The sequence below is a fragment of the Brachypodium distachyon genome, chromosome 3, assembly GCF_000005505.3.
Source record: "Brachypodium distachyon strain Bd21 chromosome 3, Brachypodium_distachyon_v3.0, whole genome shotgun sequence".
Lineage (NCBI taxonomy): Eukaryota > Viridiplantae > Streptophyta > Magnoliopsida > Poales > Poaceae > Brachypodium > Brachypodium distachyon.
The window spans coordinates 5,300,237-5,538,346 of NC_016133.3; the positions used below are offsets into that span (position 1 = coordinate 5,300,237).

Here is a 238,110-nt window from a genome sequence, read left to right on the forward strand (position 1 = left end):
GCGCGGCGGGTCCTCCGGCTGGCTTTTCCGGCGGAAGACCCCGAAGGGCAGGTTCTGGATGGGGAAGTGCGAGTCCCGCGGCACCTCCACGAACGACCTCAGCTTCGCCTCCGCCATTGCCGACTCCTCTCTCTCTCCCTGTCCCTCTGCGCTCGTCGTGTGTGCTTCCTTGTTTGGTACCAGCAGGAGACAGCAACGGGTGGGCGGAGCGAGCGAGAGAGAGAGACAAAGAGAGGGGCAGCCTTATAAATAGACGTCAGAGTAGGGGCACACGTATAGGCGTGGGTCACAGGCCTGACGTGTCCTTCCCGTGTTTTATGTACGCTCCGCATTCAAATACTTGTAAATTTTGATTTATTTTTTGTGTGTGTGTAATTTGTCTGTATTGGCATCGGGATTAATCAGTGTCCATGGTTTTACATTTTATCCAAGAGCGTCAGTATGTTTTACGTAAACAGGTGTGTAATTGATCGCGATAGGAGTACTGATCTTCAACTGGTACGCCTAGCACGGTTTTAATGGATTAGGACACATCACCTTTTTTTGGAGTTGTAGTCCATTGATAAACAGATATATAGTTACGGATATATGTATAGATAAGATCAATTTGATTTTTCTTTTCAAAAACAGATCAATATGATTTACTTGGGTTGATATGTACTTATACGTGTAGTCGACTCATGGAGAGACCACTGTGGCCACGGCGTGATACCGATGCTTACGCCCTACTGTACGGTTATTCTCGTTCTCGTGTGTGCGTAGTTGTTGTGACTGCGGGGTGTCTCTCTGACTATCTGGTGGAGAGATGTTTGTTCTGCTTCGGCTTGTCTTCGGTTCAATCCAGCAGCTCACATGTTCAAATAGAAGTAGACATTTCTTTTTTTTTTTGAAACACAGCAAGCACTCACATACACGCATGGACACTCACCCTTGTGAATGTATGCACGCACACTCTACTCCTGTGAGCACCTCCGAGAAACTGATGAGCCACCTTTATGAATGTACGCACGCACATCCTGCTCCTGTGAGCACCCCCGAGAGACTGATGAGCCACCGGCCGATCATCTTGAGATTGACGAAATCACTGCATGCGCCTCGTAGTTGACGGGTACATCACTCCCATTGAAAACACAACGCCGATTAAAGCCTGGAATAAATCCAAAAAATGCGAGCACACATGCCAAGTGTGAGACTTGAACCTGGGTGTGCTGATTCCACCACAAGGTACCAACCACCTGAGTTAGTCTCAGTTCGCAGAAGTAGACATTTATTCCGCGCAATATAGCCCCTATGTATCATCCGATATATTTTGAGCCTTGCTTTTATCCACAACAGCTTAAAAGAAAACTAATAATCATGACATAATAACAATCTTTGCGCAAAAAAAAGAAAGATATAATAGCAATCTGTTGTTGTACTTGAACAATCAGAAACCAAGATTTACTTAGCGCCCGTGGTTCCATTTGAGGAAGCGGAATAATGAACTTAAAATGTACCATACTCCATCCATTCCATGATAGTACAAAGACAACAAAAATTTATCTTAGTTCAAAAATTTAAAGCTTGAATAAAGTTGTGATTTTTTTTTGTCAACGTCTACAATACCTAATATACTATATCCAACGATATCCAATATATAGACATTGACATTTCTTTATTTCTTGAAAGTACCTTGATGTTCTAGTAACCTTGATGCAGTAATACTGTAGTTAGAGCTCATGGTTCTAGAAAGCCACAGGTAAGGGCGCTGCAATAACGACACTTTCGGACTCGATCTTCCTCTTTTTTGCCTCTGTTTTCGTGGCGGTGCGGCGAGGAATACGTTGCGTGTGGAGCAGTGCTGGGCTGCTGCCGCTCCCCAAATCTGTGGACGCAGCGATGGCAGCTGGTAAATCTAAAAAGACCAAAACGAAAATAACAGAAAAAAAAACCCAAAGCGACAGCGGCTGGTGTTTGGTTTCAAGTCCCGTGGTAGCAGAAACTCGGTAGCACGTGAGAGCGACGAGGCCCGTCTCTCGCATCGCACAGCCAACCAACCGGCACCACCCGTAACCCGGCTTAGCAAAGAGACAAGATAAGTTGTCTGATTCCATTGCATACTTTTATGTTGCATATGTTTAAGCACAATATTTTCATTTCATGGACAAATCGAACCGTCAGAATCGAACGACTTGCCCGTATTCATCGCCAAAATTCTCTCCGAGAAAGAAGAACCGCACCGATAATTTTGCATATTTTACAGTTCTCAGCAGTTAACGCCCACAACACAAGTTGGGCAACGCTGCGGACTCAGGGGGAATCCAACAAGGGCCAGTGACTGAAAGCCCCCAACTTCGGCTCAATGCGGATGGTGCCTTCCAACATTTACTTTGCGGGAAAAAACTTAGGATATTCTGGTACACAGCCTCTTCAGTCTTCAGGGAGGGGAAAAGGAAACAGGGTGATGTTGGACTGCTAGGGCGGGCTGGAGAACAGCAGAGAAGCGTTGGTCCCGCCAAACCCGAAAGAATTCGAGATGGCAGCTCGTATGGGCATCTTCTTCGCGGCGGTTAGAGGCATGAACGCGCCTTCAAACAGCGGGTCAGGCTTCTCCAGGTTGAGCGTGGGAGGCGCCAGCCCCTGTAAATTGTTAGGTAATGCTGAGTACAGACCACAGAACAGTTTTCCAGTACTGGAACTACTGATCACTCAGGGAGGGTAACATACATGATGGATTGCTAACACGGTGAAGATTGCTTCCACTGATCCAGCTGCACCTAGCAGATGACCAATTGCTCCCTAGAGAGATAGTTGTGTCAGTGCCAGTAAAAATGGGGTAGTGAAGGAAGTGTGATACTACTAATTTAGTGTGCCGAATTGACTGAACGAGGTACCTTTGTTGAGGATAGCGCAAGACCACCGGATGTCACGTGTTGGCCGAAGACAGATTTGATTGCACTAGCCTCCACAGCATCCCCTAATTGTGTACACATCCAAAGCATTAAGTTACTTATCATGATTGCAGATGGTACAGAATCAGAAACACAAGTGAACCCCAAAATAGAACAAACAGAGCCATGACAGTTCAGATGGCTTTTGCCAGGTGAATGTGAGCACCTACCAAGAGGAGTTGATGTTGCATGCGCATTCAAATAATCAATCTGATCTGCCTGGAGTCCTGACTGGAAAACAGCAAAGAATTTTATCAAGGTTATTAAAATCACAGTGTCAAGAGAGCAAATTTGTGATGTAGTTTATAATTCCTGAAAGCTGGTCAAGTGTCAAAAATGTGCCACACAAGAATTAGAGGATGGAAATGTCGCACCTGCTCCAATGCCCGCTCCATGGCTAAGATAGCACCTCTACCATCATTTTGTGGCTGAGTAATGTGGTGTGCATCACCTGACAAAAGCTGAGGTTCATAGTGCAATACATGCTAATGCAAAATAAACCATCTATTTTGTGGAATAGGAGGATACCAGACATGCCATAGCCTCGAACTTCTGCATAAATCTTTGCACCCCGTTCTGTTGCATGATCGAGTGCCTACAGAAGAGTAAATGGATAACCTGGTAAGCAAATAAAATGCACTAACTAAGACAGTTTCCAGACTAAAAGTCACATATACCATAAAGAGGAGAGAGCAAATATCAAAACCATAAAGGAGTAAGATGGTAATTAAATACTCAAGTCGGGTCAGGCCAAACTCTTTAACCAAGTGCTGTGGATTTTACCAACAAGACTGATTTTAGGAAACAGCAAGGTAAATGACCAGTGTTTCATTCTCACCTCCAACACCATGACTCCACAACCTTCACCGATCCTATTGGTTATTTTAAAACAAAAGATAAGAACAGGCACAAGGGAAGGAACAGAAAAGGAAGAATAGAAGATGATCCAATAGAAGTATGACATACACAAATCCATCTCTACCACAATCAAAGGGCCTCGAAGCCGCTTGCGGAAGAGAGTTGTATTTTGTAGACAATGCCCTTAACCTGCAAAAGATTACAACAAATTAAGATAATGTTGGCAAATTAACACTGGGTGGTTTCTCTAATAGAAGCCGGAAGGGGCGAGCCCTTCTTTTTCAAAAGAATTAAAAAAAAGTAGTGGTGAGAGGGAAAGCAGATTTAAAAAGTGAAATAGTTAATGTAACTAAGTTGGAACTAATGTGTGACTAAGTTTTCATATGATATTTATTAGCCACAGGTGGTCTGTGGACAAAATATGGGTTCTCTACTGCATCCTACAACCCTCACTCAATAGGTCTACCTTCTATCCGCACTAAAGCATCCAAGGCAATTCATAATTCTCCTAGAGAGCATCCAGAAAGAGTACTTCCAAAAAAGGACAAACAAAACAATTGTGAAGACACAAACATACTTGCCTAGAAAATCCAGCTATAGACAAAGCATCAATACTAGATTCTGTTCCTCCAGCCACCATCACATCTGCATCTCCAAATTGAATCATCCGTGTAGCATCACCAATAGAGTGAGCGCCTGTGGCACAAGCTGTCACAGCAGCATGGTTTGGACCCTAAGTTTGAAGCATTGACTATCAATGTTAGCACTCATGTGATAAGTCAACATGGAAAAAAGCCTTAACTATGGATACAGCAATAACAATGTTCACCTGGAAACCATATTTCATGCTGACATGACCTGATGCCATGTTGATCAAAATCTTGGGGATGAAGTATGGGCTGAGGCGACGTAGACGCTGCACTTGGAAGAAAAATTAATCCAGTGCTGGAAGTAACCAGCAGATATTCATTTATATTACAAGTCATGCATGGCACTGCAGGTCAAAAGCTTAGCAACAACATAGAAATTGGTTGCTTTCCATGTAATTGAAGGATTCAAAAACCAGATATGGAAAGAAAAAAACACCAGTCCTGTCTGGTAGCAATTACCAGCAGTAGTTTTGGTCTTGTCATTTTTCTCAATTATCAATCTGTGCACTAAAATTGAATTTATCCAGTCCCTGCCCGGTTAGCAACCAGTTCTTCTGACCGTTGATTCAAATCCACATGTACTACCACAATTTTCTTCAAACTTAGTTGAATGTTAATCAAAACACCAAAATATCTTTAAGTGAGACAGGTGCCCACTGGTAAGGCTAGTGACCAGCCAGATACTGCTGTTAGTTTCTTCCTTTTCTAACCCAAACATCTGATATCTCTCGGACCAAGGTAGAAGTAGAACACACAGAGCTCTCGGCAACACACCTCTGCCTTTTCTCTTGTTCAATTTCACAACCTGAATACATGGCTTTATATAGCCAGACCAACATGACCGAGCAGCACACACGCGCACAGGTTGCATACTTGCATGTAACAAAGCCAGTAACTAACTGATCCACTAAACTCTCCACTTGCACATGCCTCAACGTTCACATGACCAAGCCAAACATGCGTACATGCAGCCTAACAGAACTGATCCCTAAGCTCTTGACTAATTCTAGTATATCTGCATGCATAGACTCAACTAATGGCTGCCAATCCGCACGCTTGCACTGCGCGCACTCTCTCTATCTCGCTTAGTGCTGTGCTCTCTTGCCAATCATGCCTCTCTGCCATGTTTATGCGTACAGCTAGCTAAAGCTTAGCCAGCAACTAAAACAACATCATGCAATTAGAAATAAAAATGAGACTAAACCTATACAACAAGGTTAACTCCAACAACATCTAACTCTGTATTTCTCACTCAGCACATAGGAAACAAATAATAGTGGAAAAATACTATAGTTGCACAATGACAAACGATACAAAAGGAGAAGAGCAAGAACAAAACAAATTGCAGTCTGTGCATACGTACGAACATTTTCAGTGATCGTCTGTGACGCATCTAAAATGTCTGAGATACTTCCGATTCCCCCGCCAATTGAAACACCCTGATAAAGCTCTAATCAGTTCCAGTAACTCAGAAAAACACACAAAAAGGTAAACAGCTTCCACCAAAGAAAATTGGTACCGTTCTTTCCTTCTTCGCATCTTCCGAAGGCAGCCAATTTGCATCTCTCAAAGCCTCATCAGCTGCACATAGAGCATATGCTATAAATCCCGATATAGATCTACTGTCCTGGAAACAAAAATGTTTAATCAACAGTACATAATATGAAACAAGGTTTGCCGGACAGACACACATCACCATTAGATATTTACAGTCATGCAATAACATCTCATCAGAACATAACGGTTCCCACTTTCAGATGATTGAGCAGTGGTGAAACACAATGAACAGGATATTAATAACTTTTTATCTACTTCAATCATACAAATATCTAATAAAAATGAGGCAAGATTAAACAAAGTAAGCACTGCGAACTTGAAGACTGGCAGTCGTAATGGCACGGAAGATAAGTGTCCTTATATCATTACCAGTTATCAAATTACACAAAAAAGTTGCCACATTACAACACTAAACCGATTTTTGCAACAACGACTACTGGAAACCTTGTTTACTAGTATCATTAAACATACTCATTTAAATTTCTCTTGAGCAGCTTATATATGAAATCCAAGTTTGAATGAATGATATTAAGAATGCCAACTAGCAATGCATATATGGGCAGGGCAATCACTGGTAGTCGTGTCTCGCAGCGACAGTGAGAAACCAATAGATGCTGGATAATTCGGGGGTAGTAAAGTATCAGTCAGCAACCTTAGTCCAGGCTTCCTCGTCGAACTCGTTCTCGCCCTTCCCGCGCGGCACGGCGGCGGCGACCCTGGACGGCAGCTGCTCCAGCGTTCTCCCGGCCGCGTCCCCGGTGAGGCGGAGGTCCCCCGCGGCGAGCGCGCGCACCGCGCAGTCGCCGGCGACGAGGCGGTCCCAGGTGGTCCCGACGCCGCGTCCGAGCGGCGTGACGGCGCCGAGCCCCGTCACGACCACGCGGCGGCCGGCAGACGGGCGCGGCGGAGGTAGCTCCGCCGCCGCCGAGGAGAGGCCCCGGCGGAGGAGGAGGAGGGCGCGGCGCAGGCGGGTCATCTCATCAGGAGCTGCCGCAAAGTTGCCAAGCTTTGTGGGCGGCCCATCAGTTGTCGCTGGCACGGAGGGACGGGCGCACGAGCGGTGGTGGGTGGGCTGGGCTGCTGGGTTTCGGCGGCGGACTTGTAATTCGGGCCACGCTGGAATGGGGGGAAGATTTAGGGCCCACGTGACAGCCACCTAAAGTCCACATGACATAGCTGAATCCTGCATAATGGAGCAGTGCTCCCTCCGTCTCATACGGAGTATTAAGGTCCGGTTCTTTTTAGCCAGAGCTTCTCCAGAAACGGTTTCATCTCTTCAACCTCCAGAAACTGTGGCGGGAAGAAGCTCCTGTCCAGTTTTTTTCGGCTTCTGGCATCTCAACTTATTATCTGAGCTGTTTGTTGAAAAGTTTGTACTCCCCTTCTCTGAATTTATGCTTTAGCTTTTTGAGAGTTATTTCGTGCTGAATGTAATACACGTATGCCGGATAAGACGATAAAAAAATTGCTAAATATTAAAATCCATAAAAGTGCTAAATATGAAAAATCATAAAGGTCTAAATATTAAAATTAATAATACGCATTGTCTTTAATACTTGATAGTACCCAAAATATTACATAAATGATGGGTGTCAACAAAAGGACGTCAAATATAAAAACCGATAACAACTACTCCGAAGGCACGAGGCTCGCGGCAATTAGCATCACGTATTGTGGCCATTGTGCCATCATAGGTCGGTGCTTGGGCATCTGCACCTGCAGTAGGTCCATCTTCATGAACATATCCTCCTCTCTCAACCTCATTAAAATGCTGATCACGCACCTTGCTATCACGAATGTAGTTATGTAGACACGCGCATCCAGTAACTATCATTTTCTGAGTCAACAGGATGTACCTTGGTATGCGAAGGAGTATTCGCCATTTCATCTTAAGAACACCAAACGATCTTTCGATGACATTCCTTAAGACGAATGGCGATTATTGAAGATCTCTTTTCTTCCAATCGACAGGTTATGCTCGAACTCAGGCACATGGTATCGCTGCCCTTTGAATGGTGCGAGATATCCAACTCTATTTGGGTACCCGGAGTCGACAAGGTAGTTTTTCCTAGTGAGAAGTAAACACACATTACAAAATGAGAATTTGGCAAACATAACAGACATACGAAATAAAAATGAATACCTGCCGGCGGTTGTGGATAAGTGCTATATTCGACCATAGCATCTGACCATACACGCGTGTCATGAACAGATCCAAGCCATCCAGAGACAACAAAAGTGAATCTCATGTCAAAATCACACATTGCCATCACATTATGACTTGTAAACCCTTTCCTGTTCATGTGTTTGATCTCCTCTTCCTTAGGCACAATCACAGGAATGTGTGTTCCATCTATGGCCCCAATGGCATTTTTGAAATGAGGCCATATTTTTTTCTTTTTAAGTGTGGGATGCACATGGCTGAAAGTTGGATCTTTCGGACTAAGATAATCACCAGCCATGCGATCCACACATTCCCTTCCCATATTAAGTGACTCAAATTTGTCCAAATATGAATGTATCTATGGTTAAAATGCGTCTAGATACATGTAATAGAAAGTCACTTAATATGGGACAAAGGAAGTACTTTTTACAAATGTTTTCAGTGAAATTTCAAAATTGAACAAGCAAAACGCGTCGTGCCTTTGCAAGGAGAGAGTATTTAGCAAATACGACACGACTTGAAACATAATTATACCAATACCTCGGCCAAAGTTCAAAATTGAAAGGGCAAATACCGTGGTTTCAGATCCGAGGATAGCTAAGCGTGAACACTTGGCAAAGGAATTTGAATGACAACTTTTGAAGAACAACATTGTCCTCAAATTGCTTCAATGTGGTTTCAAATTAAGCTTAGAAGTTGGTTCGGTCTCAATTCTTTTTGAGAGAGATTTACTTCAAACTTAGGACCTTGAAACCTTGCTCCTGACAACAGTTTGCATGTGGAAGAAGATGACACGAGATGTCAATCGAGTGGAAGTATGCTAGACAAGTCTGAGAGGGATATGGAGTAGAAATGTTTGAGCAGGGAGTTCTGTCAGGTGGCCGTGGTAGCATGGCCTGAGTTTGGCATGTCCGTGGACAAACGGATGAATAGCAACGGTTTGGCATGCCCCATTGAATGAGTTTTTCTTGTCCGTGGACAAAATTGGACAAATGGCTAGGATTTGGCATGTTCCCTCGGAGATGCCTTTAGGTGCAGTCTTTGTGTCCAGCCCGCCTGTGGTCAATGGTGCTCATACGATTGTAATCAAACATTTCTTCCGTAATTCAATCAATGGTCCGTACCGCTTGTGGTGAAGGGTGCTCATATGTTCGTCATACGTTCGTAAATCAAAACTTTCCTCCTCTTAATTCAATCGATGGCCCGGACCGTCTGTGGTCAACGGTTCTTATACGTTTGTAATCGAACATTTCTTCGTCCTAATTCAATTAGTACCAAAGCTTTTGTGTTGTTCGCAAGATAAAAACACAAAAGAAAAATGAGGTTCGTTAGGAGCCTTCTCTTAGCCGATTGGCCCTTGCACAAAGAAAAACTGTTCATCTCGTAGCTAGTGTTATTTCTAACAATGATGTTTGTACCCTTTAAATTATATGTGTATTGGAGTTTAATTAGAAAACAGGTGACTACGAGATGACATATGAAAAGCATGTTTGACTTTGAGTGCTGAGAGCTCATATAATGATGTTGACAAGATGACTCTATAAGTGAAGGAGGGAGAATGAAACAAAAAAAAATTCAGCAAAGAGTATCCTTGTCTTTGTACATCATCACACTATAACAATTCATGTAGAGTCAGATTAAGACACTACTCAACGTGACTCTTAAACATGATTTAGTTAAGAATTAGTTAAAAGTCAACGTCTTTATCCCTATATATCATTGCATTTCATGCTAACAATTGCGCATTAGCAACTAGCCATTATTTCAACGGTGATACCTAACGTAAAAGAAAGAAAAGAGAATAAATCTTGGAGTGAGACTCTCAGGCCATCCCCAATGACAGCGTCACGTTAACGATGTCGATTCTTAGCTCATAGTGACTCCTCACCAACATCAGTCTCTCGCCGATTCACCGATGGATGAATAATTATGTTTATCAAGGAACTATACCATCGCGGACGCTTGTGTGCGCGCGCGAAGAAGGGGCAGCGCCAGCAACAGTGGTTAGGCTGTCTGACTTCATCAGGACCCTGACGTTCACAAAGATTACGTGACAGATACGTTTGATTTTTCCACAAAACACGTGCGACATTGATTACCTTCTAGCCATTAGGTTTTCTCCTTTGGGGCACATTGATTAATCACTCGCTACGATCTATGATCGTAAATTCTTAACTCAAATTTATGATGAAAAACGTATAGATACATGTAATATTTTAACGAGATCGGAGATTTATGATGAAAAACGTATAAATACATGTAATATTTTAACGAGATCGGAGAGAGATTTTTTTTTTTATGGGGACGGGGACATAATTAGCTTTCCCGTCCACAATAAACCCACGCCAGTAGGCCCAAACACTTCTCACTTCTCCTCCCCAATCCCCATGGCCTTCCCCCCATCACGAGTTCCACAAGCGGGATGCCGGATGAGGACAGCGACGGCGGTTTGGCGCCAGGCGTGATGCGAGACAGCGACCTGTGCCGGGAGCCCTCGAGCCTTCACGTGCAGCCTTCAGCGCCAGCAGTCGACGAGGGCGCTCGCTGTCGTAGCAGGTACTGGCTGGGGCCGGGATTGGGTTTGGGCCGCTGTCCTCGCCGCAGGACGGGCTCGTGGCGGGGACGGCCACACCGGTCGCTGCTACAGAGATGCCCTGCAGAGAGTAGAGCCCTCCTCCCCCCTTTTAAGAGCCACATGCTGCGGGTAGAGGCCTCGAGCTCGCTGGGAGCCTGGGAGGGAGGAGCACGAAGAGATGGGGAGTGAAGAGGAGGCGCAGTCGCTGGCGCTCACGCCGACGTGGGTCGTCGCTTCCGTGTGCTTCATCATCGTCGCCATCTCACTCGCCGCCGAGCGCCTGCTCCACCGCCTCGGCAAGGTATATATGCACGGCCCCGTTGTCCATTATTGCTTCGCTTCCTCTTCGTTTGTGTCGCTACTGTTTCTGTCCCCTCTCTGTTAATCTGTTTAGTAAACAGATTCTGCCTTCCTCTTTTGGGCATGCCCATTTTCGATACTGAACTATACTACTGCAGTTATTTGCTATAAAAAGTATCACATGGTCTATTAGATATTCATGTAACCAGTCTGAATACTTTTGAGTGCAAACGACGTTTACATTTTGTAACGTAGTAGTGTTACCTGTCAAGGAAGTGTAGTTATTTGGTTCAGTTAACAAATTACTGGTGGATGTATTGGTGTACTGATGGATGCACTTAATTGGGTCACACCACACGCTTGGAGGCTTGTAAAACTACTGTAGAAGATTAGTGACCTAAGATAAGAGAGACAACTGGACAAGGACCTTTCGGGCAAATTACTCTTTAGGAAATAGCTATCGAGCCATAAATTTCCATTTAACAGTAATATCCGTATGTTTTGCATTTAATCATCTTTTACTTTGTGCAGCTTCTCAAATTCAATGGACAAGAAGCACTATTTTCAGCCCTGCAGAGAGTCAAAGAAGGTAGCATTATCCTAGTTCTTAGTTCGATTGCTGCACGTAGTGATTTCTCACCACTTATCTTCCCCATCATGGCTAGCACAGCCTGAAGATACAGATCTTACCGTGACCTGTATATATTTTTTCCCTGATGGAAATTGCAACACCTGAGCTAAATGTAATCAAGATGAAAAGTAGCTTCAGATGCCAACCGACAATAATTTCCATGATGCAGGCGGCAGAATATTTCAAACCAGCTTATTCTGGCTGCAGAGTACTATTTGTTCACTGCCTAATCTTATTTACTGGTTATTTGTGCAGAGTTGATGATTCTGGGTTTCATTTCCTTCCTACTAAGCGTCTTTCAAAATTTCATCAATCACATTTGCATCCCGGAGGCTGCTGCACGCATCATGCTTCCATGCACTGCTGAGTCGTCCAAAGCCGCAGAAGAGGCTGCCAAACTTTGCAAGAGAAAGGTAGACCGTGAACTATGAAGATGGTACTTTAGTTAAGTTTAATGTTGTTCATTATTTCCTAAAGATTTGGTTGTACTGGATATTCGGAAGAGCCTGGATTTCTCAAGGCAATTCCATGACCTGGCGGTGCTTGCGGTCCGGCGATCACACGTTTGGACGGTGTGACAGGGTAGGAGAGACAGCAAGGCGTTAGGGACTCGAGGACTATATTGATTATTGCTTGAATTGACTTCACGTAGCTGCCTCAGTATAAAGAGGTCTGCCTTACAGATTCCTAATAGAACACAAGTATTACTTCCCTAAACTGATTATGTTTCCTAATCAACTAGGACTTTTGACCAGTTAGGAATCACCCTGTTCTGGTCTACTCTGGACTCCGGCAGGTACCAATCCTGCTTGAGGTCAAACTCTTAACTTGGCCTCGTCTGGTCCAGAGCTGCGCCTGTAGGATATACCCCACGTGCTGAACGATATTTCATTGTTTACTGTTGTTCTTTCATAGTAACCATTGCTGTATTCTGAGTAGCAAAACCTTATCATTCTAGTCATTGGTCATTGATAGACATTGCCAGTACCAAGCATCACGGAGAATATTTGCTATATTGGTCATTCTGAAACATCATTCTTGCATTTATGTAGGGTGAAGTTCCCATGCTATCTGAAGAGGCTTTGCATCAGCTGCACATCTTTATCTTTGTACTTGGTGTGGTCCATGTTGTGTTCTGTGTTACAACACTGTTACTTGGTGGAGCCAAGGTATAGCTACTTTTACCACAGATGAATATGTTTTTCACATGACATAGTAGTGAAAGTAACACATTTAGGGTAAGCTCTTGTAGATGAGAAAATGGAATAAATGGGAGAAAGACATTCACCAAGGAAAACTCAAGGAGCGCAGTACAAATAGGGGTTGGATGAAACCCCCTGCTGTAAGATGGATCGTAAGTAAGCTAGCCCTCTTATTATGCTTCACAATTGTTGTAGAGTCGGCGGTAGACCCTGACTTCCTAATACATATGAAGTTGACATGCATGAGAATAAAATGGATTTCAGTTTGTTCTGTTCTACCATACCTGTTCTGAAGTGAACCAAATGACTCATTTGGGTTCACTCAAACCAATCTGCTTTTTGGAGTGGTATTGATTTCTTTTTGGAAGAGAAAAGTGCTATGGAGTATTAAATATTAAGTATCAAACCCCATGCCTTCACATGAATTAAATAAGGGAAGCATTGTGAGTAAGTTGCCGAATATTCGTTATGTGTGGTCAAATTAGCGAAAAATGAGAAGAACACTTGAATATGATCCATTGTCAAAAGGTTAGTATGGTCTGCAAATTTATTATGACATCAAGATATCAATGTCATGAGCACAAAGTGCAGTGCTGCACTTTTTGTATTTCAGGTGCCCCTTTGCAACAAGGCAATATTATGACTAAACATTCATGTAGCTTCAATGCAATGACTGATCACAGTAAAACGATGCTTTGTTAAGCAACTTAGCTTCTTCTGACTGTCAGAGTTGTTGCAGTATTTCTGTGATATCTGGAGCATTCTTGATGTTCTATTTTCTTCTCAAATTCAAATTATGAAATCGTTATTATCATCTAGATACTAATGCCAAAGGTTTTATTCTTATATGATTTCAGATTGCATTCTTCAAGCAGTTTTATGATTCTGTGGGTAAACCAGATTATCAAGTACTTAGGGCAACTTTTGTTCAGGTAAGATGTACTGTTCAGTAACTTCTGCTCATAACTGTCCATGTTTCCTTAGTGAAGCTAAAATAGGACACTTTGCATTTCCAGCGACACTACCCAAACCGTCCGGACTTTGATTTCCACAAATACATGGTTCGTGCTCTCGAGCATGACTTCAAAGAAGTTGTTGGAATCAGGTTGGTGTTTGGATAAAGTTCCGGCTTTGATTGCTCTATAATACATACTGTTCGTTTGATTTATCTAATGGAGTAATGGTACTCAATTACATGCAGCTGGTACCTATGGGTTTTTGTTATCTTCTTCCTGCTGCTGAATATAAATGGTAACTCCCAATCCTATGTTTGTTTGGACCACTGAATTCAATCACACTGATTTTCCCGTATGTTAAGATATGCTGATCCTAGAAGAACAACACAATTTAGATTGTAACCATGAGTTTTTTTAATTTACTGTCAATGCAGGGTGGCACACATATTTCTGGTTGTCTTTCTTGCCCTTAATTGTAAGTATCAGTAACCTGGACAATTCCTATGTCACTCCAGTAACCAAACACACTCTTCAGTTTCCATAATGGAAGAAATTCTTATCTGCTTGGGGAAATAAACTTGCAGTTGCTGCTTATTGTCGGCACAAAGCTGGAGTACATAAGCACTCGGTTGGCACAAGAAGCCGCAGAGTGTCAAGATGGAGCATCAGGAAACCCCTGGACGAAGCCATGCAAGGAGTACTTCTGGTTTAGCCACCCTAGAACTGTACTCCATCTGATCCATTTCATCTTGTTTCAGAATTCCTTCGAGATGGCATTCTTCTTCTGGGTCTTGGTATGTTTTATGTTTATGTTAAGAGAAAGTAGATCACAAACTATAAAAATGAGTAAATCAGAAGCACAGAACCATGGGGCTAACTAGCTAACTGGTAAACTTCACAGGCGACATATGGGTTCGATTCATGCATCATGGAGAACAAATCCTATGCCCTCCCCAGACTTGCCATTGGGTTAGTATAGAGTCTCCAATTTCTTTACCTTGATCCCTTTTTAATTAGATACGACAGCAGATAACTGATTGTTCTATTTCTGTGTTGGACTTGCAGCATCATCGTCCAGGTGCTCTGCAGCTACAGCACGCTGCCACTGTACGCCATTGTCACCCACGTAAGATCTCACCACATCGACCTTCAAACTAGAATCTGAGACGATTCATGGTAATTTGACTTTGTTTTGGATTGGATGGATATCACACAGATGGGCGGGGACATCAAGCTGCAGGCGTTTGGGGAGCACGTGCACGTGTCGGTGCACAGCTGGGCGACGGACGTGAAGAAGAAGGCGACGTCGCTGCCGGCGCACCCACACCCGCACTCGCACCTCAGGATCCCGTTCCTCTCCAAGAAGAGACACAGCTCTCGCGGCGCCCACGCCGAGGAGGCCGCGGCCCAGGCCAGGGACGCGGAGCAGCACTACGCTGGGAGCTCCGGCACGCCCACCGCGCCACCGGAGGCTCCGCCGGGTGACGACCTGGAGGAGATCGTCGTGACGAGGACCGAGGACGGCCGCCATCATCCTAACGGTGGTTTCTCGTAGCTAGCTACCACACACACGTACGCGTTTGCGTTTCCTCGCCGGCGTCCTGCGGGCCGAGATCAGTCCCAAGTGACCTGTTGCCGGCTTTGGCGCTCTGGTGCACGCATGTATGCCTGAATGCACCTGAGAACAGGCTAGATAAGCTATAGGAGACGCTACTAGCTAGGACATGTTGCTATACTAGACACTCCGTGAGATCAATGCTTTGAAACTTTTTGATCATCAATAAATATCACCTGATTGTCTAGCTTGGAAATTATGAAAGCAGTATGCAGCGACCTACATTTGTTGTATGCAGATTCGATCCCTGTGACTTCAGGATTCAGGTTGATGTTGCATTGAAAATAATTAGGACATTTAATTTAGTTTCAAAGACATATAGGATCTCTTCCAGCAATTAGGGCATTAGATTCATCCTGATGGGGAAAAGCAAATCCCATGATGTCAGCTAGAACCAAATTAAGACGAGCTCTCTCTTAACTAACATCAGCTCGCGACTAGCTTGACCAGCGCGTATGCATGCACGCGAAGGATAGGAGCTCGATCGACCTCTTCATTCTGGTTTGCAAATTAACCAGCTGACATGGATCGATCATGTAATGCAAAACTTGTGTGATTGTTCTATTTTCAGTAAGAATGGCACGCGAAAGATAAGAGCTCGATCGACCTCTTCTTCTATTTTCAGTAAGAATGTCACGGGCCGGACCTCAACAACTTGTTTACTTGTTCCTGCAAAACTAAATTTGTAAAAAATCATCCTGGAGATCTATTATGTGAAAAGATTAGTTGTTAGGTCAAACGTATATGAAAGTGTGGTCTAAATTTTCCATGGCCAGTACCGAATAACGGGGGTAGAATATTAATTTTTCCGATTAACAAAAAATGTGATGTTTGCTGATGCATGAAGCTCAACATAGATACTCATAGATGCATGGGGCCGACAGGAATGCCTTCAGTAATGCATTAAAGACTGGCGCGCTAGCATGCATGCATCAGACTGGCGAATTGGACAGAATCACCAAACTAAAGGACATTCAGGTTGTAGTCAGTTATGGTTAGGTTAAAAAGCTAGCCTTCTGGTTTGCTAGAAAGATTTAAGTGATCCCGACGAAAGGAAGACTGCAATCACCTCTGATTCTTTCCCCTTGTTTCTTCTCGAGAGCATGCCCTACATATTTTTCGGTTCAATATAAAATTTTACTCACGATCGATTGAGATACATATATAAGATATAATACACAAAGGACAGGATGAAACTATAACTAGTCAAACAAAAGAACTTTTGGAATAGAAAGGGACAGTGAGCAATGCCTTTTGGCCCTTCCTTCTCATCCAACCAATTGAATGAAGTTTTTATCTCCATATGAGCCCTACACAATGAAGTCGCCGTAATGGAGTCGTCCTAGCTAGTTCTAGCTGCATGAGTGCATGCATATGGCATGGCAAGGCATGGATCTCTTGGAGGAACCAATTAAGAAGGCATGCATGGCGTGACATGGCTCTCTTTTTAGGAATCAAATAAGAAGGGGCATGCATGCTAAGATCCCAATGCGAGAGACACATGGGTCCATATATCCAAAAGGAAAATGATCCATGTTGAGAGAGAGGGGGCAGCTCAACAGGAGAGGTTTAAGGATCTCAGGTTTTGCCACCAAAAAGGGGGTGCTTGGTGTTGAGAAATCCCATGATTTTGTTTTCGAGGGGACAGGGGTCCATGAACTAGGGTTGTCACTGATCGATGCATGGGGATCATGCATGCCATTGTCTATATATGTTCTGCCAAGGACAGCTTACCAGCATATATACCGGCCTGGGGGCACGAATTATGAACTAGGAACCACGGCCCTTCTTAGAAAAGAGTAGGACACGAGACCCCCTTTTTTTTCTTTCTTCTTTTCTTGCGGGTAGAGACCGTTTTCTTTTGGGTCTACCTACACCGGTCGACGAGATTAGGCGACCTAAGAAGGTGTTTGGACTGGGGGTATCAAGGAGCTTAAGTATTTAGTTCAAGATATAAACAAGTGCTAATTTGCTGGCTATATGGAAATAAAAATTGTAACGCAACCTTAGCCTTAGAAAAATGGAAAAATGTACACGAAAATTCGGTGCTACCCTAGGCTTTGCAATGTGTAACTACGTGGTCAGCTATCTAACAAAAGGCATCACCACTGGCTAAAAAAAATGGTTAAGTTTGTTTGCGAGCTTTTTTCTGTATTATAGTTAGTTAGATTGTTAATTTTTGTTAAAGATCTTTTTAGGGGGAAAAAGGATGAGGGGTATGGATGACCAGTTGACCACCAACTTCTGGTTAAGAATATATAAATAGTACTCCCTTCGTTCCTAAATTTTTGTCATGATTTTAGTACAAATTTGAACTAAAACCACGACAAAATTTTGGGAACGGAGGAATAGTATAATATAACAATGGATTTTACACGTACATATCAACATATCTTTTCCACTCTCCTATGGATGTAAGCTTGTCGGAATTCTGGGTCGATACAAGATAGCAAGACCGTTTTGTTTTAATAAATTTCACAAAAAAACGCATATAACGATGAACCATCACTAGTCTAGACAACTGAGTTTATTTTCATTCCGTGAGACTACAGCTTCCAGAAAAGCACAACATCTGCAAGAGCGCGCACACATCTGAGAAAAGGTAGGGAGGTAAGTAGTTTCATGCATAATACTGTAGTTAAATAATTAACCGAGTACTAGTAATGCACTGGCCTTTCGTAGCTCACAAGAGTGATCATTACCACTAATAAGTACAACTAGAAAAGGAAGGCTACCCAATTGGGGATTAGTTTATGGCCAGTGGCGGCCAAAGCATGATTAGTTATAATACAAACAATCGCATCAAACACCAAGGGGAGCAAGTGAAATCCGTGGATAAATTTTAAAAAACGAAACCAATGTCTTAATCCACAAGATCCTCCTCATTACTTGAGGTTGAACAGAAGAATTCTGCGTACCTAGACCTAATTTTGCAAGAACAAGGCCATGGGTGTACATCGCTTTAATCAATTACAATTAGCACTGCAGCTAGCTAGCTAGCATAAGAGCAGTGAGAAATGAAGATATGTGCACTAAAATTAAGCAAACGGTTTTGTATAACCACTCCACCAGTATTAGAGGGAAAGTTGAAGATAAGAGCAAATTAAGAGAGATCTAGGTGTAAAGCAAAGATGAAATAATTAGCAGCGGTAGCTAGCTAGTGGCGCGTGGTAGAAGGTTTACCAAAAGTTGAATGCCAAAGATCCTCCCCAAGATCTCCCAATGGCGCCTAGCACGCAACGTACGTGTATCCCAAGGGCGGCCACATCTTCTTCATCTCTACCTTCGTCTTGCTCCGTTGAGAATGAGAATGGCAAGCAGTGGCAGGAGCTATCCGGCCATGTCCTTGCATAGTTGCATGCATGCACCCCTGATTCGTAAGCAGAAACCTCAGAAAACCATCCCCAGCAACGTACGGCAATGTCGAGCGAGCGAGCATCGATCGAGCTTGTTGCTCCATGAGGTTCCATTGCTTAATTAATGTTCCGGCATGCAATGCGATCATTGGAGTAGCTAGCTTGGGAGCAAAAAGGCAGTGATGGAGCAGTCCCGCTGTAGGTCGAACAGTTAGCGTGCATGGATCAATCACGCTTGCTACTGCCAGGACGAGACCGACATGAGCGGCCGCCGCTGCCACCCGAGGAAGCACGCGCCATGGGCCTCCTCCGCGGCGTAGCCTTCCGACGGGTAGTGCAGCCGCAGCAGCAGCCTCGCCTGCGCCGCCGCGAACGCGCTGGCCGGCCGCGGCGAGAGCCCCGCGCCCCGCGCCGCCGCCGCCCACGCCTCGAACCCGCGTGTCCTGCTGCCGCTCCCGCCGGCGACTACGGCGTCGATCTCCCGGCCGAGGATCTCCTCCTCCACCGCCATCCGCTCCGCGCTCCCCGGCGGCACCGTGGCCTCCAGCGCGTCGAACACCGCCGCGTAGTAGAGATCCATGGCCGCCGCCACCCGCCTCGGCAGCTCGTCCGCGGGTTCGCTTGATCCTTCCCTCTCGGCGATGGTGAGCACGGCCGGGTTCATCGAGTTAACCCACCGAAGGAACGTGGCGAGCTCCCCGTCGTTGGAGAGCCGGTGGAGGAAGAAGACGCAGTTGACGGCCAGCGTCTCCTCGTCCGGGTGCAGCTCCAGCTCCAGGCCGGCACTGGCCGCGCCGGGGCAGGGGAGGAGGAGCGGGTGGAAGCGGAAGGGGAGGTCGATGGAGGCGGCGAAGGCGCGGAGGCGGTTCCCCGTGCGGAGGAGCGCGTCGCGGTCGGGCCCGGCGCCGGTGACCCGGACCTCGACGGGCGGGTCGTCGGCGGCCCGGTCGCGGAGCGCCTGCAGGAGCGGCGGCCACTGCACGCCGTGCGCCGCGTCGAGGTCGACGATGTGGAGCACGCGCGAGTGATGCTGCGGGCGGTCGGCGTGGGAGGAGAAGAAGGCCTCGAGGATGGCCTGGTTGGCCGTGAGGTGCGCAAACCGCAGGAAGGGCGCGATCTTGTTGTACGCCAGGTAGGCCGCCGCCGCTGCGGCGGATGACACCGACGACGAGGACGAGGAGGACGTGGACGCGACAGGCGCCGGAGAGGGAGAGTCGCCGCCATTGTCGGGGGCGCGGAGGGCGAGGGCGCGCGCGAAGTGGTGCGCGAGGCGGTCGGAGGCTTCGCCGCGGGGGTCGGCGGCGGAGAGCGCCTGGTCCGCGAGGCGGCGCGCGGCGGCGAGGTCCCCGCGGTGCAGCAGGCCGGCGCAGGCGAGGACGAGCTCCCTCGGCGTGGGGTCGGGGCCGTGGTGCGGCGGCGAGGCGGAGGCGGTGGCGTCGTCGTCGTCGGGCTCGGGCGGGCCGAGCATGGCGGCGTCAGCGGTTTGGAGTGGGCGCAGCAGCGCATGGCTCGAGGGGCGGCTTAATACTAGTACTAGCGCGGAGGCGGAGGAGGAAGAGGCCGCGGCAGCATCTAATCCTGGGCTGCTGCTTGCTGCCGCGGCAGGGGCTTCCGTGACAGCTCGACATGATCGATCATCTGCCACCGCCACGAGCCCACGAGCTAGCTAGCACGCTGGCTGCTGCACAGGTGTTTGTTGGATTGGATCCCTTCCCGGCAGACTCCAGAGAGAGGAGAGAAAAGAAGGTGGTGCAAATGCTACTTTGCAATTTGTTGTCTTTTATCCCGTGGACTTTGGTGGTGGGATGGTCAAGATGTTCTCTCTTTTCGGGTTTATTATCTTACGTGCGGACGTGCGGTACAGATGTATACTCTTGGGCTGAGGGGATCTCTGATTTCTATAATCTCTAGTACATTTTCGCCGCAAATAGTAGGTGCAAGAAAAGAGAATCGGTAAAGCAAGATCACCGGAAATTCTATCATCAGTCCACCATATCTCGTCCTTTTTCTCATTTTTTGACACAGGCAACCCTTCCCAACCCACCGAGCTACTCCCCGGGTCAGAATCGATCTCCCGACTTGCACACCGGCGATGAATATGCCGTTGTGGTTTTGTTATGCAAAAATAATAAAGAAAAAGAGTGGTAGGGTCCAAATGGAGTTTTAGTTAATCGTTACAAAAAAAACTAAAAATTAACTACCCCTCAGACACATATTACTTGTCTCAGATTTTAACAAGTACCGACTGAAGGGAGTACTATTACTTGTCTCAGATGCCAATACAAGAACTATTTGCTTTAGAAGGAGGTGAAATGTTTATTTTATAGTAGAAGAAGATGAGAAGGTGACGGACCGCCGCCACCAATCGGCTCTTTTATAAGAGTAAATGATAAATGATTAGGAGGATTCCCAAAACACATGTATAAGAAAAACGCAGGATTAGGCGCTCTCTGGATCATATGAATTTTGGAAGAAAAAATAGAGGATTTCTATACATGTGTCCTTTAGATCACATGACTGTCACCAAAGGAATGTTATAAGATATCTTCGCAAAAAATAAGGAATGTTATAAGATAGGATTTTTTTCCTTCAAATTTTGGAGAAATCCAAACATGAGGTCTAGTTTGATGAAAAAATTTCTTTCAAAGTTTTGATGCATCTTTCCTCCATATCTCTCCTCTCTCTTAGTCCAATTAAGTATAATTTATACTCAAAATTCCAGTATTTTCCATGTGTAGCATTCAAACAATTTATGTGTTTTTTATTCCTATAGTATTCAACAAGCCATGGTATTTCAATTCTAAGTTTTTCCTATTCCTATGTTTTTGCATTCCTGTTGAATCCTAGAGGATCGAAAAACTACATGAATTCGCATCAAAGAGCGTTTGACACACCATAGGAAAACAAAGAAATTCTAGCAAAATGTTTGAGTGGATAAAAAAAATTCTCCCCAAAATAGAGTGCAAAGAAATCCATAGAAAAAATTCATAAGGATTATATAGTTGTTTCAGAGATTTTCTTAGCTTTCTAGATGTTGTCTTCTCCCTTTCCCTTCTTATTTTCCGACACCGGCCATTTGTGTCTACTCTACCTTAATTAATGAATCACAACACTCTTGTTGTTTGTAAAAAAATTCCTCCAAAAGTCATGATGTTTACTCTCCATTAAAAAAACATAAGGAACAATTATAATATGAGAAGCCAAAAATACAAGAACAAATTGATTCTTAATTAAGCTCCCATCACAGGTCTCGATGTCCTCATTGCCAAATTGACTCGTTGGAGTGGTTAAAGCTCTAGTGTGTTGTATAGTTTGGTTAAAGCTCTCGTGTGTATAGTTGCCAGAATCTAATATGTTCTGATAAAAGAAAATCAAGCGATCGATGATTCTGATGAATATACTGCACCGCATAAATACCAAGATCGAAAGATAAGGTTCACTTACTCTAGTTTGTTTGATAGTCTACTGGCCCATCTCTCTACGTGCACACGCACACGCAAAGTTAAGCTAGTCTCTTTCCCTTTGCACGACGCAGACCAGACACACCCGTACCGTTCTTTGCATGGGGATCTCTCGTCTTCTCCTGGCCTCTGTCAACTTGCATTGAAGCTTCCCGTCAACTCCTCTGCAGCCTACCTACATACATATAGCTAGTTTCCCATGGAGAGATCAAGAGAGAGGCGCTGAGCACTCACATCAGGTTCGCAGAGGGCATCTTGGTACTAGCACACCACACATTCATAGCAAGCAAATGGAATATTGCACGCACCCCTACCCCTGCAACTGGAAGGCCGGGCCGGGTGTAGCAGTAAGGTTTGGATGGAATGTTTCAGGTAGCCCAGAATCCCAGATGCTTCTTGCCAAAGCCAGGAGTCCCTACCATCATCATTTCTCTCTACCTGTTATCTCTGCTCAGATGATTAGACACTGCACGCTCTCTAATCACACTTGACACAAAGCTGTGGCTAGCCTAGGTAAGTAGTATATGGTGTGACATGTAGACTACTGATGATGACATGCAGAGAGGTAGGCTATACTCTAGATGCAGATGTATAGGAGTAATTGTAGATAGCTCAAGGGGAGAAACAATATGATGAAGCAAAGGAAATGTCTTTGAAAATCTGCAAGGGATGCATGGGAATCATCAAGAAAAGAAAAGAGGGATGGAAGTCAAACAGAAACATTGATTCTGATATTTTACCTCCTGCTGGACACATCAAATGCTGTAATATCTGATGTGTGCTCCAGGGTTCACCCATTAATTCCCTCCCTGGGACATGGATCACAGCCTTTCTTCCATTGATGGGGGCCAAGGGGTGTGGTGCTCTTGAGTGGAGTTCAAGGAAGAGAAAGGAGGGGAGGAGCACACTCAAAGAAACATGGGTCCAACAGGGTGTGCATGCATGCTACCATGATGCCAATTGGCAAAGCGTAGATGCATGGATAAAACAAATCAAGGATTAATTAGAATGATAAAAGGCTTTGAGGCAGACAAGGGCATGCATAGAGCTCCACTCATAGCTCCTAGCTCGATCTCTATCTAGCCTGCGGGACTTTTTGGCACGGCAAGTTCTAATATTAATATTAATTTGTTTTGAAACATTCTCTTACCTCCAGGCCAATGGATGAACTCACGCGCATTGGTCAAACGATTCCATGTGGTTTTGTCAGATTTGACTTCTGATGTAATGCATCAGAAGGACAGATAGAGTATGTATCTCCTTACTAATGCTTGCAAGAAGCCTTTGGTTTGGTGTGTATATGCCATAACTTTCCATAGATAATTACTGGTAGTTGAGATGTTGATTCTTGAATGATGGCCGGTTTGGTTCAAAGTCTAAAACTGTCTAAAGACATCTCCAGTGTGCAGTGCAGAGCCAAAGAGGTCCTACTGTGGGGCTCACACATTATACTTGTTTGTTGTATTGTCCCCGTTAATAAAGATCAGGGCATCTTTTGAAAACCCAGAAAAAGGAAAAACAGGGAAATATGATAGGGTGCGTGTGTAAAATATATTGGTTGACACCGAAATTTTGTAGACTTGGATGTTTGATTCATAGAAATAGGAAAAATAACAATCCTAATAAACAGTCAATCAAAGTCAACCACATGGAAAAAGATATAACTATATATGTGCCACTAAAGAGTGAAGATCTTCTCGTCTTGTCCTTCGTAGCTTTTTTTTAAAATCTTTTCAATGTATTTTTTTTTCAATATCAAGAGCTCACTGGAGCTTGAAAGCCAAAGCAATTACCATGGCAAGCCATGCATATACATGACAGTGGAGGTATGGGAACTCATAGCCTCCAACCAAATGCAAGTATCCAGGTTGAAGGCACATGCAAAAATCTACCAGATTACTGAGCTCCCTTCAGTTCAATCCCATCAGATTACCCTCCCAAGTCCCAACAACTCGCCTCTCCATTGTGCTCTCCTGACGACAATGCAACAGATCATGCAGAAGTCAAACATGCACGTACCTTTAAAGGTCCAAGAATATGCCAATGAGGTCACGGAGACTGTGATATGATCCATGGTCTTTGTTATCTAAAGGAAAACGGGTGGCATCAAAGGAGAAACTGAGGGTGCACAAAGGACATGGAGAGATATGCTATGGTATGAGGTTTATTCTACTTCAGATTTCAGAGTTGAGCTCGTCTACAACTACAACCAGAAGGGCAGACCTCAAGTGCTCCAAAAGTGAGCTTTTGCTTTGTTCCTTTCATTGACTAACAACCTCAGCTCTTGGTAGCATGGAAATTCTCAAGTCTCAACTCTCAGTGTAGGGACCTGTGGACTGTGGTCCTGTAATAGCCTAATGGATTATCTATGTTTGCTAAGATAATTAAACCCGATTCATGTTTAGCACAAACTACAAGAACACAGGATGCTAAGCAAGAAACTTCCGTTGTATGCTAATGACAGCTAGCTAGCACCTGAAGTCTCATTCCCATGAAACACAAGTGACCCAGAAATGAAAAGAAAGAAAAAAACAGATCACAAAATGCTAAGCAAGAAACTTCTGTTGTATCCTGGAGCATGTTTGGGATCAGTAAATTAAGTGATATGATCAGTACAAGGAAAAGCTCATGGTCAGCTGCTCTGTAAAGTGGTGCCTCTTAATTCAATATATTATCTAGATTTGGGGTTGATCCTATTAGAACTTAATAACTACTACGTACATAGAAACTTTTCATGTGTGAGCTTAGAGTATAGATGGCAAGCATGTAGAAATTTTTGCTTGTAAGGATACTGCTCAATCATTGATATGATGTGAACAGTAACACATTTGCCCTTCCGTTTTATTTCAGCATGTCAGAACATTCTCACTTTTGTTACTCTTTAAACAGAATGGATCTGGACTTCAAATTTATACATCACAAAGTGTAGCCATACTATTTCTTTTTGATAGATCCCCTTCGTTTCAGTTGCCACCGCATCTGAACAGGTTGCATGATTATCACCCCCAGGCCTTGTTTGGCAACTAGTGTTTAGTGTTTGTAGAGAGTATCTCTCCAAATCCAAAAACACTAGAAACCCCAAATGAGCCGTTCGATAGGCATGGATTAGAAGGGATAATCTCTAGATTTTTCTCCAAAAACACATCATTTTTGTATCAATTAAAAACATTTTGCATACTGATGTTTTGGACTAGAGTGGGTCAGTGGGATTGAGAGCATTGGGTTAACACCCAATCTCCTCAGATACACAACCCACTTTAGTGCCAAATAAGACCTTAAGAATAAGTTGATTGCCTTTAACCAAAGTTCCATAAAACCCAGTATATTAAATACTCTTTATCACATAGGGGCAAATCAAGGAAGGTAACAAGTAGGATCATGCATAAAAAGGTACCCTCTCTCTTTAACAAAAAAAGTTTGCCATTTTCAACAACAATATTGAATTCAAAGCATAATATTGACCTCTGATTTCTATTATACTCCCTCTGATACATAAAAAATGTCACCCATTTTGTTGTACTAAGTGAGCAACACTTTTTATGGATCGGAAGGGTACTTTACTTATGAAACTCGACAAACTAATAAAATATTTTTCAGACATAATCCAAGATTACAAGCTTCCAACCGAGCATTTCAAAGATGCCGACTAATAAAGTTCTGAAATAACTATAGTGGCAAATCAGCCAGCACGTTCGGCCAGAAGCTGTCTAACGGGAGGTGAAGGGACAAGTCCACACAATTAACACCCCACAACGATTTAGTAGGTGTTAAGATGTACTACCTCCGTTCCGGTATAAGTGGCCCCAACGTATCTTTAGGTTGAAAATCTAACTAATGTAACATGATTATTATATCACAAAAATTATACCATTAGAAAATAGAACATTTAAAGTTTCTAACTGTATAATTTTTGTGATATAAACTCATGTTACATTAGTTATATTTTCAATCTAAGTATGCGTTGGCCCCAATATAAGGGAGTACAATTCTGTCATGTCAAATCTGTAACAACATATTACAGACAGTGGCCAGGTATAGATGACAATCGATTTGATTGTTTGTCTCTCTGTGTTGCAATCATTACCTTTTTCCATGTCTATCTATGCATATTGTCTTTCTCCTTCCACCTTCCTTTTCGCTCTTTCTTTAATTATGTGTAGATCAGTTTAGCCTTTACTAGGCCTAAAAAAAAAGTTTAGCCTTTACTATGACGGAATGAAAAATGAAGCTGTGAACAAACGCCACATATATAAATATATTAATTAGAAGGAAGATATATTAAGTTAAAAGGCAGCCAATAACCAAGCACAATCATGTAAAGAGATTTTATTACGGCACTGAATCAACAACTAAAAAGAAATTTATGTGTGTAATCTATATGGTAGTATTAAGAGCACTTTAAGATTTGAGTTTAGACTTAACGTTCTAAACAAGAAGATAAAATTGAAGGAAATTTATCTGGCAAACATATATACGCATCACCTGACCTTGACATCCAGTCTTTCGCCCTGAACTTCTGGCTTAATATAAGCATAGGAGATGCAACCGCCGGCTGAATTTATCTAAATGATTTTCTAAGGACACAATAGTCAACAAGATTTTGCATTTTTCACAGGACTTCAGCAAGTACCGAACGAAACAAAAGATCTGAATAGCTACACCATCAATAGATTGTTTTTCTCTGGACTTGACAGTTTGGCTAGTCGGTTTAAGATTTGAACAACTGGCTGCTCATGCATTTTCAAGTCTCCTCCAAATCAAAGCAAAGCGTGCCATTACAGTTTTCTCACAAGAAGAGCCCCCAATTTAGAGGGACATTATAACTATATTTCTCTTTGATCACAAGATCTGCCCTTTTAAACGAAGCAGCAGTAGCACTGCAAGCATTGTAAATACCAAACAGGCGCCTGCAGAGATCAACGCTGCAAATCTGGAAGAGATTCAAGATGCAGATAGAAGGAATGAAGAATACAAATAACAGTACACGACATAAACATTTCATCATTTCATGGCCAACAATACACGGTTTAATTCAGTGGGAAAAGGGGCAAATATAATTTATGCCTTGAACAAAATTCATTTGGGATTTGGACCAACAGTCCACCATGCTGAGTCGGCAGATATTGTACTTTAAGGCTTAGGTGGAGCTCTCAAGAACAATACGGTTGTGTTAAGATTAGATTGCAATCATGGCCACTAACAGGAGCACCTACAGTAGTCAACATAATATGCTGTATGGCGAAGGCCTGGCCATCCATAAACCTTAAGGCAAGACAAGTTGCGATTTAAATAAGAAGTGAACGAACTAGTAGATTGTTAAAGTATCTCCCTACCAGTAGGCTTCATCTATCTAAATGGATACAGAAAAGATTAATAATTTTCATAAATTACACTACTTCGAATGGTCCCAGGAGAACAGAAGACCTATGGCTACGAACACATTCAAGCTACAGAATCTATCCTTTCCTGAAGCCCCACAGGCAAAGGGCTGCATACACTGAACTCCCAGGGAAAGCACTAAGCTTTATACCTTCAACTTGTCCTTTTCAAACCACTAAGCACATAAATTATCACCCCTTACATGCTATTAGTGACCAAAGCAAAAACCCTCAGATGCTAAATAAGAAACCAGTTAGAACTTTGATAACTTCCACAGATTCCCTTATCCCCCCTCCCTCTTAACTTCTTTTAATCTTTTCAGTCATCGTCGTAAACGTACCAATCATTTTTGTACCTTTCAGATTTTTTGCCTGATCATGATGTGTAAACCTTAGGTATAATTTACAGAAAAAAAGGTTAAAAGTTTCGATGAAGATTATTTGGTGGACCAAGGCAAGGAAGATCATACTCAAGATGCTCTGTGATCAAGCTGATTGTGACATTAAAATTTGTGGGGTTCACTAGTGAGGGGAGGGTAAAATAATCAGAAAAGAACAGCACTAACTGCATCTGGAAGGCTGGAGTGCTCATAACCACCATATCATCAAGGATTTTATTACAAGGCATCTTGTGATTATGTGACTAACGAGAGTGCACGCTAGAAGTGGAATCAACTATACGGTGAATTCCGGTCTATTAGCACTTTAGCAGAAGTTGAACCCCAATGGAATGTTTTGTCTGGTACAAGACTAAATTATGACAAAAAATAAATATAGGGCATAAAAATGGTATAATCAAACTAATACTTTTGATAAGACATGTACATGTCAGGTTACTGATAGTCAATGGAACTCTGGACACTGACAATTGGTAGAATAAACCAGCATCTTGTGATAAAAATACTTTTCAAGATTATGGATGACAAGAAGAATGATGCGTCATTGCACCACAATCCTGTAAGCCCCATCCATTAGTGGCCTGTGCGCATGGAAGATTCCTCACATTTTCGAGCTTTCATACGTAGCAGAAGTGGGCACCTAAGTTGATCATTAGGTCTATAATATAGCATATATTTAAGCTAACACTTGCCATTAAGAAAATGGACACACTGAGGCATCACAAAAAGGGCCTATAAAGTAAAAGACAATAAGGGTTCAAAGTCTTGGCACAGTAGTTAATAAAGTAAAAAGACAACAAGGGCACAGATAAATTAAAGAAGGGCATAATATTAGTAGCAAAACTGCTTTCTAATCATGCCACGTCGTAATTACCAAAATTCATCGCTTTCCTTTGTATTACTTTGTCTTGACTCTTGGTATCATAAAGAGATAGCTACAAATCTAACTTTATTAGATCACACAAATAATATTTTGCCCTGTCCCCACTCCCCAGCAATCTACAGACCTTCTCTCTGGTCAATGATGCACAGCTATAAAATCCTTCATGATATTGTTTGGTTTCAGCACAATCCGAACGCAATTGCTCAATATGTTGTCCGGTTTCAGGGTTAAGGTGCTATCAGATTTTTTGAATAAAACAACTAACCCACTAACCAGTAGTTATTTGAGCATAAGACCAGATGTATCTGTCCAACTGATGGTACACAGCACAGCAACTTCATGTTATGGTCTTTCATGTGAAAAAAATGCTGTCTGTGTATAAATAAAATGTAGGAATGGTTAAACAACAGATGTTGTTTATTATTATTATTATTGCTCATATTTGTATATCGGAATAGAAGAAAATATGCTCAGAACAATCGTCTATATTCTCAATATACTGGAAATTGTGAAATAACAGCATCCAGTAATAGAAAAAGCACCTTGGCAATAAGAGAATGATCTCCTGCCTTTATATTGACAGCAAAACCAACAGTCCTATCATTTGACTTAGTTCCATTAATATGGATGGAAACAGACAACCACTGTTCAGATGTATCGCACATACCATGATAGTTTCAGTCCTTGTAGCTCACACAGTTATACATTACGCCTTTCTATATGGACATGAACATGTCGACAAATTCCAGTCAAGGTGATCAAGTATTTATTTATTTTTTGCCTTATGCACCATTGAGCCTTTCACCACGCAGATGTTCAAGAAACATAACAATCATATACTAATAGTCTAAAATTATCATTTTCAGGCTCATGTACAAATATACTGTTTTTGTCAAGTACAGATCCAGTTGAGCAAGTGATGCACGAAAAGTTGTAAATGCCATTGTTCTCTAAATTTACTGACCATGAAGCTGTAAAGAATTTAACGAATTAACATACCATGCACATCCATAAATCAATAGATACCATGATGCATAACCAAATTAATGACTGCCAATAACTTCTTAAAGCGGTTGTTGGACTATTTTGACTGCAACAGACAGGAACTAAGATCAATTTGTGCTTAACCAAAGCATTGAAGTGGTTATCTACTTATCTTCATCATTTGCTGCTCCCAATGTCTTCCTCAAGAAAGCATATGGCATGCAGAGTAGTCGTCAGTGCCAAAAAAATGAGTTAGAAATCATGTGCAAGCATCCCTACTCATTTAGAACTCTAGATATAGGAGAAATCAACAAACACTAGGTCCATTTAGGTCAAACACTGTCAGAACTCTTACATATAACTATGAGGTTAACAAGTTACCAAATATAAATATTTTGAACTCAATGAAAAAATGTTGATTATCCGCTTTGGACGAATAAAAGAGAGAATCAATCTAATATACTGGCACTGGATTTATTCTATTTTATCCCTGTTTGAAGTCTAGAATGCACAGATCTTACCATTAAGTTCAAAATTAACTCACACACTGATTAGAAAATTTTGATGGAGTGAAATGCAGCAAGTATTGGGTATCGAGGCAGAAAAGAATGAAGTGATCACTGAGTACTCGTTATGTTCTTTTTAAGTTGATCGTCCTGATTTACCTTCCAATTTCCCAACCTACTTTTCTGGAGAGCACAATTTTCCTACAGGGCAGTAACTCATTTAGCTCAAGTAAAATAGATTACCCCTTCCTCTAAAAAACAAGAGAGTATCCCAGGATATAAATATAAGAACTGAAGGATACACCTAAGAACTGCGTCAACAGACACGTCTCATTTGCTCTTATATATATTCCATTATTCGAGTGCCCCTAGGAATGTAGTGTTAGAACAAAGGTTCAGGAAAGAACGGCACACTCCTAAATTCTAACCATTAAGCTGCAGCCTAACAAGCTCAAGAAATCGAGGAACTAAACTTACAAAACAGAACATCATCTCAATTTTCCAACAGGAAAACATCCAAGTCTTAAGCTACCATTTCTTATTGCACAAACATTCAGATATCGCAAAAGCAGGGAGCAATTAGTAATACATTATTACTGTGACAATTCTGTGGACAAGAAGCAGATAGGCAACTCTAACTCGTCTCAAGCTTCGAACAGAGAGGTACTTCTCTGAACGTCCGTTCACCTCAGCGCGACGGAAGTCACACGTCCTGTCCACCGCGGCCGCCGCCTCCCGCTGCGCTGTCGAGGGTCTTGAAGCCCTCGGACACGGCCCGCGCGCGGTTCTGCGCCTGTCTCTCCACCGCCACGAAGTACAGACCTGCACGGCGATAACCATCAAATGAGATCACAGACACGGAGCACAACCAGGCGGAGACGAAGACTGGGTGTGGAATGGAGAGCTGGGGTCTAGGGTTTTGGTTGGGGTGCTTACTCACTGCGCTGCCGAGGGCGCAAATCCAGAGGACGCGCTGCGACCACCTATCGCCCACCACGCCTCGGCCGCCCATCCCCATGCCGCCGCCGCCGCCGCTTCCGGTGAATCTCTGATGTGCCGAGCGCTCTCGCCTTGTCTGACCGACATGCAGGTCCCAACTGTCAGGAACCGAAGTATTCGTGGGCCAGGGTTGCCCCGGCTGTGGAGCGGATTTTTTTAATTTATTTTTTTTGGCTAAAGGAGATTTTATTACTTCGTAAACATGACACTAACAATAATGGCAAACCTGCACATTTAGAGAGCTGATAACAGCTTTTACAGGGCAAGATGATGAATTATGTGCTAACCCTGCACAACTATAAAAGCAAGCTTGAACATTATGGAACTTGTAAGCATCCTAAGCTTGCCTGTGAGCTATCTTGTTGTTTTCTCTTCTAATTTTGATAACTCTTGCATCCAAGTTTTGAATATAGGAGAGAATCTGATGTAGATTTGGCCTTATAGACCAATGTCTTGGATGCTTGATTGGGTCTCTCTTTACCACAGCTTCAGCAAGAACATTGCTGTCAGTTAAGAAATTAGGTTGATGTACTCCCATGACTGTTCCAATCTGTGCTGCAAGCTCCAGAGCTTGAGCCTCCACTTCAAGTGCTGAACCTGCAAATGAGAAAGCCTCCACAAAAACAGAATACTTTTGTTCTCCAATCCGATGCATAAAGATGCCAATGCCTGCTTTACTCTTTGTACCTGCAAGAAAAGACACATTTGGAGACACATTTGAAGCTGGGGCTTCCAAGCAGCATCAGTAAAAATGTTAGGTCCTTCAGCCATGCGACGCTTGTGAAGCTGAAAGGAAATTGGAAACACATTTGTAGAAGTATTCTTCCAGGAATCATTCGTGAAGAAGGTAGGCCCTGAAGATATTCCGCTACTGTCAATGGGAGATGAATGGTGAAGTTGCTATGACTTGGTTCCGTGCAAGAAAAGACACATTTGTGGAGCGGATCTCCTGAAGTTCACGAATCACGATGCTCCAGAAATGGTTTCCGCACGATTGGGAAATAGTCAAACAACAATATAGTGTGCCAACTCTTCTTTGGCTTATTAAGATTTACTCCATGTATACAATGATGTGACATGAAATTGATATCCCTGTACTTGCATTCAAAAGCACTGGCTTCGTCTCGTATGAAGTGTTGTCTAAATGAACATGTAACTACACATCACAACGCGTCTACATGTATATATGTATGTATCTAGACAAAGTTGCGACTGTTACATATTAACAGATTAATTTTTGGTCAAAACATCGGTCAAAAGAATCCTAATATGTCGGCTAGTATGGTTGTCATGTTTTCTCTTTGGAGAAACTCGTCTTTGAGCGCAAAATAAAACGGATTTGCTAGTTCTTAGTCGCATGAGAACAACAATTTCTCAGTTGACGGTTTAAGCCGTTGGATCACATGCCGAGGTTCGCGCTGCAGTGAGTCCGGTGATTTCAATGTCTTCATGTTAGCAGGGTGGTCTTCTGCACATTTGCCCATTTGGTACGTCGCATGTTCGATTCTCCATGTTTTGCTTTTCTAAGACTAAGACAATAATACTTCACATATAATACATGTGCAATTTTTTAGATTAATTTTCACATAAATTTCTGTTAAAATAGAAACCCTTGCATGTGAAATATTAACTCTTGCAGGTGCAATTTTAATACTTGAATGTGCAACTTTACTGATTTAAACTAGAATGATATTTGGGCAGCTGAATGCCCTGGAGAAGTGCCGCATTTTCTGTGGAGATTTGCACACAATAGCTTGCCGCTGAGAATGAGTATTAAGAGAAGAGGCATCCCGTGCGACACAATCGACCCGATGTGCCATCGGCTGGATGAAGATGGAGCACACCAGTTCCTGTAGTGTAAAGCAGTTGGGAAAATCTGGAACGAGCTGTATTTGGAAGAGCTGCGATGTGAGCTGCTCTCGCATGCAGGCCCGCGCGAGGTGATTGCCGCTGTGCTTCGACAGAAGGAAGAAACGAGATTCCTGTGCCTGTCGTTTCTTTGGACCGTGCGTAGATTAAATTAGGAGCTGCTGTGGTTGGCCGACTAAGAAATAAACATTTCTCAGTCGACTGAGACCGAGCCACTCCCAAAATAAAATGGTTAGCAACCAGAAAGAAACATCATTGCCGGAGGAGTTCAGAAGGAGATCTGAAAACACCAATGTTGTCAACAGTCAAATCGGATAAAAAGAGAGCATATAAGGAGGGGCACTGCAAAGGGGCGGAGCAAGTGGGGTGGGGGAATGGCCCAAGAAGGAACCGCGGAGGCAAGCATGCAGGGGAGTAAGTTTTGTGTCACATAATTCACATTTCATTCTTTAATCATTGGTCAAAGCTTGAACTTACAGTGACAATAAACTCCATATTTCTGAACGGATAGAGTAAACTGATTAGCAACAAACTACTACGTATTAATGTGCCATGACCTTTGGATTAAGCTAATTGAAACGATTTCAAAATGTGATGGGACACCACTAGTTAATGTCAAATATTAAGAAATAACTGCACGTCTGCACAAACAACACCAGTGAAAAGACACCAAAGTACAAAATCTCTTTCAGTAAAGTGCAGCACCACAATTTAAAGAAAATGTTGTTATGGCATGGCAATGCTCATTACAGGATTCAAATCACAATTTCTGGACATCTAAGAGTTTGCTTGTATAAAGCTTTTAAATCTACAACAATGACAAGGTTAGATATCTTGCACAACCCGATGGTACTACTCTTACTACTCCAATGGAGATGCCAAGATGGTAGCGAAGTAAAACATTCGCAACCATACGGTAAGGCATGTACAAAGGAAAAAAAAGTTACAGAATTACACAAGAGAAAATCTCAGAATGCACATTGGGCTTGTACTTGACGAAGAACTGTGCAACCTTTTCACACCATGCTTTTCTGTTAACTATCTCAACATTTCCCCTTCAAGAAGAAAAAACTCTGTCAAACTGACTTCAAACGCAATTGTTGACAGTGGTGGGAAAGCATACAAACAGGAAATATTACCTGAAAGTGCAAGGTGACAGACCGTCAGACCCAATTTCACAAGCTCTGTGTAGCAAGCATTATAAGTTCATAACTATGTTTAAAGATCCCAACCTGTTGATGGCAAAGCATTCCAGTGGCTGATGCAAGAATCAATATCTTTCCACAAAGAAGCAGCCCAGCCTACTCATTAACCAAGATAAGATTATGGTCCATCCCCGTGGCAACTTGTAAGACCTCTACTCCTTCCAGGGTATCGATGAGACAAGGCTCTGCCTCATCCATTGAGCTTCCCAAACCTAGCCTACCATTTCGGCCAGATCCCCATGCCCAAGCTTCTCCGTTAGACATGAGAACCACAGAATGAACTCGACCAGCAGCAGCTGATACTGGCTTCTCACCAACCAGATAGTCAATTAGTGCTGGGATGTCCTCTTGGCCAGGTCGGCCAAGCTGGGAGCTGCAGTTCCATCCCCATGAGAGCACACGAGTTTCAACATTGTCAGTGCTTGTATGGCATAGTGCAAGAGAGTGGCCAGCACTTGCTGACACGGAGAATGGGCTGCAGCTTATGTCGACAGGAAGTAATTTGGGCAAGCCTGCCTTCCTACCAAGTTGTCCATAAGTGTTGTCTCCACCACTCAGTACAGTGCAATTAGCTGGGTAAATGCATAAACCACATGAGAGAAATAAATACAATGGAAATTGAAAAACGTGAACACCCAAAGACAAGTACTCCCTCCGATCCATAAAAAGTGTCCACCATTTTGTAATAAGTTAGTACAAAATTAAAATTTGTACTAACTTAGTACAAATTTTATACTAAGTGGACGACACTTTTTATGGATCGGAGGGAGTACATTTTTAGTGGTCATTATTGTTCATCTATTCAAACTTGTGCAATTGCTAACATAAATACATTCGCAGTTTTGGTGCTCACGCATACAAAACCTTGAGCATCATACTGTATGCATGACGCTTCATGCTTTCATAACAGCCCAGCTCCTAGCTTTATATGTTGATAAAAGAACAAACAAGAATTGTGAGAAAGAATGTAAGTGCTTGAATAACCAATGGTCACAACTTATATTTACTATTCATAATTCCACCATGGATTATCAACACTTACTAGTTTTGAGGAAATGAAAAATAGAAGTATGAGAAAACATTATCCATAGCAAGTTTGCACAAGGGCTTCAATTTTTAGTGAAAATACTTACAGCAGAGAACCAGGGAATGATCAAGCCCACAGGACACATCAGATACCTCAAGATGACACACTTCATGAACAAGAGAAGGTTCCCAGATGATGGGCATATTATCTTCACTTCGAATTTTTTCTGCAACCATCTTCTCAACAGCATCCATCATTGAACTAGAATACTTATCCCCCATTTTGCCAATGTATTCTTGGGGAGAAGGAGCCTGGGTACTTCGGCCCATTACTCCCAGCCTTCCATTTTCTGAATAACCCCAACCAAATAGCCCTCCATCCTTTGTCAATGCCATGGCATGGCCCCATCCAAACGATACCTACCATTTTTCCTTCAATCAGAACTGTTGCCTTGCTAGTGAGCAACATACATATACTTTAATTTCAGGGAGAAATTTGAAACCTTAACAACATCATAGCTAGCAAGTGCCTGCACTCTACAAGGCACTGTAGCCTCCACAATGTCCTTGCCAAGGCCAAGTTGGCCACGCTTTGATCTCCCCCAAACCCATAAAGAGCCATCGCACCCAATTGCTGCCGAAACAACACCTGAAGCAGATACAGATCGAACTTGAACATTCTCCAATCCTCTCACCTGCTCTGGTTTGCTCCAAGTATTCCTGCCATTAAGCAAAATGGTAAAACAGTTGCACTTACATATGTTACTGAACAAGCACATTACTGTTGCTGATTTATTTGGGCAAGGAAGCCATCGTGCTAGTAACCATATGGTTTCCTTTAATGAAATCGGAGAGGTAGCTCTCATTAATAATCATAAAAAAAATCGTGCTAGCAACCGGAATAGATAATTGCAATTTGCAACTGCACTTTATATAACCTATCAGGAAGCAGTGCCATTGTTGCAGATTAGCACTACACTGGGATCATAACATTGGGGCATCGGTATGCACGTGAGTCGTCACCTAGTAGCGCCGAAGAGAAAGAGCATCCAACAAGGGCAAAGGGAAAGGGGAAAGAGGGTTAGAATAAATCACCTCGGGGCGTTGAGACCGCGGCCGAGCTGGCCTTCTTCGTTGCGCCCCCATGCCCAGACCTCCCCGACTGCGGATACGGCGAGGGAGTGGTAGTGACCGGCTGCGACCGCGGCGACGGACGGCGGGAGGGAGGGCACGGGCGTGGGGACGTACACGTCGGCAGCCGGCGCAGGCTGGCCCACCGCTCCATGGCTGTTGTCGCCAAACCCGTACACCGCGCCGGATCGCGGAGGCGCCTTCGCGCACGCGGCGAGCGCGGAGAAGAGGCGGGAAGCGGAGGAGCGCGCGCGGAGGAGGTGACGCATTTGGGGCAGCCGTCGAAGAGTGGGGAAGAAGACGACGGCTGCGTTGGGGACGATTTACTGTGGACCCGAGAAAAGATAGCCCAACTACGCGTCATGTTTCTTGGGCCGGGCCGATTTAGGCATCTTACGCATGCTGACTGTCATTCGGCCTACAAAAATATGGACCCCACAGTTCGGTAGATTGGCTGCTGATGAAGATTATGGTAAGGTTAAACCACCACATGGCAGCCTCCTCTCCCTCACCTCCACGAACATTCTAGATCATGAATACATGAAACTTTCAACTCAAAACTCGAAAGATCAAAGACGCAGGTATTGGTGAAGAGTGATCAGAGATGCAATGCACACTAAGAGCACAATATAATAAATATTACAAGCGTGCACGCAGCACGCGTACAAATTTACATGTTACACCCACCCTCAGCATTTTAAACCTCTCTCACGCACTACATTCCATGGACGATGGGTACCATCATGGCGATGCACGGATCGATCGATCGATTTGATGATGCCTTTAGTGGAACTTGAGGCTGGTGAGGATGTTGTTGTTGACGGGGTCGGAGAGGTGGTCGAGGAGGTTCTGGAAGGGGCCGACGCCGGTGAAGATGGCCTGGATGGACATGCCGAGGAAGGCGAGCATGGCAAGGCGGCCGTTCTTGATCTCCTTGAGCTTGAGCTCTGCCAACTCCTTGTCGCTCTTGGTGCCGAAGCCGAGCGGGTTGAAGATGGGCCCGCCGGGGTAGGCGGGGTCGCCGGAGCCGCCGAGGAACTTCTCCAGGCCCAGGAAGTACTGCTTCCCCATGGAGCCTGGGTTGTACCAGTCCTGCAGCCGCCGGTGCTCCGCGAACCCGATCAGCGCCATCTCGAACACGAACAGCGTGTAGGGGTCGGCCCAGTACTGGTACGTGCCCGCAGGCGGGATGGCGCCCGCCTGGAACCACGGGATCGCCGTCTCCGGCGGGACAAGCCCGACCTTGCCCAAGGCCTCCGGTGCGATCATGCCCACCACGCCCATCATCGCCGTCCGCCCGTTGAAGACCTCGCCGTAGGCCAGCCACTTGGGCTCGATGAACCCGCCGGTGCCCTCCGGGTCCGACAGGCCCAGCGGGTCGAAGCCGAAGTCACCCGGCAGTCTGCACACCATTAATACTTTCTTGATCAGATTCTCAATCAATTCTCTTTGCCACCCTGCCAATATTCCAATGAATACATATTGTGCTCCGGTGCAAGACTTACGTTCCATCAAGGTAGCTCAGGGACTGCTTGGACGCGAACCACAGCTGCCTGTTATCATTTTGCTGAAAGAGAAAACAGCTTGCTAATTAATTAATCTCATATTATCACATCAGGAAACAAAAAGTGTACATAGCTGGAGATGAACACATATATACCTTGGCAGGGGGGCTGGACTCTGCCCTGACGATGAAGGGGGACTTCCTGGAGGAAGACGACCTGGAGAAGGAGGACTGCAGGGGCCTCCCCAGCAGCTGCCTCCCAGATAGAAGACCCTGAGCCGCCATTGTTCCTGCAAGCTCCTCCTCTAGCTCCTGCTTTCGGGGAGATGAGGAAAGTGCAGTGTGTGGTGAGATGAAAGTGTGTGCTCTGAAACCGTTCACTGCTAGAAAAGGAGAGAGGTACAAGGCTTGTGGCTGGGCGGGAGTGGGGCCGGGGAAATCTAATTCAGGTGTGAGATGGCAGCTGAGTGGATGAGGGCATCTGTGGACCCAGTAGAAGCACGCCACGTGGCAGGTTTGGTGAGATAAGGGGGGTTGCCACCTGGCCTCCCAGCATTCCCTTGGCTGAGATTTTCTTTTTTGCCTTCTGTCCAGGCTTGTGGACAGGACAACAGCACATCTCACAGGAGAAAAAAAAGGCTTGTGGACATCACAGGTTGGTGTTGTTTTTTGTGTCTAAAATCTCCATTTCTTGTGATGGAACTAGATATTGGATATCATGGTTGCCCACATGAGCCTATCATATTGCATGCCATCTTGCAGGTTAACAATACAGATGGGCTTTGGATAGGGGAGGATTTCTGGGACTATCTCCTCATAATATCCATCACCACCCCAACCCACCACCCTCTGAATTAAATACCCACTTAAAAGAACTTAAAGGATCCAGTTAACAGACATACTTTGGCAGTTAACAGTCGGCACGATAATAAGAGGCCAAAGTGAGTGAATTTCAATAAGGTAAAAGCAATACAATTTTTAACATAACGTATATGTCAAGATATGCTTGAGGGCTCTGCCACTGAACTGCAAGTCCACAGTTTTACATTCTGACGAAAACAAATAAACATGCAAACAATTTGTACCTTATGTTCTACAGGTAACACATTTGATCTGCCAAAAAGGGAGCAGAGTGTGTCTGCCAACACTATATTGAAACTGAAGTCAGTAAGCTCTATCCAGTTCAGAGGCAGATGTGCTTGTTTTACATAACAGTTGGGCATTCTTAAGATAAGCACCCGCTCTCATTTACCTGATAAACAAAAGGTCAGTCAGTTATTTAAGAAAACACTGTTTACTAATCAGAACCAAATTTGCTATGCTTAGATATGTTCTTTAATCAGACTCCATTTCAAGACCGTAAATACATGTTTCTGAATACAGTGAGAACTGGGTGTCCACCAGTTGGCTAGAGGCGCACACTCATGGTGTCTGACAAGCCTCGTCACCCGCTTTGAAGACATGAGCCTCCTAATTTCCTCTTAGAAACTCTTACGGATGATGTAACTGTGTTTGAAAATGAATAAAAAGGGCTGCCTAATGGTTGTCTCTCCTTACAGGAAAAGGCCACAGGGGCTAGTCCCTGCTTAAAAAAAATTATGTTTCTGAATACAACAGATTAACACAAAAACATTATGGAAGTGTGTGCCGACGTGTGGTTAGCGCTATAAAACTTTCACCAGTAATATATGAGGAAGTATATCGAGTGGACATGTAAAAATAATGTAATATAATATCATTTGTATGTATTACAATATATTTTTATGTCATATATGTCATTTTACTAGTAACTTTGTAGGCATATTAAGTCAACTCATAGTCAAAGTCATGTCTTGGAGACTTTAAAAAGTCAAGCATGCCTTATATTTAGGAATGGAGGGAGTAAATTTTTTGGTCTATCTGCAGTTTGTTTGAGGGTTATGAAGGACGAGGTATCACATGGTTTCTAAGAGAGCAAGATTCTGTTTGGTCATGAAGCTCTAATATATAGGATTTTGATGTTCATGCAGCATTAGAAGGTCTTACTGAAAATTGAGTGGTGGCAATGGTTCACAGAAAGCTGCTAAAGGAAGTAGGACCTGAAAGTCCTATCAGCCTCCTTATTGCCGCGTTTGAATTGCAGATCAATATGCTGTGTCAGTTTGTTGCTTGTGATCTGGTTTTGGTAGGGGGTTTCCTTTATCATAATAGTTTAGCTTGCTTTAGTAACCTGACCTCAGTGCAGCCTCTCGGCAGCTTTCTGACTGTATTTCAAGATTGATGGCTAAGCTGGAGTCCACAGTTTGTAATTGTACTTTGGTACATTTCCAAAACCTGGGTCATATTATGTCATAGTTACCAGATTCGCGGTTCTCTCGATTCATGATTCAGGTTCGCAATTTGACAACCTGGATGAATCAAGTTCGAGGAGGGATATGCATGTCTGGTTCGCGAATCCGGTTACCAATTCGTGTATCCAACTACCTAATATGACATTATGGCCTAGTACGTTTCCTTTTATCTTTCGGTGAGTGTGCAGGGGATAACTCTCAGCTTGGCGGAATGGTGACTCTCACGAAGCGGCTACCAGCTGAACTGACAGGCTAAACAATCGCTGAACTAACACCCCTCGACGTTATCAGCTTGGCAAGAACCAATCTGACCTGACAACGAAGGTCTTTTCCTACAAGCAGTTGAGAATAACTTGCAAGAACAAGGTACGAGCAATTCTGAAGACTTCAGATTTATATTAAACACAATATGTGCGGTTACATATAGGAGATCTACCTGTTGGTTTAGTCAACACAAGTGCAGATCACAAGCATTAGTTTCACTAAAAACTCTAAACTGAACTAAACATAACCCAAGTTCTAATATGGAGGTACCCTTCCTTTTATAGCCAAAATGGCTGCTAGGTCGGTTTGCTACAGTGTCGTGGTGCTAGAATGTAGCTGGCACTAAGTACATATAATTACTATTGAAAAGTAGGTTGTTTCATGTATATGGACAGTCAACAAAGGTAGACATTTAGTCAAAATAGTGGCTAGCAGTTTTTCCACTTGCAGCACCTTGATTTCTTATCACATTCACATTGTGTTTTCTTCTTGTGTAAGATTTGTGAATGACTGGTCTATTTTCAGATTGAAGTTGAGTTGAAGCAGTAGGAGCTGTGGCTGCATCGGAAGTGGTCATGTCCTCATCATTCTCCATTCTTGAATTGAAGTCGTCCTCGACTCAAGCTCCTCTTCGGCTCCCACGCATGGGTTTAAATCTGAAGGTGGAGCTAAAGAGGAGCTTGAGTCGACGACTACTTCAATTCAAGAAGGGGAGGATGACGAGGACATGACCACTTCCGATGCCGTCACACCTCCTACTACTTCAACTCAACTCCGAAGATAGACTAGTCATTCACAAATTTTACACAAGAGAACACAATGTGAATGTGATAAGAAATCAAGGTGCTGCAAATAAAAAAGCTGCCGGCCACTATTTTTTGACTAAATGTCCACTTTTGTTGATTGTCCATATACGTGGAACAACCTTCTTTTCAATAGTAATTCTATCAGCTGGTGCCAGCTGCACTGTAGCAGCACAACACTGTAGCAAACCGACCTAGCAACAGCCATTTTAGCTTAAAAGGAGGGGTACCTCCATATTTAGGACTTGGGTTATGTTTAGTTCAGTTTAGAGTTCGTACTGAAACTGCTGCTTGTGATCTGCTCTTGTGTTGACAACACCAACAGCTAGATCTCCTATATGTAACTCCACATATTGTGCTTAATATAAATCTACAGTCTTCAGAATTACTCATACCATGTTCTTGCCAATTATTCTCAACTGCTTGCAGTAATAGACCTTCGTGGTCAGGTGAGATTGGTTCTTGCAAGTTGATAACATCGAGGGGTGTTGGTTCGGCGATTGTTTGGCCTGTCAGTTCAGCCGGTAGCTGCTTCATGAGAGTCGCCATTCCGCCAAGTTGAGAGTTATCACGTGCAGACTCACCGAAAGATCAAGGAACACGTAATAGGACTCCTAAACCAACGTGGATGGTCCGGTGCTAGAAACGAGAGCTTGTCTTGGTACAAAAGAAAAAAAAATGTGAGCTACGTATAGGAATGGAGGGAGTACTTTACTCACGAAGTAATGGCAAAAAAAGGAGGAATAAATAGTGCTATCGTGAATCGGAGGGAATTAGAATTGTTGGATTCACGAACCAGAGTTGTATAACTCCCGAAGAACTCGATTCGTGGACGACATTGAATCATGAACCGCTAACCCAAATTGTCAAACGAGCGAAACATGAATCTAGTAACTATGCCATGTATTATATATTTATTTAACAACGTCAATCGTAATATCAAGAAAGTACGGACAATAGAGAACTAATCACTTCACGCCATTATATAGCCATTTTATGACGCAAGTAAAAAATGTTACCAATTGAAAAGGTTGCCTTACATGCCTGCACACAGGAAATATTTTGTGTAATTTACTCCGAAGATGAGAGTTTTGCTGCAGTACTGTATACCAAGCTGAAAATAAACGCTTACCATAATTTTGATATTTCTCCGAGAATCGATAGAAAGCTTTCACAATAGAACCATATTTCATCGATTTCAATGAACCCATATGCCTACACAACAAAAATTTGAGATACTTAGTAGTACATTAGAATGTACAATAAGAATAAAGTAAAGAACACAAATAGTAACCCCTTAGGTGCAATAATTTTTGCATTTGACTTCAGCAAGTTCATTAAACTTGCTTACCATGGAAACTATAGTGGGGATTATAAGATGGTATGGGGGCACGGGGGGACTTACACAATCTCTGTATACCGTAATCTCCACGCAGGAAATCCTAAATGACATCTAACAGGACCGTACACAAGAAGAAGATCAGGTTCTGCTCCACCACTACCTAATGGGAAGACGGGAAGAGTAAGTGCCCATCCAGAATTGCAATGTAGAAATGTCTAATAAATGTTAAATGAATATTACCGAGAGGAAATAATTTTTCAAACATACCAGCTGCTCTCAGTGCACAAGCCATGTCAGCCTCTGTAAATATGATGTCACTTTTGGCAGATCCATGAGTAGCGCAATTGCAGAAATCTGAGTACATTAAGTTTGCAGCTTTTGCAATGCCTTCCTTGCCATCAGAACCAGAAAGACACTCTACAGCCATCCCTCCGTGACTAAAGTGCGAAGCTTCCATGTTTGCACTGACATTCTGCAAGCACACGAGAATGAATACGATTATAAGAGTGATGGATATACCAATTAGGCAGTTAAAGAATTGACAATCACCTTAGTCCATATTTTAGACAGCAAATTGACACAATAGAATTCCTGATATGCAACTTACTATAGAATTCCTTGAATTCCTGTCTCTTGAGGCTTTTATACCAGGCTCAAGCAATTTCTTCAGTACTCCTGTAGAGTACTGTCACAGGTCAGGCGTATCACTCTGAACCATAGATTGTGCATAAAACAATATTGCAAAGGAATAGAAACATGGTAACTTGGAATCAATTTGCATTGTTATGTTGTTTAAAAAAAGACCTGGTATATTTGAAGTCATGTTCTATTTTATTTGTTATTGGAGGTTGGAAGGTTCCAACTTCATTACTTTATTCCCTTTCAGTATTTAGTGCACAATTCAAATTAATTTAATGAAAATACATAAAGCTATTCCTTTATGGTACATATTTATTGAGATGGCTTGAAAAGCAATCCAGAAGACAAGCTGTTATAGGTAGAGCCGTGGAGGATAGGCCAACAAGACAAAATTCAGACTTGAAAACAACGAGATCCTATATACTGAAATGCGGAAGCATGTAACTATATTTTTCATTATCAGACCTTCAACGTCATAGAGAATTACGTTCTTAACACCGATAGTTGATAACCACCACAAAAGCTGCTTGACCTTCAAAATATTATTTGCTTCTCTGCTATCTACTACGACGCCCAAGTACTTGAGTTTCTCAAGACGAAGATTTCGGAACTTGGGCAGCAACTCAGATGAAATGAGGTAGCATTCTAGATTATTACACAGATGAGACCATAAATTGAAGAGGCTGATCACCAAGTGGATGAGGTACCATAGAAACCCTAAGATGAGCTTTACCATCATGGATGATCAAGATATCTGCATTGGCCAAAGTACGTAACCTTTTTATACACCTGTCTTATATTTTGACATAACATCAAATGAGAAATGAGTAACATGATTAGTTGCCTCCTGCAATTCTACCAGATGGAGGTCATGAAATAGGAATTGTGGGATCATCAAGTAGCAGATAGCATGTGTTATAGTTTCCCAAAGACTATGAAAGGAAAAGGAATATACTGATTCCCATGAATCACCTAGATTTGTAGCGAATAATGCACATAAACCACACCAGTGACCTTTCTCACTGGTTCATTGCTTAAAACATGCTTCGTTGTACAACCTAGCCGGGCGGAGGACCCAGTAGCGTAAGGTAGGTCGGCCGCCATACCTTGATTTTTTGCCTCAGATACGAATTGGGGGGGATTAAGGAGATGAAACAGGGAGCTAAAGGGCAGAATTGGTTCGTGGGGTGATGGGAGGATAAACGGTCGGGAGCGAGCGAGAAAATAGATGGGGAGATCAACCAGCGGCGGCGGCGGCGGCGCTTGAGCTACGCGAGGAGGAAGACGCTCGAGGGGCTAGGGGGCTCGGCAGCGAGATGGGCCAGAAGGAGGAAGGAGGGAAACAGGAAAAGGAAAAAAGGGGTGAGATAGAGTCCAGAGATAGATGGGCTCCGGGCCTCCGGCTTTGGAAGTTAAGTGCGGAGTATCAGAAAATCACAATATTTGGACCTTTTCAGTTAATCACAAGCTTTTTCCTTGGAAACAGCCATCATCACAATTTTATTGATTGTTTAAAATAATTACGTCATTTTTTTTACGTCATTTATTATTAGAGAAGATCACAATTATCCCTCCAAATAGCTAGCATATGAGTCGCTCCCGCTCAAATTTGGACTAAAACAACAACAAAAATTAGGAACGAGACGAGTACAATGTTACTTTCTCTAGGATTACATGATTGAATCTACGGAATAGTTCATAACATTCCGAGTAGATAGCGGCAGCCACGCCTACCGAGATGCCGCCATCCCACGTAAGTTGTGAAACCAATAGCGTCAGCAGGCCTTGCGAAATTATGGTTTATTATGACAGATTAGTACAAAAATTATGGTTAAGTGAGAAAAAAATCCATAAGTCTGGTTTTCTGATACTAAACCTCCAAATGTAAGGGTTCCTAGACATTTACTCTTACATTTTTTTTAATGAAATTTCCCATATTGACATGTTATTACATGAATAGCATCCAAATCTGGAGGAACGCAAGCAATAGTTCGATGATTGAATGAAATTTCACAGATTGACATTTTATGACATGATTAGCACCCACAATATTTTTTCCTTCTAATTTGTGAAGCTAAATGCCTCTAGCGATAATGTTTGCGCCTGCACATGTTCACACAACATACGGCAATAACTGTGCAACGGATAAGTCAGGGCAAACAGTGACACCCAGAGTGATGTACTTTGAAAAATCCTCCGGTCACAGAAGTGCATTTTTGCACATGTTAACACAAGTACACTTTTGCATACGGAAAATACTTCGACATTCTAAAAAATCCTCCTGTCGTTAACAGGCAATGTGAACCTGTGGTGAGCGACACGTTCATAACACATGAAAAGAAACAATTAATCCACGATAATCCGGACTTCCAAAGGAACTGAGTTGCGTCCTCTCTTGTTTTCAACCCCACAATCTGCTGAGGAGACCCTTCTTTTCCTTTTTCATTCTGTTCTCAAGGTTCGGGAAGTCAATTGCGTTGTATGCCATATCAAGAACAATTGGGTTGCAGGGAACTGATTGGAAAGGGGGCGGAAATTGCGCAATGCGACTTGTTGCTTTGGTGTTTGGCTCACCAAGTGCGGATTCGTAGCTCTCTAGCATTTCAAGAAGGTATTTATTCTCCTGCAAAATATCAACTTGTCATCATCATTTATCTAAAGATGACCAAAACCTAGCTAGCCGCCTTAAAGCACATCACTTGCTGATAATACATTATCAATCTCTAGGTTACCAAAGGTCCCGGACAGCCCAAACAGCATTTTAATCAAAAGTAATAATGGCATAAATATCTGGGCTTATCCAATTACTTCTCTAAAAACAAATTCAGCTGAATAATCCAACATGGTGAGACTACCAATCTAAATACCAAACAGAAGAGACTGCAATCTTGTTAGACGTTTATGTGGACAAAATCCTTGTATAAAACACACCTTTCTTTTGTCGTCCCCAAGTGACATAGTTGAGACTCCTTTAGAAAGTTTTTCCGGCGCACTCTCATTCTCCATAATACCTGTTGCATGTTCTATGCAGCTATTGGATCTACAATTGTCAGATAGAGCCTTGAGATCTTGGATTAAGGCCTGTAAAATCAGCACATTTAACTTAGACCCAAGCACGTGCTTGACAGCCAAAAAAAAGACAAACACATTAACTAGTAACGAAATAGAATAAACTTAGGAGCCCCTTAGTAAAGCCCCAAAACTATGTTGGTTGAAGATCAAAAGCTTGATGCTATAGCAGACTCGCGAGGGTACCAACATAATACATGAACCAAATCATATTGACAACGATGGAGACACTGAAAACAATAATGAAAAAGACTGATTGGAGTTTAAAGCTACCAAATCCTTACGGAGAAAGTCTACATCACCCCCTGAAATATGAAACCAGGCATTCTGCCCCTGAAGTATCGATACCACTCAAATAACCCCCTGGAGTGGTTTAGGAGGCGGATGGCGTGGCTCAAGACAGATAGACTTATTCCAAATATTAATGATCATATAAGCGTTCCAAACACCCATGATTTTTTTCTCTAACAAGTCATTTATTCCGACATAGTATATAAGTACTGGCAGAATGGCAAACCTTGTCAGAACTGTTAGCCAGTTGTTGCAGTGCAGAATCAGTGAGAGAACGAGCATAACAGAATAATGCATATGCTTCAGCCCTTTTACCAGCTGAACTATATGACTTTGCCAAATAGAAACATCTGCACAATAATCCAAAACAGAACATGTGAGAATAACCACTAGCCATTATTACATGTAAACTTTCTTTGATATCAAATGAAACCTTGTTAACTAGCTGGGACATTTAACTAGCAACATTGGACATGCAAAGCACATTCGACTGACATAACTAAACAAAAAATTAGTGATCTCAACATTTACAAGTACAGTTTCTCTTTTTGTATATTTATTATTTTTACCTTGACTATTGTCGAGGTGGAACAAGACTAAAATCATATAATCATGCACAGTTTTAATTAAATATAAATATTAAAAGCACAAGAAGTTTTTAACATCAGAAAGTTTCATCTAAAATTAGAAAATATTTGAAAATTTCTTGCACTTGTACAACTCGAGAATAAGGACATAGAAGATTCTTCTAAATAAAAGAATAGCATGTACCCACTTTCAAAAAAAAAAGAATAGCATGTAAAAACTTAATCCTTAAACCGTGAAACAAACTGAGCTTAGGGTGTAATTAGGATGCAGCAACTGCAAGAGTGATTAGGGTAGGTCTTCTTTTTCCACAACCAGTGGATCAAGGATTATGAAACTGGATTTAAAATAATAAAAAATCAGATGGCCTAGATGAAAAGTATCCCATCCTAACTCTACTTTTTGAATTGGTACAGATATAGATGAATATCTTTGAAAATAAGTAAAATGGCATGGATGTCATGTGGCAAGCTATTAGTAGTATTTAGTAGATATGCATAAATGCAGCTGCCGTTCTGATAGCAAACAAGGGCTATAAACCAACAAAAACAAGTGAAAATCACAAGTAGTTCGTGAAAAGAGAAGCTGATTCTAAAAACAAATAAAAAAAAAAGTGGAACTGACCTCTCAGCTCGGAAAGCCAAACCTTTCAGCTCGTATTCCTGGAGAAAAGTGTTCTCTTCTTTGTTTTTATCCCTTCCTGAGCTAACTAAATCAGTTAGATCTGTTGTATTCTGCAAAGTAAAGAAGTTTTCACATCAGCTGAAGAGACTGAAGTACACAACTCTAGTAAGGCATGATATAAAGGGAACTTACTTGAATTAGCAGATCATATAGCCGAACAAGTTCTTCTGGCTTTGTAATTTTCTCATTCTTCTCATCTTGGTGCTTTGTAAATTTACTTTTCGCAATACTAACAAGTAACTGGTTACGTTCTATGGTCCTCAATCCTAAAACAGCACTAACAGCCTTGTCAAGACCATTCAAATCATCTCTTATATTCTCAGCATTGCCAGCAGAAGCCTGCATTTTGGCAAAGAAGTTAGAAGATGCATATTGGCAATTTTAGAACATGCATATATAAGAAGAAGCTTAAGAGAACAGTTAAAAACGCATGACTGAGATCTCTACTAGAAACTTTTGGTTGACGGACAAACTTTTTCATACCAAGTCATTGCGGATGCAGCCCCGGGCATCATGGTATGCAGAAAATAGTTTGTCAAAAATAGCCAGCTTTTTGTCTGCTGGAATCGATTCTTTGGCTGCACCATTTAAATCTCTCTCCAGCTGCTGAGCTGAATCATGTCACTAGATTAAAAAGAGATCCACAAGTAGAAAAGTGCAGATGAAGCAAGAATAATGTTTCAAAAATAATTATTTGGTCAATCTAATAAGACCAGAACAACCGACTATCTCTAGATGAAAGGCTTGCATCATGACACCTTGCAAATCACGTCTATAATATTCAGAAAACACAGACACAAACTATATAAATATCTATACCTTTCAAAATGGAGACACGTGTCTTTGCACTGCTGATTGGAAATCTTCGACCAAGCCAGTTAAACTCAGTCATAGAAGCTGCTTGCTGTGATCTTGTCTCAGATAATACAGCCTGCAAATATCAAAAGACGTCTGTAAGCAATAATTAAAGCCATATCCCAAAACTTGTCTAACAGTATCTTGATTAAAATAGCAGTTCCATTTTTGGATTATTTTTTTGTACTCCCTAGTAATATATTAAATATATTAAGGGGAGACAAAGGATCTTCCATGATTTGGCCTAGAAATACAGGAAAACAAAGCCCCGCCCACCTCCACCACCAAAAAAAATGCATGTCAAGTGTGTGAAGCTTAGAACACAAAAGCCAAACAATAATCGTTTGCCATGTATTTTGATATCCTGGTGATCTGCTTCATCATTGTACTAGTTCAAGGATACAACATTCACTAACACCCATTGTATCATACTTTGGGTGGACTGCAAGAGATGCCCACCATTTTTTAGCTGCAAACAAAATTATGTGGATTGCAGTGACCAAGAGCTTCAAAGTTCAAACATGAATGTGTCAACGGCATTCATGTTGCACACTGTGCAAAGATAAACAATGCACACATGATGCCTCTCTGACAAGGCAGGTGCACATGTCCCCTCCACTTGTACCTCCCACAAACAAACCAATAAAAACAAGAAAGTAAACCAATAGAAACCATGCATCTGTCAAAAGGTGTGTGGTCGAAAAATAAATCGCGTGTGCAGTGGAATGTGCAGTATTTGATAGTTTTGCAGTGACATACATAAAATTTAACATATCTTATATTTCTGAAGACTGGGTTTTATGGTGGATTCCAACAAAATATGTGGGCCCTTGACTGGTCCCTCAAAAGCTGTAGAGATATATGATATAGTAGTAAAAAAAGAAAATACCTCGATCTTAGCTTTAAAAAGGTCATAAGCAGGCCCCTCCTTTTCCATATCTAGGAGTTCATGTTCTTGTAAAGCGGATCCACCAAGTTTGCGTGAACAAAATCCAATCATAGGCTCCACTTCCTCGATGCGCTGACGGCATAAAAGTTGATTTTCTATACTTCCATACTTCCCAAGCTCCTCATATACAGTCCTGTGAGAAAAATACATAACACAATCACCATATATTGCTGCAAATTACTTATACAAAACACTTAATCAGTAGAACCAAGTGTCATGATATATCCAAACAGCAAGACAAAGGTATACATCCGAGATAATGGCCACAATCCACAGAGCCAAAACTTTGAGGAAACAGGCATCATCCACAAACCTGGTATTCTTAAAATTCATCATTGCTGCCTCTATATTCTTCTCTTGCTCAAAAAGCAAAGTTCCTTTCATATATGAAGCATATGCCTGTATAAAAAAAAGGAAAAATATATCAGGTCAATATAGCAAGGCTTCTGCTTGTACACTTGACATAACATTGTAAACTGAGCACTAAATCAAACAAAAGGTAGTAAAGAAATACACCTCAGCCTCCAATGATGTCCTGGAATCTCCTTTTATAGAACATAACTGTGAAAAGAGTGTCGCCCATTTGACTGCTTTCCGAAATCGACCCAACATGTAGATGCGCTGCCGTGCACTTGGACCGGCAGTTTTCTTTTCCATAGCATGACTCCATGCTCTCTCAGACATATAAAATACCACATGTAGAAACCTGCTCACGTGTTGAAATTGTTTCAATAAACAATTATTGAACAAACATTTGGCTAACCACATGCATTTTATGACATAACCAAGTCTAATAAACAAACATTTGGCTAGGGTAAGGGATTAACATTACTAATCAATATCACAGACATGTATTGTACACAACTACCAAACGCTAGCTGGAACCATCGCCGCCAGTACTAATTGTATAACTAACGGTAAACAAAGCAATGAAAAATTCTCACTACTCTGCAAGACACTGAATACATGTTGGCAATAACAGCAGAAGAAACATTCCAGTTCAAAAAAGGTCCATCTAAATTGCCAAAATTACTGAAATACTTGTTATGGTGGTGTGAGTATCCTACTATGTATTGTAAAGACATGTTATACCGCTCAACACATACTGCATCATAAAGTGTTTCATCTGCCATTTCAATGGTCCCTTTTTTCAACACTAGGGAAAGAGATATCGAAATGAAGTATGAACGAATGCAGCAGACCATATAGCAGATTATCTGGAGAAACACCACACCTCACATCTGTCACTGTGGACTCTGTTATGCTCCTCCTGGTATATTTACCACGGCCATGCAAAAACTTCAGAGACTTGTATAGCCTTCTCAGACGGGCAGTACAGTATCTCCTGCAAGTAATACTAAATCCTTCAGACAAAGAAGTGCGCACACCAAACACGAGGAGCTACATACTAATAAGTTATAAGCCAAAGGAGAATACTTTGGGCAAACAAATCATGCAACATCTGACAGGACAAAACTTCCCCCGTGTATCAGTACCAGAGAAACAGAGCAAGCATTGTAATTTGTAAAGCACAAATTTAAAAGGATGAGTTTCTAAACTAGATTAGATGTATGGATTCAGATAGACTACAGACCAAGTACGCAGCAGGGTTTATAATGATAGGACAATTTGAATCGTGGGGGAAGACAATTTGATGAAAACATTCCACCACAATTCACACATCTGAGCACATGACGGGATACCCAATCGATCTACACGCGTGGATCCCGCGAGGCGAGAATCATGGCAGCACGGGCACAATTGAGGAGAGAAAACAGGCGGCAGATCTGGGCGGGCGTCGAGTGGGGGTGGGGATCGGGAACCAGGACGCGCACCTGTACCGCGTGTAGTCTCCGTGGCGGAGGCCGTGCTGCATCTGCGCCTCCCTCATGAGTTCCAGCACTGCGAGGAGGAACAGAGACGGATCAGGGGACGCGAGGTGGGGGAGATCGAGTCGGGGGAGAGGGTGGATGAGGGAGGGGCGATGGAGAAGCGTACCGTTGATGGAGAACCTGACGGTACTCTTCTCCTCGGCCGCCGCTACGGAGTCGACTTCCATGTCCGACGGCTGCTGCGGCGGCGGCGGCGACTGGTTGGCGAGCTTCGACATGGCGGCGGGTATGGCTCCGTCGGGCGAGCTAGCGAGAGCCTTGTCGAAGCGATGTTTGTGCGGCGTCGGAGTTAGAATTGGGTCCACCAAAAGCCCCTCAGCAGAGAAGTGCGCGTCTGCGGGTTTTTCTTTTTCTTTTTTCTTTTTGAGAAACGCTATCGGTTTTGCTTAACAAGGTCTTTGCGAGTCAAAACCCTATATAAATCACAACAAAATTATTTAGCACCCCATGGATCACCTAAGAGGTACTCCTTCCGTCCCATAATTCTTGTCGCTGTTTTAGTACAAAGTATGGGACGGAGGGAGTCCGTGGTAGTCCATTGTATACATATAAATAGCATCGAGGTAGCGTAAAAATGTTCCTCTTTGGAATTGAGATTTATACATGGAGGTGACATCGGCGGTCGTCATTACCCGCATAAAGAGAATGGTCTTCTACTCACAATACAACCTCTTTAAAGTTGAACATCATATCATACTTAGCACAACATAGAGCGCGGTCATAAATTGGGGGAAGATATGATGCGAGTCTCCAAGCTTCAAGCCATTAAACGATGGAACATAGGTGACATCGTGTCGCTGTTAGCAACTTGACATCGTTGTGTGTTAATTACATGGCGCATCTAGTTTTTCTTTTGGTTAGAGAGTTCCTAATGTACGAAACTCACATATTTCTCAAAGGCTATATAGATGACTAGTTTGTGCTAAATGATCAGACTGCATGTTCTCGTAGATGGTGGCTAGCTCTAGACCTTTCCCTCTAAGGGTCAATTTGGTTCATATGATTGGTAAACGCGATAACTGGAAAAAGACGTGTGACTGCAATATCCACTTAAATCAAATGTTTTAGAAGAAAAATCTGCATTAGTCCTATAGGATTGTGATTAATTGCACCAAAGTTCTTTTGGTTGAACACAGAAAAAACAAGGAAGAGGTCTGAGACAAACGAAGAGGTTTGAGTCGATGGAAAAAAAATCTTTTTTCATGTGGGTTCTAAACCTACAAATCAGATGACCCATGTAGGAAAATATCGTAAGGATTCTGATTCTCCAAAACCCCTATGAATATCAAATAAAAAGAGTTTGAATGATGGTTTGCTATTCGACGAGGGTATATGTCAGTAAGTTATGGCTGACAGGCATTTGAGATGTGAGGTGCATATCCCAAATGGCTATGACGACAAACTGTTTGGTATGCAGAGCACATACCAAGTGACTCTTATTCTGAGGAATCTGATTGAAAATAGACGTTGTGTCCCAATCCACGAAGTAAAATGATAGCATTTTGTATCCATAAGTCTTTGTGGTCAAACTTCTCCAGCCGAGAGGTTGGAAGATGCCAAAGATACCAACTCCAGGATAAAAAAAAAATCATGTCTCTTTACTTACTAAATTAGTAAATTTCTACATTTTACTCTGGCAAGTAGTTTTCCTCGTCTCGCGTGTTAGATCTGTATGTTCTAGGTTTTACTCTTTTACATCACATAGCATAACTTATTTAGGGTTAAAATTAGAATGCCTCGTATTCACCGTCTATACTCTAATAGACATAGTTGATCTTTCAATAGTGCCGAGCCGTCATCCCTCTCAACATGAAGATTTGTCCAGTTCAAATTGGATGGACACGAGCATCACCCACAAGCTCTCAAGGTTCATTCCCCACGTGCATTTAGAGTCACAAATTCTCTCAATTTGTAAGATTGGTCATGAGTGACGCATATACTTGTTTAGTTAGGTAACCTAATACAACATAAACTTGATTTTATTGGTATTCCTTCCTCGACTGGCACAAGTGATGATAGAAAAACTTTAGTTTCTTTGATGGTGATGACATTGATTTATGTAGAAAGTATTTGCGAACAAATTTAAGCTCCATCAAATGCTGCAAGAATGTGAGCTCCGTTTGTGGATTTGCCTCTAAAGCGTGTGAATGTATTTACTTCTAAAAAATGTGAATGCTGCCCATTAGACCTGACATTCGGGCGGAGCCTTTTTCAAACCATGCCTTATTTTACTTAAATTTAAATTTAAAGAGTTCAAGTAGGAGTACTTGGGACAAATCTTCGTGTACGTGCAGCTTTTAGCATCTGCGCCGTGGGACCGCAATAAAGACAGCAAAATAGGCACGACAGAACATAAACAAAAAGAAAAGAAAAAACCCGATTACCTCGGCTTCATTACCGTCCTCCATTTCCCACGGCTTTTGCTCCCTGCCTCTCGCTCCTCCCCTCTTCTCTTCCCAACCAGAGTCCACCGCCTCCCTCCCTCCCGCTCGCCGCCCTCCCCGCCGGATTCCGCGGCTCGCGACGAGAGTCCCGAGCCCCGGTTCGCCGGCAACCGCGCCGGATCCGGCGGGCCCTCAGCGCGGCAGCGAGCCTCCCGCGCAGATCCGACGCGCGCGCGCGCCTTCGCTCGCAGGGAGTCCCGAGGATTCCTGCAGCTGTGGTGGGCCTGGGTTGCGTTCACACCGGTGGGCGGGGCGGAATTCGAAGAGGAGGAGCTGGGGCCGTGGGAGTCGGGCGGGCCGCGGGCGCGCTCAGCGTGAGCGCTTCGAGCCCCCCTCCCGCCCCCACCCCCACACGACCGGCGCGGCGCCGCGTAAGGACCCTACGCCGCCGACGCCATGATCGAGCAGTTCGTTAATTTCGTCATCCGGCCGCCTAGGTACCCCTACCTCCCGCATGTTGCTTTTCCTGTTTGGTAGTACAAATTGCCATGACGTTGCATTCGCATGCGACCTTGTTATTGTACTAAGTTGGAACAATGTGGGTGGAATCAAAGCGAATGTTCGGTACACATGCAACATCAGGTCCGAACGGTTGTTATTTTCAAAATGCTCGTGCGTGTAATTCCCTGCCATGTTAATTGTACCGATGGTCAACTTTGGAAGTTTCACTTAGGCAGTTGGTTCAGTTAGTCGTACATAATGGTACATTGTCACCTGATTATTTTGTTGGCTCGTTGTGAATTCGTACTATTATGTACTGTACCATTTAAGCTAGAGTTAGGTTCAATGCAGTGCTCACGACAGTTGTCATTTATGTATAATTGTATCTGTACAGGCATCTTGTGTACCCATATAACATTAAGAAGTAATTTTAACCTCCTGAGAAACTTACGGAGGAGGGACATCGAGATAAATGGTAGGCTGTTGCACCATCTTTGGTGTTGGTTGTGAAGTTTATTAATTTCATGTGCATCCTTTTGGAAGCTACCTTTAAGGTTTAGCTTTGTTGGGAGAAGGATTGTTGGTGAATAATTATTCCCTTATATGGGATGGGCTGCGCATCCTGCATGGCGATGACCAAGTCAACATATAGTCAAGAAAATTCAACAACAGTCAACAAAGTCAATACCAGCCAAAGGAAGAATCAAGCAAACAAACAAATAAAAAAAGAATGGCCTAGGTGAACGAAGTCCACCATGCACCAGTGGCGTAGCCAGGATGGTCCAGTAGGCACAAAAATATTGGGTGGTCCAATTGACATAAACAAATTGAGCTTCACAACATCAGGCGTCCTTCCCTGCCTTTGCCTAGTGCATAATGCATGCCGTTGGTCGCCTGTGTGCCGCGCCACTGAGCTCTCTGCTCGCTAGGGTTCGGAATTTGAGAGCGGAAGAACGTCCGCGTTTGAGTACTCGAGTCGGAAAGGGTGCGATCAGGATTAGCGATCATACGGCTTGTACAAGAAAACGTACACCAGGATGTGGAGGAGGCCGATGACACAATGAGATATTGATATGGACAAGACATCTAGCCTTGGGTGGACCATAAACCACCTCCTCATCCTTAAGCCCCGATGGAATCACACACCAAGCTTTACCCCCCCCCCCCCCCCCCCACCAAATAACACACACACATGGCATGCGAGTATCTGACCATTTACCCTCACCTGGAATACAAACTAATGGGAGAGGCCTAGAGCTCCAAGTGAGCCATAGTCTTGCGATACGGAAAGACCATGGCATGTGGGTATGTGACCATTCACTTGAGTCGAGAAGTCGACGTGGTTCGGGAGGCTTGGAACGCAACACCCTCAACAATTCTCCTAACATAGGACTAGCTAGCAACGTGACCGGATCTATTAAAAAACATCGTGGTGTCTATGTTGCAATGTTGTTAAGGGTATGATGACCTTTGCTACAAGGCCACTGTACGAACAATTAACACCTTACGTTCTTAACCCTTGAGCATCAACACCCCCCTAATCCTAGTGCTGTCTCACGACTACATCAAGGACGCATATAGTTTGTTCTACAGTATCAATTCAAACCAAGGCATGTCTCTTCATTCTTCTCATTTAAATCTGAGAATCTTATAATAGATGTTGAGTTAGACCATCAGTGTCATGTGTATCTTAGGTTGCAAAGGTAAGTTTTACAGTCATTGACTTGTGAGTTGTGGTTTTGCATTGCACAAGCACGTCTTGACGTGTTCATTGCTAGGTTTGTAACATCAAATATGTTAGGCATGAATACCCGTACCTGATCTGATGGGATTGAGTGGTTGCTAATATGCAGGTCAGAGTATAATCCAGATCAGTATTTATGGGAGACCGAGTTTATCCTCGCAGGACGAAGGTACAAACGACTAGATTTGGAGGCAAGTAGGGTGACCAATTACCGAGGTTTCTTCTGTCTTTCATTTGATAATGAGAAGTGACACAACTGTGAATGTCTTTTCTAACCTTATTGCTATACTTTAACCTGGCAGCTTACAAATGCAAGGGGCCATACCTTAAAATGCAGCCACTATGTTCCTGCTTTTATTCCGGAAAATACTGCCCTTCCGTGTGTGATCTACTGCCATGGAAATAGGTACCTACCTTGCGTGCTCACTGCTAGCATATGTTGGCACATTATAGGGCACTTCTTTGTTCTAGCATTCTGATTATATGTAACTTGCTTTAATATGCATTTGTAAGACTTTGGAAACTGCCACATTGGATTAATATTACAATTTATAAATATTGGCATGTCCTCTTTTTACGTGCTAATATAACAAGCTTTTTCTCTTAACTCAATGCAGTGGATGCAGAGCAGATGCAAACGAAGCAGCTGTAATACTTCTTCCTTCAAACATTACAGTTTTCACACTTGACTTTTCCGGGTCAGGTCTATCAGATGGGGATTATGTTAGCCTTGGTTGGCACGAGGTATACATCTAGTATCAGTTTTGGTCTTGTGCATTCATATTTTGGTGGCCACGTTGTTCTGAAATTCACAATAATTTACTTCTAGAAAGAGGATCTCAAATCCGTGGTCTCATTTCTCCGTACCAATAAGCAAGTTTCCCGTATAGGCCTTTGGGGGCGATCGATGGGTGCTGTTACAAGGTACTTTCTGGATTGGATACACTGTGCTCCTTCGCGATGTATTTCATTTCAGCAATTCAATATTTTTAGAATCGCAAGTCATTAGATTGTTATTGAACAAAATTATGTGCGTTCGATTGATTCCTGGTTCTTCCATTTAACTCTTTGATTGAGATGTTTAAGAACGTCTTCAGGCTTTAAGTTCATGCTATATATAATTGTAATACAGCCTACTGTATGGAGCAGAAGATCCCTCAATTGCTGCCATGGTATTGGATAGTGCTTTCACCAACTTGCATGGATTGATGTTGGAACTCGTGGATGTTTACAAAATCAGAGTTCCTAAATTCACGGTATGTGCATCTTCTGCAGAATCTGTTGCTTTCTCACCATTTTTAAAAGTATATCCTGGAAATGCTGGAAGGTACATTGCTTTAATATGTAGGAAATCATGACTTATCATTGTGGTTATTTCTTGTTTCCCTTGGAAAATAACTTTGTACCATTTGAGTTTAGTTTGGACACACGAATCTATTCACCATCTGATTGCAACTTGCAAAAGGTTGTGACAACCGACAAGTTATCTTGTTGCACTCCTACTGAAATATAATTTCCAGACACTCAACTTTAACACACAAGTGACGAGTCAATAGGACTGTGTCTTTCCTATATTTTGAGCTTTCACTTATACTATTGAGTTAGTAGATGAATCTATGTGCACAGTTGCTCAATGTTATGTATGGAAGGATGGCATGGGCTTACCCACAAACAAAGTCCATTTACTTGATTGCCAATGCAGTTTCAAGCGTGTCCATCTGCACTGTCCAGCAGGGCGTAGCAATAGGGTGGCCAGGACCACCCTGGGATTTTGCCATCAGCCCATATATCCTGGGATTTTGACCTCAGCCCATATGGCCATATACCCTCAGGGTGGTCGTGGAGATTTCTGTCGACCAGCACAAGTGCTCAACACAGCGACGCCCATCACCTCCATCGCTGGTGTCCTCTGCGGCCATCTCCCGCCCATCCTCCTGTGTCACATCCATGGCCACTGTTGTTCCACTCTGCTGCCCGGTTTCCTCTGCAGCCACCGCATCCAGGTCATATACATTGCTCCTGTTCTTGGAGCCACCGACATCTTTTCCTGCTATTTGGACAAGATCACGAGCAGCCACATCCATCCATCTGTGTGTGTGCGCGCGTGCACATGCTTTCTCAATCTCTTCTTCACGCTCTTGCACAGTAGAGATGCGTGCTTTGATGAGAGCACACATATGTGTGTTTGTCTACTTCATAGATCCATTGGTCTGGCGGGCTTGTGCGGAGAGCCACCGCAATCACAATGCGCCATACAAAAGCTGGTGGCCTATGGCCTTTACTGGCAGCCGCAATGCCCACATAAATTGCTCTCGAGCACCGTAAGCATATGGTGGGCTGCCGCAACCCAACCTGCTTGCATCCCTAAGAAGGATACTGTGTGTATTGGACACTGAGATGTGGTGAAGTTCCTTAATGCATTCTTGCTAACATAAACATTTCCCAAATCTTTGTGTGTTGCTGTAATTGCATAGCGTTAATGATTTGGTCTATCTTTTCAGGTTAAGATGGCTGTACAGTACATGCGACGAGTCATTCAGAAAAGAGCCAAGTTTGACATAATGGACCTTAATGTTATAAAGGTGCACGATATAAACTATACCTTGTCACAATATAGTTTGACATATCAAAACCTTACTTTAAGAACAATGTTTTAGAACTTAACTCGGGGAAGATAAAAGGCATTTTGCCACTGTGTATCATGAAACATGATCATTTTGCAATATCGTACCCATGCATGGCTCACTGCATGTGTTAGTGACCCATAAGGTGGCAATGTCATAAGGTGTTAGTTGTAGTTTGTTGCTTTATGCAATTTGGATGAACCACATCATCAGATTGTGCAACTGGCATTTTCCAGTTCAGCAAGGATAATGTGTAACTACTGATTAACAAATTTCAATCAAAACTCAGGAAATCACTTCTTTTTTTTTTCCTTTGCTTGGTATTGGCACAAATGTCTTGTACATCATTTGAATTTGGTCTGGACAGCACTATAGGGGATACGGTGTAATTTAGCAAATTGAGCAAACTCAGAAAAATCAATCATTAGAATTTTTCATCTTGCCTAGATTCTGTCCAAATTTTCATATGCATTATTTTTAATTTGTCTGAACAGCACTGGATTAGATCTTGCACTGTCTGTTTTCCTAAAGCTGTCAGCCCAACAGACCAAACGTGATTGACTTGTTATTGCTGGGATTTGAATGGCAAGACCTTCTGCAGTACTCTAGTAGTGTAGATTATTCACCCTTGACATCTCAAGTGTTATGGGTTTTGTTTAATTCCAGTAACCTCTAAATTGCATGCTTATTTCAGACTGCAACTAACTTTAGTGTTGTTCTTTTTAACCAGCTAGCTCCCAAGACATTTATTCCTGCATTATTTGGACATGGTTTGAATGACATGTTTATTCAGCCTCACCACTGTGATCGTATTCACCAAGCATACGGGGTAAATGCATACATAGCTTGCTTTATAAAGTTTCACTGGCAAATAGATGTCACGTTGCATCTAACAAATAATATAGGGACTGCGGGTCAACTTCTCTTGCTGAAGCGCAAGGTAGTCATTTTCTAACACATGTGTTTCTGTGCAGGGGGATAAAAGTATAGTAAAATTTGAGGGTGACCATAATTCCCCAAGGCCTCAATCATATTATGATTCAGTTTCGATATTTTTTTATAACACTCTTCGCCCTCCTCAGTTGCCTCATGCATGCTCAAATAAGCTAAATATGGGTGCTTTTAAAGTTGGTGCCATGACCAATGAGGTAAAATTCATGAAACATTCACTTCATAACTTAATATATTCTTTTGTCTGGTATGAAGTACTTCCAAGAAAATCACCTTTGTTTTTGGTTGCTTTTTTTACCTCAGTGTTTGTTCTTTGATATCATCAATGGTCTGCGGGCAGCTAAAGCAGATGCAGGCAGTTCAACAACCGATACACATGGAATTCGAAATGGTCTGACACAGTCCCCTTCACATCTTGCAAGTTATAACTAGGTCTTGTTCACTAACTTTTTTTTTCAGCTACAACTTCAGTAGTTGAATTGCTGTCGGAGAGCGCAAATCAGTTGTCCATTAAGAATGAGGATGACTTGGTAGGTTTGTTAATGATATGTTCGTGTCTGATTTGAAAGACCCTTTCCTGATACATTTCCATGAAATGCAGGATTTCCTTTTAGATGCGAATCATAACCTCTCGGGTATGGATGGTGATAGTGCAGGATCGCATTTGCCGGTAAATTATATAAATTGTTTAGCTACCATTAATTTTGCAGCTAAGTCCATTGTTATTTCCATCTAATTCATCTTTTAAGTTCTAACCATCCATTGAGGTCATTTTCTGTTATTGGCCTTGTCCTGCATCTGAGTTACTTCATTGTATGAAATGCTGATCAGTGGAGTACTGATATGGGTGGTCGGTACTCATACAGATCTTCAAACCATTTGCCTACATTCCATGCACCATTTGATGAATTTCCTGAATCATGACAGATTCCCTGCTGTAAAATAGTTCATCCTGTAAGCTCTCTGGTGGTAATAACTAATAAGTGTCACTTCTTGAATAGGATAAAACGAGTAGGCACAACGAGGAGTCCTTCTCATACACAAGCTCCAACAGAGAAAGTTGGGGCAGATGTTCATCTTTAGGGGCGGCCAGCGATGGGTCACCCCCGGGAGGCACCAATGACAAGCACCAGGTAGTACATTGCTCGAGCTGCTTCCCTTCCAACCTCATCTAATTGACTCAAAAAGAAGAAGATTCCCTCCTGACCTGTAATCCTCTTGGCAGAACATGACGGTGCAGGCTCTGGCCACACCGCTGAGGCTGGAAAAGAGGAAATCTGTCAAGTCGTCGCCGCCCCCTAAGAGCAAGGAGAAGAAGATCCACGCGCTGTGGAAGAAGCTGAAGCGTGAGAAGGAGGAGATGGGGGACAGTCTCTCCCAGCGCCTGAGGATGTGCCTGGGGCAGTCCCGGCACAAGCGAACCCACTCGTCTGGACAGTGAACTATACTCACCCAGCTTTGGTCTAACCCCCCGACCCGACAACACGCCCTGCTGCTGATCAACTGACGCCAACATCCTGACCACCGACACGACGCCGAGTTGAAGCTGACGCTAGGTGAATACGTACTTATACATGCGTGTTTGTATGTAATTTTAGTGCCACGTCTCTCGTGTGATCCGGCTGCGCGGATCAAAGGTTGTGTGTGAGCTTTGGCCGGGCACTGTATCTGTTGTATGCCCATGGATCATCGCTCTTCCGTCTCTCCTGGCTCGCTGTTGTATTTTCTCGTTGCCGCTCCGGATGTTGTAAAGTTGCCGATGCCTGTTTGGCGAAATGAAAGAAGGGATGCGGTGTTGCATTGCTTTTAGTTTGCTAGTCATCTGCCGTTCTGTGTTTCATTCATTCGGTGTCTCATGGACGTAGGCGCATTTTCTGCTCTGCTCAGATAATGATCGTGATCAGACCGCTGGGTACTGGCTTTAAAGTGGTAGTACTAGTAAAAACATCAATCAAACTCTGCCGTGCTACGGTCAGAAGCAACAAACATTGATCTCGAAAAGGGACTGCAAAATTTTCTTAAAACTCACCTCAAGTAACCTCTCTTCTATTGGATCAACAGCCAGCCATTTTTACTATTTTAAGTGCTTGAGATTGAGAAACAAAAACATACAAACGACTGAAGAGAACTAGCGAAGTGTTGAAAATACAACCTAGAAAATCCAAAAGTTCCATACCGTTGTTTGAACGGCACATTATCAACTTAAGAAAATGTACGTTTGCAAATTGCAATCTACAACATTGTTAACAACAAACTGTCACATGTAGATGCAATGCACGCTTGGCATGTGCTATCATGGGAACTTTACTTGCACCAAATTTGCTTACTCCGTATTTTTCTTCCAAAACATGCCACAGGCACAGAAATATACACGTGGTGGTACTCAAGTTCCAGAAATTTTGGAACGCGAAAACCAGTTCCTTTTTCTTCGGTTTCATTAGTCGCACAAGCACATACATACTTGATACACGTGCTGGTCTAAAACTGCGCACTCGCCATCGCCAGTCGGCCGGCCTGACACGGCCACGTGTCGGCCCGAGCACGAGTCGCGGGCCGCGCGGCCCAAACGGCCCGCCTAACCCGCACACCGCCCGGCCACCATGCATCCCCCTTCCGCCTCCCTCCTCCCTCCATTCCAGTTCCATTCCATCCAGGCATCCGCGCCCGAGCTCCCATTCCCCTCATCGGTTCGGAATCCCCCCGCGCGCGGCCCATCTCGGCGATCGATCTCTCCTCCCCCTCCTCCCGCCCGCCCGCACGATCGATCCCCGGAAGCGCTTCCTTCTCGCGCTGCTGTTCCGATCGATGCATTGAGCTCCTCCTGCCCAGGCAAGCCCGTTTGATTTGCGTCATCTTTCCACCCTCATTTGATTAACTTGTGTCGAAGTTTGGTGCAATGTCAACGTTATGGGTCGCGGTGGGGGTAACGGTGTGGACGTGCGGATTTGTCGATTTGTCTGGGGTGGATTTGGTGGCCTAGCGGGGTCTTTGTTAAATTGTCTTGTCATTGGTTCTTTGCCTAATAATAATTGCCTTCCGCATTATAATTTATTTTATGCAGTTTTTTAATCGGCTCAAAAGTACTCCCATTATTCATTGTTCATACTCTGTTTCCTTTAATTTGAAAATTTTAATAGTACTAGTATAATTGTTTATGCAAGCGCTTTGTTGATATGGCCTAATTTGGTTCCTGTAATTCGTGTTGGCTGAGGCATTCAACTTTTGATATGTGCATGATACCGACAAGCGAAAATGATGGCATGATTGATGTAAAGGTGTGAATCATGATGCGCGTGACAAGGCAATCGAACCAAAATGTAATCATCACTCATAAATACTGCTGGAATATTGATAATTAGGTAGAGATATCCTACTTTAGGAGACTAAGTAGAGCTAGAGATTATATATGCTTTCTTGGCCTCCACTGACCTTATGCTGCAATCCAAGCAAGTTGGCAACGTTATTGTTTTCCTAGCCACCTTCAATTTCGCTGATGGCCGTCAAGTAACATCTCAAGCACCGTTGTTGTTTGTTCTCATTGTATCTGCTTTCGCTCTTAGTCTCTTCATCACTTTTGTTTCTAAATCATGATATTCCCAATGAACTTTCGATGTTCCAAAGGCATAACTTTGACCATAAACGTTAAAATATTACTGTCTAAACAATGTATTCCATTTCCAGCAGCTGGCAGCATTGCGTTAAAGTATTGTATTTCCAACTATAGGAGACTATGCCTAGTTCTTAGTGTCACTTCTAGAAGAGCTTTGTTCATCGCAGTTCGTTAATCGATTAACTTATACTAATATTTAGTATATTAGCTTTCTTTGTTTAATGATGAAATTCAATGTAGCTTTCTAGTGTCTGCTTCTATCATTATAGTATTGGTGGCTCATGGAGTTGCCAGCTTAGTGGATGTGTGGAACATCCTCCAAGTAAGGGTAGCTGCTTATGCACAAGCTCTCATCTCAAGCATATTATGTACGTTTCCAGGTAAAAGGTTTCTACCACTTTTACAAAATTGAGCAATTTGCTGAAATGGGGGGTGTCATTGGAAGGGGAGACTCCCCTAGGCACGGTTCACCAGCATCAAAGTTAGAGCAGAAGATGGTCGAAGCCATGCAGCAGAGGGCGCAACAAGGGACTACCATGAAATCCTTCAATAGTGTCATCATGAAGTTCCCTAAAATTGATGAGAGTCTGAGAAAATGCAGGATTATCTTTCAACAATTTGGTGAGTACTCTACCCCTCCCGCCTTCCCTGCCTGTGCAGGTTCCAAACCTCAAGGGAAATGCTGTATGTTGAGTCTCTAGTTGTACTTGGAGTAATTTTTCTTTCCTCTATTACATAGTGATTTCGTTTGCAAATTTTGTCATTGATTGTTGAGTTTATGAATTATCCCTTTCCTTTTGATGCTTTAACAAATATTGTAATGTATTTCTGCAGATGAAGATTCAAATGGTGAAATAGATCAAGAAGAACTGAAGCATTGTTTCCAAAAGCTGGATATCTCATTCACAGATGAGGAGATAAAAGATCTATTTGAGGCATGTGACATTTATGAGCACATGGGCATGAAGTTCAATGAGTTCATTGTCTTCCTGTGCCTTGTTTATCTTCTCAACGATCCAGCTGTGTCAGAAGCAGTATCCTTTGTGCTTTGATATAGAAAATACTCCTACCTTTTGAGTTTTTGCTGTCATTTGTGCAAATTAGACTTCTTTTAATACCGGAAGCACATGCGAGCTATAATTAGGAAGCTATAAAGGTGCAACCAATTCATATAAGCAACATCAATTTTCTCCATTATAAACAAAATCTGAATGTGAATATTTTTTATTGGCAAGATACAGTATGATTGCGCTTGAAGCTAATGGTTGGTAGTTGGTGCACTAACATATACTAGTACTCTTGCAGAAATGAATTCCTATGTTTTTCGTGCAATACATTGATATATCAGTATAGGGACTAGGGGCTGGAGCTATTTCAGAAGTGCCTCAGATCGGGTTATTCTGTGAAGATGTAAATTATCTACGGAGTAGTTTGCAACAAAACCTGTTTAAAAATTGTCCAGGGGATACAGTTTCTTTCTTGAACATCTTTTGGTCATTATAGATAGAGATATAAGGGCAATTATGTAGATATGTCTATTCATGTGTTCTATTTTATGAGGAGACTTGTTATGTCCTTGATGTGTTTGCTTTAGAGAAAAAGAATGGGACTGGGTAACCTTGAGCCAACTTTTGAGACGCTGGTTGATTCATTTGTATTCTTGGATAAGAACAAAGATGGATATGTCAGTAAGAATGAGGTAATAGAAGCGATAAATGAGACCACTGCAGGAGAACGGTCTTCTGGGCGCATAGGTGTGAAAAGATTTGGTGAGTTATCTGATCTCCCCTGTGGCATCGTCTTGAATTTTGTAAAAAAATTGAAGCATTATACAAAGTCTCGTACTTTTCTGTTTGGTTTATTTTAGGTATCTCAACTAAAATTATAAAACTAGATAAATGATAATTAGCTTTAGGCATCCTATGTTGCTACAACATCATTTTTAGAGGCCTCTCTGCGGAAAAAAATTCTCGAACAGGCCTCTCTGCAATTGAAGAAAGTATTTATAGAAAGTATATCTGCTGGTGAAAACAACTGTGGCACACCCTTATGTAGTTGCTTTGAATGTCAGTGTGAAATAATAGACGGGCAACCTTTGAACGTTGGTTGAAAAGTATAATCACATACATGTATAGGTCTCAAGCTATTGCCACTTCTAAATTGTTTTGGCATGTTGGTGCCAACCCTGAGCAGTAGGGATGCTTGCAAGTTTTTTCCCTTCATGCTTTGCATTTGGAGGATCTTTGTTTCATTGCAACTACTGCCTGGAGGTTGGTGATTAGGAATTTAGGGTGTAGCAAATTAGTGGTATTACTTATTCCTGTCCATATTACAGGAGTTTATTTGTTTATGTTGACCATTAAGTTTACTCTTTGGTGGTTTCAGAGGAAATGGACTGGGACAAGAATGGAACGGTGACCTTCAAGGAGTTTCTCTTTGCTTTTACTCGCTGGGTGGGGCTCGACGAGAATGAAGACGACGAAGATGATGAATGAGCGCAACTGAAGATTAGCCATTCTGAATAGGCCTCCAGCAGCTTTTCTACTAAGATAATCAAAGAGTAGTTTCCTTATGTTCATTGGTGCCTTGCAAATTATGCCTGTTTATGTTCGATTGAACCAGTTGTCTGACAGAATTTAGCGATAAAAGATTGCTTTGCTGGTGTCTGATTATAGATACCATGCCATTCAAAAATCTGTACGCTCTCCGATACTGGAACACGCAAAAATGTAAATCTGAAAAGAGGTGTTGGTTCTTTCCATCGAAGTTGAATATTTGTTTCTTTTCTGAAGACGGTCGCTGAGCTCTGTTACTGCTCCGGCCTCACAAAGTACAATTGCAACTGCAAGGATATTACCACGGATTCTCTAACTTGCTCCATGGTGACTTTGGGCATTGACACGTGAGCCCTTCAGCCATGGGTCCCACGTGACAGTGACCCAAAGTCACTCTAAAGTATGGCAGAGGATCTGTGCAAATTTATTATACTACATGCAATTCAGAAAGAGCAATACTGTTCCCTCAAAGTATTAGCACGGATCGCGCCGCTTTTTCCATTGCCCGTTTCGTACAAAATGTGAGTACTGAATGTTTTATTTTTTTGCGAAGTACTGAATGGCTTCTCGAAAAGAAAAAAAAGTACTGAATGGCTTCTCGATTGATAGGCTCCCAGTTGACAAGGATACAGAACCCAAGCCAAAGGATTCATAATCCTAGGTGAAGGATTGGGACGAGAGATTAGGTTTATCGTAAATTGTCCAAAACCATCACCATTAAACCCAAGTTACAAGCCTATAACATAACCACCCATCCTCATGTCCATTCCCAAATCTACCGTCAGGTACATAAAAATGCGCACCGTTGCAGAATGCATTCTCTACCGCACCTCGAAAAGAAGGTGACGGTTCAGATATGCCAAATCGGCCCTAACGAGGTGTGTCTCACCGTGAAAATCGTTGTTAGAAAGAACTTCGAGCCGCAATGGGTGTCTTTTGCAACAATTTGCCACAAGAGAGGAGGTTTTTGAGAAAAAGAAAACATAAAGAGTGGTAGTTATGCCGTAGGTCGTGTTCAGTTGTGGTGATTTTGAGAAAAGTGTGGGTAGATATACTTGGTCGTTGTTCTTGGACTGGGCTACATGTAGGCATAAGATAAACTGTGATTTTTGTAAGTCTGTGTCTCTGAAAATATTGTTTTATTTTTATTTTCCGCAAGAAAATTTCCATTTTCTTACTTTGTTTTCAAAAAATAATTGAGGCAAACAAGTGGAAAGATTCAAATCTATTTTTGCACTTGACAGGCAATAGAAAAAGGCAATGTATCTTGCACAAATCTTGGTTCAATGCAAACTCGCAAACTTTCATCATATGTCATTAAATCTGCAACATGCGTTCCCGATGAGAGTGAAAATCAAAGGTAAGATAATATAAAATACTCCATCCGTCTTATATTAAGTGACGAAATATTACATGTGTCTAGATGTCTTTTAAGTATAAATATATTCATATTTGAGCAAATTTGAGTATAAATAAATAAAACGATTTATATGGAAAACAGGGTGTTATGATCCCAACCTTTGATCATCCCCACGCGTTTTAATATCATTTCCGTACGGATGGGCTTACCGACCGTGCCACGTGGAGCAGCTGGCAGGAGAGGGAGAGATAAAGAGAGATCTGATCGTCTGAGGGAGGAGTCAGGCAGGTAGCCCTGAAGAATCCTGTTGCAGGCAGCCAGAAGAGGCAAGATCCGAGGTAGGTAAACCCTGCAAATTCTTTCTTGATTTCTCCATCTATGGTTTCATTTGATTTGATCCCACTAGAAAAGCGATTCCGTTTCTACCCCTTTGATGGATCTCGTAGTCGGATTAAGTCGAGGAATAGTCCATTTCTTGTTTGATTGACTGCTTCCTTCCTTGGGTCGGTGGATTCCGCAAATCAATCTGTTTGACTGACTCCGGAAGGAAAATTTTCTGTCTTCACGATCCTCAATTGAGTTGAGATGGGGCGTCTTGTGAGGTGTCCATTACTGATGCACCACTGTTGTTGGGATGCATCTATGCAGGGTTAGCAGCTAAGATGAGCGGAGGACATAGTGATGCTGGGACGCCTTCTTCCTCAGGTATCCACCAGGAGCTTTTGTTTTAGATCAAAGAGCATTCTCATTCATTACGAGACAGGCTTACATTCATGCCTGATGCATGACGATGAAAAAGTTTGGGACTGTATTTATCCAGTTACATAAAGGATTTGCAGGGTTTACCGACCTCGATGGAGTAGAGGTAGTTTGATGTGCAAGTCAGCAAGTGGTCTTTATAAGATTCCAGAAAGATCTAGCATAAGGAAATGCATCATTTCCGAACAAAGTTAGAGAGAATTAGAAAAATAGTTATCAAACATGCACAATCTTGTGATCTGATTAAAAAAAAGTCTAACTTAGAATTTTGTGAATGGAACTAGTCATTTTGCATCAATATATACCGATGCTAGTTGATAATTTTGAGTGTTAGCCATTAAGATAAAATCAGCTCACTGATCTTGGACTGCGAACTCAAATTCCACTTTTGCGTTGCAGGTAAGATGGCAAAGTTGAAGGAGTTGTTGCACAGAAGCGAAAATCGTATTTGCGCTGACTGCAGTGCACCAGATCCCAAATGGGCGTGAGTGTTTGCACTATTCACTGTCCAACACGATGTTTTAACCAGCTGATGATAACTGTAACTAGCTAGCCTAATTCTCATAATTTTTTGTTCTTTATACCTATCCTTTTTGGTTCGGGCAATGCTTTTGCAGAAGGAAAATATACTAGCAGCATATTTAGCGCAATAATCAAGTTCACAGATTCTTAAAAAATAAAACCAGACCACAATTTGCTGTGCAGATTTATTGTTTTTACTTTTCTCAGCTGATGTTTCCTTGCAAATAACTGATTATTTCCTTATAGGTCGGCTAATATTGGAGTATTTATATGTCTAAAATGTTCTGGCGTTCACAGAAGCCTTGGTACGCATATCTCAAAGGTTTAACTGCCTGCAACCCAATAACAGTTTTATGCAATTTTTATTTTCACTTAAAGAAATCAGTTGTGTGAGTAAGTGTTTCTGTAGCTTTAACTAGTAACATTGCAAAGTATTGCTTGCAAGCAGCAGTGCATCATGTAACATATAACTACTGGATGGAAGACACTTGTCTTCATTTCCATATATCACCTTTTGAGCACATCCACCGCTATGATCACGATGGGAATGCTCGATTATTTTTTCTATTCTTGATGGAAATGAACCAATCTACGTGAAATGTATGTGTTCGAAACACATCCCAAGTGAACCGTTTACTTGACCCAGGTCCTGTCAGTGACACTAGATAAGTGGACTGATGATCAAGTTGACTCCATGGTTGAAGCTGGCGGAAATTCTCACGCCAATGCAATCTATGAGGCCTTCCTCCCACAGGGCCACTGCAAGCCGCATCCAGATTCTAACCAGGAAGAGCGGCAAAATTTCATCAGGTATTTCCTCTCCTTTCTAAGCTACAACCAAATTATTATTCAGTTTATCCGTTGCAGTTCCAGTTTGTTCGCCTAGCAATTTTTATACGATTGATCAAATGGTGCATTGTGAACGAGCCCTTGGCATAATGGTTTAAGGGAACAACTCTAGTAGCACTCATCGGGTCCTGAGTTCCACTACCAATGGGAACGAATTTCAGGCTGGGGTTAAAAAATCCCCTCGTCTGCCCCATGCTTTAAGCACAGACCTAAGGCCCGCCCGTTCTCACACAGGCTTCGGTGCTACTGTGTATGGTGTGGGGCATTCATGAACTCCGTATATTACTACCACTAGTATCCACTAGGCATTGCTGAGACAGGCAAATTCTCAATGTCCCAGGTCAAAATATGAGCTCCAAGAATTTCTGGAGCCAAGCTTACGGATTGTTGCTGATCATCCTAGTGATGCCGGAAAACACACAGCCTCTGATAGCTCCAAGAGTGAGGCAAGGCTGCGCCAAGATTTCAAATTAGCATAATCTCTTCTTAGTTTCTTAGGATGTTACACAAGTGACATGGTTCCTCTATACAGATTGGCATGGTTGAGTTCATCGGAATACTGAATGTCAAAGTCATTGGAGGCACCAAATTAGCTATCAGGGATATGTCGAGCAGCGACCCTTATGTCATCTTGACACTTGGGCACCAGGTGATTGTACTTGTCCAGTGAACAATAACTCCAAATCGCTAATTGCAAAGTTATTCTGTTTCATCAAATTTGATCATAGGAGCCATTATTGTATGCAGAGAGCACAGACTTCAGTGATCAAAGGGAACCTGAACCCAGTATGGAATGAAGAACTCAAGTTCTCCGTTCCTCAGCAATATGGGTCTCTGAAGTTGGTAAGGATCACCTCAAGATAATTTACCATTAAGAAACCAACAAAAAATATGGCATGTTCATCTGACAATGACACGTCCATTCTCTGATCAACTGTTGATAAGAAAAGTTTGGTGTCTGATTCCCTCTTGACAATAACCAGCAAGTGTTGGACCATGACATGGTGTCCAAGGACGACGTGATGGGGGAGGCTGAGATCGACCTGCAACCAATGATCAACGCGGCAGCGGTGTTCGGTGACCCTGAGCTGCTGGGAGACATGCAGATCGGCCGGTGGCTCAAGTCGGCGGACAATGCGCTTACAGAGGACAGCGCCGTGATGGTCACCGGCGGCATGGTGAAGCAGGAGGTCTCCCTGAAGCTGCAGCGCACCGAGTCCGGGGAGGTGGCACTGGAGATGCAGTGGATACCTCTAAACATGTAGAGAACTCGGATGTGTATTCCAAACCTCTGCAAAGATGATTTTAGCAGATTTTGCATCGTATTTTTTTGGAGACATTTTGCTATGGTTCACAGCAAAAGGTTGCCGTGATTTGATTTGAACTATCCTGGCAGCATCTATTTTGAGATATTTCAGTAAAGACTCTGAAGATGTTGTGGCATGCAAGTTAAACTGTTTAAAAACAAGATGATTTTTGTGGATTATGAATCATTTCTCGCAAGTTGCAACTTGCAAGAGTCTGATTTAATAAAAATCTGTCCATTTGTCATGGCTGGAATTCTGATCAATTAATTCCGGATCCTACCTTCCTTGTACCTGCACCAGAAACATTCAGATAGAACAATGAAATATTTAGTTTTTGGGAGGACAATTTAAGCCTTTCCAACTTGTAGCCGTCGTAGCAATTGGATCCACGAAAGTCCCGGTATTGCTTAGAGCAACAAAATATTTAGAGCTCTCTACTTAAAGATTCAAAATTGAATCCTTGCGACGAGCGTGTGCAGCATATGCAAAAATCAGGTGGTTCTTAGCACCTGGTTCCTACCTTAGCATGGTGGTGCTAAGATTTTTTTTGAAGAACTGGTTTTTGTGCAGGCACTCTGGATGAATTGGTTCAACCACAAGAAACCAACTACCTGAATTATGCTTCTGACAGGACAATTCATTATGGCCTTGTCCTGTACTTGTGATGGGTGAACGCGGTTTGTGGTACTTTTTCAACAAGTGCCAGTTCCGTCCGTGACAGATGTGTATATTCATGGTTGCTCTGACTTGTACAAGGATCGATGATCGATCACTTTTTGTCAGTCTCGACTAACTGTTTGTAGGAGGTTTGTGATGATGCAGTGTTACGGAAATACATGCTCGAACACATGGTCACTAATTCTGTTACCCAAGCAGCTTGGAAAGTGAGAGAAGTGCGTATTTGGTGAGATTTTGTCGACTTCATAGTACAAGTAAAATGGACTGCCCCACATGCATACCTATAAAATAAGTGAAGTAAATTCCACAAAACCACCGTTTTTGCGATAGTCGTCTCATCGAGTCCTAATTTTCGCTAATTTATTCACAGAACTACATATTTTCGAACAATCTGTCTCAAGTAGTCTAAAACAACGGTATAAGCATGTTTGGCAGGATTTTTTATAGGTGGCCCGCACTGACACATCAGCGTAAACCCGACCCGACACGCGGAACAAGAAGCGGGCAGACGAGGGTAACGGGTCAGGTTTACAAGGCTAACATGCAGTTAGATGTGAATCCTCAGCCACAACTGGTCATCCATGCATCTACTACTACTCGACTCGTAGCGATACATCAGCTGCCATCCTCCTCGTGCGAAGCGGTAGAGCGGGCAGAGGCGGCTGAGCTGGAGCCACCGGAAGAAATCCAGGTTTTGATAAAGCAATTCCACATAAACCCATCGCAGCGCGAAGAAGCCAGCCCATGTTTTGAGATAAAGGAATATAATCAACGTGACGCTGCCTGCACGTAATCAAGCTATCTTGGGCTTTGCGTGTGCACTTGCTTGCCTGCCAGGCTGCCGCATGCCAAGATCGATCAAGAAGGGAATAAGAATAGAGCTCTTTTACGGTACCCCTTGGTTTAATACGTACCGTTTATTTGTTCGGATTTAATGGTCTGCATGATCTGATACTCCATCATTAATCTCACGGAGTATCGAGTCAAAAATCACCAGAGTACCTTGACTTGGAGGGCAGTTTGGTCTTTTCCCATGCTGAATACTTGTTTGCAATTATTAAAAAAAATCACAAAAGCTTCCTGCAACCTAACGTAGCCGCCGTCGTCTTAAAAAGGGGCCTCCCTTAAAAAGAGAGGAGAATCCAGTGGCCGCACCGAGCGAGCGAACGAGGTTGCGGCCGCGATTGGGCCGCCGCGCCCAGAAAGAGGGATGAGGCCGCCGCGCTGCCTGGAGGAAAAGGGAGCAGCAGCAAACTGCGGCAAGGAAGAAATTGGTCGATGGCACATTACAAAGAACTAGCACCTCACCGAATCAAAACTTAATTCACACAAAAGAGATCATAAGCTTCATGCAAAATTGAGACAACTGATTTTAATTAGATCTGGCTGGAAGCGAACTGGGCCATCGGCATGCCTGGTCGCTTCGTTGGCAGGACCATATATATAGAATGGAAACATGGACGATGTGCTCAGGCTTTTGTATTCCCTTGCAATGTCGAGAAAGCTGATGACCTGCAGGAAGAGGTAACCGGAGGGTGGAACATGATCTCATCAGAGAAAGTGTAGAACGTGCACAAGCCAACCGACAACTAGAGGATGGAAAGAAACAGGAGGATTTGGACCGAGTTCTCCGCTCGTCCGCGGCTTGCGACGTGCCAGGAGGAGCCGGCGATCGGTCAGGAGGTTGTGCATCTCGCCGGCAGTCGACGGGGAGGAGAGGCCAGCGGCATTCAATCCAAACAGCGAGTACCCCTCCACCGATGATGAACAAAGTCTAGATTGCCCTCTTAGATGGACGGCTAGATTTTAGTGGTACTCTCATCCTCCATTATGGAGCACTGGGTACCGTAAAAGTTCTCTAAGAATATAACTTGTTCTGGCCCGCGGAATCTCTACGTATATTACATGCATGTGATGGTTGAGGTACTTGTGTCCGGTACTCCGAATCCATAAGAATATAAGAACGCCATATTCATAAGATACAATGCCTATAAGAATCTCTACATATATACATCTCTGGTACATGAAGAGTGTGGGATATTTCCAACCTTTCCTGTCTCACTGGTTCCTAAACTCCACCAAAGACAACAGAAGTTAGAACCGGACCAAGTTCAGGAATGGATTCCTCAAAAAAATTCTTAGCTAGCACCTGTGCAATAGCTAGCAGCGGTGCTAGTACTACTTTTTCATCCCTTGTTGTTGACCAACACTTCACTTGCTCGGTATGATCGATCAGCCATATAAAGAGTCGCACGCCTTGCACCTACACTAGATGCTGGGGCATGCCTTGCACGCCACCTGTGCGTTATTGGGGCTACATGGTTTGGACCATTTAATAGAGGTTAGCGGAGACGGTGCTGCTGAAAACCAAAATGACATAATGATCACAGACTGAAGAGATATAAGTCATAATTTACATAAATTTCTGGGTGGTCTAGAATGAAAAGACATGTACACGTCAAAAAGCAAGGTTTTAGTACGTGTTTCGCTACACAGGTAGAGGGAACACAAGCTATTTCTACATCCGGGTTACAGGCTCTATAACATGCTCTTGTAGCGAGTCAATGGCAAGAAACTCAGATTAATGCAAGAACATCAAAGTTTCCTTCGTTTCAAAAATGAAATGAACAGCGGAAATGTTTTTACTTCATAATGCTGAGACTAGCTAGTTGGTACTTTTAGGAACATATTTGCACGCATTTATACCAAATTATGTTTCATTCAATTTTTAAAATCATAATACATTCAAATTACCATCCCATTTTTGTTCTGTTGTTCCAAAACACTAAAAGAAAGGGACTGGTTGCAGCTCAGTCGGATGAAAAACTAAATTTCTTAGTCGACTGGATTTGCATGCCCCGATCGGTAGATAGGCTAGCCTTTTTGCACGCGTGTTTCTTCATTGTGTCTATCTAGGCTTTGGCATGTGGATTTTGAGATCAGGATAAAAAAGATTGAGTTACACCTATAAGAACATCAAGTTGCAAAATTTAGCACACGACTTGGAAAACTTCATACGCAAATGCCGAAAACTCTTCAACAAATTGCGCCTGTAACAATAAAAGCATCAGGTTGCAAAAATTAAGCTAAACTATTAAACTAAGTCGCAGTTGCATAAAGTCAGCACACCAATTTCGCTTGTAGTTTATAAAAACACACTAAGTTGCAACTGCAAAAAAAAGCACTAAAAATACACTTAAAAAATTACTAAACCAAGTTGCGGTTGCAAAATATCAACACACAAAATTCTCTTGTAATTTATGAAAAGACACTAATGTTGCAACTGCAAAAAAAACTCGAAATGTGCAGTTCTTAAAAGAAATAGAGACCTGAAAAAACACATCAACTACTTGCAATTAACATAGCTAGCTAAACGAAATATATGAAATATAAATAATAAAACGAAGCAAGCTATAAATAAGAAACAAAAAATAGAAAGAAAAAGCAGGAGAAAAAACACGGGAAAAATGCACTGCACTGAACCTGCAACCTCTGTTCTATGGCCGACCATACTAATCACCAGGCCAACAAGCTGATATTGCGCTTTTTTACAGTTGTTCCTCTTTTCTATCTGTGTTTGAACAACTTCAGCACAGATCTTGGCACAAGATCGGACGGTTGACACCGTTGACTGAGAAATAGCAATTCTCAGGCGACCGAGAATTAGCAAATCCTAAAAGAAATGTACAGATCAAACACCAAGATCAATTTATTCATATGCCAAAGTGATTCTTTATTGGATAATGTAGAGTCCAACTATACAAATTAAAACCTTTCGAAGCGGACCAATAATTTCCACAAACCAAAGTACCGAAACTTCCTTCCTGGTAATGACATTCAAGAACCCAAGCAGACCAGGGGACGATGCTAACACATTAATTAATACACGATCAACCCCACAACCTATCCAAGAAAGAGCCTAATGAAAAGCAACGCTGAACACTATGAGCTACGAATCAGGCACGGAGAACCGCCGTACATATCTATCAGGCAGGAACGATTCAGGAAAGGATGATGTCCCAATCGATCTCGACCGACGGGTATAGAGCTCTCGGACTCGTCCCACGGAGCCTCCAAGAAATCCAGGAGCTGCATCTCCGGGACGACGACGGAGGAGTCCGTCGAGGAGGACACCTCGCCGTCCCCTGAAGACGAGCTCTCGGAGCCGGAGCAGCAGCCGGCCGGAAACTCGCTCTTCACCACGTCCGGCATTAAAGAGCTCGGCGTCAGCGTCTGGCTCTGGCTCTGGCTCTGCTATCTCCGTGAGTTTGGTTCCGAATTTATTCACAATAAATAATGAATGGCACTGTTTAAGCGACCGTCTATTTCTCAGTCGCCTAAGAAATAGTTATTTCTCAATCAACAATCGTAGCCATCCAATCAATATTTTCTTATCCATCGGACCTACATTAATCTTACACGAATCTCAATGATTGAATTAAAAGATTGTTATCATCAACTAAGAAATAGTTATTTCTCAGTCGCTTAAGAAATAGCAAAACCGTTAATGCATTTCCAATTACTCCGTCGCAGTTTACAGGGTGCATCTCCAAATCCAGTCACAATCAGTGGATTTCTAGGCATAAGTCATCAATTGGAGTAGTATGGGAGCATTTTTCAGCCACGATCTCTCATCTCCTTCCCTTTTTCTATTCGGCTGTGTGAACGTAATATGGGAACACATGCGGTGTGAACAGGGGTTCATAAAACGCATGCATCTATGAATACAATCTGCATACATCTATAGTGCCGATGGAGAAGGAGTGCAGTGGTCCGCGACATAGCAGTGGGGGTACTCCAGTGGCCGCCGATCTGGGTTGGAAGGGCCACCCGCTCGCTTCCAGCCATGCCGATGGAGAAGGAGGGCAGGGCGCCGCGTCCGGCAAGACCAAGGGGAGGAAGTCCTCTGGTGGCCAGCGATCTTGGTTGGAAGGCTACCTGTGAAAGCCCTCGCAGGCCAAGAGGAGGAGGCCGTCGATCTTCTTCCTCATTCGGCGGCGCCATGGAATCGAGAGGGAGGAGGTAGGATGTGCGAGGTGTGTTCCTCTGCCGATCTCCATGCCTATAAAAGGAGGAGAATTGCCGCGAGAATTTCAGCGAAAATTTTGGATTTTGGAACGGGGAGAATCGCGGGAGCTTTTAAGGCCAATTTTTTGGGTTTTGGAGCGAAAGATTGCGGCAGGGAAAATTTTGACGTAAACCTCGCGGGCAGGGGCGTAGCTACTCAGAGCTTCCCTGGTGCACAGGCACCAGGGTCCAAAATAGTTTTTACCAGTAATTATGCCTCATATTAGCTGGTGCACCAGGTACCACTACGAAGAGTGCACCAGGGTCTTGTTTTTTCTAGCTCTGCCCCTGCTCACGGGATTTTCTCGGAAGAGGAAGTTTTGATCGATCCAGTTGTTTCGGTCTCCACCTATGCATGCACGGAAACTGCTCGTTTCATGGACCAAATTACGTTTAATTAGACGCAAGGTTTTAATGGGCCTAACAAACGCTGCTTATTTTGCGTCGTGCGCAAACGGAACTTCAGCCAATCACTGGCTACCTAGATCGTAGAAATTTTGGAGATGCGCCGTGTAAACTGTGACGGAGGGAGTATTCACTCTCCAGGTTGAGCATACTGCTGGCCAATTCAGGCGGGAGCAAACACCAGAGGTATAAAAACTATTCGCATTCCCCGATTAACTGATAAACGACTTTCACGAGCGTTTACATATGTGAAGTTCTGTTGAACGAACGTGTCAGTTATGCAGGCTCTTGGTTTCCTGCTCGAATAAAAACGGAGCACTTACACCTCTAACGCTGTTTGAGGTTGCAAACGTCAAAGGTATGTCGATCAGTGGCGGAGGCAGGGACCATGCTGGCCCTGGCCCTGGCCCCCCTATGATTTCGTATTTCTACTTCAGTTCCTGCATAATCTTTACAATTTCATCATGAGCTTCATATTCTTATGCTTTGGCCCTTCCTAATAAATCATCCTTCCATTTTGGCCCTCCTTATATTTTTCTCCTGCCTCCGCCCTTGATGTCGATAGATTGGTTTCGTGTGCAATGTTCGCGCACGTTCCCACTAACTGATGCTTCCTCTTCCTGGCTGCTTCCTCTTCCCACTACTATCTCCGTACGTGGCTATATATTTTTCCGGCCCGTACTTGCAGACGAACATTACTGATCACATCTCTCCTATAGCTCTCTCCTCTTACCCCCACTCTCTCTAGCTCGCCTCTAAGCCCGATCTTTCGGTGCCAATGGCCAAGGACAAGGGCAAGAACCGCGTCGACCCGGCCGAGAGCTCGACGGGTTGCCGTGCACGCGCCATCCTCAACTCCACCGTCCGCCACCGGCCGTGGGCACGCGTCGCTGTCCTCCTCGCCTCTGCCGCCGGTCAACGCTGCAATGAGCTCGTCCGGACTTCGCCACCGCTCACCGCCACCAAAGCGGCCCCGGCACAAGGATGACATCCCGTCCTCATCCCTAAGTCGCAGGCACGCGCGGCTGTCTTCCTCGCCTCGCCAGTGCCGCCACAGCGACGACGACGACGAGAACAACGCCAAGCTCCAGCACGTCCTCCGAGTGTCAAAGCTCCTAGACACATGCGAGCAACGTGCTCGTGCAGGCGACCGACAACAAATGGTCGCCACGAGGCACGATTCCTAGGCGGAAGGTTACGCCATCGAGTGTGGTCCAGAGGCGGCGGAGGCGCGGAAGGAATGGGAGTACCAGACCGTGCTCCTCAACTCAAAGCGTACTAACGTTGTGAAGGAGCAGGGAAGGGCGGCCGTGAGGGAGTACTGGGCCACTGTCGACGCCATGCACGCGAACGACGACTCCGACTCCACCACCGCCGTTGAGGACACCGGCGACGACGACGACGGCGATGCTGCATAATGCTGCCACGCGCTGGGTTGTTTTATTAAAAGGCCCTGCAAAGGCATAGATTGTTTATGTGCATTATCTGGATGGGCTCAAATATTTATTTTCGGTACAAAACTTAAAGGGTCCTCCACTTCAACCCGGTATGGTTGGCTCGGAAGTATTTTGACGTCGGATTGAAATCAACTGTAGCCAATGGCAAGGACTACGTACTCCTAGGAGTATCACACCATTTTCCTATAGATTGAGAGAGAGAGAGAGAGTAGTTATAATTCTGCAACCACTCTCCTATAGGCCGCGAGCACAACCATTAGGCGACCGAGCGGAGGCGGATCCCGACGCACCGGCGGCGCGGGAGGGATGGCGGCGCACCGGCGGCGACGTGGCGGCGTGATTCGTCGTTGAATTCGGAGTGCACTGCCTGCGACGCGCCGGTGCACAGACAAATGCACTACAGACGCGGTGCAAAATGCAGTGCCGACATGGTGCAAAATGCACTGTCGCGCGCGCGGAGGGAAATAGTGGGTTGTTTGGGCGGGAAGGGCAGGTTGCAGAATAGAGTAAAATACAGAAAACCACCACGTTAGTGGCTAAGGTTGCAGATTGGTACCGGTTTACGTTTTTTTCACTAAAAATCACCATATTACACTAAATGCATGATTGCTAAGGAATAACCTCGTAACTGACAGGAAGCGCCCACTGTCGGACTAGTGCGGCTTGCCATCATGGCGCCCTACAGATTCCTCCACTCTGCGACTGCGTGGACACTGTGAGCCGCAACCTTCTTCTCCAATTCCGGCAGCCTCCATCCACCAGCTATAGCTAGCTATCGACGCGCGCAGGAACTCCCCCCCATCAGCTCAAAGTCCGCAGCCCCCACCAATCAGCTATAGCAGTACCATCGCTGTAGTGCAAAGGGGCCGGACGGATTGATAGCTAGCTAAGCTAAGCACGCCTCCCTCCTCTCTTTCCCCGTCTTCCTCCCTCCAAGCAAGCTTGCTATAGCTTTACCCTTCCTCCCAACCAGACCGGATCTCTCTCTCTCCATCTCTCGAAATTCGTCTTTGCGGGGAATAGGGGGCGCACACGCACTGCTGCGTCCTCGCTGCACGCAGCCTCTGCGAGCCCTCACCCAACGCCGCCCTCTAATGGATCTCCCGCGCGCCGGAACCACGTCCGCCTTGCGGCCGTCTTCTCGAGCTCCGTCCAGGCGTCATCAAGCTTGGAGCTGCCACCCCCGCGCTTCCACGGCCTCATCGACCAGGCTGCTAGGACCGCCACGCCGGCCCCGTCTTCGAGCTCCTCGCCGACTCCCAACCGTCTGCACTCATCTTCTTTCTCCTCTTTCTCCTCGCGCGCCGCCTCCGCAACCGCGTTGCAGCGCATCCCCGTCGCTGCCACGTTGTTTCCTGGCTCCGCACGCTCGCGGGGACCCCCCCCCCACCCGCCCCCGCGCGGACGTTGAACTGCACATTCTCCCCTGCCCCGGTCCGCGCTCGCACTTCGTCTTCCACGACGCCGGCGGAGGGAGCCCCGCCGTGCAGGCCGCACTGGAGTCGTGGATGCGCGGCGGACACGCGCCACCGCGTGGGCAGATCAAAACTCGGGGGCGTCATGGCTAGAGGCTCGGGGCAGGACCGCTCCAAGGCAGAGGGCCGGCACGGGCTGAGGCGGCACATCACGTCGGAGGCGAGGAAGAAGGATGGGCGTGGGGCTGTGCAGTGGGAGCTCGCCGGACTGGATGTGAAGAGCAGCAACTGCAGTACTGGAGATGGGATAAAGATCATTGTGGGGAAGACGCCACGCCAGGTCGGACCTCTCGAGCAAAGTCAGTTGCCACGTTGGCCCAATCACTGGACCCCTTTGTCAGTTTCGTGATTATTCGCTAACAACTGAGACACAAGTTTTGGGGCTAGGATTTCACGGAGACACAAGTTTTAGGGTTTGCAACAAAAAATCACAGGTTTTGAGCCTAATTGTTTCAGAAACCCAAATCACCCGTATTAGACACTTTGACAGCGAAACCGACGGACATGGTCCACTAGTAAGTCGCCATGCTGGTAGTTTTTGTCTATCCTATATTCCTATAGCCCCCTCGTCTTCTCTGTATTCACAAACTTATCCCTACTCCTTCCTCTCTGCCACTTGACGTACTCCCCATCCTCGTGGCCGCATCCAAGCCCAGCCTCATCCTGGTCGCCATGATCCAAGGATCCCGTTGCTTCGGGCACGTCGTACGCGGCCTAGCCTCCCCCTGCCCCAGCCCCGCGCCCTTGCCCTCGTGCCGCTTTCCCCCGCCGGAGCCCGGCCGCGCCTCTGCCCCCGCCACGCGCCGTTGCCCTCGCGCCGCCTCCGCCTGCCCCTGCCAGAGACCGGTCGCGCCCCTGCCCCCGCCCCGCGCACCTGCCCTGCGCCCTTGCCCTCGTGCTGCCTCCGCCTGTCCCCGCCGGAGACCGGCCACGCGCCGGCGCCCCACCCTTGCCCGGCGCGCCTCCGCCTGCCCCCGCCCGCCGACGGCGACTCGCCCCAGTCCCGGCCCGCCTTCGCCTGCCCCAGCCCGCTGCTGGAGACCGTCTGACGTGGATTTTTTTGTTTTTTTAGATGTGATTTGGAGTTGGATGTAAATACAAACTAAGATGAGGGGTTGGGGAAAAGAGAGATCGTCTGACGTGGCGACTTACTAGTGGGCCATATCTGTCGGTTTCGCTGTCAAAGTGTCTAATCCGGGTGATTTGGGTTTTCTGAAACAATTAGGCCCAAAAACTGTGGTTTTCTGTTGCAAATCCCAAAACTTGTGTCTCCGTGAAACCCTAGCCCCAAAACCTGTAATTTTATGAAATTTACTCTAACTATATATATTTATTTATTTTATAAGTTTGACAATACATTTTAGAGTGTTTTACATATGCTCATCGTCCAGTGCATTTGACCTCTGACGCACGCAAGTCACATAATAAAATGTAGTCAGTGCAGCAGCATAATGACCCTGACGCTTTGCTTCCAACAAGTGTCAGAGGTCTTCCAAACTAAACCACTGACACTTCTATGGTACCAAGTGTCAGAGCTGTGAAACACTCTACTGACGTGTCGCAAGTAAACAAGCGTCAACAGTGCGCACGCGTTAGAGGTGTACAAAACTTATCTGACGCTTTCTTGCGACGGAATGTCAGATTTGTTTATTGCCACGTCCTCCCAGTTGCTACCTTTGACACGCTTTATAAGACGTGTCACAGGTGTGCATCTGGCCCGGTGCTTTTTATTACAGCGTCAGGGGTGAGTTTGCAGCAGTAAAAGTTTTCGTAGCAGTGAACAATGCATGTTTTAGGCAGCAATTCCCGCATGATGCTTCGATGATTATTTTCAGCTTGTGCAGCAATCTGAACTTTTTGGCCATGTTGCAGATCGAAATAAGCAGAAGAAGCCTTGAGGCATGGAGCGCGAAGATTAAACAAGTCATGATGGAAGTATTCTCAAGGCGGCAAGAATGGGCGCCAGTGAATAGAGGAATTGCATGTGTTTGATTGCGTCGAAAGAAAGGATTGTGTCGGTTATTTTGCGTCGTTAGCTGTTAAAGCTCTTGGGTGATATCCAGAGTTCTGTAATAGCTTGACCTGAACTGATGTTGTTGGTCTGGATTTCTTTTGTTACCTTTTGTTATAACTCTGTATTGGACCACGATTCCAGACGGCAATTCGATTGACTTCCAAACAACGGAATTGAGGCAGGCCAATACCAATTCCCGATTCTACGCCTCAATTCCAACATCCAAACAGAGTGTAATAGAAATCGACTGAAGGAGCCTATTGTTTCGAGAGAAAAAATTACTCACTCTCCCCTGTAAATTAGTGGAGTATTAATTTCTTTCCTTTTTTTTTCGGGGAAGTATTAATTTCACTCCTTTTCTTTGCGGGTAAGTATTAATTTCTTTCCAGTAGTTGCTGATCCGGCCGTTTCTTCTCATCAGGCATAAATACACGCAGCCGGCCGGTCGATGACACGGTGACCATGAGGATGGCGACGCAACAGTTGGCCTTAGTATTCCTCTTCTTTCTCCTCCACCTCGCGGCGGGTGAAGGCGCCACGAGCGCTCCATCGGCCATCATCTCCAAGACGTGCGCCAGAGCGTCCAACTTCACCACGTCCATTGGCTACGACTACTGCGTGGACGTGCTGATGGCGGCCGCCAACAGCACCCGCGCGCTGCCGTCGTCGCCACGAAGCTTGCGCTAGACAACGTCAAGTCGACGCCTCGACGGTGCTGGTGCTGGAGAACCTTGTCTACAACATCGCGAGGTGCCGGGGCAACTATGGCAGGATGAACTACACGGTGACGACGGCGCTAGAGGACATCCGCGCTGGACACGCTAAGGCGGCGGCTGGCAAATTCTCCCGTGCCGCTGCCGAGCCCGGCATGTGTGACTCGGCCTTGTCCAAGGGGAGCGCCAAGAAGAACCCGATGAGAAAGGAGAACCGCGACGCCGGGTCCCTGTCCTACACGGCGTACGGCATCACCATGGAGGCGTTGCACGCTACGCCCCTCGCCGCGCCATCGGCGGCCATCACGAAGGCATGCGCTGGGCTGTCAAACTTCACGAGGCACGCGGACTACGGCTTCTGCGTGGGCGCGCTCGCGGCGGACCCGGCGGCCGGCACCGCCAAGGATGCCCGTGCGCTGGCCATCGTCGCGGCGAACCTCACCGCGACCAACGTCTCGTCGACGCTGCTCGTGCTCAACGGCCTCCTCGACAACCTCTCTCATTGCCGGAGCACCTACAAGGACATGAGCAAGACGTTGGCGGCCGCGGCGTCCGAAATGCTCCTATATGCTTCCCCCAAGCCCCAGTTGGATTGTGATCTGCTATTGTTCGAGGCGAGCCCCAAGGGGGACCCGATAATGAAGGAAAACGACGATGCCAAGAACCTGTCTGACTTGGCATCCGTCATCGCCATGCTAGCTGGGTCCAAAAATCAAGTTTGATTCTCCGGTTCTTTCGTTCGTAGATGAGAACTTTTACAGTCCATCGACATTGAATGGTTGCTAAATTTGTGGCATCAAATTGCTCTCGAGCTGGTAAATGGAAATTTCGGCTGCGCGCGCTGGCATCAAATTGCTCTCGAGCTAGTAAATGAGAATTTTTATTAGCTAAAATACACTTCGTCCAACGGTTGACCTTTTTAATCCAGGGGGCACCAAATTAGAAGAACCGATTGACATCGGGGCTGCCGTTCCACTCGAGCCACTGCTTGGGAGTTACAGTTATGGACATGTTGCATTCCATGAACACAACTCGCACCAATGGCCTCCAAGGGTGGCTGGGATGTGTTGACGTCGGCGAGGTCCTCCAGCAACGGCCGAGGTATGTGTTGACGTCGGCGAGGTCGTTAGACAAGACGGCGTTGCAGAATAGGAACACAAAGCCGGATGCATCCTCAACCTTTTCACGGCTTCGAGCCGTGATGTTGTTACTTTGCCCGTGGAGGGGCAGCCGGGTGACGATGTCACACCTTTGGAGGATGGTCGTCGCATCGCCGAAGATGAAATCTACAGTGCGAGCGATGGAGACGGTGTCGCCCGAATGGCAGCAGGGACATGTCGGTCATTAACATTTGAAAGCTAAGTAGAGCCTGGTTCTTGGCAGCACCGACAGCGTTTTCGATTGTCACGTTCTCGGGCGAGATGAATTCCTGACCATACAATGATATACAGCTGCAGGTATCGAAAGGTAATTAATACCATAGGCTATTAATAAGAAGAGCTGCATGCAAAACGAAAGAAGGAAGTCGGCTTACTCAGTGTCAGCGTCTCAAACGGTTCCCGGACCGTCAGGGTTGCTCCGGCTGCCTGAGATGACCGTGGCGTCGATCCCGTCACCGGGCATGGTGAGGTTCCTGATTTCCTTGGTCACCACGATGATCTTGCTCTCGTCACGTACATGGTGTACTCGTGTTGCCGCGCTAAGGAACGTACGTGACATGAGAGCATCGCTGATCAATGACTGGTTGTCGTGGCCGTCCAGCAGCACAACTGTTTCCGCATGATACAGCCGTGTCATCTCTTGAACTGAGTAAACGTGAGTTTGCAATCAGTTGGATCAGTGTATATATGTTGCCGTGGTTTTAGTAAAACTTTGCAATAAGTTGAAGCGAGGGAGTACGTGTTCTGCCCACCCGTATTTATACACGACGAACAACAATCAAAGTTGAAGCGAGGGGGCGCATTCCAGTGGTTATTGGCTGCGTGCTACTTAAGAGTAACATGTACTTCCTAATTTCTACTACTTCCATCACATATTAAATAATTTTTTATTACATGTCAAATAATTTTTTATTACATGCATCTCTGACGCGCAAAATGCCCGGCCTGACAGCTTCTGGACGGGCCACTTGAGCGTTCCAGCCCATTAAGGCCTCGCTCAGGAAAAAACAAAAGGGACTTTTTAATTAACTCGCCCTGAGAGGGTTTCGGGTAAAAAAAACTTCACCGTGACAAAGCTGTAAAAAAAAACGTTCACCCTAAGAACAGCGCCTCAAAACACTAGCTGGCGAGAGACGTTTCAGCCAATGGCGGACCCAGCTAGATGATTGGGCTTTGAAATTTTATTTCAGTTGTAAAAACTATAAAAAAAATACAGTAATTTTGCTTACTCCAATACTGATCGAAAATCTGAGTCCACCACCGATGCCCGGTTTGGTTCATGAGCCATAGCTGCTGGAGAGTTGCGGGCCTATTCTCATGGCATTACCGAAACAAGCCCAACTATTTACTCATTCTCTGACCTTTTTCTGTTTAGCCTGTACACGGCTTTGAACTAGCTCTAATTCAAATCAGTGACAATGTACACGGTTTTGAACTAGCTGCTTTGAACTAGCTCTAATTCAAATCAGTGACAATCTTTAGGAGAGGCTTTTTCTGTTTAGCCATGTACACGCTTTGAACTAGCTCTAATTTTGACGCAGCAATTAAAAAAAAGGCATCGTATGGTGGCGAATCCGGCCAGGCTTATTATCCTCACGAGTCACGAACGTGCTATCCCGTATCATGTATACCAAATGCTGCCTATAGGAAAATACCCTGCGGTTCAGATTCCTCTAAAAATCCTTCAAAATGCCCACAAAACGGATAGGCCCTTAGACAAATTTGAGCCATTTCACAGGGATAGAAGGCCAAATTTGAGTCGTTTCATATGAGATGGTGGGATGGTGGGGACTCGCTGCGTAAATTAATTTTCTCGATTCTTTTCCTACAAAACCCAGAACTATTTCCATTGGTCGGCACCATGCGTAAATTAAAGTCTTCCACAGAAGGCCGTTATGTTTATGCCAGAAACTTCTGCGCAGGAATATTTCTGCTGTTTCCTCTCTTTCTCAGAGGAACCTCCCGACCGCAGGGCTTCGCAAATTTTCAAGTTTTCCTGATCCTGATCGATACAATGGTTCTTTCAGGATATCAGAACTGTACACCGCATCGGTTTAAGTTGAATTCTTGACACGGCAGCCTATGCCACCAATTATGTACTCACTCCGATACTAAATTATTGTAAAAATATTATATGTATCTACGTCACTTGTATTCTAGACACATTTTAAGAATAGATACATCCATATTTAGGCAAATTTAAGTAATAATACAGGATAGAGGGAGTAGATCTTTTCTTCTGAATCCAGAATCATATAACACACAAAAAAAAGACTGGCGAAATGCCAAAACATGGCTCAGACACAAGGAAGGAATTAGCAGCATTAGCTCTCAAGCCCAGTAACAAATTTGATAAAATCAAGAATCATATAACCACACAAAAAAAGACTGACGAGGCGTAATGTCAAAACATGGCTCAGACATCCAAGGAAGGAATTAGCAGCATTAGCTCTCAAGCCTGGCAGGGCGAAAGCTCTTAGGCGGCAACTGCGAATGTTTTGAGAAACAAGCCTTAGATTTATCATCATCGCCCACATCAACAAACACATACGACATCTAAAAGCTAAACACATGCGACATCTAAAAGCTATGTCGAAGAGCAAATATAATCACAACAACCGGCTCTGTGTACCGACTGAATAACAGCCACAGGTTCCTATCAAAATGTGAAACGTCTTGCAACTCTTTCTCGGCCCAATGTAGCATCTCCGGTCAATGCTAGAAGCTATCGGAGACGTGGCATCGGGCCCAAAAATCACAAAAATCTGATTCGAATAAACTGCAAAAGCGAGAAAGACATTGCAGAAATCCCTCAGAGACCCGTTTAAAATCACGCACACAGCTGAATCAAGCCGGTGCAAATGTGAATTTCCAGCCCAGACCAAACCACAGAGGTTATGATCGAAGGACGGACACTTGAAGCGGCATAGAAGCAGCTGCTGTTTACAGTGTCATACGGCACTTCCTATGGTCAAGAGCTCTTCACCGAGACAAATCGAAGGACTAATTAAGCAAATAAAATGAAGAAATTGGAGTAGCGCAATGCTCAGTGGAAAGAGAAGTCGATTTTGGTTTGAAAGCTCACGGTGACAGATGCCACCACTGCAAAAAAACCTATATGAATCATCATCGCATCGCAGAATACAGATTTCACGAGAAAAGAAAAATATAGATAGCTAAGAGAAAAGAAAAGGCTTCAGTGTGTGTAACAACATGAATCGATCAACGGCGAACGAATCCGCCTCACCGAAATCCGCTAAGACCCTCTCGGATCTGAATCATCACCAGCCAATCTACTTCGATCTCAGCACACCAAAGAAATTTCACAGATGCAAAAGGAACACGAGAATAGAGGAATCGGGAATCGAAACGGAGAAGAGCTTCAGCGTGTGTAACAACATGAATCGATCAACGGCGAAAGAATCCGCCTCACCGAAATCCGCTAAGATCCTCTCGGACCTGAATCATCACGAGCAATCCCAATCCAATCAAAGGTTCCCAACGAAACACGCAGCAAACAATTAAAGAAGATATCCTAAGAGAGATGCAGTAATTGATACCAGGCTGAGCGAAGGAACCCTTCGCAGATTGCGGCTAGGGTTTGTGAGTGATGTATCCTTCGGGCAGTATATATAGGAGCTACATGGAGCTAGGGTTTCTTCTTGGGCCGTGGCAAATAAACGGATCTCTTCGTGGCGCGGGGCCGCAGGCCCATTTGGGTCATGGCCAAAACTGTTTGGGCCGTAACAAGCAAAATGAACGGCCTCCTCTCTAAAAAAACAAATTTGAACTGCCAATTCTAAAAAAAAGGGCAAAATGAACTGCCAATAAAAGTTCAGGAACACATATGAAGTGAACGTTCGCTCCCTAGTTTTACGGGACGAAGGAATAATGTTGCCATTCACACACTCACATAATTATAGTTGCCACCAGTGCAGACTAGAGTTGTCACGCCCATCAGTGACGGAGTCCGCTAGGGGAGGAAGAAACATTAATTAAGAATATATTTGGGAGCAATAAACTCTATTTTCTTATATATATATATATATATATATATATATAGAAACTCTATTAGATACCCAGGGTGTAGAATAACTATTCTTCACCCTGGTCATTCTGACTAGCCGGACGACCGGACCAACCTGGCCACCCGACCGAGCGAGCGCCCCAGCGACGTAATTTTTTTAACCACTCAAAAAATAGCAATCCGATGATTTATGAATCAACGTGACCAAGCAACAGAGCCTTCTGAACCACTCGATCGCTTGCCGTAATTTAAGGTCGTACTAGCTGACTAGCATCCTACGTTGTTATAAGCTGCAACGTAACTTTCTTATGTCTCATCCAAACACAGTGGACACTCCTCACAAATTATGCCCCCTGCTGCCTCAACGTAAACTTATTACGGTGCATGCAGATACCGAACGAGACGTGAGCTCGCTGCTGCTGCCTCAAACGTGCGCTCGCTGCTACTACTCCGGCGTAAATTTGTTACGTCGCATGCAGATACCGAGACGAGACGTGCGCTCGGTGCTACTACTCCTCGACGTAAATTTGTTACGTCGCATGCAGATTAATATTCATGGTCCGTGTGGCGGGGTCGTGTGGCGCGGTGCGGGGCGGTCGCTCCAGCAAACCTGGCGCGGGTGCAGAATACCAGGGAGTCAAATAGCGCCACTCTATATATATATATATATATATATGTCCCTAAGTTTTTCACTGCCCTCCTGAGCTACACATAGCTCCGTCGGTGACGTCCACATAACTAAAGTTGCCACTTACTTGGGGCAAATTGTCACTGCCACTTCACTAAAGTTGCTCGCAGAACATGGCGCGATTCTTGCCACTTCTTTCCGATTGGACGATTAGCAAGGCTTTCACTGTAGAAGGATAGAAAGCGAACGTTCGCTCCTTAGAAATGTTTTGAGCTATTCTAAAAAATGTTTTGAGCAAAAAATAATTTGCTACACTTCCTTGATTTTTTCGGTACACCGTCATTTTCCCCATTTGATCAACACACACAGAAAATGTCCGTGTTTTCATAAAATCACCACATATTCTAGTTTTTTAATGTCATAACCCTTTGCATTTTTAAGTGATTTTCTGCCAAGCAACCAATAGAATGTACATGAGAGGTAGTTTTTGCCTTAAGTTTCCCATGCTGCATTTTGTTCACAAGCTCTTTGTGTTTCTTTTTGCAGGAGGACAAGCTCTTTTACATACATTTGCTATCTACTCCCTCCGTTTCTAAATATTTGTCGTGGTTACTTAGGAAAGTAGTATATGTCCAATAAAAACGTTGATCTTGATGGTAGTAGACACTTTTCAATCAGATGTCCTAGCAAGTGTGTTTCGATCCATAATTTAATGGATCAATTTCTCCACTCTAATTCACCCTTAACCATTGCCATCATGTGCTCAGAAACCTCCACCCCTGCCCAAGTGCCGCCTCTTCTCGCCTCCGTCATGGTCGTCTGCCATCTTGTTCGTTCTCCGCTTCGATCAATAATTTAATTGTATCGTTTTGTTTTCCTACTCATGTGTTCATGTAATCCAAAGCGACCCTTAGTGTGTTCTTCTATAATTTAATGGGTCAATTTATCCACTTCGATTCACCCTTAGTCGTTACGGTTGGAGTTTGCCAGTTTGGTGAACTCGAATGCCAACGGTTCGTTCGTGTCCACTTCCTCGGTAAGCATGGGAACTTGGGAAGGCATGGTGTTGCGCAACATGGAGGGAGCAGTCATCCTTAAGGCAATCTGTGTCCATGCCCTGGAGAAGGAGATCTTGGCATGTCCTTAGATCTGCGTTTATAGTTTGAGAAATCAGACCGATGGATTGCAAATCGACAGAGAGAGATGTTGTGAAATTATTTTGTTATAAACTGAATGCATATTGGTACTTAAAAACAACCACCATGAAGATAGATTCCATGTCAGCAAAATTCATAGTATTTCACTGGCTGACACATGAAATTTCTTAAGTCCAGCCATACAACGAACTGTGAAACAAGCACATACTAAGTACACGCTTCGGAAAGCAAATCTTGCTTAGCAACAGTCAGTTATGCAACTTCTCTCTACTTCTTTGGAACAATTAACAAGACGCTATGAACAAAAAGAATCGGGGCCATTCTCGACCTGTATACATATATATTCTGCACACCAAACTATAAAAGAAATCAAAATCAATCTCTGCGACCAAACTCAGGCCTCAGACATATTTCAGATCTTCTCAGCAGAATTACCAGCAGAGGTCCATCTAACTGTTTCACAGTTCTTCATCCAGACTGCCTCAACAGAGGATCGATCGGGCGTCGATCACCGATTGCGGTGGGTCCAAGTCCTTGTCCTGGAGAGCATTGCCCAGCAGTCTTTGCATCTCTGACGCGAAGACGTCATCCAGGATCTGCACAACATAGCTCCTCAGGGTAAGTATACACTACTCTGACACTCACTCTAAGGCTGTGCTGTTTTTGTCAGAGTGATTGCATTCTGTTCTAGAATTTCATAGGGAAATAACTTCTCGTCACTTGGACGAAATGTGTCAGAATCATTCTTACATCACTGAAACTTAATATGCATGGTAGCAGGGATCCAAGCGGAATCCCGTTTATACCCCCTTCTAAATAAATCTCCAAATCCACAAGTATAATCTAATGCTAAGATTTGTGGATTTGGAGATTGACCTGGAAGCAGGGTATAAATCCGCTTGCATCCCTACAGTAGTCATATCCAAACTGTTACGAAGTAATTTATCTCATGTACTAAAAATAGTAATTGATTCTTATAAAGTTGCTTTCCTAATAACTTTAGATCTTGGTGCTGAGTGTGGGCTTACCCCTAAAGCATAATCTGATCCGCGGTACCAAATCCTGTTCTCCTTTCTGCTCTCGAGGAATCTCAACACAATCTGCCAAAATAATGTCGATATCTAAGTACAAATCGGCATGGCAGTGCTAGGAAATCACCAGAGCTGTATCTTTCTTGCTCATATTTACCTGGCCCAACCTATCCCAGAAACCTCGGCAAATGGCCACGAATATTCTGCTGGAAAAGACCTTGTGGAGATTGTGAATGGAATCCGAAAGCTGGGCAGAGAGAGCCTGCATTCTTTCGCGCATTTCACTTTCACCTTCAGTCTCTTTTGTTTCTTCAAGAATTCGTTTTAGCCTCGTCGTCCGGTTAGCCTGATTCTGAAACCATTGGTTAATAAAATTTATGACCTCATATAAACATTGAATCAGGTCTGACAATAATGTTAAGAATGTGTCAGAATCATTCTTACATCACTGGCAATCTTCTCCACTATTGCTTGCAGGTATTTCTTGTACTTCTTCCTCAACATGACTGTGATAGAATTCATTTGTTCTCCGAAAACTGTGTTCCCGTTTGATATAGTTAGATATGCTGCCCATGATTTAAGGATATCTTCAATTCGGCAGTGTAACACATCTAGCATTCTTTTAACCGTGTTCATGAATGTTCCTAACTGTGAGGAAGAATAATGAACTGGTCATTAATGAACAAACAACTGCAACAAACTGTGTGATATGATGCAAGCATATATATACCTGATTTGGGACAATATATGGAGCTATTGATTGTCTTCTCGTCAGTCTTTGCACCTGCTTCTCAAGAATTTTTGGTATGCCATCTCTTAGAGGCATTAGAGTCTCCATGTATTGCTTTTCTAGTGCCTTCATAGTTTCTCTTTCCACGTCAGCAATAGCCTGAATGAGAAAGGGAATATCAATTGAGTCCATTGCATGAGTAGCATGGGATCTGAATATCTGATACAGAAGAGCAAACGTGTACGTACATTCTCCAAACTCATCAGATACTGAGGCCATCTGTTGATAACCACTCCATACTCACTTATGCTCTCTTTTATCTGCTCATAAATTTGCTCAACAAATGGTGATGTTGTCGATGTTGCAGCAGGGCATGATAACTGCAGGGGCAGGCGAGGGATTATGCAAGGAAGTTAAACTTCCAATCTTTTTTTTGTCTAGTATTTGTGTACGATTACCTTCTCAGCTTTGCAATAATCAAGTAAGTGCAACCGAGTATCTTCAATCCACACCATAATGTAGTCATGAAACAATTCCCTCGAAACCACACCCCCGGGAATAGGTCTGCAATTGTATGAACGAAACAAAATGAATCCGCTAAAACTAACGTTGCAGTTTGGGCCCCTTGCGACACCTGTATCAACTGGAGAAAACAGTAACAGTAGAAGAAGCATTCAATTGTATCTTACCTCACTTCCCAGGAGTCAAGATCTCTCTCAAAATCAGCAGTCGCAATCAGCAGTTCAGCGACATGTTGTAGCGGTCTTGACGGGGGACTTGCAGATAGAAAACCCTTCAATCGTTTGCAGAGTTCTGTACTATAGAGGGATGCTGCTATGTTTGGCAGATCTATGGAACTAAAAGACACAAAAATGAATGTGAGGGAAGTTTTGAGTAGTATCTAAACAGAACAAAAATTATTTTACTAGAGGAAGTAGCATATGCTACCTTGGAAGTATATTCTGATTGTGAATCTTGATGTCAGCTTGAATTTCATGACTTATACTAATGCATAGTGTTTTCATTTTGAGATATGCGGCAGAGATAGTCATTGGGTCTGTAAGAAGGCTGTCATTATTGCTCGACATGAACTCATCTGTCTCAATCATATGCCTCCTGCACCTCTTTGCTGCAGCAGTCTGTAAAAGGGAGATTTATGTTGTTCAGCTCTGGGTATTCAAATAATCAACAAAAAGCATTTCCTTCATTTATACTAATCTGAAACCTGAATGCAATACAGTATGTTGTACTCCCTCTGATCCTAAATTCTTGACTCAAATTTGCTCAAATATGGATGTATCTATTCTTAAAAAGCGTCTAGATACATGTAATATTTCGACAACAATTTAGGATCGGAGGGAGTAGATTTTTTGTAATATAAGTTTGCACCATGAGTGAATTTGTATGTTTTCCTAGATTTGCATGCATCACTAACAAAATCAGCAATGATATATGCACAATGTCTCCCAACTGGGCTAATAAACATTCGTTAACATGGAAATGTTTCATAACAGGAAAAATGTTGCCTTGCACAGTGTTTGAACAATGAGCATAAAGGTAATTTTAATTTCAAAGTAGAAAAGTCCACCATCCTAACATTCACAAATCATAGTTGCATGAAGAGAAAGGTACAAGATTCATTGCTCTGGGCAAACACAAATCACATCGGAATGAAAAGATGTCTAACCTGCAGGTAGTTCCTAAGTAAGTTTTGCGCTTCATTGGATAGTATGTCATGCAGTACGCTGAATATCTGAACTGCAGGTGCCAAAGCTGGTGCGGCACAATCAGCTATGGGGCCAAATAGGTCCGACAGGCCAGTAGGAGAGTGTTCGTCCAATGATTTGTAATTTTCGAACACTACACCAAGGAGACTGTTGATCCTATCTTCACAGTCAAGCAGTATACTTCTCTGTACATAAATAAGAAATAATCAAGGCTCCATAAAATGCTACCCACTTTCTACCATAAACTGTTCACTTGCTGGCATAATTTCTACCATTACAAGCAAATTGCGTTACCATGAATTATTGAATTTACATACACATTTTTTTTAAATAGTGTATATCGTATCTGCTAGGACATTTAATGTTTTCAACCGTTATCTATGAATTATTGACCAGTATATGCATGAGCCTTTTTTAGTGAAAAGATTACCTCTTGTCTTGTCAAAGTTCTATCATTCCGTGCTTTCATGACAGGGAGAAGCAGATTGTACGTAAGTTCCAAGCAATCCTTTGTTGGCGTTGCCACGTTCATAATGAAAGACAAGTACCTGTAAATTTCATGCATAATAATATCATGTTCTGCTATATTTACTAGACATCATTGAACGCATGCAGGTAAGTAATTTATCACCTCAATTTTCTATATGAGTCTGATACCCCATAGTAATCAGAAAATTCATCCAACAACCACTTCCATGAACCACTGATGTGCAGCATTTTGCTGTTGAACTTTTGAGCTCTCATTGCTGCTTCCAGAACCATGTCGTATATAATTGTATCCACAGCTAGACCACCCTGCAGCATCTAGTTTTCCGATGCCATATATGGTTAATACATATGCTAAAAATTTGCACATTCATCATTGTCTGAGCAGGAAAAGAAAAGAAGAAAAATACCTTTGCAGATCCATAATTGTCGGTAGACATGGACAAATTCATACAAAGCTGAATTTTGCCCACACATTCATCATCCTCAAGGTATAGAGGCCACCACCTAGTGATTTCCTCTTGCTGTTTCAGATGTGCACATATGAGAAATGAAGTTTAGTCATCTTTTAGTACAAGTCATGAATCAATTGCGCCAATGAGGGTGAGCAGTACATACATGGGTATCAGTGAATGATGAAACTTGAATTTTTGCACGGCCTATGACAACCCTATTGTTGTCTTGTACTTCAACAAGAATAGCATCCCCCTGGCTCTCTAGGTAACTGAATCATATGTATTAAAATATTAATTGATGGTTCGATAACATTATCCAAACAAGTCTTCTTAATTCCATTGGTAGAACAAACATGCAGGTGTATAACAGAATCATAGCTAGGTTAGAACTTACAAGAGTTGAGATTCACCAGTCCCTGGTTTCAAATATTGTGGAGAAATGGAATCTCTTTGCTGACCTTTGCAGGAGCTTTGCAGTTCTATCGTGCATGTGAACATTTCTGCAAGTATGATATTGTGTTACTATGGAAATAAAATCAGGCACGTACAAGCCGTAGAAAATTAAATGCGCCCTCTTAACCTTCTGGCAAAGATGTTGATGATGTGGATGTCAACATCGTAACCTGGCTCTTCAGAATTTTAGAGATCTGTCTGACATACTCACTACCAGCTTGCACGTATAGGTTTCTAAAGGATGATGTTGCCCGAAGCTTTGGTCTTTGCGGAACAACACGTATCTTTTGTACTGTTAGCAAACATTGAAATGTGAGTGCAAAGATTAAAATTTCAAAAACATGCCTAACTAGCCTATGTATTGCAGTCATGACATGCTTTGGTTGTTAACTTACCGTCTTCAAAACCAATTTAGCCAAGGATATTTTATGATCTACAAACATGAGGCATAATGTAGATAAAAGATGTTCCATGCTTGCTGATGCATACCTTCAATCTCAATCTGTCTAACAAGTTTCCTTGCCTTCATGGTACAACTTTCATCCTTATCATAGGCATGTGTTGCATCATCTTGATTCTTATACCTTGGATGAAGCAAAAATTTCTGTATTCTATTCATCAGAAAGAGGTCATAATTAAGCTGTGCGGTCAAAGGCAAATTGTGGTCAAGTAACAGAACACCAGATTACTCAGAACATAAATTCATGGATAAGATACTAAGATATTGCATACCCGAAGGCGCTTCGCAGCACCATGCACTCGTCACGAAGGAATTCTGGAGCCTCCATGCAATTTCTTGCCCACGCATTCAGACAAAGCCTGAAGCACGCATCATATGCAACAAACGATTGCCATGCATTTTGGACGCTGTCAAGTAAAAGAGCGACGCATAAGAACAGGAAGCAGTAAAGAAAAGCAGATGTGTAACAAGTAAATCAAAACGCACTTGGTCGTGAAGCTTGGTATCTGAGCTAATAAATTATTCTCGAGGTATGGCACATGAACACCATCTTCATGCACATTTGTACTGAATAGCATTACAATCGTTAGCTTGAACTAATCCAAAGTGTAAATGCTAAAAGCACTCAGAATTATGATCCCAGGCTGTACCTAGTAGGAAGCTCATGAACATCTTGAGCCAGTATATCTGCCACTGATGAGATCCCAGTCCTCTCAAGGACTCCATTCGTTTCAGCTGTTTGCACATCAAGTAATGGTCAAGGAAATACAATCAAGTAATGGCCAGTAATTATGCATTCCAGGCCAGGCCAAGGAAATACAATCAAACTGTGTTTGCCATAAAACGTGATCCGGTGCTCTCACCAACTGTGTCAAAAATGCCGTCCTCCTCCTCATCTCGTGCAATTGGGGGAGCACTTGGTGGCCCGAAATTCTGAAATTTCTGTACGTCAACGTGACGTTCCTGTAGAAAAATAGTAACAATTAAAGTTGCTACTTACTTTTGCGAGCACAATTGCCTCACCTGGGAAAAATTCTACTGTAGTTATCAAGCATGTAAGAACATGGAACTATTAATTAATAGAGTTCAGTAATCGCCAATTTACATTGCAAAGTAGATCCAATCAAGCTAGAGAGAAGCATCCTTACATGCAAGCTGGTGTCGACCGGATCCTGACCACGGGAGTATTTCCCGTCAAACGCGGCCGCGGCTCGCACCTCGACCCGGAGGTTCTCCTTGGACTGCCCCCGGGCCAGCCCGACGCCCCTCCGGCTGAACTGTGACGTGACCTCGTCGTCACCCCCGGCGGCGTACAGGTCCCTCGCCCTCCGGAACAAGCTGGAGTCGCTGGAGCACACCGCGTCCTCCTCGGCCGTGTGATCGGAGAAGTTGCCGTAGCCGCACTCCTCGGTGAGCCCCCACGACGCGACGCTCTCCTCCCCCTCCGCCTCCTCGTACTCGTCCTCGGAGTCCGCGGCGAGGAGCACGGAGGAATGGCGGCCGAGGAGCCCCGAGTGGCGCGCGGTGGTCCGAACGGGCGGCAGCAGGCTCTTGGGGGAGAAGAGGCCGGCGGCGGCGCACGCCCGGTTGTACAGCGCGGGGCTCCTCGGCGCCGCCGGGATCTGCGCCAGCGGGGGCCGCTCCGCCAGCGGAGACCGAGAGGCCGGGGGCGTGTCCGTGCCCTGCTTGATCCAGCTGATCGCCGACTCGTCGAGGCCCTCCGTGAACATCATCGTCGCCGTCCGTCGCGCGCCAGGGAGGCGGAGATATGGATCGATCTCGCTGTGGGTTCGGGGGATTTACGCTTGGGGATTAATGGCTGAGGTTTGGGGGTTGCGAAGAGGAGAGAGGAGGGCGTGTGGTCGTGCCGTGGCAGCAGAAGAAGAGGAATACTAGGAGGTAGAGTAGTGGGGAAAGTGGGGGTTGTAACGGCTAGTTTCTCGGGCGCGGGCTTGAATGGATCTTCGCTGAGCTGGAGCACGGCAGTCTGTCCTACAGCCTACGCAGTTTTTTTTTGTGTGAGAATTACAGCCTATGCAGCTATCTCTATTCACAGAGCCCCCATTCGTGTCTGGACTTTGGGTCGGCTTTGTCCACTGGATTCTGGAACCCGAGTGTCAGCAAGATACCAATGGACAAAACTATCCATCCATTTTGGCTTAGTTGACCGTTCAACACTTAGGCTGAACTTAGTAGATTAGCAGAGTACTATCCGTCCAAATAAATATTAAGCGACTCAAATTTATCTAAATATCAATGTATCTATGTCTAAAACGTCTAGAAGTCAGTTAATATGGGAAGTATGAAAAGACATAAAAAAATTTGATTGTCTAAATTTGAAGTTTAATCAAGATTGTACCAACAAATGTTAACATCTTACTACATGCTAAATCAAGTTAATTAGATCCACTATGAAAAATATTTTCATGGTGTTTTTTTTGCGGTAATATTTTCATGGTGTTAATACTATAAATACTTGGAAGATTTGACGGTCAACAAAATGTATACATCTACATTTTCAAATTGAGGGAGTATTTTATAATTCGTCTTGAAAAGGTCGGTTAGCCAGACATAAATAGAAAAAACAGGCGAGACAGACCGGATTACGAAAACTGCAGTAATGCTCATTTTGGTGTGTTAGCTGCGACTAAAAAATCCTTAATATCCCTTTTGTTAGGCTCGTGTTTAGTTTCATCATTAATTGCACGCCAACCCACAATGAATTCGATCGTTTAATCTCACAACCTGCCCACTTGGATAATTTGTTTGCCGTGGATCTGGTTGTCAGTTATCTTTTTTTTTTGAAAGTTCCAGCAACTGCTGGCTTTCCATATATTAGCAGGTAGAAAGATTTACAAGAGACTGCACTAGACAGAAAGGAGAAAAAAGAGAAGAAATAAGAGAAAGAAAGGGGGTTTGGAAACTAAGAGAAATCAAGAGGGTTCCCACAGACTGGTTGTCAGTTATCATAATTACGTCTACGCTCCGTTTGAATATCCCATCCATGGTTGGTGTTTCGAACCTCCAGTTCTTGAGGCCAAGGATGAACCCTTGTACGAAGGGCATGCAACGGTTGGCAAAGGAACTGATGCATAAACTAGCTAAGAGATGGCTGCCATAATAAGTTGGTAAACACAAAATTGAAACCACGAGAACTCCAGGAACACGATGGTGACATCAGTTTGTCCGGCGGCACACCGGACAGTTGGCAGTAGAGGTGGAGGTACATGGGAGTGGTGATAGGGTTCCTAAACTCAAAATTGATTGACTGATTCTAAACTCAAAATAGGAGAAGAACGTAACATTCTGGTTTATTGGTTGACATGACTGCAAATCAGTCGTGTCCTTTCGTTTCCAGGGGTGTGGAGATGCTCTGATGCGAGGCAGTCATGCAGGTTCGCTTCTGTCGGCAGATTTCAATGGCGACGGTGAATTGGGCGGGCGTAGAAGTTGCAACGACGGGCAGAAGAAGCGAACACTCCTGCCCGAACGCACAACACAAACAAAACTTCAAAAGCAAAGCTCCCTGTTTATCTGCATGGCACCGTGCCTCCTTCCCAGTCCCAATAAACCTCGGATCAAACCAAACGCTAGCTCACCGAAACTTTGCAAAACGCTTTTTTGTTTTATGGCTACAAAGTACAAATCAAATGAAGACCTAACTATTTTACCAAAAATAAAGCTGGTCATCACAATGGCTGCAAACAACAACCAGACCTCGGCAAAATTTTGGCGGCCTTGTCTTGGTAGTGCTAATTGAGGATCAAACCAAAAATGCTTGTATATCGGGCTCACAGTACATCCAATGACCCACGAAAGAAGAGAGCCTTATACATGCTACTCATATCGCTCTACTTCTATCCACTCGGTTGTCTTATGTCTTTTAAGACTCCCAAACAAGCGGACCAACAATAATAACAAACCATCATGATGACGGCTTAAACATCTGGGTTTTGACAAATTACAGACCAACTAGCTAGAAAATAGCAAAAACTGTAGCTATCCTACTAATAAAAAGTTCGCAGCAGGTACATGATGATCAACAAGGACATGATTATACACTTCTGTAGCTCCATCTACCTACTATGATGTGCAAGAACTAAACAGGTTGATGGTCTATCAATAACAGCACTTCATTCCCAGATGCCTAGCTATGATGGTACTATATGTTCTTTTTCCATTTACAAGGATCTATATCTATCTCTAATATGATTCAAACCTTTTTCTAAGTAAAACTCACTTTCAACCAATGCCTTCATAGAATTTGTCTCCAGATTCACATCCTCTTCTGCGAGAATCCAGGGACAGACAGGTGCCAATGCTTCTCCAGGTGCAGCAGCATGTCCTTGGCTTCCACAACCGACGATTTCCTATGCTTTGCAAGCTTGCAGGCGAATGCCGTTGCCGAGGTAATGAAGTCGTCGGCGATCTCCAGCATTAGATCCTCCACTTCTGGATCAACCTTGCCGAGGGGATCCAGCTGCGCAACCAAATCTTGTATCTTCCTCTTCCCAAGAAGCTGGCTAGTTCCTGGAGCTACTGGACGACTTGTGCTTACACCGGCCACGGCTCCGCCTGACAAAGGTGCAACCCCAGGCTGCAATCCTGCCACGGGCTGCAATCCTGCCAAGCCCGCAGGATTCTGGGAGGCAGATGGCGGCATCCTAGGAGATTGTTGCTGCTGTCGAAGTTGCTGCTGGTTCAGCTGTTGAGCATTCACACGCGGAATCTGTTTTATCGTGTGCGCAATCTGTTGGTCATTCAATCCTCTCTGCCGAAGTTGGTGTATCAGTAACATCATCTGTTCCTGCTGAAATTTATGCGAAGGAGCAGGTGAGGCGGTGGTCGATTGCATCTGTTTCGGCCATTGCTGCTGCTGCTGCTGTTGCATTGGCGACATTTGCATAGTATGCCCAATTTGGGGTGATCCAGATAGTTGCTGTGGCCTCATTTGTCCAGGGGCAAAACGTTGCTGAGCACCATATGGGGATGATATTCCATTTGGTCTCATCTGGTTCAACCCAGAAGTACCCATAGCCATGACTCCTCCTCCCATGGATTGGCCGCCTTGAGCTGCATTCGCAGTACTGAATTGTGCGCCTTGTACTGTGCCCCTCTGGCTTGGCTGCGCCATCATCGGTGACTGGAACTGGAGCCCCTGGAGCCCGTAGTGTGCCGCGCTGCCCTGCCCTTGCAGCATCCTCGGCTGCCCCTGCCCAAGCATGGCCGCGATCGGAGATAGCTGCTGACTCACCTGAGCTCCGGCGGCCGGGAAGCTCATCCCGGCCGCTGCCGCGTACCGTGGAAGCTGGCCGACGACGGCGGGGCCGCGGGAGGCCGGGCCAGAGCGGTGGATCCCGCCGAAGCGCCCCACGCCATCAGCCGCCTGCGCGGGCGAAGGCGCCTGCAGCTGCGGCCCGGGGTCCATGGATCTGCCTCCTGCAGCAGCCGCGGCCGGGTCGACCTGCGCGGAAGGGGACGGAGGGATTTGGGGGTTGGGGTTCTGCGGGCTGGAGACAGAGGCTGCAAACTGGCCGGACGCCTTCGATGCGGCGGCGGCGGCGGCGGATGACGGGTCCGCCATGGCGGGCGGGTGTAGGGTTTGGGGGGCGGCAGCGGCGTCGGAGACGACGCGGGGTGGACGGTTGCGTGATGATGGGTGATTCCGACGCGTTGTGTTGGGGTGCTTCTTAAAGACCGGGTCAAGATAAAAATCACACGGCAGCTGCCTAGTGTACTGTGGCAAATTCTAAACAAATTTGTGAGAAAAAGATAAAAACCTCTAACAAATTAACTGAACAACTTTTTTTTCCCCAGAAACAAATCAACTATCGGCTAAAAACACACAACAAAAATCAACTAGTATCTCAACCCGCCACGCTAAAATGTTGGCTCACCCACGGTTTTGCCACCGCGTTTCACCCGTGCGTGGGACCAAAAGAGAACTAACACGATGCTTTTGCAGCGACGTCACGCGGGCTCGCCAACTTGCGGGCGCCGAAGCAAACGCTAGTTCTGGGAGCGTGAGCCCACCTACTTTTGGCAGGGTGCGTATGGGTGATAAAGCAAAAACTTCTACGCCAGCTGCACAAAAAATATTCTGACCCATCACGATTCGGGTGCCTCTTAAAGACCGGGTCAACATATAAATCACGAGGCAGCTGCTTTGGACTATGGCAAAATCTAAACAAATTTGTGGAAGAAAAGTTAAAAAACTCTAACAAATTAACTGAGTAACTTTTTTTTCTTACTTTTTTCGCAAATCAACTATCGGCTAAAAACACACAACAAAAATCAACCAGTAACTCGATCCACCACGCTAAAATGTTGGCTCGCCCACGGTTTGGCGAACGGCTTTGCCACCCACGTTTCACCTGTGCGTGGGGCCAAAAGAGAACTAACGCGGATGCTTTTGCAGGGACGTCATGCGGGCTCGCCAACTTGCGGGCGCCGAAGCAAACGCTGGTCCCGGAAGCGTGAGCACACCTACTTTTGGCAAGGCACGTATGGGTGATAAAGTAAAAACTTCTACGCCACCTGCACACAAAAAGCATTCCGACGCATCGCCTCCGGGTGCCTCTTAAAGACCGGGTCAACATAAAAATCACGCGGCAGCTACTTTGGACTATGGCAAACTCTAAACAAATTTGTGGGAAAAAAGTTAACAAAACTCTAACAAATTAACTGAGTAACTTTTTTTTTTGCAGAAACAAATCAATTGGCAAAAAAAAACACACGACAAAAATCAACTAGTATCTCGATCCACCATCGTAAAGTGTTGGCTCGTCCACGGTTTGGCGAATGGTTTTGCCACCCGCGTTTCACCCGTGCATGGGGCCAAAAGAGAACTAACGCGGATGCTTTTGCATGGACGTCACGTGGGCTCGCCAACTTGCAGGCGCTGAAGCAAACGCTAGTCCTGGGAGCGTGAGCACACCTACTTTTGGCAGGGCGCGTATTGGTGATAAAGCAAAAACTTCTACGCCACCTGCACACAAAAAACATTGTGTTGTGTCTCTAGTCATAAGAATTACATCTTTTTGTTACAGCAAAGGTTGGATTATCGTAGCGTCTAGTTACCTAGTACTCCCTCCGATCCATAATAAGTATCGCTCATTTAGTAAGATGTTTATGTTTTTTCTTACAATTGAAAATTGTCTTTGCTGCATAATGTTTTTTTACTAAGGGGTCGTCTGATGCCTAAGATAGGTGAACTTGTCGTCCAAATTGATTAGTGCGGGCAATTCGGTCATCACTTTAACAAAATCTTAAAATGCAGTGCGGAAACATGTTTCTCGTATTCATATAGGGTCATTGAACCATCGGAGATACGTATTTTACCGACGTGACATACAGTTGGTTTCTTTAAACCATTGTATGACACAAGAGACCTGTTAGATGAAAGTGTGAAGCAAATTGGAACGTACTTTTATCGACTAGATTGCATGCACCAGTCAACTTCAATGAAACTTACTAGTGCGCAAAAAACAAAAAATTACGACGATACGTGTACCATCTCTAACTTTCATCCAGGAGGATATGCGGCAATGGATGAGCAACCGGTTATTTTGATATATTTACTTTCGTGAACCAAACAACACAAGTGAAATACTCTCTCTGTTCCTGAAAACTAGAATCGGGTCAACATCCGTACTTGAGCCAACTGACCATAAGCCGATCAGGTCGAACTGGCGAGCCTTAAAAAAAACCTGGTAAACTTGACTTGTGGTTTGATGTGCTCCGATACAACTTATGTTCTTTATACACCCAATCCATCCATCAGCGGTGAGGAACAGAGTCGAAGAAATTTCATGAAGAGAACTCCATGGAGTATGCAAACGGTCACAATAAGGGACAAAAAGGTTGCACCTCGGGCTTACCACATATATCTGCTCCAATGGTGTTATGTTTTCCTTTTCTCAAAAAAGAAAGTAAATGCTTATGCTCATTCATCGGTTGATGCATGTAGTCCGAAAAAAAAATATCATTAAGTGCTTCTATATGCTTCCTGGAAAAAAGAAACTACACGGATTTCGATGCACATCAAATTGCCCAGATTGAAAGAGCAAACACGACAGATTTTTGTGTAGGGTATCTTTGGTCAGGCTTACGACGGCCAGTGCTCGCAGCCAGATAGTGATGGTTATCCGTCAATGTTTCTAACTGCTAGGTATTTCATGTGCTTTGAGATTTGTCCAGAAAGCAACAGCCAGCGTCAGATCCAGCGAGGACTAAGCTTAGCAGTTAAATTATCTCCTAAAATTCTGCCGAGGTTGCTCATCTAATCTGGGCCTTTAATTGTGCATTAAAAAGTGTGCATATTTTTTTTCAGAAAGCAAAGAAGCACTTCCCTTACTAAAGTTCTCAGAGTTTCAAGCAAGCCTGCAGTTACACGCGGAACAAAAATTCCTAAGCGTATCCACAATATGCTATAAAAGCTGTTCATAAGCAAAAAAAATTGAACCTTAAGGTCAACATTACACATTGCGGTGCCTGTTAACGAGTTCAAAAGCTTATGGGCGACCCATAAGCTTGTGGGCAGCCCATCAGACATAAAAGATTATTTATATCTATAGATGAAGTACACATTGGTGCTTGTCTCTTGCCAAAATCCAGGCACGTTTTCTTACACATGGGGTCTAGCTTAAGGTTAAGTTTCGCCACATAAGCTGATGTGAGATTTTTTGCATGTCATAAGCCTAGGACATGGGTCCCATCTTATTACAATTGTGACCTTATACATTGCTGTTGCTCTAAGAAGGCTACAAGGCGATTGCAGGCATGTGAGTGACACGTCACCCATACAGATTAAATAAGTCACATAAGATCAGCTTCAAACTCTTGCACCTAGAGTCTCGTGATTTCGCTGGAAGAGTGGATTTTGCTTGTCCTTTTCTTGTGTGTTTTGTGTTCCAAGCATGTGTCGTCCGATGATTTCATTTCAACTTCCTATCGGCTTCGTCAGCGGAACAAGGTTTCCTGGGCATTTTGATTTCTAGCGCACGAATGGGGAGAATACAAGGACATTTTGTTTCGAACCAGGGAAAATACAAGGAATTGATGTAACCATCGAAGAAGAATGTAGGTGAGAAGATCATTAATTGATGCATCTTCTACAAACAAAGAACAATCATAACTAAAACAAAAACTACCTCCGTTTCTAAATGTAAGAAGTCCTAATTTTGTTTTAAATCAAACTTGTTAAAGTTTGACCAAATGTACAACAATACATATACATATAGAAAATCATATGCATACTTTGAAACTATGTCGTGCTGGATTAAATAAAACTAATTTAGAGACATACATGCTAGTAGTATATTTTTCTATAAACTTGACCAAAGTTTAAGAAATTTAACTCAGAACAAATTTAAGCTTAGTACATTTCGTAACAAGGGAGTATAATTTACTACTAGGATAGGATAAGATCGAGTCACTTCTTCTTGCCAACACCGTGTAGACAAGAGCATCGTCCATGTACATGACTGAAATACGGAGCACTCCTTTAGTCCTTTTTTTGACATGCAACAACCGGGAATACTACCACTTATTTTCTGACATGCATCAACCGATCGAATACTTCCTTTTTCATGTGCAACAACCGAATGCTTGGTGGTTTAGGTGTCGAAATCCCGAAATGGACTTTCTCGTGGATTGATTGGGGGTAGTTGGCCGACGAGGTGGGCGTCCCTATCCGGCTGTCCGGTACGGTGCTGCCCTGAATTCTTCTTCTGGTCCAATTACACTGTACTCGGGAGGATGAGTCTCGTTTGGTGTCTGCCCCCAACGAAACAGTGTTCATTTTTCCTCTGCTCTAGGCGGTTAGCAGAGCATATGCGTATGCATGGTCTTATATGGGCGTCCGCTACTGTTCCATCAAATCCAGAAACTAGATAGCAGAAGAAGAACAACAAACAAGTGATCGAGCATGGGTATTGCCGCTCGACGATTTTATTCACGGAACGGATGGAACACACCATGTTATTGCAGTTAATTCACACGAGGTGCTGTTGTACTTGTACAAGCAGAGCCAGCGATCGAGAGAGAGAGAGAGAGAGGGTAAAGAGAGCACCGTATAGCTGCCGGCTCCATTCTATACGTGCCGGCCAGGCATCAGTATGCTTTGTTGTTATATCTATGTACATGAGCAGAGATACCGGACAAGGTTTACCGGATGAGCGGAGTAGCGGCGATCAGGAGAGGTAGGTGCCGCAGACGCCGGCGCCGGCGCGGCAGCCGCCGCAGCCGCAGCCCCTGCCGCCGACGAACACCGGCCCGTTCCCCTCGGAGCGCCGCTTCCGTTTGCCGTCGCCGGCGGCGGCGGCGGAGGAGGCCGCGAAGAAGACCATGGACAGCGCCGACAGGCAGAGGATCACGACGCAGAACACCACGTCCGCCCCGCCGCCGTCGTGGAGCTCCAAGACCACGCCCGACATGACAGCTCTTCCTTCTCCTGCTTGTCGATCGATCTCCTGGCTCTGCGGCACGATCGAGAGCGGCTGAGTGGGGTGAAATGAAACGAAGAGGAGCTGGAGTATTTGCTTGGGTGGAGGGAACGAGGGAGATGCTTAGCTTTATCCAAGGGAAGGGAGAGGAATCGGTCGCTGCCTGCCGGTTAATAATTAAATGCGCCCGTGCTTCAGACTTCGGTGGTCTGCCCATCCATCCGCCGCCCGGTGAGGTCAGGGAGCTCTCACCCTCACCGCTGTGGCTTTTGACTTGTCCCCGACAAGCGCAGAGCGCAGAGCACCCGCGCGGCTGCGTTTGCCGTGGACTATCACTCCGTTTTCCTCACCCGTTTTTTACTTACATGTTTGGCAAACTTTTTCTTATTTTTATATGTATTTTTCTAGCACAGATTATAAAATAAGTTCAGCGCGGCACAGTAAGAAAAAAACAATCATCATTTTTTTTGGATTTGTGGTAACTGCGGAAACCGAAAAATCTTAGCAATTTAGTGAACATGAGTTTTAAATAAATTTTGAATCTAAATTTCTTACTCGGAAGATGATTATGTATTGCACAAATGTAACACTTTGAAGAATGAAATACACAAACGGTCAATAAACTCACATTAAATGAACAATTTAGTCCAAGAACTCACAAATGCATATTTAACTCGCTGAACTAGTCTTAATGCTACATCTTAATTCAAAAAGAGTCTTGGGAGGGTAATAACGGCAAAGTGTCTGCCACGTCAGACAAAGGATAGAACGCTGGTTGAATACGGAAAACTAGTTTTTTTTTGTGGCTAATTTCGTGCCAGCCATCTCGTTGTTCCTCCTCCTCGATGCCATCCTCGCCCATCTCTAATTGTGGCCATTGCCGCCACCTCGTCGTTGCCATTTTCGGATGTTGCCAGTGCGCTCCGTGACAGGTTTTGGCGTCCTGTGTACGCGAGGGCAAGAAGGAGCCCGTCATATTGGTGCTCACGGCACGCCGCTTGCCCGTGGCTGCCTAGTATTGGAGAAGCTCCCTCAATGTCCTATTCGTGGACGCATGCACTCGATGCGATACATATGCCAAACTCTAACATAAGCTGATCAAGAAACCCTACTACTCCCTCCGTCCGGAATTTCTTGTCGAAATATTACATGTATCTAGATGCTTTTTAAACACAGGTACATCCATATTTGGGCTAATTTGAGACAAGTAATATGGGTTGGTGAAAGATCGGTACGGTCGACTAGAGAGGGAGAGGGGTTGAATAGGCGACTAACAATTTTTTTTTTCTTTTCACTTTTATGGGATACAAGCATCAATACATGGGTTCACTAAAACATCTAAATGATGAACACCCCTAGTATGATGCAACAGCCGAAGCACGGGCACAAGCAATAGATAATCAATTGAAACTTGCTTGATAGCCGAAGCACAAGATAAATAATTAAGCTTTGCGAGTAAGTAAAGGGACAAGAATGATACCACACGGGGAGACGAAGATTTAACCGGAGTTCCACCTATTGGGGTCGGTGTACGTCTCCGTTTGGAGAAATGCTCTAACACAAAGGTAGAGGCGCCACAAAGGCTCACTCTGTTCTCCAACTCACCACACCACAAAGGTGGGATGAGCTCTCACAACACCATAAAAGTGAGGTGAGTTCCACTAGTGGCTCCTTGAGGGCGAACGTCGAACCCTTAAAAACAAGGAGAAGGGCACAACTTCACAACTTAATTGGAGGCTCCTTCCCGAATTCTCAAGCACCTCCTCACAAGATTAGAGGCCTTGATGAGACACCTTCCGGTTAGGGATCCCAAAATCCCAAGAGTAACAAAATCCACAAAGCAAACAAAGGGAATCAACTTTTTGACTTGGTGAAACCCTAGATCTTGATCTTCTCCTCCAATCCTCAAAAGATGAATCAAAGGGGGGAACTAGGGAGGGAGATCAAGGGAAATGAAGCTCTTGTGTTCTTCGGGTGAGAGAGGGGCTGTTCTTGGCTGTGCTTTTGTCAAGAAACCCATTGGGGACGAAGCCCCTTTAAGTGGCCTCGAAATCTGACGGTTATGTGTATTTCGTGCAGTGACGGGTGGAAGTTCCGGTTGCACCCCTGAAAGTTCAGGTCAGCCGGAAGTTCCGGCGATCAGGAGGAAGTTCCGCATATTCCAGTCAGGGGTAACAGAGAGCACCCGGAGGTTCACCCAGAGGTTGGGCCGGAAGTTCCGGTGCCTGGAGAGCTGGGAGGACCGGAAATGATTTTCTGAAATGTCTTTACTCTCTCTCACTTTGGGTAGGCTTTATGTGGGTGCAAATATCGTAGATTTGTGTACGTGAAGTTGATTCACCCATTACCTTCCCATGTGGACTCCCTCTTTATAGTACGGAGTTCCTACGACTCAATATAAATAAAAAGCCGCTAAACACCGCTACGCTTTTTTCCTTTTTGAGGACAACGAACCGTCTTGTGCCATTTGATCTCAAATCTGAAACACTCGAGCACACGGTTAGTCCACATGTCATGTTGTCATTAACACCAAAACACTTAGGGAGGGAAATGCCCTTTCAATCTCCCCCTTTTTGGTGTTTGATGACAACACAACGATTTGCAGTAAGATACAACAATAAAGCTTAATAATGATATGCAATAAGCTTAACACAAGCTAATAAAATATAGACGGGCTCCCCCTAACTATATGCACTAAATTGAATTTGCTTTTCGATTGCAAAGTGCACATAAGCCACGCTCTCCCTAGATTTTATAAGCGAATACTCAATTGCAAAGGATCAAAGATATTTCAATGAGAGCTTCACAAAGATATGTAAGATTCATTCATATAAGATATAGAGCATACCTTCAAGAGGCATAACAAAAGTAAATGAACCCTACATGGACTTATCCAACAATATATATAGAGCAATACTTCGATGAAGCATAATGGGTTAGATAAATTCAACAATTGAAATCATACCTATTGCAACGAGATCATGCCATGGAGCAATTCTAGAAGGGAAAAATTAAAAATATCTCCACAACACAATTAGTAAGACATGATATAGACAAAGAGCAAATATGCATTAAAGGATAGACCAGAAAAACATAGCACGTCATAGGTATAGAGTAAAGCACAATACCACCAAATGACTTAAGCTATTAGGAGTCATGCATATAGAAGTTAACCATGACTCACAAACCATCCCATGAAGGGCATACCTTTTTCCAAAAGATCATGTGATGGAGCAAATTCTACAAAGACAAAATTATAAGCATCTCCACGCATGATTAGTAAGACATGAGATAGATATAAAGCACATCTGAGATATAGCAAGTCACAATAGGCATAAAGCATAACACAAAGTGAACATTAAGCACATGACTAGCTATTGCATCTTAAGCATATAAAGAACATGTCTTACGCACATTGTATCAAAGCATAAGGATCTAAAAAGGTCACCATTAGTTCAAAGCAATGACACAAAGGCATAAATAAATGTATCGATTAAACCATAACGACAAATATAGCTCACAAGCATAATCAAATGAAATGCAAGAAGAAATGAGCTTGTGACTTAAAAACCCTTGCAAATCCCCGCAAGTCTAGCAATCTAAACCTCACAAAACTCCCTAATCTCTCCTAGACTACTCTTAATCTCTCCCCCTTTGGCATCAAGACACCAAAAAGGAGATCAACCAGAGGCAATGGAGGCTTCATCTTCTTCTTTGTCTTGGGGGTCATCTTCTTCATAATGGGTTGGAGGTTGAGGTGCAGAACTTCATCTTCATCCCAAGCTCCACTAATTGAATTCCGTTCTTCAAGAGTCTCAAATTTGATTTGCTTCCTCTAGAATCATCCACATTAAGTACTCTCAACATCTTCTATTGATTAATTGGATGATCTTTGCATTCTTGTGGGCTCCATACATATTGACTTCATTGGCTTGTTCAAACAAAACACTTCCTTTATCTTCTTTTCCATCTTGCCAAACACACTCTCATCCTTGCTTGGGGCTCTATGTGGCATCAAAACAACACTATCACCCAAGTTACCATGATTACCAAACCTCGACTCGGCATGCTTCTTCATTTGTAAAGATCTCTCTTTTGGTCTCTTTCTTTGCATGGGCCTTGCCCTTGGTTTTGCTTGAGCTAGCACTTGTGAAAGATCTATAGATATGAGGGAATAGATAAGCACACAAACTCCCGGGAACAAAGCTACTCCAAGACTAGATTCTACCAATAGACATTGCAACTTCTCTCCAACCACGTCCAACGTTCCAAAATTAGAACTCTAGAGAATGGGGAATTGAAAAATTATTGGTCTTCATGGTAGAGGAGATGAAGAGGAACGATTCCCTTGGAATAGAAGTTTGGGAGGACCGGAGAACCGGTGGATCCAAGCATTAGCTTGTGGAGTGCTCCAAAGAAGGGAGTGGAGGAACTATAGGGTTGGGGGACGGATGGAGAAGGAAGAAAACTCCCACTCGACTAGCCCCGGCCCATTCACTCTTTAGAAATCCACTGTCGGTGGTTGTACCGCCCTGTGAAGGATGGTTGTACCACCGTCCAGTAGTACCGCCCTGGGAGGAGCGGTAGTACCGCCCTGAAATGGCGGAACCTTCATGTTTCAAAACAAGGAACTTGTGCTTTGAGAATAGATGGTACCAAGGTAAGATTAAAGGCTTAGGATAAGATGCTCACAAAGGATATAATATGGCAATACACACTCAAATTGCAAGATGCGAATTTAAAACCAATTATGAGTGTTTTTCCATAGATAATCATATAGTGTCATACTTGACTAGATATGCAATGAATTCCAAATAAGAACCAATTCCTCACATGAGGAGATGGTGGCCTTAGCCACCATGTTTGAGCATATATGATCTTGACACTGCGAAGATAAATCTTGGGCTCAAGAATCAAAACTCACATTTAAGCTCAATGTATAGAAAACAATTTATGCATAGTAGAAGTAGCATTTGCCCATGAATAGAGCTATGCTCCCCCTACATTCATGCCTACACCAAAACAAGATAAATGTCAACCGTGGGTAGGTGTGCAAGTTCATCTTACCACATTACTTGAATCTTATGATATTTAGCTCACACCTCAATTCACATAATCTTGCTTCGTCAAGTAACTTTATGAAAATATCTGCCTTGCCGCTGGCTACAAATGAGAGCTCAATATATATCACCACGTTCCACGTGCACTCAAATGAATATGATGATGAATCTCAATATGCTTCATCTTGCTACGTTGCACGGGGTTGTGGATAATCTTGATAGTACTCCCATTGTCACACAAAAGAGGCACACTTTCACAAGTGATTCCAAAGTCCAATAAGGTTTGCCTCATCCATAACAATTGTGCACAACAACTTGCGGCTGCGACATACTCGGCTTCAGAGGTAGATAGAGACACACAATTTTGCTTCTTAGAAGACCAACACACCAAAGACCTACCAATAAATTGGCAAGCCCCGGATGTGGGCATCATATCCATTTTGTCACCCAATCCAAATCCGAATATCCAAAAAGCTTGAAACTCGATCCTTTAGGATGCCATAATCCAAAGTTTGAGGTATGAACCAAGTATCAAAAGATTGTTTTGACCGCCACTAAGTGACAATCTTTTGGTGCGGATTGACATCTTGCACAAACATCCACATTCAACATAAAATCCGGTCTAGATGCACAAAGATATAATAGAAGTCCAAACATAGAACAAAATACATTTTGATCCACATATTACCATTGGGATCGAGATCAAGAGAACTTGATGTTGGCATTGGAGTCCTTGCACACTAGGCATCATCCATCTTGAATCTCTTGAGCATTTCTTGGGTATATTTAGCTTGATTAATGAAAATCCGTCCTCTCAATTGTTTGATTTTGAATCCAAGGAAGAACTCCAATTCACCCATCATAGACATCTCAAACTTATCGGTCATTAGCTTAGAAAATCATCACTCAAAGCATTGTTAGAATAACCAAATATATATAATGTCATCCACATATAGTTGGCATATAAACAAATCACCACCAAATCTCTTAGTAAAAAGAGTATGATCAATTAGCCCAATTTCAAACCCACAACCCACTAACAACTCTCTAAGGTGCTCATACCACGCACGTGGAGCTTTCGTAAGTCAACAGAGCGGCTTATCAAGTTTATAGATGTGGTTAGGAAATTTAGGATTCTCAAATGCCAGCGGTTCTTTGACATACACCAAAACATTTAGTGGACCAATTAGAAATGCACTTTTCACATTCATTTGTTGCAAACTAATGTTATGATGCAATGCATATGCAAGCAAGATACAAAAAGTTTCAAGGCGAATAAGGAAGTGAAAGTTTCACCGTAGTCAATAATTTCGACTTGAGAGAAACCTTGAGCCACCAATATTTCCTTGTTATGAACTACTTTCCCTTGGCATCTTGCTTGTTTTTGAAAATCCATTTAGTCCCAATGACATTCTTGCAATTAATCCGTTGGCTTCTCAACCAATGACCACACATCGTTGCGCTCGAAGTTGTTCAATTCTTCATGCATAGCATTAAGCCAATCCGGATCTTCGAGTGCTTCATGTACCTTTTGAGACATAACACAATAGACAAAAACATGATGTTCACAAAAACATGATGTCCCCTTTCCTCACACTTCCTAGGATCTTGTCCAAGGTGTGTTCTTGTTGTTGAAGATGTGAGACGATCCCCATAGCACGACGATCAAGAGCTTCTTGAGATGTATCTTGAGGCTCAATGGAAGCTTGATCATCTTGAGAATCTTGATCTTGGGCATCATTTGGTCATGAATCACCAACATCTTGAGTTTGATCTTGCCCTTGATCAACTTGGTCATCAACATGAGGGACTTGTTCTTGTTCTTGTTCTTGGTTTGCATGTGGATCTTGTGTAGGTGAGGGCTCCACTTGAGTAGAGCATTGTTCTTCTCCTTCTTTCACACGAGGTTTCTCAATGAGCATGATTTGACATATGCCCATTTTTCGTATGGTTTGTGGAGGAATTTCAACATCTACATCAACAAGATCAACTTGCCCCACATGAGAGCCATTATTCTCATCAAACTCCACGCTACAAGATTGTTCAACAATTCCAATGAATTTGTTGTTGACTCTATAAGCATGGGGGTTAGAAGCAAAACCAAACAAATATGCCCTTGTAAGTTTTATGTTCAAATTTAGCTAAACGAACACCTTTCTTGAGAACGAAACACTTACAACCGAATACCCGAAAGTACTTGGGGTTGGCCTTGTGTCCCGCTAGAATTTCATAAGGAGTCTTGTTTAAGATATTGTGGAGATAGAGATGGTTGGTTGCATGGCATGAGTTGTATGGAGAGTTAAACTCCTCCAACAGTCCTTGCCGCATCCATACGAGTCAAATTCTTTCTCTCCACTACACCATTTTGTTGAGGGATAAATGCAGCGGAATATTGACGTTTGTTACCCCATCACTCAAAAATTCATCGAAGGTGTAGTTCTTGAAGTCGGTGCCGTTGTCGCTTCTAATAACCAAAATATTATACCATATTGGCGTTGGGCTTCATTGGCAAAGTCGATGATGGTTTGTTGGGTCTCACTCTCGAACTTCAAGAATATACCCATGTTTACCTAGAATAGTCATCAACAAAAACCAAACAATACTTCTTACCACCAAGACTACCATTAGTTCAAGGACCGAAGAGATCCAAGCGAAGGAGTTCCAAGAGCCTCTTGGAAGTGATAATACATTCTTGTGGGGAAACCTCTCTTCTCATGTAATTTACCTTCAATGCAAGCACTACAAGCACAATCTTTTGCAAAAATCACATTGGTTAGACCAAACACATGTTTCCCTTTTAGAAGACTTTGCAAAGAATTCATATTGACATGGGGGTTAAATGGTAATGCTAAAATCATCCCATATCAAATTTAGCCTTTAGACATGTTTCGGTTTTAGTGAGTTTCTTGAAGAAATCTACCACATAAGAACAATTTTCCACATATCCAACAAAGGCTATTTTAAGAGTCTTACTCCATACAAGGGTCACATGGTGTAAACCAAATAAAGATGAAAAGCTCATAAGTGCTTATTGACAAATGAACAGTGAAAGATCGAGTATGTCTTCAAGAGGGGGGGTGAATGGAATATTATCAAATTTTACTTCAAATTAAAATAGATTCTTCAAACATGATGAAACAAGTGAAGACAGAAAGCAATTCTGAGTCTTAGCAGAGTTACATCAGCGGAATACGGTGAAGAAAAATAGTAACTGAAGACAGTTCAGAACAGTTCAAACTGAAGGAAACAGTTAATGAAGACTGAAGATAAATAGGTGAGGAAATGTATCACCCGGACACAGAGACACGATGATTTGTTTCCCGAAGTTCAGATTGTTGGCACAATCCTACGTCTCCGTTGAGGGGGTTGAATCACACAAGATTCGCGGACACACAAGTCCACCCACTCCTCCTGAGCAAAGACCAAAGTCTCGCCTGGTTACTCGTGATAGATCTTTCTTCGCAGAGGCGATCTTCAGGCTTTCACAGACTGTTTGAGGCAAATCACACTTTGATTGCTCTTCAACAACGCCTAACCGTCTAGGTGCTGCCAAACACCAAGAGTAACAAGTTCTTCAACGTTCGACTAGGAGGGAGAAATCATTTTCTTCAGCTCAGCTTAGCTCTAAGATTTTTCTTCACAAAATCGTTTTCGAGATCTCCACCGAATGGTAGAGGGGGTCGGCCGCTTATATAGCCGGGCCGGAAAAACTAGCCGTTACCGATAGTTGGACCCCACTGAAGAATTGAGACACCATCGGTCTCGAGACACCTACGGTCTCTGTCTTCCACCGAAGACATTTTTCTTCAAGTGCCAACGGCCATCGTAACAAATAGTTTGACTGGTCAGACCAAAAAGCAAACACCACGTTTTTCAAACATTTTTTGAATTCAAACTCCTTTTGAATACAAAGCAAGTTTTCAGTCTGAAGAAACTGATCCAGGAACATTCGAGCTCTTCTTCACACATGAAGACAGCGAATCTCGAAGCATTCTAGACTCAACTTTTTTAGAACAAAGACACACAACTTTTATCCTAAGTTGAGCATGAGGAAAATGAATTATTCACAACCAGCTTACCGCTTGAAACCCCTCTTAATAGTACGGCTTGTCCTATACTCGAAGTGAACACAATTCTTCACAGAAATTCTAAGAAACATCCTTAGCCTACCCGTAAGCCTTGATGCTTCAAGCCTTCTTCCTATCTTCAATTTTGAGGGATCACCAACGCCGGTTGGAACTCTTCATCCATGGAACTAAGCATCTGGAACACTCGATTTGCACATTAGTCCCTTAACCAATTTGTCATGAATCATCAAAACCCATACGGGGGCACATGATTCGCTTTCAATGTAAATTGAATGAAGGAGTCTCAACAAGCATGACATTCTCAATGGAGAAATCCAAAGATTTTATTATCTTGCCTAGACTCAATACCTTTTAATTCGAAGAGTCCCCAAATATACTTGGTTGTAACTAGATGTATAAGATTTAAGTTCAACAACCAAATCCTTGCATGCTCACGGTCATATGAATTGTCGCACCGCTAACAATTATCCATGACGCACCATCGGAAGCAAACACCTACAAGATCAAGTCTTGGTCTTGGGAACCCATTTTTCAACGGATCCCCTTTTGTTAGCAACAAGGGCATTAGGAACCCATATAGACCATTCAACATATTCATAAGGAGAACCAACAAATTTGGCATAAACATGCCCATCATTAGCATGACAAAGAACATATGAGGGATTAAAATCCCCGGCACTATTATCATAAGTGGCCTTGCCACTCTTCTTGTTCTTAGCCTTCTCCTTAGCCAACTCCCCTTCCTTCACAAAAGAAACGTTAGTTTGGGGAGTAGGCTTAGTCTTCCTCTTGTTGTTGTTACTTTTGGACTTAGGCACATACCCAAGCCCTTCCTTTCCAATAGATTTCTTTTGATTGCTCAAAAGGTCATTTAGGTTCTTCTTCCCTTGGATGCAAGTGGCTAGACCCTTTTCAATTTGGGCATTCAATCTAATGTTCTCCTCCACAAGAGATACATGCTCACAACAACGGTTAGTTGAAGCAACATTAACACTAGGAGGACTATTAGAACCCATTTCTTTCACAAGATAATATTGAAGATGATCACGAGACTCTTTGAGTGTCTTAAGCTCACTCTTCAAGGATTTGTGGTCCTTTTCAAGTTGCTCAAAGTCCCCTAGGAGTCTAGCATGGCCATCCTCAATATTTGCAATATTAGCCAAATATTCATCCGCAAGCGACATAGCATGTTTATAAGAACCTTTAACCATAGAAAGTTCTAAAGTAAGAGATTCCTCAATAGCTTCCATATTTGCTTGCTCTTCTTCCAAAGCTTGAGAGAGCTCCGTGATCTCATTCGCGGCTTCACGTTCAAAACCTTCCTTCTCAATGATGATCTCTTCTTTCTCTCAAGAAGGGCATTGGCTTCACCTAATTATCCCAAGAGGACTTCAAAATACCTCTTGGTCTCTCCCTTTATGCTAGCCATGAACTTATCAAAACCATTTACCTCAACCTTGCCCACATCTTGTTCTTTCACACAATTCATCAAAGATACACTAGGTTGCATGATTGTTTTATTGGAAGGAGTTATGATGTTACCTTTGGCCATGAGGCACTTGTTGGTGAAGCTCTTATTTTCGTTGGGGGAGTCGAATAGGGACATTGAAGGTGAGGAGGAGGTGGAAATGGCAACAAGGGCCACTCCCACTACCTCATCATCTTGTCCTTCTTCATCATCTCCCGACAAGTATTCTTCTTGAATCACCAACTCACTTTGTGGTTTTGAGCTTGTAATATACTTTGAATTACTTGACTTGAAGTTCTCCTTGTTGTCCCAAATCATTTTTGAAGTAAGAGCCATATGCTCATTATAAGCATATAATATTGCTTCGAGACAACACTTATCTTCCTCTCTCTCTTCTTCCTCTTCTTCTTCTTGATGTGACACCTTGGCCATCAAAGCCATGTTTGTGACAAGATAATTCCAAGCTTCTTTGGTGGTGGTGCACAAATGGATATGAGAAAGATTCTTCACTTGAAGAGACTTTTCAATAATATGCAATGCACTTGCATTGAGTAGAAAATCAATATACTCTCTCGGAGTTAAGTTTCCTTGATCATGTGGCTTGTACCCATCCTCAATGATCCTACATAACTCTATTGATGTTCAACAAATATAGGATCTCATACAAATAACCAATTAGAAAAGTTAGATGCATTTAGCTTTGGTGGAGGGCCTTGAGGGAAAAAATGAGGCATGGAAATGGAAGAGGATGCATAATGTTGAGATGAGGACACCTCACAATATGACCCCAAGCCACCTATTCCTTGGGATTGGTTTGCTCTCACATCACTAGCATTAACCTTAGCTTTTATTGTTTTGGCATCCACACCCGGTTTGTCCATTTCCTCAACGGGTAAGGATTTGGGCAACTCGGTATTGGTATAAGATGTAGTGTGAGCATTGGTTTTAATGCACTTGGCCACTACGAATTTAACCTCAATGAGTATGGATGACTTAAGATATCTCAAAACCTTAATCAACACGTCCATACTCACTTTGGTGCCCATAGTAGCTTTGTTTCCAACCACCTCACTCACGTCGGCCATACTCGTAAGACGGTTAAGTCCTATTTAAGAAACGAGACTCTGATAACAATTGAAAAATCGGTATGGTCGAATAGAGGGGGGGGGGGGTGAATAGGTGACTAACAAATTTTACTTTTTCTTTTCACTTTTATGGGATAACGAGCATCAATACATGGGTTCACTAAAACGTCTAAATGATGAACACCCCTAGTATGATGCAAAAGCCGAAGCACGAGCACAAGCAATAGATAATCAATTGAAACTTGCTTGATAGCCGAAGCACAAGATAAATAATTAAGCTTTGCGAGTAAGTAAAGGGGCAAGAATGATACCACACGGGGAGACAAAGATTTCACCGGAATTTCACCTATTGGGGTCGGTGTACGTCTCCGTTTGGAGGAGTGCTCTAACACAAAGGTGGATGCACCACAAAGACTAACTCTGTTCTCCAACTCACCACACCACAAAGATGGAATGAACTCTCACAACACCACAAAAGTGAGATGAGTTCCACTAGTGGCTAAACACCGCTACGCTTCTTTCTTTTTTGACGGCAACGAACCGTCTTGTGCCATTTGATCTCAAATCTGAAACACTCGAGCACACGGTTAGTCCACGTGTCATGTTGTCATTAACACCAAAACACTTAGGAAGGGAAATGCCCTTTCAGTCGGAGCGAGTATAACATTATACGATGGTTATTTACCTAGTGGGATAAATCAAACTCGTGGTCACCTAAGAATAGACGTCCAATTTCCGAGCAATTTTTTGTTTTGTGAGTAGAACATTTTTTTGGCCTTATGGTTGATCGGTGGTTGTATGAAGATGACGAGGCATGCACCATTTGTTTTGTCGATGAAGAACGTCCATTGTCTTCGTATGTTTTACTAGCGTCTTGGATTTGAGTGTGTGTTTTAAGAGTGTGTTTGATGCAGAGAAACCACAATCTATCTTTTTACATTTTGTCTTGTTCTGTGTTTGGAATCTTTGGATTAACGAGAATCATTTTTCCAAAAAAAATAAAATTAAAAATTCTCAACAGCCTAAGGCTACATTTGGCATGATGGTGGATTCTCGTACCGTTTGGCATGATGCTACATTTTTGTGTATTTATAGTTTGGCTAAACGATTTTTGTCTGCTTTCCTTTATATTTTCTCACGGTAGATTACAAAATAAATTCAGTACTTTTTCCATACTATGCGGCAGACAAAATACTAATTGGATTTTTGTCTGAGCGAACAAATAATCATAAATAAATGATTTTGTTTTAGAAGAAAAACCTTGCAATACATATCTTCTCCTCGATCGTGAGATGAGATCCAAGCGATCTAAACAGTCTGGGCGCCATTCACGCCGCCGAAAGAGTCCTCTCGTGGACTGAAGCCAGGCCTTGCACTTGCAACCGCCTCGCGTTACGTCGCAATATATACAGAGCATCCGCGTCCCTGCCCTCTCACTCCGGCCTCCCCTGCACTAACAGAACGCCCCCCCGGATCCATATATCCATGGCGGGCGCGAGGTCGAGTGGCGTGAGATCCATGGCTGCTAATTCCCTGCCGCTCGCCGCCCTCCTGATCTGCACGCTGCTGTTCCTCGACCCCGCCGCCGCCGCCGGCGAGGCGCGGTCGTCCTACGTGGTGTACCTCGGCGACCACGCGCACGGGTCCCGGCTGGGCGGCCTCGACGCCGCCGACCTGGCCGCGCTCGAGGAGAAGGCCGCCGGCTCGCACCACGACCTCCTCGCCACCATCCTCGGAGAGTAAGCTCGATCGCTAGCTCTTGAGATCGATCGAGATGGATCGTTTCGAGGAAATCTATCGTGGTTTGTGCTGTGATCGATCGGAATTACATGTATGTTTTTTTTTTGTCGAAATGCAATGGAATGCAGCAAGGATAAGGCGCGGGAGGCCATCTTCTACTCCTACACCAAGCACATCAACGGCTTCGCCGCCAATCTCAACGCCGCCGAAGCCGCCCAGCTCGCGAGTGAGCTTTGATCCCGTTCCTTCTTCCTTGTATCCTGCCTATTTCTTACTTCCTTTCCTCTAGTTCAAAACCGTGCCAACCTTTATGTAATGGAAGGTTGTACGGGATGTTTTTGATGATTCTGATTCGCATGCAGGGCTGCCGGAGGTGGTGTCGGTGTTCCCGAACAGGGCGCAGCAGCAGCTGCACACGACGCGGTCGTGGCAGTTCCTGGGGCTCTCCGGCCCCGACGGCGTCTCCCGCGGCGCGTCCTGGCGGAAGGCCAAGTTCGGCGAGGGCATCATCATCGGCAACATTGACACCGGTATACACACATGCATGCACATATAGCTGACCTCCACAGCAGATGTCCTCTAGATTCGTCTTTTGATTAAAACTACTACTGTGCAACTTAATTCCGACTGACCAGGACTAGGAGGAGTAGTAAATTAATCATGCATAGTGCCGTGTTGACATTCGGCCATTGACTGATCAATCCATTTCGTTTGGAATGCACGTAGTTGATGTTTGACAGAATGAGAATATAGGACCATCTGATGATTCCATATAGTGGGGCTTGTCGCTTCATATTTGCTTGCTACTCCAGTTTGTGGACGCGATATATGCTACTCCGTACCTTACATTCCTCGGTCCATGCCTTTTCTGTCCCATGCGCCATATATCCTGCCAGAGGATTGACAATGGCCCCGGCCCATAAAAGAAAATTCAAACCCATTTCGAACGCAGGAATTTATTTGTATTCTCCTGGAAAATACAATTAATCAACCAAATTTTCTTCTTAATTTTCAAATACTTCCTCCGTCCAACAAAAGATGTCTCAAGTTTGTCAAAATTTGGATGTATCTAGACATAACTCAGTGTATAGATGCATTTAAATTTAGTCAAAATTGAAACATCCTTTGTTGGACGGAGGAAGTAGACAGTTCTATCCAAGGAGATATTTTTTCCGGTCGTTCTAGTTGAGTGTTGAATTGTAAGCATGCATGACGTTGATCCGTGCTCTGTTGGATATGATGTGAAGGTGTGTGGCCGGAATCGGAGAGCTTCCGGGATCATGGGCTGGGATCGGTCCCGAAGAACTGGAAAGGAACATGCGAGAAAGGCCAAGACGATAAGTTCCACTGCAACGGGTAACCATGCAAACTCAAGTTATACATGCATTTCTCTCCGAATTAGTCGAATAATCATGTTACCATTGGCGTAACCACTGTCATCTCTTTCATATCGATGCTAGGAGTATATAGGTGTACAATATGTTTGATGCCAAAAGTTGACTGTGTGCTCGTGCTTTTGTGCTAGTATAGCACTAGCGATTTGGTTGGGGGAGTTAGTGTGTGTGAGACCACCACCAGCTGATGCCTTTGCCTGCCTGATGATCCTGAACTCGTAGAGCCCCACTCGATAGTGAAATGACACCGAGACAGGATTTATCTCGTAGGCTTGAAGAGGGACAAAAATTAGCCACGTACGCTGAATAGTCTGATGTGCAAGTTAAAAGGAATAATGTCAAGTTAAAAGGGATATATCTTTTTATGTGCATATCCTGATCATGAGAGGGATATTTCTCATGGAACCGTCCGAAAAAAGACATGCACTTTGTGAATGAGTAGTGCCCGGCCGGCCGTATCTGAAAATGAAAAGGAATAAAATGATTCATTCAACTCCATCTTCTTGAATATGCTCAATTAATGCTGCGTGAAAAGGATTGTTGGACTTGGACATTCTCCATAAAGTTTTCCCTGTTGAACAGATCGATTCTTATTTTCGTATAAACATGAACATACTCTCTCGGTCTTTAAATAAATGTACTTTCTTGTCCAAAGTCAAATATTTTAAAATTGGATCAACTTTATGGAAGAGTACTCTTATGGAAAAAATCAACGACATTTATGTCACCAATTTAGTATCACTGTATCCGTCTTGAAATATAATTTCATATTATAGCGATTTGATGTTATATACTCCCTCCGTCCACAAAAAATGTACTTCTAGATTTTGTCCTAAATCAAAGGTATTAATGTTTGATCGATTTTATTTGAAAACATAGCAACATGTATGATACTAAAATAGTATCATTATTTTGAAATGTGGTTTCATAATATATCGATTTGATGTCATATGTGTTGGGTTTTTTTCAACAAAATCGGTCAAATCTAAAAAAAATATTGACTTCGGACAAAACCTAGAAGTACACTGTTAATTGTTTCAATAAAGTTGGTCAAAGTCCAATTTTTTGACTTAGGACAAGAGCAAAAAATACACTTATTTGAGGACTATACAGTACTTGCATAGTAATTACCCTGCGGAAGTGTCAACTTCTTAGTAGACTTAGGAAAGTTTATTATCGATTGACGATCATAACCATTCGATTAATTATTATTTTCCATATTTGTACTTACATTATTGTGATTGAATCATATATACAGTTGTTAGCATTGACTCCGTCGTAGAAATAGCAAAACCGTTACTGTACAGGTAATATAATCCATGCATGAATCGCTGCAGGAAGCTGATCGGCGCGCGCTTCTTCAACAAGGGGTACGCGTCGGGCGTGGGCGCCCCGTCAGACGACCCGACCTTCAACTCACCGCGGGACAACGGCGGCCACGGCACGCACACGCTCTCCACGGCGGCCGGCGCGCCCTCCCCCGGCGCGAGCGTGTTCGGGCTGGGCAACGGCACGGCCACGGGGGGTTCCCCGCGGGCGCGCGTGGCGGGGTACCGCGTGTGCTTCAAGCCCGTGAACGGCAGCTCCTGCTTCGAGGCCGACATCCTGGCCGCCTTCGACGCCGCCATCCACGACGGCGTGCACGTGCTCTCCGTCTCCCTCGGCGGCGTCGGCGACCGCTACGACTACTTCGAGGACTCCATCGCCATCGGCTCGTTCCACGCCGTCCGGCACGGGATCACCGTCGTGTGCTCCGCGGGCAACTCGGGGCCCAAGCCGAGCAAGATCTCCAACGTCGCGCCATGGATGTTCACCGTCGGAGCTAGCACCATGGACCGCAAGTTCTCGTCCGACGTCGTCTTCAACGGCACCAAAATCAAGGCTAGCCCGCGTCTTCTTGACTAGCTAGCTTAATTAGATCCTTTAATTAAAGCATGATCAATGAGATCATGTTATATACTGATTGAATTAGTCTGGATCGACGATCCATGGATGCAGGGGGAGAGCCTTTCGTCCAACACGTTGAACCAGAAGACACCTTACCCCATGATCGACTCCACGCAAGCTGCCGCTCCCGGAAGATCAGAAGACGAGGCGTACGTATCTCGAGATCTCTTAATTTCTCTGGATCGAGAATGTGAGATGATTAAATCTGTGAATACTGTGTGTGCAAGCGCAGGCAGCTATGCTTGAAGGGGTCGCTGGACCCGAAGAAGGTTCACGGGAAGATCGTGGTGTGCCTGCGAGGGGACAACGCGCGTGTGGCCAAGGGCGAGGTGGTGCACGAGGCCGGCGGCGCCGGGATGGTGCTCGCCAACGACGCCAGCTCCGGCAACGAGATCATCTCCGACCCGCACGTGCTCCCGGCCACCCACGTCGGCTTCCACGACGGCCTCCTCCTCTTCTCCTACCTCAAGATCGACAAGTAAGCAGCACCAATCCTGAATCAAAGCATAGCAACTCGATCTACATAATGGTGATAATGTTTTTGACGAATTAATTAATGAAGGGCTCCGGTGGGCATGATTGAGAAGCCGACGACGAGCGTGTACACGAAGCCGGCGCCATACATGGCAGCCTTCTCGTCGCAGGGCCCGAGCCCGGTGAACCCAGAAATCCTGAAGCCGGACATCACGGCGCCGGGGGTCGGGGTGATCGCGGCCTGGACGCGCGCGACGTCCCCCACGGAGCTGGACAATGACAAGCGCCGGGTGGCCTACAACGCCATCTCCGGCACGTCCATGTCGTGCCCGCACGTGGCGGGCATCGCGGGGCTCATCAAGGCGCTCCACCCGGACTGGAGCCCGGCGGCCGTCCGGTCGGCGCTCATGACCACGGCCATCGAGGTGGACAACAAGGGGCAGCAGATCCTCAACTCGTCCTTCGCCGCGGCCGGGCCATTCGAGCGCGGCGCCGGCCACGTCTGGCCCAGCCGGTCATTCAACCCGGCACTCGTCTACGACCTCAGCCCTGACCACTACCTCGAGTTCCTCTGCGCGCTCAAGTACAATGCCAGCTCCATGGCGTTGTTCAGCGGTGGCGGCAAGGCGGCGTACAAGTGCCCGGAGAGCCCGCCCAAGCTCCAGGACCTGAATTACCCGTCCATCACCGTGCTGAACCTGACCTCGTCTGGGACGACGGTGAAGCGCACGGTGAAGAACGTCGGGTGGCCAGGGAAGTTCAAGGCGGCCGTCCGTGACCCGCCCGGCGTGCGCGTGTCGGTGAGGCCCGACGTGCTGCTGTTTGCCAAGAAGGGGGAGGAGAAGACGTTCGAGGTCAAGTTTGAGGTAAAGAACGCCAAGCTGGCCAAGGACTACTCGTTCGGGCAGCTTGTGTGGAGCAACGGGAAGCAGTTCGTCAAGAGCCCCATCGTTGTCCAGACCAAGGCGGCATGAACGAAGAACAAGTTGATAGGTAGATTATTCGAGCCCATCTTATTAGGGTTTTGGTAATTAGTTTAGGAATCTATCACTAGCATATTGTAGGGAGAAACAGACACGATTGGATGGATGGATCGATCGGTCGTCTTAGAACCTTGGAAGAATAATTAAGTGAGGATGGAGGGCTAATAAAATTGGTCAGTTTTCTTTTGCAATGTGTTTGTCAAGAACGACCTCTGCCTTGCTCTGCGCTTCCCCTGCTTTTCTCCAATTCGACTAGGCCAAACCTGTCTATCTCCTCTGCACCTTCCGCATCGGTTGTCCGGGTCAGTGTTGTCTTTCAATTTGCAGGTTGCTGCCGTTCTGCTTCTTGCAGAGCTATTCTCTTCAGAATATTGGGGTTACAACGTTGACCCATCTGGCTGACCGCTTGTAAATATTCTTGTTTCTCTGTACTCCGTATCCTGCTTCAGTTTAGACTAAATAAAAATCTGGTCAGGGGTGCATCCGTGCATGCATGAATGTGAAAATTCAGTTAATGGCGGAGGGCAGAAGCAAAAATATGTTGCCGGTGACTGTATATGAGGCATTTCATCAAATTCACAGACCATGACTTTCGTTTTTCAAAATACAAACTAAATTGAGAATCCAAACCAAGTTTAATAACAGTGAGTGTATTTTACTCCTTGATATCTATATCGATCTTCTTTTATCTGTTACAGTAGTAGTACGTAGAACACCTCCGGTGGATCATGTCGTATGAAACCTGACCTGTCAGCTGCTGTATACTCCGTGCCTTTATTTCCATGTAAGTATAATTCAGACCCGACTGTCGTGGCCCGCTGTCACTGTTGTGGCCAGAGCTGCAAAAAATATGACTCCGATGATACCTTCTGACCTCTTATGACCTGTTTAGTTTAACCAAATGAACTAAAATTTAAAAGTCATATCATTTTTTTAAAAGCTGGTTCATTTGAAAGATTAGAATGTTACAAGTTTTACATTGGTCGGCGATTTTAGGAACCGTTCAGTCTAGTTGATCCAATGGTGAAAAAATAGGAAGTACTGGAAAGTACTAAAACAAAATTACTGGTTAAAAAATAAGTCGATAATTCTGATAAACATAAGGGTAAAATAGTAATCTGTAAATCTTATAATTCCCGCGGCCGCCGACGTGCTCTTACCCGAAGCAACTAGTTGATGACCTGGCCCTTGCGGCCGCCGACGCGGAGGCCGGGAGAGCGAGGCGTCCTCCCTTCGACAGAGAATCAGATTAATCAGGAACAACGCTTAGGCCGGATTTAGAAGCATCGGTTACAACGGCCGCCGCCTCGTCCTGCGAAGCGGCAATTAGCAGACGATTCTGCAGATAGCATTCTGAATTGGTTGACGTATCACATATTCTCTTGACATGTGCATTAGTTCCAACCGAAGCTCACAAATGAATTACTCCAAGATACACGATTACAATTGAGATCTCATGGACTGGTTCAAAGTACAAATCAAATGCATAACAGAAATGTCAATTTACGTCTCCATTTGCTGGCTTCGACCAGTAACTCAATCAAACAATTAGAATGATCCTGCAATATGAGCGATACGAGGAGTCGCACGTGTGCAGATCGATTAACGGGGAGGAAGACGCGGTCTTGATCAGGAGGACTACTGCGATGGAGCAGAAACGACAGGGACGCGCATGGATGAAGCATCGACAGTTCGAGCGTGACGAGGAAGAGGCCGCCGAGGCACGCTCTCGAGTCTCGACGTGGACGGCATGCGCGCCGGCGGCGATCAGGACGAACGGCGACAATCGCAGATTGGGATAGGGAGTTTTTTATGTAAATTTCACAAAACCACGTGTTTCGAGGCAGGCTTCTAATTTATCTGCAAAACCATACGTTTTGTGTCCAACTGTCTCACTCCACCCAAAACACTGGTTTAAGCGCTGTTGACGGTATTTCTTACAGGTGGGTCCCACATGTCAGGTGCTACGTCTTTTTCATTAGACCCCTTGCTAATATCTACTGTTGCGTTTAGTAACAGTACTGTGGTGGCCCCAGTTTCCTTCTCGAGAGCAGGTTGCTTCAGACGACACTTCTTCTTAACAGTTGGATCAAATTTGTCTTTTTGATCTGTCTTTATGCCAGCTGGAAGAGCAAGGATATGACCTACGGCAGAAGCTGTCATCTTCCAAGGCCCAAACCGTGTGGTCAAGACAATGCAATCGTCTTCAATGCTGCAAATGTCCATGAGAAACCATATCACGTTTGGCCAGTCTTTCCAGCTTCAAATCTGCAAAGACACCACTACTGAGCTCATCAGGACTGAGGCATCTAACTTGTCTCTTCAATTTCTTTAGAGCAATCCTCAAACTGAGTAAATACGGTATGCCTGGATCATCCTGTACAATAATTCTCGTTCTTGTGCGAGTATTATGCATTAGCGAAGGACCAAATTGTTTTACGTTAGACAAACTCTAAATAAGATAAACGATACACATGACGTTCAACATTTCTTCTATGGTTGCAAAATATATATATTTGGTCCAGTGCAATCGGAAGAATGTAAAATGTAGTATGTAGTATATGGGTAGTATGTAGTATGTAGTACATAGAATATATTCTACTTTTTAGGTAGAATATGCAGTTTTTTAACATACTCTATTGTATATACAAATATGAAGACTTTTCTAAAACATAGTAAAAACCACGTGCCAACTTGCAATTTTTTCATGTAGTTCGCTTTGAAGTATCTTATAAATAGTATCTAAATTTACTAAAAGTGATAAAGTAGAATATATTCTACCATATGGTAGAATATTCAACATAACTATTATAGGTATGTTTTTTTAATAGATCTTGTATACAATGGACCACAAGAAACACAATTTAATAATTTTTTGGTGTCATATAGGAGTATAGCTCATGCAACATCGATGATATGATATTCAAAGTCATCGTCTAGCTCATGCTTTTTGCTTTTTGCTATGTAGTTCTATGCAGTACATCTCATGATATATTGCTTATGTAGTTAATTTTACTTTCCAGAGACATCTCTATGCTTACCGACCTAAAAATATCAAATAAATATCTATTGTATAATTAAAACAAAAGGACAAGAAGACACCACATTGGTCCACATGAGCTAAATATATATACTCCGTTGAAAGGACATCTAATCCCCTAACTGGTTTTCGGTGTATATGACATCATGGTCAGAGATTTAATCATGTGTGGTAAGTGCGTGGACAGGTTTTAAGCGAAAAGATCATCTAAGCATGCATGAAGTACTGGCTATGAGGATTAAGGAATAAGAAGGTGATACATTTAAATTTACGTATCTTTTACCTTCATTAAGTCATAGGAAAGCCGTAATATTAAGAGGGATTTTGTGATGAACTTTAAGTGGATTTATGCTTTCCAATATACACCTTTCTAATCCAACAGCGTAGAGGGTCTCTCCATTCTCTCTTCTCCCGTCACTCGGGAGGAAATTGACGAGGTAGTAAAGCACCTACCTGTTGACAAGGCCCCAGGCCCTGATAGCTTTAACGGGATGTTTTTTAAAGTTTGCTGGCATATCATCAAGGAGGATATGTACACTCTTTGCATGGACTTCTTTGCCGGAAAAATTGGACTGAAGGCTCTCAATGATTCTTTCATCACACTGGTGCCCAAGAAGCTTGATCCGCAGACCGCAAATGATTTCTGGCCCATTTCTCTCCTCAATAGCTGCATCAAACTGATTACGAAGATCCTTGCAAATCGTTTGCAAGCTTGGATTCTCAAGCTTGTTCGCAAAAATCAGTATGGTTTTTTGAAGGGTAGATCCATTCAAGATTGCTTGGCGTGGGCTTTCGAGTACATCCATCAGTGTCAAGCGTCGGGACGTGAGATAGTGGTTCTGAAACTTGACTTTGAGAAAGCTTTCGACACCATCGAGCACTCTGTCATTCTTGACATGCTTAAGCGCAAAGGTTTCGATCCGACTTGGTGTTCTTGGATCAAGGAACTTTTTGCTTCAGGTTCTTCTGATGTGCTTTTGAATGGTGTGCTCGGCAGACAGTTTATGTGCAAGCGAGGGGTTCAGCAGGGTGACCCCTTGTCCCCTCTTCTTTTTGTGCTTGCGACAGATCTTTTACAGGACATTGTAAACAACGCTTTTGCTCTTGGGCATCTCTCTCTTCCAATCCCTGCAGCTGGGTCTAATGATTATCCTATAATCCAATATGCTGACGACACCATCTTGGTCTTACCAGCTTGTGCTGTCCAGCTTGCCCATCTCAAGGAGATTCTTAACATGTTTGCAATGTCCACTAGCCTTAAGGTTAATTTTCATAAGTCTCAGCTCATTCCGCTCTTGGGCATCTCTCTCTTCCAATCCCTGCAGCTGGGTCTAATGATTATCCCATAATCCAATATGCTGACGACACCATCTTGGTCTTACCAGCTTGTGCTGTCCAGCTTGCCCATCTCAAGAAGATTCTTAACATGTTTGCAATGTCCACTGGCCTTAAGGTTAATTTTCATAAGTCTCAGCTCATTTCGATGAACATCAGTAACGCCCATGCCACTAGTTTGGCCTCGGTTTTGGGCTGTGTGATTGGCTCCATGCCTTTCACATACCTTGGGCTGCCATTAGGCATAACAAGGCCGACTATCTCTGAGTTCATGCCACTAGTGGACAGAAGTAAACGTCGGATGTCTAATACTACTGCGTTACTTTCGTATGGGGGTCGGGTTACAATCCTGAATTCGGTGATCTCCTCCCTGGCCACATATACAATGTGCTCGTTAGAATTGCCTCACAAAATCCTGGAGCACATCGATAAAGCTCGACATCACCTCCTTTGGAGTAAGCAAACTGATATTGGTGAGAAGTGTCATTCTTTAGCTGCCTGGGACCTAGTTTGCCGACCCAAGGACAGAGGGGGGCTGGATGTTGTCAACTTGAAGATTCAGAATAAGGCTCTGTTACTGAAGCATCTGGATAAGTTTTTCAATAAGAAAGATCTTCCTTGGGTTCATCTTCTCTGGAACTCATATTATCAAGACATTGTTCCACATGCACTTGCTCCTTTCGGCTCTTTTTGGTGGCGAGACATCTTCAAGCTGAACCCCATCTTTCGTGGTCTGGCAAAGTGCATGGTTAGCACTGGAGATAGCTGCTTATTTTGGAAGGATCTTTGGAATGGCTGCATCCTTGCTGACAGCTTTCCTCGAGTGTTTTCTTTTACTTTTCAGGAAGATATTGCTGTCAATGAGTTCTTGTCCGAGTTGCCGCAGGCCACCTCCCTCCAGGTGCCACTTTCAGCTGCTGCTTTTGCTGAATACGAGATCATGAGGCAAGACCTGAGTGAAGTCCAGATCGACACTTCCGTTCCTGATTCCTGGCATTATAACTCGGGCAGGGAGTTTTCGGCAAGAAATTTCTACAAGCACTACTTCTCTGCTCTACCGTCTCACCCGGCTTTGCTGAAAATTTGGAAGTCTAAATGTGTTATGAAACACAAAGTTTTGTTTTGGCTGCTCCTGATGGACAGACTCAATACAAGGAATATGTTGAAGAGAAGACACTTCACTTTGACTTCGGGCTGGGATTGCGTGCTATGTTTGACCCCTCCTGAGGAGACTCTAGACCACCTCTTCTTTGACTGCAGTTTCAGCAAAGAATGTTGGGATATTCTGGCCATTGATTGGAACTTAAACCTGCCGATTGCTGACCGTCTTTTGGCAGCTCAAACTGCTTGGTGCAGGGGGGCTGTTCTGGGAGACGTTCACCCTTGCTGCATGGGCGGTCTGGAAAGTACGCAACGCCAAAAAAATTTATAACACTGCACCATCGTTTGCGGCGTGGCGAGCCCAGTTTAGGGCAGATTTGGATCTGCTTGCTTTTAGGTCCTCGAAGGAAGAATTCAAAATCAAACTAGCCCAAGTCTTGCAGCTCCTTGTTTAGTTGTTTTACAGCAAGGGCTTTTGCCCCCGTTTCTCTGTCTTTGTACATACATGTAAATTGTTTTTGCTCTCTTGATATTAATACAAGTGCAGTAGAAGCCTCTCTTGCTGTTTTTCCGGTCAAAAAAAATCCACATTTAATCCCCAAGAAAATATCCAAGACAAATTCTATTTACACTCGACAAAAAAATCCTTTTGAAAAAACTATTTTGGAGTGTTTCTAGGCAGGCCGGAATCCAAGCCAGAGGCTCCGGATTTGGTTCCGGTTGCATCCAGTGCCTACTGGACCATCACGGAGCTCAGTCCGGAATCCTGGTCTGTCTAGGGTTTCTGAGTCCCCGAGCTCACACCGGAGCTTACGGGTTTGCCTCCGGGTGCGTCTAGTGGCCACTGGATCATCCCGGAGCCCAGCCCAGGCGCCAGGCAGGAAATCGGTCCAAGCTAATGGTCCAAGTTGATCACTGAAGACAGCAAAAAATCTAAAAAAGTCCTCCGTGTTGGTTAACACCAATGCAAGTTAAAACGGTACAACGAGATAGTGAACATAAAGAGCAATGTTGAATCAAATTAGATAATGTATTTATATGGACAATAAAAGAAATCTCCTGCTGCAACCTGAGTACGCAGAAGTTATACTCCCTCCGTCCCTTATTAAATAACGAAATATTACATGTATCTAAACGGTTTTTGGATATAAATACATCTATAGTTAGACGAATTTGAATCTCTTAGCATGAAAGGAGGGAGTACATTTTTACATGTACCACGCTACAGTCGTTGGAGGGAAGACTTCAACTTTAACCTCTCGAAACCACGTCGCATGGCTATGTTTCTGGTCCTGCTAAAAGGGAAACAGAGCACCCTCCATTGCCATGTGTAAGACGTGTTGGAGTTGGCCCAGAAGGAGGGGAGGGGCAATAAACGGCTCGTTACTAATTTTTCGTCATGTTTGTGTTATCGAAGATCGATGAAGCGTGCAGGCTCCGTGTTGGCCCGATTGGATTTGCTCCGTTCGCAGCAAACTACATGGACGTAGGAGGTAAATTAGTACTCGTAGCAGTGCAATGCATCTAGTACTCCGTAACACGCACGCCATGTAGATGTACGTACATATGCGTACGTACATATATGCTCACTCCGATATTAAATTGTTGTCGAAATATTACATGTATCTAAACATTTTTTTAAGAGTAGATACATTTATATTTTGACAATTTAAGACAAGAATTTAGGATCGGAGGGAGTATTTTAGACACATTTCATACATATCTGTATCCATCGTCTTTTATGATCCGTTATACTAGTACGTAGGACGCGTCCGATCCATCATATCTCATACGGTCTGAAACCCTGTACGAGTAAGTAATTAAGCAGCTGTATGCACGCACTCATATCTATATGATTCAGGCCCGGCCCATCGGGGACTCGGGCACCGGCGGCAGCTTCACCGGCGCCCCGGCCGGGCGTGGGCGTTTCGCCGACGGCGGGATGACGCACGAGCTGGCGGCCAGTCCGCCCCCGTCCCCGCCGTCCCGGGGGTTGTTGCCATAGCACGAGCCGGTCCCGGAGCCCGCGAGTCGAGCTGCGGCGGCGGCCGGAGCTCCTCCTCCCAGCAGCACGGACAGGAAAGCTGCAGCAGTGATGCCGGCGCGTGCCATACTTACTATCGTCGATCTCAAGTCCCAGTGTGGAATTGCGGGTACTAATAAAGAGAGTAGTGAGTGATCGATCGGCAGGGAATTAAGCTGCGTATATGTAGTCAGAGATCGGAGCAGCTGGTCGCCGCCGTGGAAGCAACAGTAATATACATGCGTTGTGGATGCTCCGGTGCCGTTTCCGGTCACTCTCGCTCCGATGACATGCTGCAGGTGGCCTGGCTTTGGCTGCCACGAAACTTGATCATCCAGGTCTGGTGGTGACAGGCTGACAGCAGCAGCACCAATTGATTTTTGAGATCACCTCGTTAGAAGGGACTAAAATATGTCCGCAGAACAAATGTCCTGTAAACAAAACAAATGTGAAATACATTATTATATAGTTTGCTGACCTGCGCGTGGGTCGACATGCGTGACGAGCCAGAAATTTGACGCGGGGGAGCGAGTTGGGCTTAGGAGGGGTGAAATTACGAAACGGTATGTACCGGCACCGCTTCCACCGATCAACACAGAGCAAAAGGTTCCCCAGCGCTTGGCCGTACAGTGCAGCAGGGAGAGAAGGAAGGGAGAGCTTGGATTCTGATATTCTTATGCTAACACATTTGTTGCTTGTAAAAATTATTTAATGGTCCAAACAAAATCAGGATTTTATGAAATTTTGAGGATAGTCTTAAGATGGAAAAATCCATCTTCAGTAAAAGTTTCAAAATTTTCAGAACAAGTTTGAAACTCTGGCATTTATATTTTATTGGTATTGGTATATGCCATATGAAAGGTGTGTGTTTTGATATATGATATATGAATGGTATATATGTCATCGGTATACTCCCTCTGTCCTTGTTTTGTAGGTGTACTACCTCAGTCCATCTATATGAGACGTACTTGATCGTTGGGTAAGTACAGCAGCTGGATGCATTAAAATAACTGCAGCCCAACTGAGCAAGGCTGCATGCTATAGGCCAAACAGGTAAAAGCTAGCTATTGTGCCCACGAAGTGATCGACGCATAAAAAATGAAGCTAATCATCAGCCGGTTGTGTCATTGGTATATGGAATATTTTTCAAACTTGTTCTGAAATTTTTGAAACTTTTACTAAAGGTGGATTTTCCCATCTTAAGACTACCCTCAAAGTTTCATAAAACTCTGATTTTGTTTGGACCAATAAATAATTTGTACAAACACAAAATATGTTACTCCCCTTCATTTCTTCCTGTTGCACTGTACGGCCAAGCATATGGGGACCCTTGAATTTTGCTCAGTGGGAATCACATGGGTGCGGTGCCAGTACATACCTACACCGGTCGAAGCGACTTTACCGTGAAATTAGAGACATTCTTAATTAATGATCTTACTAATAGCTACTCAGGATTAAGTAAAAAAATGTTAGACCAGATGGGGGAGAGGGGCAATAATAGTTTTTCCGTCGTACGTGCTTGTGCTTTTCGAAGATCGTTGAAGCCGGGGCACGTTCATGTCAGCGTTGTTGCTCCGTGTTGGCCCGATTGGATTTGCTCAGTTCACAGTATATGATTAATCGTACTGCAATGCATCTACTCCGTGTATAAAAATTCAAGCTTCTTCCAAGTTCCAACACGCACGCATGCACGTACAGACACATTCCATACTTGGATCGATACATGCATACATATCTATTCGTAATTTGCTCCTTTATTCATAGTACGTACTCCGAATCCTCATGCGGTCTGAAACCCCTGTATGAGTATGATTCAGGCCCCACCCCGGCGGCCCATCGGGGACTCGGGCACCGGCGGTATCTTCACCGCCGCCCCGGCCGGGCGTGGGCGTGGGAGTACGCCCCCGTCCCCGAGCTGAGCCTGAGCTGCAGCTGCAGGCTTGTAGGCGGCGGCGGCCATGGCGGCCGGAGCTCCTCCGCCCAACAGCTGGAGCAGCAGCAGCACGGACAGGATCGTCAGGAAAGCTGCAGCGGCGCCGGCGCGTGCCATGATATCGATCTCAAGTTTCAGTGTGGAATTGCGGGTGCTAAAGAGAGTAGTGAGTGTCTGAGTGATCGGCAGGGAAGCTGCGTATATATAGTCTCAGAGAGCGGCTCGTCGTCGCCGTGGAGGCAACAGTAGATACATGCGTTGTGGATGCTCCGGTGCCGTTTCCGGTCACTCCTCGCTCAGATGACATGCTGCAGCTGCAGGTACAGAGTGGCCTGGCTTTGGCTGCTACGGAACTTGATCATCCAGGTCTGGTGGTGGTGCCATCAGCTAGCTAGCTTGTGCCCGTCATTTGCGGTATCGACAGGCCAATGCAAACAACATGATGATCAAATTACACTTTGGCACAGAGAATCAAACAAAGCTGTTTGCACAAGCACAAGCTTGTCTCACAAACGAGAACCAAATGAGTAACGCAATGGCGATTTGGACATTTGGTACGTTTCTTAATTGGAGACCTCGATCGGCAGTGGACACCCTGAACACCCTGAGCATAATCTTATTCGGAGTTTCGCACATCTTTTTCTTGATCATGTTCAATTCTTTCAATCTTAATGAACACCCTGAACTTCAAGATAGGTTCCAAAAAAAAATACTTCACTTCAATACTTTCCTTTATTGTCAACCACTGTATACTCTTAAGGATTCTGAATTTGTGAACTGATTTCCTAATGACTAAAAATTGTCGTGATTTCATGAAACAACTTTTGTGCTCTTAAATGACAATGAAACTTTTGACATAAGTTGCTTAGCCTGCTTTGCAAATGAAAGAGTTCTGTTTCGTTTTTACATCTACAGAGCATTGAAGTAAATTTATATTGATCACAAGACACGATAATAGTAACCATGTTAGGACATTGCACAATCCAAGTGGTATAAATACATCGGTGGGGTCATTCTTGCTTCGCAAAAGATTGATTTTGTTGTTCGCGATACTTCACATAATTGGAAAATAAATGATAATGAAATGCAAGAACGGTCTTCTCAATGTGTTTGCACGCAGGTATCTACAATCTATGTTTCCTTTTCCTCACACAAGATAGAAATGCGAATCATACCTAAACCAAAAGCCTAAGCCTGTATTTGGCCACACCAAAGTTATAGTTCCTCCTCAAAAGGGAGGATATGATATATCCTTGATCACTTTGTGTAAATGTTCAAACCAATAAAAGGTTTGAGCAAAAGGTCTGCTCTCAAGACTAACCACCAAACAGAAACCCAGCCGCTTGGTCCTCGTTACCGTTACACAACTTGAGTGCTTGTATAACAGATGCCCGGTCGAATCCAAGTTCCACGAGCTTTGTGACTTTTGCTTCAAAATCTCCTCCCTGGCAAGAGCTCTCAAACGGTTAACATCAATCTATAATTCATCAACTCAAATGAATAGAAGTCCACAATATTGAAACAAAAAAATAAGACTTGCCTGTGGAGGAACCACAGCTGGACCTGCAAAGGAAACCAAAGTCGGTTAGAATTTATCAATGCTTTGATCGGCTAAAAGTTGTCAGAAGATCAAGTCCAAGTCAAGGGACTATACAAGAGCAAAAGCAAACTAACCTGCGGGAGAGGATCGCAGTGGGACATCCGGAGTCTTCTCCCGTGCTTTTGATGATTCCTGGATGACATAGGTAAATAAGGATACATGGATGGCAAATTATTACTTAAAAAACAACACTGCATTATGCAAAACAGTAATTTTGCTTACTCCAGCTGTCCCTTTGCTAAGAGGTTCTAGTTTCGACAATTTCTCTTCGTCGCGTATATGTGAAGGGATGTCTTTCTCTGAAAATACCATATTAGAGTGAGTGAAGAACTGATAATTATAAAATTGTAGAAGTACGTAACCAGACAGGGGAAAGTTCAATACTGGGAAGCAACTAATAAGTAATAACATCTGAACTTATTTCACACCATCATCGAGAACAGAGATAAGAAAAACATGAAATAGGTGCTTCATAGTATAAGCTACTAACCATGTAAGAAGGGCACTGACACCTCACCACCTCCTACTCTAAGAACATTGTCCTTTAGGTCAATTATGCACTGTATTGAGGAGCAGAAAGCATTATTATGGGATGTAATCACTAATCAGCCCATGGGACTTGGACACTTATTCCCATATACTTAGTCATGCAATTACCTGATGTTTTCGCAGCATATCAAGCCCGAAAAGGAATTCCATATTGGCAGCATCCAATACTGTAAATGAACACGGATAGAATGCGTGGCCAATCTGTCCAACGATAGAGCAATGCTTTGTGAAGTACTGTTACTGCTTAACTAATCATTATGATGAAATTTATCCAGAATTCCATATTGGAAGCATTCATACTGTGGGCGAACATGGATAGCAAGTGTCTAAGCTGCTCCGATATGGATACATGTATCAGTATCGGGTTTATATGGATAGGAATAAGCATTTTTCAAAGATGTCGATACAGCCATACAGGGTATGTTTGACTACTTAAATAATAGTCCATCCGATCCATAATAAGTGTCGCTAATTTAGTACGAAGTTGTACTAAATCAGCGACACTTATTATGGATCGGAGGGAGTAACAATAAGTTACATGTCGTAGGAGGAACAACAGATTTTTAGGCTTTGATTTCCTAATGCATCTTTAATCCTCACATCCTAACTTCTAAGCTGAGCAAGAATATCAATTGCTACCTTCTTACATGGCTGAATTCTAATCCCAGCTACTGTTTTCAGAAAATGGCTTTGCACTCTAGAGTAGCAACTAAAAGCCAATATGACCACAGTAATTACATTTACATCTAGTATTTATCCCACCAGTTGTTTTCTTCTAGAATGATATTACTCCCTCCGACCCATATTACTTGTCGAAATATTACATGTATCTAGACGCTTTTTAAACATATATACATCCATATTTGGGCAAATTTGAGACAAGTAATATGGGTCAGAGGGAGTACTATATTTTCTGATATTAGCTAAATACTCGTACGCTGCTACATTCAAAACAAATTAGACTACCCAGCTTTGGTGACAAACTTCATCACCCATCACCATCTCAATCTTTTGCAATAGATTTATTATTTGCATTAGAAATAGGTAAGGTTTTTTACAATAGAATGATGCGTCCCTCACCGATTGACTCTTTTATAGGAGTAAAGATGTATCAGGCACGTATCCGTATCATATATCTGATAAGGATATGGTAGTCCATGCATGCATCAGTGTTGCGTAGGAAACCATGGCCAATCTATCCAAACACATTACATCGTTTTGATTCCAGTTAGGACTCTCCGATGCAGCACAAAGTTGTGGAGGAGCAACTCCACCTTACTGCTATAATATAAACAGCACAAATGTTGAAGGAACCACTTCAACGTGCTGCGCTAGATATCGCTGTAGGGGCGGGGAACTGCCAAGAGTTTAATCCAAACTCTTAACACACAAGATCTAATCCAAGATCTAAGACAAAGAACATAAAGTGCTCTTTATTGATAGGTAGTGGTACATAGACTGCCCCAAGATAGAGGTGTGGACCTCTATTTATAGGCCTCATGAGCCTGCACTACTTAGCTCTACTTAGAACTAGAAGCTTCTAGGGAACACTACTCAAAGCTAGGAAAATATCCTAGTTACAACTTATAGTAGAACACTCTAGAAACTACCACAACACCTATGACTAAAAGACAAGTTACTTAGAATATAGTAGAAGTGTGTAGAAGCCTTGAGAGATCTGACTTCTACATTTATTTTATTTTGGTTTTCTCTACTGTCCCTCATCACTCTCTGCATGGTTTTCATGAAACATAGACAACATGCTGTACAACAATCAAGTTCAAGTTTTTGTACCCAATTAATGAGTTTGATATCATATGATCACTTAGTCTTTCTGAACTAAATAATACTCGTTCAGACTGTAAATGTGTCGATGACTCAAATAGCATTGCAACATGTCCAAAGTCCTCGTCCAGAAAATGACCCATTGATAAAAAGGTGGACTGTTGACATCTGTAAAGCATCAGCAATCAAGCAAACCTTTATTGGCGCTACGTGTATTCTTCCAAGTATCTCCGATTGACCAACTCCAATAGCAACCCCTCTGTAACGCTGATCAAGGAGCCTGAGTAACCTGCATATGGTTGTCCATTACAAGATCAAATGCAGCATGCTATGCATTTCAGTGAGTGTCTCGAGAGAATGATTTATGTTCATCATAAGATAAGCTATTAAACATTTAGGCGGCGTATCCGGTGAAAACCTTCATTCGGTGCAAACCGTGCAAACTTCATAAAAACCATGTTTAAAAGTTTCAAAAAAATTCTACAAAAATACCATATGTTGGGAGTGTGATGTTCTACAAACCTGCAAAATTTCAAGTTCAAGGTCAAAATCATTTGGAATGAATTAAAAAGAGAAATTTACGATGAACAGTGTCAGACATTGAAAGATCACTATTCATGCAGAATTTGTTTTTTTCGCTGCTACCAAATGCCATTGAGTTTGGACTTGAAATTTTGCACATATATAAAACATCACTTTTCTAACATATGTAATTTTTTCGAGAATTTTTTGAACCTTTTTAGATGGAGTTTTCACAGTTTGCACCGTAGAGATGGTTTTCACCGGATATTTTGCCAAACATTTATGCCTTTTTCATGCTTATCATATGAGATATGAAACGCTAAGCAATTTCAATCTACTACATCTTATTTCATAACCGTACCCACAGCGCTCAGCACAATCTTTTGATATGATAGTTGACTGAGCTCCACTATCAACGAAGGCCTGAAAATGAAACAAAAGCAAAGATCACATATCTAAAACAGTTAGCAGGAAGCTGTCAAGTCAAGCATCTGCATAAAGCCCACATCATGTTATTGCATATCCTTGTACTTAGTAGGCGGGTAGTACTCAAAGATAACACATAGCAATGAAAATTTTACTTCAATAAGAAGCATGGGTTGAAATAAGATTCTGCTGATATTGTATTTATAAAATTAATGCAATCAACAACTACTCGTTAGGAGTTTATAGCAAAGTCCATCCAAGCTCTCTGGTATTTAGAGTACCATAACAAAAATGTTGTTTGGACTTGTTAGTGCAGGCATTGCTCAGCTGCTCATCATGCTCGTTATATACGAGAACAAATATATGAAATAACATAATACCTTCAAAGGTACCCCGTTGACTTCCATATCCACATATAGCATAACCTGAAACCAGAATGCTGGTTGATTAATCAGTACAAAGAATAGCACGTAAAATAGAAGCATACTAAGATTCAACATACCACTCGACCAAATGCTTCAGGATTGTGCTCTATAGCAGCCTCCCAGTTTTCATCGATGCCTTTCTGAATAAGGCAATTTACAGGTAGTCAGAATGTCAGGTATCTAACTGAATATTTTCTGAGGTGAACAGGAAAGGAAGTATATAACACAGTTAAGACAGACATGCGCATAATACTACATAAAAGCTATCATGGTAATGTTAACAGTTTAATATTATTTGATAACTAAACCAAACAGAAGTTAATACTACTACATAATATATGCATGAGAAGAGAATTATCATTTCCTCTCCATTGTATTCCCTCACATGTTTATTTCTAATTTTATGACGAAAATTCTTTAAGGCTTGTTCGGCTTTGCTGTGAATTGTGATAGCCCTGTTGATTTGAGCTGCAATTAGATAATTAGGCATCAGGCTGCCTGATTGCCTTAATCAAGTCGCAAACAGATAAATTTCGGTTATGGTTGTGGGTTCAGAAGGCGGCAGAAGACAAGCATAACCCTGAAGGCATTGAATAGGTTATATGTTACAGATAGGAAGGTTAAGAAAGGTGTAAATCAAGTGTTAGTCTCCTTGTTGGATACGGTTGGGTCTATTAGAAGGAGTCCAGTTAAGTTAGGAAGAGTCCAATTGAATGAAGAATTTAGAGTCATGGTTCAGTCTTGAGTTTGAATTGAGATCCGACTTCTGGATCAAGTGAGTTGTCCTATATAGACTAGCGTGTAACCCTTTGATCAAGCAATGAAATAAATGGAAATTCTATAAGTCTCAGAGCCTCTTTTCCAGATCAGGGACAAGCCCTATCGCCAGATCGTTGTGTGCAAGCACCCTAAAGCCGATCTTCAGACCTTTATCATACCCAAATTACTCCCTCCTTTTCACAAAGAATGGCACGCACGCATTTCAAGATTTTACTTTGACCAACAATTATACTAACGATTTGAGGGTTTTGTGCTACAAAAACTATGTCATTGGATTCGTATTTCAAAAACCTTTCCAACAATATAAAATTTGTAACATATAACCTACATATATTGGTGTAATCATTGGTCAAAGTTCGATCTCGAAAAGCGTGGACGCCATTCTTTGTGAAATGGAGGGAGTATCTCGTTATGGATCTAGGTCCATCATATTTCTGTATTCCAGACATATGAGATGAAAGGTAAGGGCAACAATTGGATAACCAAGTCAACTATATTTAGTTTGATTAAGCCATCAAAGTGATAAACTTTTATGACATCTTTTCCACAGCAGCTTAAAAATATTAGCACTGCGTAACAACCTATACAAGCACATTCCTGGGGTTGTAATGTAGTGATATTGCTATTTCACGTCTGCCTTGTGAATATATAAAAAGGCATAAACGTTCAACAGGTGTTATCATGACAAAAAAAAAGAGGTTTCTACCTGTCGAATGGCAGCTTCAATTTTCTTCTGAGCCTCAACGTCAAATGGATCAGCATACATTAAAGCCTGCATATAAAATGATAATTACTAATGACTTGACCTATAATTACTCAACAAGAAAAAGAACATCGAACTGCTCGAACTGCCAAGTCTTAAAGTGGTGGAATATATCTATCCAAAAGAACTTCCAAAATGTGAAATTTTACACAGCATGAAACAACAGCACATATTCCCAGCTTTCATTTAAGTAAGACATGACACAACTTGCAGAAAAATAAGACTTAGCAACGAGCCAATGAGATCCTCACAAGCTCTTCTTCCTGTTTGCGCTTTAGTTGTAGTCTTTGTTGGTGGTGTGACCGCAAGATATTTTGCAACGCATTGATGTCATCTCCAAGGATGGCTTGTGCTAATGAAGGGTCATTCTGCAAATTAAAAAGATATTGGTTTTTAACAAAAGAAATGAGCATATTTTCTGTAACTGACATCTGGGAACTGTAATCTGGTCGATTTTGATAAATCAATGAAGATACCAGCAAAGTTTACCTGGAGGAGTTGTGCCATAAGCTGTGAATCACCTCGAAAATGTTGTTGGAGGGCTTGAGGATTTACAGCTGACCCGTCAGGATTTAACCTCATTTGATCCTGAGATGTCCTGAAATTTTCACCCCAGGAATCAACAACTAGAAAGCATCGTCACTTCAGTGGAATTACAATTCATGAGATTAGTTGAGCTAACAAATGATATTGCATCTCTTTCAACATTATGCCAGTTCTAATTTGTGATCATGATACACCAAAATTTGAACTGACAACTGCAAGAAGAAAACCATCAATGCGTACCAAAAAGAGAAAATTAGACCAGAAGCATCATATCACTGCAGGAATCTAAACCCCTCAAGGAATTACCTTGGAGAACCAACAAAGGTTCTGCCTCTGTTCTAAGTACACATGTCGTCCTAGAATGGTGCGGTCAAACTTCACCAACTTTGACTCACAATTGTATATCAAAATTTTAAGATTGGATAGTGAAAATAATATCATTAGATTAGTTATAAAAAATATTTTCATAACACTGTAATTTTATAATTTTTGACCAATATTCATATAATCATATGAAAAACAATGGTCAAAGTTGCATGTTTGAGACTGTCAATTTCTAAAATGATGTATTTCCGACCGAGGGATTACATGACATATCTACTTGTACACGAGGAAGGACAACAAGCGAACCTGTTATTGGAGGAAGGGACCATCATTACAAGATCACCATCATGGACTCCGATTGCGCTGAGCTTCTCAGCATTGTTCATCTCCTTGCCATTGAAGTGAAGCAGCTGCTGCTGCAACGGCACTTGAGTCTAGCACCACACAGTCACACACAAAACCAACAATGTGAGGTCAATCCAGTCCAGGCAAAGCCTGGGACAGAGCTCTGAAGGAAACTGCAGGCCTGTCTTACCTCCACCTCAAGAAGCGCCTTCAAATTCTCCACCTGCAAAGCACGCAGAGGGCACCAATCAGCCAAAAGTCGCAAATTTTGCATGTGTGGATTGCAATCGCAGTTCAGTCACAAGCAGAAGGGTCGGGACGACCCTAACCAAACCAAGCCGCCACACCTAGACCAGAAAAAGTCAAAAGATCCGATCGAACTTCGCTGCTAGACACGAGGCGCCAACAAACGCTACGGGGGAGTGCATTACGGGTCTCTACAGGTCGAGTGCGCCCTCCTCTCGACGAAATTCCTCTCCCTTCTCACGAGCTCGCCGCCAGAGTTCCGGCCAAAAGAAGCAGCCTTTGTTGCCCGTCAAGATCGAGATGGGGGGAGGTAGAGGAGGATTGGGTGCGGGAGAGAGAGAGGCTTACGGATTCGTCGGGGTCGACGTCGAGGGTGAGAATCTGCTCGTCGGCAGTCATCACGGTGAGCTTCATCTCGCCGCCGCCGGTTGGAATCGAAGACCTCGGCCTAGGCTGTGAAAAGAGAGAGGGGGGCAGAGAGAGGGCTTTCCTGTTGGCTGCGGACGAGGCGAGTCTACGGGCGTCAAATTGGGCAGAGAGGGCTTTCCTTGCTTGCAGAAGTGGCAAAGAATCCCGACGGTATACCGTAACTTTCCTCGCGGTATAGGCCCGCGCCGTTTGGCCTCCGCGCCGTATTTAAAAAATTATTTTCCGGAGTCAAAATCGGATGCACGCATTACCGAAATTTAGACGAGTACACAGGACACTGAACACGACGTAAAAATCCAAAGACACTTTTGGGTACTCCCACTCCGATCTAAAAAATTGTCGCAGTTTTGAACTAAAACGATAAGAAAAATTTGCACCGGAGGTCCAAATCTTTTAAGATTAGAGGTTTCAGAGCGGCATATGGGTTTTCCACTTCAAGAATTCTCATAGGCATGAAAATATTACATCTTCCGGTTCAAAAAGACTATCGTCGCTTTAGTTTAAAACTGCGCCAATCTTTTAGGATCAGAGGGAGTAAGTACGAATATTTTCTCGAGGCATTATGCGTAAGAAAATCAAAATTTACAGAAATTATGTGTATCAATTACAACCTCTTAATTTATGTGTGTATACATAAAAACGAAAATGCCCCGCCCACCCTCATGGTAAAAAACCCAAGCATATTCCTTGTCAAACACGAACCCAACCCGCCATCTACAGCAAATATTCTTCGGAGTTCAATGGGCGGCGATGTTCTGCAACCACGTGAGGTGCGTGGGCATGCCGACAATCCACGTCCTAATGATGGTGGATGACACCTACCCATGGGGCTCCTTCACCAAGCCCTATGGCCGATGTGCTCGACAACGATACTCGGCGTCCTCTTTGTCTAACTTTTGAAGAAAGTGTGGAGACACCTCCTCACTGGTTACCCTTTTGCTTAGATCATTTGGAACAAGATTGTAGTCCGGTCCAATGTTGCCATCTTCAAGCCTGATGTTTGGCCACCGGTGTCACGCATCAACGAGTGGTGCTCCTAAAGACCTGATGCCGCTAAGAGCCTAAGATCTTACTACTTGACAAACATTGCGCCAAAAGAGCTGCCTCCTTGTGCTCCTATCCTTCTAGAAACGCCAAGATTTTTCAAGTTAAATCGCGGTTGCCCTAAGGTCGTGTTCGCATAGATTACTCAAGAAGCAGCTAATTGGGGAAGGTCAATTCCATTGGTTTAGGTCAACTGGCAGTCTGGTCTCTAGTTCAGATGATGCACCGTCGTTCCATATTATTATTTTTGGTTTTCTACGTCTCTCCCCTTGCTAGTCCTTTTTTGTACCGCCTCTGTTTCATAATTCTTGTCGAAATATTACATGTATCTAGAAGTTTCTTAGAATAGATACATCCATATTTGGACAAATTTGAGACAAGAATTATGAAACTGAAAGAGTATTTCCTGTGTACTCTTTTGGATCAATCCCGTATCGACCCTCTCGGCAATAAATAACACGTTGTGGCTGCGTTGTTTCGTAAAGAAAAAACAAAGTTTGAAAAACCTTGATGAAACTTTTGGTTTTATCGGGCATTTTGTTATTGTCTGTGCTCAATTACCTACAATCGTTTCAGTCTAATGTGTTTCATTCAGTATATCATTGAACACAGATAATTGTTCTCAAAACAAGATTTTCCGTACTATATATACTCCCTAATTCGCATGACAACATGTGGACATCTTCCTCCTTTTTTCCAGAAAAGGCTTTTCTTAGCTCGTGTTCTCTCCCTGTTCTATTTTCATGGCGGACCTAGAACTAGAACTGCATGCGACCACCTTTATTCTCGTGGACATAAATAGCACTCAGCTGACAACAGCGCGCGATCGTCGGGCGTCTAATCTTCTTGGGCAAAAACCGTCCAATTCATTCATCTTTGGTGCCGTCGTCAACCTCCTTTCCCGATCGATAGCGCGCATCGATCCGCCCAAACTGAAGTTGTTTCTTATTTTCTCACAAGATCGATCGATCTACTGCACATCCTCGACAATTAACGGATTGGCCGGCGCATCCAACTGCTAAAGCCAAAGGCACGCCATTTCCTTGTTCCTCTTGCTTTGTTGGATTTGGTAGAGAATTTGGTACGATGCCTTAATTTATTGTTCTTGTATGCAGCCCATGACGACGGAGCATGGAGGATTCTACTTCTGGATGGATCGCCATTGTCGTTGACGGCGAGGTGTTGTCGTGGTATAGCTAGGGGAAGAGGGATCTGATCTGATTCTTTGGGCGCCATGCAGAGCGCCATGCATAAGCGTTCCAGATCCTGCGAGCCTTCCAGGGCGGACGATCGGGGCGGCTGCCATGGCGGGCCGACGGCCTCCGACGACTCCATCACGGCCAAAGCGGCCTCCTCGTCCTGCTCGGCGCAGTGCTCGGCGATGTCGGCGTACCTCGCCAAGATCAGCGGCGCCGAGCGCCTGGTCTCCGCCGTCTGGCACAAGAGCATCATCAACCAGTCCTTCACCATCACCATCGATCGCCCCCCTTGCGGTGGTGGTGGCGATGATGCCGGCAGCGAAGACGACGACGGGTCGACCTTGATCAGCTACAAGGTGGAGATGAAGCCCTGGCCCTTCTGGAGCAAGAAGGGCCTCAAGAGCTTCTACCTCGACGGCGACCGCGTCGACCTCGTCTGGGACCTCCGGACGGCCAGGTTCACGACGAGCAGCCCGGAGCCGGCGCACGGGTACTACGTGGCGCTGGTGAACAATGAGGAGGTGGTGCTCGTCTTCGGCGACCAGAAGAAGGAGGCCTACAAGCGGGCCAAGACGCGGCCCTCGCTCATCGACCCGGTCCCGGTGTGCCGCCGGGAGAGCGTCGTCGGGCGGCGGAGCTTCGTGGGCCGGGCAAAGCTGACGGGGAAGAAAGAATACCACGACATCGCCGTCGAGAGCCTGCTCGCGGGGCCCCGGGAACCGGAGATGTCTATCGCCGTGGAAGGCCACGTTGTCGTGCGGGTCAAGAACCTGCAGTGGAAGTTCAGGGGCAACGAGACGGTGATCGTCGACGAGGTGCCTGTGCAAGTGCTCTGGGACGTGCACGACTGGATCTTCGCCGGCCCCGGCGCCACACAAGCGGTCTTCGTCCTCAAGCCCGGCGCTCCGCCAGAGATCCGGGCTGACGATCCTGGCCCTGGTGGGTGGGACTACGGTAGTAGCATCCTTGGTGACGCCACCGATTACAGCTTCTTTCTGCATGCATGGAAGACAGACTGAGGTTTTGATGTGTTATCTTCCTATTGTTTTCACATGTATGAAAATGACATTGGTTCGTTTATATGAAATTGATAGCTTATTCAACATGAACGTCAAATAATTGCTACCATCACAGGATGATTGAGGATATGCTAATTACATTTCCTGGTGGTTAATTTCCAGTCAAACAAAAACAAGTCTAACAAATATGGAGCATCTCCATGGAGTTTCAGGTCTGCTATTCAATTGCAAAACCATACTACCAATCAAACATCAAATTGACATGCTTGAAATTATAGATTCAGCAAGACAAACAAAATGTATCAGCATCACAGTCGTAGCAATGGTGTCTACATTCCAGCTCCATTATCAACAGTATTACATCAGGAAAGTCATGTGATACTCAAAGAAAGGCTTATTCTAGAACAAATAATCGCGGCATCACCCGTACCAACTAAATATCTAGTTCGCTGCTTTTGGTTACCTGTCACAGGTGAACCATTTCCTCCATCAGTATAGAGATACTGTGACCACTAAGGCCCGATCATGGTAACAAAATCACAAGAAAAAAGGTTGGCAGTGTCCAGGATTTGATCCTTCACTCCATCACAGCAACACCACCAGCCGTCTTTATCTTCGCTATGATTGCCTCTGCTTCCTCCTTTGTGAGTGACTGCTTCAAAATGACAGGGGCCTTCTCCACAAGCTCCTTCGCCTCCTTCAGCCCCAAATCTGTAAATGTTCTGATCTCCTTAATAATCTTGATCTTAGCAGCAGCCTCAAATTTCTCCAACTTGACATCAAAGACCGTCTTCTCAGCCTTCTTCTCTTCAGATTTCGCGGCACCAGCACCGGCACCACCTTGAGAACCAAGACTGAAACCCTGGCCAGAAATTGCCTGTGGCGCCGGTTGGTTTAGTCTGAGAAGGAGAGCTGGAGCGATTTGTTTGATCTCCTCAGGAGGGAGAGCAGCAATGCGGTCAGCTAGACCCACAACTTTCTCTGATGGTGGTGGCATAGGCCCATATGGATCATACACTTCAGGATATTTGTATCTCTTAGCACTTGTGTCTGTTGCAGCCTCCGTGCTGTACATACGAGCCAAGACGACTGAAAGTTGATTCGTTGGTGATGGTCTTGAACAACATAGTCGTCTTGCTATGGTAGACAGACTCATCCTACTGTCACCAAAGTGAGTTGGCACACAAAGATAGGCAGGGAAGGAGAAGAAACTAAAGATTATCTGCCCTGCACAAAAACAAAAAGGAAATTAATACTAAATGGAATGCCATGAAAACCTCCCTAAATGCAGTTTGAAGCAATAAATAACCTCCGGCACATAAGGAGAAGCACATGTTTCATCTTTCAAATAAAAGCAGCTAAAAGATGGTGGACAAGTCCCGATATCTATCTTAAGAGTTTAGAAAGTAATGTTATGATGATTCGGAGAAATGGAATATTGGATTCGGAACTAAATGGAAATCGTAACTCACCGACAGAAAAGATGGTTGTTTCCCCCCAAACCCTTTCACATTATCCACAAGTACACTACTTTAGCCTCAATTTCGAAATGCCACGCCGCAATAGCCAAAAAACAAGCACCATAACTTCCACTATTCGATGAGAAGAGGGATGAATCCTTTGACATGATCGACTGGCGAAGTACAGAAACTCCCCTAAGCAGCCTGTCTCCCACGAGACAGAACATTAGCTCTTCCATCTTAATAGGCTAACAAGCCCATCCATCTGCTAAATATCAAATGCCTCGAAGCAATAGGGGGCAAGAGCGAGACATAGCCACTATATTCCACCCTATAAACCCTAAAACCCTCATCCGCAGCATCGCACATCATGAAGTCCCTAAGCAGCAGAACAAATCCGTAATAGGTTAATGGATCGTACCGCCGCATGGGGCGTGACTTAACCGAGACTTTTAGGAAATAAGAATGCAACATACAGCAAACAAATCCGCAATAAACCGAATGGATTCGCCCAGGCAGGAGGATCCTGAAGGGGGGGAATCTCCTCCGGGTGGAGCTTGCCGAGCGGGCGGGCAGCCGGAGAAGGGGAAGAAACAAAGCAAGGGTAGAGAGAGAGCTCACAGCGTTGGCCGGCGGAGAAGGTGTGCCGGCGAGATCTGGCGAGAGGCGGAAACGGAGAGAGGTAGTTCCCCTGGCGGCTGGCCGTCCTGACGCTCGAGCGAGAGCAGGGGAGAAGCACCTGGCGGAGTAGTGCTTGTTGGGCCGCTTCAAGTCTGGCCTGGTTAGGAATGAGATTTCGGGCCTGACGTCAGAAAAAGGCCCAGGAGCTAATGTGTATCCTCGTCTCGTGCCTCTGAAGAAGGGATTTGCTAAATGAAATACAGTACTTTGCTAGTTCTGGTTTATTGCCATTTGCTTATGGTTTTGCATATGGTTTTATTAGCCCTGCGAATCACTTTTTACAGCTCACTTGTTTTGTAGCCACGCTGTGTGTTTTTGTTGTACAACCCGGCACAATTTCGATTGGTTAGCAGCATCAACCGGCACCCATAAGCATGCTCGTCAGGGTCGAATGACAATGAATCTAGTCGATTTTGATTTCGGCCATTCTTTTAGGCACCAGGCACCCATAAGCATGCTTGTCAGGGTCGAATGACAATGAATCTAGTCGCTTGAAACTTTCTTGAATTAATCCTAACTAGACGATACTGTGTGACTATGTGTTAGTGTCATGAGATAGAGCCAATTGCCAAATGTTGCATCTTAAAGCAAATTGGAAAAACCTACGACAAACAGATCTAGGTCCGCACATTCAATCAATTGTCTTTCGAGAAGCTCACATGGTTAATTTTTATCCTTATATGGTAGCAGAAAAAACATGGAAACGAACACGACGATACAAAACCAAAAGAAGCAAGAACCTGGGACTGAAGAGCCATAATTGATTAATTCACCTTTGAATGGAAAATTCTGCATCAAATTTTTAATTAGGAGTAGAAGTCTTATCTTAAAAAACTGCATGTACTACACTGCCCATTGCACGATCGATACAGAGAGCAGTCAGTAAAACTTCTCAGCGAACAGTAGTGGCCAATGCTTTTCTGATGAAAATATTAATGCAACACCTCGTCTCATCCTTTCATTCAACTTGCTGAATGCGTTGTCATCAAACCAAAAAGAAATGTTCAGAAAGGAATTTGAACAAAGAGTTCAGGGTTATAAAAAGTTGTATGGTTCTCTTCGGATATAGAAGAGCTTCTATCTGCATTGACCTCAGTTGATGAGATGATTATCACAGGACCTTGATGAGCTGCACCTCAAACACCAGTGGTTACTTACTTCCTTGGCGTGCGACAGCAGGCTCCAGCATAGTCCGAACTGCATCACAAGTTCACATCACAACCAAATAAAGCACAAGAACGATCACAGGTTATCAGAGATGACAGAAAGAGAAGGGTAAGTCCATCTCTTTCGGCGTATACATGAGGAAATGATCCTGATAAAAGCTGTACCTCCTCTGGTACGGGCTGCAAGCTCTCATCGACGTAGCCTACCTCAGGAAGTATCACTGTATCAGAGCCCACCTGTTGCCTGCAAAATAAGCAAAGCCATGGAGAAACGAAATTTTGCATGTGGCGAAAACCAGAGCACTTTCAGAAACAAATTCCAAAAACACATTCGGCAGAATAGGCACTCGCGACATTACCTCCGGCCTTCATGCCGAATATACCTTTCAGGACAAGTCATGAAGATGAGTAATAGCCAGGAGTTACTCCCGAATCATCTCAAGGAAGCTCAATTGCCAGGATAAATCTGAAGAAATGCTGAAACCTCTTCTCCGTCTTGTGGGATTGTCACAGGCTTACTCTCGCCATTGAACTGATCCACTGTGCTTCATCAATAGAAGATAGACATGCCAAAATGATGGGATCAAAGAAGGGCAACTGAGTGCAAACATATTTCTACTTAAGAAGCCACATATTTTTGCGGTCTCTTAGTGTATGAAGTATGAACTACAACATGTTCAAGATTTCAGAATGGGCAATAGCAACGTTCTCTTCACCAATGCACAAAACAACCGTTTGCATGGCGACCGACGTAATTGAACTGCACTAGATCACCTTCCCAAGCAGTTGCGGACCTAAGATTGGCCAAAGCTTAGGGCTAACTAGGCTCAAGTATGGAAACCTGGAGCTAATCTTTGCTAGTTAAATTTATTTTGCCAAATCACTAGTGAAGGGTACCTGTATTAACTGACTACACCTAGGGCTGTAGCCCCAGTTTAGGTCTGTAGCGCCAGTTTGGCAGTTTTTTTTTAGATCAAAAGGGCTTAGCCCCTGTTCCATTCATCATTATGATAAACGAAACACAATTGTTCATCTGCCTCAGCAGAAAGCGCAGGGGTGAAAAAGTGCAGGCCTAAAGGCCACGAAGTCTCAGAGGTAACTATCCTATTACAGGATCATATCTAGGGGAGAGTTAAACTGCAACAGCACGATAAGCAAATAGGATGTTGTCTGTCTTGCTTCAGTCTGCAATCTCTTGCAGCTTCATCGTCTGGATGCCTTAATAGGCGCTCATCGCCAGCATTGAGATCACCCTCCTTTTAGTTAGCCAGGAAGCAGTCTTGGAATCTCCATAGATTTGCCTTCCAGCTGTTGCAGAATATGTTCCAGGGCAGGTCGGTTTGCGCTTGAGCAAAGCACCTTCCATGACCGAAGGTGTTTTAGGACCATCCGCCAAAGTACCTGCAAAGAAGACCAAGATTTATATCGAAAAAACAAGTCATTTCGAAGTTTCCAAGTAGACCAGAGAATTGCAGCATTAGATATATTGATCACTTCAAATTTCTTATTATCTTTCCAATGTGAGGTCAAGCACTGCAAAGATGTGTCCAGTGTTTTTCCATAGAACTTATGCATCTGTTCCCAAATAAGTTGGGGAACCATGCAATCAAAAAACAGGTGTTGCACAGACTCAGGTTCACTGCAGAATTGACAAGTCAGGTCATTAACATGTTGTCTTTTATTTAAGTTGTCTCCGGTAAGAATCTTATTATGATGGATGAGTCACAGGAAGGTTTTTATTCTGGGGGGAACATGCAGCTCCCAAACAAAAGGGATATCAACCCGGGTAATCCCCCTAAAGTTAATCACTGCATAAAGTGACTTGGTAGTATAAGCTCCTTTATTATCCAACTTCCAAATTAACTGATCAGGTTCAGGTGTAATTGAAGTGGCAGAAACAGCTGCCACCAAATCTTGCCAAAGTTGCATGAGGTGTGGGGTAAAGCCTCTCCTAAAGGTGAGTTTAATATCCACACCATCCCAAATTTCAGCTACAGTTTTATTATGTTCATTACAAATATAGTAAATTTCCCAGCATTGAATAGCCAGGCTAGAGCCTCCAATCTAGTGATCTTCCCAAAACTTGATATTTTTACCATCACCAATAGACCACATATATCCCATCTTTGCTGCCTAAGATGCCCATAGAATTCCTTTCTAGAAAGGAGAAGCAATGGATTCAGAGCAAGCAAAAATATTGGCTGAGGCAACATCATAGTTGAAATCAATAATTTTCCTCCAAAGTTTGCGGGAATCAAGGTCATATCTCCTAATCCAGTTGGCCAAGAGAAAGATATTAAGGTCTCCGAGGCGGGATGCCCAAGCCTCCAAATTCTTGCTTCATAGAGACTAATTCCCAGTTTGTTACAAGGTGGTATTTAACATGTCCTTCATAATTATCCCAAAGGCAGTGGGCCATCTGGGAGTTAATCTTTTTAATGGTCCATTTGGGGAATTTAAGTACAGAAAGGAAGTAATTGGGGATGCTAGCCAAACAGGATCTAATCAGAGTCAGCCTGCCTCCATAAGAGAGGAGCATGCCTCTCCAACCAGCAACTCTCTTAATAATCTTATCCACTACAGGCTGCAGATCTTCCTTTTTCAACTTGCAGAAAGTGGAGAGGTACACCAAGATATTTCATGGGTCAAAGTTCAAGCTTACACCCTAAAGTTTGTGCAAAAGGTCTAACCTCATCCTCAGACATATTAATACAATATAGATCACTTTTGTGAAAATTAATTCTCATTCCAGATAGCTGTTCAAACAGAGATATGAACCATTTGAGATTTCTAGCCTGATGGATATTATTGCCACAAACTAGAGTGTATCATCTGCATACTGCTGGCTGACAACTCCTCCTTGCTGAACAGCTGGCAGCAGTCCTGAAATAAGTTCAGCAGCTGCAGCTTTGGCTAGAATTTTTGTAAAAACATCTGCTACCAAGTTAAAAAGGATGGGGGTTAAGGGGTCTCCTTGTCTAAACCTCTAATAGTTTCAAAGAAAGGGCTCTCCCCATCATTCAGTCTAATACCAAAAGATCCTCTAAGGAGGATACAACCCATCCATTTCAACCACTTGGAGCAAAAGCCCTTCTGAGCAAGAACAGATCTAAGGAAATCAATATCAACTCTATCATAAGCTTTCTCATAATCTAGTTTAAGAACTAGGCCTGAAGAGCTGCTAGCATGAACATCATGAATAATTTCATGTGCTGCCACTGCACTTTCCAAAATATATCTACCTTTTAGAAAGGCAGTCTGGTTAGGACTAATAATTCTGTTGGCACAGGGGCTAAGCCTGTTGGTGCAGAATTTGGTGAAGATTTGAAACTGCAATTAGTGAGAGCAATAGGTCTGTATTTCTTAATGTTGTTGTTCTCAACAACAATTACAGTAAGGGATGCCAATGATCGATGGCACAAGTCCAGGTATAAAGGTAGGGCGTGTACGCCGGCCTTATAGCGAATGTCGCCGTACACTTGGATAAGTTGACACGTCGATATTTTTTGAATAAGTTCGGCCGACCCTGCGGGTGCGACCTAATCCTATGTTAGGAAAGGCTTAGAGGGGATTGTTAGCCAAGGACTTGGCCCGAGCGGATCTTCCCAAGACACCATTTGGCGAGAGGTTCGTCGGGGCCGCCTCGTACTTGGACCGAACGCGTCTTTCCAAGTATCGAGGTTAGGATACCCTCGGAACTCTAACCCAACCCCTTCTCCCTCGAGTCCGGGCCGAACGCGTCTTCTCGGATCTCGAAACTAGAGCTCTTTGCGAGAGGCTCTAGCCCTCTCCCCTTGAGTTTATTCAAGTTGAGAGTGAATGATACATGCCCCCATGGGGGGTATTTATAGCCTAGGGGTCCATGACAAGAGACCATGGCTACCCTTGAGGGAGAGAGAAAAATGAGGGCAAAGTGGTAAAAGTAGCTCCTTTGGTCCATAACTTTTGTGTGCACCATGGGGGAAAAGAGGGGCTTGGTCCATGGTCCACCATGGACTAAGGGTCCCCTCCTCACACCTTTTTTGCCCCCCACTCTAACTCATTTGACCCTTTGACCATGGCATTAGAGGTTTGACTCGTTGACTAGTTTTCCTTTGCCACGTAGAATTGACCGCGCCATGTAGACATCTTTAACTCGTGCTTGCGAAATGTTGACTTGACCGTCGCCACGTAGAATTTATGACCCGGCCCATATAAAGATTTTATTTTACTACAACACTTAATACTGGTAGCATCAGCTTCTTTAGGTATTAAAGTAATCATAGAGAAATTCAGTATCTAAAGATCTAGATCATTGTGAAAGAAACTATCAAACATTGCCATCAGGTCCATCTTGATGGTATTCCAAAAATTTTGGTAAGACAGGAATGGGAAACCATCAGGACCTGGTGGCCCTTCAACATAGGAGCTAAAAACAACAAGTTTTATTTCATCTTCAGAGATTGGTTGGGTGAGGGAGAGATTTTCTTCTAAAGAGACTTTCTCTTCCTCAGCCCAGAAATCATGTTGAAGAGATATGTCAGGAAATCAGTGGTGTGGCTCCGCCCCTGTTCCCGAGCTTCCGAGCCCTCGCCTCGACGCCATCTTCGGATCAAAAAACATAGTCCTTCAATGTATGAGCTGATAGTTCAATCTCAGCACAAAATAAAAACCAAAAGCATCTCACTGGCTACTTGTTGCATGTACGGTCAAGCTTTACTCCACTGTCCAGCTTTCTGTACCTGAACACTTCAAACAGAAATCAACCGATTGGATTTCGGATTGGATTTCATTAACACCATTTCCCAGCTCACTTGTTTTGTGGACACACTGAACTTAAGAACCTTATCATTCCTCGAAAAAGAAGAGTTTTTTTACAGTACCCCAGTACTTCAAAAACAAACATGGAGTACCAAGTATATCTAACCGTTCGTTAGAAAGGGTAACTTAGTCATTTTGCAAATGTAATTTGGTAATTTTTCTCTCACGCCATCCTGATCACGTCAGGTGCGTTCAACTGGCTTCGGATATCCTCATCTCCATTGAGCAGCTGCGCCGCCGACCCCAGCCTACTCTCACTGTCCGCTCGCCGTCCAAAGCACTGGAAAGCGCCAATCGAGCCATGGCGCAGCCCCAACCCTCTCCATCGAGCAACAGTGCTTCCCCGGCCCGATATTCGATCGACCTCATCGTCGTTGTGTACTCGTCATCGGATTGCCGGCCGAATCCTCTCTTCTCCAAGTGCTGGACAGCGGCCTCACGGCCGAATCCTCTCACCACCGCCTCCCGACTGATTGATCGACGCTCTTACCTCGTTGCCGCCCGCTCGCCGGCCGGACCACCGACTAGGTCGCTGAAAGATCGGTATGGTCGACTAGAGGGGGGCGGGGTGAATAGGCGACTAACAAATTTTAACTTTTCTTTTTCTTTTCTTGAAAGATACAAACATTTGATCCTATGGTCCACTAAATTCTCTAAAAGGAATGCAACCCTGGTATGAAGTGTAATAGCCAAAGCACTAGCCAAAGCAAAGTATAGACAATGAAGTAAAACAAGTAAGTAAAGGGGGCAAGTATGATACCACACGGGAAGACGAATATTTCACCGGAGTTCCACCTATTAGGATCGGTGTACGTCTCCGTTTGGAGGAGTGCTCTATCACAAAGGAAGAGACGCCACGAAGGCTCATTCTATTCTCCAACTCACCACACCACAAAGGTGGTATGAGCTCTCACAACACCACAAAGGCGAGGTGAGTTTCACTAATGGCTTCCTTGAAAGTGAACGCCGAACCTTTACAAACAAGGAGAAGGGCACGAATTCACAACTAAATTGGAGACTCCTTCCCAAATCCTCAAACACCTCCTCACAAGATTGGAGTGCTTGAAGAGACACCTTCTGGCTAGGGATCCCAAAATCCCAAGAGTAACAAAATCCACCAAGAAAAACGAGGGGAATCAACTTTTGATTTGGTGAAACCCTAAATCGAGCTCTTCTCAACCCTTCCTCAAAGTATTGGCTTGGGGGATGCACTAGGGAGAGAGATCTCGAGATTTGAAGCTCTTGGTGTTCTTGAGTGAGAGAATGGGGATGAACTGGGTGTGCTCGGGCAAGAAACCCGTTGGGGACGAAGCCCCTATTATACCCCATCGAAATCCAGCCGTTAGGACACATTTCAGTAACCCCGGTACCAGGCCGGTAGTGGACCGGAAGTTCTAGGGGGTAGAACTTCCGCCCTGCAACCAGCCTCCTATCGCTTTACGCAGTAGGATTCCCGTAGCGTTTCAGTACCAGACCGGCACCAAGGTGGACCGGAAGTTCTAGTGTGGAACTTCCGCCCACCGGAACCTCCGGCTAATTAGGCGGTAGTACCGGCTATCACTGGAAAAGTCTGATAGCCAAAGTAGGATAACGACAACTCTCAACTCAAACTGGGTTTAAGCTTTATGTGGGTGCAATATAATAGATTTGTGTACGTGAAATTGATTCACCCAAAGCTTTCCCAAATGGACTCCCTCTTTATAGTACGGATTTTCCTACGACTCAATAAAATAAAAGGGCGTAAATCCTTATACGCTTCTTTCCTTTTTGAGGGCGATGAATCGTGTCACAGCACTAGTTATCAAACCTGAAAACACTTGGCGCACGATTAGTCCACAAGTTATGTTGTCATTAACACCAAAACTCATTAGGGATCGAAATGCCCTTTCAGTCGCCTCTTCTCCGCGCACTGGAAGGCGCCACTGCCGGTGTTGGCTCGGCGTTCGTCCGCTCACCCCCCCTAATACAACACAACAGCCTAATCGAGCGGCACGGCCGCCCAATCGCAACGCGGCGGCCTTGTCCTTCCCGCCGTCTCAACGGCGTCGTCCCCTCCGGCGCAGCGGGGCTTCGAGCGGCACCGTCGTCCACCCAATTGCAGCACGCCGGCCTTGTTCGTCCCACAGACGCAACGGCCCTTCGAGCGGCAGCGTCGTCCGCTCCCGCTGGCACAACGGCCTCGTCCGTTCAGCCGACCGAGCGGCGCCTTCGTCCGCTGCAACGGCACGACGATCTCGTCCGCTCCACGCCACATGAAGCCTTTTTCTTTTTTTTATCCAGTTGAGCATGAGAAAGACCAAAATACCCTTACACAATTACGATTTTACCCTAAACTCGTGGTACTCCGGTGGTTTTCGACTTGGTACTCCGTGGAATTAAGGATGGAGTGTCAAATAATACTAACCGCTGGATCGGGACAAATGGACGGCCCATATTAAATCCGGGGTACCGCAAAAGAGCTCAAAAAGAAAGAAAAAGAACTTAGGAACCTTATCTTACAAAGAAAATCGCACGCCAGTGACGTCCATTTGTTGCTAGTAAAACCTTTTCACTGTTGACAAACCGTAACCATTTACCATCCAGGTTTTCTTTTTCTGTCTGTCTGATGATCAGTCTAAAAACGTGACTAGCTCTCCCTCGGCGCCGGCGGCTATCATCTTGAGTGGCAAGTCATATCACGTTGAATTGATTCCATCCAAGGCTCCCCAAGTCTCCCTTGCAACTACGGTCCAATTGGACCTCCGCAGCAGCAGCAACGAGTGCAAGTAATAACCGTGCGTAACATAGCAACCATGGCCAGCGAGGCCATCGTCTCCGGCGTCGTGGGGGACATGGTCGGCCGCGCGATGTCGCTTCTCGCCGGGCAGCTCGGCCAGGACCAGCAGCGGGGGCCAAGCTGCGCAGGCTACGGCGCCTGCTCGTCCGCGTCGAGAGCGCCGTGGACGCGGCCGGGGCGAGGCGGATCACCAGCCGCGCGCTGCTCGCCTGGCTCGCGGACCTTGCCGACGCCGCGCACCGGGGCCGCCACCTCCTCGACGCGGCGTCCCGGGGCGACGATGAAGACGGCGGTAGCAGCGGCCATGCTGACGACGCTGCCAAACAGGTGATGTCGCGGTCCTTCTCCCTGCCCAGCTCGTTCAACGCCGCGAAGCGTCTGCGCATGGCGGCTGGGAGGCTGCTGTCAGGCGCCGGCCACGAGCTCGACGCCGTCCTTGCCGACCTGGAAGGCTTCGCAGGCGACATCATGGAGTTCGTCATGCTGCTGCAGTGCTGCCCTCCGGCGCTGCACCGGCCGCTGCTGGCCACGGGCATCTACGCCGACAGCCACATGTTCGGCCGACACGCCGAGAGGCGCCGCGTCCTCGAGTTCTTGCTGCACAATGACGAAGACGGCGACCGGTGCTCGCCAAACCTCGGAGTCCTTACAGTAGTTGGCCGCGCCGGCCTCGGGAAGACGACGCTGGTGCAGAACGTGTGCAAGGAGCCCGCGGTGCTCGCGCGCTTCTCGCTCATCATGGTGCTCGACTTCCACTGCATGAGCCTCATGGCGGCGCCCGGCGAGACGGCGCTCTTCCTACGCTCTCTCTTCGCCGCCTCCGGCACGCCGAATCCAAACGCCATCAACAACGTCTCCGACGAGCAGCAGCTGAGGCTTCAGCTTCTGGAGCACAAGCTGCGGGGCGAGAGGTTCCTGGCCGTGTTCGACAACGTGGACGCGCGCAGGAGGCCCGTGCTCGACGCGATCCTGCCGGCCCTGCGTCGTGGCGGCAGGCAAGGGAGCGAGGTCATCGTCTCGAGCAGCGAAGCTTGACACGTGTCCAGCCTCGGCACGGCTGAGCAGCAGATCATCCTCCGCCCCCTGCCGCTGGAGGAATACTGGTTCTTCTTCAAGGCGCACGCGTTCGACGCCGGCGACGTTGACGTGGACCCGCAGATGGCGGCGGCCGGGCAGGCCATCGCCAAGAGGCTGCGGCTACGCGGCTCCTTCTTCGGCGGGAAGATCGTCGGCGCGATTCTCAGGACCCGGCCGGACCCGCGGGTCTGGCGTCGCCTCCTGAGCAGCATAGCTGACCTGCCGTGCCTTGACAATGGCGGGTATATCGCCGCGGCGGCCGGCAACCTCCTCCCGCCGCATGTTACCGTGCAAGGCGTCAGCGTATCCGGCTCGCCATTGAGAGGGCTCGTCGGTCTCCAGGATGCCTCTTTGAGTTCTTCTCCTCTGCCTCCTACCGACGATGGCGACCTGTCGGTCTTCCCTTCCTACAGCCTGTACTACACAGCCCATTGCACGATCGACACAGAGAGCAATCAGTAAAACTTTTCAACGAGCAGTAATTGCCAATGCTTTTCTGATGAAAAATCATAATGCAACCCCTCGTCTCTTCCTTTCATTCAACTTGCTGAATGCGTTGTCATCAAACAAAAAAAGAAATGTTCAGGAAGAAATTAGAACGAAGGAGTACTTCAGGGTAAAAAGGAAAAACTGTGCGGTTCTCTTCGGATATAGAAGAGCTTCTATCTGCATTGACCTCTGTTGATGAGATGATTATCACAGGACCTTGAGGAGCTGAACCTCAAACACCAGCGGTTCCTTGGCGTGCGACAGCAGGCTCCGGCGTGGTCCAAACTGCGATCACAACCTCACATCACAACCAAAGAAAGCACAAGAACGATCACATCATCACAGGTTGTCAGTGATAACAGAAAGAGAAGGGTGAATCCGTTTCTTTTGGAGTATAGATGAGGAAAGGAACATGAAAATTAAAAGCTGTACCTCCTCTGGTACGGGCTGCAAGCTCTCATCTACATAGCCAACCTCAGGAGGTATCAAAGCCCTCCTCTTGCCTGCAAAGCAAAGCCATGGACAAATGAAATTTTGCATGTGGCTGAAACCAGAGCATTTTCAGAAACAAAATGCCTGAAAACATTCGGCAGAATAGGCACTCGCGACAATACCTCCAGCCTTCATGCCGATTATGACATCTTTGAGGCCTCGAATCATCTGTGATGAAAGATTTACTAGCTTTCAGGACAATTCATGAAGATGAGTAATTGCCAGGAGTTTACTCCCAAATCATCTCAAGGAAGCTCAATTGCTAGGAGAAATCTGAAGAAATATTGAAACCTCTCCTCCGTCGAGTGGGAGTGTCACAGGCTTACTCTCGCCATTGAACTGATCCACCGTGCTTCATCAAGAGAAGATAGCCAGGACAAAATGATGAGATCAAAGAAGGGCCATTGAGTGATTTCTATTTAAGAAGCCACATATTTTTACGGTTTCTTAGTATATAAACAAGTTCAAGATTTCAGAATGGGCAATAGCAACGTTCTCTTCACCTATGCACAAAATAACCGTTTGCACGGCGACAGACGTAATTGAACTGCACTAGATCACCTTCCCGAGCTTCCGGCCCCTCGCCCTCGACGACATCTTCAGATAAAAAAAGATGGTCCTTCAATGTATAAGCTGATAGTTCAATCTCAGCACAAAATAAAAAACAAAAACATCTCACTGGTTACTTGCTGCATGTACCTTCAAGCTTTACTCCACTGTCCAGCTTTCTGTACCTGAACACTTCAAACAGAAATCAACAGATTGGATTCCATTAACGACCATTGCACAATACAAAACTTAAGGGCCCGGAACTTAAGAATGTCACCGGAATGTATACAATTCTCACAAAAAATTGATAAAAATAACAGCGTTCTAAGCAGGGCTGCAGGGCCTTAGATTAGTGCATAGCATTCCATCGGGATACCTTTTCTACCTAACCAATCTGATGTTTGTTTTTGTCCGACAAAACAATCTGAATACTCTTTTTTTACATACTTCTCGGTATAGTGTACGAGCCAAATTTAGACTGCACACTTTTCTGTCTGATGCAATACCTAATAACATCAGGCTCCTGCATTGCTGCTTGCGCTGGGATGGGCATGGCGAGGAGATTCACGCAAGAGGCCGCGGCGCCCAGAAATGCCATCTCTGAAACTGCTCTCCTCCTGGAAACCCCACACACTGCTCTGAATCCGCGGCTCGCCGGTCGGAACGCCTTCGATTCCGGTGGGTACGGGCATCTGATTGGATCCAAGAACAAACCACAGTTTGAGATGAAATTCCATGAAAGAAAGGACCAGATCTTTGTTCGAGAGATCGGGCCATAAGACTTGTGGTGTCGTATGTTACCTGGGAGACAAGGAGGCGCATGGGAATGGACTGGTGAATCCTGTGTGGGATCCCAACTCCATGGTTCTTGCCTGAAAGAATGTATCAGGCAATGGCAGTGGGCGACGGGGAGGGCTTATCCAAAAGTGGATAAAACCAAAACAACAGGTCTACATTAAATTAATAAACGTGCTGTAGCAAGGTTAGTAACAATGTTGATATGGCCGAGTTGGTCTAAGGCGCCAGATTAAGGTTCTGGTCCGAAAGGGCGTGGGTTCAAATCCCACTGTCAACATTGTTTATATTTTTGCATCTGTAGTATTTTTCTAAAAAAAATTACTACAACCATGGCTCAACCATCGTATTTCTGTTTATTTGTACCATTTAAATTTGTATCAGTACTACCTTGGCTCCCACTGTCAACATTGTTTATATTTTTGCATCTGTAGTATTTTTCTAAAAAAAATTACTACAACCATGGCTCAACCATCGTATTTCTGTTTATTTGTACCATTTAAATTTGTATCAGTACTACCTTGGCTCAAATCCCACTCTTAACGTAACCAATGTTTTTTAGGTGGTACACACAAACTGTGCTTTTAAAAATTTTGCACCCTTTCGAAGGGTTCGAATCCTACTTCCAACAAAATTGTTCGGCTCTATTGGCGTGTAGGTAATCTAAAAAAAGTTTGGGGAATTCCATTTGGTTCAACTAACAGCTCGTTTGGTTGAATTTGCATTTCTGGTTCAAAAATCATGTTTGTCCACCACATGAATTTGTAGAGTGAGAGAGAATTTCAGAGAAAATTTGACTTTTAGAGATGAATTGAGGAAATTGAGATTAGTTATAATGTGATTCCATGAAATTTGATATCGTTTTTTTGCAGACACCGTAGAAGTAGACACTCGTTGGGCCTCCAATCACCAAGGGATGTGAAACATCATTTTTCCTTGAGTGGATGACCTTAGTTTTATGAATGCATGGGAGACATATGATAGAACTATTCTCCCAGAAGCAAACTTACAACCAAAATACAAGAAGTCTCTTGTAACCATAACACACCTAACAAGGTTGTCAATATTGTAGGTGCACCAATGTGCCCTACTGATAGATTAAATATGCTAGAGAATGAATTTTCTTTTTTGGTATAGCAGAAAAAAAGTAGTGCAAACAAAAGTTAAACAACGCTTTTATGCTTTATGGTGGGAGTTAAGACCTTGGGGTCATATGTTCATCGGTAGCGATTCTCAACATCATCATAATGTTAAATTAAAATATATAATAGAACTTCACCAAGATTTTGCAATTGATAATAAATATAGGTGAAAAATCCTAAATTCGATGCGGCGATATCACACCTCTATTTGACACGATCCTTCCAACCCACATTGAGATATCCAACGGAACATGAGGCGACATCCAAGATTATACTTGACATCAAAGTGCTATTATATCCTATCTTTCGACACATGGCTCCTTGTTAAGGAAAAAGAAAAAGGAGCTCGGAGCGAACATGCTCGACGTAGGGGTGTGGATGTTAGGGTAGGCCATATCCATACGGTTAGACAATGAAAGGAACGAACGATGAAACTTCTGTGCACAAGCCTCTTTCTTAAGGTACCCTCTTTTGGCAAGCTTTGTCGCTAAAAAAACTTGCCAACTATTGTGCAGTCAACGGTTGGCATGCATTTACGGAGGGGGATAGGGTGTGCATTTATGGAGGGTGGTCATATGAGAAGTGAGGATGCAGTTGCGGAGCGAGTTTAGTTTGGACTACTTAACTACTCCCTCCGTCCCATATTAAGTGTCGAAATATTACATGTATGTAGACGCTTTCTAGACATAGATACATCCATATTTGGACAAATATGAGACACTTAATATGGGACTGATAGAGTATGAATTAGCCTCACCTAGAGACAAAGTAATTAAACCCCTGAAATTAAAATTCACAACATGATTATACTATTGGACCCTATATTATTTCCATAGAGAATGTGAAAAGTAATATGCCGTCTCCTCTTCGGAAAACCTTCTCCCTGAAGCTCCGCCCAAGGCAGACGAATTTGATACTCACCTTAGGACAACAATAATTGGGACGGGGCCCACCTCTTCCATTTTAGTATCCCCTCTTTTCCTGATCGTCTTCTCCCCACACGCCCCGGCCTCCCCACCTCCTCCTCTCCTTCCCCGACCGTGCCCCACCTCAACCTCAACCTTCGCGACGCTGCCCTTCTCTCTCGCGTGCCCTCGCCGCCTCCATCGTCCTCCCCACGCGTCGCACTCTCTCTTCCCTCCCCACGCGCGCGCCGACGTGACCACTCTTGCATCTCGAGATCTGCGGAAGGCCGCCGCTGTCGTCTTTCCCCGCACAAGGCCCGACCGGATCCGTGCCGAGGAAGGCTAGATCCGCACTCCCTCAAGTCAATTATGGACGGATCGGGCAGATCCGCACGTTGCGCCGCCGCGGCTCATCTTGGCCGGCCAGAGGTTGCTGCCGCCCATCGTCGTACCAAGGAAGCCGCTCGTCATCGGGAGACCGCCGGAGCTCGGCGTCGGGAGGCCGGAGTTCGAGGTGGAACCGGTTAGTTTTTATTTTTTATCTTTATTTATGCAAATTAAAAAGCAACAAATTGAAAACTTAAAACTAGAAGTTCAGATATTAAAATAAAAACAAAAAAATCATTCCGATAACCCATTTGTGGCTGTCAGAATTCGTCCGCTGCTTTTGTTCTTGGCATTTTAGCTGTCGTCCATTGCTTTTGATTTTGGCGGCCGTCCGCTGATTAGCGGTTCCCTCTGTTATCCTATTTTCTCATTTTTGCCCACTAGCTGTTCAGAATTTGCCTCAAAAGTTATGCGATGTAGCCACTAATCCTGAACAGCGCTGCGCGCGGAACTTCATACCAATTCCCCTCTAAATTAGGGTTTCTACATTGCCAGATATAGCAAGATTGCACCCGTTCTACTTATGCGCATCTAGGCATCCATTCCAATTTCCAACCAACCACCGAGCAAATCCCCGATCACAAACCCCATCCCCACCCCCACCCCCTCCGCAGCAGCCGTGTTCCGGCGGCTGGCTCTGCATCGTGTCCTTCCGAGGATCTCCATTTCTCATGCTTGTAGCGCTCCCCCCCCTCCCAATTAGCCCCAATAGAGACCCGTTCGGTCTAAAGATCTCGTTTAAGCCCCGCCCCTGCCTCACTTCGATCGAAATCTCCATAGATCGTGACTCTTTACAATTTTTGCACCCGCATGTTACTGGATCTATTGCGGATTTTTCGTTTTGCTGCTGTTCTTGGTGTAATCCACCCATGGGATTGGGTTCTTTCGCAGAGCTCCGTATCGGCCTTGTCCGAGCCATCGTGAGCTGTTTTTGGAGAAATTGTGCTTAACTCGTAGGCGTAGTCATCTTGTAGCCAGAACTGAACACTTAGTTCGCTCATAGGCGAATGACTAAAATATTTTGAGGTAGAGCGAATTTGTACAACAGACATATAATATTCAATATTATGTCATTCAAAAATGCATTTTAATGTGTTAGTTTTGTATTTTTTTAATAATTCTTATAACGTTGTTTTTTAAACATTTAATATTTCAATACATAGATTTGTTTTGTTTTTTGGGATCCACTTGATATTTGAAATGTGTTTTCTTGTACTGTCTACGTCTCATGCAAGTATAATGTCACATCACATACAAGATAAACTGTGTAATAATCTTGGTGACACGTACCTTTTAAAGAATTGAATGTTCCACACAAGAATAAAACACATAAAGGTAGATTATGAAGTCAGGACTCTAGAAGAGTAAATATATAGTTATATTTTTGCTTCTAGAAATATCGTCATGGTTATTTACTTAAAAGATCAAATCGATATTCGGGTTTGCTAGATCTAAGTCGCCTGATTTTTATTTAGGGATAAGTAGATTTTTCAGCCGTTAGATCAAGATCGTGTTTTAAGATACAAAGCGAACTTTGGAGAGAGAAGAGTAGGGATGACGTCCAGATAATGATCCAACGGCTTTTATACTATCAACTCAGAATTAAACTTTTTGTTTAAAACACTTACGTCTGAAATATAAACACACCGTAAATATTTGGCATAATAAACAGACTTTTCTCAACATACAGTTTCTGATCAAATTGGCGCTTGTGTGAGACGCGATTAAAAAAATGTCGAAGTTAAATTCGAAGAAATTAAATGTGTTGTGAGTATGTGTATATAAAATAGTCAATCATAACCGACCTTATCAACTATAGCGCTATTATAGTTTGCAGTAAAATAACCTTATCAACTATAGCGCTATTATAGTTTGCAGGAAAATAAAGAGTTACATCTGGCTTAAATGCAAACTGTAGAAGCGCTCTACTATATCACGTATGACCATAAGACCTTTTTTTTTTCCTCGGCAACCTCCCCTCCCTCGGCCCTGGCCCATCTCGCTGCCGCGCGCCGCAACCCCGTCGCTCGTCTTCCTCCTCTAGCGAGCGCCGCCACCCCTCCCTCCCCGTCCCGATGCCGAGCGCCCCAGCCCCGTAGCTCGTCTCCCTCCTCGAGCTAGCGCCGCCACCCTCCCTCCCCATCCCACTGCCGAGCGCCCCAGCGCCCCCGCTCCGTCGCTCGTCTTCCTCCTCGCGCAAGCGCCCGCCACCAGGTTGATCTCTCGGATTCTCTCGTTCCCGGCCGTTTCTCCTCCCATCACCTCACGAATGAATTCCGCCCTTTAGCCCCCCGTTTCATCTCCTTAATCACCCCCAATTCGTAACTGAGGCAAAAATCAAGGACCGCCCTACCTTGCCCTACCGGGTCCTCCGCCCGTGACTTCGCTGGTTGTTTGCAGAACACTCAGAACACAATAGCTGGACACAAAGTTTACCAGAACAATGTGAGTGCCCTGTGATGTAGTAGTATAACGTTGTGAGGATTAGTTCACAGTCACAGCAGAGCCATCAAGATTAAGTAGATGGAAATGCATTTCTATTTTCTTTTGTTTGCCTCTGTTGTTGCCAAAGAAGCACGCATGCCAATCATTTGATAGTTAAACCTGCCGGTTTTTTCCTGCTTCATACATAACAACATGTAATCTTGGATCAAACCTTATGCCGTTCTGTTCGGTAGAATTGCTTTAAATGGTTTCTGCTGCTGCAAGGTATTTGAGAAAGTTATATACCTCCTCATGACTGCCTTAGTTAACGTGGAACATTTGGTAAATGGGTAATTACCAGCTTTAGATAGCTAGACCAATGTGGCAAACACTTTACATTCGGGTGATAGCATACATTGCTAATATGACAATTGGCACATGAGCTGCAACTGAGCCCCTTTTTTATCACGGGGTTCTTCCATTTGTACAACTTCATGTTTTTGTTCTGTATGACATCCTTATGTGAGGAAGACAACATCTTAATATTCATGGATTTTCTCTGATTCAGAGATTCATTATGGCCTTTAATTCTTGAAATGTCAACCACATGACATAATCAATAGAAATCTTGAATCTCAATGTTACATTTAACAACTGCTTGCCATTTTGTGTCACCGTTTCCATAGAGATCTATACAAGTCATTAGCTCTTCGTAGTTGCCCACCTTTTATTGCTTCCACTTTCCATAAGGTGAACTGATTTTGATACTACACTTCATGTATGACCATCACTATAAGCTTATCATGTTTCCCTGTATGAATCTTCTCGTCAAGTACAGAGTCTAACATTTAGTACAAAGTGTCTTTTAGTAGATGACTGGAATGATTTAGTTCATGTCCTATTTCCTATTTGTTTCAGAAATCCTATGCAGCTCAATTTGTTTGGTTAAGAACTAGAATGTACATATTCTGGCTTTTTTAACGTGCATGTCAGTTATCACGTTAGATAACTGGAATCTCCAAGCTTGGTCATCTCAAACCAAGAAACTACGCATGCCACACTCCTGGCATCGGAAGCATGTATCTAGTCCTTTCTGGGAGTGACTCTGACTACACATAGCAGCACTGACACATTTATTTTCACCTCAGTTGCCATTGTCAAGTGGACAAATGTTTTGTGATATCATACTTCTTGCTCCAGTATAATTCAAATTCAACCACTTTTCCTTTTTGATGTCTATAACGCGTGCTGACTGAGCCTTTGTACTGTTCACAGCTTTAATTTGCAATCGAGCCATGGAAGACAACAATGACAAGCTTCTTGATGAGAAAAATGAAGCAGGACAGGCCCATCCACAGGATTTCGCTCTTCCTCAGGATATCCAGCACCTTATTCTTGCTTCCCTACCTGGTAGGCTTGTTCTCAAGCGTCGCAGAGTGTGCAGGTTCTGGCGAGACTGCATTGAAGAACCTGGTTTCATCGACCGTCACCTCAGCAATGCTCTGCGCTTCCACAAGTCCATTGCTTGCTTTACCTCTGTTGATGGCGGTCTTGTCCACATGTACACGTTTGATCCCACCACGATGAACTTCAAAAGCATGGATCTCGTGTTCTCGTGTAGGTTTCAGATGTCAGGCCCCTGCAACGGCTTGGTGTGCTCCTATGATCTAAAAGGTGCTCCTGAGGTCTTCAATCCAACAACAAGGAAGCATCTGGAACTGCCAGTTTCAGAAATCCAGTCGCAGAGCCTTTTTTCAGAATATTTTCTTGGATTTGTGCAGTCGACAAAACAGTACAAGGTGGTTGGTGTCTGCCACCGGGTGCGGTCCTTGACATTTGAGGTATGCACTGTTGGCACGCTGTCATGGAGGGCGGTACGTGAATCTGCAGACCTCCTGAAGTCAACAAAGGCCGTCATTGTTAATGATGTCATGCATTGGCTACTTCTTGATGAGGCATCCTCCCATTTTACTCGGAAGATCTTGTTGTTGAACCTGACAGATGAGAAGTTCTCAGAAACTTCTGTTCCAGATGCTGTAAAGGACCGTGATTTGGAACTATTTGAGGGCGAGGGAAAGCTCCATTTATGGTCCAATGCCGGTAAGGGCTCAGCATCTACAGTCTCGGAGATTTGGGTGGCAAACTCGACCTGCCAAGTCTGGATGCACATGCACACCATCTATTTTCCAATACCTGCAGGCATGAGGCCACTTTTCTTGCACAAGAAAAAGCTCTTCTATAGTGATCAAATAAGATTCAGCTACTTTGATCTTCAGGATGGGAGTGATTACTATGTCTCCATGCCTTTTGGTGAGTCTATCATATCGTCTGGGGTTTTTGTGGAGAGCTTTCTTGTACCTTCTGTCACTGGCTTAGTGAACTCCACAACATCAGCGCAGAGTTCTCACCATGGTGCTGGCTCATCCTCAGTAGGCCCTGGAAATTCATCTGCCCTCACTGGATGGTCCTTACCAAAAGTGTTTCAATCTTTCAAGCAGGCGAAGAGAAAGGTGAACATGGAGTGGAGGATGACGCGGGTTGCCTGAGAAGTCCCACATCATCCATGAATAGTTCTCTCTGTATTGTACCATGGTGTATACAGAGTTCACTCTGGGAGGATTGGGATACAGTCCTCTCTGTATTGTACCAATCCAACAAAAGTTGCTGGTGTTTGTTTGTATGTAATGTTATGGCAGAAATGAAGAAGAAAGAGACCATGGGGTTGGATCTGGGACAGGGTAGAACATAAGAAAATAAGCAAGTGACTGTTATTTCTTATTCTTTTAGCTCCCTTGTTGTGTGGGGTTTATGTGTTGAAATGCGAAAACTCTGAACCTGCTGTACTGTGCACCTGTTATGATTTGTTGTACTGAACTGTATCCCAATCCTGCATTGCATTTCTGAATGTTGTGATTCGATGAGCAATACAAACTGTTGCTTCCAGTTACATGTACACGCCACACCACAGCACGATACTACTTTCAGCAGGCTTAAAGGACTTATGTTCCAGATAAACAGGTAAACATTTTGAATAGATTTGCTGAGCTACTTGGTGATGAAACTCAAACAGTTGGCAAGGCCAGCAATGGCGGGAAGCCGAAGTACGGCCAGTAGCCGTCACCGGCACCGCCGGCGCACCGTGCCTTGCAGACCCTCTCCAGCCGGAAACGCTCGACGTCGATCTTAAACAGCTCGACGTCCCGGCTACATTGGCCGGAGAAGAAGGGCCGCGGTGAGTCCTGGGTGACCTCGATGATCAAGCACCCGTTGCCAGCATTGCGGATGCAATATGGCCGGCCATGGGTGCTCGGCCACGGCAGCGGGATCGTCTTGTCCAGCCGCCACGATGCCGCACCGCTTCCACCGTCAGCGTCGTCACGCAGGATCGTGTAGTAGTTGAGGCTGGCCTTGCCGTCGGCATGGTAGAAGTCGTGCGCGAAGACGCCGACGGCCCCCTCGGCGCCTTCCACCACGGCGACGTTCTCCTCCCAGTACCTGGCCGGGGAAGGGACCTCCTCGACCTGGAGCTCCATGGTGGTCGTGTCCAGCACGAGCCAGCGGTTGGCGAGGCAGTCCACCCAGTAGAAGCGGCCGTGCGCGTAGTGGCGCCGGTTCCAGACGGCGTGCACGGGGCACGCGAACGGCGACCGCCGGCTCCTCCACACGAAGCACTCCGGCGAAGGCACCACGCGCCACTCCCCGTCGCGTGACGAGAACGCGAACGCCACCACTTTCCTCGGGCACCGCCCCGTCCATATCACCACGAAGGAGGGCTCCGGCTCCTCGGAGGAGGAGGAAGAGGAATCGGGCGCGAGGAAGGGCTCGCAGCGGCGTTGGCCGCCGAGGACGCCGAGAGGGTTGTCGACGGTGGTTGCAAGCTCTTCCGGGATGGGCGGGAGCAGGACGTAGCGGCGGGACACGGGGTCGCAGACGGCGAGATCCGTGAAGACCTTGCTGCTAGTGCTTTCCGAGGGGCGGTCGAGGAGGAAGCGCCCGTCGCGGTAGTCCCGGACGATCCACCCGTCGGGGGCGTCTGGGAGGAAGGAGAAGGAGAAGTCGGCGGCGGCAGCGACGGCGCGGGCGGCGGCCGCGGCAGGGTGGGGCGATTCGGCGGGGTGGAAGGCGCCTCCGGGAAGGGTGGAAGCGGAGACGGAGCAGAAGACCCCGAGGAAGGGGCCCGAGGCGGCGTCCGGGTGGAGCGCGCGGTGGCGGCGGAGGAAGCGCGGGGAGGAAACGAGGGCGCGGAAGGAGGCGCTGGCCGCGGCGGCGCGCGCGAGCGAGGACGGGCAAGGGAGGCGGAGCAGGATCTCGTCCACCACGTCTTCGGGCACCTCCCGTAAGGACGGGTCCGCGGCGGCGGTGGAGACGGCCACGACGGCCATGGGAGGGAGCTTTGCCGGGCGGAACGGAGCGGAGCGGAGCTGCGTGTGTCGTGACGCTTGCGAGGAGCGCGGGGACAGTAATTTAAGCCTGATGGCCTCGTGGAGTCGTGGCTTGTTGGCCCACTGACGGTGACGGGGAGTACTCTATACAGTACAGTACAGTATTTGTTTGCCCCTCGTGGCTTGCAACGCCGAATAATCAAGTCGCGCACCAGAAGGAGCAGGGGATAAGATTTTGTGGAGGGCGACGTGTGCAGATAGGTGGCCATGACCCATGGAGGGTCCTACACTCCTACTCTACATGTCATTGTTAATTCGTTTCCAAGCTTCCTACGATTTGAGGACAGTTGTGTGATCTTTACATTTGCACACATCGTTCTCGTTGTCGACTTCAAATGTCAGTTAATGGGTCTTAGAATCTCAACTTATTACTCACTTTAAGTTATGATCGTTGCACTTATTTATTTTTTGGCCCCGCACGTTTCTACTGCTTCAACGGTATACCGAGTAAAAAGAATACCCCAAAGGACGTTCCAAACAGCGGAGAGAGTTTTTCTTCATACTGGAGAGACCTAAAGTCAATGGTGTATGTGTTTTGCAGAAGGCAGTGCTTCGTGGCCCATACAGATGGACGGAGAAAATCAGTCATCCACGACTTGAGGTTCCAATTTTTCCTTCCAGTTCGGTTGTCTTGTACCTATCGTTCGAGCACGACGGGTTTGGAGCTTTGGTGGCCACGCAACATGACAGCCTCTACGGAGTTTTTAATGCAACAGGTTGTGCGTGTCCGGGCTTGATGGTAACAGCTACCCGCCCATGCTTTTACTGAGAGTTTCGGACGCAGTTCACGGCGTGCATAGTTGGCGAAACACTCTACCGATAGTCTGTTAGAAGAAGCTTAAAAGAAGAAGATTCAGATTTTGAATTTATGAAGAAGCCACGTCACCCCTCAGCTGGCGCATGGTCTGAATTGGTCACCCGAATTCCGAATTCTTGTATTTTAGACCATCTGCTGGTTTGGCGTGCGATCTCTCTTTCTCTCTGTCTCCCCTCATCTTTTGATTCTCTGCTTTCTCATATTGTCTTTTGTGTTGCCCCAATCGCCCACTCTCCCTTATCCTAACAAATATCGGATTTAATAAGACTTATGCTGATTTCAATTGCAAAATCTCAATCATCTGGGTTGGCGGTGTGAAACTTTAACAAATTTTCAGTGCAATATTTTTCTTATTATTTTATTTAGATCATATGGAATTACTCGAAGATGTGTGGGTGGTTTGCATACGTTGATCCAAAAGTTTAGAAATAGTACAGCCGAGGTAATAGGAACTCTGCATCAGAATTGTAGTTTTGCACAACATAAATTGAATGAAAAAAATGTTTAAAATGTAAGATAATTATTTTGAAACAAAATCTCCGTTCTTGAGCGTAAGATATTCTAACTTTGTTCCAAGTCAACTTCTTAAAATTTGACCAAATTTATAAAAATTTGCGATATCATATTTATAGATTTAATCAAACTTTAATAAATTTAATTAAGAACAAAACTAGAATACTTCATGAGTGCTACTCCCTCCGTCCCATATTAAGTGACTCAAATTTGTCCAAATATGAATGTATTATTCCTAAAAACGTTTAGATAAATATAATATAAAGTCATTTAATATGAGACGGAGTGAGTATTTAGGAACGGAGGTGTTAATTTTATTTTTTAAAGGTGGAACGGATGTGTTATTTTTATTTTTATTTTTATTTTGAGAAACAGATGAATTAGTAGAGGGAAACCACTGGAGGAGGAAATGGGGAAAGCCCATCCTTGTTCTCCGTCACAAACGCCCAAACCGGAAATGGGCCAACCCTAAACCCCCATTTCATTTCCAAACCCTCTTCCCTCCTCCTGCGCCGCCGCCGCCACCACCATGCTCCGCGCCGTCCTCAACTCCGGCGACCTCCGCCGTCGCCTCCCCTCCCTCCTCCCCCACTGCCGCCCAATGTCCGGATCTTCCATCGCCGCCATCTTCTCACAGCCATCCCCGCCCGCGGATCCCGCCGCGGCGATCCAGTCAGCCGGCCTCGACCTCTCCCACCCCAACACGATCCCCGCCCTCCTTGTCCACCCGGACCTCGCCTCCAACTACCCCGCCGCCTCCAGCTTCTTCTCCTGGGCCGCCTCCCACCCCAAAGCCGCCGTACTCAACTCCAAGTGCTTCAACTCCATGCTGCAGCTCGCGGCCGCCAACGGCGACGCCGACCACTTCTGGTCACTCGTCTCCTCGATGCGGTCCAAGGGCTACGGCGTCTCGAAGACCACCCTCGAGGCCGCCACGGAGAGCTTTCGCTCTAAGAACATGGCCAAGGACGCCGACATGATCCGGGCGGCCTTTGCCGCGCACGCCAGGAACGCCGCCGCGGCAGAGGCGTGCAAGATTCTCCGGTCAGATGCCGACGAGTCATCCAAGCTGGACAAGTTGAATGAGTTAGGCGTTGAGGTGACTGATGAGCTGGTGGCATCGGTGGTGGAGAAGGTTGGGCAGTTCCCACGGCAGGCGATGGTGTTCTTTGCGTGGGTGGAGCAGACGGCTGGGGCAGGGATCGGTTGGGGAAAGGTTTACAATGCGTTGGCAAAGATCATTGGCCGGGAGGATTGCATCGAGGAGTTTCGGGAGGTCCTGCAGAAGATGAGTAGTAAGAAGCTTGGGATGGATAAGGAGGTGTATGTCACTCTCGTTGATAGATTCCTCAAGAGGAAGATGGTTTTTGATGCGGTGGACTTGTTCCGGTTCGCGATGGGAGGGACGGAGAAGCCATCGACTGAGGACTTCTTGTTCTTATTGAAGAAGCTTGTCGTGAGTGAGGATATGGATCTGAAGTTGTTGATGAGAGTTGTACGGATCTATCAGAAGGCGGGGAATGAGGTGAAGTGTTCTGTATTTGATGCTGTCATCAAGTCATTGAGAAGTGTTGGGAAGCTCGGGGAGAGTGGTAGGGTGTTGAAGGCCATGGAGGAAGGTGGTTTTGCACCAGATAGCGCTGTGCATGGGAAAGCTGTTCTTGCAATGTGTGATGCTGGGGAACTGGAAAAAGCACGCGAACATTTGGCTCGTGTGGAAAAATCAGGGTATAAGTTGGATCCACGTGTATGGGCTGCTTTAGTTCAGAAGTATTCTCTTGGCAATGATGTTGATATGGCAGTTTCATGCTTCCCTGAAATGCTGGAAAGAAGAAGCGGCAATCAGGTTGGTTGTGCCCTTGAGGTGCTTGTTTATGGACTATGCAAGAAGAAAGAAGCAAAGGAAGCATTCAAAGTTCTGAAGAACCTGGTGTCAGAAAAGGCTGTGGTTCCTTGGCAAACTACCTACAAGTATTTGATCCACAAGTTGATCCGCCAAGGCCATCTGAAAGAAGCATTTGACGTGCTAGGTTTAATGAAAGATAATGGCTTTCCTCCTTTTATTGACCCATTTCTTGCACACATTTCGAAGTCCGGGACCGTGGAGGATGCCCTGGGTCTGCTAAAGGCAATGTCTTCAAAGGAGTTCCCATCAAGAACAGTTTACATGCGCATGTTTCAAGGTTTCTTCAGAGAGGGGAGGCATGAAATTGCGCAACAGCTACTCTCTGTATCTCCTGGAAGTGTCCGAAACCACGCAGATGTTCTCAATCTCTTCTATAAGAAAAAGCTGGAAGAATCTGCTGCAGTAGCTTTGTAGACCATTCATGTGTGGATGAACCGAAATGGTAACACCCATGTTCTGAGTGGCATTTTGAATTTTTCTTTGGCTTTGTAATTGGCATTTGAGCCAGAATCAGAAGGTTGGATGGCCAAAAACTTCTTTGCTGAAATGCCTGTGTGATCCTCTAAAAATAAACATCATTCTTTTTGTTTCTCTCTGCCCTGGAGTTTCGTGCTGTTTGTGCCACATGTTTATATGATTCATGTAGACATTCCCATTTGGCAATAGTGCTAATTTAAACGATTGGCAAGTAGCAACATTGGAGGATTCAGTTTCCAGCAGTTCCCTCATTGAAATGATCGCTCAATTGGTATTATCTGTGTGCTCTCAGCTTGATGTCACACTAACCATCTGGTACATCTCGGTGTACATGTAAAATTGTAAATTCCCTAAGCTCTGTACAGTAATAATGACCGGCGTGGATGTACAGAGTACAGTTGTGGCAAGCACATTAGATGGTCGGTAACATCACAAGGCTCGGGTGAAAATACTATATTCGATTTCTGTAATCTTGTGGTATAATTTTGATTGTGTATATACATTTCTGTTTGAGTTCCTGTCAAGGCAATATTGGATTAATCAGATGTTTGAGGAGAAGCATATCTGTGGCTATCATCTATTCACATACGCTGGTCATCTGTGGAAAAACTGGGCCGGCAGCCAGAGGTCAAGCAGGCAACGGTGCTGATGCTCCGAGCTAATGATCATCTCGACAGGAGCCAAACTTCCGTGTCTTCTCTTAATCTAGTTGGACAGTAAAATCATCAATCTACTCGGTTCTCTTGCATCAATGTTAACCCCCACCTGGAACAGCATTCGAAGAAGTACAGTCAGCAATGAAGTCAATCACATTAGTTTTCATCAGAGCAGAAGCATTTCTGTCAAACTGAGCCCAGGTTCATCTCACCAATTTGCTGCAGGGCGGAATCGATCTAGTGTGCTGAAGGGGATACCTTTTCTTGATGTAAGCTCCTTTTCCACTTCCAGGAACATCTCCTTCAGCCTGTTGGCAGAATTTGACATGACATTCTTCGTGGCCTTCTTTTGATGCCTAGTGCCCTTCAACCAGACAATCCCTAGCATTACCTGAATGCTGCAGGAGTTTGGTTTCAAGGCCGTGCTCATCATATGGTACTTGAGCTGGATCTGCAATTTTGAAAGAGAAAAAAAATGTCATGATCCTGTGATTTGAGGTTAAACATGGAAGCATTTCATCAGACTCGGCATTGGTTATATAGGTATTCTCACACTCGTGTAATCTTCATGTAGGACGCCTTGGAGGGTCATCACCTCCTCAAGGACCCACCCCTCTCTATTCTGTAAGTTATATTTTTGTTGTGTGGTTGTTGCTTCTCCTCCATATTTGGATGAACTTTTGTCAAATCTAAAGCTGATCTGTCGTTGGTATATGTTTCGGTTTACCGGTTCCCATTCTGTTGGTGAATAGTCAGCACAACCAGCTTTCTGCATCACCTTCTGCTCCAATGGACCTCCAGAGAACATCTCCATCAAGGCATTCACCTGTGAATACATAATTCAAGAAATTTAAACAGATGTTTCCGCAAGTGATTATACAAGGTTCCAGACATGAGTTTATTGACAGGAGAGCAAGACTCACATCGACCGAAAGAACTGCTGTGTAGACTTCTGTCATTTTTACGTCTTCGTTGCCCAACAGAGAACCTTCGTCAGAGGCGAGCTGTTTCGGTTCAGGTTCTTTGTCATTCACCTCTCCCTTTTGTTCTAGGCCTGATAACCGCATTTTCCAGAGTGCCATAATAATTCTGCCAGATATCAGCTTGATATATCATCAATCATTTGATAAGAGAAGCTCATGGCGAATTGTAATTGAAGAATGGGAGTCAAGTTGATGTTTAGCTCAAGGTATTATTTGTTTGTGTGCAGTATTTTTCGTTCAATAAAAATTAGTAATAGTTCTAATAAAAGGAAACGTATAATTATTTGCCTCCAGTATTTTTGTTCAATGAAAATGTACCTAGGATGACCTCATACCAATTACTCTCTCCATCCAGAAATTTAGATTGTCGTCAGAAGCATGCAGTCAACCTTTTTGAAACTTCAACTACTGATATGTGTGAAGATACAAAGATTCACTGTGTGAATGATTTGTCTTGCAAAATCCTGTATTATGTTTTCCATTCTAGCTTTGTCTTTTCATACCATGTCATGGTCAGAAATGGCAGTCAAAATCTAGCATTGGAGACTGCAAAAAGTCACAACTACCTACATTTCTAAATGGACCTACAAAGTTCCTTCTCTCAAATATTTCTCCAATCATGGATACAAAAAGTAGCTTTGTATAACAACATTTGAGAGGATTCTCCAATCATGGAAACTTGCATGGCATGTAAAGGTTTAGAGATAACTTAAAATGCCTTCACCAAGGAATCAAGAGGCTTTTTTTTTGGAAGAGGAAGATTTATTATTCTTCTGGCTTGTGCACCAAGATCATGCATACAACCCCAATCAAAAAGCATCTGACTGGCTGATGGACAAGAATATGTGCCTATGTGGTCATGCAACGTACAAACCAAGGTCTACAGAACAATCCTTACCCTAGGTAGACCCTTTCCCTTCCAGTGGGAACTGGGAAATGGTAACAAAATGTGCAGTTTAACCACTTCGTTTACAAATGTAAATTGTTAATCAAACAGTCACCAATCTGCTTCAGACAATATGCTCATTTGTCTCAAACAGTCAGGGAAACTCTAGCAGGCAGTTACTGCTAGGAGGCGTAGCCCTGTGTTGGGCTTCGGATATGCAAATAACGTGCAAAAGCTTGAGACATGAGCAATTTTACTTTAAAAAGAAATACTATAGATGACCTAACTTTGGTTTGTTTTTAAGAAGGTGACTCCCAAAATGAAAGACTATGAAAATCAATATGAGAAGAAAATTTAACGGGCTTTATACAGAAGGGGACTCGGTATTTGATTTTGGATTGTAGGCTGTTAAATCATGTTGGACCAGAAGGCAGCACCAACTGTACAGTAATATTCGAAACTACATAATGAAATTATTCCAAATTTCTTTTTTGTGACATCTTTTTTTAGGATTTGTTTTGTATGTTATTTTGATGTATGTTGGATAGGTGATTTTGGGAACACTTCGTCAGGAGTTCAACATACCAGACTCCCTAAAGCATTTGTGGAAATCCCTACTTTTTTTGCGGAGTGGTAGTCCCTACTTGAAGTAATAATCAAACTATTAGCATGTAATCATCTAAATTTAAAATGTATTTAGGGTTCACTATCTCACGGAATTTGGCAGATCCAAAAGAAGTAAAAATGGTGGAAGGAGAAGCACCTATGAGCATCATTGAAGGAAACAAATGTTTGGAAATGGAACTTCAGTCTTCCTTGAGGATCCTGTGTTTTGGCGCCATGCCTAGCTTCTAGACCTCTGTCCTTCTGGAGGATGATCATCAAGGATGGACTCCCAACTGTTGATAGTGAAGGTGGAACAACCTGGATATCATCAATGTCTTCCCAAAGAAAGAAAAACTTGGTTTTCCGCCCAAAGATATTGGAATAAAATCCAATTATCCTTGGTGAAAGAAAGAGGCGGCCCTGCGAAAAACACTAACAATTTCAGTTCTTGATTGATTTTACCTAAAACATTGATGCAGAAAGATAGCAACAAATGAGTCATAGATTGTGGGCACTTCTAGTGTGCAATAGGTCATTAACAATCGCATGGCAGTGACACTGATTCGCCATGAACCATGGTATGCATTTTCCCCTTCTCCTTTATGGAACGAAATAAGGCTCTACTGAACCAAATTTTGCATGTACTGCGTTGAAGGCAGTAACTATTGATTTCATATACGCTAGGCTATAGCTGTATACTGGAATTAAAACTTAAAGGAGAAAAGATACTCAAAAGGCATGTATCAGGTATTACAAGACGAAATTCAGCAGTTATGGGCAGAACACCACATCACTTGTACACGTGAAGAAATAATTCAACGCCAACTCAATATAATAAAGAAACAGTGAACTCTAATTACCTGAAGTGGCATTTTCCTTTTCAGGTGACAGGTGAAATCATCGATAAGAAATTCTTCTGTGGGGAGGCTAAAGAGCTTACAAAATGATGAATTTGTCTGGGCAGACCGCAAATGCATCTGAACATTCAGTCATATGCAACTTCAGTAAATGCCTTGTGCTGAAAATGGCATTAAAATCAAATGCTGGCTAACTCATACCTTCTTACCAACTTCTTTCCCCATCTTTTCCAGATAATTCATAACAACTTCAGTCCCCCGCGAGTTGTTCAAGAAGATTCTTACATGTAACTTGGGCTCAGATCCTTGGGCAAACCTTCCATCGAGTGGAAGCCACATGTCACCCAAATCTGTCAAATTGTTTTTGACAAAATTTACTTCTGTGCGACCAATGGTAGTTTCATCAGACGGTCCATCTGAATCATGCACAACCACGTCCAACCTTGATGGAGGATCATCCATCGCATCAAATTCAAATATCTCTAGACAGTTGAAAATATCAAGTATCAGCAAATGCTCTGACAAGGTCATAAGGATGAAAATGAAAAAAGAAACGTACCATTCCATTTTGGCTCTGATGTCCGGAATTTAACTGAGCTAGTTTTTCTCTTTCCATTACACATAAAAACTACATAAGGGTCAGGCAACCCAGGCGTGCCTGCACCTACTATTCCACTTCCCTCAATAAGCGCAACAGTCAGCAACCAACCATCACCATGAGCTTTGACCCCATGATCACTGCCTAATATTCAAAGAACAAAAAGGTGTGCATGTGCTTATTGTTTATCCCCAAAGGAAAGGAGTAGAGAATTTAGAGTAGCAGTGAAGGGAATGAGAGTAGTATAGTTCTTAAGATGGATAAACTGTGCTTTATAACGATCTCCAAACCTAAAGTAATTATGTGAAAGAGTAGGTAGAGTCGTAGAGATGGATAGGGAAAGTAGTGAAATTCGAAGGAAACATAATATTCACATCATCCTGGGTAGGAAAGTGCATCTATCAAAACATAAATACATATGCACTGCTTTTGTAACAAAGAGAAATAATTACCACGTTGTTTCCAGGCATGCAAAAAACGTCGACCCACTTTGAAGATATTCTGCCCCTGAAGGATCAAAATAGCACAAAATACAACCTCCCCAATAGAATCTGGCAGGTCAATACCAAAATATTCAAGCCCCATATTATTGGACTTTGCCAGACGAAGATGTGCAATGCCATACACTGCTACAGTGAAAGAGAATATGAATGCAAAACTCCCAAGGAAACGAGCTACCAGCTTCCAGTTTGATTGATCATGTGTCTGCAGTGAAGCTAGAATCTTGTCTTTGCTTGAGTTAGCATCATCAAGCTCAACAACTTTAATTTTCTGGGAAAGCACTTCAGTAAACTGTGCATATCCTTCTCTGAGGCCTTGTTTTGCCCCATTCTCGATCATTCCTTTCAACATTGTACTCTGAACAAAGTTCAGACGCCAACTTATTGTAAGTTGTGAGGTTTGTTCTTTAGATGGCAACTGGGGACCTGGTATGATACAGTACAATATCTCCACCTTGAAACAATTACCACAGGGAACATCAGGAGTGCTAACACAAGAAAGGACAGCAAACGAGTTTCCAGCTGCCTTCAAGTATGTCTGCTCCTCTGTAGCTTTAACAGATTTAACTAATTTACTTGCAGCTTTTGTGTAAGTTAATGTTCTTTTCAAACAATTCTCACTATTCTCAAGTTTCCATGGATCATTTTGAAGCCCACTTAGTCCTTGAACTTCTGCAACTGCTGGCCAGAAATCTGAATTTGCAGAAAACAGCATGGTATTCAATTCAGTTGGCGCAATAGCGTAAGATTGGTCCACTAGAATACCACCAGGCAAGTTTCCTGGCATTCCACAACCTTGATCTTTAGACTCCATAGTTCTCAGTAGCTCATGCAGACCAACCTCAGGTGTGCTGTTCTTGCCATTTTCACAAAATTCAGAATTAATTTCTGTTTCTTGAAAGTGATCCATGGGCTCAGGTTCTGATGTGAAAGAAGATGCAGTATCAGCACCTTTCCGGAAGTACCGAGACAAGACCTCCACTACTGATGATGCATTAGCAGCATCAGCATCATCTTCTTCAGGTTCCAAAAGAACAGCTTGTTGTGTGCTGCCACAGGGTTGGCTCTCTATGCTGCTAGTGCCTTTTTGGTCTGTGATTCTCTGGATCAACTGATCCCCACCACTTCGGTATAATGCGTGATCCATGCTGGCAGAGGATGAGAGACCCAGGCTGCTAGGGACAGCTGATAAGGATGAGGCACTAGTTTCAATTGACCTACTTGAGCTGCAAGGTGTATCATTGATAAGTTGCATCAGAATGTTTTGTGATTCATTCGAGTGACCTTCCCTGACCGATAAGTATATCCTCAGGCAAATTTCACCTGAAAAATGAAATTAATAATTCTTAGTTTCAGTGTGAGCTACATTTACGTTCCAGTGAGTTTCAATTGACCCTAGCAATGGTGCTTTTTGTGAATAATAACCGACGCCTTTGAGTGTACAAATTCAGTTAAGTTTTAGCCGATACAAATTTCAATTAATTAAGAATTATTACTCTTAAAATAGAAAAACTTGACTATGGACAACACTATCTTGAGGTGTTATGAAAACGCCATCTGAACAAATCTTCATGAGCTTAATTCATCAGCTTCCATTTTTCCTATGTAAATTTCTAGGGCATATACGTCTAAATGTTGCAAAAGTTTTATCCGAGAAAGTCCCTATTTCTAAATCCCGCGTGGCCAATTTGAACAGCTAGCCCAGAAATCAAAGTTCTACGCTCAATTTGATAGCTTAACTACATGTCCCCTGCCTAAATTTCTGATACCGAACGCATCAGATTCCGGAACATCGAAGGCAAACAAACAAGGGCAGGCTCGCAAAAACGTAAAGCATGAACGAATTCGGTGGGAGCATATACGCACCGCGCCTCTTCCTACTGAACTTCCTGGTCTTGGGCTGGAGCTCGTACCAGGCGGTGCCGAGCGAGTGGTCCTCCGTCTCCAGGATGGCGGAGAGCGGCACCTTGACCCGGCCCAGGAAGTCGGTGCTGAAGTACCTGTCCTCGTTGAGCACGGAGACGACGAGCTCCTCGGCGACGTCGGCGACGAGGAAGCCGAACTCCTCGTCCCACAGCGGGCTGAGGCTGCGCTTGACCACCGTCGTCTTGGCCCGCCGCCGCCCGAGCTGCAGCCGCACGTAGGGGTCGCTGGAGCCGTTGAGGTAGATGGCCGGGAGCCCCCGCGCCTCCAGCACGTGCACACACAGCCGCATCGGCGCGCTCCGCTGGCCCGGCTCCAGGCGCGACACCGCGCCCATCACGGGGGCCGCTGCCGGAGGAGGCCTTGGAGGAGGAGAAGAGAGAGAATAGGGAGGTCAAAGACGGGGGGAGGAGAGCAATGGCGGATTGGCGATCTCGTGGCTTCCTCCTCCGTCGAATTGGGGATTTGGATGAGAGAGAGAAGGAGAGGGTTGCCCGCGACCGTTTGAATTGGAGCGGCATTTGTCTCGTGGCGGTTTGGGGCCTCGAGATTCGTGCGGGAGTCTCGTGCCGGTTTGATCTACGGACGGGGCTTGGCACCTGCGCAACACGTGTGAGCTGCTCCGATCTTTTCGGGCTGCCTCTGGTTAGGGATAACTGCCCCCTAATTCGGATAAACTATTAAGCAAGTTACTGATAAAATCAGCATCTCGTTGCTATTTGGGGAACATGCTCGGATCTGGGTTTGGAACGGGGATTCCTGGAAAGATTACTTCCTTTGTTTCTAAATTTGTGTACATTTAGAGTTGTCTTAAGTCAAACTTTGAATATCTAGTCAAAAAAATAGTCACAAATTTTTTGACCAACTTTGTTAAAAAAACATCAACATATGCAACACCGAACTAGTATCATTAGAACTATTATTAAGTATGTTTTCATATTGTATTTGTTTGGTATTACATATTTTGTTATTTTTATCTTAAAATTTTGTTAATTTTATCTTAAAGATTGGTCAAAATTGATGAAGTTTGATTTAAGAAAATCCTAAATGTATAGACATTTAGAAACCAAGGGGGTATTTGCATACGAAGGCTATCTTCAAAAGTCGGTGATTTTCGGTCTCCTAGTTCTATCTTAAACGTTGCATTAACTCTGCACGCGGGTAACGTCACTTCGTATATCATGCTTGTTAATAATGCAAAGAATGTGTATGGACGTCGTCACACAAGCAGCGGTTAATTTTTGGCGGGAGACATATCGTTCTTTTCTTGTGAGGAAAAAAATAACGATTTCCGCCAAAAATAAACCGCCGTTTGTGCAAACTGGAGGCTGCGAGACAAGTTAGGATTCCAACCAAAATATTTGAAAGGGGTAACTAGTGATCTAGGCTGACAGAATTCAATGAAAAATTTGTCGTCTCGAGCAACCTCTGTTTAGTGAAAACTTATAATTTTAGTAATTAGATATCAAATAAATGGATAAAAAAAAGATGAAACCTCTAATAGCTAAACATATTTCATGAAAATCCCTCATGATTAGAGGTGTGTAGGGTGATTTTCATAAAATGCAGATTTTTACCTGATACAATTTTAATGCATTGGCCATGTAGACCAAGGCATAACCTGGGCGAGGCTTCACAAAGCCTGACACTGAAACCCCAAACCCGACCCAGCCTGAAACCCGGAAAACCAGACTTTGTCTTACTAAAAAAATAGTAATTCAATCATGTTCAGGTTAAAAATCGGTTTTTATTCCTGTTTTTCAAAAATATTTATTACTCCGGGCTTTTTTCAGGCTTTCAGCCGAGCTTCGGGCACAAAAGTGAACCTCAGGCCCAGCCAAGAGGTCGGTCAGGCCAGGCCGCCCGTCTATGGCGATGTATCAAGTTATCTCCAATGCTGTGCGAACATTTATTTATGTGATAAAAGCTGTGTTCATGAGAAAGAACAGAAATTTTGCTTCAGTTTATTGCTCTATCTTTGTAGCAGGAATGAAGTATATCTATCTGCCTAGTTTCGGTAGATTGGTGTACAGAAGACGAAAGGTACACCACAATTTAAGGTGAACAGAAAATAGCCTTTTTACCAAGCACATTGTTAAAAGTACATGGAACAGCCCAAACTAAAGTTAACAAGACTTATGTCGCATAGAAGCTCTCCAAAGAAGAAAGAGTGACCGTACAAGCAAAGAGCATCTGATGTAAAAATGTAGAATGGTTTCTCTTTTGACTTTGATTGCACACATGAAGAGTGGCAGCTTCAGCTTGTGGCCCTGAAGCTGCAAGGTAAATAACCGGTTCCTTGATGCTTTTGCGACATGGCAGCTGAACTCCCGCATGGTTCAAGAAAAAGTGCATCTCCATTGCAGCAGGATTGGTTTATCAGTGACTACCGTGCCTTAATCTTTGCCAAAGTCCGCGCTGTAGTGGGCACTGGATTCCAGTTTCTTGGCATCGTTCAGTTTCCTGACTGCCTGAAATACACAAAATATGGGTGTCAGTGCCTAGGTACCACTCCAGTTTGTTAAGCAACTGATGATCAGATAGAAGAGTGTAAGACAGTGCACCTTCATGAAGTCCTCGTGGACCACGTAGTCCCGCTCTGCACGAATAGCAGCCATGCCAGCTTCGGTGCAGACATTGCGAAGATCAGCCCCATTGAAGCCCTAAAGCCAAATGAGTTGAGAATTTGGACCGCAACAAGAATCAATGTGATAATAATAAGATATACTCACTTCAGCCAATTTCACGACTGCTTCATAGTCTATTTCCCCATGCTTGGCAATACCAGCTGCATGAATTTTAAGAACTTCTGTCCTTGATTGCTCATTTGGTAGTGGAATCTCAATCTTTCTGTCGAGACGCCCGGGACGAAGGAGCGCAGGGTCAAGAACATCAGGTCTGTTTGTTGCCATGATCATCTTTACCTGTTTAAACAAAACTGTCCATATCAAGCAGAACTCGTATGGCGACAACAAAACGTAGTACTAGAAAAGGATGCTAAAGGGAGTAAAACAGAATAATATGGGAGTCATTGTTGCAATGGGCAAAAAATTCTTCAGAGCAAAAAAGGGACGGTAAATTTAATCAATATAATTCATTTCAAGATGCCTTGGCTCCATAGTACACTACTCCCTCCGTCCCATAAAGATTGGCGTGGCTTTGAACTAGCTCTAGTTCAAAACCGTGCCAATCTTTATGAAACAGAGGGAGTACTAAACAGATAAGCTCATCTTGTATAAGTGATATTACAATTGCAAGTCACATGATGGAATGCATATCACACACAAGCAGGGAAGCAAATTACTCGGATCAAATCACTTGCATTTAAATACCTAGAAATACTACTTAACCAAACTTGATGGAAGAATTTACCTTGCCAAGCTCATCAAATCCATCTAACTGATTGAGCAGTTCCATCAGCGTTCGCTGGATCTCACGATCGGCACTAGTTCCCTCACTAAATCTTCTCCCACCAATTGCATCAATTTCATCCATGAAGATAATGCATGGCTAGAAGAAACAATTTGAAGAAAATAACACAATTTTATGAGAGGTGTGATAAAGCTAAATTTTGATGTAAGAAACAATCTCGAAAATGCATTCCTACTGTCTCTGCAGCAATTAAACTGTATAAATGTGTCAGCTTCAAGTGAATGTTTCTTCTCGTGAGAACTGATAATGATATACAAATATAGAGCTTAATTTTATTAGTTCTGAAACCAAACAGTATCCTCCAGAGTATGTGAGTGGTAATATGATAAGATGTTTTAATATGCCAATATCTAGTCAAAGGAACTACGAGTAACAGCTCACATCTCTATGTGCAAGTAACACTAGATGCATAGCTTGTAGATAATGTAGATTTTTCCATCATCCTTGTGGTGGTGTCTTCCATATTAAGTGAAATTTAGTTTAAGCCTGATTAGCTTTGCAGAAGGAAAAGGGGCCAGACCAATACTTACTTGGTGATCCCTTGCATAGCCAAACATTTCTCTAATTAGACGAGCGCTTTCTCCAATGTATTTGTCAATAATAGCGCTTGATACAATCTGTTTTTAGCCAATATGTGAGTAAAGATAATACTCATGGGCAAGAAAGACCAAGTAATATTAATTAGGTGAAAACCACACCTTCAGAAAGTTAGCATCAATGTTACTGGCGATAGCCCTCGCTAACAGTGTCTTCCCGGTTCCTGGTGGGCCGTAGAGTAGAACGCCCTGGACAAGTAAAACAAAGATAACTGGCTTGCAAAATCACGTGATATTTTTATCTCATCAAACTTATCTGAATAAAGCAGGACCAAAACACCTTTTTTTTCTTAAATATACCTTGGGAGGCTTAATTCCAACCCTAAGAAACAATTCCGGGTTCATCAAAGGAAGCTCGATTGATTCCCTGAGCTCTCTAATTTGATCAGATAAACCGCCTACAGCAGAGTAACTGACATTCCCCGGATCTTCATGTAGCATGTTATACACCACAGGGTCCACCTGAAGGAAAAGATCAATTTTTCATTCCACATCATCAGATTCCAATTCTACATGTAACAAATGAATCCTAAGATTAAACAGCGAATAAAAAAATCAGCAACAAAAAGAAGAAGATGATCTGTTTAATACCTCCCTTGGCAGAGTGCGCATGATTGTCAAAGTTGTCATGTCCAGCACTACACGAGTTCCAGAAGTTAACTTCTCCTTGTCCACTTTACTCCGGCACCCGACAACGTATCTTGGACCACTGCTAGCCTTAACAATAACTTGAAAACGTAGGTGTTTCAGTATTAAGTTGTTAACAGAAGAAAAGAAAAACTACACGTGGCAGCTTCATGCGAAATGCAAAGTAAAGCTGATCAAGTGACTCTTTTATAAAGGTCGACAAGTGTCCATTATAAAAAAAAATACAAATATACTGATCAAAACACAAAAGAAAGGCTCTTTACTTACAACGTTCATTGTCAAGAGGGCGGAGAACCTCTCCTATTATCTGTCCAACGCTTTGCAGTGACTTCAAGTCATCTTCAGTCTTTGCAAAGTCTTTCTTAGCATTTTTAAGGTTTTCCCTTGCTGCACGTACATGAACCATGTGTCAAAAGAAATATCAAGCTAATCAAAATGGAAGGATGCTTTTTGGAAACAAGCAAATATGTGTGTTGGAAATTTTAACTTAAGAATCCCCCTAAAAAGGACAATTTTGGGGGACTTCGAGTTTTTTGGCAGTTCGTCGAATATAAACTCAAAATATAAGCCTGCACAGAAAAAACTAGCTACGCGAGCAAAAAAAAGAATCTTTAACTGAACCAAGTAAAGAAAGATTATGATAAATAGACAAACTGTGCTCTATTCAACTTCCCCCCATTAGATATACACTCAAATTTGGTGCACTTTGAGCAATCTGCACACAAATCAACTATTTTTACACCATTGTTCCTCACACTATCCTTCTACCAGAAGGAAAATACAAAATATTACCACAGGCCGCGTCACGAACTATTCCACTGGAACTGCTCCCAGACTATCAAGAGCTGTATGCTAAGCTGAACTTGCGAAAATGGTTCCGTTACGTGAAAGTCTCGGACCCCAATACCAAATTATCTACAGAAATATGCCCAGATAAAGTGCGAAGATGGGCTGGTAAATGCGCGGGCACAAATCTTAAAGACTCCCAAAATATCACTTCAAACCAAAAGTGACACCCAAATAACAACGTGAACTAATGAATTGGTGATTAATTCTACAATGACGGAACTGCGGAAATCTCTACTGAAGACCACTAATTACTCAACAATACTGATCAGGTGAGAATAAAAATATTATTTTTCTACAGAGTCGACTAACCAGACTAAAAACAAAACCCTAAGTCTTATCTAAGAATAGGAAAGAAGGAACTGCGGATATCTACTCAAGGCCACTAATTACTCCGCATCCTGACGACGGAAGAACAAAATGCTATTTTTGTACGGGGTTGACTACCCGGACCAAAACAAAACCCTAAGCCTCGCATCGCACTTGCTGGAAGAACTTTTCAGATCCGAATCAAAGCAATCAGCGCCCAGACTACAAGAGTGGAAATTAGCGCTGGGAAACGGAATCTACTCCACCGGGAGCGCAGTCCAAGGCCCTGTACCCTCGACGCCCGATCTAGCAGCGGAAACGCATATCGAATTCGAACGGAGTGGGGAGGGGAGGGCGCCTTACCAACTCCGACGCGCGATTCGATCTCCCTGCAGAGAAGCATTTTCTTCCGGTATTCGGACACCGCGGAGCGGCGGCGGGCGGCGGCGGCATCCTCTCCGTCGGCCATCGCCTCCTGCGATCTGTCTGTCTGTCCCTGGTTCGACTTTTGCTTCCGTCGCAAGAAGGGAACAAGAGAAGCTCCCTAGTCCCTACTGTTTGGTTGCGTAAAAATATCGACTTGACGGCTATAAAAACAAGGCTCTAGTAGTTTCCTGGGTCCGAAAACGTAAAGATTTAGGCCGTAAGCTTGACGGGAAAGCGTATTCCTAGGATAACGGTTTTCTGCACTGCATACTCTACATCTCCAGAAAAGGTGTACCAACCACCAAATAATAAAGGAATAATAAATTTACTGGTAAAAAAGAAATAATAAATTCTGTCAACAAAAATAAATACGGAGTACATACCAAAAAAATTATGTAGTTGCATACACTCCAGCTAGGAGATCACATACGACTGCTATCGGAGATCTCGGGTAGGGCATCCAGGCTTTCTGTGGCCGAGGCTTTGGATGCCAATGGTTGGCTTCGGGCCATCCACCTGGAGCTCTCCTTTCAGGCGCTTGTGGATCTTCTGGTGGTTCATGACCGCGTGGCTGAGATGATTTTTTCGGAAGATGAGGATCGTTTCCGTTGGAATGGAGCGGCAATGGGACCTACAAGGCCTCGTCTGCGTACGCGGCTTTCTTCTGGGGTCGTGTGCTTGTCGCGGGGGCTACTGAGGTTTGGTCCTTCAAGGTGCCAACTAAGTGCAAGACCTTCATGTGGTTGGCTCGAAGCGGGGTTTACCCCATCCGACACGCTGTCCTTTGTGTGATCAAAGCGATGAGACCATTGACCATCTTCTTCTTGGTTGCATCGTGACTCGGGAAGTGTGGTCAACCTCGCTGCGGGGCTGGAACAGGCTTTGTTGGCTCCCTACTCCGCAAGCCTCTCTTGCTGAATGGTGGACGAGCCTTGTGGTGCAAGGCAAGAAAGAGAAGAGGAACATTAACACTAACATTACTCTCATCTGCTGGTGTCTCTGGAAGCACATGAACTGGTGATGTTCGATGCAGCGATTCCGAGTGCTAGAACGATACAACAAATGATCGATAGTGAAGGAAGGACATGGTCGAGCGCGGGTCTTTTTCATAGTGTAGATTTTTCGCTTTCTAGTCTAGTGGATCCCTCGTGGAATGTAATAGAGTAGTCGCTTTACTTGCGCCTACGGGTATGTAACCGCATCGCGGAATTCTCCTTAAGTATATGATACACTTGCTTGGGTGTATTTTAGAGAGAAAAAAACGTACCGCTGCTTGAGAGTACATGACGTATTTTACAGCCTAAGGATATTGTTGAAAAATAAGCTTCGATGCTAAGCTGAAAATGAGTTTTTTTAGCATATACTGTACTAAAGTTGGTCGACCATCATGTTTCTGATAGCAAAAAACTAACGACGACACCTAGAAGATCTACCCCATCAAAGTCACGGGCAAATGTCTCGTCGTCCTCTACCGCCTCGTGACGGGGGGTTCCCACTTCACCAGGGAAAAGCATCAATCATGCATCCACCGCACGAGGATTGCGTTAATCAAGAAACTAGAACCAGTTACCATAGAAATGAAAAAGCAACTCCGATTCCAATGACTTGTCTCGTTGAAGAGTGAAGCACCAACAAACCTTGTGACAATCGAGTTCATCACCGCAGCTAAGACGTGGTGCATATTAAGTCGTCTGACACATACCATACACCATAGTCATCTTCATGACACGACAACTCCGATCAGACTTCAACGTGTGAAAGCAAACATGTGCACATGAACACCCATTTTGCAACATCGAAAATCAGTTAAACAATTTTGGGCAGCCGCACTGACATCCAAACTCTTGGTTGTATTCTGTCCGTCCCATATTAAGCGACTTAAATTTGTCCAAATATGGATGTACCTATGCCTAAAATGCGTCTAGATACATGTAATGGAAAGTCGCTTAATATGGGACGGAAAGAGTAGTTTCCATGCAAAGACAACAATAACACAATATACCAAGCTGCTCTCTCAGACAAACACAAGTTTGAAGACAAAAGGCTATTGCAATATAAATTTGTAATGGTGTGTTGGATACATCATTTAATCACCCTATAAGAGAAATCTATGATATTAGGAAAAACAACACAAAACGTAAGAGAAATCAACTTCATGTACCACCGTACTGCTTCTTCATTGTTACCTTGAGGTGGCAAAAATCACAAGAAAATGTCAATACCTTCTGAGTCGACACATGTGATCTCAAAAATTTCATGTGCCTAGTCAAAATACATTTAAAAGGCATTGGTATCTATATGTTTTGGAAGCACAGCCACACTTCCCAAAAGAAGGTTGCACAAAACGAGGTGTACCAAGGAAAACTTATTTTGGTATCTAGTATGGAAAAAACATGTACAGAAGTTCAAGTAACAGTGACCGGCATTGTCTCTTAGATTTGATTTGATGGCGAGTCTTCTCCATTGAGTTCATACTTTCACCTACAGGTGGTGAAAACACAACCTCAACTTTTTCTCACTTGTGCAGAATAGCCTTTTCAAGTAGCCATTTATACACAACTCGTCAATGTCTAACCTTTTTCCTTCTAGCAATATCTCACTTTGCCAAAAGGTTGGCCTATTTTTTTTTTTACAATACATAAAATGAAGATTTTTTTTTTGCACTTTTGAGTTATTGAAGTAATGCCCCATTTGACACGTAGGAACTTCTATTTATTCCTATTGTTTGGTTGCCAAGAATTATGCTCGACGCCATCGATAATGGAATGATCATGCTGATACTTTTACATTTGTGTCGTTATCACAAACCGATGACTCATGTGGTGAAAACACAACCTCAACTTTTTCTCACTTGTGCAGAATAGCCTTTTCAAGTAGCCCTTCATACAAAACTTGTCAATGTCAAACATTTTTCCTTCTAGCAATATCTCACTTTGCCTAAAGGTGGGCCTATTTTTTTTTAAAAACAATACATAAAACGAAGAAAAGAATTCCCCTCCAAGTTATTCAAGTAATGCCCCATTTGACACATAGGAACTTCTATTTATTCCTATTGTTTGGTTGCCAAGAATTATGCTCGACGCCGTCGACAGTGGAATGATCATGCTGCATACTTGCATTTTAGGAAGAAAGTTAATAGCATCACATTTCTCGAGTAATCCTCGTACCACCTTCCCTAAAGTCATCAGCATATTTACGACTTACCCATAGTTCATGCTCATGCTAGAAACTTGCAAGCAGCAATTTGCTTAGAAAAACTTGCAAGCAACACGGATTTTATTTTTGTCCTTCTTCCTATGTCGATGTGCATTTGGGCCTTTCATTTGTAATGGGAATAATCCAAAGCATATACCGGTATAGAGATGAAAGCGACGACAAGGACGATTAATTCTCTTATAGCTCAAGAATTCATCCTGCTCCTCACATCTCCCATTAGCCAAACAACTTACCTTGTTAGCCACTTTTTTTTCTCCTATACTTCCCGGCCTAAGGACTTTCTTTTCCTTTTGAGATGATTTTTTCTTTTCATTTAAAGACAGTCTAAGAAGTTTGACTTTTGATTTCCGTTCCCCCTCCCCGGCTTTAAAGTGGAGTTTCAGCAGTGTGACGTACGCTTCCGCCTTCCCGCACCGATCATCGGTGCTAGAAGACAGCAGTCACGCGGATCATCGCCTGAGGCGAGCGGCAACGCATAAACCGGGGCGGCCGTCGAAGCCAAGCCAAGGTGCGCCCACAGCACACAGGCCGCAGTACAAGAAGCGAGCGAAACACCACCAAGAACGAGAAGCGACCTTCCAAATTTGCCCGAATCCTCTCCACAATCGAGCCCGCCTAACCCCGTTCCGTGTATCTCTCGAGCTCCCCCCCGCGGCGGCGCACAATGGGGGCCGCCAACGACGACGCCGTCAAGGAGCTCGGCCTCCTCATGGAGCAAGGTGCGCGCGATGTGCTATCTCTCTCACTTTCTCCCTGTTTCAGCTCGGGCCGCTGCTTGGGCGGGCGCCTCCTCTCTGTTTTCGCGATTGCTGCGGCGCCCTGACGTGATCTTCTTGTTCTGGATCTTTGCTTGCAGTGGAGGCGCCGCTGAGGAGATCGTTCCAGGTACGGATCTGGGGCGCGTGCCCTGTGGGGGCAAAGCCTGGATCTTGATGCTGATTTTTTTTTTTCTAGAATACACTTGATGCTGATTCTTGTGGATTTGTTTCCAGCCTCTGTTGTTGGGTTGTTGGGTCATGGCGTAGATTAGCTATTCTTGGCATCCTGCAGATTTGATCTGATTCAGTGTGGGGAAGTGAGCTACTCAACGTATTACTCTGATGATTAGGATCTGCTAAATCTTTTAGTTCCAAATGGGCAAATTCTGTTGATCTAAGCTTCCTTGGTTAGCTGTACATGTTAGAGCCTAAAGGTATGGTCTTGTTGTCATGTGCTGTTAGACAAGTGTTTGGAGTGTGGTGCTTGATCCATGGCCGAATGGCCCGAATAGGCGGCAAGCTTAGGTGGTGCATTGCCAATGGGTTTGTGAGGTGAGGGAATGGTGGCGTGTTAGTTGTCTAGTGAAGAAGTGTGTAGTGGCTTTGCATGTCGAACGAGGTTCGGTTGTGGTTGCATGGGTCGATGTTCACTGGTGGTCTTTCTCAGCAGATGGAGTGGTGTTGTTATGCTGTTCTCGGGTCCACTGAGTGAGCTGAGTTAATTTGGAGATATTTGCCAAGTACTCCCTCCGACACTTTTTATGGATTGGAGGGAGTATCATTTAGTGTGCCATGCTATTAGGTTTCCAGCTGCCTATTTATAGAGGATATTCCAAGTGCCGTAGCGTCATTCCCTTTTTTTGACCTATAATGTTAACCAAAGTTGTTTCCTAAATCTGGACACACGTGCAAACAGTAAACGTGTAACATTTCAATTCTCTGTTTGTTACCAGTTAATGAAATGTTCTCTAAAATTAATAGGCAACATGCTACATGCGTGCTATATCTTGAAGTTACAACTTATTTTGATGTGGAATCTGCTGGTTAGTGGAGTCAGAATTGGGACGGGGGTATTGCATCAGAACTCATCATATGTGCAGAATCAATTCCATTTGCTGTGGTACCCAAGTATGATAAAACTTTCAGCAACTAACTGGTGCTGCGATCAGGAATAGTGGAGTTTTGACATTGTTTTACCATCTATTAGATTTTTTAAACCAAAAACTACATCCTCTGAACCAGAATGTAAGTCATTTAGGACACTGACAGAGTCCTCAACATGGTATTCTGACCATCAATTTCGATGCAAACATGTTTGCCACACATAAAAACAATTGTACTTTATAAAAGTATATTTCACGATAAATCTACCAATATCAATTTTGATGTTTTAAATGCTAGTAGTTCTTTTTTATAGATGGACAAACTTAAAAATGTTTGACCGGTAAAAAAGCTAAATGAAGTACCTACATTTTGGATTGGAGGTACTGACTAAGGGCATTAACATCCATGACCTGCTCTCCAAGACCATATACTGTTACCATGGTTGTACCTATAAAACTGCTGTGCCTGGTAGTAACCAGAAAAGGTTACATAGAGAGTACTACCCTGCCTGTGTCTCTGTCTTTCCTTTCTCTTTTTGTTCACTGAAGGCTCATAAATTGTTAATGAGTTTAACTGGCCAAATAAACCAACCTTGAGTTATATTCCTTTTCCCGAGCCCTCTCTAGCTACTATCGTAGGAAAAGAGAAAAGCTACCTCCAGTGTGGAAATGATCAACCGTTTATTTCGAACCTTAGAGAAGAGAATGTTCAGTATATTTTATGTTTTCATTGGGACACCCCCATCATATATGACTATCCGATATGCTGTGGAACAACGAAACTATTTTGCAAATCTTATTTGTTTCGTAAACCATATCAGATGAATCGTAAATCATATTTTCATGCATCTCCAACTATTTAGATATTTGAAATCAGTTGCTTTCATCAGTGGTTGCAGAGATGCTTTACATTATATGTATGACTAAGCGAATATGCACATAACTCCCTACCTTCTTAAAACAAGGTTTTGATTGCTAACCTTGCATTCCTAAACTGTGATGGTCATGCAATATAATTGTTTGCCCATTTGTCTCAGTCCGTGACTTGTAAAGTGATTATAGCTCTTGAATGGAAGGAAAGTTCTAAGCATATATTGTGTATTTCAGAATGTGCACCAGGGCTATCCTAAAGAAACATTGAGACGCTTCCTTAAGGCTAGAGAATGGAATGTTTCCAAGGCTCATAAAATGGTATCTTTCTTTTCTTATTTTCTCATCATAATGAAATTAATAAAGGAGGTCATTCTTATAGTTATTGGTTGCTTAATTGGTCATGAATATATTTGTTTCTACAGCTTGTAGATTCTTTGAATTGGAGGATTGAAAACGAAATTGATAGCGTACTGGAGGTGAGTAATCCTTGTATATTATAAATTATAATCCCGTCAGGTACTTGGATGCTACTAAAAATCTATGCCGTTCAGATAGCTGCGGCAGAATCTCTTGTTGATATACAATTTCAAGTTCGCGTTGATCATGTATCATTTCAAGTATTCGATCAATCACTGATTACTGTCTCCACTGGACATATGCAGAGACCTATAGTCCCAGTAGATTTATACAGATCAATACGTGATACACAACTTGTTGGACTCTCAGGATACACCAAGGAGGTATAGCTAACTGCTAACACTATTAGCATGTTTCTTATCCTGCATAACTGATTTGTATGCAACTATTAGTCTCCATTTCTGTCTGTGTGCAAGAAAATAGGTATTGTAGGTACATGTTGACTAATAAAAGTATTTTTATGGGCTAGAAAATGTAAATGTACTGAATAAAGATGGCATCATGGCAGAATTTAAAGTTTTGACTTCTGTTGGTGTGTAATCGTCCAAAAAATGTCCCAGCCAGAACTGTAATGTTGTGGGTTATGACCAACCCTTTAGCTACAAAGAGAGTAGGCAGCCCCCATCCGAAGGTGGAAAATCCACACACTGTAAAGCTCAAAGTAAAGTGTCAGTGTGGCGTCTTTTTTTTTTTTTTGCGAAATGGTGTCTTAACATATTCTCCTACCTTAGTCTGCGATTATTGCCGTTGACATAATGGCATCTATTGTTTAGAATTTAGACATGTAGTAGTTCAGGCAATGTTCCTCAATTATGGCTGTGCCATTGACTTTCCCAGTAGATGTCATCTCTGCAACATCAAATAATGTTCTTTGGCTTCTTTCGTGTATGCACTATCAAAGATTTACTGGCCCATTCATTGAATAGATCTGAAATTTTCTCTTCTGGCTATATTGTTGCCCTCTATGCGTTTAGTCTCTTCCCATGGAAAAGCATACTAAGGCTTCTAACCTGGTGTTAAATTTAAATGTAATCAAGAGGACTTAATGATTTTTAATAGTTTATTTTGATTTGTTTCTCTTCTGTTGGCAGGGTCTTCCAGTCTTTGGCATTGGTGTTGGTCAGAGCACATATGACAAAGCTTCGGTACTTTCTCAGATGCTTACTATTTGTTGAGTAGGCTACAACAAAAACAATGAAACTGGATAGTTTTTCACCTTCTGTTGTGTGAACAGATATTTTCTTAGGTTTATGTAACTAATATGTTTGTTGAATCTTGGCATCATATGATCATCGGTTAGTGTTTTCAACAGTTATATTGCATGGCCAGTTTTTATATTGAGTGAATAGGCAGCTGTTTATGGAACCAACTCATACGATCAACTTACAGTAGTTGTGGAGTATTTTTATTCCTTTTTTCCCACTATGTCAACTTAAGTGGAATGATTTCCTTTTCAGGTTCACTACTATGTGCAATCTCATATTCAGATTAATGAATACCGTGATCGTATAATTTTGGTAAGTACCAAACTAAATGCTCCAATCTTATTGTTTACGTTAACAACATAGTTCTTTCTCTTATGTTTGATCACATCATATACTTAGCCCATGTTGGCGAAAAAGTTCGGGCGTCCTATCACCACCTGTGTAAAAGTTCTTGACATGACTGGTTTGAAGTTGTCACAACTGAGCCAAATGAAGGTACATCTTAATTTGATTGTTTTTCTCAAATTGTTTCTTCTGTTAGCAAAGACGACGGTATCTTTGTACTATATATGTATGGAGTTTTAATTCCACTGGAATTTGCATGTCTCTAGTTAGCTAATTTGGAATATGCATGTCTCTAGTTAGTTAATAAATCCAGGATAATTACCATTTCGTGAACATTGTCGCCAGCTTTACCTTAGGCTTTAGGCCGTTCAATATTGGAGGAACTATTTAAATCTTGATTACTAACCTAACCACTATCCAGCTCAGTGTAGTTTACCAAAAACTCACTATAAGTGTGAACACTAAAACCAAGGGACTACTCAGTTACTTGTACCATGATGATTTTTCTACTCCCTCCATCCTGAAATATAAGGCACACACGGTTTCCAAGATTTTAATTTTGACCAACGATTAGTCTAACTATGTGTGATTATCTGGTATAAAATCAAAAGTGCTTTGATTAGTCCAAGATTGTTTTTCTACTCCCTCCATTCGGAAATATATACACATACGGTTTCCAATATTTGATTTTGACTAAAGATTAGTCCAAGTATATGTGGATTATCCAATACAAAATCTAATGTGCTTTTATAATATGGATCCCACCATATCAATTTTGTATCATGTAATCCACATATTGTGGAGCAAATTGTCATGGAAAGTGTGTGCGCCTTATAGTTTTGGATTTAGGGAGCAATAAAGTTGCATAATATGTTCATTTAGTGACATTGCTTCTGCCTTCTGGTAAGATTTCCTGCGGCCTTCTGGTAAGATATCCTGACTTGTTTTTTGTTATTATTGATTGCAGATACTGAGTTCAATATCAACTGTTGATGATCTGAACTACCCTGAAAAGTCAGAGACCTATTACATTGTTAATGTTCCATATATATTCTCTGCATGTTGGAAGGTACGATGATTTTCCCATAAAAAATCAATTCCCAAATTATACGAGTAAATTTTGTAGTGAATATTGATAGACATTTCTTTGAGCGGCCTGGTAGGTTGTGAAGCCCCTATTACAGGAGAGGACAAAAAAGAAGGTTAAAGTTTTGACTGGTAGTGGGAGAGACGAACTTCTGAAGGTAAAGTCACGTGTTTCTTTTTAAGTGTTCTTTGTCTTCTCATAGATCCTTAATCACTGAGAACAGTATTATTACTCCTACAAATATAAGTAGCAATATAGAGTGCTGGAGAACAAAAAGGTTCTGTCTTTAGCATCTATTTCTCTGACATTCAAAGTATAGTAAGATGTTTCAGTGCTTACCTTGTGTAGATTATGGACTATTCATCTCTGCCCCATTTCTGCCGACGTGAGGGATCTGGCTCATCTAAACACTCATCTAGGGGTATCGACGACTGTTTCTCCCCTGATCACCCTTTCCACAAAGAGCTCTATGGTCACACCAAGGAGCAATCATCGCACAAGGAGCTCCTCAAGATGGGGTCATTGCATGTCAACATCCCCGAGCCCGACCCAGACGACGCCAAGATCGTGGAGGTCATCGAGGCCGAGTTCCACAAGATGGGCGAGCAGAACGGATCCACCAATGGGCACACAGTCTAGCGTCCAAAAAAGATGGAACATGGCCATCTGCACAAACAACCTTAACCACCAGTGCCAGTGACCTCTCCTGATGAAATGAAAAATGAAATGGATGACTGTTTGTTTGTCTGTAATTGGTTGGCTGTTCCCCCCAAATTGGTTGGGGGGGTAATATATATAGTGGCAAAGGAGGCCTCATCGGCATTCCCATGATGCAAACCCGCCAGCTTGGGGATCATAGTTGTTGGAGAGATCAGAGATGTTACCAGAACAGTGTATATTAGCATATAGAACATACATACATGTGTTAAAACTGTTATGGAGGATAATCCATGGATGCTGTTGTCATGCGATGAGATGTTATAAGGCTTAAACACAGTCTCTCACCAAGATGTTGCCATGAGATGTTTACCGGTTGAGCGCGGCGTACGTTGCCAACCTGACACGACGTCCAGCGGCGGGCCGGCGGCAAGCCCTGGCCCGGCCGAGCAGGCGAAGACCACCGGCCGGAGGATGGCGCCGGCCACCCCGGTGCTCGTGGCCATGGCCGGGCGATGGAAGCACGCCGCCGTCCTTGGCAATGAGGCCATGCATCTCGTCTAGCAGTCGGGGCGGTTATGGGACGATTGATACGGAGCAGTTTTGGGACGATGACGGCGTGGGCATGGCTACGTGGTCGCCCAAGAAACGCTCAAAGAGGGAACCGGCTTGGCGGCCACAAACGCGTGAGCTCCAAGTGTCATACTCATATGTCCGGCTTAATTAACTTGTAATCCGGGGTCTTGGTCAAAAGAAAAACTTGTAATCCGGGGGCTGGCTATAAACCCATATCCTTGAGGTTTGCACATGTTTCAGCTATGCAATTGGGTAGCTCGATGAAATGGCTGCACTGCAGACAATCTACACGTTAAAATACTTTTTCGAAGAGCAGTTGACAAGAAGCGCATCTGGTGTAGTGGTATCATAGTACCCTCCCACGGTACTGACCAGGGTTCGATTCCCTGGATGCGCATTTCTCTTTTTCCTTTTCTCTTTGGTAAGGTCGAACGCTCTCAGTCCCTAATCCAGCGGGCGCCGGCGGCTTCGAGACCCGAGGATAGGATCATCCCAAGTCCAATGAAGAAAGATGGGTTTGCCAAATGGAAAACCGCTAGTAGCAATACTTTTCAGAGTCTTCTCCATAGTTCAGTCATCTCATCCAGTCTTCCATACCCAACTTTGCACAAAGATCAGAAAGCGAAAGGAGAAGAAACGCAGATCACTCGTTCGTATGAGCGGCAGATTCACCCCCTCTGTCTACTGCCGTGCTTCTCAATCGCTCTCTTATTCTTCTTTCTTGTTTTCGAGTCTTCAAGGAAAGACAGTTCGTTATAGGCTTATAGCTCCCTTTCATTGTGATGATTCATTGCTCCGATAAGCAAAACCATCAAAGGAGCAAACCATCAGCTTGGATAACCCTTGCAGCAGCAAATCTGAATGTAAAAAAAATGGTATCGTTTCTACATATGCTGCTGCGCAAGCAATCCTTAACTTGAGCACATCGATAAGCTTTTGGTGCTTGCTGTCCAGATCTTGCAGTACGTTTTCTGCAATACTTACTGCAGAAGGAATAAGATTCCCTCGGCGGAACAATACAAGTTGATGTCATGACGCGACGAGAAGAGGAGACATCGATTTAACGTTCTGATGAAAAGGAAGGCGTACTTGGTACTTAAAGTGTGTGGGGGGTAAAAGGATCAGGCTATGCTGACCTCCCAACTCTGAAGCAACGAGAGACGATCATTCAGGAATTAACTGCATCCAAGGAATAATTACTTGTAGAAGAACAGGATCATGAACATGGCGGCATCGTTCTTTTGAATTTTCGAAATGTACAGAAATCATGAACATCGTTCTCAGTAAACACTTGCATATCTGCCTGCAGTGAATGTTAATCATAAACAAGGTAAATTCAGACCATCATGATCTTCGTCTTCATTCCAGCCTTTAATTTGAGCCTTTTTCTTGGAGAGTACCGTCACATGCAATTATTTTCCGACCAGAGATCGAACGCTCAATGATTAAACACGTGCGAGATCACAGAATCCAGGTAAAAAAGCCCGCCATAGAAAGCGAGAGAGGAAGCTGATAAAAGCTACTACTCCAATAGCATACTTTTCAGGCTTCAGCGTCTCGCTAGTTCGTACGTCCAGTCTTATCCAGACGCCAAACTTTGCGCATCAGAAAGCGAACGACAGAGAACCCAAATCACATGGCAGATTCCAGCCTATCGATCTATATGTCCCATTGCCACTACATTTCTCTCTTGCATTTCGGTTGCATTTATCTGCTTCCTTTTCAGCCTTGCCTTTGCAAATACTAATGTTTGGCTAAAGCATAAAAGGAGACAATGATGCTGAACTCCAAACCGCACGAGGCAGCCATCCAGAAATGGACCGCTCTAAGCAAATTGTTTACACTTTACAGTGGGAAGATGAAGAACAGGAGACTGATTGATGTACAACTTTTTTGAACCGTGGAATGTACAGAAATCATGGCCGAGCTCTAAAGTAAATACATGTCAATTAATCAATCATGTTGCTGCTAGAGCTAGAAAAATGAATGTACACCACAGAATCATCGTAGCCGAGTACCGCCGCACCATCCACTCCTTCGCCGGCGGCGCCGAGGACGTGAGGCCCTTGAACCCCAGATCAAGGGAGACGCTGCCGTCAGGCTTGAAGAGCCCGAAATGCCGCTCGGAGCCCGGCCCTGTCTTAAGATCCTCATTGAAGAGCGCAAAGATATACGCACGGACAACCCGATTCGGCCGATACGGCGTCCCTTTCCTCAAGAACAGCCGCTTCCGGAGGTTAAAGTTATAGGTCCGGGCGTTCTCCGGAGTCGCCCCGGGCTCCGTGGCGTCCCCGGCGGAGCTCCACCCGGTCTCCGACACCCGGACCTCCATGTCGGCGTACCCGGCCGCCTCGAGCGCGGCGTAGGTGGCGTCAATCTGTGCCTCGAACATGTTGTCGTAGTGCAAGTTGGTCTTCTGGTCGACGATGCCGGCGTTGGGCTTCATGAGCGCGTAGTTGACGTCGATGTGCTCCGGGTCGCTCATGTAGGCCAGGAACGGGTACGCGTTCACGTAGAACGGCGCCCCGGTCCTGGAGAAGAACTCCAGCAACGGCTTCAGGTACACCATGAGGTCCGGCCGGAACGTGCCCGCGGACGGCGGGTAGGAAGTCCCGAAGACGGCCTCAGAATGGGGCGTGTTGACTTCGATCTTGGAGGAGAGGCGGACTGCCTTGAGCGCGTCGTGGACGTTGACGACGGCGGCGTAGAGCGCCTCGGCGAGGTCCCCGGAGCCGCCGAGGATCTCGTTGCCGACGATGACGGCCACGATGCGGACGGAAGGGTAGTAGGGCTGCACGTTCTCGTTCACCCAGTCCATGGCCTTGCTCGGGTTGGCGGCGATGTCCTTGACGAGCCCGTTGGGGATGGCGATGGCCAGGTTGAGCCCGGAGTTGCGGAAGGCGTCCAGGACGCTGTGGTCCGAGTCGAAGATCCGGACGTTCTTGATCCGGGCCATCTGGAGGAGCCGCACCACCTCCGTTGGCGGCGGCAGGTTGTCCGCGATCCGGCCGTAGTTCACCCCGTACGTCCCCACGAACGAGTGGAACGCCAGCACTACCAAAATCAGAGTATCAGCAAAGAAGAAGAAGATGAAGAAGAAGAGTTTGATTGATTGGTTGAGTCTTACCGTGGGAGGGGAAGAAGGAGAGGAGGAAGCAGAGGAGGAGGGGGAGCCGGCGATGGCCGGGGGGCAGCATCATCGGTGTCTTCTTCTTCGTCTTCCGGCGTGGTGAAGGGGAGGGAGAGAGGTGCGCAGGCAAGGAAGGAGGAGGGAGGAGGCTGTGGCGGCGAGGCAGGAGGGGATTAGAGGAGGCGCGGGGCGCCACTTTGCTTGAGGCGGAGGGCATGGCGGCACGGCGGCAAGTGTGGCCATAGATGGAGCGGGGAGGCGGCAAGTATCAAAGCCGGCCGGTTACTTGCTTGCTCCGTTGGATACATCGGCTGCGTGTTGCGCCGGAGCAAGACAAGGATCGAGGGAAGCTGCGGAGGTTGGGTCGAGAGGGGGGGAGTTCAAGGTTGGAATCCGGTCTCTTGCGTTGCGTTGCTTCGGCGCGCCATATGGGTTTTGTCTTTGTCAGTGTGCCCTCTGGGATCTCTGCTATTGACCTACTGTACCACCTTCTTCGGCTGCCACAAGATTAGGATGTTCCAGGCTGTCATGGTTTTGCCGTAATTTGTTTTTACGATCTTTTGGGTTATTTCGAAAATTAAATTAAATCATGCCTCGAAAAGTGAAGTGAGACATATTATTGAGATTTCTAGAAACACGGATGAATAATATGACGGCTGTGAAGAAAAACCGGGACATTAGCAGAATATCCACAACTATTTTTGTGTATTTATATTCTAAACAAAGAGAAGGATTATTCCGTATTGGTTGGCTGGTCGAACCTATCTTCTCATGACAATTAGTGGCTACAAATTCAGGAAACATTCCTCCAATGTGTAGAACGATCTCTCTCTCAGAAAAAGGATTAAGCCGCACAATACAGGGAACATCACACGTCAACCGAGCACGCTCTATTTTGTTCATCACAAACAAGACACCCGGACCAAGATTATGTGCCGTGTTGTGTCATGCTGCGGCAATGACTTGAATCTTTAAAAGTCATCAGAAATATTTCCACCGGTGATCTTGGTACAATTGTCAATCTCGAAAAAAAAATCCTGGTACAATTGTATCCAAAGTCCAAACACCGGAGAGGCAAAAAAAAAAAAGTTTTGCTATTTTTAACGTGACTGAGAAATAACAATTTCTAAGTCGACGCTAACGACCGTCCAATTCAATCACTGAGATTCGTGCGTGGTTCAAACAAGCACAAACGATGAAAAAAGAAAGTCTTAATCAGATGGATATAATCGTTCACTCAGAAATAACTATTTCTAAATCGACTGAGAAATAAACATTTCCAAAAAAAAAAGTACCTTTAATAATCCAACACATTGGCAATGGGAGCTTTAGCCTTTAGAGAGGATGAAAGGGATATGTGTTGCACGAGGGAGTGAAGTGGAATGCTGACGAGCCAGAGAATTGAGACAAGTATAACGGAGCCGTCTGTACTTTAGATATACTCCATTGTGCAACGTGCACCGAAACACAAATAAGTAGTTTTCTTTCTTTCTTGAGTCAATTGGTGCATGCGTGTTTGCTTTTCTCCTTTCGAGTTCTTTCTATCGTAGGCGATTGAACCTTTGGGTCTTTAGTACTACACCTCTCAGACATTGTTTATTTTGTTTAGTGCTTACATTATAATATAGCTTTACACTTTATGATTGAAATGCCGATCTGATTAAGGAGTGGTCCTCTCCTCCGGGTGTTGTAGGAGTTGCCATCCTTTTTCCTTATCTTTTGCACTCAAAAGGATGCATGCTAATTAAACGAGAGGACATACATTGCCGCGACTAATTGCATGTCAACAGCACGGGGGATCCCCTCCATTAATTCTGACAGGGTCAGACGCTGTGATCACGCTTCGCACGGCTCTCATCTTGCAACACCTTTCCACATCTAAAACTTTGCACCACATCAAAATCAACTTTTGAAATCCATTTTTCACTGACCACGCCAAAACTAGATAGCCAGAGATGGGAAAGTAAGATAGTAGAAAATGGATTAATCAAACAAGATCATGCACTGTTATACCTCTTGTGTTCTGCAAAGTTGATGTGATCTTTTTCAAGGAATCTATATTCAACATGTGTTAGGTCAACAATACAAATGTGTTTTCTACATTTTGTTGTTTCATGGCATCTCACGGGCTCTTTGCTCAATCTGGAACAGAAAAAAAAAGTTTAAATAAAGAGTGAATCCCATTTTTTACCCCTAAGTTTCAGCATTTTTACAGTTTTGATCCCATTTAGTGAAATTTTCGTTTTTTTACCCTATTTAGCCAAATTTCTACCACTAATGACCCCATTTAAGCTTTTAACCTGAGTTCCCTCTATTTTGACAAGCATATCGTGACATCTAGTTTCACCCCATCGCCATCAATACTATCTAGTCTGAGACGGTTGCTGATCGCCAACGTGCCTTGATCTTGGGACGTCTCATGGCCTCGCAACCTAACCCATTCAAATTCCGATCTGATCAGCAAAAGCCAGCCATAGAACGAAAATGCATTTCAGATCCCGAGCGACTGATCTCTCGTTATCCTGGTCGCGGAAGTCTCATTGAGATCACAGATAGTTGTGGCCCACGCTTTGTATTCGGTTCGGCCCATTTATTATTCAGTGTGTATTCTTTCACCGCCCCAAGGGTAACATGGCCCATCCCCTCGTCAGGGTCCGATCCATCATGGCATTTTCTATTCTGTTTTCGCCCATCTCTGTTTGGCCCATCTAGTCTATTCTCGTCAGGAACATGGTCCAGAACAAATCATCTTGGGCCACCAATTTGGAATGGGTACATTATTGTGTCTTGAGTAAATTACACAAAACCATCACATTATGGGTTAGGGTTCCACATAGGTACCAGTTTTCGTTTTAGTTACAAAAATCCACCGAATTAGTATAACCCCTCGCTTGCTAGCGTATAAGCCCGTTTCTAATGAGGTGGGTCCACGAGTCAGTCCAACGTGACGTCCATGCTGGCAACTATCTCTTCTTCCTACCTGCACTGTCTCTGTTCCCAGTCTAAAGGCCGATGGGCCCTCACTGGCCATGGCGCCGGAGCAGCGGCGCGCGGGCGAGCAGCGCGCGAGCAGGGCGCGCGGAGCGGCGTGGCACAGCAGGGCGCGGGCGAGAGAGCGGCGGCGCGCGGAACAGGGCACGGGTGAGAAGCCGCGCGGCGAGCGGGCGAGCAGCGGCGAGCGACGGCACGAGCGGCGCAGAATTGCGGCGCGCGCGGCGGCGCAGCAGGGCGCGCGGAGCAGCGGCGCACGGCGCAACAGGGCGCGGGCGAGAAGCGGCACGGCGCGCGGAGCAGCAGCGTGCGGGCGAGCAGCGACGAGCGACGGCACGAGCGGGGGAGCGCGGCGGCGCGCAGGGCGAGCGGGGGCGTGCAGGGGCACGCCGGCGCGCAGAGCGTGCTGGGGCGCACGGGGGCAAGCAGCAGCGCGGGAGACGGCCGGAGCAGCGGCTTGGCGGCGAGGAGCTTCTTGGGGGAACAAGGAGAGGAAGGAGCTTGACGAGGGAGAGCTTTGGGAGACAGCAGAGGGAGAAAGGCATTATTTGCCTTGCTGGCACGCTACGAAGGCTTGACCGGTGGACCCGTTGCGTCAAAAATGTGTTTAGACACTAGTGAACGAGAGATTAACTAAATTCGATGGTTTTTAGCAACGTAAACCGGTACCAATGTGAAACACTAACCCCTAATGTGGTGGTTTTGTGTAATTTATTCTTGTGTCTTCGGCCAGGCATGACATGGGCTACATGAACGATGTGTCAGCAGCCGCTATTAGGCTGGTCATAGTGCATGGTAATTTAGAGTAGTAACATGTCTTTGTTACTACTCTAAGTTACTACTTTTATAATGGGTAGTAACATATATGTGGTGTCATGCATTGTGTCATTTATTAGGTTGTAAACTCATCTTGCTTTCGTTTGTGTGATGTTATGGTAACATATCTAGTTACCACAAACCTCTTTCTCCTCATTAATAATATGTCACATCACCAAATTTGCTTAGTTGACACTTATGTTACCATCTTTGTTACTCCCACTATGACCGGTCTTAATATTTTTGTCAGGCCATTTAAACCATGAGGCCGATATTCTAATTAAACCATGACACTGATTGAAACACGATCCCCTTCTCGCTGATATCTCACCCACGCGCAGCTCAAGATTATCGGTGAGATGGCCCAATTTCACTCGACATCGACTTGGACACTTCACGATCAATTTTAGCTACAATTAGCCATTAATCAAGTATATGGATGGTTCAGACCTAGTTATATTGGGCCGCCACCAGGGAATGAGTACATTTTTGTCTTTGCCCCGGCGGGACAATGGGGACATGGGCCAAACTTTCTTCTCCCAAATTAAACCCTGAGGACGATTTTACTAGTACAATTAAACCTTCATACTGATTCAGACACGCTCCACTTCTCGTCCATGTCTATTTGCGCGGAGCCCAAGAAAACTGGTTTAGCGCCGCACTCCAATCGACATCTTCTTGGACCATGTCTCATGTGTCATCACCACATCTAACTACAATTACGCATTAATCAAGTCTGGGGCCATGTGTCATGGTCCATCGGGGGATGATTTGTCTGCAGCCAGGCAGGAGATGGGCTGAACTTCTGCGGCCACCGTACTCGGCGTTAAAATATTGGAGGGAAAAAAAAAACCATCACGCGGTTGCACTAATTAAACCTTCAAACTGATTCAAGCAATCATCTACTTCTTGCCCGTGTCTAACTACGCGAACCCCAAGATAGTTGGTGTGTGTTGGTTTGTGTTCCAAATTCTCAGGGCCGGAAGTTCTGACCCAATTTCCGGCCGAACCTCCGGATGTTCTCTGTTACTTTTTGGAAAATTGCGTAACTTGCTGCGGAACTTCCGGATATTTAAGAATATGCGAAACTTCCGGTCTCCAACCGGAACTTTCGGTGTGACCGTTACGGATTTGAGTTGACCTAATGCTCCTGCTATATATACTTTTTGTATGCCGCCGTTTTGGGCAGAGTTCGCACGAGTTGAGTTCGTGAAATCTCTCTGGCGTTGTAAACACTCCCTATAGTGAAGTTTCATTGGCTGGCGTCCGTGGCTTTTTCCTCTCGTTGTTTGAGAGGGTTTTCCATGTTAAATCCGTGTGTTCTTGTGCTGTGATTTCTTTTTCGTTCTTCATTCTTGCTTGTCGCGTTCATAACAAGTGGTATCACAGCTCCAGGTTCCGCCTAGGATTTGCGACATGTCTACCTTGAAGTTCGATCTGCCACAGCTGGACTACACCACACGATTCTCGTTGTGGCAAGTGAAGATGCGGGCGATTCCCACCCAAACTTCAGATTTGGATGAAGCACTTGATTCCTTCGGCAAGAAGGATGAAAATGAGTGGACTGCCGAAGAAAAACGCAAAGATCATAAGGCTTTGTCATTGATTCAACTTCATCTATCCAATAATATTTTGCAGAAAGTGTTGGAGGAGAAATCCGTAGCAGACCTGTGGCTGAAACTGCAATCAATCTGCATGTCTAAAGATCTAACCAGTAAGATGCATGTAAAGGTGAAGTTGTTCACCCACAAGCTACAATAAGGTGGATCGGTAATATCTCATATAACTGTTTTTCGAGAGATAGTTTCTGACTTGTAAGCTTTGGAGGTTAAGTATGATGATGAGGATTTAGCCATCTTACTCTTATGCTCGTTGCCCAGTTCCTATACAAATTTCCGCGATTCAATTCTTTATAACCATGACTCTCTAACCCTTAATGAGGTTTTAGAAGCACTTGGACAGAAAGAAAAGATGAAGTCTATGGTGCAGACCGATGGGTCGTCGTCAAAGGCAGAAGCTCTGCAGTTTCGTGGCAGGACCGAGCAGAGGAACAACAACTATGTCAACCAAGATAAGAGCCGGGACGGGAAAGTTCGTTCAAAGTCCCGTGGAAAAGATAAGTTCTGCAGATATTGTAAGAAAAATAATCATGTTATTGAGGATTGTTATAAACTGCGGAACAAGGAGAAAAGGAACGGTACCTACAAACCGAAAGACAAGTCCGATGGTACTGGTAAGGCCGCTGTCGTTTCTACCGACAGCTCTGAGGGTGATTGCCTCGCTGTTCTTGCTGCTTGTGCTTCCTGTGACGATGAATGGATTCTTGATATAACATGTTCTTTTCATATTTGTTGTAACAAGGATTGGTTCAGTTCTTATGAGTCTGTGCAGACTGAAGATTTTGTGCGTGTGGGCAATGACAATCCTTGTCATATTGTTGGCATTGGGTCTGTTCAGATCAAGACCCATGATGGCATGACACGCACGTTGAAAGAGGTGAAGCACATACCAAGCATGGCCAGAAATTTGATCTCGCTTAGTACCATGGATTGTGACGGTAAAGTAACGCCGGAGGGCGTAGACTTCTGAAGGTATCTAGAGGTTGTCTCATTCACATGATAGGTGATATGAATTCTGCCAAATTATATGTTCTTAGAGGTAGCACTTTGCCTGGTTTTGCTGCTGCCGTTACACCTAATGATTCTGATGATTGTGCAAAAACGAATATGTGGCATATGCGTCTTGGGCATATGAGTGAACATGGGATGGCAGAGTTGGTCAAGAGAGAGCTGATCGATGACTGGAACTTGAGTAAGCTTGAGTTTTGTGAGCACTGCGTTTATGGTAAGCACAAGAGGGTTAAATTCGTTTCTTCCATTCGTACCACCAAAGGCATATTAGATTATGTGCATGATGATGTTTGGGGACCCTCCCGTAAGACTTCTATTGGTAATGCTAATTACATACTTACCATTATTGATGATTACTCAAGAAAAGTTTGGCCTTATTTTCTGAAACACAAGTCTGATGTTTTTGGTGCTTTTAAGAAGTGGAAAGCTATAGTAGAAAAGCAAACCGAAAGGAAGGTAAAAAATTTGCGTACTGATAATGGTGGTGAATTTGTTTCTGATGAATTTGAAGAGTTTTGCAGCAACGATGGTGTTGTTAGGCACTACACGGTTGCCCGTACTCCACAGCAAAATGGCGTGGCTAAACGCATGAATAGAACCATCGTATCAAGGGCCCGTTGCATGCTGTCCAATGCAGGTTTGGGTAGGCGTTTTTGGGCTGAGACAGCTTCCACCGCATGCTACCTCATAAACAGGTCACCTTCTATTCCACTTGACAAGAAAACTCCCATTGAGGTACGGTCTGGTAAACCTGCTGATTATTCACAGTTGAGAGTTTTCGGTTGCACCGCTTATGCTCACGTTGATAATGCAAAGCTAGAGCCTGAAGTTGTTAAGTGCCATTTTTCTTGGCTATGGTTCTGGAGTTAAAGCTTTTAGGTTGTGGAATCCTGAAACTAAAAAGATTTTGCTGAGCAGGAATGTTGTCTTTAATGAAAAAGTTATGTATTGTTGTTATTCTCGACAACAATTAGAGTAAGGGGTGCCAATGCTCGATGGCACAAGCATGGGAATAAAGGTAGGGCATGTACGCCAGCCTTATAGCGAAGGTCGCTGTACACTTGGACAAGTTGACACGTCGATATTTTTTGAATAGGTTCGGTCGATCCTGCGGGTACGACTTAATCCTATGTTAGGAAAGGCTTCGAGGGGGTTGTTAGCCTAGGGCTTGGGCCGAGCGGATCTTCCCAAGACACCTTTCGGCGAGAGGTTTGTCAGGGCTGCCTCTCACTTGGACCGAACGCGTCTTTCCAAGTATCGAGGTTAGGCTACCCTCGGAACTCTAACCCAACCCCTTCTCCTTCGAGCCCGAACCAACCAAGGCTAGCTCGGAGCCTCGAAACTAGAGTCCCCTAGAAGGCTTCCTCGAGGCCGATCGACTTCGAGTCGAGAGCGGCGCGCGAGAGCGAACCTTAGACGGAGCTTTCTAGCCCTCTCCCCTTGAGTTTATTCAAGTGAGAGTGAGTGATACATGCCCCCCATGGGGGTGGGGGTATTTATAGCTTAGGGGTCCATGACAAAAGACCATGGCTACCCTTGAGGGAGAGAGAAAAGTGGGGACGAAACGGTAAAAGTATCTCCTTTGAATCATAGCTTTTGTGTGCACCATGAGAGAAAAGAGGGGCTTGGTCCATGGTCCACCATTGGCTAAGGGCCCCCTCCTCTCACCTTTTTGCCTCCCACTCTAGATCATTTGACCCTTTGATCATGGCATGAAAGGTTTGACTCATTGACTAGTCTTTCTTTGCCACGTAGGATTGACCGTGCCACGTAGGCGTCTTGACTTGTGCTTACGAAATGTTGACTTGGTCGCCGTCACGTAGGATTTACGGCCCGGCCCATATAAGGGTTTTATTTTACTACAACATGTATCATGATACTTTGTCCACTGATGCCTCTCGCATTGAAGAGGAGAGACTTAAAGTGTTGGTGGATCACGTTGATGAAATTGTTGACAACGATGATGCTCAGGTTGATGATGGTAATGATGATGGGAACAATGATGATAATAATGATGATATTGTTCCACCCTCACCACCTGTTTGGCAGCAACCCACACGGTCTATTGTAGCTGACCGTACAAAGAGGAATAAAGGTCCTCGCCCACGTTTAATTGAAGAGTGGGATCTTGTTTATTATGCTTTGAGTTGTGCAGAACAGGTGGAGCATGATAGTGAACCGGCCACATATAATGAAGCAGTTGTTTCCGGCGACCGTGTTAAGTGGTTGTCTGCCATGCAAGAGGAGATGCAATCTCTTGAGAAGAATGGCACATGGGATGTTGTGCCTTTGCCTAAACAGAAGAAGGCCGTTCGCTGCAAATGGATTTTCAAGAGAAAGGAGGGTCTGTCTCCTAATGAGCCTATGAGGTTTAAGGCAAGGTTAGTGGCAAAAGGCTTCAGTCAAATATCAGGTATTGATTACAATGATGTGTTCTCTCCAGTGGTAAAGCATAGTTCCATCCGTACTTTCTTTGGTATTGTTGCTATGCATGATCTTGAGCTTGAGCAGTTAGGTGTGAAGACTGCATTTTTGCATGGAGAGCTTGAGGAGGAAATATACATGGACCAGCCTGAAGGGTTCATAGTTCCTGCTGAAGAGGAGTTTGTTTGCAAATTGAAGAAGTCTTTTTATGGTTTAAAACAATCTCCTAGACAATGGTATAAAAGGTTTAATTCATTTATGATCTCACGTGACTTTAGTAGATCTCAGTATGACAGTTGTGTATACATTAAATTTGTTGATGGATCACCTATATACTTGCTGTTATATGTTGATGATACATTAATTGCTGCCAGGAGCATGAAAGTAATCACTACTTTGAAGGCACAACTAAGTAGTGAATTTGAGATGAAGGATTTTGGTGCTGCTAAAAAAATCCTAGGTATGGAAATTAAAATGGATAGAAAATCTAGGTTACTATTTCTTAGTCAGCAAAGTTACATTGAGAAAATACTTCACCGTTTTAATATGCATGATGCAAAGTGTGTTAGTACTCTTATTGCCTCTCATTTCAAGTTGTCAGCGTTGCAATGTCCTACTTCTGATGAAGATATTGAGCATATGTCACGAGTTCCCTATTCTAGTGCTGTTGGTTCCTTGATGTATGCCATGGTTTGTTCACGTCCTGATTTATCATATGCTATGAGTTTGGTCAGTTGTTACATGGCTAATCCCGGTAAAGAACATTGGAAAGCTGTTCAGTGGATTTTCAGATACCTCCGTGACACATCCAATGCTTGCTTGAAGTTTAGCAAGACTGATGAGGGACTCGCTGGATATGTGGATTCAGATTTTGCTGCCAACTTGGATAAGAGGAGATCCCTCACAGGTTACGTGTTCACGGTAGCTGGACGTGCTGTGAATTGGAAGGCAACACTGCAACCAGTTGTTGCTCAATCTACAATGAAGCAGAATATATGGCTATTGCTGAAGCTTCCAAAGAATCTGTTTGGTTGAAGGGTTTATATGCTGAGCTTTGTCAAGATGTTTCTTGCATTAACCTGTTTTGTGACAGTTAAAGTGCTATTTACCTTATTAAGGATCAGATGCTCCATGAGAGGACCAAGCACATTGATGTCAAGTACCATTTTGTTCGCGATATTGTTGCACAAGGTAAATTGAAGGTACGCAAGATCAGCACTCCTGATAATCCTGCTGATATGATGACAAAGCCTGTTCCTATTGCTAAGTTTGTGCTATGCTCAAACTTAGTTGGTATAACTGTTTAGCCCCTAGTGGTTGTTGGCGTCGAAAATGTTTTTTCTTTGTTTCAGGAGTTGTTGCTGTTCATGCTACAAGGAGGAATTTGCTATAAGAAGGAATTTGTCTCAAGGTGGAGTTTGTTGGTTTGTGTTCCAAATTTCCAGGGGCCGGAAGTTCCGGCCCAACTTCCGGCCGAACCTCCGGATGGTCTCTGTTACTTTTCTGGAAATTGCGGAACTTGCTGCGGAACTTCGGATATTCAAGATTATGCGGAACTTCCGGCCTCCAACCGGAACTTCCGGTGTGACCGTTATGGATTTGAGTTGCCCTAATGTTCCTGTTATATATACCCCTTGTATGCCGCCGTTTTGGACAGAGTTCGCACGAGTTGAGTTCGTGAAATCTCCCTGGCGTTGTAAACACTTCCATATAGTGAAGTTTCGCTGGCTGGCGCCCGTGGTTTTTCCCTCTCGTTGTTTGAGAGGGTTTTCCACGTTAAATCCGTGTGTCCTTGTACTGTGATTTCTTCTTCGTTCTTCGTTCTTGCTTGTCGCGTTCATAACAGTGTGCTGGCCCATCTTTACTCCAAATCTTCTTCGACCACCTCACATGCTACACAGTACAGTCATACTACACCCATACAATTTGCCTGCAATTATACGCATTAATCTAGTTCTTTGCCCACCCGTCAATAATTATCCTTCCAAGGTATAGACCCTTTTATCGACTTCGCCCATGTTATCTTATATAGGCCCAGGGTCTTTAGCCAAAAATGGAGAAACAAAATGAGGGCCCTTACTCAGGGTAGATCCATTGGAATCAGACTTAATGATGCTGAAAGTGATTACTTTGTGACCGCAAAGGACTGAGACAAGGATACCCCCTCTCTCCCATCATGTTTATGTTAGGTTCGTTGCATAGGAAACAAAAAATTTCCTACGAGAAGTGCGGAAGAAAACCCAAGAATATATATACTAGATGTATGTAACGAGAGGGATCATGAACACCATACCCTCGTAGACCGCTAAGCGTTACGATCACGAGATCGTTGTTGGTGTAGTGGAACTTTCAATGAGATCAATCTCAGTGCCGAACGGACAGCACCTCCTTGGTATCCACACGTTCAGCTTCACGTTGTCTCCTCCTTCCTCGATCCAGCAAGCGAGAGGGAGAGGTAGACGAGATCCTGGCAGCACGACGGCGTGGTGACTATGGTGAATATTCTCACGGGCAGGGCTACGCCGTGCGCGTGAGAAGAGGAGGAGAGGAGGGCTCAGGGGAGAGAGATCCAACTGAAAGCTCGGGGTGTCTCTCTCCCTTGCCCCCCCTTCTATTTATATAGGGGTAGAGGAGGCGTGGCCGGCCAGGACTATCCCGTGGCCAGGACTCTCCGGCGGCCAGGACTCTCATGCGGCCAGGACTCTCCCGCGGCCAGGACTCTCCTCCTGGCCGCATGGGCCCTGTGGGCTAGCCCCTCGGCCCATTAAGGCCAGGGTGCTCCCTCACAGGCCCATTTAGCCCAGGGATAGGTGGGCCTCAAGGTGGAACCCTCCGGATCCCTCCGGAACCTTCTAGAAGCTTCCTGGTCAAAACCGGGAAATATTCCAAACTTTCCAGAACCCTGAAAACAACTTTCCATATATAAATCTTTATCTCCGGAACATTCCGGAGCTCCTCGTTGCGTCTAGGATCCCATCCAAGACTCCGAATCATAATTTGATATCATCATCATTTATCTCATCTAACCCAAACAACATGAAACGTTAAGTGTGTGACCCTACGGGTTCGAGAACATGTGGACATGATCAAATATCAATAACCAATAGCGGGATCTGGATATCCATAATAGTTCCCACATATTCCACGAAGATCTCATCGGTTGAACCACTATGTCGAGGATTCAATTAATCCAGTATCCAATTCTCTTTGTCTCGCGATATATTACTTGCCCGAGATTTGATCGTCGGTATCGCCATACCTAGTTTAATCTCGTTACCGGCAAGTTCTCTTTACTCGTTCCGTAATATAATACCCCCGCAACTAAACACATTAGTCGCATGCTTGCAAGCTCATTAGGATGTTATATTACCGAGAGGGCCCAGAGATATCTCTCCGTCACAAGGAGTGACAAATCCCAGTCTTGATCCATACAACCCAACAAGCACCTTCTGAGATACCTGAAAAACACCTTTATGATCACCCAGTTACGAGATGACGGTTGATGCCCACAAAGTATTCTTCCGGTACTAGGGAGTGGCATGATCTCATGGTCTAAAGAAATAATACTTGACATAATAAAACATAAGTAACTTAAACTTAAGTGACACGATCAAAAGCTATGTTTAGGTTTGGGTCTGTCCATCACATCATTCTCCTAATGATATGATCTCGTTATTAAATGACAACACATGTCTATGGTTAGGAAACCTTAACCATCTTTAATCAACGAGCTAATCTAGTAGAGGCGTATTAGGGACACGGTATTTGTTTATTTATCCACACATGTATTTGAGTTTCCAATCAATACAATTATAGCATGGGCAATAAACATTTATCAAGAACAATGAAATACGATAATAACAAATTTATTATTGCCTCTAGGGCATATTTCCAACAGTTTAATCTAGCTAGTGGCATATGTCTTCACTAGGATGCTTACTAAAGCAGCAGGCCACTCCTTTATTTCTGGAATGCTCCCTGAATTTTGCCTTGAGGGATACTCTGATTTTCCTCAAAAATGACAGAGACATGTCACAAAATCTCAAGTGGTTGCTTACACTTTATGAACAACTCTCAGGCATGAAGATTAATTACCATAAATCTGACCTTATAGCTATGAACCTTGAAGAGTATGAAACTAACTGCCTAGCACAAATTTTTGGTTGCAAGAAAGGTGCTCTGCCCATTACCTATTTAGGAGTGCCTCTTCACCACAACATTCGTAGAAAATAGGACCTCCAAAATGTTGTGGACAAAGTAATTAAAAGAGTGGCTGGGTGGAGAGGTAGACTACTTTCCTATGGAGGAAGAATTGTGCTGATTAGAGCATGTTTAGCAAGCATTCCTATTTACTTATTGTCTTTCATCAAGTTCCCTAGTTGGGAAATGCATGTCATTAACTCTTAGATGGCACGCTGTTTGTGGGACAACTATGAGGGGCATCATAAAACCATTTGGCCAACTGGGAGATGATGGCCATGAAAAGAGAATTTGGTGGCTTAGGCATACCAAATCCGAGAGATCTCAACGTCACTTTGTTGGCTTCTTGGATACACAGATGTAAACTAGACTCTAATAGGTTGTGGAAAAAAAATCATTGATTGTAAGTATGATGCTGATGACCCAAACATAAAATGTAGGCTCTACCTTCTGGAAAGGAGTAATGTGGGCAAGAAGAGCTACCAAGCTGGGTTACCAGTGGCTAATTGGGGATGGTAGATCCATTCACTTTTGGGAAGACCAGTGGTTTGGGGGCTCTAGCCTGGCTATCCAATTTTTGGACCTCTGTACAATTTGCAATGAACAGTTGGCCACCCTTCATGATGTTTGGGATGGCAAAGAGATCAGGCTCATTTTTCGGAGAGCTTTTGGGCCTAGGTTAATGGAACAATGGGAAGATCTCTCCCACATTTTAGACTCTATTGAATTGTCCAATGAGAAAGACCAGATGATGTGGAAACTACACAAATCTGGCATCTATACCTCTCAGTCCCTATATGCTCTTGTGAACTTTAGAGGTATAGTTCATGTTTATGTCCCTGCCCTGTGGCACATTAACATACCCCCTGCGATTCATATGTTTCTCTGGCTACTAAGTAATAATAAAATTCTCACTAGAGATAATCTTAGCAAGAGACGGGAGGTAGCTGACAAAACTTGCTTGATGTGTAATGAACCTGAAACTATCTCCCATAGGGTTTTTGAATGTTTAGTTGCTAGACTGTTGTTTCATGATCTATCTGATATTATTCAAAGACCTGAAATACAAACTTATGCATAGCTAGCCACCTTGTGGCTTTGTAACAAACGTAATGGTGTGATGAACATGATAATTGTTGTGTTTCTCGACAACAATTAGAGTAAGGGGTGCCAATGCTCGATGGCACAACTACGGGTATAAAAGTAGGGCGTGTACGCCGGCCTTATAGCGAAGGTCGCCGTACACTTGGACAAGTTGACACGTTGATATTTCTTTAATAGGTTCGGTCGACCCTGCGGGTGCGACTTAATCCTATGTTAGAAAAGGCTTCGAGGGGGTTGTTAGCCAAGGGCTTGGACCGAGCGGATCTTCCCAAGACACCTTTTAGCGAGAGATTCGTCAGGGCCGCCTTGTACTTGGACTGAACGCGTCTTTCCAAGTATCGAGGTTAGGATACACTCGAAACTCTAACCCAACCCCTTCTCCTTCAAGCCCATGCCAACCAAGGTTAGTTCAGAGCCTCGAAACTAGAGTCCCCTAGAAGGCTTCCTCGAGGCCTATCGACTTTCAGTCGAGAGCGGCGCGCGAGAGCGAACCTTAGAGGGAGCACTCTAGCCCTCTCCCCTTGAGTTTATTCAAGTGAGAGTGAATGGTATATGCCCCCATGAGGGGTATTTATAGCCTAAGGGTCCATGACAAAAGACCATGGCTACCCTTGATGGAGAGAGAAAAGTGGAGGCCAAATGGTAAAAGTAGCTCCTTGGTCCATAACTTTTGTGTGCACCATGAGGGAAAAGTGAGGGTTGGTCCATGGTCCACCATGGACCAAAGCCTCATCCCCACACCTTTCTTGCCCCCTACTCTAGCTTATTTCACCCTTTGACCATGGCATGAGAGACTTGACTTGTTGACTTGTCTTCCTTTGCCACGTAGGATTGACTGCGCCACGTGGGCATCTTGACTCATGCTTGGTAAATGTTGACTTGGTCGTCGCCACGTAGGATTTACAGCCCGGCACATATAAGGGTTTTATTTTACTACAACAGTTCCCCTGCAAAGAGTAGGAGCCTTGGAGGCGTTTCGGGGAAATTCCATGCCTACGGCGATTTTCTCTGCGAGAAATCAAATTTCGGGGGGTATTTTAGCAAAAACTGGGACCCCAGGGGCCTCTATGCGTGAAATCCGGTGTCCCGGAGGACTTTTTTTTGCAAAAATCAGGGGTCCTGCGGGCCTCCCCGAAAATTCCGGGGTCTTATTGGTAATTTTCCCGAAATCTTGGGCCTTTTTGCAAAATTTCAGAACCCTGATGGCCGATTGGGCCGTCTTCGCGTGCGCGGACGCGAGTTTGGGCCGCCTTCAGGCGCGCCACAATTTTTTTTTGTGCCTGCTTCTTGGGCCCAGCTGGGCCCGATACCGGTTCGGGAGTAAGTTAGGGGATCCGACGGCCACGGAGGAGGGCAAGCCTTAGATCGGACGGCCCCTATCTGTCTTCTTCCTTCGTACGGGAGGGGACCGAACGGCCCCTTTTCCCCGAGCTTTTGCAGGTGACGTCGGCACGGCGAGGACACGGGGGCCGCGAGCGGGGTGCCCTCCTTTGGCCAGGCCGGCCTCCTTTAGGGAAAAGGGGGTGCTTCCCCTTCCCATTTCTTCCCTCCTCTTGTCTTCTTCTTTGGTGAGAAGGACGACGAGGTGTCGCCGCCCCATTGGCCCGGCTTGGACGCCTAGGAGTTCCGATGGCCTATAACATGGAGTCCTTGGACACTGTGGAGCTTCACACCATACTCGTTTGGCTTGCCCGGTGCCGAAGACGCGTTCGGCGGCATCCGGCATTTCTTCGAGAGATTGGTGTAGTAGGGAGCTCCGCAGGGGCATTAGCTAACTCCTCGCAACGACGGCGGTTGTGCTGGTGGCCAAGGAACCGCAGCGGAAGCTTCTCCTCGTCGAGCCTTCATGGGGACGTGGAGCACGCCTGAGGCCATTCGAAGCGAGGTGTCCGTATACTCGTCGCCGGCCACGTCCTTGCTGCTCTTGTGAAGGTGAGGAGACCTTCGTGGTGTTGGCTTGGGCGCCTTTGGGGGCCGGCGAGCCTTGCGTGCACTTGGTCGAGCACCTTCAGTGCGCCCAAGGTGGCACGGCGCGGGCTTCGGCGCGGCCGGGCGTGGGCACGGGCGCGGCTTGGCGCATGGAGCTGGTGCTCGTAAAAATCAACCCAGGAAATGAGAAATAAAAAGTAAGGACATGCACGTGGCTGATCTAATGGATCAATGGGTTCTCTCGAGCGCGCGCCTGACGTGACGTGAGTAGTGAGTACGTACTAGCTGCTGCCTGCTGCTAGCTTCTAATCGATTTGCGAGCGCTTTGCTCTTGTACTTGTGTCTCGACGGATTCATTCAGATCAATCGGTGTGTGCGCGGGTGTTGTTCTATGCGGTTTCGGCTGTCAAATCTTAAGTGAGACTTCCAATTTTCATTTTTTGAGTGAATATCGTTATAATTTTGTTTAAATGGGATCATTTGTGACAAAACTTTTGTTAAATGGGGTAAAAAACGGAAATCTCATTAAATGTGATCAAAGCTGTCAAAAACAAATATGGATGTATTTATTCTTAAAAAACGTCTAGATACATGTAATATTTTGATAACAATTTAGGATCGGAGGGAGTAGAATTTAGGGTAAAAATGAAATTCACTCTAAAATAAAAAAGATTTAATATACAAGAAAATTCCCAATAAACTTTGCACGGTGGATAGCTTAGGCCCAGTGCCGTGTCTGAGATCTGACAAATTCACAGTTCTCAATTCCAAATACATGGATTTGACTGAGAAGGTTGCATTCTGACAAATCTTCCAGGTCACTCGTTCAGGCCTTACTTTAAATTGAAAAACTACAAACAAACTTGCAGTTGCTGCCACTGTTCTAGGATTTCTTCCAGAAGAGTACTTCTAAACAATAGAGAATGAAAGCCCATCTCTCTAACAAACTTCATAGTAACATTGGAACAAGTGATTGATTCCGATCAGAATTTGCCAAAAATGAGAACCTCCCCATTTTCCTTGTCTCCAAGACTTGATTGTGCAAATATTTATTAGACAACATATATCTCTTGGCAAGACGTTGGTCGGAGGAGTTTCAATAATCATGCTAGATTTGAGTTTTAGACCATGTTTTCTTAACTATGTTAGGAAAGTCATTTATAGCCGGCTGCCATTTTTTATCGGATACGGAAACGGTGCGGATACGGAATCGGACGCGGAAACGGATATGATACGGTCATGGAGTGGTGTCGGATCGCAAACGAATAATGATGGACGGATAGTGCGTGCATAGTAGTAATAACAAAATAAATTCATAGTCATCATTTATATTGGACTTAGAAATAAACCATGGCTAAGATCACTAAGACACAAACACTGGAAGTAGGTTAGGATATACGTTGATATGGGTTTTCTTGGGATGGACAGCCTGGGCTAGTGGGCTGCAAGTAACTTGTTGGTAAAACGGATAATATCCGACTTATTAGGGTCGGATTATCCTATTGTAATTTCAGATAATCTAGTACCCGCTGGATAATAATTTATGTTCTCATATCCTATACCATCGAATTCGGAAACATATTCGATAGGTAATTATCCTAACCACTCTCACCCTTAGATGGTTCTGTTCTATATTGTTGCTACTGGTGCATGTGTTAGCACGGTTTTTCATGTCTGCCATGGAACAAAAAATATACGAGATGGTTATCATTTGGTTGTTTCAAATTACTAGTAGCAGAGAAACACTTAGGGGTCTACTGGCTAGCGTCACGGTTGATGGGCTAGATAGACTAAGTTCAAATCCTCACATTGTTATATTACTTGGTTGGCTAGTTACTCCTAGCCAGCCCTTTTGTATTCTAGAAATATTAAAGTACTACCAGCGGCCAGTGATTATTTTATTTGGCACAAATTTCTAGGTCGACTTAGTGAGTACTCCCTCGGTCCCAAATAAGTGTATTCTGGTGTTTGTTCGGAGTCAAAAAATTTGAACTTTGACTAGCTAACTTTATTGAAAAGAGTAGCTATATATATAACAACAAATCAGTATAATACAAACTAAATTTCAAGACAGATTTAGTGATGCTAAATTAGTGCCATAAATGTGGTTGCTTTTTTCTAGAAAGTTGGGCGAACTTCAAAATATTTGACTTAGACAAAACGAGAAGTACACATATTTGTGGACGGAACGAGTAAGATGCAATAGATATCAAACCTAGGTGCAAGAACAACTCTTCTCTTAGGACTCGTTTGGTTTGAAGAATTTTTAGAGGATATTATAGGGTTTCAACCCTTAGGGCATCCGCAATGGCTGACTTTTAGCCGGCTCTTATTTATGTTTATGTAAGGAAGAAAAATAGGAGAGAGAAGAGAGCTGACTCTTCGTGAAAAGTTAGACTCTTAAGTAAAAATTTGACTAAGAGTCAGCTAAGAGTTAGCTAAGAGTGAACCTCTTAATCATTATACAACGTCGCATTTAATGGTAACAAATCATACAGAGTTAGTTTAAAGACACGAGCCATGTTGGACGTGTTATTTTAGAGGTTTTTTAGGGTACCTTTTGATACTACCGGAACAAAGGAGTAGTAGAACGTCGTTTTGCCTAGGGTATTTAACTTTTTACGTGCAACTTTTTTTTCATGGGCCTAACCGGATGAGGCCCATGATGCCCAAACTACCGATCAGCAGGGAAGATAGATTTATCGACTCTCCAAACGCCGTTCCCATCGTGAAAACAACGCAGCGCCGCCCCATCCTGTGCCATCACCGGCCCCTTGGCGATGCACCGTAGACCTCTCCCTTTGTTAGGCTGCCGCCGATCTCTTCGTCGTCATGCTCGCAGCCATGCACGCCCGCCTGGAGCCCTGCCATTTGCATGGTATACCACATCCGCCTGCGGCTGATAGCTCCAAAGCATTAGGCCGGCGGCACAATCTCTGCCCCCAGGACGCCGACACGTTCCTCCCCCGACGCCTTATGTCGCTCCTTCCCCGGGATTAGGCCGGCCGACTCAGTTTCTCATTTGGGGGAGCTCGAGCGGATGAGGAACAACTTGAGTTGTTCCGTGTTTCGATCAACGAGAGGATGAGGAAAACTACTCGCTCGGTCAGATGGGCCTGGGCCGACATTTTTCTGCGGGAGTTTTTTTTCGTGTTGTGCAGGAGTTTTCCTGGGACTACCAATTCTGCCCTTCGTCGAACTACTACTCCGTTTTGATACTCCTGTTTTTACCAACAGTATAAATTAAGGGTGTGGCTATTTCTAAGTCGCCCGTTTTTTAAGAAATAAGCCTTAAATATCAGTCAACGTTTTAAATTCGTTGGATTAAGATCTGAGGGTCATCCTCATTCTCTCATCTCTCACTTTCTATCGTTGGATTAAAATCTGATGGCTAACATATCGATTGATCTCTATCTAAAAAACTGGCGACTTGTCAATAGCAAAAGCAATAAATTAATATGGGCATTTGGATCTAATAAAATAGACGTCTCACAGTGACTTAAAGGTACCGTAAAAGATCTCATTATTTTATCGTTGACTCTAGATGACGTGAAGAGTTATTACTGACCCTACTATTTGGGATGCTCTTAAGATTCCTACGCATAACATTCATTCCACGTGAATAGACTTTCTAGATTTCTAAGGATTTTGTCCAAACTTACCTAATTTCTGAGTATTTTAGCATTACCTTATGAAAATAAGCTAAGGAGTAGAGCGCTCATGGCACATTCTGATCATTTACATTTCTTATTCCCATGATTCAAAATCCTGTAAACCGTCTTCGCAAAAAAGAAAAAAGAAACTGTAAACCCAATACCAATACGCAGAGAACGATCTCATTGTGTTCTCTGTGGAAGCAAAGCTTTGCTGGCGGAAGCGGAATCCTATTCCCTGACAGGCGTTACGTACTGATTCGCACAGGCTAGCTCACCGTCAGCTTTACGAAGACAAGACGTCCTTTACGTGAAGTTTGAGGAAGAATCGTTTTTCCATGAGCCCGGATTGGTTCACGCGGTCTTTGTTTATACCTTGAGTGACTGAGTCAGCCAATTCGCCAAGCACCGCACGAGCAGCTCTATAAATTCTACTATTCCAGAACCACCATGCAGCACGCACACACGCATTACATACGTGCAACGACGGTGCGAGAGCTAGCTAGCTAGTAGGATCAGCCATGAGTGCCACCACTACACCCCACCAAGAAGAGCTCCAGAAAACACAAATGCAGAGCAAGCGAGATGTGGGCTTCGAGCCTCGTCCCGAGCTGCTCATGGCCGCCCGGCGCGGCGATTGGCAGCAGCTAGAGCGTCTCCTTGCCACGCCTCAGCCGGTGCGCGACGTCGTCGTGGACATCGAGATCGAGGAAGATGTATTGACCTCTGGCGAGGCGGTCACCATGGCTGGGGACTCCGTCCTCCATGTGGTAGCCTCGAGTGGAGACGGCGAGGAGATCCTGAAGAGCGCGACGGCGATCCACGGCAAGTCCAGCCACCTCCTCTTCGCCAGGAACAAGAAAGGCGATACTCCATTGCACTGCGCCGCCCGGGCAGGACGGGGTAGAATGGTCACCCATCTCCTGGCTCTTGCAACTCCTGCAAGAGCCGAGAATGGCCACAACGACGGCGGCAAGAAGGTGAAGGAGTTCCTCAGGATGCAAAACAAGCGGGGAGAGACGGCGCTGCATGAAGCGGTCCGTTTGGGTGACAAGGACATGGTTGACCGGCTGATGGCCGAGGACCCGGAGCTAGCTCGCGTGCCCCCGGCCGATGGCGCCTCGCCGTTGTATTTGGCCGTCTCGCTGGGTCACGACGACATTGCACGGCAGCTGCACGAGAAGGACAATGCCCTCTCCTTCTGTGGACCGGACGGGCGAACTGCCTTACATGCCGCTGTTCTTAAGAGCAAAGGCGAGTGCAGTGGTTACTAGTTTCAGATTGAAAGGCCAAGTTCTTTTTGTTTTCTACCCTTTTTGTTTTGAGTGAACTTTTTTTGGGTTTACAATTTTTCCACGTTACCGAAACTTCAACATGAAGTTGACTTGACTTGAACCCTGTTTAACATTGACTGCAGAGACGACCAAAATGCTATTGGAATGGAACAAGGATCTCATCAAGCAAGCAGAGCGATCCACCGGAAGCACGGCTCTTCACTTCGCCGCGTCCTCGGAAAGGGCCGCCGGGCCGATCATCAGCTTGCTGCTGGCTGCCGGCCCATCCTTGGCGTATCAGCCAGACAACAATGGGTCGTTCCCAATACATGTAGCCGCGATCGCAGACAGAGGCAACGCGCTCTACACCTTGCTCCACGGCTGCCATGACTGCGCGGAGCTGCGCGATGCCAAGGGCGGGACCTTCCTCCATGTCGCCGTCGTTGAAGAGAGCTCGTGGGGTGTCATTGAAGCTTTGAATGACGATGTATCCTTCATCGGGAACATGCAGGACAACGATGGCAACACCGCGCTGCACCTCGCGGTGCAGGTCGGTAACCAATATATCTGCAATAAACTGATGGTTAATCGGTTGGTCAAGCTCAATCTGACAAATAACAAGGGGCAAACACCGCTTGACCTTTCATGGGACATGCTACCGATTTATTACGGATCAGTAAGCAATCAATTGTTCTTTCTGAAATGCACGCCCCAAATTTTTTGTTGCAGCATGAAAGAGCTGGGATACATGATAGGCTACGAGATGTCGGTGCTACATTTGGTACTTGCAGGCGGGATTCCGTCGACAAAAGGATGCGCCTAAACGAAAAGGAAGAAGCGCAGAAGATCACTGAAGCCGCGCAGACCGTCGGGCTCGGCTCCGCTCTGATTGCAACGGTGGCGTTCGCCGCGGCCTTTACCCTGCCCGGGGGCTACCGTGCCGATGACCATGAGAATGGTGGCTCTCCGACGCTCGCTGGGCACTACGCCTTTGACGCGTTCATTATCGCCGACACACTCGCCTTCGTCCTCTCAATCCTATCAATCGGATTTCTGATATCCGCGGGGGTCGTCCCAATGAACTTACGCCCCCGCCTCTTCTCCCTCACTTGCGCCAAAATACTCATGGTCAGCTCCGCAAGAAGCCTATGCGCTGCCTTTGCGTTTGGGCTGTACGTGGAGCTAGCTCCTGTTGCGCGCACGACGGCCATCGCGTCTTGTGCGATCACAGCTCTCGCGTTTCTCGATACCGCTTGGTCCATTATGAGAATTATCCCCACTGTGATGGTGCTAGTGGGACGCGGAGTTCGTTTGTGGTCCTGGACGGGACTTGTGATTCTAACGGAATTGCTCTGGCCATTCTGGTCCTACATTGTGATCGCCGGCCTGTGTTTCAGGATCAAGAGAGTTCATTGAGTTGAAATGAAATTATTTATATGTTGTTAATTTCTTACGTACCAAATAGGTTGGTCTCTATTTCTTCAGTGGTAGGCATTGTACTCTTCATCCACAAGTCCATGTGGTACTTCGTCAACCTCAAGACCTGTGGGATCAATCTCTCATAGGGGTAAGATGTGCGTGCATGTGGGTGTGCACGGTTCGTAGGGGCGAGTATACTTCCATGTTTGTGAGCATTTGTAATGTGTTCCTAATTAAAGATAAAAAAAGATCGGCGTCCAATTTGCTAGGAAAGCATGAGGCTGTGATTTCACACAGAGTAAAAGGGAGTTCGAGTCTTCAAGGAGGATGTGGTGCAAGGTAGAATTAATGGGGAGTTCGAATCTTCGAGAGGCTGCAACGATAGTTTGATGATATATACTTAGATGTCCTCCAGGTCCGCGTGTTCTCAATGCACACCACAGATTCTCCAAGGACACCGTTGTGTGTTCTTCAATCCAACATAGATGGTCCTCCACAGCACGAAACGGTGCACGTGGTGGGTTTTGCTCGGCAGCCATGGCGTGATGTCACTGCCAAGACGGCAACGATTGAGCCACCTCCATGGTCAGGAGATCGAGGTGATGCTCGTCTTCCTCGCAACATAACTCGAACTGATGGCGGCGGCGATCTTCGGGATAGGTCCCCAACCGAAAGCCGAGATACGTGGTGGATGGTGTCTGATGAGAGGAAGAGGACCACGGGTCCATGAACCACAGGAGGATACAAGCCGAACCATTGTTCGTCCTTGATATGGTACTGTCCCCGACTTTTTCAAGCACTACTGGTTCACTCGCCAACATAGTAGTCAAAACATGCTATCTGAAAGACTGAAATGGCAGGCGACAACTATTCAAAGTAATTTATTTATTTTTAAAGGTAAGATCCCGAATTTATTCATTACTAGGAGCACAAATTACAAGCACACCCACAACAGATTTCGAAATACAAACAAGTCATTGGACTTTGCAGAACGGACCCTCAAAGGAGAAGAAACGCAATTGGGTCCTTGACCCCCAATCGGCGCTCTCCTCACCGTCGCCGGGGACGACACAACTTGGGACGACAAAGCCGTCGCAGCTGGTTGCTGCGACCACCAACCAGGAGAAGAGCTGCCTCCAAATCAGCACTCTGGCCAGGAAGAAAAGATTCGGTCGCCCTTCGACGAGAAGATGCAGAGGAACGGCGGGAGCCGACGGCCGATTGCAGGCGCCGAAGCTCCTCCACGATATCCCCTGCTGAAGAGCTCGACCACAAGAGGAAATCTTCACCCCGCTTCCATCCTCTCGCCGGAGAGCCACCACCACGATGACTCTAACCTCAAGAGGAGGAACTGAGGACTCCCTGCAAAGAAAAGACAGCGAGATTATTTGGGAGGTTGTCGTCGTCCATCTCCATAGCAGCCGATCTCCATAGCAGCCGACCTTCGGCCACCACAGGGACGTCCACCACCCAACGCCGACCGCTACTCGCATGCGGCCCCAAACTACCTCCTAAAGTCATAGCGCCAGGCATTAAGCCAAACATCCAGAGGGAAACCTAACTCGTATTGAAAGTTCTCCAACTTCCAACCTGAGTCAGGAGGAGATATGTGGGGTCAAATTGATTCTTCACCTTGCTTCAACTACTAGTCAAGGATCAGCAATAAACTGGTAGATTTTCAGGCATCAATGGCAGTACCCACACACCACACTAGAAACAGCATGAATCTAAGTAAATTTCAAATTTTAATCTTGCAAACAGAGACCTCAAGAAGAACAAGACATACTTCATATAAACTTTACAGTAGAATCCATCGGAATTGTTTTGGCCATCAATTCAAGTCAGGAAACATGATAAACAACAGAAGAAGACTTGAACACAAGCACACAACTTAAACACAAACATACTTCATTTATTCCGATAAGGTTGCAAAGATTACAGTCCTCAACAATCTGCCGGTAAAATCGGGGATCTGTCGCGAAAAAACAACCATGCAAGGCTGTCATCGCAAGGCTCTAGTATGCGCCTTGCGACAGCCAGATCCCCATGAACACCAGGCATCCCAAAGGGGAACTGCAAGAAAAAAGCAACCCTACATGACTCCACACACACAGACACTAACAGAGAAACAACACACAGGACTCCCACAAACCCAAACTCAATAACCATACCCACTAGATAAGTCGGCAGACCCTACGGGCATCAGCAATCCTGGACACCAGCATCCAACTGCAGGCGATGCCAGCAGTCGGTGTCGTGGAGCTTCAGAACAGCCATTGGCGCCTGCGACTTCGTAACCAGGAAAGCTTTGAAAAATGACACTGGACACTAGAGCAACCTAAAAAACCAGTAAGGTGTGGCTATAATGGCAAGGAACGGTGCCTGGATGGAGGGGCAGGATGCCAGTGATGGCAACCAGATGCTCAAAAAACAGATTACCTCCTGAGGGGTTATCTGTGAAAAAACGAGCATTTGGCTAAATGCGCCCTCCAAAAAATGACCGGACCTCGAACAAAGTTCGAAAGCCCACCACGGCCCTTGCACGAGCCAAAAAACTGGCTAATACGGGATTGACGGTTGCGCTACTGCTGCTAAGGACGTGTATCTGCATATGGAGGCGGCTGACCCGTTCAGTGTACACGAGCCCAGCCAGCAATGAAGCATCTTGTCTCGCTAAGCAAGAATGTCGCACCACCAGAGCTGCTTCTCCAGAGATGCAATGTTGTGGTTGCCAATCATGTTGCAGAACTGAATATTGAGGCCCTCCAACTTCCCCATGTTGCCCAAGAACGGCACACTCCTCTGAGTGACATTTGAGCAGCCAAACAGTGACAGGACACGAAGCTTGAAGTTACTTGTGGACGCCAGGCTTGCAACACCAGAGTCGCTAACCATGCAGTTAGAAAGATCAAGCTCCGCAAGCTCAGTGCAGTTCTCAGAAATGGAGAAGAGGCTTGCATCTGTTATCTTGCTGCAACCCTCGAGGCTAACTTGCTTAACAGATTTTCCATGCACCTTCACCAGGGAAGAAACAGCTAGATCTGTGATGTTCTTGCAACCACTCAAGTCAACCTTGACAAAAGCACCCTCAGAAGATCCAATCAAAGGAAGAAGCCCATTGTCAGTGATCTCACCAAGACCACTCAGGTCGACTTGCTCCAACTGGGGGCAAATCATCCCCACCACAGCCAAGCTTGCATCAGTAAAACCCGGACAATCCTTGATGGTCAAGAAACGAAGTGATTTGCAGACAGGAAGCTGTGCAGGAGCAGAGCAGATATCCTTGACACCCAAGCATTTCACCAAAGAGAGAGTCCTGAACTTCTGGCTGCAGTTAATAAGGCAAGCAAGAACACCAACAAGAGTAACCCTGTTGCATTCTTCAAGCTGCAGGTTTTCCAACAACTTTGCTGATTCTGCAAAAGCCTTAAGACCAGCGTCTGATACATGTCCACTCTTCTTGAGGCAAAGCTGTTTCAAGCTTGAGCAGAACTTGGCAATAGAAGCAAGCGCAAGATCGGTGATCCCAGGGCAAGAGTTAACACTGATGCACCTCAATTTCTGCAGGCCGGATGCATTGGCCATCACCCAGAATCCCCTCTCTCCAACAGCAGCAAGGCGGGCAAGTGTAAGATCTGTGACAGACTTCCCATAGTACCCAATCACGGCAAGCGAAGCATCAGTGATGTTCAAGCCCTGGAGACGGATCTTGGCCAGGGAGGCGGAAGCCGAGCACACAAGGCTAGAGATGCCCTGGTCACCCACACGCGCACAGTTCTTGATGCTCACAGCCTGCAGCTTCGAGCAGCACCGGCCAATCGCCCTCAGGCCCTCGTTGGCAACACCAGAGCACGCCTCAATGGTCAGAGACACCAAGTTCGGGCACCCCTGAGCAACAGCAGTAAGGCCCTTGTCTGTGATGAGCGGGCAAGAAGTGATATCCAGACGCTCCAGCAAGGGGCACCCGGCTGCGATCTCGGCAAGCGCAGAATCGGTCACAAGCGGCACATCCCACAGGGCGAGCGAGCAGAGGTTCGGGCTGCCACGGGCAACAGCCAAGAGGCCCTGGTCCGTGACGCCACGAGTCGGGTGGCTCCCACGGACGGCGAGCTTCTCCAGCCCGCCGCGGGATCCGGCAACGACAGCCATGGCGGCGAGGCGCACATCGGTGGCCTCCTTACCCTCGAGGACCCTCTCGACGCAGGGATCCACGGGGGAATCGTCGGTGTCCTCCTCCATGACGAACTCCTCGTTGAGATCAGGAAGGGACGGGGGAGCGGCCGCCGTGGCCTGGCCGAGCTCAGAGGCCCGGATGCTGGCGAGGAGCGCAAGCCAGCGGCGGGAGACGCAGGCGGAGTCGGCGCGCTCGCGGCCGCCGGGTAGGCGGCGCAGGACCTCGAAGAGGCACTCGTCCGGGAGCGCGTCGAGGGACGGCTGCGGGGGCTGCCTCTGCTGCTTCTTGCTGGCCCTCACGCACTCCGCCGCCGCCGCGGCGACCGCCGACGCGGCCACGAAAGACCGCTTCCGCTGCTGCCGCTGCACAACCACCACCCCTCCGCCGCCGCGGCAGAACATCCCGGCCAGCTCCGCCGGGACAGAGACGAGGCACCCACCATCTGAACACCCAATCGAAGAACACATCATCAGCCACACGCAAAAAACAAAACTTTGCTTCGAGGAAACCCAACAATAACAAGCAAAGAAACCGCCAACAGAAAAAAGAGATATATCTCTCTATCTCTTACCTCCGTATGCGTGGAAGGCAGGCATGCTGAATCGCCCAAGAACAAAGAGATCCCTCCCAAGAAGAAGAACAAGAGCAGAGTCAAGAACAAATCCACCGCCGCCGCCGCAGGATCTGAACTACCGGAGGAGGCCTTAAGCATTTACAGGCGACCACCACCGGAGCAGGTGATCGTTAACGGAAAGCCGAACCCTATCGCCGCCGCGACAGGGAAAAAAGGGAACGACGACTAGACGAAGAAGAGAAACCACCAAACAAACCTCTCTGCTGCGAGAAGATGGGGGAAGAGGAAAGTGGGGGGCATAGGAATAGGAGAAGAATCGGAGAGAGAGAAGGCGTGGAGGAATTTAATAATCTGAGAGAGACAGGCTGCTGCTCTTGGGGCTCCCCAAGGGGCAACTTGCGCTGGCTGGATGCACTGAACCTCTTTTCTGGGGTGGGGTTTGCGTTGGAGCTCGTTCGTGGTACTCACTGTCCCCGCCCCGCTGCATACATTGCACATGCAAGCGTCTTGGTGTCCGGGAGCATGATATCTCGGGAGGAACTATTCTTCCCTAGCTTCTTTTCCATTTCAATTTTGGTGGAAGAAAGCTTTTTTTTCATTTTCTTTTGACAGGTTATTTTCTTTTTTGAGAAAGATGGAAGGCTATTTTTTTTTTCTCATTGGGGTTGAAGAGTCAAGAGTGGATTTTGGTGGAAAATCCGGTTCCACCCCTCAGGGTGTCGACACGTGGAAGGAGCCGATTGTGAGGACATTTTAGACAAACGACATATCTCGAGATATTTTTGCAATTCATGTTAGATTTAACAAAAATACGTTCGTTTTTTTAAAGCTACTTCTATTTTAAACATGAGGCATGTTAGGAAATGTTACTCCGTGCTGTTTGTATTCATGAGACCATTACTTGCAAATTGCAACAGGTCACACTACCAAATTTTTTATATAATATGACTTATTGTTTTTCTATATGACGAGAAATGCACAAGAGAAGACTGTTTTCTCCCCCCATTATGTATTTAAAAAAGAATTATTATTTCGAGACATGTACACCAAATATGTTTACGTTTCCAAATCAAGTTCGCTATGGGAATTTCTCCAATCCTTTTTAAAAAACTAATCCCTAATTGTTAAAAAAACCACTAAATATCACTAGCCACCCAAAAAACGTGGGAAGCCCACTGAAAACAGGAGCACCAAATCGCAAAAGCAAAGGGACTTTTCACATAAAAGACGACTGAATACATTGCCCGGAATAAACAGCAGCACGGCATGTGAAGAAGGATCTGTTTTTTTTCCCTTCATTCTTTTTCATGAAAATTTAGTCTTCTCTTCTCCACCACACCAAGGAACAGCACAGCCTTGACCGGCTGTGTGCAGGGAACCTGGACCCAGAGCGAGTCATGAGTTCCCTCCCCGCACCTACCGTATGGTATGGTATGGAGTAGAAAGAAAGAACCTTATAAAAATAAAAATAAGACAATAAGTGTCTAACTTTTGTTGAAGCGTACAAGTGAATTGGCTAGTTTTTTCTATCAGATCGATCTTGTTGAAGTGTATAAGTGAATTGGCTATCTCTTTATATCAGATCGGTCTTTTGGTAACTTTCACTGGTGCGTGAAGCTTGACAATCATTTATTTGTTTTACTACAGTGCAGTAGCATAGTTTTAAACATAAAAGACATTCAAGACATGTCGATTCATACGGTTGGTTCTTAACAAGTTAACAGTACTACTTCCTTCGTCGCAAAATAAGTGAGATGAGTTTGTATAGATTTTATACAAATCCACATCAAATTCACGTCACTTGTTTTAGGACGGAGGGAGTATATGATTTTTATTATGTATTTATTTATTTCATTTCAAGTAACTTCAAAATTCTCAGAAACAAAAGAAGTAGTCTGAGAGTCGTCAGATTCAGAAAAAGATTACATGTTTGTTGTTGGTTTGACTTTTTAACTTTTCAGTTTTGCCATCCTCCCCCGTGACCCATTTTATTCGAGAGCTAGCTGTTGGTGCCAACGGGAAACATGTAAAAAAATCCTTCCAGATCGACGGTGCAATGCGTGAACGTGGAAAGAAAAAGCGGGGTGGGGATATGATCCGGGCTAATCCGGAACTTAATTAAAAACACCGAGGCGTACGTACGGCGTTTGGCCGCGCCGATCAAGTTGGGCAGGCACAGGATCGCCTCCCTCGTCGTCTTGCCCATACAATACGGTTTATCAGGACTCCCATTCCCACTGGCACCACTTGGCATTTGGTGGTGCAAATTCTTTAAGGCAACAGCTGCGTGCGATCTTCTCTAATCGCCAAGTTGATCTTCATCATTCGATTTGTTTATCTTGCTAATTAATGGCTTCCGTGATAAGCGATCGATGACGGGAAGGGGGATATGTTTTTGCATAGCAGCCGGCTGGCGTGGAAGACTCGCAACGAAATGAAGTGCACCTGGTCCGGAGCTTCGGGGGATCTCCAGATGGGCATATCGTTCCTGTGATCTAGGGAACGCTGCTCTGAACATGGGCCTCTGGCTGTTGCCGTCCCGGTGAGCTGCATGCCTGCACCGGGCGGATGACATGACATTAGGTGGATTCATAAGAGAGCCAAACGGAAAATCGGATTATCAGGGGTGAGTGTTGCGCGAGTGCTACTGTGTTTTCTCAAAAGAAAAATCGGATTTGTCTATATCCGCATGTATTTATACGCTACTGCTTCGTTTGGATGTTGATAGGAGGAGTCTTGAAAATGAATTAGGCTCAATACCAAATCAGCCTTTGTATTGAATTGTTTGGTAGGAGTGTAGTTTTACCCAAGTGGACACTGACGGAGCTACCTTGGAGCCAAACTGAGCCATGGCCCGCCCAAGAATTTTGCAAAAAAAAATAAGTTACTACTATTAATCTTGGCCTAACCCAGCATTCACAGAAGCTTTTTACGGTGCCTGCCTGCCTCTGCCTGGAGTAGTCACCACTCCCCCGCATCCTTGCGCCCTCGAGGACAACGAACGGAAGCCATAGCCAGGGCCCAGGGCCGCACCGCATGCTGCGTGCTTGCTGCTGCTCACCCACTGCGCTGCATCGCCTCGCCGTGCCTGCAGCCCTGCATCACCTCGCCTCGCCGCGCCCGTAGCCCAGCAGTCGCAGCCCCTGCTGCTCCGCCGCCGCGTGGCTGCCGTGCAGGCCCGCCGCTGGTTGCCGCCCCGCAGGCTGTCCTACGCCCTGCGCCCCTCCTTTTCCCGAATTTCTCTATACATGTATTTTTCTTGCTTTTCCTAAATTCCTAGTATGCAATTTGTCAATTTCGTAACATATATTTTTGTTTCTTGCCCCAATTTCTCTATAGAGGTAGCAATTTTTTGGTATAACTAGTAATATTATATTCCTATGTATGTATTGCTGATATGCAGCCAATGAGAACATAAGATTTGAGCAATGAGAAATACTTAGTGAAGTCACATCATTAAGAACGATTTTTTTACGGGGAATTAAAAACAAAATTTTGTGTTTTTCTTTTGACCTGGTCCGCCCATGAATTTTCTCGTAGCTCCGCCACTGCAAGTGGATTGTGTATTTGAGTGAATTTAAGTGTTTATCCTATACTCTAAATCTCTTTCTACATTACTATAGTGGAGTCTGTTTTTGGAATTATCCCTTGTAGTCCGACGGATCATTTAGGACTTTAGTATTTGAATTTGGATGGAATAATCGGCTACGAACCATTTTGAAAACTCTTGTACCAAATAAAATCTAGAGTATACAAAACGGGCATGAAGAAAGTCGCACGTAAGTGCTTTATGTTGAATTAGAGGAAAGGTTACACCCAACTAAAAACTTTGTGTCCTTGAATATATACACGTATGCAGGCTCGTGGGTTGCCCGCTCCGCTTTCATCCACAGGCCACACCAATCAATCCAGCCATTCGTTGCGTGCAAAACAATTGCGCTAATACCTGAATCCCGGTTTCCTAAAGAAAATACTCCATCTGAATCCCTGTGCCGCGATGGGTTCACATGCACCGAGCGTCCAAGCGTGTACACGAAAACGACCCCCAAAAGAGAGAAAACGACTTCTCCCGATGAACCCAAACCCAGCTATTTATTACGAAAAGGCGGGTCGTTCTGGCTACCTGACACTGCCAAACCGGCTCACTGAGAAAGCAGCCAGGAGAGAAGAAACACGAGTGTCTGGCGTGCTTACGCAAGCAGCCGGCAAGGCCTGTGACGGAGGGGCCTGTCAGTAGATCCGTGGTCCGGGGCTAAGATCCGCGGCGACGTGGCGCGCTCTGGATCAAGCGTCCGCGACTCGTCCCGATCGCGGTTTTGCAGGTGAGTCCACGCCGTCGGTGTCAGCTCTCAAAATCGGGAAACAGCGTTGCACCTTGCACGCAACGGCCGAGCTAAATTCTCCTTTTTCTTTTCCGCAGTGGAGACTGTATTGGACATATCGTTGCACGCACACCATACACGCTAACACGCACCCGTTGTAAATTATTCTATCCTTTGCAAAGTGTGGAACCTGTTTTAATTAACTAAGACTGGACTTTTTGGTCGACCGTTACTCCACGAACAATGCGGTTCATATGATGCAAAATCATAACTTGTAAGCTCTATTGCTATTTTCAATACGAGTCTGATATACCCACTCCGTTCTGAAATAAGTGATGTGGCTTATATAAATCCACGTCAGTTATTTGAGGACGGAAGGAGTGGTATACTTCATTCGCTTGTAAATACTAGTATTGCCTCAAATTCCTAGGTTTATAAGAAGTCATATCTTTGTGCTAAGAGGAAATTACACCGTGAGTTCATGAACTTGGCAGCGATGTTCAGTCTCATCCATTAACTTGAAAACTCCTCAAATGACTCACTAAACTTGACAGCTCTGCTCATTTTAGTCCAAATGGCCAGATTCGGGCGAAATTTGATCACGATGACATGTGACGTGGATTTGGCCGTTCGAGTAGGCGTCGCCGAACCCATTGACATAGCCATTCGCGTGGACGCTGTGTATGCCGGCCCGAAGTGGGTTTACCGGCGAGGGCGGCGTCTCCCCATTCTGGAGATTCGAGGGGGTTAAACAGAAAAAGGTCCATAACCAGAAAATTGTGAAAAAACCCCTCACACGTCGGCCAGGTCCACGACACATGCCAGCATTGCCGAATTCCACCTGATTTTGGCCATTTGGACTAAAATGAACAAAGCTGCCAAGTTTAGTGAGTCATTTGAACAGTTTTCAAGTTAATGGATGAAACTGAACATCGCTGCCAAGTTCATGGACCTGTAGTGTAATTTCCTCTTGTGCTAAGTCAAAGTTTTAAATTTTTGACCAAGTTTATAGAAACACGTATCAACACTGCAATATCGGATGAGTATACAATGAAAATTTATATCATTACTAATTTAACAAAACTAATTTAAAGTCATTTATGTTGTTAGATATTTTTATAAACTTTGTCAAAGCTTAGAAGTTTGGCTTAGGACAAAGTTGGAACTTCTTACATTTAGAAAATGGAGGGAATAGCTAAATACACGCTGCGGTGCTTTTTCCTTAGGTTACCAAAATTTGTGCTAAATAACTATTATCTCAAAATATATATTAGTGTAGTCAAAAAAATCGTGATGCATAGATCTACCATATTGAATGAAAGCAACTACAATTATTTTCAAGCAATACATGTAATAGTTTTAATGGAGTGAACAAACGACCACTATAAGTCAGATCCTTATAAGTAACTAGCTCAGAGGACGTACTTTTGCTACGAACTAAGAAAAAAATATAGGTAAAAACATCATGATAGTCAGACTAGACTTTGCTATATTTGAATTATGAACCCAAACACATTGATATCGGAGATGAGAAGTAGAAGACGGAGAAACAGAGGGTTATGGCTCGGTGATGCAACTCACGGGTTTGCAAAGTCTGACTTGTCAAGAGCGAGAAGAAAAAAAGAGGTTAGAAATGAGAGAAGGACGGCCACCAACTCCAAACTTCATGAGTAGAGAAGATAAAAACAATATGTTCTAGCTTTGTGCTAAGTCAATTTTAAGAAAATTTGACAAAATTTATAGAAAAATCTACCAATATCTACAACTCCAGGGTACTATTTCAGTTCCTAAATGTAAAAAGTTGTAGGTTTGTCCTAATTAAAACTTATTATATTTTGACCAAGTTTATAGAATAATCTACCAACATCTAAAACTCTAAGTTACTTTGATTACATCCGGCTTGATATATATTTTCATAGTATAGTTATTTGATATAGTGATATTGATAGATTTTTCATAACCTTGGTCAATTTAAAAGGCATTTAGGAACAGAGTAGTTTTATTAGGTCCGTAACAATAGTATTAATTTGTTTTTTCTATGTTTAATACTTCTCTGATACATAAAAAGTATTGTCCATTTAGTACAAAATTTATACTAATTTAGTAGCGATACTTAGTTCTTATGGATTAGAGTAACACATACTTCCTCCGTCTCATATTAATTGATTTAAATTTGTCAAAATATGGATATATTTATGTATAAAAAGCGTTTAGATACATTTAATAGAAAATCACTTGAAATGGAATAGAAATGGTATGTTATTGCAAAAGATGACACTGCTACATAACTTACAGTATTTTTTAACATTATCTTAAGAAGATATTATAGGCGTAGAACGTGTACAAGAGAGTCTTCCTCCTAAGAAGCAGGAGGAGATCGTACTTCGGATCAGAGACGGATCCGTGCGCAACAACGACCAACTAACGCAGAGAAGAAGCCGCTTTTCTCCTTGACGATTCCGTCCAGACTCTCGAGTCCCTTTCGTCCCCGGCAGCTCGGTGCGTTGCAACTTCCAAGGCGAGCTGCACATGGACGTATACTTCGAGGATATAGTATTTTGTTGCAGGATTAAACGCAGTTTATTATTACTACCGGTCGACACGTCGCCGTCGGTGGTCGAGAAGTTCACACCTGCCCAATATCTTCCCGCTCTCGCGGAGAACGACGACCGGACCGAGTCTGCCGCCAGCCAGCGTTTATCTCTAATCTGGAGTTCTGGACACACTGATTGGCTGCGATTTGTACGTAAGCAGCAAGCAAGCAGGTCTGATAATCGCACTACGACTTAATCCAGTTGCGTTGTTTTGGTTGGGTCTAATCGGGATGTTCTGCATATGTTTTGTCAGCCTACGTTGTGCTTCCTCCGTTTCATAATTCTTGTCGAAATGTTATATGTATCTAGACATTTTTTAGAATAGATACATTCATTTTTAGACAAATTTGTGACAAAAATTATAAAACGGAGAGAGTAGTAACTAACTGAGGGAAGAAGCATCGGGCACCTCTGTCCGTGTCCTTTTTTTTTTTAGAATACTCCGTTGCCGTGTCAGGTGCGAGGAGAACGCCTTCGTCGTCTCCCCTCCTCCTACGACCCACGGCCCCCGACAGGTCGACAGCCTCGACGCTCGGGCCGCGTTTTCTGTGCTTGCTGGGCCTCCCGACCGAGCCCAGGTTCTGCCCGAGCTACTTGGCGAGACCAAATCTCGCATATAGCCCAATTAACCCAATCTGTTGTTTTACATCTTATTAGCCCGTTCCTAGTTTTTTCTAAAAAAAAGAAGAATCCCATCCCTAGTTCTGATTTCTAACCATAGGCATCAGCCCCCCATCAGGCCGCGACCGTTAACAGAGCGGGGTCTGCCCGTCCCCGCCCAGCCATACATCAGTGGTGGTCGCGCGAGCCACTGATGTATCTAGCGCGACCGCCACTAATGTACCATCATTCCTCGCGAGATACATCAGTGGCGGTCAATTAAGAGACGACCGTTACTGATGGACCACACATCAGTAACGGTCGTCTTAACGCGCCCACCACTGATGTATGGTACATATCAGTAACGGTCGCTCTCGGCCCGACCGTTACTGATGTGTGGTACATTAGTAACGGGCCGAGTTAAAGCGATTATCAGTAACGGTCGCCCAAGTCCCGACCGCCACTGATGATCGTCGCAGTTTAAGTACGCGGGGCAGAGCCGCAGCTGGTCGCGCGTCGTAACGGACCAGCTGCGGCCCCTTCTTTTCCGGCGACGGCGGAGCCCTGCACGAACCCGCCATGGCCGCCGGCAGCAGGTAGCCCCTCCTCCTCCCTCTCCCTTCCTCCTCTCTCCCCCCGCTGGCCGCCGGCGAGCTCCACTCTTTGAGACCGAAGTTTCCCTCTCCCTTGCGAGCTCTCTCTCCCTCCCGATCTATCTCGCCGGCCTCCAATTTCCGAAGTTCCCCAATTTTAAATTTTTGAGCTCCGGCCGCCGGCCAAAATGCGGCCTCTTCCTCGTCGCTCGGAGCTTCTCTTTCCCTTGCGAGCTCTCTCTCGCTCCCGATCTTACTCGCTAGCCTCCAATTTCTCTCCGAATGTCTCTAATTTCAAATTTTTAGTTAGCCCCGGTTAATTAACACCTTAATCTCCTTGTTAATTATTAGGCTAACTATTTTGCTTTGTGTTTTCTTGTGTATTGTGTTGTAGATTGAAGGACCGTTCTTGGATGTATGCCACGGAAAGAATCAATGCTCGATCGATAACCGAATGGACGGTCTTTTTTGGAGTCGCAAAAGGTGATATGGAACGAAAAGGACTTGTGATGATGTGTTGTCCATGTCGCAAATGTGGAAACCCATGCATGATGAAGCCTGCAGATGTTCAGATGCACGTGCTGGCATCGGGTTTTGTGGAAGGTTATTCACGCTAGACTTGTCACGGGGAGGATGGGGTTGATGTCGGTGGCGGTAGCGAAGATGATGATGTCCCGCGGTATGATCTGGTGAATGATTCCGAGGAAGAAACAAGGGTCGATGAGGAGGCTAATGTGGAAGGTGAAGGAGCTCCACGTGGCAGGATTGCCGAAATGCTAGATGACCCGTACCTACGGGACCAGCTGGAGGACCCCGAAGATGAGACAGTGTCTGCTCAGTTCAAAAAATTGTTGGAGGACACAAACACACCCTTGTATGATGGAGCCGGCGAAGAAAACAACGTGCTCGAAGTAACGCTCGAACTTTTGAGGTTGAAGGCAGCATCATGCTGGTCAGCCAAGGGCTTCACGGACTTGTTGAGTTACCTTACTTCGGTTTTTCCACAACCAAACAAGTTGCCTAAGAGCACATACGAGGTGAAGAAGATTACATGCCTGCTTGGATTAGATTGCGTGAAACATCATTCATGTCCAAACGACTGCATGATATACATTGCAGAGTACGAGAACCATTAGAGCTGCCACATATGCGGTGCATCGAGATACAAGAAGAAAAACGCCAGAGCTGGGGAAGACGATGGGGAAGAAGTGATGAAGGGTAGGCCGGCAAAGACTGTCTGGTATCTTACGGCAGGTGGCCGAGCTGAGCGTTGGATGCAGAACATTAAGGATGCGAGGTATCTCGTCCATCACGATCCGGCGCAGGCAGCATTCGATCCTGACGGGCACTACCGTGTGGAGGAAGTCGGGGTCCTAGACACCCTGCCGATGGGACTCAATGGAGGAACTTCGACACGACATTTCCAGGTTTCGGGGCAGAGCCCAGAAATCTGAGGTTCGGTCTCAGCACTGACGGGATAAATCCTTTCGGAAACATGAACAACAAGCACATCACATGGCCAGTGATCTTGTTTGTCTACAACCTTCCTCCATGGTTAATCATGAAGAGAAATTACATCCACATGTGCATGCTCATACAGGGTCCAAAGCAGCCGTGAGCTGACCTAAATGTGTACCTGCAGCTAGTGAAGGATGAGCTGAAGCACCTTTGGAACCCTGGCAGAGTGGTTTGGGACACAAACAGGAGGGAGTAATTCACGATGAGAGCAGCGCTTCTGACCTGCGTGCATGAGTACCCCACGAATGGAAATACTTCATGCCAGGTGACACATGGCTACAAGGCTTGTACAAAGTGGGGGGAAAACACGACATCAGAGAAGTTGCCCGCTTCATCCAAAATTGTTTACATGGGCCACCGAAAGTGGTTGGATGCTAAAGACCCTTGGAGGGATGAAAAGGAAAGGTTCAATGGGAAGACGGAGCACGGGACAGCGCTGAAGGAGAAGTCTGGTATGCAAATCCTCGAAATTGTGAACGATCTTGAAGTTGTCCCCGGAAAGATTGCTGCGAAGAAATATAAGGAACTTGAAGGCGTTGCGTGGAAAAGGAGGTCCGTATTCTGGGACCTGGAGTACTGTGCACATTTAGAATGCCGCCACAGCATAGATGTCATGCACGTGGAGAAAAATGTATGCGACAACGTGCTGGGGTTGCTGATGAACATTCCAAAGAAGACGAAAGATGGACCCAATGCATGGAAGGACATGGAACTCATGTCTATCAGAAAAGAGTTGTGGGGCAAAGATTAAGTGTCGGCGGCCGACAAGAATGGTTTCGTGACGGTGACCACGCGGTGTCGTCTTGCATGTTACAACCTGTACAAAGACGAGTTGCATAGGATGTGCCAGTGCCTGCAGGGCATTAAAGTCCCATCAAACTACTCGTCGAGTAGTTGACATGAAGAGTCACAAGCTATCTGGCATGAAGTCTCACGACAACAATGTCATACTCACTCAGTTACTTCTAGCCGCAATCAGAGGTATCATGGAGCCGCATGTAAGGGAGACAATCATGAAGCTTTCTGACTTCTTTGATAGCATCTCGCAGAAGTCAATCACTGTTAGACAATGCCAGATACTGCAGGATAGTATGATACAGATTCTGTGCGAACTCGAGATGTTCTTCCCTCCATCATTCTTCGATATCATGGTCCATCTAATGATCCACATATGCGATGAGATCTTGTCCCTGGGGCCCTCGTTCCTGCATAACATGTATGGCCCTGAACGATACAACGGTGTTCTGAAGTGCTACGTTCGTAACAGGTCACGTCCGGAAGGTAGCATCGCGGAAGGCTTTAGGGCAGAAGAGTGCATCGAGTTCTGCACGGATTGGTTGGCCGATCAGAAATCAATAGGTGTTCCCGAATCACGGCACAAGGGCAAGCTCGAAGGCGAAGGTGGCCTTGGACATACATTCCTTAATGTCTATGGAAGAGGAAGGGAAGTTGACTTTGAAAGAGCACATTTGGTTGTGTTGCAAACTGTCGATTGTTGCTGGCCTTATCAGGAAATGCGCATGGAACAACTGCAAAATGAACACCCTAAAAGAGGAGAAGTCTGGATCCACTGAGAGCACAATAAAACATTCGCAGCGTGGCTGAAGAATTATTGGTATGGCAGGGAGACGACCAATGAATCTGAAGAGACGGTTGCATGTTTGTCACGGGAACCTGCTTACCACGTCTCTACTTGCCAATCATATGCGATCAACGGATATAACTTCTACACTGGGTCTCAGGACCGTAAAAGCACGTATCAAAATAGTGGTGTAGTCATGACTTCTGAGACCGCGACCGACGACAACAGCAAAACCAAAGCGTTCTTCGGCTTTATCGGGAAGATCTAGGAATTGGAGTACTCGATCACAAAGATCCCAATGTTCCGTGTAAGATGGACCAAAGGTGACAAAGAAGAAAGTCACAGGTTCACGACGATGGTGCTACCTCCTGAGATCCTTGTGAACAAGTTGACGTGAGAAAAATCCCGACAAGAGAGAAACCATGGGTCTTTGCTAAACAATGCAAGCAGGTATTCTACATAGACGACTCGGCAAATAAAGGCCACGTCATAGTAAGAAGAGGAAAATAAGTATTGTTGGAGTGGACGGAGTTA

At 44.6% G+C, this 238,110-nt stretch overlaps 32 protein-coding genes, 4 long non-coding RNA genes and 8 other non-coding genes across 69 annotated transcripts in view; 17 read left to right on the forward strand and 27 right to left on the reverse strand.

The window, feature by feature from the left end:
• LOC100826040 (fumarylacetoacetase) overlaps positions 1 to 226 on the reverse strand; it is a 4,250-nt gene extending 4,024 nt beyond the window's left edge. The window contains exon 1 of the mRNA XM_003571213.3: positions 1 to 226. This exon is cut by the window's left edge and continues 102 nt beyond it. Coding sequence (XP_003571261.1) covers positions 1 to 117 — 117 coding nt within the window. The 5' untranslated portion in view covers positions 118 to 226.
• Positions 227 to 2,079: 1,853 nt separating this feature from the next.
• LOC100826976 (3-oxoacyl-[acyl-carrier-protein] synthase, mitochondrial) lies at positions 2,080 to 7,035 on the reverse strand. The gene is made up of 13 exons (XM_003571214.3): positions 6,648 to 7,035; positions 5,958 to 6,065; positions 5,806 to 5,877; positions 4,618 to 4,704; positions 4,370 to 4,521; positions 3,897 to 3,977; positions 3,769 to 3,802; positions 3,459 to 3,525; positions 3,305 to 3,381; positions 3,101 to 3,161; positions 2,874 to 2,956; positions 2,707 to 2,778; positions 2,080 to 2,619 (listed from the first exon to the last, which is right to left on the reverse strand). Exons 1-13 carry the CDS (start codon positions 6,969 to 6,971, stop codon positions 2,455 to 2,457), a joined length of 1,383 nt encoding a protein of 460 aa, XP_003571262.1. The 5' UTR covers positions 6,972 to 7,035; the 3' UTR covers positions 2,080 to 2,454.
• A 3,743-nt stretch (positions 7,036 to 10,778) lies between these two features.
• LOC100825311 (MLO-like protein 13) lies at positions 10,779 to 15,671 on the forward strand. The gene is made up of 13 exons (XM_003571025.4): positions 10,779 to 11,035; positions 11,566 to 11,623; positions 11,921 to 12,078; positions 12,718 to 12,834; positions 12,918 to 13,019; positions 13,725 to 13,799; positions 13,884 to 13,972; positions 14,069 to 14,118; positions 14,258 to 14,298; positions 14,408 to 14,617; positions 14,725 to 14,792; positions 14,889 to 14,949; positions 15,040 to 15,671. The coding sequence occupies exons 1-13, from the start codon at positions 10,913 to 10,915 to the stop codon at positions 15,376 to 15,378; spliced, it is 1,491 nt and encodes a 496-aa protein (XP_003571073.1). The 5' UTR covers positions 10,779 to 10,912; the 3' UTR covers positions 15,379 to 15,671.
• Positions 15,672 to 18,255: 2,584 nt separating this feature from the next.
• On the reverse strand, positions 18,256 to 21,209 carry LOC100825616 (protein MONOCULM 1). Its single transcript, XM_003571026.3, has one exon. The coding sequence runs from the start codon at positions 20,260 to 20,262 to the stop codon at positions 19,033 to 19,035; it is 1,230 nt and encodes a 409-aa protein (XP_003571074.1). The 5' UTR covers positions 20,263 to 21,209; the 3' UTR covers positions 18,256 to 19,032.
• Positions 21,210 to 30,825: 9,616 nt separating this feature from the next.
• Positions 30,826 to 31,502, reverse strand: LOC100839214. The gene is made up of 2 exons (XM_003571246.4): positions 31,341 to 31,502; positions 30,826 to 31,226 (listed from the first exon to the last, which is right to left on the reverse strand). Exons 1-2 carry the CDS (start codon positions 31,420 to 31,422, stop codon positions 31,108 to 31,110), a joined length of 201 nt encoding a protein of 66 aa, XP_003571294.1. The 5' UTR covers positions 31,423 to 31,502; the 3' UTR covers positions 30,826 to 31,107.
• Positions 31,503 to 33,954: 2,452 nt separating this feature from the next.
• On the reverse strand, positions 33,955 to 37,070 carry LOC100825930 (probable E3 ubiquitin-protein ligase HERC4). 5 transcript variants are annotated; one of them, XR_731200.3, is made up of 5 exons: positions 36,599 to 37,070; positions 36,007 to 36,223; positions 35,611 to 35,923; positions 34,505 to 35,049; positions 33,955 to 34,327 (listed from the first exon to the last, which is right to left on the reverse strand). XR_731200.3 is itself a non-coding variant. In XM_003571027.4 (4 exons), the coding sequence occupies exons 1-4, from the start codon at positions 36,901 to 36,903 to the stop codon at positions 34,574 to 34,576; spliced, it is 1,311 nt and encodes a 436-aa protein (XP_003571075.1). In that variant the 5' UTR covers positions 36,904 to 37,070; the 3' UTR covers positions 33,955 to 34,573. The 5 variants fall into 5 exon arrangements, 2 of the variants coding, with proteins under 2 accessions (XP_003571075.1, XP_014756306.1); XR_731199.3 differs by having other exon boundaries at positions 33,955 to 34,411; XR_731198.3 differs by having other exon boundaries at positions 33,959 to 34,327; positions 34,412 to 35,049.
• Positions 37,071 to 37,235: 165 nt separating this feature from the next.
• LOC100835853 (chlorophyll a-b binding protein 8, chloroplastic) lies at positions 37,236 to 38,518 on the reverse strand. The gene is made up of 3 exons (XM_010235677.3): positions 38,295 to 38,518; positions 38,140 to 38,201; positions 37,236 to 38,036 (listed from the first exon to the last, which is right to left on the reverse strand). Exons 1-3 carry the CDS (start codon positions 38,421 to 38,423, stop codon positions 37,418 to 37,420), a joined length of 810 nt encoding a protein of 269 aa, XP_010233979.1. The 5' UTR covers positions 38,424 to 38,518; the 3' UTR covers positions 37,236 to 37,417.
• A 144-nt stretch (positions 38,519 to 38,662) lies between these two features.
• Positions 38,663 to 39,924, forward strand: LOC104583454. Its single transcript, XR_731201.3, has 4 exons — positions 38,663 to 38,793; positions 38,901 to 39,098; positions 39,238 to 39,404; positions 39,522 to 39,924. It is a non-coding gene; the product is annotated as an uncharacterized LOC104583454 (long non-coding RNA).
• Positions 39,071 to 44,898, reverse strand: LOC100834321 (dehydrodolichyl diphosphate synthase complex subunit NUS1). Of its 6 annotated transcripts, XM_010235678.3 has the most exons (8): positions 44,623 to 44,886; positions 43,982 to 44,270; positions 43,485 to 43,552; positions 43,145 to 43,349; positions 42,941 to 43,037; positions 42,668 to 42,750; positions 42,576 to 42,579; positions 39,071 to 39,390 (listed from the first exon to the last, which is right to left on the reverse strand). In XM_010235678.3, the coding sequence occupies exons 2-8, from the start codon at positions 44,253 to 44,255 to the stop codon at positions 39,387 to 39,389; spliced, it is 735 nt and encodes a 244-aa protein (XP_010233980.1). In that variant the 5' UTR covers positions 44,256 to 44,270; positions 44,623 to 44,886; the 3' UTR covers positions 39,071 to 39,386. The 6 variants fall into 6 exon arrangements, with proteins under 6 accessions (XP_010233980.1, XP_014756307.1, XP_014756308.1 ...); XM_014900821.2 differs by lacking the exon at positions 42,576 to 42,579 and having other exon boundaries at positions 44,623 to 44,880; XM_014900822.2 differs by lacking the exon at positions 42,576 to 42,579 and having other exon boundaries at positions 44,489 to 44,630.
• A 749-nt stretch (positions 44,899 to 45,647) lies between these two features.
• LOC100830023 (signal recognition particle subunit SRP68) lies at positions 45,648 to 52,144 on the reverse strand. Its single transcript, XM_003571221.4, has 13 exons — positions 51,948 to 52,144; positions 51,785 to 51,851; positions 51,184 to 51,294; positions 50,466 to 50,655; positions 50,263 to 50,348; positions 49,890 to 50,082; positions 48,965 to 49,076; positions 48,629 to 48,756; positions 48,278 to 48,484; positions 48,086 to 48,195; positions 47,103 to 47,226; positions 46,448 to 46,597; positions 45,648 to 46,139 (listed from the first exon to the last, which is right to left on the reverse strand). The coding sequence occupies exons 1-13, from the start codon at positions 52,057 to 52,059 to the stop codon at positions 45,918 to 45,920; spliced, it is 1,812 nt and encodes a 603-aa protein (XP_003571269.1). The 5' UTR covers positions 52,060 to 52,144; the 3' UTR covers positions 45,648 to 45,917.
• A 2,110-nt stretch (positions 52,145 to 54,254) lies between these two features.
• Positions 54,255 to 61,854, forward strand: LOC100830635. 2 transcript variants are annotated; one of them, XM_010235681.3, is made up of 14 exons: positions 54,255 to 54,722; positions 56,580 to 56,661; positions 56,773 to 56,876; positions 57,088 to 57,214; positions 57,300 to 57,394; positions 57,603 to 57,726; positions 58,972 to 59,052; positions 59,825 to 59,923; positions 60,069 to 60,242; positions 60,349 to 60,436; positions 60,517 to 60,575; positions 60,647 to 60,715; positions 61,047 to 61,178; positions 61,271 to 61,854. In XM_010235681.3, exons 1-14 carry the CDS (start codon positions 54,682 to 54,684, stop codon positions 61,484 to 61,486), a joined length of 1,491 nt encoding a protein of 496 aa, XP_010233983.1. In that variant the 5' UTR covers positions 54,255 to 54,681; the 3' UTR covers positions 61,487 to 61,854. The 2 variants fall into 2 exon arrangements, with proteins under 2 accessions (XP_010233983.1, XP_003571271.1); XM_003571223.4 differs by having other exon boundaries at positions 54,256 to 54,722; positions 60,505 to 60,575.
• An 821-nt stretch (positions 61,855 to 62,675) lies between these two features.
• On the forward strand, positions 62,676 to 66,205 carry LOC100832463 (probable calcium-binding protein CML21). 4 transcript variants are annotated; one of them, XM_010235682.3, is made up of 5 exons: positions 62,676 to 62,874; positions 64,036 to 64,276; positions 64,490 to 64,689; positions 65,250 to 65,424; positions 66,041 to 66,205. In XM_010235682.3, the coding sequence occupies exons 2-5, from the start codon at positions 64,081 to 64,083 to the stop codon at positions 66,148 to 66,150; spliced, it is 681 nt and encodes a 226-aa protein (XP_010233984.1). In that variant the 5' UTR covers positions 62,676 to 62,874; positions 64,036 to 64,080; the 3' UTR covers positions 66,151 to 66,205. The 4 variants fall into 4 exon arrangements, with proteins under 4 accessions (XP_010233984.1, XP_024317290.1, XP_003571276.1 ...); XM_024461522.1 differs by lacking the exon at positions 62,676 to 62,874 and adding an exon at positions 63,068 to 63,362; XM_003571228.4 differs by lacking the exon at positions 62,676 to 62,874 and adding an exon at positions 63,396 to 63,549.
• Positions 66,206 to 67,756: 1,551 nt separating this feature from the next.
• Positions 67,757 to 71,190, forward strand: LOC100826243 (ADP-ribosylation factor GTPase-activating protein AGD12). Of its 2 annotated transcripts, none has more exons than XM_010235683.2 (9): positions 67,757 to 67,908; positions 68,219 to 68,275; positions 68,729 to 68,813; positions 69,098 to 69,173; positions 69,498 to 69,661; positions 70,041 to 70,146; positions 70,233 to 70,349; positions 70,448 to 70,543; positions 70,684 to 71,190. In XM_010235683.2, the coding sequence occupies exons 2-9, from the start codon at positions 68,233 to 68,235 to the stop codon at positions 70,963 to 70,965; spliced, it is 969 nt and encodes a 322-aa protein (XP_010233985.1). In that variant the 5' UTR covers positions 67,757 to 67,908; positions 68,219 to 68,232; the 3' UTR covers positions 70,966 to 71,190. The 2 variants fall into 2 exon arrangements, with proteins under 2 accessions (XP_010233985.1, XP_010233986.1); XM_010235684.3 differs by having other exon boundaries at positions 67,775 to 67,912.
• A 4,102-nt stretch (positions 71,191 to 75,292) lies between these two features.
• Positions 75,293 to 83,668, forward strand: LOC112272051. Of its 3 annotated transcripts, none has more exons than XM_024462629.1 (2): positions 75,293 to 75,947; positions 81,962 to 83,668. In XM_024462629.1, exon 2 carries the CDS (start codon positions 82,876 to 82,878, stop codon positions 83,536 to 83,538), a length of 663 nt encoding a protein of 220 aa, XP_024318397.1. In that variant the 5' UTR covers positions 75,293 to 75,947; positions 81,962 to 82,875; the 3' UTR covers positions 83,539 to 83,668. The 3 variants fall into 3 exon arrangements, with proteins under 3 accessions (XP_024318397.1, XP_024318396.1, XP_024318398.1); XM_024462628.1 differs by lacking the exon at positions 75,293 to 75,947 and adding an exon at positions 80,052 to 81,833; XM_024462630.1 differs by lacking the exon at positions 75,293 to 75,947 and adding an exon at positions 80,052 to 80,369.
• Positions 80,175 to 81,138, forward strand: LOC104583965 (skin secretory protein xP2). The gene is made up of 2 exons (XM_010238014.1): positions 80,175 to 80,388; positions 80,741 to 81,138. The coding sequence occupies exons 1-2, from the start codon at positions 80,175 to 80,177 to the stop codon at positions 81,136 to 81,138; spliced, it is 612 nt and encodes a 203-aa protein (XP_010236316.1).
• A 12-nt stretch (positions 83,669 to 83,680) lies between the features above and the next one.
• Positions 83,681 to 87,576, reverse strand: LOC112272052. The gene is made up of 2 exons (XR_002965746.1): positions 84,351 to 87,576; positions 83,681 to 84,267 (listed from the first exon to the last, which is right to left on the reverse strand). It is a non-coding gene; the product is annotated as an uncharacterized LOC112272052 (long non-coding RNA).
• LOC112272145 lies at positions 86,389 to 86,509 on the reverse strand. Its single transcript, XR_002965840.1, has one exon. It is a non-coding gene; the product is annotated as a small nucleolar RNA SNORD14 (small nucleolar RNA).
• LOC112272120 lies at positions 86,578 to 86,725 on the reverse strand. The gene has a single exon (XR_002965816.1). It is a non-coding gene; the product is annotated as a small nucleolar RNA snoR2/U65 (small nucleolar RNA).
• Positions 86,784 to 86,968, reverse strand: LOC112272091. The gene has a single exon (XR_002965788.1). It is a non-coding gene; the product is annotated as a small nucleolar RNA Z112 (small nucleolar RNA).
• Positions 87,018 to 87,112, reverse strand: LOC112272100. The gene has a single exon (XR_002965796.1). It is a non-coding gene; the product is annotated as a small nucleolar RNA Z152/R70/R12 (small nucleolar RNA).
• LOC112272098 lies at positions 87,168 to 87,267 on the reverse strand. The gene has a single exon (XR_002965794.1). It is a non-coding gene; the product is annotated as a small nucleolar RNA R11/Z151 (small nucleolar RNA).
• Positions 87,354 to 87,453, reverse strand: LOC112272099. Its single transcript, XR_002965795.1, has one exon. It is a non-coding gene; the product is annotated as a small nucleolar RNA R11/Z151 (small nucleolar RNA).
• Positions 87,577 to 89,878: 2,302 nt separating the features above from the next.
• LOC100844890 lies at positions 89,879 to 97,030 on the reverse strand. Of its 3 annotated transcripts, XM_024462501.1 has the most exons (23): positions 96,752 to 97,028; positions 96,279 to 96,637; positions 95,994 to 96,093; positions 95,781 to 95,865; positions 95,617 to 95,697; positions 95,403 to 95,537; positions 95,160 to 95,281; positions 94,798 to 94,962; positions 94,612 to 94,717; positions 94,381 to 94,486; positions 94,173 to 94,286; positions 93,908 to 94,080; positions 93,707 to 93,824; positions 93,237 to 93,461; positions 92,498 to 92,688; positions 92,239 to 92,406; positions 92,008 to 92,113; positions 91,798 to 91,929; positions 91,550 to 91,708; positions 91,264 to 91,467; positions 90,977 to 91,171; positions 90,817 to 90,888; positions 89,879 to 90,384 (listed from the first exon to the last, which is right to left on the reverse strand). In XM_024462501.1, the coding sequence occupies exons 1-23, from the start codon at positions 96,861 to 96,863 to the stop codon at positions 90,271 to 90,273; spliced, it is 3,342 nt and encodes a 1,113-aa protein (XP_024318269.1). In that variant the 5' UTR covers positions 96,864 to 97,028; the 3' UTR covers positions 89,879 to 90,270. The 3 variants fall into 3 exon arrangements, with proteins under 3 accessions (XP_024318269.1, XP_024318268.1, XP_010233989.1); XM_024462500.1 differs by having other exon boundaries at positions 90,977 to 91,165; positions 96,279 to 97,030; XM_010235687.3 differs by having other exon boundaries at positions 96,279 to 97,029.
• A 1,865-nt stretch (positions 97,031 to 98,895) lies between these two features.
• On the reverse strand, positions 98,896 to 100,810 carry LOC100821508 (transcription initiation factor TFIID subunit 12b). The gene has a single exon (XM_003571271.4). It carries the CDS (start codon positions 100,712 to 100,714, stop codon positions 99,407 to 99,409), a length of 1,308 nt encoding a protein of 435 aa, XP_003571319.1. The 5' UTR covers positions 100,715 to 100,810; the 3' UTR covers positions 98,896 to 99,406.
• A 4,228-nt stretch (positions 100,811 to 105,038) lies between these two features.
• LOC100823683 lies at positions 105,039 to 105,933 on the reverse strand. Its single transcript, XM_010235688.3, has one exon. It carries the CDS (start codon positions 105,564 to 105,566, stop codon positions 105,324 to 105,326), a length of 243 nt encoding a protein of 80 aa, XP_010233990.1. The 5' UTR covers positions 105,567 to 105,933; the 3' UTR covers positions 105,039 to 105,323.
• A 12,652-nt stretch (positions 105,934 to 118,585) lies between these two features.
• LOC100826868 (subtilisin-like protease SBT5.3) lies at positions 118,586 to 124,005 on the forward strand. The gene is made up of 8 exons (XM_003571030.3): positions 118,586 to 119,015; positions 119,145 to 119,242; positions 119,379 to 119,546; positions 120,264 to 120,372; positions 121,748 to 122,291; positions 122,409 to 122,506; positions 122,590 to 122,835; positions 122,920 to 124,005. The coding sequence occupies exons 1-8, from the start codon at positions 118,762 to 118,764 to the stop codon at positions 123,803 to 123,805; spliced, it is 2,403 nt and encodes an 800-aa protein (XP_003571078.1). The 5' UTR covers positions 118,586 to 118,761; the 3' UTR covers positions 123,806 to 124,005.
• Positions 124,006 to 134,234: 10,229 nt separating this feature from the next.
• LOC100830741 (DNA damage-inducible protein 1) lies at positions 134,235 to 142,076 on the reverse strand. The gene is made up of 16 exons (XM_003571294.4): positions 141,906 to 142,076; positions 141,502 to 141,534; positions 141,273 to 141,400; positions 140,586 to 140,694; positions 140,348 to 140,464; positions 140,040 to 140,105; positions 138,631 to 138,693; positions 138,509 to 138,553; positions 138,064 to 138,125; positions 137,376 to 137,469; positions 135,504 to 135,596; positions 135,337 to 135,406; positions 135,069 to 135,145; positions 134,921 to 134,978; positions 134,787 to 134,809; positions 134,235 to 134,691 (listed from the first exon to the last, which is right to left on the reverse strand). Exons 1-16 carry the CDS (start codon positions 141,969 to 141,971, stop codon positions 134,563 to 134,565), a joined length of 1,233 nt encoding a protein of 410 aa, XP_003571342.1. The 5' UTR covers positions 141,972 to 142,076; the 3' UTR covers positions 134,235 to 134,562.
• A 1,819-nt stretch (positions 142,077 to 143,895) lies between these two features.
• LOC100832869 lies at positions 143,896 to 145,332 on the forward strand. Its single transcript, XM_003571299.4, has one exon. The coding sequence runs from the start codon at positions 144,265 to 144,267 to the stop codon at positions 145,246 to 145,248; it is 984 nt and encodes a 327-aa protein (XP_003571347.2). The 5' UTR covers positions 143,896 to 144,264; the 3' UTR covers positions 145,249 to 145,332.
• Positions 145,333 to 145,527: 195 nt separating this feature from the next.
• Positions 145,528 to 147,487, reverse strand: LOC100839005 (50S ribosomal protein L7/L12). Of its 3 annotated transcripts, none has more exons than XM_003571315.4 (2): positions 147,330 to 147,487; positions 145,528 to 146,475 (listed from the first exon to the last, which is right to left on the reverse strand). In XM_003571315.4, the coding sequence occupies exon 2, from the start codon at positions 146,402 to 146,404 to the stop codon at positions 145,826 to 145,828; it is 579 nt and encodes a 192-aa protein (XP_003571363.1). In that variant the 5' UTR covers positions 146,405 to 146,475; positions 147,330 to 147,487; the 3' UTR covers positions 145,528 to 145,825. The 3 variants fall into 3 exon arrangements, with proteins under 3 accessions (XP_003571363.1, XP_010233991.1, XP_024317337.1); XM_010235689.3 differs by having other exon boundaries at positions 145,528 to 146,470; positions 147,330 to 147,486; XM_024461569.1 differs by lacking the exon at positions 147,330 to 147,487 and adding an exon at positions 146,721 to 147,294 and having other exon boundaries at positions 145,528 to 146,470.
• An 8,660-nt stretch (positions 147,488 to 156,147) lies between these two features.
• LOC104583967 lies at positions 156,148 to 157,166 on the forward strand. Its single transcript, XM_010238016.1, has 2 exons — positions 156,148 to 156,203; positions 156,260 to 157,166. Exons 1-2 carry the CDS (start codon positions 156,148 to 156,150, stop codon positions 157,164 to 157,166), a joined length of 963 nt encoding a protein of 320 aa, XP_010236318.1.
• A 516-nt stretch (positions 157,167 to 157,682) lies between these two features.
• Positions 157,683 to 159,700, reverse strand: LOC100837183 (peptidyl-prolyl cis-trans isomerase FKBP16-1, chloroplastic). Of its 2 annotated transcripts, none has more exons than XM_003571312.4 (8): positions 159,540 to 159,700; positions 159,245 to 159,430; positions 158,889 to 158,923; positions 158,693 to 158,786; positions 158,481 to 158,541; positions 158,312 to 158,357; positions 158,130 to 158,200; positions 157,683 to 157,982 (listed from the first exon to the last, which is right to left on the reverse strand). In XM_003571312.4, the coding sequence occupies exons 1-8, from the start codon at positions 159,599 to 159,601 to the stop codon at positions 157,905 to 157,907; spliced, it is 633 nt and encodes a 210-aa protein (XP_003571360.1). In that variant the 5' UTR covers positions 159,602 to 159,700; the 3' UTR covers positions 157,683 to 157,904. The 2 variants fall into 2 exon arrangements, with proteins under 2 accessions (XP_003571360.1, XP_014757095.1); XM_014901609.2 differs by having other exon boundaries at positions 157,719 to 157,982; positions 158,751 to 158,786; positions 158,876 to 158,923.
• Positions 159,701 to 159,732: 32 nt separating this feature from the next.
• TRNAL-AAG lies at positions 159,733 to 159,813 on the forward strand. The gene has a single exon. It is a non-coding gene; the product is annotated as a tRNA-Leu (tRNA).
• Positions 159,814 to 164,050: 4,237 nt separating this feature from the next.
• LOC100841441 (putative F-box protein At2g02030) lies at positions 164,051 to 167,276 on the forward strand. 2 transcript variants are annotated; one of them, XM_003571321.4, is made up of 2 exons: positions 164,051 to 164,412; positions 165,667 to 167,276. In XM_003571321.4, exon 2 carries the CDS (start codon positions 165,687 to 165,689, stop codon positions 166,935 to 166,937), a length of 1,251 nt encoding a protein of 416 aa, XP_003571369.1. In that variant the 5' UTR covers positions 164,051 to 164,412; positions 165,667 to 165,686; the 3' UTR covers positions 166,938 to 167,276. The 2 variants fall into 2 exon arrangements, with proteins under 2 accessions (XP_003571369.1, XP_014757001.1); XM_014901515.2 differs by having other exon boundaries at positions 164,125 to 164,181.
• Positions 167,269 to 168,844, reverse strand: LOC100827484. The gene has a single exon (XM_003571031.4). The coding sequence runs from the start codon at positions 168,771 to 168,773 to the stop codon at positions 167,454 to 167,456; it is 1,320 nt and encodes a 439-aa protein (XP_003571079.1). The 5' UTR covers positions 168,774 to 168,844; the 3' UTR covers positions 167,269 to 167,453.
• Positions 168,845 to 170,579: 1,735 nt separating this feature from the next.
• Positions 170,580 to 172,664, forward strand: LOC104583456 (pentatricopeptide repeat-containing protein At3g02490, mitochondrial). Its single transcript, XM_010235691.3, has one exon. The coding sequence runs from the start codon at positions 170,693 to 170,695 to the stop codon at positions 172,481 to 172,483; it is 1,791 nt and encodes a 596-aa protein (XP_010233993.1). The 5' UTR covers positions 170,580 to 170,692; the 3' UTR covers positions 172,484 to 172,664.
• Positions 172,665 to 172,984: 320 nt separating this feature from the next.
• LOC100827787 (C2 and GRAM domain-containing protein At1g03370) lies at positions 172,985 to 180,004 on the reverse strand. Of its 2 annotated transcripts, none has more exons than XM_010235692.3 (10): positions 179,499 to 180,004; positions 177,585 to 178,955; positions 177,094 to 177,276; positions 176,736 to 177,016; positions 176,538 to 176,654; positions 175,835 to 176,097; positions 174,126 to 174,291; positions 173,756 to 174,028; positions 173,461 to 173,653; positions 172,985 to 173,311 (listed from the first exon to the last, which is right to left on the reverse strand). In XM_010235692.3, exons 1-10 carry the CDS (start codon positions 179,890 to 179,892, stop codon positions 173,301 to 173,303), a joined length of 3,252 nt encoding a protein of 1,083 aa, XP_010233994.1. In that variant the 5' UTR covers positions 179,893 to 180,004; the 3' UTR covers positions 172,985 to 173,300. The 2 variants fall into 2 exon arrangements, with proteins under 2 accessions (XP_010233994.1, XP_003571080.1); XM_003571032.4 differs by having other exon boundaries at positions 173,415 to 173,653.
• On the forward strand, positions 173,647 to 174,584 carry LOC112271775. Its single transcript, XR_002965172.1, has 2 exons — positions 173,647 to 173,826; positions 173,955 to 174,584. It is a non-coding gene; the product is annotated as an uncharacterized LOC112271775 (long non-coding RNA).
• A 1,605-nt stretch (positions 180,005 to 181,609) lies between the features above and the next one.
• On the reverse strand, positions 181,610 to 185,966 carry LOC100843882 (26S proteasome regulatory subunit S10B homolog B). The gene is made up of 10 exons (XM_003571328.4): positions 185,750 to 185,966; positions 184,499 to 184,618; positions 184,175 to 184,311; positions 183,884 to 184,045; positions 183,686 to 183,772; positions 183,518 to 183,604; positions 182,928 to 183,065; positions 182,288 to 182,479; positions 182,120 to 182,218; positions 181,610 to 182,026 (listed from the first exon to the last, which is right to left on the reverse strand). The coding sequence occupies exons 1-10, from the start codon at positions 185,853 to 185,855 to the stop codon at positions 181,952 to 181,954; spliced, it is 1,203 nt and encodes a 400-aa protein (XP_003571376.1). The 5' UTR covers positions 185,856 to 185,966; the 3' UTR covers positions 181,610 to 181,951.
• Positions 185,967 to 188,164: 2,198 nt separating this feature from the next.
• LOC104583457 lies at positions 188,165 to 196,287 on the reverse strand. 3 transcript variants are annotated; one of them, XR_002964427.1, is made up of 3 exons: positions 195,847 to 196,287; positions 195,156 to 195,522; positions 188,165 to 188,293 (listed from the first exon to the last, which is right to left on the reverse strand). It is a non-coding gene; the product is annotated as an uncharacterized LOC104583457 (long non-coding RNA). The 3 variants fall into 3 exon arrangements; XR_002964426.1 differs by lacking the exon at positions 188,165 to 188,293 and adding an exon at positions 189,135 to 190,072 and having other exon boundaries at positions 195,847 to 196,286; XR_002964425.1 differs by lacking the exon at positions 188,165 to 188,293 and adding an exon at positions 192,302 to 192,826 and having other exon boundaries at positions 195,847 to 196,286.
• Positions 189,605 to 195,808, forward strand: LOC100846005 (phosphatidylinositol/phosphatidylcholine transfer protein SFH2). The gene is made up of 11 exons (XM_003571334.4): positions 189,605 to 189,747; positions 189,885 to 189,913; positions 191,997 to 192,080; positions 192,185 to 192,238; positions 192,425 to 192,502; positions 193,271 to 193,324; positions 193,637 to 193,696; positions 193,784 to 193,879; positions 194,697 to 194,798; positions 194,893 to 194,973; positions 195,165 to 195,808. Exons 1-11 carry the CDS (start codon positions 189,693 to 189,695, stop codon positions 195,453 to 195,455), a joined length of 984 nt encoding a protein of 327 aa, XP_003571382.1. The 5' UTR covers positions 189,605 to 189,692; the 3' UTR covers positions 195,456 to 195,808.
• Positions 196,288 to 196,375: 88 nt separating the features above from the next.
• On the forward strand, positions 196,376 to 196,446 carry TRNAG-CCC. Its single transcript has one exon. It is a non-coding gene; the product is annotated as a tRNA-Gly (tRNA).
• Positions 196,447 to 197,830: 1,384 nt separating this feature from the next.
• On the reverse strand, positions 197,831 to 199,666 carry LOC100828098 (glucan endo-1,3-beta-glucosidase 14). The gene is made up of 2 exons (XM_003571033.4): positions 199,177 to 199,666; positions 197,831 to 199,103 (listed from the first exon to the last, which is right to left on the reverse strand). The coding sequence occupies exons 1-2, from the start codon at positions 199,394 to 199,396 to the stop codon at positions 198,007 to 198,009; spliced, it is 1,317 nt and encodes a 438-aa protein (XP_003571081.3). The 5' UTR covers positions 199,397 to 199,666; the 3' UTR covers positions 197,831 to 198,006.
• A 19,728-nt stretch (positions 199,667 to 219,394) lies between these two features.
• Positions 219,395 to 221,892, forward strand: LOC100828702 (ankyrin repeat-containing protein At5g02620). Its single transcript, XM_014900644.2, has 3 exons — positions 219,395 to 220,180; positions 220,344 to 220,750; positions 220,930 to 221,892. The coding sequence occupies exons 1-3, from the start codon at positions 219,448 to 219,450 to the stop codon at positions 221,614 to 221,616; spliced, it is 1,827 nt and encodes a 608-aa protein (XP_014756130.1). The 5' UTR covers positions 219,395 to 219,447; the 3' UTR covers positions 221,617 to 221,892.
• A 1,618-nt stretch (positions 221,893 to 223,510) lies between these two features.
• On the reverse strand, positions 223,511 to 226,750 carry LOC100826977 (EIN3-binding F-box protein 1). Its single transcript, XM_003571352.4, has 2 exons — positions 226,365 to 226,750; positions 223,511 to 226,235 (listed from the first exon to the last, which is right to left on the reverse strand). The coding sequence occupies exons 1-2, from the start codon at positions 226,387 to 226,389 to the stop codon at positions 224,293 to 224,295; spliced, it is 1,968 nt and encodes a 655-aa protein (XP_003571400.1). The 5' UTR covers positions 226,390 to 226,750; the 3' UTR covers positions 223,511 to 224,292.
• Between the last annotated feature and the right edge of the window lie 11,360 nt (positions 226,751 to 238,110).

Bases quoted from the DNA above. Each gene is read 5' to 3' on its own strand.
- LOC100826976 (XM_003571214.3), bottom strand. From the start codon at position 6,971: ATGACCCGCCTGCGCCGCGCCCTCCTCCTCCTCCGCCGGGGCCTCTCC. The intron at 4,705-5,805 runs GTTCGTACGTAT...TTCCAAGTGCAG, and splicing joins CACAGACGATCACTGAAAAT to CGTCTACGTCGCCTCAGCCC. The intron at 2,957-3,100 runs GTAGGTGCTCAC...GTACACAATTAG, and splicing joins TGCAACATCAACTCCTCTTG to GGGATGCTGTGGAGGCTAGT.
- LOC100825311 (XM_003571025.4), top strand. From the start codon at position 10,913: ATGGGGAGTGAAGAGGAGGCGCAGTCGCTGGCGCTCACGCCGACGTGG. The intron at 13,020-13,724 runs GTAAGTAAGCTA...ATATGATTTCAG, and splicing joins CCCCTGCTGTAAGATGGATC to ATTGCATTCTTCAAGCAGTT. The intron at 14,119-14,257 runs GTAACTCCCAAT...CTGTCAATGCAG, and splicing joins CCTGCTGCTGAATATAAATG to GGTGGCACACATATTTCTGG.
- LOC100825616 (XM_003571026.3), bottom strand. From the start codon at position 20,262: ATGCTCGGCCCGCCCGAGCCCGACGACGACGACGCCACCGCCTCCGCC.
- LOC100839214 (XM_003571246.4), bottom strand. From the start codon at position 31,422: ATGGGGATGGGCGGCCGAGGCGTGGTGGGCGATAGGTGGTCGCAGCGC. The intron at 31,227-31,340 runs GTAAGCACCCCA...ATCGCCGTGCAG, and splicing joins CGCCCTCGGCAGCGCAGTGA to GTCTGTACTTCGTGGCGGTG.
- LOC100825930 (XM_003571027.4), bottom strand. From the start codon at position 36,903: ATGCGTCACCTCCTCCGCGCGCGCTCCTCCGCTTCCCGCCTCTTCTCC. The intron at 36,224-36,598 runs GTGATTTATTCT...GCTTAATGGCAG, and splicing joins CGCGGTCTCAACGCCCCGAG to GAATACTTGGAGCAAACCAG. The intron at 35,050-35,610 runs GTAAGTATTTTC...GCATTTACCCAG, and splicing joins TCATTCCCTGGTTCTCTGCT to CTAATTGCACTGTACTGAGT.
- LOC100835853 (XM_010235677.3), bottom strand. From the start codon at position 38,423: ATGGCGGCTCAGGGTCTTCTATCTGGGAGGCAGCTGCTGGGGAGGCCC. The intron at 38,202-38,294 runs GTATATATGTGT...TTTCTCTTTCAG, and splicing joins AGTCCAGCCCCCCTGCCAAG to CAAAATGATAACAGGCAGCT. The intron at 38,037-38,139 runs GTAAGTCTTGCA...AATGGTGTGCAG, and splicing joins CTGAGCTACCTTGATGGAAC to ACTGCCGGGTGACTTCGGCT.
- LOC100834321 (XM_010235678.3), bottom strand. From the start codon at position 44,255: ATGATGGTAAAGCTCATCTTAGGGTTTCTATGGTACCTCATCCACTTG. The intron at 43,350-43,484 runs GTAAGTTGCATA...GTGTGCTTGCAG, and splicing joins GGAATTCAAGGAATTCTATA to AATGTCAGTGCAAACATGGA. The intron at 42,751-42,940 runs GTAAGTCCCCCC...TTTGTTGTGTAG, and splicing joins TTACGGTATACAGAGATTGT to GCATATGGGTTCATTGAAAT.
- LOC100830023 (XM_003571221.4), bottom strand. From the start codon at position 52,059: ATGTCGAAGCTCGCCAACCAGTCGCCGCCGCCGCCGCAGCAGCCGTCG. The intron at 50,656-51,183 runs GTGTGGTGTTTC...ACACGTGAGCAG, and splicing joins TCCACAGTGACAGATGTGAG to GTTTCTACATGTGGTATTTT. The intron at 46,140-46,447 runs GTGTGTTTTATA...GATATTTTGCAG, and splicing joins TTGGGGACGACAAAAGAAAG to GAGAATAAATACCTTCTTGA.
- LOC100830635 (XM_003571223.4), top strand. From the start codon at position 54,682: ATGATCGAGCAGTTCGTTAATTTCGTCATCCGGCCGCCTAG. The intron at 54,723-56,579 runs GTACCCCTACCT...GCTAATATGCAG, and splicing joins TTCGTCATCCGGCCGCCTAG to GTCAGAGTATAATCCAGATC. The intron at 60,437-60,504 runs GTCTGACACAGT...TTTTTTTTTCAG, and splicing joins TACACATGGAATTCGAAATG to CTACAACTTCAGTAGTTGAA.
- LOC100832463 (XM_024461521.1), top strand. From the start codon at position 63,478: ATGCTGCAATCCAAGCAAGTTGGCAACGTTATTGTTTTCCTAGCCACC. The intron at 63,586-64,035 runs GTATCTGCTTTC...GTACGTTTCCAG, and splicing joins CGTTGTTGTTTGTTCTCATT to GTAAAAGGTTTCTACCACTT. The intron at 64,690-65,249 runs GTATCCTTTGTG...TGTTTGCTTTAG, and splicing joins ATCCAGCTGTGTCAGAAGCA to AGAAAAAGAATGGGACTGGG.
- LOC100826243 (XM_010235683.2), top strand. From the start codon at position 68,233: ATGAGCGGAGGACATAGTGATGCTGGGACGCCTTCTTCCTCAG. The intron at 69,174-69,497 runs GTTTAACTGCCT...TACTTGACCCAG, and splicing joins TTGGTACGCATATCTCAAAG to GTCCTGTCAGTGACACTAGA. The intron at 69,662-70,040 runs GTATTTCCTCTC...TCAATGTCCCAG, and splicing joins GAGCGGCAAAATTTCATCAG to GTCAAAATATGAGCTCCAAG.
- LOC104583965 (XM_010238014.1), top strand. From the start codon at position 80,175: ATGGCTAGAGGCTCGGGGCAGGACCGCTCCAAGGCAGAGGGCCGGCAC. The intron at 80,389-80,740 runs GTCAGTTGCCAC...GCCGCATCCAAG, and splicing joins GGTCGGACCTCTCGAGCAAA to CCCAGCCTCATCCTGGTCGC.
- LOC112272051 (XM_024462629.1), top strand. From the start codon at position 82,876: ATGAACTACACGGTGACGACGGCGCTAGAGGACATCCGCGCTGGACAC.
- LOC100844890 (XM_010235687.3), bottom strand. From the start codon at position 96,863: ATGATGTTCACGGAGGGCCTCGACGAGTCGGCGATCAGCTGGATCAAG. The intron at 94,081-94,172 runs GTATTTTTCTTC...TCGGAAAACTAG, and splicing joins ACAATTATGGATCTGCAAAG to ATGCTGCAGGGTGGTCTAGC. The intron at 92,689-93,236 runs GTTAGACATCTT...TCCCTTTTACAG, and splicing joins TACTTAGGAACTACCTGCAG to ACTGCTGCAGCAAAGAGGTG.
- LOC100821508 (XM_003571271.4), bottom strand. From the start codon at position 100,714: ATGGCGGACCCGTCATCCGCCGCCGCCGCCGCCGCATCGAAGGCGTCC.
- LOC100823683 (XM_010235688.3), bottom strand. From the start codon at position 105,566: ATGTCGGGCGTGGTCTTGGAGCTCCACGACGGCGGCGGGGCGGACGTG.
- LOC100826868 (XM_003571030.3), top strand. From the start codon at position 118,762: ATGGCGGGCGCGAGGTCGAGTGGCGTGAGATCCATGGCTGCTAATTCC. The intron at 119,547-120,263 runs GTATACACACAT...TATGATGTGAAG, and splicing joins CATCGGCAACATTGACACCG to GTGTGTGGCCGGAATCGGAG. The intron at 122,292-122,408 runs GCTAGCCCGCGT...CCATGGATGCAG, and splicing joins TCAACGGCACCAAAATCAAG to GGGGAGAGCCTTTCGTCCAA.
- LOC100830741 (XM_003571294.4), bottom strand. From the start codon at position 141,971: ATGAAGCTCACCGTGATGACTGCCGACGAGCAGATTCTCACCCTCGAC. The intron at 140,465-140,585 runs GTAAACTTTGCT...TTTAATTTGCAG, and splicing joins TTATGGCACAACTCCTCCAG to AATGACCCTTCATTAGCACA. The intron at 138,126-138,508 runs GTATTATGTTAT...TTTCATTTTCAG, and splicing joins TCAACGGGGTACCTTTGAAG to GCCTTCGTTGATAGTGGAGC.
- LOC100832869 (XM_003571299.4), top strand. From the start codon at position 144,265: ATGCAGAGCGCCATGCATAAGCGTTCCAGATCCTGCGAGCCTTCCAGG.
- LOC100839005 (XM_003571315.4), bottom strand. From the start codon at position 146,404: ATGAGTCTGTCTACCATAGCAAGACGACTATGTTGTTCAAGACCATCA.
- LOC104583967 (XM_010238016.1), top strand. From the start codon at position 156,148: ATGGCCAGCGAGGCCATCGTCTCCGGCGTCGTGGGGGACATGGTCGGC. The intron at 156,204-156,259 runs GTCGCTTCTCGC...CAAGCTGCGCAG, and splicing joins GACATGGTCGGCCGCGCGAT to GCTACGGCGCCTGCTCGTCC.
- LOC100837183 (XM_003571312.4), bottom strand. From the start codon at position 159,601: ATGGAGTTGGGATCCCACACAGGATTCACCAGTCCATTCCCATGCGCC. The intron at 158,924-159,244 runs GTATTGCATCAG...TGAAGTGTTCAG, and splicing joins CAGGAGCCTGATGTTATTAG to GTACAGAAAGCTGGACAGTG. The intron at 158,787-158,888 runs GTACATGCAGCA...TTTTATCTGAAG, and splicing joins CAGTGGAGTAAAGCTTGAAG to ATGTCGTCGAGGGCGAGGGG.
- LOC100841441 (XM_003571321.4), top strand. From the start codon at position 165,687: ATGGAAGACAACAATGACAAGCTTCTTGATGAGAAAAATGAAGCAGGA.
- LOC100827484 (XM_003571031.4), bottom strand. From the start codon at position 168,773: ATGGCCGTCGTGGCCGTCTCCACCGCCGCCGCGGACCCGTCCTTACGG.
- LOC104583456 (XM_010235691.3), top strand. From the start codon at position 170,693: ATGCTCCGCGCCGTCCTCAACTCCGGCGACCTCCGCCGTCGCCTCCCC.
- LOC100827787 (XM_003571032.4), bottom strand. From the start codon at position 179,892: ATGGGCGCGGTGTCGCGCCTGGAGCCGGGCCAGCGGAGCGCGCCGATG. The intron at 178,956-179,498 runs GTGCGTATATGC...TTCATTTTTCAG, and splicing joins GTTCAGTAGGAAGAGGCGCG to GTGAAATTTGCCTGAGGATA. The intron at 177,017-177,093 runs GTACGTTTCTTT...TCAACTGTCTAG, and splicing joins ATCAGAGCCAAAATGGAATG to AGATATTTGAATTTGATGCG.
- LOC100843882 (XM_003571328.4), bottom strand. From the start codon at position 185,855: ATGGCCGACGGAGAGGATGCCGCCGCCGCCCGCCGCCGCTCCGCGGTG. The intron at 184,046-184,174 runs GTATTAAACAGA...CTTTTCCTTCAG, and splicing joins TGCGCACTCTGCCAAGGGAG to GTGGACCCTGTGGTGTATAA. The intron at 182,480-182,927 runs GTAAATTCTTCC...TTGTTTAAACAG, and splicing joins GATTTGATGAGCTTGGCAAG to GTAAAGATGATCATGGCAAC.
- LOC100846005 (XM_003571334.4), top strand. From the start codon at position 189,693: ATGGGGGCCGCCAACGACGACGCCGTCAAGGAGCTCGGCCTCCTCATG. The intron at 189,748-189,884 runs GTGCGCGCGATG...CTTTGCTTGCAG, and splicing joins CGGCCTCCTCATGGAGCAAG to TGGAGGCGCCGCTGAGGAGA. The intron at 192,239-192,424 runs GTGAGTAATCCT...GGACATATGCAG, and splicing joins AAATTGATAGCGTACTGGAG to AGACCTATAGTCCCAGTAGA.
- LOC100828098 (XM_003571033.4), bottom strand. From the start codon at position 199,396: ATGCCCTCCGCCTCAAGCAAAGTGGCGCCCCGCGCCTCCTCTAATCCC. The intron at 199,104-199,176 runs GTAAGACTCAAC...TGATTTTGGTAG, and splicing joins CTCCTTCTTCCCCTCCCACG to TGCTGGCGTTCCACTCGTTC.
- LOC100828702 (XM_014900644.2), top strand. From the start codon at position 219,448: ATGAGTGCCACCACTACACCCCACCAAGAAGAGCTCCAGAAAACACAA. The intron at 220,181-220,343 runs GCGAGTGCAGTG...CATTGACTGCAG, and splicing joins CGCTGTTCTTAAGAGCAAAG to AGACGACCAAAATGCTATTG. The intron at 220,751-220,929 runs GTCGGTAACCAA...TTTTTGTTGCAG, and splicing joins CGCTGCACCTCGCGGTGCAG to CATGAAAGAGCTGGGATACA.
- LOC100826977 (XM_003571352.4), bottom strand. From the start codon at position 226,389: ATGCCTGCCTTCCACGCATACGGAG. The intron at 226,236-226,364 runs GTAAGAGATAGA...TTGGGTGTTCAG, and splicing joins TGCCTTCCACGCATACGGAG to ATGGTGGGTGCCTCGTCTCT.